This window comes from Caretta caretta, chromosome 6 (genome assembly GCF_965140235.1).
Source record: "Caretta caretta isolate rCarCar2 chromosome 6, rCarCar1.hap1, whole genome shotgun sequence".
NCBI lineage: Eukaryota > Metazoa > Chordata > Testudines > Cheloniidae > Caretta > Caretta caretta.
The window spans coordinates 62,778,916-63,032,959 of record NC_134211.1 but is presented as its reverse complement, the minus strand read 5'-3'; the positions used below and the strand labels follow the sequence as shown (position 1 = coordinate 63,032,959).

Here is a 254,044-nt window from a genome sequence, read left to right as displayed (position 1 = left end):
AGACTTCCCATTTCACAGCTTTAGTGCCAAAGCTAACCTAGTTGTCAAACTAACAAAAAGAAAAGTACCAATGAAGTTTAACTTTCTCTAAGGCCATGTCTACCAAATTTGGTTGATGCAAATTACATTTTCATAAAGCTGCTGCACTTACTCACCATGGAGTGCGTTTGTCGATGCATGGTGTGGTGCACCATGGGTTGGTATCCCCGTGTGCAGTTCACCACCATCCAGGGCACTGTATTTTGGGAAGTTTTGGCAAGGCCGAGTTGGGAAGAACGAGTTGTACCTGGGTGACTGGGAGCAAGGAGTCAACTTCCCAGCATGCAACTTTCTCCATCCCCATAATATCATCCATATTCCATCATTTTCACATCTTTTTAAAAAAAACATGAACTCGTGCCGCCCTGCTCACAGTCTGCCATCTCTGATGGAAGCATGGAACTTGCACAGCTCTGCAATATGTTCATGAGTGATGCAAGCACAGGACTCATGATCCTCTGGTATTTACAGAGTCACATGAAGAACCAACTCAGGGGGAACATGATGATTTTGTGGAGGATAAATTGCTGTGGGACGCAGGCAAATTGAATTCAAGGTTCTTGGCGGCATTCACAGAGTAGCTTCTGGTGGTGGAGCGCTGCTTCTGGACCCAAGCACTGACTCGTGGAATTGCATCATACTACAGGTTTGGAACAACGAGCAGTGGCTGCAGAAATTTCAGATGTGCAAGGCTGTGTTCTTGGATCAGTGTACCGAGTTCACCCCTGAGAGCTGCACTGACAGTGAAAGAAGTAAGTGGTGATCGCATGGAGGAAATCTGCAATGAGAAATCATTTTAGAGTTGGAAAATCCACTGTGAGGGGCCATTGTCATGTAAATGTGCAGAGCCATTAATTGTCTTCTGCTACATAGGACTGTGGCTCTTGGCAATGGGTTCCCAAACTGTGGTGGAGTGATAGATGGCATGCATATTCCTAATTTGGCACCAACCCACGTCGCCCCAGAGTACAGCACTAAAAGGCCTATTTTTCTATGGCTATTCAAGCATTGATGGATCACCAGAGATGCTTCACCAACAATAATGGTGACTGGTCTGGGAAGATACATGATAATGTCACATTTAAGAACACAGGACTGTTCAGAAAGCTACAAGCAGGGACTTTCTTTCCGAACCAGTGGATTATCATTGGTGATGTTGAAATGCCGATAGTGATCCTGGGGGACCCAGCCTATCCCTGGCTCCTCTGGCTCATGATGCTGAACATTAGCCACCTCAGCAGCACCAAGGAAAGATTCAGCTACCGGCTCTGCAGGTGTAGAATGATTGTTGAATGCTCTTTTGGTAGATTGAAGGGACGCTGGCGTTGTTTACTCACAAGATTGGATATCGGTGAAAAAAAACATCCCAATAGTTATAATTGCCTGCGGTGTCCTGCATAATATCTGTAAAGCAAAAGGGGAAAAGTTGCCGTGGCTGTCTGCTGAGACAGACTGACTCAAGGACTATCAGAAGAGCTCAACACAGAGCTATATGACTCAGGGATGCCCTGAAAGATCACTGTAACAGTGAGCCACAGTAATGCATTGTGGTGGACTGTACTCTACCTGGCCCTACAGTTTTGGGGCCTGTTAAGAATTGTGCAGTGCTAGGTGTATATGTTTAAATAAAACACTGACAGTGCCCCTATTAATTTTGTGGTGCTTGCTGTATATTTGATTATTACTCTCTTTTTGGTCACTGATCCTGAGAGTTGTCACACTATACAATAGCAAATAAGTGGGTGCTTTCAGTACCGCTAGGTATTCTGCGGTATATGTTGAGAACTCAAAGATTATTTTCCAAAAAATAGAAACCACTACAAAAAAAAAAGGTTCTGTGCAAGTTAAAAGCAAATACATTAAAAACTAGTGGAACAGAACTTAAAGGGAAAGAACATTCACATAAATTTTGGCTACATATACAGTAACAGTGGCTCTCATAGGTCAGCATATGTGAAGTTCTGGTTGTTCTTTCTGTCTGGTTGTCGTTTCTGTCCTTTGGTATGGTATAGTAGGGGTAGGAATGCGGTCCCTGAAACCATCTGGAATGTTGGGGGCGGGGCAAGATACAGGGAGGTGCTAAAATGGAGTCGTCCAAGCTGTGATTGTTGAACCAGTAAGTCCGCAAGAGTCTGCAGCATCTGGTTTTGCTGCTGGAGAAGCCCCATTATGTCCTGGTGCATCTCCCTTTCCTTTTTCTGCTGGGACTCCTGGGCCTTTCGCCTGTCTGCTTTTTCATCCTCCAGGACTTCTGCTCATGGTCTGATGCAGCACTGGCTTGAAGGATCTCACTGAACATGTCATCCCAAGTCCTCTTCTTTCTCCACTCAGGTGTTCTGTGGGAGTGGAGGGGAAACCCCTTAAGGCTGCAACAGCAGCAACTCCAAATAGAACAAACCTACCGTTGTCAGTATAGTCAAATCAGAACATGAAACTTAAGATTCAGATTTCCTTGCTCCCTGATAGTTTTAAACAAGCCCTGCTTATTGCCATGTTTGCTTTGGCATGCTCGTGCACAGCACCACTCACAGCACCAGCCAGAATGAGTATTGCCCACAAGGGAAATGAGGAGGGAATTGCTGAGTTGCATGAAACTGAGCAGGAGGCAATGGCAATGAATGCTGGCACCAGACAGGTGATTTTAGATGTTGTCTCCTGAGGGTAACAAAGACACAGAGCACAGCTGCTGCTGGTGTTCCAAAGCTGCCCAGGCCTGAATGCCACTAGCATGTTTACTACAATGGTTCCTGCCATAGCTATTGCCGACTGACACGGGAAAGTATTCTACCATGGATGAAGAAATAAGGCGGCCATCCCTAGAAACCTTTGGAAGGGAAATGCAGATCACTACCATGAACGTTTTTCATCAAGAGGAGTCAGGAGGATTCAAGGGACACCTCCGTATATGTAAACTGCATTGTGGGACAGCTGCTGGGAGGACTAACGCAGTGTCTACACTCTCAGTGCATCGACCTCAGTATATTGACCATGGCTCACTGCTGCGTGGGGAGGTGGGTTACTGCATTGCTGCAAGGGGGTGCTTACGTCGGTGGGAGACAAATTTAAGTGTAGACACACATACAACTAGGTCAGTGCAAGGCAGCTTACGTCTATCTAACTTTGTAATGTAGACCAGGTCTCGATCAAACAGGGATAAGCACTACAAAAGCAGCCTCACTGGTTTGGGGAACTTCTTTCATTCCCACAAGTGGGCCTTAAGGGTCATCAAGCAAAATTCTGTGGCTGTTTTCCCACTCCAAGGGAAGAGATTCAGAGTGTGGAGAACTTGGAGAAGCCCTTTTTCAAGGACAATGACTTGTGGGGAGTTTCTTCTAAGCCAATAATGAGTTGTGGAAGCTGTTCAGCTTTCTGCAACGGCGGTTTTTCAGACACAGCATGCACAGATGCATATACCTACCTCCAGAAGCCAGCGGCATGGATTTTGACTGCAGATTTAGCAAATGGGCAAGGCATTTGTTAATTCCAGGATATCTTGATGATGTGTGTAATTGGGGGGCCGGGTGTGTGAATGGAGAAATTTCAGATGAGATTCCCAAGTTATTTCAGAGTCAGTTTTTCCCAAAATACAGTGTATGGGTGGAAAGTATGTTTCCTGAAATCTCACATTCCTTACTACTTTAAACCTGGCTCTTCTGCCTGTTCGTAAGCCACATTACTTGATAACTAGGAAGACACTGTTCATAAATTTAAGGAAATGTATTTAAAATACTCTAGATCCCATCACAAGATTTTGTTGGTTAAGGATACTATCTGAGTGTGATTCTGGACACCCTACAGTCATGGGCTTAAACTTTGTTTTCTTACAAAAGTTGGTATAATGTATACATAGAAAACTTTTATTCATCACGACCATCAAAAGTTAATGCTGCCCCCTCCCATGAAGATCTTTGAAACTTTTTTCATTTTTGCATGGCCTAGTTATAGCACTTCACTTGCCATCAAGAAAGGGACAGGTATTTGAGTTTCTTTGCTAGATTAATATTCTGCCTGTTAATGGTTCTCCAACTCTACCGGCAGTCAGCCTCATCAGAGGGAGACCCTTATGTTCGCCAACCTTTCCTCCCAGGCTCCCAATTTTCCATTTACTGAGTCTCAAAATGTTTCCTTTTTTGCAGAACATGCAGGGTACTTATAGATTGCTGTGGATAATCTTAGCATAATAATTGAATTGCCAAAGGTAGTCTTTGGAGAACTTTTTTGGTTGTTTTTTTTTCCCCAAGCCTGCTGTAATACAGTTATAACTTTTGCATGTGCAAAATGCACACCCACGTCCCTGTGGAGTGTTTAAAATGGGGACCCAGGTGGACATGCAATGGTGGTCCCACAATTCACACAATAGGAAAGGTGTGTTGGGTTTTAAAGAATGGAAATCATATATTTCTCTAACTAGTCACAAGTGTTCCTCTCACAAGCACACTTAGTCTATGTCTACACTACAGCCTATGCCAGCAAAACTTACGTCGCTCACGGGTATGAATATTCCATCCCACTGAGCGACATAAGTTACAATGATATAAGCGCTCGTGTGTACTATGCTATGTCAGCAGGACAGCTTCTGCCGCTGACACAGCTTCTGCCACTCACAGAGGTGGGTTTATTTATGCCAATGGGAGAGCTCTCTCCCGTCCACATCGAGCGTCTTCACCAGATGCACTGCAGCGGCATCAGTACAGCTGGGCTGCTGCAGCACTGTATGTATAGACATACCCTTAGATTCAGATAATGCCTGAGGTTCTGGCCATTCCAGATCCTATGATGCTTTTTCAAAGGGTTATGGTATTACCCTCAGCATCCTGGGTAAGTACCAGGATGGACAATTTCCTCCTCTATTGGAGTGGGAAACTAATGGAGTGACAGCCTTCAGTTTTGGGTTGTTTTTGGTTTTTTTTCCCCCTGTGCTATGGTAAGTATCAATGTTAATTTTATTTCACCATAGAATTGTGTAAGAAGGGGCAGCTGTATCTCCCCTTCACACATCTGTGTTGCATGTTCTTTTAAAAAAGCAAAAAAGATGGGGGGCAGGACCCACGTATCTGATCAAACGGCATGGGACGTGATCTGACTCATCAGAATATTTTCTGTGCTAGAGGCAATTTAAAATGCAGATTAATGACCCAAATTGGGAGGCTTATAAAATGGATATGTTTGTAGATCAACAGAGATAACATACTAAAAAAAACTCTGAGAATAACAACTGTGCATAGGCTGGCCACTTTTGTAATAAGTAATGTAACTGTCTGTATTTTTTCCTGTTCCTAAACATCTGGGGCAAAGTTTGCCCCAAAAGTGCACTTCACGCAAGGGCTAAATACAAATAGTCACTTGGAGTGTGAAAGCCATTCTCTCTGTTTGTTTACAAATGCTCTTGCACAGCTAATCACAGAATCGAGCATGGGCACAGTTTGCATGTTATTGCAGAGGTATGTTAATATGGACATGGTCACCCTGAAAGTGGTCTGGTTAAGTGTAAAGAACAAAAACCCAACTAATCACATCCTCTATTGGAACCCCCTTTATGCGCTCTGTGTATAGGTGAGCACAAGCTCTTCAGCTCAGCAGTAGAAGAACATGTATGCAATAGCTGAGTTCCAGCCATCCAACCATAAGTTGCTATAATGTCCTCGCTTCTGTGATGTCCTGTGGTACCAAATAGCATCCTCAACAAGCCGCCTGTCCCAAGCGCAAACCACACTTAGGTTACTCTACATGCTGCATAAATCTGTCACTACTTTTGTGAGCAGGTTTGAGCTGTTCTTTGTTTATTGTTTTGCAAAACACCCAATGAAACTAAGCATGTACAAACTATGTTTGTAGGTATGTGGAGTCAATTAGTGCAGATATACCCGCGTATTCCTACAAGTATGTATGCATAAATATTTTCTCATTTAGTGTGTGAACAGGCTCTCAAATGCTAGATTCTGCCTTCTGCCATTGTGCAGGCCTCAGAGAAGTCATTCATCCATAAGCAAACTTACTTCTGAGATCATGTTGCTATGGTTTAAAGGTCTGCAGGATTTCACTTTACAAATCAAAGCTGTTTACTAGCTTATAGCAGAATTAACATCTGAAAGCACTGACTCTTATGTATGTATACACTTTGCATTCCAGGAACTTGAAGATGACCAAACCATGTGTTTTGTGGGCAAATTTTGTGTGTTAAATTTCCTTCAACTCCCAGAACTAAGATTTTCTGGGCCAAACTCTGCCCTTGGAAACCAGAAAAGTGACTTCAAGGACACAGTATTTGGCCTTAAATGCTGAGTTTCAGCCCAAGGAGCATTTTTATGGCTGAATTCTGAAATGTAGATTTACAATGGAGACGCTGAAACAATTTGAACTGCAGTCGTCTAAATGGAATAGTAACTAAGTGGGGCAAGGGGTGAAGGAAGCAATTTAATCTTTGAGAAATATTTCAAGTACATTCTGGTTTTAAACACTTAAGCTCCTCTGCTAGCTCTGAATCCAAATTTAAACCTCTAATTTTGTCCATATGTGACTATGGTATGAGAACTGGCATTTCTATCTTGACACCATCACTAGGTATGTGCTAGCCATGGCCTCTGAAGACCTTTTTCACATGCTTTCAGTAATGTCTCTGCAGAAGTCACTGTTGCATTTAGCAATGTCTCCGAGGTAGGGTGTACTAGCTCTTGAGGGACAGTCTGGGCCTTATGGCCAAAACAGCCCAGGGACAATCAAGGAGACCTTGGTCCACACTGGAAACAGAAACAGGAAAGGGAAGCTGAGCAAGAGCGAGTGTCCGGATCCTAACAGGCAGTTGGGACCAGTGGTCAGATCAGGGTCAAACCTGAAGCTGGGACTAGTGGAGGAGTCCATAGTTCACTTCCATGCCAGGGTCAATACCAAGGGGCAGAGCCCAAGCAGGTTTCAGGGTCTGGGTCATCAGGGGAGGGAATTCCAAATCAAGCCAAGGCCAAAGTCAAATGTTCAGGAGCAGGAATGATCATGACAGCTCCAGGAGCTCCATGCTGTTGCTTGGACACTTCCTGGAATGCCCCTTGGGTTTATATAGGGCAGGGAGCCAATCAGGAGCCATGCAGCTGCTGCCTGACAGACCCTTTGAGGTGGGACTTCCCAAGGTTTGTGTCCACAGCATGTTGTCAGCAGTGGAGTGCCACTGTGTTATCACTGCTGCTGAGTGGCACCATGGAGATGCCAGCTTGCCTGACAGCTCTTCAAGCCTGGGTTCTAGACCCACAGGGTCTTACGGAGAGAAGGAACCAAAAGCTACCTATGCTGCTGTGGGTTGCAGGTGACTAGTGTGATCTGGGCCTTTAAAAAATTTTCTGATTTTAAGTTTGGTTGCTTTGACTCAAGGCTCTGAGGTAAGAGCATTATCAGCTGGGTTAAGCTGCTCCTTCCCAGACTGGATGCCTGAGAGAGAGGGAGAAAGTCAGCCAACCTGCCTCCTGGAACAATAAGGATATGTCTACAAAGCACCATAAGCCTAGGCTCTGATTTAGGTTTAAGCCCAAGTCCACCTTCCCTCCACATTGAAATCACTCTGCTGGGGAGAGTGGGTCAGAACCTGAGTCAGGAGAGTCTGCCAAAGCTATCCCACAATCCCCTGAGACTCTTTCCCAGCCCTTAAGAATGGCCATACTGGGTCAGGCCAAAGGTCCATCTAACCCAGTATCCTGTCTTCTGACAGTGGCCCATGCCAGGTGCCCCAAAGGGAATGAACAGAACAGGTCATCATCTAGTGATCCATCCCCTGTCACCCATTCCCAGCTTCTGAAAACTTGCCAAAACTTCCCACTTGCTTCCCGGGTAATGGAAGCAACCTCCTGGTTCAAATGCAGCTGCTTGGTGTTTAACCCCTCATTTCCACACTGGGAATACATTTAACCCTCGTGAATTAGTACGGCTAGCACTGCCGTCGAAATGTTCATCAGCATGTTGCAGATGCTCCACCTGTTTCCTGAAATAGGACTCAGAACATGAGGCAAAGTTTATCTACTGGGTTGGGCTCCATGTTGATGGTTCTGGCTGCAGGGAGCATGCACGAAACACGAAACAGCTCAGTTGGATGTGGCGGTAGGCCAAAACCATCGAAAACATTTCCAGGCAAGTGCCCCGGGACAGACAGACAAACCAATTCTCCCAAAACCCACTATGAACCAAGCTCTGGAGCAGGTTAAGCCCGTGAGAGTGCTAGGAACCCTGGGATGTGATAGCATGTGCCCACAGAAGCTGAAGTTCTGACTCAGTGCTTCGTGGTGCAGTATGGATACATCAGCACGGTTGAGGAGCCCAAGTTTCCAATGCACTGTGGATGCTCAAGTGTGGGCTTGGGAACACCTATGTTTGTAGTTGCAAGTCCCTGGTATAAAGGAGTTCATGTTTGTCCTTTAGCCCTGATAGAAGATTATTCTCAGGGTGTCTGAGCCCTTGCCACCAGAGTAACTTTTCTGCAGACTTTTTCCTCATCTACCATTTAACCCATAGTGAGGTGGATGCATTCCCAAGAACCTCCTTCCCCTGCCAGGGGACCATTGGAGGCAATGTGAAAAGCCTGATCCTTTATCTCAATCTTCTTCCTCTTCTAGGGGGCTATGGTGTAAACTCTACTTCTTCCTTGCAACATCCAGTTGTGGAACCATATCTCTTTCTCCACCTCTGGCTGGCGTCTACAAACACTTACTGTATTTAGATGGATGGAATGGAAACAGGTGTTGGTGTTAACCAGTCCTTTGCTACTGAGCAAGTAACTGCTTCTCTTTGGTGCTACGCTATCATGACATCTGCCTCTCTGGTACCTCCTGCTGACTATATCTAATTTCATGAGTTGCTGCTTTGGATGGCCAAGTTCTTAGACCTGGAGCTCACCATAGGATGAGAAAAGACTCATCAGCCATTTGGCCTTTTGGAGACCAGTGGGAAGGTGACCTAGCATCTGACCCACTCTATGAATAAAGTTAGGTACCTACTGTACACAAGGTCTTCACAGGTCTACTTAAACCATTGATTAATCAATGTTTGTTTCTTAACAGCTGACACTTCTCTCTGTTATGAATGTTAATGTTACTGTACAGAGCAGTAATACAGCACACCAGCAGCCTTTCATTTCCAGCCCATGATTGATAATACTTCTGGGAGCTTCTGTGCATTCTTAAGTCTGGCTTGTTTTCACTTTTATCATAAAATTAGCTGACAAGCTGAGAATGGATTCAGCATGTCCCACAGAGCAGCTCTCCAGGACTAAGGTATTTTTCTCAAGTCTGATGCATTTCTGATACCATAAAAGCCTTAAGAAGCCAGGAATGTCTACAGTAACGTTTTGAATTCACAGATCACTTACTGAGTGGGGGATAATCCATATCTCCAACACTGGAGATATTTAAAAGCAGGTTAGACAAACCCCTGTCAGGGATGGTCTAGATCAGTGGTTCTCAGACTTTTGTACTGGTGACCCCTTTCACATAACAAGCCTCTGAGTGCGACTCCCCTTATAAATTAAAAACACTTTTTTATTCATTTAACACCATTATAAAAGCTGGAGGCAAAGCGGGGTTTGGGGTGGGGGCTGACAGCTTGTGACCCCCCCCCCCGCCCCCAGGTAATAACCTCGTGACCCCCTGAGGAGTCCCGACCCCCAGTTTGAGAACTCCTGGTCTAGATAATACTTAGTCCTGCCATGGAGTACAGGGGACTGGACTAGATGACCTCTTGAGGTCCCTTCCAGTCCTATGATTCTATATCTGAAACAGTAGGAGTAATTAAAGCCTATGCTGATGTTCTGATTTATTAACACACACATTTTTACCACATTACCAGCCACACAAGGCTCCTCAGCTTTCCTGTGGCTTACAGTCTGCAAAATGCTAGAGTTCAAAGAGGTAGAGGAAGTATTCTCCAGTGGTTAGAGCACAGATTCTGGGTTCTGTTCCTGGATGTATTGTTAGTTGGCTGTGTGACCCTGGGCAAGTCACTTCTCTGCTTTTTGCCACAGTTTCCCCATTGCAAAATGGGGATAATACCTGCATCTTGCAGTGCTGTGGCACTTAGTTCATATTTGTAATTGGCTTTATCTGCAGATGGAAGCTCCTGTAGATGGGGGGAAATAATTATACTAGACATGGTGGGTGCCCAGAGCTTCTCTTTGTAGGACAGGGGGAAATGTCTGGGGCTTAAATAAGGCTTTCGGATGGGTCAATAGGGGACAGGGCAGTGGCACTTTTGTCAAAAATAGCATTACTTATTTCTGAGCCACTAACCCCCAGGAAGCAAATGATCTTGAACGCTCTTGGATTATTGTTCTAACAGATTACAACATAATTGGGGGGATTAGTTGGTACCTGCTACAAACCGTCCAATCACATGAGAGAACAGGATGCTGCTTAAGCATCTATCTATAATGTGTAGCAAAAAATGTACATTATGACAGTGACATATGCTGCAAGTCTCATGTTGCCAATCTTAAACCATCCTTGGGATTTCTAAAAATTATACAGGACAACTTCCTACTGCAAAAAGTGTTGCGTCCCACATGGGGAAAATTCTGTATTCAGACTCATTTTGGCAGTTAAAGAGGAATTAATCCCAGAACAAAAAGTTAGTGGTTGCTAGGTAGAAGTGCTCATGACTTGATCACATTTGTTCTGTGCAAACGGAATAAAGTCCAAACCAGCAATATATGCCTGCTGCTTTAAAAGCGCCTGTTTCACAAAGCTTAAAACAATTATGAAACAAAGCAGCTGGTAGAATTTAAATGGAAAAATGTGAATGATAATTGGGAATTATTTGAGGAAATATTTACTAGACACCTAAAAAGCCCCAGTTTTTCTGGTTATAAAGCCAGGCTGGTTTAAAGGGAAAACCGGGAAAACCGAGAAGTCTGCTGCTTGCCGGGGGCTAAGATTCGCGATGTGACGGAGAGACTGCCGAGACTCATCAAGCCCTCGGATCGCTACCCCTTCCTGCTTCTCCACGTGGGCACCAATGATACTGCCAAGAATGACCTTGAGCGGATCACTGCGGACTATGTGGCTCTAGGAAGAAGGATAAAGGAGTTGGAGGCGCAAGTGGTGTTCTCGTCCATCCTCCCCGTGGAAGGAAAAGGCCTAGGTAGGGAGCGTCGAATCGTGGAAGTCAACGAATGGCTACGTAGGTGGTGTCGGAGAGAAGGCTTTGGATTCTTCGACCATGGGATGGTGTTCCAAGAAGGAGTGCTAGGCAGAGACGGGCTCCACTTAACGAAGAGAGGGAAGAGCATCTTCGCGAGCAGGCTGGCTAACCTAGTGAGGAGGGCTTTAAACTAGGTTCACCGGGGGAAGGAGACCAAAGCCCTGAGGTAAGTGGGAAAGCGGGATACTGGGAGGAAGCACAGGCAGGAATGTCTGTGAGGGGAGGGCTCCTGCCTCATACTGTGAATGAGGGGCGATCAACAGGTTATCTCAAGTGCTTATATACAAATGCACAAAGCCTTGGAAACAAGCAGGGAGAACTGGAGGTCCTGGTGATGTCAAGGAACTATGACGTGATTGGAATAACAGAGACTTGGTGGGATAACTCACATGACTGGAGTACTGTCATGGATGGTTATAAACTGTTCAGGAAGGACAGGCAGGGCAGAAAAGGTGGGGGAGTAGCACTGTATGTAAGGGAGCAGTATGACTGCTCAGAGCTCCGGTACGAAACTGCAGAAAAACCTGAGTGTCTCTGGATTAAGTTTAGAAGTGTGTGCAACAAGAGTGATGTAGTGGTGGGAGTCTGCTATAGACCACCGGACCAGGGGGATGAGGTAGATGAGGCTTTCTTCCGGCAGCTCACGGAAGCTACTGGATCGCATGCCCTGATTCTCATGGGTGACTTTAATTTTCCTGATATCTGCTGGGAGAGCAATACAGCGGTGCATAGACAATCCAGGAAGTTTTTGGAAAGCGTAGGGGACAATTTCCTGGCGCAAGTGCTCGAGGAGCCAACTAGGGGGGGCGCTTTTCTTGACCTGCTGCTCACAAACCGGGTAGAATTAGTGGGGGAAGCAAAAGTGGATGGGAATCTGGGGGGCAGTGACCATGAGTTGGTTGAGTTCAGGATCCTGACACAGGGAAGAAAGGTAAGCAGCACGATACGGACCCTGGACTTCAGGAAAGCAGACTTCGACTCCCTCAGGGAACGGATGGCCAGGATCCCCTGGGGGACTAACTTGAAGGGGAAAGGAGTCCAGGAGAGCTGGCTGTATTTCAAGGAATCCCTGTTGAGGTTACAGGGACAAACCATCCCGATGAGTTGAAAGAATAGTAAATATGGCAGGCGACCAGCTTGGCTTAATGGTGAAATCTTAGCGGATCTTAAACATAAAAAAGAAGCTTACAAGAAGTGGAAGGTTGGACATATGACCAGGGAAGAGTATAAAAATATTGCTAGGGCATGTAGGAATGTTATCAGGAGGGCCAAATCGCACCTGGAGCTGCAGCTAGCCAGAGATGTCAAGAGTAACAAGAAGGGTTTCTTCAGGTATGTTGGCAACAAGAAGAAAGCCAAGGAATGTGTGGGCCCCTTACTGAATGAGGGAGGCAAACTAGTGACAGAGGATGTGGAAAAAGCTAATGTACTCAATGCTTTTTTTGCCTCTGTTTTCACTAACAAGGTCAGCTCCCAGACTGCTACGCTGGGCATCACAAAATGGGGAAGAGATGGCCAGCCCTCTGTGGAGATAGAGGTGGTTAGGGACTTTTTAGAAAAGCTGGACGTGCACAAGTCCATGGGGCCGGACGAGTTGCATCCGAGAGTGCTGAAGGAACTGGCGGCTGTGATTGCAGAGCCATTGGCCATTATCTTTGAAAACTCGTGGCGAACCGGGGAAGTCCCGGATGACTGGAAAAAGGCTAATGTAGTGCCAATCTTTAAAAAAGGGAAGAAGGAGGATCCTGGGAACTACAGGCCAGTCAGCCTCACTTCAGTCCCTGGAAAAATCATAAAAAGAAAAGGAGTACTTGTGGCACCTTAGAGACTAACCAATTTATTTGAGCATGAGCTTTCGTGAGCTACAGCTCACTTCATGCTCACGAAAGCTCATGCTCAAATAAATTGGTTAGTCTCTAAGGTGCCACAAGTACTCCTTTTCTTTTTGCGAATACAGACTAACACGGCTGTTCCTCTGAAACCTGGAAAAATCATGGAGCAGGTCCTCAAAGAATCAATCCTGAAGCACTTGCATGAGAGGAAAGTGATCAGGAACAGCCAGCATGGATTCACCAAGGGAAGGTCATGCCTGACTAATCTAATCGCCTTCTATGATGAGATTACTGGTTCTGTGGATGAAGGGAAAGCAGTGGATGTATTGTTTCTTGACTTTAGCAAAGCTTTTGACACGGTCTCCCACAGTATTCTTGTCAGCAAGTTAAGGAAGTATGGGCTGGATGAATGCACTACAAGGTGGGTAGAAAGCTGGCTAGATTGTCGGGCTCAACGGGTAGTGATCAATGGCTCCATGTCTAGTTGGCAGCCGGTATCAAGTGGTGTGCCCCAAGGGTCGGTCCTGGGGCCGGTTTTGTTCAATATCTTCATAAATGATCTGGAGGATGGTGTGGATTGCACTCTCAGCAAATTTGCGGATGATACTAAACTGGGAGGAGTGGTAGATACGCTGGAGGGGAGGGATAGGATACAGAGGGACCTAGACAAATTGGAGGATTGGGCCAAAAGAAATCTGATGAGGTTCAATAAGGATAAGTGCAGGGTCCTGCACTTAGGACGGAAGAACCCAATGCACAGCTACAGACTAGGGACCGAATGGCTAGGCAGCAGTTCTGCGGAAAAGGACCTAGGGGTGACAGTGGACGAGAAGCTGGATATGAGTCAGCAGTGTGCCCTTGTTGCCAAGAAGGCCAATGGCATTTTGGGATGTATAAGTAGGGGCATAGCGAGCAGATCGAGGGACGTGATCGTTCCCCTCTATTCGACATTGGTGAGGCCTCATCTGGAGTACTGTGTCCAGTTTTGGGCCCCACACTTCAAGAAGGATGTGGATAAATTGGAGAGAGTCCAGCGAAGGGCAACAAAAATGATTAGGGGTCTGGAACATATGAGTTATGAGGAGAGGCTGAGGGAGCTGGGATTGTTTAGCCTGCAGAAGAGAAGAATGAGGGGGGATTTGATAGCTGTTTTCAACTACCTGAAAGGGGGTTCCAAAGAGGATGGCTCTAGACTGTTCTCAATGGTATCAGATGACAGAACGAGGAGTAATGGTCTCAAGTTACAGTGGGGGAGGTTTAGATTGGATATTAGGAAAAACTTTTTCACTATGAGGGTGGTGAAACACTGGAATGCGTTACCTAGGGAGGTGGTAGAATCTCCTTCCTTAGAGGTTTTTAAGGTCAGGCTTGACAAAGCCCTGGCTGGGATGATTTAACTGGGAATTGGTCCTGCTTTGAGCAGGGGGTTGGACTAGATGACCTTCTGGGGTCCCTTCCAACCCTTATATTCTATGATTCTATGATTCTATGAAAGGGGAAGTTAACGCAACAATAAGAAATAGGGTGACCAGATGTCCTGATTTTATAGGGACAGTTCCGATTTTTGGGTCTTTTTCTTATATAGGCTCCTATTACCCCCCACCCCCGTCCTGATTTTTCACACTTGTTGTCTGGTCACCCTAATAAGAAAATAATATATGTATAAAAAGGGGACCCTAGAGCTTATAAACAAAATAGACAAAGGGTGAGGAGACAGGAAGTAGTAGTATCCCCATTTTACACACGTGTAATGGAAGCAAAGAGATGAAATGACTTGCCTGAGATCAACATGAAGTCTGGGGCACGGCTGAGAACTGAACCTAATTCTGCTGAGTTTCTGGCCAGTGCCTAGACCCCAGGGCCATCCGTCCTCTCACAGGGAACTGTTGCTGTGATTGGTAGTCAAATACAGCATTGCACAGGGTTGTGCTCAACAGAACTAGTGCCTCTTCTGCATATGCAGCAAAATGGTGTCCAGTTATTTGCCAACATGACGACAGAAGGTGAAGTGAATGTCCTGTATGAATCCCATACTATCACAAGAGCCTTATATGAACTTGTCTTCCTGAAGACACCATTCTGTGGCCAGAGGTGGTATTCTATTCTATTGCTCCGTTTTGACCATAGCGGGCTGAGTCTTTATACCACTGTGCATTATGTTGTGTAATGTGTTTCGTTGCTATGGGCCAAGTGCCACCCAATTAAACGTCTTGGCTTTTGTTCAAAGTGTAGGCAAACCTGGGACTGACTATTCAAATTGACTATTATTTTTATATAGTCGATTGTACTTTCCCTGGCTTGTCATTGCTGTAGCAGATGCTATCCTGTAACTGCGGCTGTTCAAAAAATGCAAGCACTAACTGTACCGGTGCACTAAATTAAAGCATGTGGGAGAGCTTTCCTGCTGAATTTACAGGCTACCTTGCAGAGTTCAGGAGCCCCATATCTTTTACATCACAGACCTGATAAAAGGGGCTTTATGCTTGCAAAGCTTGTCTGTTAATATTACACAGCTGGGCTGTCAGAGGTTGCAATAACTCTCAAGGCGTCTCAAACAATAACTGCCTCTCCGGGTGTCTCGGGCTGATTTGACAAAGGGAAAAACGTGGAGAATGGCAATATGTGTCTATGCTGACATCAGCATCTTTGATCTCTTGAAGCTGATGTCCCCTATTATTGTGAACCAACCAAGTACAGGAGCTGAGCAAAGTCTGGGCATTGGTTCTTGAAGAGAAGAATGAGCTGTAGTATAAATAACTAAAATATAAGAGCACTTTAAAAATATCCTTTTGGGCTGGCTTGTTGACAGTCAAGGCTGTAGGCTAGCCATGTGGGCTCTCATCGCAGGAACTACTTCTGCAGGTGTTACTCATTTTACTATGGGAGTAAATACAACTAATGAGTGTTCAAAGGCCCAAGATTATTTATCCGGCTCGGAGAGACAGTGTGGGCTAGTGGATTGTCCATGAGGCTGGCAGTTGGGGACCGCTGAGTTCTACTATTGACTTTGTGCAGTTTAAGCATGTCACTTAATCTCCCTCTGCCTTGCTTTTTTTGCCAGTTAAACAGGGCTAACACTTCCTCAGTTCCCAGGGAGTTGTGAAGGCTAACTAGGGTTTGAAAGCTTGCTAGCCAAATACCAAAAGGTTTTTTTCTCGTGCTGATAATAGCTCACCTTAATCTATCACTCTCGTCATCGTGTGTATGGCAACACCCATTTTTTCATGTTCTGTGTGTGTGTGTGTATATCTATATCTTCCTATTGTATTTTCCACTCCATGCATCCGATGAAGTGGGTTTTAGCCCACAAAAGCTTTTGCTCAAATAAATTGGTTAGTCTCTAAGGTGCCACAAGTCCTCCTGTTCTTTTTGCTGATACAGACGAACACGGCTGCCACTCTGAAACCTGAATCAACTCTGAATTTCCCTTTTGGTGTGTTTCCATTTATGGTGCAGCTAGGGCACATGAAAATTTTCTAAAAGAAAATCTAGCCTTGCTGGGTGCTGAAGTTGAATAGCGTGGGTCATTTTTAAAAACCAAACCAAACCCAGGAAGGACCAAGCTCCACCAACGCCAGCGTTACTGCAGTACTAGGACATACAGTGAGTGTGATGCACCTTCCAGATCCTAATGGAAGATCCCGACTCAATGCTTCAGCAATGGTATGGGGTGGGGGAGAGGGAGGGAAATTCTGAAGATCTGCTTGAACTGTAGAATTTCTAAAATAACAAAAGAAGCAAGGGAAATTATTTTGTAGAAAAAACTGTTCTGTCCAACCCAGCCTCTTCAAAACAGTATTTTTCAGCTGTATCACACACTGTGAGCCTTGAACGCAGGAAGCCCCTTTCTCCAGACCCCTATTGCTTGAGCTAATGAAGAATGGGTGACCCGTAATAATGTTCAGGCTTATAAACTCTTTGTGGGCTGGACACTGGAGGGAGACAATCACACCCACTTGATCAGGCCAGGCCTTCTATCCAATAGAGAGCAGCGATGACATATATGTATTAATTCATCCCCAGGTATATGTTATGTGAGCACTGGCTAACTTCCTAGGATTTGGGGTTGCCATGGAGAGGTGAACTACAGGGGAGATGAGATGATTTCTGGTTGCTGAGAGGCTGGGCTGTGTTAGGACTAGCTCTGTCAAGTCATTAAAAAAATTAATTGTGCGATTAATCGCACTGTTAAACAATAATAGAATACCATTTATTTAAATATTTGTTTATATTTTCCACATTTTCAAATATATTGATTTCTATTACAATACAGAATACAAAGTGTAGAGTGCTCATTTTATATTTATTTTTATTACAAATATTTGCACTGTAAAAAAACAAAAGAAATAGTATTTTTCAATTCGCTTAATACAAGTACTGTAGTGCAATCTTTGTCATGAAAGTTGAACTTACAAATGTAGAATTATGTCAAAAAAAAAAACCCACCTGCATTCAAAAATAAAACAATGTCAAATTTTAAAGCCTGCAAGTCCACTCAGTCCTACGTCTTGTTCAGCCAATCGCTCAAACAAACTAGTTTGTTTACATTTGCTGGAGATAATGCTGTCTGCTTTACAAGGTTACCTGAAAGTGAGAACAGGTGTTCGCATGACATTATTGTAGCCGGTGTCGCAAGATATTTACGTGCCAGATACCCTAAAGATTCATATGTCCCTTTATGCTTCAACCACCATTCCAGAGGACCTGCATCCATGCTGATGACGGGTTCTGCTCAATAACAATTCAAAGCAGTACGGACCAACGCATGTTCATTTTCATCATCTGAGTCAGATGCCACCAGCAGAAGGTTGATTTTCTTTTATGGTGGTTCGGGTTCTGTAGTTTCTACATCAGCATGTTCCTCTTTTAAGACTTCTGAAACCATGCTCCACACCTCATCCCTCTCAGATTTTGGAAGGCACTTCAGATTCTTAAACCTTGGGTCGAGTGCTGTAGCATCTTTAGAAATCTCACATTGGTACCTTCTTTGCGTTTTGTCAAATCTGCAGCGAGAGTGTTCTTAAAATGAACACGTGCTGGGTCATCATCAGAGACTGCTATAACATGAAATATATGGCAGAATGCAGGTAAAACAGAGCAGCAGGGACATAAAATTCTCCCCCAAGGAGTTCAGTCACAAATTTAATTAATGCATTATTTTTTTAATGAGCATCATCAGCATGGAAGCATGTCCCCTGGAATGGTGGCCAAAGCATGAAGGGGCATACGAATGGTTAGCGTATCCGGCACATAAATACCTTGCAATGCCAGCTTTAAAAGTACCATGCAAATGCCTGTTTTCACTTTCTGGTGACATTGTAAATAAGAAGAGGGCAGCATTATCTCCTGTGAATGTACACAGACTTGTTTGTTTTAGCGTTTGGCTGCACGAGAAGTAGGACTGAATGGACTTGTAGGCTCTAAAGTTTCACATTGTTTTGTTTTTGAGTGCAGTTATGTAACAAAATAAAATATACATTTGTAAGTTGCACTTTCACGACAAAAAGATTGCACTACAGTACTTGGATGAGGTGAATTGAAAAATACTATTTCTTTTATCATTTTTACAGTGCAAATATTTGTAATAAAAATAATATACCTTTTGTATTCTGTGTTGTAATTTAAATCAATATATATGTAAATGTAGAAAAACATCCTAAATCTTTAATAAATTTCACTTGGTATTCTATTGTTTAACAGTGCGATTAAAACTGATTAATCGCGATTAATTTTTTTGAGTTAATCGCATGAGTTAACTGTGATTAATAAACAGTCCGAGTTAGGACTAGAGCCCTCCTCCTCCCCCATCTTCTATCTGCTAGAGAAAACTCTCCCCTGCCTCAGTGTGTGCACATGGCACGGACATCCTCTCCCCACTTCTAATTCTTGTCCCCTCCCCCAGGCTGGGAATTCTCCTGGGTCCTGGCAGGAGTTCAGGCCAGGAGCAACTTGTGGACAAAAATGAATGCCAGAGTGGCTTCATGCAGAAAGGCCGGGCAGGTGGTTAAATAGAAGCAGTTGGGGAGTATAAATCTGCCAACCTATTGAGGTAGGTGTTTGACAGGATGGAGGGATAGGTAGGTGGGCTCCATTTTTGAGGGAGATAGCAGGTGGAGGAGGTGGGAACGTGTAGAGTGAGAGGGGCAGAAAATGGGTAAACAATTCAGTGCTTTAAGGGACATCTGTAAATATCAGAGAAAAAAAAATTGTTTCTCAGTTGTTGTCACACACACACACACCCCCCAGCCCATGTTGCAATGTTATGGCTTGCACGGAAAATTCTGTACATAAAAAGGCCGGTTCTAATACTATGCAGCGTACACCCTCATTGCTTCTGACTGCACACACTGGAATGGGAAGGCTTCTCTGGACGTTGGTGTTAGAGCATGCTTCAAGGCTGCGAGAATCATAGAATCGTAGAACTGGAAGGAACCTTGAGAGTCCAGTCCAGTCCCCTGCACTCACGGCAGAACTAATTATTATCTCTAGACCATCCCTGACAAGTGATTGTCTAACCTGCTCTTAACAACCTCCAATGGTGGAGATTCCACAAAGTCCACAAAGGCAATTTATTCCAGAGCTTAACCATCCTGATAGGAAGTTTTTCCTAATGTCCAACCTAAACTGCCCTTGCCACAATTTAAGTCCATTGCTTCTTGTCCTAACCTCTGAGATTAGGGAGAACAATTTTTCTCCCTCCTCCTTGTAACAACCCAGGCAGACTGCGAAGAGCTACAAAAGGATCTCACAAAACTGGGTGACTGGGCAACAAAATGGCAGATGAAATTTAATGTTGATAAATGCAAAGTAATGCACATTGGAAAACATCCTAACTATACATATAAAATGATGGGGTCTAAATTAGCTGTTACCACTCAAGAAAGATCTTGGAGTCATTGTGGATAGTTCTCCGAAATCATCCAGTCAGTGTGCAGCTGCAGTCAAAAAAGTGAACAATGTTGGGAATCCTCAAGAAAGGGATAGATAATAAGAAAATATCATATTGCCTCTCTACAAATGCATAGTACGCCCACACCTTGAATACTGAATGCAGATATGGTCGCCACATCTCAAAAAAGATATATTGGAATGGGAAAAGGTTCAGAAAAGGGCAACAAAAATTACTAGGAGTATAGAATGGCTTCTGTATGAGGAGAGATTAATAAGGATGGGACTTTTCAGCTTGGAAAAGAGGCAACTGAGGAGGGTATGATAGAGGTCTATAAAATTGAGTGGTATAGAGAAAGTAAATAAGGATTATTATTTACTTTCTCATAATACAAGAACAAGGGGCCACCAAATGAAATTAATAGGTAGCAGGTTTAAAACAAACCCAGAAAAGTATTTTTTTCACACAACGCACTGTCAACCTCTGGAACTCCTTGCCAGAGGGTGTTGTGAAGGCCAAGACTATAACAGGGTTCAAAAGGGAGCTAGGCAGATTCATGGAGGATAGGTCCATCAATGGCGTCCCTAGCCTCTGTTTGCCAGAAGCTGGGGTTGGGTGACAGGGCATGGATCACTTGATGATAACCTGTCTGTTCATTCCCTTTGGGGCACCTGCCATTAGCCACTGTCAGAGGACAGGATACTGGGCTTGATGGACCTTTGGTCTGACCCAGTATGGCCGTTCTTATGTTCTTTCTTTTATGTACTTGAAAACTGTTATGTCCCCTCTTAGTCTTCTCTTTTCAAGACTAAACAAACCCATTTTTTCAATCTTTCCTCATAAGTCATGTTTTCTAGACCTCTAATCATTTTTGTTGCTCTTCTCTGGACTTTTTCCAATTTAGCCACATCTTTCCTGAAAGGTGGCACCCAGAACTGGACACAATACTTCAGTTGAGGCCTAATCAGCGCAGAGTAGAGTGGAAGAATTACTTCTCGTGTCTTACTTACAACGCTCCTGCTAATACATCCCAGAACGATGTTTGGGTTTTTTTGCAACAGTGTTACTGTTGACTCCTATTTTAGAATGTGATCCTCTATGAGACCCCAGATCCCTTTCCGCATTATTCCTTTCTAGGCAGTCATTTCCCATTTTGTATGTGTACAACTGATTGCTCCTTCCTAAGTGGAATACTCTGCATTTGTCCTTATTGAATTTCATCCTAATTATTTCAGACCATTTCTCCAGTTTGTCCAGATCATTTTGAATTTTACTCCTATCCTCCAAAGCAAAGCACTTGCAACCCCTCTGCAAACTTTATAAGTGTACTCTATATACCATTATCTAAATCACTGAGGGAGATATTGAACAAAACCAGACCCAGAACTGATCCCTGCAGGACCCCCCTCATTATGCCCTTCCAGCTTGACTGTGAAGTACTGATAGCTACTCTCTGGGAACAGTTTTCCAACCAGTTTTGCACCCACTTTCTAGGTTGTATTTCCCTAGTTTGTTTGCGAGGTGGTCATGCGAGACCATATCAAAGCCTTTCTAAAGGCAAGATACACCACCACATCTACTGCTCCTCACTGTCCACCAGGCTCCTTACCCAGGCTCGTAAGCTATTAGGTTGTTTTACATAATTTGTTCTTCACAAATCCATGTTGAATGTTACTTGTCACCTTATTATTTTCTAGCTGTTTGCAAATTGATTACTTAATTATTTGCTCCATTATCTTTCCAGGTACTGAAGTTAAGATGTCTGGTCTGTAATTCCCCAGGTTGTCCGTATTTCCCTTTTTATAGATGGGCGCAATATTTGCCCTTTTCCAATCCTCTGGAATCTCTCCCATCTTCCATGACTTTTCAAAGATAATCGCTAATGGCTCGGTCAGCTCCTTGAGTATTCTGGGATGTATTTCATCAGGTCCTGGTGACTTGAAGACCTCTAACTTGTCTAAATAATTTTTAACTTGTTCTTTCCCTATTTTAGCCTCTGATCCTACCTCATTTTTGCTGGCATTCGCTATGTTAGACATCCAATCACTACTAACCTTTTGGTGAAAATTGAAACAAAATAGTCATTTAGCACTTCAGCCATTTCCACGTTTTCTGTTATTGTTTCCCCCATCCGCCCCCCATTGAGTAACTGCCCTACTCTGTTCTTGGGCTTCCTCTTGCTTCTGATGTATTTGTAGAATGTTTTCTTGTTATCCGTCATGTCTCTAGCTAGTTTAATCTTGTTTTATGCCTTGGCCTTTCTAATTTTGTCCCTACATACTTGTGTTATTCGTTTAGATCAAATTACGAAGCATGAATATAGTTTCCACTTTTTGGGTCAAGAGCCTCTAAGACTGGTGCTTGTATTTCTGTTGAGATAACCCACCTGAGTATTGAATCAAGTATCAAGGTAGCACAAGCATGTTTAGTGGCTCTGGCTAATAGAGCCCAGACTTTGTATTTCAGCCCAACTTCCAGTCCAGGAAAGTAAGTTGGTGTTTATTTTTTAATTTTGTTAACACCTTTTAGAAACTTGAAAATGAACCCAGATTCCAGACTATTTAAAATCATTCCTGTGTTCATTGCAACACTCGGATTAACTGGCCTGCTGTGGCACAAAGGAACATGCCTGTTGGTCATAGACAGAAACGACGACCTGGTTATTGCAAACCTCTGCCCACTGAAGGGCCTCTTTGGCTTCTCTGTTAACAGACCTGACGTCTGGAACTAGCTGTGAAATGGCAGCTCCCAGTGAGAGAAACCAGCACCATTCCTGGGTATTGAGAGAGTGAAAAGGGGCTGGAGATTTCTAAAAACATTTAATAGATGATGTGTGTATCTAATATAAAATAGCTACCATTGCTATGCATATAGCTATCAAATACTAGAACTAATCGCTGCAATTTCCCCAGCAAGATTAATTTGAAAGCTGACTCAGTTACCACAAAATACAAACAGTGTGCCGCATCCCACTTGTTGCATTAAGGCAGGTCATGATTATTCCCCTTTACAGTTCCTTTCCATTATTCCTCTTTAACTTGCAGTGCTGTATCCACGCCCCTCAACAGAGTATTTTGCAAACGAGGAATACACTAAATCACCAAAACAACACGGACATCTAAAGCATGGAGCAGAGAGCTGGTTAGTATTAGAAATGGTCAACATACATCTGCAATCATTTAAAAGTCTAATTACAACATCCGAGGCAGGGATGGGTGGGGGAACACAACTGGAAAGAATTACTTTTGAAGAACACCTTTTTCCCCAAAGAGTTTTGTGCTTTAATAAGTGTATCTCAGAAATAGCTACAGAGGGCTGTGTTTTATGGAAAGCAGGAGATGGGGCACGCCAGGCCCAGCAGCCTTTCAAGACTGATTTAAACTTTAAGGTATCTTTTCAACACTATACCAGATTACCTGAGGTCAAAAAGCACCAGGAGTGGAGTAGCTGGCTCTGCATGGTAAAATGCTTTGAGAGGAACGATTAGCTGTGCAGTCATGTCCCCCAACTTCAGCATGTCCACAACCACCTGGTCACCAAGTAAACAAAACAAGCTCCTGCACCCATTCCAGCTGCCTGGCATACTAGGATTACAAGGGATGCAGGGAATGGAGCTGGCATGGTGGCTTGGCTATTGTTGTGCATTGCCAATGCTAACCAGTGAGCACACCGGGAAGTAACAGAGAGGCTGACTGGGCAGGAAGAGCCACTGGCAATGGAGGAAGTAAGCAGCCTGCTCAAGATTTTGGGGATTTCTGAATGTTCCACTGAGTGAGACTTCATATTTTCAATTAATGTAGTTAGTGAACGTTTATTTCAAGATAGTGGAGATCTGGATTGCGACTGTAATTACACATACCAATGAAGATTTGACTGCAGTATCATTAAACTCTCTCTTGAAGGAGCTACTTAGCGCACTGCATCTAATAAATTTATCTCTTAATGATTGTATTGTTTGTTACTCGTCTTTAATCAGAGCGTTCAGAGTCAGATCTTCAGAGATCTCTCTCTAGATGTATCCGTTTGGGCTTGGGGTTATATATGGCAGCTGGTTGGAAGGGATTATTATTTGTATTACTGTAGCATCTAGAAGTTTTAGTCATGGACCAGACTCATTGTGCTAGGTGCTGTACAAACACAAAGCACAAAGATGATCCCTGCCCCAAGGATCTTACAATCTTAGTATAAGACAAGATCCAAGCAATGGATACAGACAGACCGATGGGGGAGTACAAGGAAACAGATCCACAGACCACTGATGAGCGGCAGTGGTCTCTACATACCCAAAGCTTAACTGTTGCCAGGTTTTTTGGCAAGCATCATGGCAGAGGAGGGATTTGAAGGTGGATAATGAGGTAGCTTTCTGGATATTTATGGGGAGCCAGCCTCTACGGAAGCGTGAGCAGCAATTTTCCATGGGAAAAATCACAAGAATGCTTGTTTGAAAACTTAACACACTGGAATCATGGGCTGCTTGGAGGTGAGCACTGACAGCTCAATAATGAATGAGCAATGATAGGTAGGGTGAGGATTGACTGTGAAGGGCCTTGAAAGTCAGGACAAGCCATTTACGTTTGATGCCATGAAGAGGTAGCCAGTAGAGGGATGCAAAGAGTGGGGATGTGGTCAAGGCCACAGGCTAGAAAAATTATTTTTACACTGGCATTCTGAATGGATTAAGAGCAGGGCAAGATTGCATTTGTCAAGGCCAGAGAGAAGGCTGTTGCAGTAATCAAGACATGCAATGGGGTGAGACACATTGATGTTTTGACTACTGAATGTGTCTCCTGTGTACTGTTGTGTGTCTACAACACCCTGCACACCTTCTCACACCCAATTTCTTGAGCCCAAGTAAACCAAGTCACAACATAGACAAGGTAAAATGAATTTAATACATTATTCATATGAATTATTTGCTCATTTTAAATAACTAGCCGCTTGAGCATTCTTCCCATCTCCCTATCCCCCATCCCCAAGTCAGCTTTTATTTCAGGTACATCTGATTTACTAGCTTTAGGTGAACTGAGTTAGACTTAATTCCTTTCTCACAAAGAGCATGATGGGGAGCTATTGTAATCATCCAGAAAATCCATCATTGCATAAATGGAAAACACAGACTGAACTTCAACTAACAGGAGATCTGTGAACGTTCACAGAGACGTTCTATTACATTAGCCGGATCATGAGTTGGAGGCTTTGGCTTTTTCTCCTCCATTTGTAAAACGGTCCCCACCAGAGCCCTCTGTGGTGAATGTCTCCAATGTTCATCTTCTTTAAATAAATCTAATTATATTTTCAACATCAGAAACTGTGTGGATGAAATTATCAGCATCAACCATTCATCTCTTTATGATTCATGTAATGTTAATAAGACAATGTATTCACACCCTGCACACTGGTCTGGACTGCACCCCAGAATGTGATAACCATCTATGTCCTAACTTTCCATTATTCTGCTCCTCCTATGTTGTGATCTACTGTGCCCAGATATCAGGCCACTTCCAAGATGGTCTACCTACAAAAGGTTAGTAATGCCATACAGTTTTTTCAAGTGAATTTAGTGCTGGTAAAGTTGCTGGCTTGGCCTTAGATCAGAGGGATCTCAGAGGTAAACTCCTATGGATTTTCCCTATGGGGAAATCCCCATCTGGTGGCTGTACTTCCCTAAGCGCTTGGGGGAGGGGTGGCCAATCAGAGGTGCTGAGGGACAGGTAGGTGCCTCCCTCCCTGAGTTAAGGAGGGGCAGCAGGCTGCTGGAGTTCTGCAGGCAGCCCTGTAACTACTGAGCACGAGCTGGTGTCCTGCCACTTCTTGCCACTTCTGCAGCACCCCCACCCTGCCGCCCATGCTCTGCCCCTCTCCGGGGCTGGAAAGGGGGAGGAATCCTCTTGGCTTCTAAAGGTGAAGAGAGGGAGACAAAATGTCATGATTGATGGGACAGGAGGAAGAGAATTAGGCCTTGATTCTGCAAAAACTTGTGCAAGTCTTTTAAACATTGAAATCAATGGGGTTCCTTCTGTGCTTAACATTAAACTCATGCTTAAATGTTTGCAGGATTGGGGCCCAAAATGGCTATGGGGGGTGGGGCAGAGGGAAAGCTGGGGTCTCACTCCATCTTCCTGGTCCTCCCTCTGCTTTTTCTCATTCTTGTGCCAACTTACTGGTTTTTTGCTTTGAGGATGTTGGCAGCTATGAGACCTAAGGAAGGTAAAAGGCTCCCTCCTGTTCCTAATCTCCTAAACCATCCACTCCCCCACCAGGTTTTAATTAACGCACTGCCGGCTGTGCCTGTCTGGCCGCACCTGTTGTGTTAGGGATCCCACTGAGCTCAATGGCAGCTGTGCTCGGGGTGACTGAGGAGACCAGAGTTGCGGGGGAGCAGTGGATTAGGTAGGATTTGTACAACTTCAGATTATGATGATCCCTGCTCATGACACCCTTTAGCATCTTTACCAGAAATTGCCACATGTTTGGGTGAAAATACTGCAACTGTTTAGTGTGGGTTTTTTCAACCAATGACCAAACGGAGTGAAACATAGAGTCAACCAGCTGAGCTGGTCACACAGTTGGAGTTTGATCACACCTAGGAGTTGTGCCAAACCCCTTCACTCACTCTTGCACAGTTAAGATGCATTATTGATCATGGGTTATTTGACAGCCTGGTCTATACTTTCTTTTCTCTATTCTCTACAAATGGATGTATAATATACACATGGCTCAAAAACGAGACACCACCTCAGCCTCTAGGAATATCTCACTCCTGGCCACTGTCCTGTTTCCCTGCTGTACAGGAGAGTGGAGAGTTAATTGTACACAGAGCCTTGGCACTGGTGGCTGGGAGCCTGCAGAAAAAGCTTTAAAAAGATGAATACCTAGGAAGTGCAGAAAAAACTTTTGCCTTTCATTAAAGGAGCCCACCGAGTGCTTGCTGGGAGGAAGGAATGAGCATTCTCCCCTCACTGGCTGCCAGGAGCAGAAGCAGCATGTTGGCTGGAGAGAAGTCTCTCATGTCATGTTTGTCACTCTTCCCTCTTCTGTCATTTGTTTCCAGCTCAAACCCAGGAGAGGGCAGGAGACCTGTCGCTAGGAATTAAACAGCACCTAACCATGCTTTATAAAAATGATTTTCAGGACATGTGGGAGGCTTGGTTCCTTCCTAACTTCACAGCGTGATGTGTCAGAGAGCTGGGGGAGGACCTAAGGGGGGGGGGGGGGTAGAGCAGAGTAACATTCTCCCTCTCTTCTTAAATTGTTCTAGCTCAATCCCAGAATGCACTGGAGCATGAGTCCCAGGAGCACCACCCCTCCACTGGTAGGGAAGGTTGTATGCTCTGACAATGAAATGAGCTGTTGCCTGTGATGAGAAAGCTGGGATTAACTGGTCCCACTGCAAGAGCTGTATGTGGATTATCACAAACAGGTTGTGATAGCAAACTTGTCCCTCGTTGACCTGTTTCTGATTCCTCTGTCCTATTGCCAGCTTGACTTGATTACGGTCACTGAACCAGGGCTTAAATTCAGCCAGAGCTGTCCAGAGTGGAGCTCCAGTCAATATTTTGAAACCCACGGGGCTGACGCCCTGAGCCCCGATGCCTGCCTCAGGGGGCTCAGTGAAATACTCTTTGAGAAATTAAGCCCTGCACTGAACCAACCAGATGACCTGCTCCTGAGACAAACTGAGCCACCTGAACTCGCAGTGAAGTCACTTGGAGTTTCATTGTACTGAGCAGTTCTTGAGATAAGGCTTTAAAGGGCCCCACTTAGTAGTGAGGCAGAGCTCACGCAAGCTGAAGCCTCTAATTAATAATGTATGGCAACACAGCAAATACTTTTTCCTTTCCTCTGGACAACAGAGCAGCTGCCGGAAGTGATACCTGGCTGCCTCCTGCTCTAAGGACAGTTGTGTTAGCATTCAGGCTGGTTCTGCCTCACCTTTGCATGGCATCTTTTATCCCCAAAGGTTCCCAAAGCCCTTTGGAGGCTACGTGCTACCGTAACTTCAGCCGCTGTTAGAATGTAGCTACCTCTGGGCTGGAAAGCAGCAGGTATTTTAACAATGAGCTGTAATGACTCAGAACACTTTAAGACATGAAGTGAAACATCCTGCATCCAATTCTAAGTGCAATGGACCTTTCAGGTAAATAGAAAGTCAAGATGCAATTTTGGACACAACATCTAAATCCTTCTATTCCCTTTAAAAACATATTTATTGTAAACAAGATACAAGGAATACCCTTCATGGAAAGAAGGTCCATTCAACAGGCATATAATTAGGAGTATTTTCCTACTATTTCTGGTTACCTCCTGTCCTTTTTCCTAGACAAAAAGCAAAACAAAAATATTTCCTACCCCTAGCTCTTGTGAAAAGTGTCATAGAATTTCTAATGACCATTAACCTTCATGACTTTGGTTTTATGTCTCATCCAAACTATGGCACCTCTAGTATGCTAGCTCACTTGTTCCATGTTAGCTCAGAGACAGAGAATTCCACCTGCTGAGTCAGTCAGCACAGCTTCCTAAAGCCTCAGAGCTTTTCTTGGGGATCACCTTCCAAAGGACTAACCAGATCTAACCTTGGTTGTATCTTTCTTTATTTCAGATATTAAGTAATAAAAGGATGCCTATCCAATAGTCTAGGCACCGTAACACACAATTCATAATACAATAAAGTCCCAGCACAGTCCCTCTCTGCCTCTTCACTACTCTGGGAAGCAAACCCTCAACCCTCTCCAAAAACCGTCTCAGCTATTCATCTTTGCAGAGGCCCAGAAGGTCACCAGATTTGAGCCATTTCAGATCAAGAGGGCGGGGAGTGAGTTCCAGAGTCCCACAGCCACCACAGAGAACACCTGGCCAGCCACTCCCACTCTTTTATCATGAGAGGGATCCAGCTGAGGCACCTGTGCTGACCTCAGCTGTGGCAGGATGGCATGCGGAGACATGCGGTCCCTCAGATAGGCCACTCAAGCTTTACCAACACCTTCAACTCCACCCCGAGACCAATAGGTCACATCCCAGAGCACTGGTTTCAAGAGATGCCCTGCTAAAATAAGCAAGGCACTGTGTTCTGCACCAGCTTCAATCTCCAAATGGCTTTAACATGTAACCCCACGTAGAGAGCATTGCAGCAATCTGATCTGGAGACACTAAAGTCGAGTCCAACCAGGCAGACATACAACTGAATGTCATCAGCACACTGAAGACACCAGACCCATGCTGCCTCCTCCTGGCCCTCCATACATATTGGCACTGGCAGGACCGCCTTGCTTGAGATCTCCAAGCCAAGGAATGTGTGGGCCCCTTACTGAATGAGGGAGGCAAACTAGTGACAGAGGATGTGGAAAAAGCTAATGTACTCAATGCTTTTTTTGCCTCTGTTTTCACTAACAAGGTCAGCTCCCAGACTGCTACGCTGGGCATCACAAAATGGGGAAGAGATGGCCAGCCCTCTGTGGAGATAGAGGTGGTTAGGGACTATTTAGAAAAGCTGGATGTGCACAAGTCCATGGGGCCGGACGAGTTGCATCCGAGAGTGCTGAAGGAATTGGCGGCTGTGATTGCAGAGCCATTGGCCATTATCTTTGAAAACTCATGGTGAACCGGGGAAGTCCCGGATGACTGGAAAAAGGCTAATGTAGTGCCAATCTTTAAAAAAGGGAAGAAGGAGGATCCTGGGAACTACAGGCCAGTCAGCCTCACTTCAGTCCCTGGAAAAATCATGGAGCAGGTCCTCAAAGAATCAATCCTGATGCACTTGCATGAGAGGAAAGTGATCAGGAACAGCCAGCATGGATTCACCAAGGGAAGGTCATGCCTGATGAATCTAATCGCCTTTTATGATGAGATTACTGGTTCTGTGGATGAAGGGAAAGCAGTGGATGTATTGTTTCTTGACTTTAGCAAAGCTTTTGACACGGTCTCCCACAGTATTCTTGTCAGCAAGTTAAGGAAGTATGGGCTGGATGAATGCACTACAAGGTGGGTAGAAAGCTGGCTAGATTGTCGGGCTCAACGGGTAGTGATAAATGGCTCCATATCTAGTTGGCAGCCGGTATCAAGTGGAGTACCCCAAGGGTCGGTCCTGAGGCCGGTTTTGTTCAATATCTTCATAAATGATCTGGAGGATGGTGTGGATTGCACTCTCAGCAAATTTGCGGATGATACTAAACTGGGAGGAGTGGTAGATACGCTGGAGGGGAGGGATAGGATACAGAAAGACCTAGACAAATTGGAGGATTGGGCCAAAAGAAATCTGATGAGGTTCAATAAGGATAAGTGCAGGGTCCTGCACTTAGGACGGAAGAACCCAATGCACAGCTACAGACTAGGGACCGAATGGCTAGGCAGCAGTTCTGCGGAAAAGGACCTAGGGGTGACAGTGGACGAGAAGCTGGATATGAGTCAGCAGTGTGCCCTTGTTGCCAAGAAGGCCAATGGCATTTTGGGATGTATAGGTAGGGGCATAGCGAGCAGATCGAGGGACGTGATCGTTCCCCTCTATTCGACATTGGTGAGGCCTCATCTGGAGTACTGTGTCCAGTTTTGGGCCCCACACTTCAAGAAGGATGTGGATAAATTGGAGAGAGTCCAGCGAAGGGCAACAAAAATGATTAGGGGACTGGAACACATGAATTATGAGGAGAGGCTGAGGGAGCTGGGATTGTTTAGCCTGCAGAAGAGAAGAATGAGGGGGGATTTGATAGCTGCTTTCAACTACCTGAAAGGGGGTTCCAAAGAGGATGGCTCTAGACTGTTCTCAATGGTATCAGATGACAGAACGAGGAGTAATGGTCTCAAGTTGCAGTGGGGGAGGTTTAGATTGGATATTAGGAAAAACTTTTTCACTAGGAGGGTGGTGAAACACTGGAATGCGTTACCTAGGGAGGTGGTAGAATCTCCTTCCTTAGAGGTTTTTAAGGTCAGGCTTGACAAAGCCCTGGCTGGGATGATTTAACTGGGAATTGGTCCTGCTTTGAGCAGGGGGTTGGACTAGATGACCTTCTGGGGTCCCTTCCAACCCTGATATTCTATGATTCTATGATTCTTCAGGAATAGGAACAATTGCCCATAACTATGAGTTGAGACCTCTCTGAGGCAAAAGTAGGCAGCCCTGTCTGCTCTCACCAAGGTCCACATGAGTCTACAACGCTCACTAGCTGGTTAGCTGGTGAAACCTACTGAGAGCACAACCTAATCCAACCCCCCCCAACACACACACACCCCGCCCCAGTGGTTTATTACCACCATCTTTTGTGGCTAAGAAAGTGTGTGAATCAAGTAAATAAAAAAAAATCAGATAAAGGAAAACAGGTGTCCTTATGAAGTGGTATTGAAGCTGAGTGTAATGAACTCCAGGCTGCTACTAGGTATTTATATGGATTTCTTCAGTATGCTTGTAAAATTCTGACAGTTAACTGCTACCTATTGTCAGACACCCCGTATACCGCACCAGGTGGATATCCTCACGTTTCATGGATGTGAATTACATCTCTTGGGTGAAGCTGCCCATATGCACCTAGATCGCTGGAGGGTGCATTTCAAACTAAACTGGAGTAAAGCATGAATGACGATTGCTACGTCTCTGGGGAAGCAAGGCTTGGCAAGGAAAAGGGTTAAAAGTTTTACTTTTAGATAGTCTAGGAAGAGGAAGTGAATAAAACCTTACGCTGTTTGGTAATGACAGTAGCTACCAGAAGTGGTTACCATTTGCTGATTGACTGGTAACATGTGGAATGAGTTTGGTGTCTCAGTTCCGTTTCTGGTGTCCATATTGCAGACTTAAGGAGGGTTCAGGAAAGAGTGAGGAAAATGGCAAGGGGCCTGGAAAAACTCTCTTCTGAAGACACAGTGAAGAGAATTGGCCTTAGAAAGGAGATGAGTAAGAAGGGACATGACCTCAGTATATAAAAATAATGAATGGTAGAGCAGGAGTGTCTGTTCTCCCTGTGTCCTAACAGTCAATGAAATTAAAAGGTGGGAAATTCAAAACTGATCAATGGAAATACTTTTTCTACACAATGTGTAATTAGACTGTGGAACTCATTGCCACAGAAAGTCACTGAGGCTAAGTACTGAACAAGATTCAAAAAGGGATGGAACATTTACATGTCTAGCACAAATATCCAGAGTTGTCATAATTAAGTATAACATACATTTCAGAAGGGCTATTAAACCTTCTGTTCAGGGCTTAAACCAGTCTCTAATTATTAGACATCAGGGTGAGACCTAATGTGCAGGGCAGATGATCTCATATTTGCCTACTGTAGAGTTCTTACAGCTTCCTCTGAAGCAGCTGGTGCTGGCCTAGACGGAGCTCAGATGTGACTGAGTGAGGCAATTCCTGAGTTCTTAACAGAAATGGCCACCACTGGCATTAATTAACCCGTTTTGTTGGCAGTGTCGACAAAGACTGAATAAGCCAAAGAGATTGAATTCCCCATCTATCCCTACAAGTGGTCAGCCTAAGATACGCTGGTGAGAGCATAGGAAGAAGGCTGTGCTGCTACTGCCAGTGCTGCATTTGTTTTGTGCCCAAACAAAGGACTTCAACCTCCAATCGCTCACCAATCTGCCAGTTTGGCACCACTTTTAAATTCACTACAGAGACCCCAAAAAACTTTTCAGCTGCCACACCCCCCAGCCTCACACTGATCCTCGACACAGGTTCCTCAAGGTGCAGCTGCTGTGAGACTGGAGGACTGCAGGTCTTTGGCCCCTATACTAGCTGCTGCTAGAACCTCACTGAAATCTAGGTGGCCATTTCACTATAGGACACACTGTCCAAGTGGAACCCCACTGCAGTGCCTGATGTGCTGGAGGAGCTTAGTCCATGAAGAACCACCCAGGAGATTGTCTATATCCCTTGGAAGGAAGGGGGGGAAAGACTGAGGCTCTTGGTGAACTTTGCCCTGTCCTAAAATAATTTTCCACACCTGATGTTACCGCATAATAGGATTTTTCTGGTTGATACCAACCAGTGTGCATGGGGCAAAAGTGGTTTTAAATGGGTGTTGAAAACCCCTGACTGGAGAGTTTCCAATCTGTTTATTGCTACAGGTGGGAGAAGCCTGGAAGAAAGCCACATGCATGCAGCAGTCTAGACATGTTTGGGTTGTTTTTTTTTTCTTTTTCCCAGAGTTAAAGAACAGAAGTGCCATAAGCCTTTTTTCCCCCCGGGACTCTTACAAGTGGCCAATGTAAACAATTCCCTCACTGCCCTAAAATGTAGAGTAACTCACAGGATGAAGCAATGACCTATTGAACCTCTGGGAAGGGTAATGCAAGTCTCTGTCTGGTTCGGTGCCTTTAGTGAGCCGAGTTTGGTCATTTCGGCTCAATTGCTTCAGTACAACCAACAGGCTTTGTGATATGGAATGCACTCCAGGGGCCTTGTGGGGCAGTTCTCCGTATCCACAGGGAGGCCCAAAGTTTCTGATTTGACTGCCTAATGTTAAGGATGTAAATAACTGGCCTGCTCTTCAGAAGCGCTGAGCTTCCATTGTCTTCAGTCAGAAACACAGTCTCCATCACTTCTGCAGAGCAGGAGACTGACCCAGCTACCTTGATATAGATTTAAGTGCTTAACAGCAAGCCCTCAAGCTTGAAAATGTTGACCTCCAGGTATGTTTTCCACCACCCTGAGGAAATATTATTGCTTAGCCCAAGTGCTTCACAAGCATTAATGAATTATATCACACTTCCACACTAAGTCTTCCACATTTTCGACTCCTCCTTAAGACAGAGACCCTCTCATGGGCCCTAGAGCTGTTCTTAACCTTCCAAGTCCTTGCCTTCCCTGCAGTAGCTATAGATCTTGTATGCATTAAAAAGAAATATTAGGATAGCGTTATGAAGACAAGATAAAAATAAACTCACTTTAATGTAAAGGCTACAGCTGCCGGGTACCTCCCTTAATTTTGTATCTGTATTGCTCTTTTGTGTTTCCTTTACTGGTGTCAGATCCCATCTCATTGCCTGCAGCCCCTCGGCTCTAACTTCTCCAGGTCACTTTACAGTTGGGTTCACTTCCTATATATTTTCTACCCCTCCAATTTTGCATTTGACTGCACATTTGATCATGGTTGGAATTGCACCAAAGAAGCACTCGACAAGGACAGAAACGAAGCAGCTGTGCATCCGGGCTGTTTGTTAAAGTGCTGTGAAGAAAGTGTGACCTTTCAGTGCTGGAGTCCATCATGTAATATTGAACATGGAAACTGGTCACAAAAATCTCACTTAATGAATGGACCTGTCGAAGAACATGGACTTCTTCCTCCCTGGCAATAAGGTGGGGGAAGTCTGCTGTTGATGGTGATGCACTGAAATCATGAAGAAATGCTGATGGCCATATAAATCTGTATACGCAAAAAGGTGAATTATTTTTCAATAAACCAATTGGAAGAACTAGGCAGAGATGTGTCCTCATTTTCTTGATAGGGTGGGGTGTGCTTGTGTGTAAAGGGCTGATGTTTATCACAGTTGGGTGTAGAGAGTGATTGTCTTTGAGAAAGCTAGGTCCTTTGAAAGTGGAAGGCAACTTGGGTGAAAGTGATCATGAAATGGTGGAGTTCATGATTCTAAGGAATTGTAGGAGGAAGAACAGCACAATAAAGACAATGGATTTCAAGAACGCAGACTTTAGCAAACTCCGGGAGTTGGTAGGTAAAATCCCTTGGGAAGCAAGTCTAAGGGGAAAAACAATAGAAGACAGTTGGCAGTTTTTCAAAGAGACATTATTAAGGGCACAAGAGCAAACTATCCCACTGCGTAGGAAAGATAGGAAGTATGGCAAGAGGCCACCCTGGCTTAACCAGGAGATCTTCAATGATCTAAAACTCAAAAAAGAGTCCTACAAAAAGTGGAAACTCGGTCAAATTACAAAGGATGAATCTAAACAAATAACACAAGTTTGTAGGGTCAAAATTAGAAAGGCCAAGGCACAAAATGAGATCAAACTAGCTAGAGACATAAAGGGTAACAAGAAAACATTCTACAAATACATTAGAAGCAAGAGGAAGACCAAGGACAGAGTAGACCCATTACTCAATGAGGGGGGAAAGACAATAACAGAAAATGTGGAAATGGCAGGGGTGCTTAATGACTTCTTTGTTTCTGTTTTCACCAAGAAGGTTGGTGGCAATTGGACATCTAATGTTATAAATGCCATTGAAAATGAGGTAGGATTAGAGTTTAAAATAGGGAAAGAACAAGTCAAAAATTATTTAGACAAGTTAGATGTCTTCAAATCACCATGGCCTGATGAAATGCATCCTAGAATACTCAAGATGCTGACTGAGGAGATATCTGAGCCTTTAGCAATTATCTTTGAAAAGTCGTGGAAGATGGGAGACATTCCAGAAGACTGGAAAAGGGCAAATATAGTGCCCATCTATAAAAAGGGAAATAAGGACAACCCGGGGAATTACAGACCACTCAGCTTAATTTCTGTACCCAGAAAGATAATGGAGCAAATAATTAAAAAATCAATTTGCAAACACCTAGCAGATAATGAGGTGATAAGTAACAGTCAGCATGGATTTGTCAAGAACAAATTGTGTCAAACCAACCTGATAGCTTTCTTTGACAGGGTAACAAGCCTTGTGGATGGGGGGAAGCCGTAGATGTGGTATATCTTGACTTTAGTAAGGCTTTTGATAATGTCTCACATGACTTTCTCATAAACAAGCTGGGGAAATACAACCTAGATGGAACTACTATAGGGTGGGTGCATAACTGGGTGGAAAATCATTCCCAGAGACTAGTTATCAGTGCTTCACAGTCATACTGGAAGGGTATAACAAGTGGGGTCCCACAGGGATCGGTTCTGGGTCTGGTTCTGTTCAATATCTTCATCAATGATTTAGATAATGGCATAGAGAGTAGTACACTTATAAAGTTTGCGGATGATACCAAGCTGGGAGGGGTTGCAAGTGCTTTGGAGGATAGGATTAAAATACAAAATGATCTGGACAAACTGGAGAAATGGTCTGAAGTAAATAGGATGAAATTCAATAAGGATAAATGCAAAGTTCTCCACTTAGGGAGGAACAATCAGTTGCACGCATACAAAATGGGAAATGACTGCCTAGAAAGGAGTACTGCGGAAAGGGATCTGCGGGTCATAGTGGATTATGGATCACAAGCTAAATATGAGTCAACAACATAACACTGTTGCAAAAAAGCAAACATCTTTCTGGGATTTATTAGCAGGAGTATTGTAAGCAAGACATGAGAAGTAATTCTTTCGCTCTATTCCATGCTGATTAGGCCTCAACTGGAGTATTATGTCCAGTTCTGGGCACCACATTTCAGGAAAGATGTGGACAAATTGGAGAAAGTCCAGAGAAGAGCAACAAAAATTATTAAAGGTCTAGAAAACATGACCTATGAGGGAAGATTGAAAAAATTGGGTTTATTTAGTCTGGAGAAGAGAAGACTGAGTGGGGACATATCAGTTTTTAAGTACATAAAAGGTCGTTACAAGGAGGAGGGAGAAAAATTGTTCTTCTTTGCTTCTTGTCCTATCCTCTGAGGCTATGGGCTTAAATTGCAGTAAGGGCGGTTTAGGTGGGACATTAGGAAAAACTTCCTAACTTGCCTAGAAATTGCCAATAAATTGCCTAGAGAGGTTGTGGAATCTCCATCATCAGGGACTTTTAAGAGCAGGTTGGACACACACCTGTCAGGGATGGTCTAGATAATACTTAGTCCTGCCTTGAGTGCAGGGGACTAGACTAGATGACCTCTCGAGGTTCCTTCCAGTTCTGATTCTAATACCAGTTCAGGAGATTTCATTATTTCACCTACCTAAATTCTCCTTGTAGTTTCAATTGCATGCTGTATTCTTCCTGACTTTCCATCCCAAACACTATAGTGTTGCTGTGCAGTGTTAAACAGCTGCTACATCCTACCAGAGGTGGCAGCACTTCAGTGCTGGTCAAATGACCCTCAGATAAATGAGGTTATAAAGTGGTTTGGGATCCTCCTGGATGAAAGATGCTACAGCAATATTGCGGTGCTGACAATTTTATCATATTGAAAACTCCTCAGGTACCTCTCAGTGAACTTCATTTCTTGCCTCTCTCTGGCAACGTTCCCTGTTGCCATAGTGATGGTTATTCCTTTAAATAGATCTGAGTCAAGAACAATATTGTGGTTCCTTCTCTGTTGTGGTTTAGTTAAAAATAACCTTCCTCAAGACCCTGGCATCAATCTCTGCTGTATCTGTTGAGTGGGACATTCCAGTCAAACTCTCTAATTAGCCCGTTCCTCTAGCCAATTAATGGCCTTGCCCCCGCTACAGTCTCTACATTATCGCAGTGGAGATTTTTGACCCTGGACTTTCATCATTGGTAAATAGTGTAGAATCTCAGCCAGGTGAGCTAAAATGGACCATGCTAAGCTGTCCTCAGCCAGACACTGCGCTTTGTGGTAATGGTCTAGAATGTTGCAGTGCTTGGGGCCAATACCAATGCTGTCCCTTTCCATTTGTGAATAAGGTTTAGTTACCAAAAGGGTTTGGTTATCCTCGAGCCTTTCATGAAGGATAAATGTAGAAGGTGAAGAACTGTTGTAATGGTAGCAAGAGCCTATGAGGCTCGGCTTCCATATTGTACTATACGGAAGTGGGAAAGTCCCTTGCTGGGTTCATGCCCTCCATGCAGAATATGTACGCCTGCGCATGAAGGTATTCCAAGCCATTGGACAGCAGGGGCAACAGGAGGAAAATATATATTTGAAACAAAATACCTTCCCTTCCCCAGCTTCTGGGTTTTCAGTGGTTTTTAAAATATCCACCCTTTGCTAAGTGGGAGCAGATTTTGAGCTTTGCAGGGGGTTGGTTTCATCTTGGAAGTAGAATTGGCAGCACAGCTGCTGGGTATTGTCTAGTGTAATTCAATTGTTTATGACATTTATACATATTACCAGTGTACCAGGAATGGAGATGGCCAAAAATGCACCCAGGTGTGGCCCTTCATTTTCAGTTTTTATTTAATTTTTCCTGGGAATTTATCAGTGTTTATTACCACCACAACAAAAATAGATGAAAATCAGTGCAAAAAATATTACAGTAATAATTTTTCTGGGTAAATATCGGGGTTTATTTTGGTGGACAGAAAGCCAGAGGAAAAAAGTATTCAGTAGATTAATGCTTTGAATTCCCTTCAGCAGTGTGGTTTGCTGCAGAACTGAAACAGAACTCAAAACACAATGCCTCCTCTGAGTTTAAGAAAACAATACATCTCTAATCCCCAAATAAAACTTTTCATTTGAATAAACAGTTTACTGTTGTAGACTTAGAACTATTAGCCTATAATTATTTACATTTTATAATTGGGCCACACCATTTGCACCGCATACACTCAACTCCATCCTTTTCTCCTGTTTTTGGTTTTTTTAAACTTTTGAATACTTCTGGTGTTCTGAAACGTACTCTGATACAAATTTTCATTTTCTTCCCGTTTTAGTCTGTCAAATCTTTAAACCGTTATCTGCTAACAGCTTGAAATGTGTATGTGGTGGGCATGAGAGTCATCAGTACGTTCAGATGCGCACGCACTTCAGAGCTTGCGTGCGTGCCTGCTTGTTTATTGTATCTTCTAGACTAATCCATAGCCTTACTTCAACAGGCAGCTTTGCGTATATACATACACACTCATGTATTCTCGTCATACATCTATCTCATGCAATGTATTATATTGTCCTTATAAAACAAGTTATTTTTTATATATTTGAATGATACAAAAGTAGGGTGAAAACCAGAAAAAAATGAATAACACTTTTTGTAAAACCTAGGAATTTTTCAGTAAAAATTGGTTTAAACTGAAAACAAAGGAGCTTACACACAGGCAATTTAATTTACCAAAAAAAAAAAAAAAAAAACAGTTAAACCAGGTTTATGACTACTTAGCATTGCTGGAGTGTGATGGAGTGTCACTGTGCACTGTCAAACAGCTGCCATCTTCCACCCCAGAGAAGTATGCACTCCAGTGGTAGATGAAGTCATTTCTGTATAACCAGTGTTTACATTGACAGCGTTTCTTTTGTGTTAACATGAGATCTCATAGCATGGGGGACACCTATGGGACGATCGCAAGTAGTTCCTTACTCATCTTATGCCTTTGGCTATACTCTGAATCTGAGTTTTGGATGGGACTGGAAATAGGGGTTGTTAAAATACAGTGGTGCCATGATCAGAGTATCATCTCTATGCTGAAATCAGGATCCTTGTGTCCTCCTGTCTATAGCCATACTTGGGACTACTGGATCCAGGGTGGTTCCAAAATGCTTTGGGGGCATTTTACTGCTGAGTCACTGGGCCAATCTGGTGAGGTCTACTAGAACTTCATAAGCATGTCTGTTGAGTTCATCATATCTGCAAGTTACCACAATTTCCAGAGGACTTGAGACAGAAGCGGCTATATGAACTGGAGCATCGGTGGGGAAACACTCACTCCATGTCAAATTGAATCGCATCAGAGAAAATTATTATATTTTTATGCCATGAAGAGAGTTTTCTTCTGCCTGGCCATAAAAACTACAAACTCCAGAGTTGCAGGCTTTTAGAAATCTAAACATTTGTATAGTTTGCAAGTTGCTTTATGAAAGGCACTATAAACTGAGACGTGTGAGATGCAGCCTCTCGGCTCTGATTTATTATGCTGCGATAGCTGTCAGAGTGAAGTACTTTTTTGGATGGTTCAAGGAAGACTAGCAGGAACTATGAGGTGGTAACTTATCCCTCAAGCTGAACTAGAGCTTGATTAGCTTTCTTTTTATTGGGGTAGAGGGTCAAAGGTTCCAACATAGTGTAAAGGGACCATGTGTGCGTCTTGTCAATCCTCAGTGAACCATGCATAAGGGAAAAGGGTAGTGCTGGTGATTCCATGGCGTTCTCATAACCGGCTCCTTTTTACGAATGTTGACACTGATTCTTTAGCACGCTTTGAAGAATAGTTGCGAGTGGGATGTAGAGACAAGGGCTCTTTGGTAATGCACAGTGCTGATCAAAGGGCAAAGTGTACTGAAGACTTTTTCACAGCACTCCACCTCTGCCTTCCCCTTCCTCCTCCTCCGGGGTAGCTTGTCTGGATATCAAAGGGCCTATTCTCAGGCCTGACCGGTGAGCTACTGCATACATTAGAGATGGAAAAGATCTAACAGGTCATTTAGTCCATCCTGCTTCTACAACAGGATTGATCCATATAGTTTAAGCAATAAATATTCATCAACTCAGCCTTCTTCACTGTACCACTGCTTGAAGAGTTGGAATAGCCCGACTTTGGCCAGTGAGATAATCTAAAGAAAGCAGGGGAACTCAGATCCTATTTTCACTGCACTATCTTAAGTTAAAGCTAAATCTATTGCTAAATCTAAAGCTAAATCTATTGAAGATGGCTTGTTCTTGTAACCATGATAATAGGCCAAACAGAGGAGCCTTTCCCCCGTTGTTTAAGTGTACTGATACCATGTATATGTGGGCTGGCAGGGCCAGATTAACTCTCCTGTGGGCCCAGTTAGATTTTGTGGGGCCCCTGTATACAAGTCTTTTTAAAAACAAAATGATCACAATTATGGCATCGAAGCTATTAATGCTATACTAAACTTGCCTTTTAATAAACATAAAGCCATTCTGTGGTTACATTTCAGTCTTAAAACATGTAGACTATAGTAAAGTTAATTCAAAATAGCCGATTTCTTACCTTAGAACAGCTGTTATATTAGTTTCTTTCTGGGAGGGAATTAGGGTGCAGGAGGGGGCTCCAAGCTGGGGCAGAGTGATGGGGTGCGGGCTCTGGGAAGGAGTTTGGTGCACGTGGGGATTCTGACCTGGGGCAGGGGATTGGGGTGCAGAAGGGGGTGTGAGGTGTAGGGTCCGGCCGGTTCCCAGCCAATGGAAGCTGCAGGAATGGTGCTGGGGGTAGGGGCAGTGCCCAGGGCCACCTCCCCCCTCCCCAGGGGCCACAGAGAGGTGCCAGCAGCTGGCTGCTTCCGGGAATGGTGTGGGACCACAGCATGCAGGCAGCCTGCCTGAGCCCTGCTGCACCACTGGACTTTTAGCAGCCTGGAGATCGCGATCAACTGGCAGAGGCTCCAGGATCAACCAGTCGATCGCGATCGATGGGTTGGGGACTACTGAATTGTATATAATTATGGATTTATGTTTTTAGGGCCCCCCTTAGCCTGAGGCCCTGGGCTGCAGCCCGTAAAGCCCCTGCATTAATCTGGCACGGTGGGCTGGGACGAATGCATGAGCTGCAAGTCTCTCTAGAAAATGGTAGCAGGTGGTTTAAAAGGAAAACAGTGAGAAGAGTAAGAGCTTTGAGGAAAGTGGCTGGGTTTTGCTGGCCTCTCTTCATAGGAGGCTGTGGTACACCCTGGAGCTGAGAACTCTGTTTCAAACTTTGATCATGGGTACATTTGTAGTTGCTATGGCTTTACCTTTGTAGACGCTGGGTAGAGAAAACTGTTGCTCAGAGAAATAGAAAACTTAGGAAAAAGAAATAAGGAGAGTGTATTATAAATATCTGGCAGAAAAAGCAAAAGCTAAATCTATTGAAGATGGCTTGTTCTTGTAACCATGATAATAGGCCAAACAGAGGAGCCTTTCCCCCGTTGTTTTCAGGGCAGGTATTTTTCTAGGGATGGAACAAGGATTTATTTTCTGATCTCTAGATGAAAAAACGTTAAGGGTGCACAGTTAAAAATCATGATATGTCCTGAGCCACTTTGCACATTCTGTATATTGCTCAATTTATGTTTTATTACATAAACAGCAATACAAAAGTACCACATTTAAGCAGAAAAGCAGAATGTGGGCAAAGCATAGCATATATGTGGACATAGTTCACTCACTGTTGCTGTTGAACACATTTCTTGACTTCAGGTGACTTAATTGCAGTCTTACCCTTTGCATTAAGGAGGGTGCATTTAATTTCCTTGGTTCATTTTAAATGCCTGTGCTTATTTATTTAATGCATTTATTTCGGTTTTTAATCTCCTATCGCATGTACCCTTTGCTCTAGGTGTTCCTTGACAGGCAGCAAGAATAAAATCATACAAACAGACAACTCCAGGAATGCCTCTTCATCCATTTATTAACAGCAGTGCTTAAACTGGTCCAAAAAAAGTGGGGTGTCTATTGTAATCTTGGAGGAGCAGCTTTGGTAAGGTAGTGCTTAAAGTGCACTCCTGAAAGACCCAGCTCAATTTTTATTTTTTTTCCCTCTGGGTCTGTCACCCCTTGTCTGCACCCACACACCCTTCCCCCCCGCGGACACACTTTAAGCACGATTATTAGCATAAATCTTAAGCTTGTAACATTTAAATGGACCCCGTTAAGCCCTGGAGTTCAGAGTTCACTGAGGTGAATGAGGTCTAGAGGCAGACAAGTTCCTTCCTTCACAACTGCTGCTGTTAGGTTGGAGACCCTTTCTGCAAGGCTGGGTTAACAGTTCAGCAGTACCCTCAATGTATGTTGTGATGACGGTAACTTGACAAAAGAAAAAGAGAGGTTTCTTTTGACCAGGAGTAAAGTAATTTTGGTCCAGTGTAAAAACAGTATTATAGGAACAGTTATCATATAAACCACCAGCTGACTGAGATGACATTAGCTGGATACATTTTCATCAATACATGTGTTACAAATATAAAGGGAAGGGGTTAAAAAGCTTTGATACAGTCCTATAAAATCCTTTTACCTGTAAAGGGTTAAGAAGCTTAAGTAACCTGGCTGGCACCTGACCAAAATGACCAATAAGAGGACAAGATACTTTTAAATCTCGGGGGGGGGGGGGAATCTCTTGAGAATAACCAAGATGAGCACAGACCAGGCTTTGGTTTTTAGGACCCTAAAAACCCAGTCAGATTCTTAAAAAACAGAACTTTATTAGAAGAACAAAAAGAGATAAAAGAAACACTCTATAAGATTAGAATGGAAGATAACCTCATAGGCAGTCAGATTCAATACATAGAGAATCCCTCTAGGCAAAACCTTAAGTTACAAAAAGACACAAAAACAGGGCTACACCTTCCCTCCAGCACAGCGAATTTCACAAGCCAAAAACAAAAGAAAATCTAACGCATTTTCTAGCTAAATTACTTACTAACTCTATAGGAGTTAATTTTGCTTGCTTTTTGATCTGTCCCCGGCAGAGGCATCACACAAACAGACCAAGCCTTTCCCCCACTGGATACATTTTCATCAGTACATGGAACTAAGAAGTTTTGTACTGAGCTGATTGCAATTCCCTTTGTACGTGCAAAGAGACTGATCCTTATAAGGTGGAAAAGCTTGTGTCCCACTTCTGAAGACTGGAATGTTGGCACTGCAGGGATTGCTTCATACAAGCTGCTTGTCTATCAGATCCGTGATAAAAGTGAAGAATTTCATGTGCTATGGAAAGAATTTCTCTCTTGTCTAAAGGAAGCCAGAGATGTGCAAGAAAAAGTTACGATGCATGAGAGGGCTAGACATGGGGAGCCAGGGGTGTAGAAGTCCAGGAGATTGCTTTGTAATGTGGCCATTGGTTGTCCATACCTTGTGTTATTCACTGTATGAGTGTACTGAAATCAATACAACGTACATTTAAAACCTGTATGAATGCTTAGCATTTGTAGACTAGAAGAATGCAGTAAAAATTCTTTAGAGACCCTAGCCTTATGGCATTCTGGTCTTGATCACATCCACAATTTTGACTTGTCTTTGACATTCAATTGAGTTTTGAAGGGGTAGGATTTTGCTGTGTGTGTTTCAATGAGTTATTTGCAATTTCCCTCGTGCAAGTTTTCCGGAGAGCAGCAGTCCCCGTGCCTATTAAAACAGGGAGGGAGAATAATGCAGTGAAATCAAAAGGGCTTCATGCGTCTGAGCAGACACCCACGCAGTTTGCTCAGTCACTAATACCTTTATTTGAAAAGAACATGTTTCCCCTGCAAAGCAAGGAACGATGCCAGTCCTCAGTTTTACCTCTCTCCTTGCTGAGTTTTAAACACCAGCTGTTGCTCTTGTAGCCTCCTTTCTCAAAGTGTGGCTAGACATATTCTGTACAGTTGGGAAAAGTGTATTTTGTCCCATCACTTAACACCGGCACCTGGAAAGATTTTCCTCAAACATTCCCAAAACATCCCCTTCCGGCAGAGACTGACTGAGACAGATACAGGGAGAGAAAGGGGCCGATAGCAACCCTGCAATGGAAATATTGGGGCGGGGGGTGGATTTATGTCTCCCCTCCCTCCCACAATATCTTCTAGAGGAGAGATGGGACCCACTGTGTTCTGCATGGGGAAAGGGGGAGGAAGAGGCAGAGACCAGAGTGTGACCTAGAGGGACTTGAGCAGTTGCTATGGCGCACAATATTGGACTGGCCTCCGGGGAGCAGGGAGGACTCTCTGGACCAGCCTGGTCCTGCCTTCCAGCCACCACAGGTCCCCAGGGGGAGGGACAGAAGCACATGTGCCAGCCCCCAGGGTGGGATGGGAGATGAGACAGGGCACCAGCACCTAGCATGGGGTAGGGGGCATCAGTGCCCAGGGCACTAGGAGCTGGCTCCCTGATCCTAAGTCTCAGGAACTCCCTTCCCTCCCCTTCCTATCCCTCTGCCCCCCTACCCCCATTCATAGGGAGCTTCCGCCCCCCAAAACATGGGCAAGTTCAGCTCCCAGGGTGAATGTTTCAGAATAATCTGAAAACATAAAAACCCAGGTAATTGTCAAGAGGCACCTTCCCATCTCCCTTCCCAAGAGGGAGGATGTGTGGGGCTCCTTCCCTTTCTCACTCTGTGGAAGGACTTAGGAATTTTGCCTTATTTTTTCTGCTGAGGTGGAGGGCGGGGCGGGGGGTTTCTCACCTAGAGGTCACAGCTCTCTCTCCCAGCTTGCCCCACAGTGCCTCTAGTTACTGAAATCCTCCTTATCCCTCTCTTCATTTTTGCCTTTCTGTCTCTCCAATTCTTTTCTGACTCATCCCTACTGGTGCCCCCTTTCTGTCTGTCCCCTCCCTCCTACCCCCCAGCTGCCTGTGCTTTCCCTCAATAGCATGCACGGGGAAGCCAGGGCAGTCTATTCTCCTGCTGGGTGGAGGGAGCAGGAGGCTACCAGCTGGCTGGCTGCCTGCCTGCCACCCTCCCGATCTAATTAGCGCTGAGATGCACTCAACAGGCAGGGGATGAGACGCACTCGTCTATTAAACAATCTAGGAGGCTGGTGTGAGGCACTGAGGCTTTACTAAAAGAAAAGGAGGACTTGTGGCACCTTAGAGACTAACCAATTTATTTGAGCATGAGCTTTCGTGAGCTACAGCTCACTTCATCGGATGCAGCCCCCAGGCCCTTTAGCCTTTGGTCTCATGCCAGCATAAGCAGCATTGCCAACCCCAGGCATTTGCAAAACCTGAGTCCAGAGCTAAGACATGAAGATTTTAAATTATATGTTTCTTTATATTTGCCTATATGAGCCTTTAGGGAGCAGTCAGGCCATGTTTTCAAGTTTTTTGCCACAACCATGGGGGTTAGCAACTTTTTTTTAAAATGAAAGCTGAAATTCTCACATAATCCCAGGGTTCCAGGAGCTGGGGCTTTCTAAAAAAACCTACCAAATACCATGAAACTCACAATAAAATCACAAGAGTTGGTCACACTGAATATGTCCCTCCTCTTTCTCTTTCTTCAGTTCCTGCGCCACCTTCACCCTGCCATCCATCCCAGCCTTTCCACTGGTGTCTGAATTTCACAGAAACTCCTGCTCCCTATCCACAGCCTGAATGGCAGGAGGCCAAATTATTCTTTCTTTCTATGGCTGGGGCTGCAGATACCAAAGACAGGGGTTAAAAACCCAGTGCAGTCTTTGACCAAAACAAGGCAGTTGGCAGGTAGGGACTGTAATCTTGACAGCTCTCTTAAGCAAAGCAGGGTCAGGCCTGCGATTGCCAACTTTCTATTCACAGAAAACTGAACACCCCTGCCTTGCCCTTTTTCTGAGGCCTCGCCCGCGCCCACTCCATCCCTCCATCACTCGCTCCCCCCACACACACATTCACTTGCTCATTTTCACTGGGTTGGGGCAGGGATCTGAGGTGCAAGTGGGGGTGAGGGCTGTGGCTGGGGGTGTGGGTTCTGGGGTGGGGCCGGGATGAGGGGTTTGGGATGCAGAAGGGGGCTTCGGGCTGGGGCAAAGGGGTTTGGAGTGCAGGAGGGAGCTTAGGGCTGGCGCAGAGGTGTCGGAGGGGGCTTAGGCTGTGGGCTCCGGGCGGCGCTCACTTCAGGCAGCTCCTGGGAAGCAGCGACATGTCCCTCTGGCTCTTAGGCAGAGGCGTGGCCAGGCACATCTGTGTGCTGCCCCTGCCTGCAGGCATTGCCCCCACAGCTCCTGGCCAGTGGGAGCTGCGGAGCCAGCACTCGGGGCAGGGGCAGTGTGTGGAGCCCTCGTGGCCGCCCCTGCGCCTAGGAGCCAGAGAAAGATGCGGGCAGCTTCCCGGGAGTCATGCAGGCACCCTACCTGCCCTGCTGGGGGAGGCCAACCGGACTTTTAATGGCCTGGTCAGCAGTGCTGACCTGAGCTGCCAGGGTCCCTTTTTCACCAGGCATTCCAGTCGAAAACTGGATGCCTGGCAACCCTAGCAGTTCTCCATTTGTAAAATGAAGCTAATAATGCTGCCTTTGTTTTATCTATAAAGATTGTAAGCTCTCTGATGCAGGAACTGTCTTGTGCTATGTGTTTATACAGCACCTTGCACCAGGGGGACCTGATTTTGATTGGGGCCTTTATGAGCTATTGTAATATAAAGACATGCTGAGCACCCACAACTCCCAAGTCAGTGGGAATCTGAAGGTCAATGGGAGTTGCAGCCCCACTCAGGGCCAGAACTTTGCTGGGCTGTCCTATAATATTATGTTCTTAATATATTCACAGTAGTTAGATCAAAAATACAAATATTCTTGCGGGAAGGTTGGAGCGTAGCACTTCTTTATTTCTTAGAATTCAAAATGATGACACATAAGACTCCACAAACAGAGAGAGACAAAACAGGATGCTCCCTAAGGGAGTGAGGCACAAATCACCTCACATTGCATTAAGCTGGCTCATTTCAGACTGGTTGGCTGCTACATGTTTTGCTACAGAGTGCTGTAGCCTGCAAGTGGGACCCAGAAATCCCCCCATTCTTAAAATGATAGGTTGTTATATGTGGAATTGCAAGCTATCATCTCTAATAACAGATTCTCTGGGACAAGTACTCTCTTATGATCTTTGGAGGGGGAACATTATTACAAATTTGGTAATTACATTCTGCCTTTCTAAATTCTTCCTGCAGTTTTCAACTAGACTCTGTCTTCTTCACTTTCTGTGTTAGCCTGTTAGGTAGTATTGCTGGGCACTTTTAAACAGTGGCCATGTTCCAGCCTACAAGTGAGCTCATTGCAATGTAGGGTGCAGAGGTGTGTGTGTGTGTGTGGTTGGCAAGGTAATTTGGGATCCTTCAGAATGACAGGTGTTATAGATATTTAAGCTCTTAGATATTGTTTTACTAAACACCATTTAAACTGAATTTAAGACAATGGGTTCAATAAAATGGGTTTCCATGTTTGTGGCTCAGTGAATTCCTGAGCAATGGTACAACTTAGGGTTGCCATTTGTCCAGGTTTTCCCAGGATCATCCTTTTTTTGGTAGCTACCCTGGGTGTTCAGTATATGCTACCAGCTATCCAGTTTTATGGGTTCAGGATCACTGTGGAGATCTTGATTTTTTTTTTGATTTTTTTTTTTTGTACCTCTGAGGTAGCAACCCTAAGAACTGCAGCAAAAAGCATTAACTGATTTGCACAAGGAGTCTCTGGCAGAGCTAGGAATTGAACCTGGGTCTCCTGAGTCCTAGTCTAATGCTTTTAACCATAGCACCAGTCATTCTTTCTAAGGATCAGGCCCTCTGAGAACAAAACCTGATGACTGTTTGCAAATTACTTTGACCCCAAGACCATTCATAGTGTTCTGTTTTGATTTGATTTTCAGCTTGTTTCAGTAACAGCTGGGGATGAAATTTTTGGAGGAAAGGATAAAATTTATGAAGAACATTGCTTCAGGATTACAACCTCCTCCCTGCTTAAAGGAAGCGAGAAATCTGAAAGAATATTTCCCATGCATATCTCCCAGGTGGGTGACCCACAACAAACTCCAAAGGTCAAAGCCCTGTACTAACCGCATGTGCAGCGATCACTTCTGTTATCAGTGAAGTTCAGCCACCTCTAGTAGCTCCGTGCACAACAACACAGCATACATTTAAGGAAGCAAGCGAAGCATTCAGTTTGCAGTAGACACTACAGAGGGAAGTTGGAAAGACAGTTCTTCAAGTTTGAATTTGGCCATGGCACTAGGGCTAAGCTCCCTACACAGTTAAAAATTTTCAGAGTCCCTGAACACCAGGCTGTGGTATGATTCCGTAGTGACCTAGAGGTAGGGTTACCAACTTTCTAATTGCACAAAATCAAATACTCTTGTCCTGCCCCTTCCCCGAGGCCTTGCCCCTGCCCTGCCCTTCTCCCTTGAATTCCAACACCCTCTTCCCTCCCCCACAGGAGCCTTTGGAAGAAAAGGTGCTGCACAACTGAAAGAGTATTATTTACATGCTTTGCTAGGGGCCGTTCTCAAAGACCACTTGGAAGCAGAGCAATGGCAGAACTGAGGCCAGCTAACGCTCCCTTGGTTTAAAAGGGTGGAGGCAGGGCTCGCTCAGCAGAGGGCCCTTGTCTCTAATTCGCTCCCATCATTGATCTGGCAGAACCAGAGTCTGTTAGGCCTTGTACAGCTCCAGAAAGCTCATCTCTTTTACCTGGGACTGGGGAGGAAGATTTGGGAAGGAGGGCTGATTTCTAGAATAGAGCTACGTAGCATGCAATAGATTCTGCCGTGGGAGTTGAAGGTGTCTGTGCTGTACCTTTATTATGGGGACAAATAAAAAGCAGGCCAGCTCTTGTTCCTATTAAAGTCTGTGGTAGTTTTGCCATTAACTTCAGCAGGAGTTGGATTGGGCCCAGACTCTTCTTTTAATTGCTCTTTTTAAATTGCCATTATTACTGGTTTTTTTCCCAGTGAAGGCTTTCATTAGAGTTGAACGTAAAGGCAGTGATGCACATAGATGTCTCTCCCATGCAGTGCCCGAGGGATAGGATGTCACTGCGCTGCAAAAGCAGATCTCACAGCAAAACACCGAGGGAAGAATTCACCCCCCTGCTGCAGCCACTTTGCACCAGCTAAGCCAAAGGGACTGTGTGGTGAATTCCCCTTGGAGAAACAGAGCCCTTCAGCAGGCACAGAGCCGGCTCTGCAGTGCACCTGGAGGGGGGTGATGCAAGACAAGCAGGGGCATGGCTAGGGTAGACCTGCACCCTCACAGTGGCCCATAGAGGCCCCTGCAACAGGTCTGCAGATTATGGCAGCCCTGGGAGCCCTTCACTGAGGTCCAAATTAGCCCTCAGAAGCCCTTGCCTATGTGAAATGTAATTTTACCTCCCTGTTCTGGTGTAGAGATGAATTTGCCTTTTTTGTTTCCCATGTGCTGTCTGAAAGACCCACACAAACAATGGGGAAACTGTAAAACTGACCAGACACACAGTACTGCCATATGTACAAGGTAAACAAATGCAGGAAATGTGTGTGAGGAGGAGACTTGTTCTCTAATCTTCACCTATAGTGATCTCAGGTATGACAAGTAACAACAGCAGGTACAAGATGTACGTACAGACATACAATTTGTGTCCCAGTCCAGTGTGATTTCTCTGAGTTAATGATGTGCCTTTAAGGCTGCTTTTTTTGCTATTTTAAAGAGAAAAGGATTAGGGGAATTTTTGTCTGTGTGGTTCCATGAGACCCACACAAAGTATCCCAGGGGCTTCTTGGATCCCTGCCCAAGCCCCTGCTCAGAGAGCATGTGCATTGTGGTGTCACAAAGGGGGCATTCACTAGGTTATCCTCATTTATTAGCAGATGCCTTCTGAGCATGCTACAAAGTATGTCAATTGCCTAGACCTTTTTTATTTTAATATTCCCCATTGAACCAAGCAAGGCCCTAGTCCTCAGTAAGCAATATGGCTGTGCAAGTTTCACAGTTCAAACTGGAATCTTGTTTAAAGCAACAATAGCAAAAATGGGTGTAGCATGATCTTCTATAGTATGAACTGTGTATTTTTTCATACTACCCCCATAACTCAAGAATTGATATAATGGTAATTTAGCTCAAGCTTTAAAAACAAACAACTTGGAGTAGAGACCAAGCACGAAAAATTTTAGTCCCAATGATGAATGTTTCAAACAGTTATGAGCATGTGAAAATGGGGGATTATAATGGAAAATGTTTCACAACTTTAACTATAGCATCTGCTGAGAGTGAAAGAATAAAAAGCAGTCTTAGAAGGGTGTCATAAGATCATGATTTAACCATTCCCAACTTGAGCCCTTAGCCAGCAGTGCACAATCTCTGTAGTTAAGAGGGCTGAATTAGAATCTCACTAGGAGGCAACTTGTGCACCTGCAATTAGCATATAAATTCACCTTGGGTTTTAATCAGCAATAAATGCTCACAGTTATTTTTTTTTTAATGTAAAGCACTAAGTACACACAGAACTTAAGGAAACATATGGGAAGATTAAAATATGCTTTGTGGGCTGTTGGTGTAGGTGTATCAATGAGAAGACTAGCACTGCTTCCCTGAAAGCAAGTTGTTGATTTGAGCAGGGGGTTGGACTAGCTGACCTCCTGAGGACTCTTCCAACCCTAATTTTCTAGGATTTCTGGCTCCATCCCTGAGTTGGGTCACACACGTTCCAGAATGCAGGTCGGAGTGTGTTAGGCAATTACAATGTTTTCATTTGTTTCCATTCAGGATAGAAGAGGACTGTTCACAAATAAAAAATACTTCCAATTAGGGGCTTGCACAAACAGCAGCCCTCTTACATTTTCTCACTAGGGCCCCCCCTCTAGAAGTCACTTAACTTACAGATGAGACAGTCAAATTAAAAACCACAGCGTTTCCTCTTCTATATGGGAGCTGCCCTGGGAAAAGAGAAGTTGCTATGAAATAATGCTGTCACCCATAGAAAAGCCTGAGAACCAGCTGAGTGCCTGTGTTGGTTGAACCTCCTGAAACACCCTCTCATAGGAGACTTTGGACAAAAAACCCTCCAAACCCTCTCATTTCTTTCTTCCGTGCCAGACTGCAGACTTGTAAGTAGTGATGTCATAACAATGCGATCACATAGCAGGTATTTGACAGTATTCAGATCAGAATTTTTTTAAAAAAATTCTATTTTTGACAGATCAGCATTTTCTGATGGAAAAATGTTTAACTGAAAAATTCCCAACCAGGGAGCTCAGATACCACAGGAATGAGTGCAGTAAAAATGCCTAGAGAGATTAGATGTTAAAGGCAGAAACAAATGCTTAGAAAAAAGGACAGCAATGGCACATCCCTGTGGCAGCCCCTCTCCATCCTCTCTCATTGTACTGACTTGTGGAATGATTCTGGAATGTGGGTGCGTGCTCAGAACCACGGTTTCCTGGAGGATGAGCTGATCACAAGAGACACTGGAATTCCACATCACCAAATGGCTGAACTGGAAGGAGAGAGAGAGAGGAGCCCCAGCTCTCTGGCTTCAGAAATGACTTCCGCTGAGCGTGGACATGTGTAGATGCAGATGGTAAGACTACCTCCTTAGCCCATCCCTGGAAGAAATAGTGGAGTTGCATTGGACATGCCACCATTCTCTCATTCCCACAATGCATAGGGTGCAACCATTGCAAGAGAGAAAAAACAAGGATCAAATACCTCGCCACTTTCACACACACCTCTCCCTTTCCAGGACTCTGTCTCTGCAGTTTGGGCAGAAAAGAGGGTCCCAGTGCACAAACTCAGTAGTCAAAACCTCCCTGCCTGGGACAAGGACCCCAGCCACACCCATCACAGCTGCTAAACCTTCCCACATCATCAACCCCATAACATGTGTGGGCCAGATTAGATACCCTTCCTTTCCACACCTCAGATATGCAGGTGATGAAAATCTATCTGGGATACTATCTGTGAATTTCAGCAGACTCAGAGCCAGCTCTATTGTGATGATGGTAATCAAAGCTCATACTTCAGGGGATAAGATGATCACTGTAGTAATCAGGAAGGAAGCCATGGGTCAGAAGGACCTGAAGTCTGGCACAGCACAATGGCGCGGGTCTGCTCTACCTTTCTCAGAAGCAGCCAGCATTAGCTGTTCTCATAAGTCAGGAGCAGGATATTGGCCTAGATGGAGCAATAGTCTGATGTGATATCGCAGTTCCTATGTTCATAAACCTAAGAACATAAGAAAGGCCATACTGGGTCAGACCAAAGGTCCATCCAGCCCAGTATCCTGTCTGCCAACAGTGGCCAATGCCAGGTGCCCCAGAGGGAGTGAACCTAACAGGTAATGATCTAGTGATCTCTCTCCTGCCATCCATCTCCACCCTCTGACAAACAGAGGGTAGGGACACCATTCCTTACCCATCCTGGCTAACAGCCATTAATAGACTTAACCTCCATGAATTTATCCAGTTCTCTTTTAAACCCTGTTATAATCCTAGCCTTCACAACCTCCTCAGGCAAGAAGTTCCACAGGTTAACTCTGCGTTGAGTGAAGAACTTCCTTTTATTTGTTTTAAACCTGCTACCCATTAATTTCATTGGTGGCCCCTAGTTCTTATATTATGGGAACAAGTAAATAACTTTTCCTTATTCACTTTCTCCATACCACTCATGATTTTATATACCTCTATCATATCCCCCCTTAGTCTCCTTTTTTCCAAGCTGAAAAGTCCTAGCCTCTTTAATCTCTACTCATATGGGACCCATTCCAAACCCCTAATCATTTTAGTTGCCCTTTTCTGAACCTTTTCTAATGCCTGTATATCTTTTTTTGAGAAGAGGGGACCACATCTGTATGCAGTATTCAAGATGTGGGCTTACCATGGATTTATATAAGGGCAATAAGATATTCTCCATCTTATTCTCTATCCCTTTTTTAATGATTCCTAATATCCTGTTTGCTTTTTTTTGACAGCCGCTGCACACTGCGTGGATGTCTTCAGAGAACTATCCACGCTGACTCCAAGATCTTTCTCCTGATTAGTTGTAGCTAAATTAGCCCCCATCATATTGTATGTATAGTTGAGGTTATTTTTTCCAATGTGCATTACTTTACATTTATCCACATTAAATTTCATTTGCCATTTTGTTGCCCAATCACTTAGTTTTGTGAGATCTTTTTGAAGTTCTTCACAGTCTGCTTTGGTCTTAACTATTCTGAGCAGTTTAGTATCCTCTGCAAACTTTGCCACCTCACTGTTTACCCCTTTCTCCAGATCATTTATGAATAAGTTGAATCGGATTGATCCTAGGACTGACCCTTGGGGAACACCACTAGTTACCCCTCTCCATTCTGAAAATTTACCATTTATTCCTACAATTTGTTCCCTGTCTTTTAACCAGTTCTCAATCCATGAAAGGATCTTCCCTCTTATCCCATGATGGCTTAATTTATGCAAGAGCCTTTGGTGAGGGACCTTGTCAAAGGCTTTCTGGAAATCTAAGAACACTATGCCCACTGAATCCCCCTTGTCCACATGTTTGTTGACCCCCTCAAAGAACTCTAATAGATTAGTAAGACATGATCTCCCTTTACAGAAACCATGTTGACTTTTGCGCAATAATTTATGTTCTTCTAGTTGTCTGACAATTTTATTCTTTACTATTGTTTCAGTGCAGTTTAATAGTTTTAGTTTGTTTAATGCTAATAAAGCTAGTTTGTTCATGCATGGACCATGCAAGGTTATTTTCTCTTTCTAGTGGCTGGGTGATCTGTGCTTTCCTGGGGGCTCCCGCCCCACCCAAGCCAGGCTCCTTACTCTGCCCCTCTGTGTATAACAGCCCCCCGGTGCCTACTGAGCTCTTCTTGCTCTGGGTTTGGGTGTGTGGATCGCTTAAAGCTACACCATCCACAGGAGCAGGTATACTTGCTCATGGCCAGATCTCTTCCTCCTTCTCCTGCTTGCTGTTGTAGTATGAACACAGAGACAGCAGAGCAAATGGAGGGCAGAACCCTACAAGACATGCTCTGGGAGGGGGAGGAGATTTCATTATCTGTAGAAAGAGGGAGGGGCAGCTTATAGATCTGCCATCTGCTCACCCTACATTACAGAGCCTAAAATACAGCAGAGCTTTCTTTAGGAAATGGGAAGATGGCAAATGGGCAGCGATTGGATGATGCAACAGAGACTTTTACAGCTACCAAGGTGGTAAATCTTTGTGTTTTATTAGAAGAACTCAGATACGTGGCTCACATTAGGACTCCACCTGAACCTCATTTGGAAGAAGGGAGCGAGGAAGCTGGTTGGTACCTATTCTCTGAGGACATATTACGGGTGAAATGGAAGGAGAGATCCATGCACCTGTGGTCAGTTCTGGGAGGATGCTTGGGGGAAAGAAATGAAATCTCCGGAAGGAGGATTGTGTGGTTTTAGTGACTGGTAACAAGATGCAGAGCCTTTTCCTCTCTAGGGCACGGGCTTACATGCAGGTGAGGATTGTAGCGCCTGAACATTGTTGCCATTCGAGAGCTGTTTGGTACCTATTCCAGGCCTGAATCCTGCCCAGCTCTAACAGTGCATTCAACTTATCCATATTCATGAACATGCACAAAGACCCCATTATACAATGTGGGCAGCAGCCATCCAAGCTTCCTTATGCGGCCCTGCAAATGTGCCCCAACCCTTGACCTGGAGGGACCACCTCTATGGAGGACAAGGAAGCTCACTTTCAATGGGCAGTCAGTCCTAGACTGTGGCTCCTATATCAAATATTGCCAAAGGTAATGATGGTTTTTTTCTCATGTGGATCTGTTGTTCTCTGGGCACTGGACCGAGACCTCCAACTCACTTCCCATAAGCCCTCAAAGACCCACCGGGGGGTAATGACTTTCTGTATCCATTCACAACCCTGAGACCTCAATCTCTTTAATCAGCTGCAGGAGTAGGAGCCACTGAGGGCTGCAAGACACTCATTCCCCAGATTGGAATGCACCACTTTCCCAGCCTCTGCCAACCCATGAATGAGAGGCCAGGATTGAGAAGCAAACCTTGCCTCCCCTCCCCTCCACATAAAACATTTCTGCCTTGGTCATAAGGCCCAGTCATCTCTGTAACAGGATTGAAGTGAGGCATGAAGGACAAAGAAGAAATAGAACCAGCTAACCCAGATGCAAACTTTTCTAAATCAGCTTCTGAAAGCAATTGAACTACTTATCAGTATCACTCCACTGTCTGTGCAGCAGCACTGGGAAGTTATCAGGGATGTACCATGGTTAAACATGTTCTGTATTTGGGGGGGAAATAGATGATGTAGTCTCATTATATGGTGGTGATAACACTGTTTCCATTCCACTCTGGAGGATGTTACACAGAAGCTAATAAAGTTAAACATTTTAAAAAATCAGCAAGTCCAGATACCTTGTATCCAAGAGTTTTAAAAGAGCTGTCCGAGGAGCTCATTGCACCCTTAAGGATGTTTTTCTACAAGTCTTGGAGCACTGGGCAAGTTCCAGAAGACTTGAAGAAAGCTATCCAACCCAAAGCTGTGCCAATTTTTGAAAAGTTCAAACAAGATGAGCGGGCTAAGTATAGGCCTGTCAGCTGACATTGATCCTGGGAAAAATAATGGAGCAGCTGTTCTGGGACTGATTAATAAGGAATTAAAGGAAGGTAATGTAATTAATGCAAATCAACATGGGTTTATGTAAAATAGATTCTGTCAAAGTAACTGGGTAGCTTTTTTTGGTAGAGATAACATTTGGTTGCTGAAGGTAATACAGTTGACATAACTGGAGAAGAGTCAGGGAGGGATGACCTTTCTCTTACCCTACCTCCCCTGCTGGAAGGATCTGGGGAGGTGGTTTTCTTTAATAATGGTCCAAGAAACTTTAATGACAGCTTGTCTCATCAACAAACAACCTGTTCGGGCTTCTTTCTGGGGTGGCTCCCAAAACACACTCTTAAAAAAAGGAATTGCCCCAATCACTCACAAAGTCCCAGAAATCTGTCCCATGGCATGGCTCTTACCTCAGAGCCTGGGCAAGTGAAAAAGGTTCCTTCACAGAATCTCTCTTATCTGCTTCCGGCTGCCCTGCCCAAGTTGACTCTCTTGCAGCTTCTCAGAATCAGCTCCCTTTCCCTGCTCCCTGGAACACAGGACTTTATGGTGAGCCCGAGTCAGCTGACCTGGGCCAGCCACGGCCAGGGTGTGGGTCTTTTATCCCTATGTAGACATACCCACAGTGATCAGTTCTTGGCCCTACACTATTTAGCATTTTAATCAGTGATCTGGAAGAAAACGTAAAGTCATCACTGATAAAGTTTGTAGATGACACAGAAATTGGGGGAGTGGCAAATATTGAAGAGGACAAGTCATTAATCCAGAGTGATCTCAATCACTTGGTAAACTGGGTGCAAGTAAACAATAAGTGTTTTAGTATGGCTGAATGTAAATGTGTACATCTAGGAACAAAGAACATAGGCCGTACTTACATGATGGGGGACTCTATCTTGGGAAGCGGTGACTCTGAATGAGATTTGGGAGTCATGGTGGATAATCACCTGAACATGAGCTCCCAATGTGATGCTGTGGCTAAAATAACTCATAATCCTGGGAGGCATAAACAGGGGGATCTTGAGCAGGAGCAAAGAGGTTATTTTATCTCTATATTTGGCACTGGTGTGACTGCTCCCAGCATACTCTGTCCAGTTCTGGGGCCCACAATTCAAGAAGGATGTTGATTAATTGGTGAGGGTTCAGAGAACAGCCATGAGAATGACTAAAATATTAGAAAATACTCCTTATACTGGTAGGCTCAAAGAGCTCAATCTATTTAGCTTAACAAAGAAAAGGTTAACAGGTGACTTGATTATAGTCTGTAAGTGTCTACATGAGGAACAAATATTTAATAGTGAACTCTTCAATCTAGCAGAGAAAGGTATAACATAAGCCAAGGGCTGGAAGTTGAAACTAGGCAAATTCAGACTGGAAATAAGGTGTACATTTTTTTAACCGTGAAAGTAATTAACCATTGGAACAATTTCCCATGGGTCCTGGTGGATTCCCCACCACTGGCAATTTTTAAATCAAGATTGGACATTTTTCTAAAAAAGCTCTGCTCTGGGCATTATTGTGGGGAATGACCTGTGTTATACAGGAGGTCACAGTAGATTATCACAATTGTCCCTTCCAGCCTTGGAATCTATGAATAGGGCTTTGATCAGCTGAAAGTGTGAGCCCTTAACCCCAGACTACTTGTGTTCTGTAAAGAATTCCAGGGGCTGTTGGAAAGATTAATCACATTTTTCAGGAGAGGAGGGTGCAGGGGAGATTGAAGGATTGGCTTCATTTTCCACAAGGGGAAAAGGAGGTGTCTGTTTTGTGTGTGTGTGTGTGTGTGTGTGTGTGTGTGTAGTGGGGGAGGGTTGTGGGGGTTCTGCTTACATAGTTTGTAGGGAGGAAGTATCTTTTATCTATTTAAATAGCACAGGTGCCTGGAGCAGCCACGTATTGGCCCTACATCTGTCAATACCATTCATACCTTTCTCCTGCTACCTTTCACCATGCATTCAACTAGTTGTCTAGAACAGCAAGCACAAACCCGCTTTAAAGCTAGAAGCTAGCTGGGGGAGAGTGGGGTGGGGGGGTGGGGGAAGAAAAAACAAAGGTACAATCTGGGGTCCAGTTCTGCCCTCAGTTACTCAGGTGCCACTCTGATTGCAGTCAACAGGATCTGCACCCATGTAAATTAGGAGAGAGTTGAGTCCCTAAATGTGTGTGACTGACTGGTACAGTGCCAACAATTACAGTTCCAAGGGAGAGAGAGAAGGAGCCTTGTGAAACTTGTACCAATAGGCTGATGCCTCTTTAAGGGGACTCCAGTGGGACCCCCTTTTCCCTCCTCATCTAGCTGCATGATGTCACTTTCCCACATGCCTCAAGTATGCAAGTTTGTCCATATAAGGCAGTCAGGCTTTCACCTTTCCCCATCCCATCTTTGTACTGCAGGGGGGTGGGCCAGCCTAGCGGGAGCCAGCCTTACCTTAGATGGCTATGAAAACCTCTGGCCTCTTTGCATGACATTTCAAAGTTAGCTGCAGCCCTCCAGGCAGCAGTGGGTGGCAGCAAGCAGCTCTGCACATTCCTCCTTAGTGTGTAACGGGAAGGAAAACCCAGAGCCTGGCAGGGAGCAGCCATTCCTGGAATGCATCTCCTTGCAGCCCTGCCTGCTTTGGCTTAAAGGGGAACAGACACCCTTTCTTTGCTTTGGCTTTTCAAATCCCATCTGTCGGCAATGATAGCCTTAGGTGGTGTGGGAACTGTCCTCCCTTCTCTGTGTTTGTACAGCACCTAGCACAATGGGGTTCTGGTCCAGTAATACAGATAATAAATAATAATGCCCATTTTTATAGATAGGGTAAAGTGAGACCTGGAGGATCAAATCCAAACCTGGAGTGTGATGCCAGTGGAGGATTTGCACTCATACCCAACTTACATCAGCTCTGAATTTGACCCAAATGGCCCAGTTAATCATTTTCCTGTGGCCCTTTTACCTCAGCTAGGCAGCTGTGAAAGGGCACAGAGCAGGTAGGCCTCCCCACAGGCAGTGTTCCCAGCCCAGGAAACTCCTATGTGCAGGTGCTGAGCTACATCTGCCAGCAGGACCCCCAGGGCAGGCTGGGCCAGGCAGAGGTGCGGTGTGGGCAGACTAGATAAGGGCATGGCTACACTTGCAGATGTAGAGCGCTGTGAGTTAAACCCACCTTCGTACAGCGCAGTAGGAAAAGTGCTGCAGTATGTCCACACTGACAGCGCACTGGCATGGCCACATTTGCGGCACTTGCAGTGGCATTGGGAGCAATGCATTGTGGGCAGCTATCCCACAGAGCACCTTTTCCCATTCTGGTGCTGTGGCTTGTGGGAAGGGGGCAGGGAGTGCGGGGCATTCTGGGTCCTGTCCCAGTGCCCCACACCCCACCAATCCCTTTTCTTCCATCCACATTTGGCACCGTCTTTCAACGGTTTTTGTACTGCATGCTCTGTCTTCCCTTTCGGTCTGCGGGAATGGAGCCCGAAGTGCTGAGGAATATGCTGATGGGTCTCTCCAGCATATCACGAATTGCAGTTGAGTTACTCCTTAAGATCCAAAGTGACAGTGAGGGCTCTGACGATGATGTCGACTTGAAGTAATGCAAACGACACGAGTTTGCTTGTGGCATTCACGGACATGCTCACCACCGTGGAATGCCACTTTTGGGCTCGGGAAACAAGCACTGAGTGGTGAGATCACATCGTCATGCAAGTCTGGGATGACAAGCAGTGGCTGCAGAACTTTCGGATGAGAAAAGCCACTTACATGGGACTGTGTGAGAGCTCGTCCCCACCCTGCGGTGCAAGGACACGAGATTGAGAGCTGCCCTGACGGTGGAGAAGTGGGTGGCTATTGCAATCTGGAAGCTGGCAACTCCAGACAGCTACCGATCTGTCGCTAACCAGTTTGGAGTGGGGAAGTCAACTGTTGGATCGTGTTGATGCAAGTTTGCACGGCCATTAATCGCATCCTGCTCAGAAGAACCGTGACTCTGGGCAACATGAATGACATTATGGCTGGCTTTTCACAAATGGGTTTCCCTAACTGCGGAGGGAAGATAGATGGGTCGCATATTCCAATTCTGGCACCAGCGCACCTAGCCTCTGAGTATGTTAATCGGAAGGGCTATTTCTCTATGGTTCTCCAGGAGCTTGTGGATCACCGTGGTTGTTTCACTGACATTAATGCAGGCTGGCCCGGAAAGGTGCATGACGAACGCATCTTTCGTAACACTGGCCTGTTCAGGAAGCTGCAAGCCCGGACTTTTTTCCCAGACCAGAAGATCACCATAGGGGAAGTCGAAATGACCGTTGTGATCCTTGGAGACCCCGCTTACCCTTTGATGCCGTGGCTCATGAAACCCTACATAGGGAGCCTTGACAGCAGCAAGGAGCAGTTCAACAACAGGCTGAGCCAGTGCAGAATGACTGTGGAGTGTTCTTTTAGCTGTTTAAAGGGTCGCTGGCGCTCTCTGTATGGGAAACTGGACCTGGCCGATAACAGCCCACGGTTATATCTGCGTGCTGTACCCTCCATAACATTTGTGAAGGGAAGGGTGAAAGATTCACTTAGGCATGGAACCCAGAGGTTCAACACCTGGAGGCTGAATTTCAACAGCCAGAGAGCAGGGCTATTAGAGGGGCCCAGCGCAGGGCTCCAAGGATTATGGATGCCTTGAGGGAGCACTTTGAGGCTGAAAGCCAACAGCAATGCCTAGTGTGGTGCCCTGCAAGGGAGTGAAGTGTGGTAGGAATCTGTGTTACTACATATGATACACTGACTTGCAGTGCCTGTTGCTTTCCTGGGCTAAGGTTTCTTTTACATTATGCAATAATAAAGCCAAAAAATCAATTTATTGAAAAGAAACACAACACAACTGCTTGGGAAACACAAAGGGCAAGGGGGTGAGGTGGCGTGGGGAATGGCACAATCAGAGGTTTGTGTATGTCCTGTCTGGAGTGCTGTGCAATGCATGCTGCACTTCAGGATGGCTATACTGCATGGTGATGGGGGTTGAGTGCAGTGGGTAAGGGTCGTAGTTTTCAGGGTTGGGTGGTGAAGCTACAGGTGTTGGAGGCAGAGGGTGGCGGTAAGAACCTGGATGTTGGGGAAAGTGGTTTGGAGGTGACATGGTGGTACAAGGGAAAGAGTTTTGGGACAAGGGCTGCTGGGGGCGGGGGGCAATAGTGCTTCGCCTGCATGGCTACGAGCGCCTGGATCAAGTCCATTTGGCAGTCCATGATGCTTATCAGCCACTCTGTGCTTTGGTGCCAGCGATCTGCATTCTCCTGGCAGACCCTCCTTTCACTCTCCCACCACTCCTGCACTTTTTTATTTTCAGTAGTTGAATGCTACATGACTTCATGCTGCATGTCCTCTTTGCTTCTACGTGGCCTCTTCCTGATTCTTTGCAGCCTCTCGGCCGTTGATAACACAGACGGCTGAGATCTCAAGGTTGCATCTGTAAAGGCAAAATGCAACACTTAACAGAGGCAGCATTGTTCACACCAGACAGAGCAATGATTCCCCCATACTCAAGGGCAAGCACAGTCTATACAATAGCATAATTTGCCTGTCCCAAAGCGAGCCCCAAAATGGTAAGTAAGCACAGGGTCAAGCGTGACTGATTGTTTCATGGCTGTACTGTCCTCTGGGTTTCTGTGCCTCGGGGAGAGCCAACAGTGGCAGGGGGCCCCTATACTGAACACTGTCCCCACATTTTCCACAGGAGTTCATCCTGGAAGATATCTTGCTGCTGAGGGTGACCAGGGAAACAAGGGAGGGTCTTCTACTGCAATCTGGCTTCCGCTCTGGCCCATATGCAGCTTGCCTGTGTGCAGCAATGGTCCCCCCACCCTTCACAGCACAGTGGCGCAGACATGTTAGCCTGACTGGGACGAGGACAACAGTGGCTCTTCCGAAAAACTTGCTCAAGTGCATTGCCCAAGTTCTGGATGAGACCTTTGAAGAGATCATTGAGGTCGATTGCCGTGATGTGAGAGAGCACATCAACCCCCTATTCCGCATCTAGGCATGCATGCAGCCCTAGCCCTCCTTGCCCCAAGAGCCCAGCCCTCCTCGTCCCAAGAATAACTTCCTTCCCAAAATAAAAGCCGCTTACTGGGAACCTCCTCTGGTGTTTGTCCTTCCCCAAGCACGGGCTGCTGTGACTGGCTACCTTCCTCCTGGCTTGAGAACTGCTCCTGGCTGCATGCATCTAGGGACTCTGGGGTGTCTTCCTCCACCGGAGCACCCTCGCTCCCGCTTTGCTGCTCCTCCTCCTCCTCCTGCCTTTTCGTACTGGCCTCTGAGGTGTCCATGGTGGTACTCGGAGTGGAGGTGGGGTCACGTCCAGCTCTTTGTAAAAACGGCAGGTCATGGGGGCAGTACCGCAGCAGCTGTTTGCCTCGCGGGCTTTGCATTAGGCATTCCGCAGCTCCTTCACTTTAACCCTGCACTGCAGTGCATGGCCCCTTTCCAGAATGGCCCTTGATATTTGCCCAAAGATATTGTAATTCCTGCGGGTGGAGCGCAGCTGGGACTGAACGGCTTCCTCCCCCCAAATACGGATGAGGTCCAGCACCTCGCCGTTGCGCCATACTGGGGATCACCTGGTGCGTGGAGGCATGGTCACCTGGAAAGAGTCGCTGAAAGCACTCCACGCCTGGCTGAGCAAATAGGAAGGGGATTTTCAAAATTCCCAGAGAATTTAAAGGGCGGGTCTGACGGTTGGTCACCTGCGGGCAGGGCAGTAGAGTTCAAAGTGATGACCAGAGTGGCTAGAACAGGCATTGTGGGACACTTCTGGAGGCCGATCACAACGCAGTAACAGACCAGGGTGTCCACACTGGCACCGCAGCACTCCAGCGGGGGCACAGCAAACGTTATTCCACTCGCCGAGGTGGAGTAGCAGCAACGCTGTAGCTGCAGAGACAGAGCGTTGCACGTGCCTTGCCAGTGTGGACAGGGAGTGAGCTAGGGCGCCCAGGGCTCCTTTATTGAGCTGTCACTCACAAGTGTAACCAAGCCCTAAGGCAGGGGAGGGGAGTGGTTGGAGAGAATCTATGCTCTGCTATTCTGCATCCCTGCAAAGGTCCGCAGGATACAGTACAGTGGGCTGCAAGTTAGCATGCTTCCTTCCCCTGCTCATGGACTTTCTCAAACCTTGCTTTGGGGGCCCACACTTTTTAACCTCTCTGGACCATGTGTCATTTTAGCCATTCCTACAGGCATGGCCCATGTACTCCATAGCAAACGGGTCCTACCTTCTCCCATGCTCTTACTCAGCAGGCTGAGGACTCTGTGGCGATTCCATTTAGATTTACAATGGACGCACTGCGGAATTCAATGTAAAAAATAAAGTCAGTGCAATAGCCCCATGTTACATTTTACATTAAATTCAGTTTATTTGACGCTGCCCCCACATTTTCCAGTATGTCTCAGATTCCTGTATCAGCACCACATAAGTGAGTCATAGATGGCATCGGGGGAAACTAAAGGTTTTAACAGCTGGGTAGGGGGCCGCTCTGAGTTATGGACTCTGGTCATACTCCTCTTCCCCTGCCAAGCCCCCCTGTGCCAGGCTGCTGGGAGAGCTCCAGCAGCTCTACCACAGCAGAGACGCCCCCTTAAGAATTTCCTGGGGCCCATTTCCAGACCCTTTAAAGCCCCTTTATGCCGCTCCTTGGTGGAACTGCAAATTGGTCTTGTCTGCTTGATGTTACTGCTCAAACAATTGTTAATAATTGAACTGCCATCATTAGCATGATATTTAAAAGGTAACAGTTTTCAGCGAGCTGAACGAGGCAGGTTGCACCACTAAGAGCCGATGTGTGGGGCTCTCTGTGGAGCCTGGAAGATGGTGTGCATTGGTTATGCTTGGTTCTTGTTTGTAAGGCTTCTTCACAACCCTTATTTTATGTAACCCACACACCCTCTTGGGTGTGGTGTTCTGTCCCGTGTAGTGGCACCGAGACCACTTAGAGAGAGAGACTAATGAGTCTGTTCTACAGCCTTAGCTAACAGCCAGCGTATGTGGTCATAGACTCAGGATCACAGTTCTGAAGCAAGGGCTGAAGCCTCAGCAAATGCCACAGCTGCAGAATTGCAGAATACTCAAGGCCTTCCCCTAGATTGTTTTCTTCATGTATGGCAGGACTCTGAGAGCAACAAACTCCCAACAGCCACCAAAGAGCCAAACTATTACAAGTTTATTCATGTGTGGCATGGTTTCTGGATGGCCTTCAGTTCCTCCTTTCCCTCTTTAACTTAAGCCAGTGTCACTGCATACGTCCAGCATGGCTTCCTGCTGGGGCCCAGAGCAATGTAGGGAACTCTGCCCTTAGGCAACAAGCAGGCACAGCAATGGCTGGGTACCATGGTTTCCACTGACAGGTGCTTGCTGTAAATCCTGAAGGCGGGGGGTGCAGCTGCAGCGATTGAGCCAAGGCAGCTGGCTCAGAGGGGCAACAAAATCTTCAAAACCCTGCCGCTGCCTCAGCTTTGACTATTCCAGAGATTTCATGACTGTGCAGTACTGAGCGCTCACCTTTCCTGGTGCATCACCTCTCTGATTCGCACAGACCATAGTCTGTGTTTCCTTACTCATACCCCTCTAGTTTAGTACTTTCAAATTAGCTTTTATTGTAGAATCAGAGGAAGTACAAAAAAGCAGCTAAACATTGTTCAGAAAACTTGACAGAGGCAAGGCACACAATGGAACAAATCAATGACGCTCGTGGTTTGAAACCTGCCAACCTCCCACATTGCCTGCAAAACTGCAGGCACAGAGCACATGAGCAGGGGAAGGAAAAGCCCTCCTACAGGACAGGTTTGTGAGGGATCAAACTGCTGTCTGGCTGCCCCCTGCCATGCTGGGGAAAACATACAGTTCTAGTGATAAATCTGAATCTGGGGTGTGTTTGTTGCCACATTTCCCCCTCCGCCTACAGAAGCTATTTGTGTTTTCAGCCCGGGTTTATTCACTTGTAGCTCATCTTCTGATGTAAATGATGTCACCATGCTGCAGGTGTCACACTGCATGGCTGCGGATGGTGTTGCCACAGGCACAGCGGACTGATTGCCTGCTGCAGGCTCACGCAGAAGAGTGGGCTGTAAGGTTGTTGAGGCAGAGCCTCTGGTCCATAACTGAGCTCCTAAGCATTACTGCAGGATAAACAAGAAGAAGAATGAGCTGGGTAGGGGAATGTATCTGAACACAAAGCAATAGCAGGGGAACACGCACAAAATTACCAGCCAATGGCTTTTTTTATACAGTATTGTTTGCATAAGGAATCCAGAGTTGACCCCTCTGTGCCATCAGGTTATCTGCCATCGGGTCCACGCGGCAGGGGCCCGATGAAAAGGTCCGGAGAAGGACCCGGTCGAGGTAAACCCGAGCAGCGGGTGGCAAAGCAGCCCTCACCTCCTGAAGTATGCCCTGGGGAGTATGAGGTCTGCAGAGCCCCATTCTCTGAGCGAGCATCAGGGGATAAAGCCAGTCTCCCTGGTCGTAGTCCAGGAGGTCTCTGACTCTGGTGACTTCTGCCAGGACCAACCTCTGCTGCCAATGGTGAACTCCCAATACAGAAGCCAAAAGAGAAAGCTCAGAGACAGCTCCCTGCCTCAGGGGAGGGGAGAGAGAGAGAATACCTTGCCCTGGGTCAGGTGTACTGAAGGACTTGGGACTGTGTGTGTGGCATAGGCAGTGAGCAGCTGCCAAGTGACCTGTGATCCCCTCCCATGAATTAGTGTGAGAACTGAGGGTCATTGAGGGCCAGCTTGCACAGCCCAAAAACCTCCAGTTCTAATAGATTGTGCCCTGGTCTACAGTACAGAATCCACACCCCTGAGTGATGCAGTTCCGCCACCCGAACTCCCAGTGTAGATAGCACTATGGAGTGGTGGAGGGGGAGTATAGACAAGCCCTGAGAAGGCTTGATGGGTCTGGGCTGGGCTCCATTAACTCTACATCCATGAGGCAGACTTAATGGAGCATGGAGGATCTGAAGCTGCCCCATGGGTTTCGTTCTGCTTCAGCAGGTGAGTCTGAGTTTGGATCCAGACCCGATTTATATAACTTGGCACCCTCCATTGCAGTTGTGTCACTACATGAAAACATTGCATTGTGAGCTGATGACACCATCCCCTCCTGACTGCACAGCAACGCAGCTTCAGTATGTGGAGACAGAGGTGGGTCAGGCTGTGGGATGTGCAAGACCAACCTCATTGGGGGGAGAGCCAAAATCCAAAAGCTAGCCCACGCTCACCTGTCCTGTATGTACCTACAGCTGATCTGTTGCTGGCTATGGTGGCCTGACATCACAAGGGGCAGAACCAAGATTAATCTCCTGAAAGCTGTGGGTAACAGGTAAAAATCAAATCTTTTCAAGGGAGATAATGTCCTGTTTGTCCAATGAGTTTGGGGGTAGGCTGCTGGGGTTTAGTTTGAGTCAGGTGGATCTGTTCTCAGCTTTCTGTGACCTGGCTGTCTGCTGTCCTGGCCTTCACTGATTGTCTGGACACCTCACAGCTGCTGGTCAGATGTCACTGTGACAAATGTCACCACTGAAATAAATAGTTTATGCTAAGAAAGTGTGGAGATGGGGGCGACTGTGAGGTACATCTGATAGAGCTAGGAGGAAAGCATCTCACTGCATTTTGAATATTGACCCCTATTCTGATGTTGGCGGCATAGCAACAGAAAATAGCATCCTCCTTTACATTAGCAAAAGGATTTTATGCAACTTATGTCCAGATATACATACTGCAGAAATATGGCTATGAGTTCTGTAATTCCTCTATCTCCGCTATTACTTTATGTCTAGACAGCAGCTAGAATCATGCTTCCCAGCATGGATAGACAGATGCATTACTCTGCTCGAGCTGGCAAACTAACAATAGTAGTGTGGCTGAGGCAACACAGGTAATGACTTGGGCTAGCCCCAGAGTACAATCTGACCTGACCCCCTGGGTATGTAGTCAGGTGACTAGCCCGAGACCCTGTGCTGCTGTGGCCACACTGCTATTTTTAGCATAGCATATCTGGCGACCTGCACTGGGATGCACGCTCCCAGCTGGTGTGTAGATATTCCCTGAATTATGTCTAACTTCTGAGACATAAAATCAGGGCCCTGACCTATTATGGTTATTGTGACATGACAAAGTCATGAGCCTTTTCACATGGGTATTTAACCTATTGCCCTGGTCAAATTCCCTCCCTAAATTCCCCTTGTCGCTGCATGTGCTTTTCTGACCCCGTTGCTGTCACTAACCTGTTGTGTAGTGTTTCTGTATGTTGTTAACCAGCTGCCGCCTTCCATCCTAGAGCTGGCTGTATTTCCATGGTGGATGGACTGATGGTTCTATACAGATGTGTATTTATATCTATTCATACACAAAAAACATGTATACGTTAAGGTTGGTCGACACATAATCAATCTAAGAGAACCTCAGCACCAAAGCAATGAAAAGTTTAGCCATCTAAGAGCATGTACCCTGTGCTCCTCCAGCTAGAGACAGATTTCCCTAAGAGCACAACCACCATACACCACAGACCACAACGTCGCAGCTTTAACTCTTCCCCCTCTCCCCCCCCCCCGGGATACAAGACTTCCAGCATGCCCTTCCCCAAACTCCCCCTGCTCCCATAAGGGCTAAGGTTCCATTGTGTGGGCTGCAATAAAAAAGGGAGAGGAAAGCCTCCAGTTCTCCCAAGCCTGGGATCACCTTGCACAGGGCAGTCCTGAGCAAGTGTGGTGCCAGCAAAATCAGGTCCTTGCAATTCCCATGTTGGGGATATGGCCAGCGCATGGTGCACTCTGGCAATCATTGGCCAGAGTAAAGTCCCTTGGAGAACATAACCACCTGGGGTGTCTTGGTCCAGCCCCATGTGCTGAGGTCAAGGTTGATGCAGATCAGTCCAGATGATCAGGGATCTTTAACTGGCTCCCTGACATCACCCTTGTGCAAAAACAGATCTTGTGCAAACATCGCCCTTGTGCAAGGACAGAATCTGGACCTATGTCCCCAACCACTTTACAGAATGTAACAATACATAGCAGAGAGAGGGGGAATCTACAAGGTTTATAGTATAAGATTGTATTTCATATGAGAGTTGAAAGGGACAGAGAGTTGAGGTGAGAGAGTCTAACAACTTGCTTGTTTTGTGTTTAGACTCTGTTCATAAGCAAACAATTGTCAGGCTGGATGTAGGTTCTAGCATGATTCTGCTGTGTACATGGACGGGGCCTAACTTGCTGTGAAGGAGAGCATGCTGAAATCCATTGCAGTGTGTGAAAAACACCCATAATCCTCTGCCACTGGTACCAACAATTGAGGCGGTATGGGACAGCTGCCCAGATTTTCCGGAGTGCCCTAATGCAAACACAATTGTACAGCCTGCTAAGTTTGGACAAACCAGTGATGTTGACACACTATTGTGCAGGGGAAATTGTAACTTTGTGGATGAACTAAAGCTGTAATCATAACAGATGAGCATGTCAGCATGGTTATGTCTGTTGTGTAGATGGGACCGACCAATGTGAGTTTCATAAAGAGGAGGAGGAACCGTGACAGGACACTGGCATAACTATGAACCACTGGTCCACTTAGGTCTAGGAGTATGATGAAGAAGGAGACTTCCTCAGTAGAAATAAAGAGTTTAACTTCAAGCATGGAAAGACTCCCATGCTATGGCCAGGGTGAAACCCCGAATGCAAAGAGTAGAGGATAGTGTTGTGTGAGAGGTGATGGGAGAAGGCTAGTTTTGCAAGCGTCGTGCTGAGAAACATAACACCTGTAAATTAGAGAGAACATCAGAGTCAAGGGAAAAAACGAGGAGTACTTGTGGCACGTTAGAGACTAACAAATTTATTTGAGCATAAGCTTTCATGGGCTAAAGCCCACTTCATCAGATGCATGCAGTGAAAAATACAGTAGGAAGTACTATATATATACAGAGAACATGAAAAAATGGGGATTGCCAACTCTTATTGAGACTAATCAATTAAGGTGGGCTATTATCAGCAGGAGAAAAAAAACTTTTGTAGTGATAATCAGGATAGCCCATTTCAAACAGTTGACAAGGGAGGGATTTTTAAGAAGGGGTGAGAAGTGCCCGATCTGAAAGTTTGGTATTTCTCTCACAAGCGAAGATCGTCTGTGTGTGTGTGTGTGTGTGTGTGTGTGTGTGTGTGTGTGTGAGTGTGTGGAGGGGGGCTTTGGGAAGAACATCTCTGTTAAAGACTGAATAACCCCCCTACTTTGCTTTCCCCCCACCATGTTGCCATTGCCATCCTTCCAAGGAGACTTGGAAAAACTTGCCTCTAAAGTCTGTCACAATTGCTCCATAAGCAGCTAGGAGGGTTGCTGCTGAGTGAGGCAGCAGAGTCCCTCATCCATCTGAAGGGCAGAGTCAGGCTGTCTTGGTAACCTCTGCTGGTTGAGAGAGAACCTGGGAAACAAACCTGTCCCAGAATGCTGTTATAGGGTGCTGAGCTATTGGAGGCAATATCTGTCAGGCCAGACACAAAAACAAGGTTCTGATCACGAGTCATTAAAACTCTCTTAGTATTTTCAGTGGGGTTCTGGCCCCATTAATCGGGTCAAATTCCTCTGTGGATAATTACATTCTGCCTCTCTCTATAACATTAACCCTGTAGTTTCAGTTGAATACAGTGTTCTTCACTTCCTGTCTTGCACTGCTGTATGGTGTTCCTGTGCATAGTTAAACAGCTGCCACCTTTCACCTGAGAGGTGACTGCATTTCAGTGGGGAGGTAAAGTGAATTGTGTAAACAAAGTTTGTAAAGCGCTCTGTGATCATTCCAGATTAAAGTAATTATAGAAACAGAATGGATAATTACGAATAGTAACAGTTAATTATAAATTCAGTATTAACAAACAAACAACACTCTAAAGGCAAAGGGAGCTATCCGTGATAAATTCTACTTGGAAAGTAAACTGCAGTGTTGTATTTACAGGAGGATCAAAATATTTCTACTCCCAGAATTATTCATTCAGTAGCACAAGTAAAACATTGTTATCAGACGTTTCAACCATATTTAGTAATGATGATTGTAAATCATTTTGACTCGAGTGATTATTTTCTTCATTTTTATTTCCCCTAGGACTTACTGTGTGGCCTCCTGCAGCTCTCTCCATTTCTCCTCCCACTTCACATTCCCTCCTGCCCTCATCCTTGAGCTACCCCTGCTGCTGCCACTAAAACCCGTCTTCCGCCTGACAAGGAATATTGCCCTTGGAGTCTATCAGCAATGGGTCAAGGGTTTATAAATGTACAAGCTGCAGGGGATGGCTTAGAGGTCTAGCTCTCTGGTTTCTATACACTTAGGTGTGGTTTACTGTTGCCCTGCCCTTTGTGGAGTCATTTACAACAATGCAAAGTGAGTCCAGTGTTTACATCCACTTGGCAGCAGCGTAAATGCCTATGTACAGTGCAGGGCAATGATCAGCCTGGCCTTTGGGTCCTGGTTCAGTGCTAACTTAAACTGGTTTTACACCACTGTGGCTTCAATTGTCTTAGGCCTTGTCTACAATGGGGATTGCAGTGACCAGCCACCGTTGCAGCTAAACCAGTACAAACTCCTAGTGTAGACAGGGTGAATGACTGCATCACTAGTGCAGCTTGCCAGGTTCAAGTAGGGGTAAATTTTTACAGGTGTAAATCATGCCTATAGCAGCTGCCTGCCTACAATAGGGTCTTCACTGTTGCAGTTACACTCGTGATTAGTCACCAATGGCTGAAATTCCTTGTGTAGACAAGGCCTTGTTCCTCATTTACTGTGTGACAGAACAATTGGACCCTTAAATACCCAGTAAATCTAGGGAGGGTCAGTTAAACCCTTTATTCTTCCAACAGGGAGTTCACTGCAGTTTATTGCAGAAAAGGTATTTGGATGAGCCCTTAGAAACTAGACTTCCATCTGATTGTTGGCATTAACTACTTTTCTTTGTGAGCAGAGGCTTTTGACCTGTGGCCAAAACTTCCCCCTCCCTCCACTCTTATGGAGAATGCTGCTACCTCTACCCTGAAAATGGCTGTATGTCAGTGGTGCTGTGTATACCTACTTTGTAAAGTGCTTTGGGCTCCTTTGATATGAAAGATGATGTGTTGTTTTCAATATTGTATATATCTGAATAAATGTAAAGTATTATCGCTTTTATGCACCTGAGAGACAAGGTAGGTGAGGTAATATCTTTTATTGGACCAACTTCTGTTGGTGAGACAACCTTTCAAGTTACAAAGAGCTCTTTTTCCTATATGCCCCTGAGGTATACAAGCAGCAAAGGGCTTCTTGTGAGATTTGCTCTAAAGCCCTAGGACAAAAGGCAAGTGCTATTTGAATAGGGCTTTGAATGTCCTTATGGATCAACAAAGCTCACCTGCCAAGCAGACAGGCATCCTTACAAAAAAATCTGAATGCCCCTGGGCAGGCCCCCTATGGGTGGCTCCCCAGGAGAGTGAGCTACTCATTGCTAGTATTCTGAGCAAAAGCAGAATGAGCAGAAAGGAATTCCCCAAAATACCCACATGCCCTTGGCTTAGCTTCCTTCTTTTGTCTGATGCAGCCCAAAGAACAGGGTGTGACCCAGCCCTTCTCATGGGACGGCTCTGCCCACAGCACTGAAAAAAAAACTGCTCACTTCACTTGCCTGAGAAGGTTTCACAGCCTAGGGGGCCGGGGCTGTATTCAGCCCCTGCAGGATGGGAGTAACTCCCATGGAAGTCAACGGCAGTTATCTGTGTCTTGTGTGCTGAGACAGTAGGGCTGTGGGGGCACAAATGAAAACAGAATAAAGCTCTCTCTCATGTCAGGTTTCAGAGGGGTAGACGTGTTAGTCTGTGTCAGCAAAAACAAGGAAGAGTCCTTGTGGCACCTTAGAGACATCAGCCACACTATCAGAGGCTCGTTCACCTGCACATCCACCAATGTGATATATGCCATCATGTGCCAGCAATGCCTCTCTGCCATGTACATTGGTCAAACTGGACAGTCTCTACGTAAAAGAATAAATGGACACAAATCAGATGTCAAGAATTATAACATTCATAAATCAGTCGGAGAACACTTCAATCTCTCTGGTCACGCAATCACAGACATGAAGGTCACTATCTTAAAAGAAAAAAACTTCAAATCCAGACTCCAGCGAGAAACTGCTGAATTGGAATTCATTTGCAAATTGGATACTATTAATTTAGGCTTAAATAGAGACTGGGAGTGGCTAAGTCATTATGCAAGGTAGCCTGTTTCCTCTTGTTTTTTCCTACCCCCCCCCCCCCAGATGTTCTGGTTTAACTTGGATTTAAACTTGGAGAGTGGTCAGTTTAGATGAGCTATTGCCAGCAGGAGAGTGAGTTTGTGTGTGTATGGGGGTGGGGGGGATGTGAGAAAACCTGGATTTATGCAGGAAATAGCCCGACTTGATTATGTAAAGAGTTGTCACTTTGGATGGGCTAGCACCAGCAGGAGAGTGAATTTGTGTGGGGGGGTGGAGGGTGAGAAAACCTGGATTTGTGCTGGAAATGGCCCACCTGATGATCACTTTAGATAAGCTATTACCAGCAGGACAGTGGGGTGGGAGGAGGTATTGTTTCATATTCTCTGTGTGTATATAAAGTCTGCTGCAGTTTCCATGGTATACATCTGATGAAGTGAGCTGTAGCTCACGAAAGCTCATGCTCAAATAAATTGGTTAGTCTCTAAGGTGCCACAAGTACTCCTTTTCTTCTTAGAGACTAAAAAATTTATTTGGGCATAAGCTTTGGTGGGCTAGAACCCACTTCATCAGATGCATGGAGTGGAAAATACAGGAGCAGGTATAAATACATGAAAAGATGTAAATTGCATTACCAAGGAACTATACACCACACAACAAAAACACCAACCAAACCCTGCCACAAACCCCGGTGCCAACTCTGTCCACATATCTATTCAAGGGACACCATCATCTGTCCACATATCTATTCAAGGGACACCATCATAGGACCTAACCACATCAGCCACACCAGGGGCTCGTTCACCTGCACATCTACCAATGTGATATATGCCATCATGTGCAAGCAATGCCCCTCTGCCATGTACATTGGCCAAACCAGACAGTCTCTACGCAAAAGAATAAATGGACACAAATCTGACAGGAATTATAGCATTCAAATTATAGCATTCAACCAGTAGAACACTTCAATCTCCCTGGTCACTCAATAACAGACCTAAAAGTGGCAATTCTTCAACCAAAAAATTTCAGAAACAGACTCCAATGTGAAACTGCAGAACTGGAATTAATTTGCAATCTGGACACCTGTATTTTCCACTCCATGCATCTGATGAAGTGGGTTCTTGCCCATGAAAACTTATGCCCAAATACATTTGTTAGTCTCTAAGGTGCCATAAGGACTCCTCGTTGTTTTTTCTCTCATGTCAGGCTCTTTGGGTGATCCCCTCTAATCTCATAAAATGGGCAGGGTTCACCCTGGATTACTACTTGGGGTGGTTGGGACTGAGCTCTCATCCACCATTTATCATCTGCCACAATAGGAAGGTGTCTGTAGGCAAAAACCACAGCCTACAAGTCCTCTACAATGCATGCTCATTGAAAGTATTTGTAGGGCTGCTGACCTGTCTCCTCTGCCAGCCCTGTGGCGGGACGCGACAGGGGTAAGAGGACTGAGGCTGGGACCACAACTGGGGGCGGGAGCAGAGCCCTGTGCGCAGGTCCTGAGGCAGACGGGACCCTACGTGTGGGTCCTGCAGCAGTCATGTGTGGGACCAGGCAGCAGAGTCCCAGGCAGGGGTCCGGCAGCAGCCTGGGTGCGGAGCCAACAGCCGGGACCCCACACAATAACTGGGGGTGCTGCAGCACTCCCCACACTCCTAGTTCCCACGCCTCTGCCAGTAATGATCAAACACCACACCCCAACTCTGTTCAGGCCCTTCCTTCAGTGCACAGTTTACTCTGCAAGCACAAAACTTAGAAAGTGACACAAACAAAGCTGTTCCCCTGACAAGGCAGGCTGCAGGGGCCTCCAGGCCTTTCCCCTTGAATCATTCCCCCCCACTCCAGGACCCAACCACATATAACTACTTACAGCCCTCCTTCAGTTAAAGTCTTTCAGCCCTTTATAGGAATCAGCTGACCCCTAGCCCAACCTGATAATCCCCTCTACCAGGCCCAAATACCTGTCCTTAAAGAGGTTCTGCCTCCAAACAGAGCTGACTGGCTCCAGGACACTAAAAGGGCAGACTCCCCTGTTACAGTATTGTACCGAGGTAGAAGATGGAACAGAGATGGGAGAGGTCATCTATGAGCAGGGTTAGACAAGACAGGGTTTGTCACATAAGGACCTGGCAGTCTAAGGAGACAAGACAGCACTGAGTCATTGAGAAAGCAAGTACCTGTCCAAGGGGCTAGGAGTACAAAATCAAGGGGTCCATCAGGGTTCGGGGCGGGGAGGAGGGAAAGTCTGTTTGAGGCGTGAATGTCAAGGAATTGCAGGTTGGGGGCCTGAAAGCAAGAATCTGCAGAGAGGATACTGGTATTTTAGGCCTCAACTATTTTGTTAGATCTGGGCTACTTCAGTCTTAATTCACTCTTATTTTAGGTCAGGTAGTCCATCTCCAGCTATTGCAGCAATGGATTAAATGGATGGGATCTCTAATATATTATTTTATTAATGATACAACTGATTTTTATAATATTACAAGTATTTGTAAGGCACCACATCACAGTGACATCTAGGTACACTCTGCACCAGTTAAAAAGAACCAAGCAACATAATGAGAATGGAGAACATATACTCTGTGACCCTCTGCAGCAACTAACTTTGTGCTCACAGAGAGCAGACAGCATCCAGAAGATTAAATGTCTGGGATATTAACTGCAAGTTTTAGGGATCAAACCTATGAGGTGGTGAGTGCCTCCTGGAAGATGTGGAGTGCCCTCAACTCATTAATTTCAGCAGGAGATGAGGGCTCCCAGCAACATCTGGGAGGTATGTGGTACAGCGACACCATCTGGGAGGTACTGGGCCATTAAATGTGGGAAGGAAATAAAATCAGGGCCTGAGGATATTCAAATACAAAGCAAGTCTGTTTGTTTGAAAACACTGTATTGATCTCATCTCAAGGAATGTTTTAGAACCTGTTTTTTGTTTCCCCAGGTCTCAGTGAGTCAAACATCCTAAGGTTGGAAATCCTGAGCTGATAAGAGAGGAATAATTAAAAGGTGAATATTACATGGTATTTTTATGGTCTTTAATCCATCCTGTGATATCCTAAAGATGTACATAGTCTCAAAGATAAGTGATGCAAAATGACTTGCAGCTGAGACAGCAGAACAGCATGTTACCAAACATTCATCAAATGTTTATGGAAAATAAATGTAAATGTATTGATAAATTGAATTTCTTTTTGGGGCCTTCTCTGTTGAAGTCCTGATGATTCCCCTATTTTTTCCCAATTTAACCCTGCATTTTGAACTTTAGAGCTTCAAAAAACTGTCACCACCATCATCTTCCTTCCTACTGAGCTCAACAATCTCTCTACAATATCACCTGACATTTTATAACATTTCTTTCATTTCTGAAACATTTTGGTCAAGATTTTTTAAAATGCCTTATAATTTTGGATGCCTTGGTTCTGGGTTGTCCAGCCTGAGGCACCTTGAAGGGGCCTGATTTGGAAAGTGGAAGTAAGCAGCCTCTGAACATCAGGCTCCTTTAATGTGCCTCTAGCTGGACACCCAAAAACTGAGGCACCACAAATCACTGGTCATGTCTGAAAATCTTGGACGTTATGCACCACAAATACAAAGGTGATTTTATCCTCCACTGAAATGCAGCCGATTCTAGGGTGGAACATGACAACTGTTAAATAGTACAGAACAACTCTATAATTATTATTTATGGGTTTATAATGTCCAAATGTGTGCTACATGCCTTGGAGTACTGATAAAAAGTTGAGACCCAAAGAGCTTATATCTGATATACCCTGCACAGCAGTTTAAGACAAGCGGTGAAGAAGACTATAGCCAATTCAAACTTCAGAGAGAATTTTAAAAAGGCAAAGAGTCATTACCTCATATCTGGCAGATAATTGCAATTTCCTGTGCTGTAGTTATTTCATTTGAAAAATATGACTCATAACGTACTTTACAATTACCTAGTGCTTTCTCATTTTAGATCTCAAAGCATTTTACAAAAATGGGTAAGTATTATTATCCCCCATTTTACAGGTGGCCTTTATACAGAGATCTGAACTAATGTGTCTGAGAATTACCATGGTCTCTAGCAGATCAGATCTGGGTCTGCTCTGAGCTCTATCATGTGTGTTCAATATAACGGTTCATGTGTCACATACTCTCTATTCCTTAAGCAATCTGAAAACTGGACTTGTGTATACTCTCCCTGGGCCAGGGTTGTATTTTGCAAAAAGAACGAGGAGGACTTGTGGCACCTTAGAGACTAACAAATATATTTGAGCATAAGCTTTCGTGAGTAGCAGCCATGTTAGTCTGTATCCACAAAACGAAAAGGAATACTTGTGTGTAATGCCTGTGGGGGAGCTATTTTAACAAGAACTGGGAATTTCCTTTCAGTTTCACAAAGTAGCCTTGGCTAGCTCAAAGATGGTTGCGGAAAATATTTGCTGTTGCCATGTTTTTTCTTCGTCCGCTTCATTGACAGAGAATCATGTCAAGTTCTCAAACAGCAGCAGCTTCTTAAATATTTTACTCTGCCTGTCTTTGAAAAACTACCTCTTGCTGGATGATCCAAGTTCCAAATCTATCGGGGTTTAAAGTATTCTAGTGTAGTGTGATTTTGTTGGATAGAGAGAAGGACACCAAGAAACACTGAACACTTGTAAAAAAAAAAAAAATTTTAAAAGAACAAATTTCAGGCTTTTCATTACTTACTTTGAGCAAAATTATCAGAAAATGCTCCAGCTGATGAAATTTAACCCTAAAAATGTGAAAGCATGAGAACTTTGGTTTATTTTATTTACAATAATATAATGGGAGTGTGGTAGCAACATTAGCTACGGCGAAGCTATTGCTGCTCCATAATAAAACAACATATAACTGTAGAGCCAAGGATCCTGGTCCTTCAGCTCCAAAAACATAGGCCTCCAAACACTTGTGGTTAAATGAAAATCTCTATTAACTATCAGATAGACAAACACCATTATGTTCTTTCTGGGCTCCAGCCAGCCAAGGGGGCAATCACCCTGTTCCACCTTGGTTGATCCTTGTGGCCATACAGAGCTCTATTGTCTTTACTGGGGTTCCGTGAAGATGCAGGGGTCTATCTAGGCAGACCCATAGGATCAGAGCCATAGCTCCAATTCAGCAAAACACTTATCAACGCACTAACCTTTAAGCATGTTCCTGAGTGCTTTAATTTTGGTTTGGAAAGTTTCCAGACTTACTCTGAAGGAATTTACTCAGAATTACTTAGGGAATGTTTTTGGAAACTCTGAAGAAAATTTGTACAGCACTCTATAGCTTAAGGCCCCAGTTCTGGGACACACATGGGCTTAACTTTAAGCATGTGACGTGTCCCACTGAACTCAATGAGGCGATTGGCATGCATAAAGTTAAGCATGTGCATAAGGATTTGGAGGATCCGAGCCAAAAAATTACTGTAGCTTTAAGTTTTTAAGGTGAGTGTTTCTTTGTCTCCCTCTGGCTTAATATGCATTTTACTCTCCTCTTCAAACTTTCAATATAATTTGAATTCTAACCAATAAACTTTCCACTATAAAGTTTGCAACCCAAACATTGTAGCACAGTGCTAGTGGAATCAGGAAATGAAATAACTGGAAACATTGTAACTGACTGTCCAACTTGACAGATATGCACAGACTCCGGCTTCTATCCTGTGAATTCGTACACATGCTTAACTTTCCATTCCTCCCATTAAATTTAAGGAGACTACAGACATGTCAGGTATATGTATATAAAGATTGGCAGGATCCTGGCTTAAATAAAGTGCATTCCCACTGACAAGTCAATAAGATGTTTAACATTTTTTTAATAAGGTGTTTTTCTAGTAATCCAGGTAAGGACTGTTTGTTTGAATATTGTATATTGTTAACCTGACAATGTTTCTTTCACACTGACCTGCATATTGTAGAAGCTTAGTCGCAGGCTATTAGAAAGACAAGGCGGGTGAGGTAATATAACAAAAGTTGATAAATGATATTATCTCACCCACCTTGTCCCCCTATCAAACATAATAAGCAGATATACTTTGTTGTTGTTGTTGCATTTTTTGCATTGCGCGACAGGTAGCTCCTGATATTACTATAAACCCCCAAGGTAAGGGGAGACGTCACCAAACTGAGTCCACCGCAGATTAAACTCAGATGTCACAGGAGTAAGGGGGGAGGAGGTTGTGGAGGGGGGAGCTTAAATCAACCTATATCAACCGCTGGAAGCCCTGAGTGACACAAGGGGGCCTCAATGAGAGCGATGGTAGCCTCGGAAAATGGACTTCTGGCAACTCCACCTAGCCAATGAGATTAACTAGGAGGCAGGGCTCTTTCCCCCGCCGCCCCCTTCCCTTCTGTGCGTGCGAAGACTAGGTTGCGCTCTGGTGTAAGCGGAGCTGCTGCGCGCCGCCACCTCCCCCCCGTCTCTCTCTCTGTCTGCGCTCCGCTCCGCTCCGCTGTAGCTGTCCTTCAGCAGGGCGCTCTCGAGACCGCCGGGGAGCGCGAGCTGTGGCGGCAGCAGCCGGGGAGGAAAAACAAAAGCAGACCGAAGGGGACACGCACAGCCATGGATTACTATGACTCTCAGCAAACCAATGACTACATGCAGCCGGAGGAGGACTGGGACAGGGACATGCTTTTGGATCCAGCTTGGGAAAAACAGCAGAGAAAGGTAAATTCCCCCCCCCCCTTCACCCTCACCTTACCCCTTTCTTCCCCCCCCCCCCCGCATCCTAGTAAAGATCCTGGAGCCGGGGTGGGGGAGAGAGATATTAGTAGAGGCTGCAGTAGCTCCATTAGAGAGGAGTATTGTGTTACAGGCATTTAGCAGGATGGGGGTGGGGGAAAGGTTTCCTTGGATTTGCTGGAGATTAGTTGTATTGGGGCTCTGTGTGGCTACCTGCGCACGTTCAGTCCCTCCCTGTTTAACGCTGGGGTATTTTCCACGTTTGCTGAGGGTCCAGGGCAGAGAGCTGGTCTGATTGATAGCTGGGAGGTTTCCTGTTGGCAGCCGGATCCCTGCATCACCCCCTCGTTTTATTTAATTAAATAATGGAGCCTCGTGTGAAGAAGGGAGTTGGGGGTGGGACGAGCTGCAACATCAACCTAATTATGGATTTGTATATGCATAGCCGCCTCTCTCCTCCTCCCTCCGATTTTCCCCATATGGTCAGAGGTTGCAATGGACCCAGCTCTGCACAGGACCTGTTGAGATGCAGAGCTCGAATAATGTAGCAAATAGCGCGCCCCACGCCTCTCCTTTAATTCGGTCTAGAACAGTGATTTTAACTGAGTTTAAACCAAGGTGTTATCTGGTGGCTCACAGATCCCCGTGGAAACAGCGTTTGGAGATTGTGTATTAATCGCCTATGGAGGGCTTGTGTGATTTAAAGAAACAACGTGTAACATTAGGCTGTTGTCTTTCCTACCTGTGTGTGAGGGAGGTGGGTGGGCGCTGAAGTAGTGCGACCTATGAGGGGGGTGGGTAAGCAAAGAAATGGGGCCGTTTTATCGCCCAGTGTAGCAGCGCAGAAGTTCCTTTCCCCCCCTAAAGCAACAGATGTTTCCCCTGTCAGCGCCAGGAGCCATGCAGACGGGAGCCCTAGCTCCCTCCCCTCACATTTCGCAATGCAATTTACCAGGCAACACTCCTCACTTTCTGGGTTTTTTTTTGATAGCGATGCTGTGCGTGCTATTAGGGGCCGCCTAGCTGCTCCTCAGGAAGCTGTTGAAGAGCTGATTTGGGCGGCTGGTGGTGCCCTGGGGGAAGGGAGGACTGTGCAGGTACATGTGTGTCTGCTACGAAGTGTCACTCCCATTGCAAAGCTCTCCACACGTCTGCGTTGCCCCCAGAGGACAGTGGCACACAAAGGAACGCTCTCTTTGGAGGCAGCAGACGCTGATTAAGGAGGAAATCAGAATGTGAATGTAAAATTGGCTTGTTCCCCAGGGTGCAGGCTCCTTCAGCTGCAGATGACCTTTGTAGGCTAGACTTGTTTCCCTGTATAGTGGGGAGGCAGGAGCACTACAGCTATTTAGGAGATCAGATTGACTGATTGACGAGCAATCTGTTGTTAGTAAATTACCTTTTCCATTCCCACCACCTTATTCTCCCTTTTTGAATGGTCCCCAATTCCATGTGCTCACAAGCAGGATGAAAGCTCACTTCTCATTTGAGTGGTGTGGTTTAGGGTTGGGCTTGTGCAGAACTTATGTCCAAAAATGGTAACATTCATCCCTTTTTTAAACTGGGGTGGGGGGGGGGAAGTTTAGGAGGAGTTCTAGCTGCTGCTTTTTCGTTTTGTCTAAGCCAGTGGCACCCTGTATTAGATCACTGGAATCCTAATCCTTGAAACATTTCCCTTTTAGTCACTTCATCAGACAATAAAATATATATATATATTTTTTAAAAAGAAGCATGGCAGGGCACCTCCTACAACTGTCAAGTCACTAGAGTGAATCACTTGTTAATTTTACGCTTGCAGTTTGTATCACATCTTGCCATGCCTGAATTCTGAATAGAAAATGGAACTACTTTTTTGTCACACATAGTGGATATAGGTAGGGCCCTACCAAATTCATTTTGGTCCATTTCATGATCCTAGGATTTTTAAAATCATAAATTTAGTGATTTCATCTATTTAAATCTGAAATTTTATGGTGTTGGAATTGTGGGAGGTGGGGATCACAAGGTTATTGTAGAGGGGTTTGTGGTACTGCTACCCTTACTTATAAAATCATGAGTGGTATAGAGAAAGTAAATAAGGAAGTGTTATTTACTCCTTCTCATAATACAAGAACAAGGGGCCACCAAATGACATTAATAGGTAACAAACACAAGAAAGTATTTTTTTCACGCAACGCACTGTCAGCCTCTGGAACCCCTTGCCAGAGGGTGTTGTGAAGGCCAATACTATAAAGGGTTCAAAAGGGAGCTAGACTGATTCATGGAAGATAGATCCATCAATGGCTATTAGCCAGGATGGGCAGGAATGGTGTCCCTAGCCTCTGTTTGCCAGAAGCTGGGGTTGGGTGACAGGGCATGGATCACTTGATGATAACCTACCTGTTCATTCCCTTTGGGGCACCTGCCATTGGCCACTGTTAGAGGACAGGATACTGGGCTTGATGGACCTTTGGTCTGACCCAGTATGGCCGTTCTTACGTACTTCTGCCTTGCTGCTGGCCGTGGCGCTGCCTTCAGAGCTGGGCAGCTGGAGAGTGGCGGCTGCTGGCCAGGAGCCCACCTCTGAAGGCAGAGACGCTGCCAGCAGCAGTGCAGAAGTAAGGATGGCATGGTATGGTATTGCCACCTTTACTGCTGCCTGCAGAGCTGGGCCCTCAGTCAGAAGCCGCCGCTCTCCAGCCGCCCAGCTCTGAAGGCAGCAGCACAGAAGTCAGGGTGGCAATACCATACCATGCCATCCTTACTTCTGCGCTGCTGCTGGCAGGGCACCGCTTTCAGAGCTGGGTGCCCAGCCACCAGCCGCTGCTCTCTGGTCACGAGGCTCAGAAGGCAGCAGTGCAGAAGTAAGGGTGGCAATACCATAACCCCCTAAAATAACCTTGTGACTGCCCCCCCTGCAATCCCTTTTTGGGTCAGGACCCCCAATTTGAGAAACCAGATTGCCTTATGAAATCTTTCAAATCCTGCCAACTACAACGACTGGAAAGGTTTTCAACAATCAGTCTGTATTCTGTATGAACAGGTGGTCCATATTTATCTCTTCCTGGTTGTCTCCGACTGCTATATCCACCGCCTCCACCACCCCCACTGCAGCTGCTGTAGCTGCTGCATCCTGGCGGGGGCCCTGGGCATGCTCCACTATCACCCGCTCCCTGCACAGGTCTTTGCCATTCAGCTCGTAAATGGCATCGTCGGTGTCGTGGGAGTCCTTGAACTCCACAAACCCATAGCCGTTCTTGAGATTGACCTTGAGCAGGCGGCCATAGCTGCTAAAGAAGTGCTGGATGTCCTCTTCCTGGACATGGTAGCTGAGGCACCTGATGTAGACGTGCAGCATCTCTGCAGGGCTGAGGGGTGGCAGGACGAGGAGAGTTCGGTGCTGCAGAGCCCGCACCGCACCGTCCCAGAAGCGTGGCCTGCTCCACAGCACAATTTGAGAATAGACATCCCTGCTCCCAGATAGCAGTGGGTCTCAACCTTTCCAGACTACTGTACCCCTTTCATGAGTCTAATTTGTCTTGTGTACCCTCAAGTTTCACCTCACTTAAAAACTACTTGCTTACAAAATCAGACATAAAAGTACAAAGTGTCATAGGAGGCTATTACTGAAAAATTGCTTGCTTTATCATTTTTACCATATAATTATAAAATCAATTGGAATATAAATATTGTACTTACTTTTCAGTGTATAGTATACAGAGCCATATAAACAGGTCATTGTATGAAATTTTAGTTTTTACTCACTGTGCTCTTTATGTAGCCTGCTATAAAACTAGGTAAATATCTAGATGAGTTGATGTACCCCCTGGAAGACCTCTGTGTGCCCTCAACATACCCATGGTTGAAAACCACTGTTGTATAGACCAAACTAGGCCCTGGGTGGTAACTCTGCAATCCCATTGTCTTCAGTGGATTTGCACAGTTGTAACTAATTGAAACTTTGTAAACAGTTCTGTTGACACATAAAAGGACTAGAATCTTTTTGTTGCGCTGGCTCAGCAGAGGGAACGCAGGACTAAAAAGTAGTAAGAATTTAGATCTGCTGATTTTTAGTAACTGACTCTGAATGCTGAGCAGATCTGCACCCAGTGTGCAAGGAGATATTTGTACAAAGTTAGTTTTCAGGTAGTTTCCACACGTTCCGTGTGCTTGTATTTCTCCTTCTGTACAAAGAGATTGATGTAGTGTTCCTCACAGGTGAGTAGTGAAATTGGGATTAATGTCTCCTATAAATCACTTTGAGATCTGTGGAGGAAAAGCCTCTAGAAGTCCTTGTGAATGATGATAGGCATTTTTAACCTGATAGCTGGAAGATGCCTCCGTTCCCTCACATCATCTTATCCTCTCATTTCCGACTCCATTGAGTAACTAACTCCCTGCAGGAGCTTGCTAGGTGAGGAGCAGGAAGTTGTCAGTTTAGAATTCAGGGGGCACTGCCACTGCTTGGAAAAACCAGCTTTCCCAGCTGTATTGCTTTTCCGTAAGAGGCTTTTGGGGATGTCATGTTTTCAGAAGGGTTTTTAAGAGGCTTTCAAGAGCTCATCCCAGCAGTGATATTCACTTAAGGGGTGGAAAATAATGAACAGAACGAATTCTGCTCAATCTGACTTTTAATAAGCGTCTGCAGTGCCCATTTGTACAACAGCAGGGGTCTCTTGGGGATTAAAGCTCTTGGTGAAATCTTTCAGTTAGAAGAAATTACCATCTATTATACTCTTACCCATTATTCTCAAGAAAATACAGGAAATGGGCTTCCCAAAACACTTGCTAAGGCCTAACAGACTGATGCTACTGCTTCTCTGTTACCCAGTGAAACTTTTTGAAAGTCACTGTCAGAAGATCACTCTCAAAATGCTCTCATCACTGCAGGCTGTTGGGAAATCTATATAGTCTTGTAAAATGTGCCAATTATTGCCTTTCTGTGGGCATTTACTAGTTTTGAAATACTAGCCAATTTGTTGTTACAATTGTAAAAGCCGCTGTGAAATAGAACTTCACAGCCCACAAGAATTTCTGCCTCTTTATCAGAAAAATCCTGAGGCCTTGATCCAGCTCCATAGGTCAATGAAGAGACGCCCACTGACTTCAGTGAGGGCTAGGTCAGGCCCTGAGTGAATAGATGAGCTCCCTGCAGATCAGCAAGCTTGGGCTTCATCTGACTGATGATGGAAGAAAGTCCGCAGCTGAAGACAAGCAACCCCCAGTGAGAACACCAGCCCCTGAGGGTGCAGTGGCAGTTAAAGCTAAAAGGTTTGTGGGGCCAGTGACTCTTGCGGTGCCTCCATCTGAAATACCATAGATCTGAGTCTTAGAGATGCTGAGCACTTGGCATCTCTGAAAATCAGGCTCATGTTTTTTCAAATGGTTCCCTCTAATTTCAGACACTGGTCATTGTCTGTAAGCGACTTGTCCAAGGTTGCACAACCTAGAGAAGAAAAATCTTCTGATTCCCAGCCCGGTATGCTAATGGCAATACAGTGCTCCCTGTCTGACCAGACAGCTGCCATCTTGACAATATGAAGCAGAGTAGGGTGAAGAATCCATTTGTAACTAGTGAACAGAAATTAAAAACCAACAGAAGTTGTATTTTTGTCTACTGTTAAGGGGTTACATTAACATTATTTAAAAATATTGATTCAATGTAAATGATTCAAACACTTCATTTTTATTAAAAAAAATAAAAAATAACATTGCCTGTTTTCTCCAGTCCCATTACCACACAGGACTGCCTACTAGAAAACTGCAATAGAATGCACTTCTTGCTGAGAAATCTAAACCATTCTGATTTTTGGAATTGGTGGAACAGTGACAGCAGTAGCTAAACTGTGCTGAACACTTCCTGTTTATAGGTAAATATTGACTAAATACGATATCTATAAATCACTGAAATTATCTGTTAGAAATGGCACCATCCCATGATAATCCTCTGAGTCTAGCAAGCAGTGTATAATATGCCATATGTAAAGATAGTTATGAACATAAATGATGGTTTGTATGGCCAGAAAGCTCTGGAATGGGTGCTGTCTGCCTGACTCTCCGTTCCATTCAGTCCAATGGATTGAACCACAGAAGTTGGTTCAATAAAATATATTACATCACCCACCTTATCATTTATTAGTTCTTTAAAGACGTTTAACTAAAAAGCATCCCTGAAGTATTGCTGCAAACAATGGCTAAATCACTGGCTTTGTAAGGCAATTCATTGTAGAGCAGTGGGAGGTGGCTCACTTTCTCTCTGTTCATTTTTTTTTTTTTTTACCAAGAACATTATTATTCATTGTAACTTCTTTATATTGTGAGATGAGTGAGGCATCTGGGCTTTGTAGTGACTTTTTCATCCACACAGCAGCTTGTTAGTGGAAGAACTAAGGAGGAGGTGGGGATGGACAGGAAAATGGTCTGTGCAGATTTGTGAGGGATGTTACAGAAGTGTGGACAGCAATTGGAAAAACACAAGATTTAATGTACTGGATCAAACCATCTGTCCATCTACTATGAGATCCATCCTACTAATCCCCTACAGGAGGGGGGGAAACACCCAAAAGGAAGCAAGCTATTAGCCCAGCGGTGTGAATGTATGGTTCTGGGGAATTCCTTGACTGTTTCAGGCAACCAGTTTAAATTCTTGGGTCTGTGATTTGGTTATCACTATCTTACTGTACAGAACTACACAAGGCAAAGGTGATACCATTAACCAGCCTCCCTAACCTCATTACTGATTTTCAGAGTGTAACTTGGTATGTATTTTGTGCTTACTGCTAACCCAATAAGTGGGGAAATTTGAACAGAAACTGTCCAGAAAGTTGTATAAACACTTTTTTTTAGGCTGTGTAGTGAGAATTGGTCGTCTTCTTCTTTTTTTAAAAAATGGCATGTTTTGAGATGGCCTTGTCCTGATTCAGAAATTAAATGTAGCTAAATTACAGGTTTGGGAGTATGGGTCTAACGATGTTATTAAAATACCTAGGATTGGAAGAGCAGCTGGCTCAGATTAAAATGACATCTATTGTGTCTTAATTAGAGCGCGCACACTCTTTTTAAAAATGTTTTGGCCATTAGATCACCATAATAGAAATGCAGTAATGTATCCTGGAGGGTGGGGGTGGTTGTGCAGCTATTTTTGTCCTAGGCACTTTGCTCTTGAACTAGTGCTTCACTGCATGCGATATACAATTCCACAGCCTCACGTGTAATACATTTTATATACTAGAGGTTGTAAGCCATCTTCACCAATGGGGATGTGGGATTGTGTACTGCTCATTGCAATATCTTTGGAATCCACCCATGAAATTGGACTGGAGTCCTCCTGGTTGGTGGCACAAGTTTGGTGATAGGGACGGCAAAAGCTAACACAGCTTTGCTTAAGAAGGCTTGGGCGCTGTCACTACATTGCAGCTAATTTTATTTTATAGCATTGTCTGTGAAGTCCTGTGCCTGTGGTTTATCACTGTTGTGTCTAACACTTAGGACATTCTCTGGGGTTTGGTTGCATTGCTATGAGACAGCTTGCTCTATCTGAAATTAGACTGGAGAAAGGGATGGAGACTCTACCTTAGGAAACACTTTATGAAGTCTTCCTAAGGTGCCTATCAGAGCCACGAAAAGGCCAAGTTGTCTCTGGCCCATAGGCCCAGTGGTTGTGTTGCTGTTTTTAAAAAAATTATCTCATAAGGGCCAAGCACCAATTTTGGAGGGGGGGGGGGGAACTCCACTGTAGTTACTTAAAAACTTTGTCATGTGGGTATGTTAGGAAAAAATCCACCATAGCCTCTCCCACCTCAAGACAGGGAAATAAGTACTCACCTGCCCCCACCAAAATACAGGGCATTTAATAAAAGGCCTGAATTTGTGTATGTGTGTAAAATAAATATATAAAATGCAGGAGTGTTTTTCCCGCCCCCCCCCCCCCCCCAAATTGCCAAATGTGAGCTTTGGGAGAGGGAGTGACTTTCATGAAGAATGCCCACCTCCAGGATTTCAGTGCTGGAGACAGATATCCAGAGCCTTGATCAATTTTGTAGATGGGGAGAGGATGATTTGTGAGCCTTGACTATTCACCATGGGGCCTCCAATCTGAGAGTAGCCATCACTCAAATGTCAAGTCCAGTTAACCTTCTCAGGGATACTTCCAACTGCATTTTGTCCTCTTGAAGCAAGATTGACTGACTCATTCTGAAAGGAACCTGTTGGTGATTGTGGGGAATCTCTTGAATGGGGGGTTCAGAGTGGGGAGAAATGGAAGGGACTCCTTGGGACTCTAAGCAACAAACTGTATTAACTGAGTGAAACCGCAAGCATTAATAAGATTAGCAAAGAGCTGGCTAGCTTCCTGTTTCTCTACTGCTGTCTTTTTTTTTTTTTCCTTCCCTTCCCCTTCATTATAACAGAACCCAGCCATAGGATGTTTGTGGTGTGGCCTGGAGCCAGACAAGCCTCTTCGCTCCCTATTAGGCAATAAAACAGCACTTCTTTTTTTTTTCCCTTTTCCTTTTTCTTTCCATGTTAATTTCCCATTCTTTTTATCTTTCCTGCCATACTGGTAATGGACATGTGACTGGATGGGCTATGACTACTGTAAGCAAGCTCTTCCAGGGCTGTACCAGTGTTACCACTGCTTCACACCTCAGTGGTGTATGGACTCAAATCTGTCTTCTGTCTGCCTTATGTCTTTCCTCATTTCTTCTTCTTCTCCTGCTTGCCATCTCCTGTTCTTTCTCTCTCTGTCCCAATCTCTCACGCATGCCTGGAAGTACTGAGACCTGAATTCAAGAAGGTTTTATGATTGCAAATCCAGGTCCTACGATTGTATTGCACCCCCTTACCTGAAAATATTGCCAAGTGTGATGAAAAACATTGAAATGCAGCTGCCTTCTGGGTGGGAGGCAGTAGCCAACCAGTGACTACAGTTTGCTGCATAGCTGGGGTGGGGCAAGAAGAATTCTGGCTGAGATGCCTTCTCTGATTGTATGTTGGTGTCTTCTGTCCCCCTAGGGCCTGACTTTTACAGGTACTGATCATCCACAACTCCCGCTGAAGTCAATGGGAGCTGCAGTTGTTCAGCATCTCTGGAAAACCAGGCCCAGAAATCTCATTCAAAGGGCTTCCTCAATGCATGAGTACAACTCCCATTGGTGTGAGTCTGAGGTGTATGGGTAAATGTAGCGTGGCATATGGCCATTTACCCAGCTGAGTCTTACAACTATGAATCAATCTACACAGAGAGAATGCCTCCTGGAAATGCATTCCAGTCTGCAGAGTGGGAACCGACACCAAAACCTGCTGTTCCATTGTATTGGAGCCACGGGGCACTGTTCTGAGTGGGAGATGCTGACAGGTGACAAAACTATGTTCTGGTCATTAGTATAGTTTTAAGTGCACACTATTGAGGTGTGAGACTCTAGTTAACTTGTGTCTCTTCTCAGATCTGGGAGGTTCATGTAAGTGACTGGGCTCTAAAGGCCAGCAGGCTAGTTTTTATGAGCAACCCTACAAAAACAAACCAATGTGATTAATGAAAAGATGTGGGAGGTGGAGAAGAGATTTCTTTAAGGAAATCATTCAAACTAGCTTGGAAGGCTTCATTGGTCAGTGGAAGGGGGGCTGACTCGGAGCAGAATCAGCAATAATTCTAAATCTGCTTAATTTTGTAGTGACTCCAGATTACTATGATGCTGGTCACCTACCACCCTGAAATAAAAAGTTTTATAATATAAAATGGAGTGGAGGTAGCCCATGCCTTGATCTTACCCTATAGGTGCTGTGTTGCAAGCTCCTTATTGACTTGCCTAACTTTAGTGATTATGGGTTCAAAAGCAGCTCAAGTCAGCAGAGCCTGAAACTGGCTAGGAAACGTAATCTCTGCTTTAATAACTAACTGTACTAAATCATCAGAGTAGATAGGCAGAACTGATTGCTGGGGATGATCAGAAGGCCCATCCTTCATTATAGTATAGGGTTTACTTTACTTTGCATTTACCTAATTCCAGTTAGCGGAGCAACCCTTTTGCAATAATCTGTATCCAGGCAAAGCAGGGTACCTGTGTAGTAAAACAGCTCAGGAGCTTTCATTCTACTTGCCTTATAAACAGGTTCACTATTGTGTGAGGTCTGCGGAGAACACACACACATTGCTATCAGGTTCTTTTAGTATCAGGCTTAGCTCTCAGAGGGGATTGATCCAAGACCTGTTGAAAGCCACAGAAAGACACCCAATGACTTCAGTGAGCTTTGGATCAGGCACCAAGGGTTCTTGCTACTCTTCAGTGAGGTGTAAAGTGTGTTTATCTTAATTACTGCTGTAATGTAGGTTGTGTTAAACTCTTGAATACAGACCTGGGAACTAAGCTCTCAAGATTTCTGGGACATGCAGAGAGATCCAGGTATGGTCCATGTCCGAACTGTTCACTCTCTTCTTCACTATAGAAAGTGAGTATATGTCTCACAGGGTTTCCTGAAATTCTCAGTGCTGTTACCTGTGGCACCTTTATTGGTGTGAATGCACTTCCCAGCAAATGCACAAGGCAGTTGGTAAGTAACTTGTGCTACTTAATTTGTTATCGCCTAAGAAAGATATTAAACAAAATTGAGTCCCACTGCCACCCCTAAAAAGCCCCTGTCCCCTTTTAATTAATTGATTGATGCTGTAGTGAGAACTATTCTCTTAAGTATTTATCCAAGCTTGGTATAAGTATGTTAATTTCCTTGGGGTAACGTTCATTGTAGCCAATAACATCTGTCTATTTTTTCGTTGTCTTAATACCCTAGTAGGTATCCCCAACTGTACCTTTTGTGCCAGGGAGATCTATCTATGTCCTACCTGGCTTGGGAGATTTTGATATTCTGTGGAGAAGAGAACAATAGCTAGGCCTGTGTGTGTGTGTGCACATGTTTCAAGCTACTGGCTTCACTTCTACTCCAAATCATGATGGTGTTTTTGTGAGTGGCTGCTGTCTGTGCTGTACGTGCACTGTGGATACAGCAAGAACATCAATCTCTCTAGCACTGTTTGTCTGGCACCATTCACCAGCAAACAAGTTCAGTCAGTTGAATTGCCTGGAGGTTGGGGTGGGAAAGGGAAGGAAGAGGGTCCTCTTTATAAATGCTTCATTAATAAGAACCAGTCTATTTCGAGGTGGCTAACTCATGGACACTAGCTGTTTCCCAAGGGCTTTGTTAAGCACTGGGGAGCTCAAGGCAGGACTAAAACTGGCTCCAGCTGTGGGGAGCCAACTCTGAACTCACTCTGGGCTGTAGTCCCAACTCCTTGGCTTTCCTGGTCAGAAATCCTCATCACCAGCCTGCATTCCTGACTTGATCAAACTTTTCTCTGCCCGCATTTGAGCTGAGTACTGGTAGTGGAAGTGACTTGGAGAGGTAGGTCACACAGAAAGGGCATCATTGTGTGGTATGGGGGCTCACATGCTTTAAATCTTAGTGGTGAGGTAGGCTGACAGCATATATGAGACAATTGGGGATGGAGGGAGCGTAGGAGTAAATAGCTCCCACAGAGGAGCAATGTTCTTTATTTGTGTTATCATAGCACCTGTGGGCCTGGGTCGTAGATCACTACTCCATTGTGCTAGGCGCTGTACAAACACAGAACAAAAAGATAGATTGTAAGCCCTCTGGTGCGGGGACTAAGTATAAGACGAGATGAACACAGACAGGGCGGTCCAAGTAAACAGTGAGACAGTACTAGTCAGCATGATAGGCAGTGGTCTCTGCACACCAGCAACCCAACTGTTATCAAGGTGTGTGAGTTTTTTTTTTTTTTTGGGTAGGCATCATGGCAAAGGAGAGGGTTTTTGAGAGGGGGTTTGAAAATGATGAATAATGAGGTGGCTCTGGAGACGTTTACGTGGAGTACCTCCCAAGCATATTGGGCAGCATTGGGGAGCCCTCTGGGAATTGGAATTTTTTCCCCTTCACTGTGGCTCTGGCACATTGGATGTTCCTTTCCCCTTCTATTGGATAGGAAAGCTCCATTTTCTTTCTCATCCTGAGTGGTACAGGACAGAGGTGATATGTTGCTGGAGCAGGAAAAGCTGTGTGACCATGACAGGTTTCAGAGTAGCAGCCGTGTTAGTCTGTATTCGCAAAAAGAAAAGGAGTACTTGTGGCACCTTAGAGACTAACCAATTTATTTGAGCATGAGCTTTCGTGAGCTACAGCTCACTTCATCAGATGCATAAAAGTGGAAAATGCAGTGAGGATATTTTTATACACACAGACCATGGAAAAAATGGGTGTTCATCACTTCAAAAGGTGTTTTCTCTCCCCCCACCCCACTCTCCTGCTGGTAATAGCTTATGTAAAGTGATCACTCTCCTTACAATGTGTATGATAATCAAGGTGCGCCATTTCCAGCACAAATCCAGGGCTTAACAAGAATGTCTTAGGGGGGAGGTGGGTTAGGAAAACAAGGGGAAATAGGCTACCTTGCATAATGACTTAGCCACTCCCAGTCTCTATTCAAGCCTAAGTTAATTGTATCCAATTTGTAAATGAATTCCAATTCAACAGTCTCTCGCTGGAGTCTAGTTTTGAATTTTTTTTGTTGTAATATCGCAACTTTCATGTCTGTAATCGCGTGACCAGAGAGATTGAAGTGTTCTCCGACTGGTTTATGAATGTTATAATTCTTGACATCTGATTTGTGTCCATTTATTCTTTTACGTAGAGACTGTCCAGTTTGACCAATGTACATGGCAGAGGGGCATTGCTGGCACATGATGGCATATATCACATTGGTGGATGTGCAGGTGAACGAGCCTCTGATAGTGTGGCTGATGTTATTAGGCCCTGTGATGGTGTCCCCTGAATAGATATGTGGGCACAATTGGCAACGGGCTTTGTTGCAAGGATAAGTTCCTGGGTTAGTGGTTCTGTTGTGTGGTATGTGGTTGTTGGTGAGTATTTGCTTCAGGTTGCAGGGCTGTCTGTAGGCAAGGACTGGCCTGTCTCCCAAGGTTTCTGAGAGTGATGGGTTGTCCTTCAGGATAGATTGTAGATCCTTGATAATGCATTGGAGAGGTTTTAGTTGCAGGCTGAAGGTGACAGCTAGTGGCGTTCTGTTATTTTCTTTGTTAGGCCTGTCCTGTAGTAGGTGACTTCTGGGTACTCTTCTGGCTCTGTCAATCTGTTTCTTCACTTCAGCAGGTGGGTATTGTAGCTGTAAGAATGCTTGATAGAGATCTTGTAGGTGTTTGTCTCTGTCTGAGGGGTTGGAGCAAATGCGGTTGTATCGTAGAGCTTGGCTGTAGACAATGGACCGTGTGGTGTGGTCAGGGTGAAAGCTGGAGGCATGTAGGTAGGAATAGCGGTCAGTAGGTTTCCCGTATAGGGTGGTGGTTATGTGACCATCGCTTATTAGCACTGTAGTGTCCAGGAAGTGGATCTCTTATGTGGACTGGTCCAGGCTGAGGTTGATGGTGGGATGGAAATTGTTGAAATCATGGTGGAATTCCTCAAGGGCTTCTTTTCCATGGGTCCAGATGATGAAGATGTCATCGATAAAGTGAAAGTAGAGTGGGAGTATTAGGGGACGAGAGCTGAGGAAGCGTTGTTCTAATTCAGCCATAAAAATGTTGGCATACTGTGGGGCCATGCGGGTACCCATAGCAGTGCTGCTGATTTGAAGGTATACATTGTCTCCAAATGTGAAATAGTTATGGGTGAGGACAAAGTCACAAAGTTCAGCCACCAGGTTTGCCGTGACATTATCGGGGATAGTGTTCCTGACGGCTTGTAGTCCATCTTTGTGTGGAATGTTGGTGTAGAGGGCTTCTACATCCATAGTGGCCAGGATGGTGTTATTAGGAAGATCACCGATGGATTGTAGTTTCCTTAGGAAGTCAGTGGTGCCTCGAAGATTGCTGGGAGTGCTGGTAGCGTAGGGCCTGAGGAGGGAGTCTACATAGCCAGACTGTCAGGGTGCCAATGCCTGAGATGATGGGGCGCCCAGGATTTCCAGGTTTATGAATCTTGGGTAGTAGATAGAATATCCCAGGTCGGGGTTCCAGGGGTGTGTCTGTGCAGATTTGATCTTGTGCTTTTTCAGGGAGTTTCTTGAGCAAATTCTGTAGTTTTCTTTTGGTAACCCTCAGTGGGATCAGAGGGTAATGGCTTGTAGAAAGTGATGTTGGAGAGCTGCCGAGTAGCCTCTTGTTCATATTGTTCATATGTGACCATGATCTGTTTCACCCCACAGAAAATGCTTGGCCACAGGTACAGCATGGAGTGGCTCCATGAAACTGCCTGGTAGCATTGCTTCTTGTACACAGAGGGCTTTGAGTTCAGGCAGAAGCCCATTGGCCCAACTTTCTCTTGGCATTCTGCCTCCAAGGAACACTCCTTAGGGGAAAAAGGAGAGATGGAATCAACAGGGCCAGAGGCTGCAGGAGGTACCCGCTGAGACTAAGCCACACCAGGTTGGAAACTTCTGGGTTAATGACTGATGCTTGAGGCCCTTGCATTATCACTAAAGGTTGCTACTCAAGGGAAAATACTGCTTTGCCACTGTTTCAGATGACATGGCCTTTGACTCAGGATGCTGTCAGTGTTCACGCCTGGCTAATCGGTCAGAACTAGCAGGCTGGTGTTAAGAGTTTCCAAAATGTTTGTTTACAAATCATTACATGCTGTTACATGCCTGTAACAAACTGTTATGAACAGGATGGCATGTAGATAACTTGACATGCGCATGCCTGTCTACAGCAGAGCTTATAGTTCAAATGGCGTACAGGCTTTGTAATTTGGGAGGCTAGCTTATGAATAGGAGCCCTCCTGTTCATGCAACCATTCCTCCACCAAGACTGTAATTTTCATGCAACAATGTATCATTTTGTGACACATTGCATTGCACTTCTTGCTGTGCCAGTCTCTGCAAATGCTCTGAGCCTGCCAGCTACTGACAGCTTCCTAAGAGGGGCTCTGAAATCTGATAAGAGGTTTCCATTTTAGAACCTTAGCAATTTTTTCTCCTATTCCTTCTGTCGTGGTTTGTTTAAGGCTGTTAGCTGGCTGTAATCCAATCCAGTCACTCCCTAGTTACTGTAATCATTCTATTAATTACAGTAGTAATACTTGAAGGTTAATACCATCGATATATTCAGGGTTTGGAAAAACTTCTACCTGACAATTACTATCCAAGGCTGCTGCTAAGAGAGGGAGGCCGCTGGTCAGCTTCTGTTGCGAAGCCCAGAACACCTCTCCTCCAGGCATGCTTTGGGCTTTGGACTGGGGTGCCACCTCAGGAACCCACCGCAAGGATCCACACCTCTTGGCACCAGCTTGTGTCTGGCAAATTCTGGAGTGATTCATGCCCAACCCCCCTCCTGTCTGCTGGAGAAGAGGGTTCTGCCTTCTCTCACCTCAAAGAAGGCATTAAAGTTCCCCTACCCTTACCCACTACATACATCCACTTGCCTGTGGATGGGGGTCTCAGTGGGCCATTGTTCATTTTTCCCTTCCCACACCAAAGGGAAGGGGATACCTATTTAGTGCTGGGCTCCCTGCTTTGCTTGAAGGGCAATAGAAAACACGGAGCTATATGTTGCACCAATGGGCAAGGCAGTTCTTGTCACTAATTTTGACTCTTATTGTTGTGGGGACAATCCCATCCTGTCCCAACACTCCACATCTTCACAAATGCCATGTGCCAGTTTCCAGCACTCCTCTGTCAGAAATGACATGCTTGCTTGCACAAGGCCACAAGGAGTCAAAGTCACAGGAGACAGTGTAAGATGAAGCCAAGTGGCAGCTAGAGGTTGATTTTCAGGGCATAAGGTGGTATAATGCCTAGTTTTTGCATGGTAAAAACAATCCCCTCTCCTCCCCCAGTGGGAGTAACACCCCCCCTCCCCAGTATAATGTATGCTTTTCCTACTCCAAATAATAACTCCCCCCTCCCCCAGTGGGCCTGTGGTGAGCTAATCTCCTGTCTCTGCTGATTCACCCTTCTGCCTAGGGCTCAGAGTTTCCAAGCAGACAAACCCTCCTTGCCTTTGTCTTTTTAGGACCAGTGAGGTGACTAACCCAAAGGCTTTTCCTGCTCTTCTATCACTTCCCCCACATATTTATCTGGGAGCTTACATGGCTCCCATCACGGTGGTATCTGTGATTCTCATACCGTCCTGTATCAAGCCAGGCTAACTCTTGTCTTGTGTAGGAGAGGGGCTGAGGAGTGGCATTTGGGAAGCTCAAAAAGCAGAGGACAATGCCGGCTGAGGGAGGAAGAAAGTGGATGGGTGTGGAGGGAGAGCTACAGAACGTAAAAGATCTGACCTTGAAATACTGGTGTATCCAGCTGCCAGCATGCGCTCGCGCGCTCTCTCCCTCCCTCCCTCCCTCCCTCTGTTCACAGGCTGGATGTGCCAAGTGGTTGAGTTGGTCTGTTATAGTGTGCATTGGCCTGTGATACAGGATCAGGGAGCGAAAAAGGTATTCAGCCTGGCTTCGGGAAAGGGAAAACGCCCCACCACAGAATTTTCAGTTTGGTTACGAGGAAGCTTATTTCACTGCTTTCAAAGACTCCACTCTTGACTGGTGTGGAGCAGTAGGGATGTATGCCGTTTGAGTCATGGCTCTGCCATTTAAAGTGAGGAGGAAAGAAGGAATTTAAAGAACTGTGGGTGGGAGTTGGCCTGACCCAGGCACTGGCTTTTGCCTCTGGAAATGGCCAGACTTTTGTTTGAAACCAGGTAACAGACAACCACCTTTGACATCACAGTCCCACAGCGTTGATCGCGTTATCGCTTCAGAAGCCCTGATGTCACCGGTACACCATGTGGAATATGGAATATGACCCAGACTGTAAAACAAATTTATTGTACAGGCACTTCCTCTGGCACCAAGTCTTCTCACAAGGTAGCGAGGCGGGTTTCTGGAATACAGTTGGCCTCAAGACGGGAGTGGGTCTGCCAAGTCCAAAGAGTATCCATGAGACAAAACTAGTTCATGAAACAGCCTGGTGTGAAGGTAAATTTTGACAATGTTCTTTTAACTTTTTTCCATACAGCCTTTTATATTGATGATTACAAGTGGAATTTGCTTCCCCATTTTTGGTGCCTGTTTGCATCTTACTTGGCTTGAGCCATGAAAGTAGCCCCATCAGTTTCAGTTCCTTATTCTTCTTCTCTAGCACAAGGTGTTTGAGTTTCCATCTGTCTTAGGTACTGATGTGGCCCTCTTACCACAGTATTGGATCACCTCACAATCTTTAATGTGAGGTGAATAAGTGCTATTATCCTTATGTTACGGGTGGGGGAATTGAGGCACAGAGAGACTAAGTGATTTGTAGGAAGTCTGTAGTGGACCAGGGAATTTAACAGGCAGCTCCAGAGTCCTGGAGTAGTGCCCCAATCACTGACCATCCTAGTCCATTGCTGCAGGGAATAGATTAAATCAAAACGTTCACCTGCGCATCTACCAATGTGATATATGGCCAAACCAGACAGTCTCTACGCAAAAGAATAAATGGACACAAATCAGACGTCAGGAATTATAACCTTCAAAAGCCAGTCAGAGAACACTTCAGTCTCTCTGGTCTCTCGATTACAGACCTAAAAGTGGCAATTCTTCTACAAAAAAACTTCAAAAACAGACTCCAACGAGAGACTGCTGAATTGGAATTAATTTACAAACTGGATACAATTAACTTAGGCTTGAATAGAGACTGGGAGTGGATGGGTCATTACACAAAGTAAAAACTATTTCTCTCCCTACTGTTCCTCACACATTCTTGTCAACTGCTGGAAATGGCCCCCCTTGATTATCACTACAAAAGGTCCCAAATCCTGTCCCCCCTGTCGCCACCCCCCCCACTCTCCTGCTGGTAATAGCTCACCTTTCCTGATCACTCTTGTTACAGTCTGTATGGTAACACCCATTGTTTCATGTTCTCTGTGTATATAAAATCTCCCCACTTTATTTTCCACTGTATGCCTCTGATGAAGTGAGCTTATGCTCAAATAAATTTGTTAGTCTCTGAGGTGCCACAAGTACTCCTTTTCTTTTTTTGGAGCTAAAAAAGCTCACAAACATTTCCAGTTATACTGGGTCTTACAAACCCCCATCTTATTTATTTTTAAATCTCTAGTTTGAGTATAAACTCTTGGACAGCATCCCTTTAATATCTTTCATCTAGGGCTATTGAATTGATTTAACCCATGAGGTTTTTTTTCTGATATCAAATTCTCCTTCCTGCTCTCTTCTCTTCCTTGCCTTTCCTCACCATTATCAGTGGGAGCTGTGAAGCTAAATCCCTGCTCTCACTGTAATCTGCTGTTGTCTTTGCTGGTTCCCCGTGGTTTGGGTTGAAGTTTGCTGTTCTGCTTAGATGGGCTGCTGGCTCTCATGGTCTGATTATGTTAATAAACTGAGACAATCGTGGAAGTTATCAGCAATTATATTCTTCAGCTTCTTCCTTTGTAGGCTATTTTACTTGTGCCATTTTAAAAGTTTTTATTCTGAAATCTCCTGTTGGCAATGAATTCTGGCAGCCACTAGCTATCTAAACCCCCACCCTGCTTCTGTGTATGGCAGTAACAGACAAGATTGAAATAGTAAAGTTTGTTTACAATCAGATTATGGGAATCTGAGATGGGAATGTAATTTACACAGTGCATGCAAGGAAGCATCTCTTGTGGTGCACAACAAAGTCCTTCACCTAGAACTTTGTGTACAGTACATAGCCAAGGATGTCCTCTGAATAAACATTCTTAAGTGGATGCGGAAGGATGGTCTTGAGTCTAAAGCAAAGAACTAAGAGCTAGGAGATCTTGATTTTATTCCTGGCTCTGCCATGAATTTCCTGTGTGACCTTGGGCAAATCACAGTCTTGCTGTGCCTTGGTTTCTTCATTGGTAAAATGAGGACCATTTTTATTTATAGGCTTTTTCAGATATTATCATAATATCTGAGTGCCTCACAATATCAAGTAAGCCTCCCAACCCCAGTAGTAGAGTTGCCAACTTTCTGATTGCAGAAAACCAAACACCCCTGCCCTGCCCCTTCTCCAAGGCCCCGCCACCATTCACTCCATCCCCCCTCCCTCCATCGCTCATTCACTCATTTTCACTGGGCTGGGGCGGGGAATTGAGGTGCAGAGGGGGTGAGGGATCCAGGTGGGGGTGCGGGCTCTGGGGTGGGGCTGGGGATGAGGGATTTGGGGTGCAGGAGGGGGCTCCAGGCTGGGGGTTGGAGTGCAGGAGCAGGTGCGGGCTCCAGGAGGGAGTTTGAGTGTGGGAGGGGGCAGAGGGCTGGGGTATGGGAAGGGGTGAGGGGTGTGGCCTCTGGGTGGCGCTTGCCTCAGTCAGCTCCTGGAAGTGGCCGGCATGTCCAGCTCCTAGGCGGAGGGGCCAGGAGGCTCTGCACACTGCCAAAACCTGCAGGCGCTGCCCTCACAGCTCTCATTGGCTGTGGTTTCCGGCCAATTGGAGCTGTGGAGCCAGTGCTCTGGGCGGGGGCAACACACGGAGCCTCCCTGGCTGCCCCTGCGCCTAGGAGCTGGAAGGACGTGCAGGCCGCTTCTGGGAGCCATGCAGTGCCAGGGCAGGAGAGAGCCTGCCTTAGTCCCAATGCGCCGCAGACTGGACTTTTAACGGCCTGGTCAGTGGGGCTGACCAGAACCACCAGGGTCCCTTTTCGACCGGGCATTCCAGTCAAAAACCAGATGCTTGGCAACCCTACCCAGGAGGGTAGATATTAGGGAAGTACTGGCCATAAATATGTACCTACTCGCTTCAAAAGTGGATTGAAGCTTAATTAATTGTCCTTTGTAACGCACTTCTGAAATTCTGAGAAAGTCTTATAAAGTACAGAGTTTTCTAGATGTATGGGTCTGGTACAGCTCTCCCCTCTGAGACTGTTCATAGGCTTGTTATATAGAGTTAAATCTATTATGGAACTGGTGCAACTTGGTAGTTCTGTAACTAGAAAAAAGCCTTAAAGAGAGGGATTAGGTTTGTACTGTTGATCCCAACTCTGGATAATTTGCCGGGAGACCTCCATAAAGATCCCCTCAAATTGGCAGTCTCTTGGTTTTTTTTGCTGACTTTCAAACGTAAGATCTGTTAGAAACCTCTTGTATCGTGCTTCTGATTTAACTTTTGTATATCCAAAATGAACTCCTCTCCCTCCTTTAGTTGGGGAAGGGCTCATTTTGCAGAGTGGTATGTGGAACCACAGACAAATTGCAGGTGGGATCTAGCCCTGATATAGCCAAGAGAGACTGAGGGCTGCACCCCATCCCAGGATTCCAGTGGCAATTGCTTTTTTACTGTTGTACCATCTACTGCTTGGCGGGGGGGAGAAACTCACTCTTCCTCTGGTCAAGCCTTGCCCAGCCATCCTGAGTTTTTGCAGGGAGGCCCAGTAATAGTGTTACTCTGTATGTGAAAAGAATAAACTCTGCTTTAATGTTCCATTGGTAGGAATAGAACAAAGTTTAAACAACCTTTCACTAAGCAGTACATCTGAATTCAAGCATGGGAGGCAGGCAATGGGAAGCCTTGGCTGGTTTGAATACTGCTCATTCAGGAACTGCAGACTGGCCATTCCAGTAAGGTTCAGCAGGATGCAAATGTTGTCAGGTCTGTAATTTACAGCAAACTGTCTATATTCAAGTAACTGTCACAGGACGCAGTGTTGTGAGCTTAACTCTGACCATGCCATTCTCCTGGGTATTCTACTGACTTGGCCTATAGTTTGAATTTGGCGTTCTGCCTCCTTTTGTGGTCCTAATAGAGCCTCCTGCATTTTAGAAAAGAATGTTAAAGCAGATAGTCAAAATAACTCTGCATCTGCTGGGAACCCTGAAGGCAGTGCTGGGCAAAGGCATGGCTTCTGTTGCCTACAAAGAAGCTTCTGCTAACTCCTTCTAGTCCCACTGGTGATCTTCTGAGCTCAGACCTACACTTAGGTACCAAGTTGGACATTGGCTCATAGCCTAACAATTGCACGCAATCTGTGCAACCTCCATACTTGTTAAGGCCGAAGGTTCCAAAATCTGGAGGCTTTATGCAAATGATCTGATATCCTGAATTTGAATATGCACTGCCTTATTCAGCAAATGTCCTGAATACAATAATTTTAAGAACAACAAGATTGCAGCATGGAATAAACTTTGGATATATAAGAATTACTGTGCTCTGGGTTGGCTCTTGCTTCTGCCTAGGATGGTGTGCAGGTAACTAGTGATTGATTCCTTGAGGGTCTTGCTGGGTTATGGCTGGGTTGGTAGCCCCTGGTGCTGGCTGATGCTTGCTCTGGGCTTTGAGGGGGTTATGACAGCTTCCTGCCATCATTTTGGGGATGCTCTGACTGGGCTAGCCCCTGGCTGGGTGCACTGCTATGGCTGCTCCTTGGTAGGTGGAGCCTACTAGTTACTGCTCACAGGCCTGTGTGGCTGGGAAGAGATCTGAATACTGCTCCAAGTCTATAGCCAAAAGTGCATTGGGGCAGCATGATCAAGGCTCAGTCTTCTTGGGTAGATCCTAGGAAAAAACAACCTTTACAATAGAGAAGCAGCCTGGAGTGTCTCTAGTTCTCTGACTAAGATCTCCTAGGCAGGAGCAGTTCAGAAAACTGCTGAAGACAGGAACTTGCAGGCCAAATCCAGAAACTTAACAGCTATGGCAACCTCCACTGCGGGAGAGAAGGAATAAACTCTAAAGAGTTTAACAATACCGTACCTTTTTATAGAAATAGACTGGCTAGTTCATGACTTTAGTTCTCGTGTGGAAATGGCTAACCTTGTTCAACTGCTGCCAATACATAAATGTGGAATCACCTGCAGCAGGAGGTCTGATACTGAGACAGGATTTTAAAAGACTGTGGATAACTCAGACCATTAAAAATTGTAATTAGGCAAGCTAAGTACTGTGCAGTACTTAGTGCTGTGAAGCCTCAGGCTTCCTGGCATAAACTGACTGGCTTATTTAGAAAGGAAAATTTTACCCTTCATATGCAATGCGGTATAGCTGGCGAAGTGCACAGGAAGAAAACGGTCCTGTGAACCGGTGTTGGATACTACAAATAGCAGGGTGGCAGGCTGTACCATACAGTGGAAGGGGGAGGACGCATTACCTGGGTCCTATCCTGCTGGTTTGAGGCAGTTTCTTTGCTTAGCTTCTGGTGCGTGTGGGCATACAACTACAAATACTTATGACCCCTTTCTGTAACTGTAGGAATTAACATAGGATTTGCTGCACTGGATCAGACTTCTGGTATGACTGACAGATGCCGTGTCTCAGGGAGTGGCAGGTACATCCTTAGTTGTTTTCCGCCCAGGAAACCATTTTTGGCATGCACTCCCCGCCCGTGGCCTATTGAGACCAAATGCACCGTATTCGTACCGTACATGCTATTGTGATAATCTTTGTACAAAATCTGCCTTGTGAGTTATCACTTAAACTCATGGTGAAATGTATGTAGCAATATTAAATGTACAGTTATGAATTCCCCCTGAACTATGTTGGTAGCACATATTCAGACCCACATAGTCCTGATTAGGTAGGTGTGGTTAAGCAGATCTCTCTCGCTCTTTCACCAGAGAAGACAAAGGAAACCTGGACTTTAGGGGCAGATCCTGACTTGAGAATTTGGTCAGCTATGTTGCTGGGAACATGTGTTAAGGATTTTACCCTGAACCAAGTCTAGTTTAAGTCTTAGCTACTAGGAAGCGTTGTATCTTTATTTCTCTTGTAACCATTTCTGACTTCAATGCCTTAGATTTTGAGTACAGGTATATCTCTGTATAGTTCAATAAACTTGTTTTATTCTTTAATCAAAACTAATCCAGTGTTGTATTTAAACTGAATTGTTTGGTAACTCCAACTAAGGTAGCAAACTGTTGTGTACTGACCCCTTACAGGGGCAATGGATCTATAATATCTGAACTGTCCAGGAGCGGGCTGGACAGTGCAGAACACGTGCTTTTGAGGAAAATCCGGGAGTGGGAGTGCATGGGGGTCACCCTGCAAGTGGTAACCAAGGCTGGTGAAAGCCAGTGTGTTGCTGACAGGTTGCAGCTATACACAGACGGTGTAAACCTGCATTCTGTTTGCATGGGGCCCATGTTGGGCCCTACAGCCACAAATCGTGAGGCACCCAGGCTTGCAGGGCAGGTGATGACACAACCCCTCACGAGTCTGGATTGCACCCCAGAACAGGATACTGAGCTAGGAGGTGTGGGGGAAAAGCTAAGCAGTATTGCGCTCCCTGGAAGTTGGTGCCAGGGTAACTGCCCTGTTCACCCACCCCTAGAACCAGCCCTGGGTAGTGGCCACTACTTATCTACCCTTGTTGCTTACAATCCTGCCTGTTGCTTTTAGAGAAAAGCCATGACCATTGTGGCTCTTGCTCCCAAAGCACCTAGCCAGTAACCTGACAGGTATGAGATTTAATTACTTTTATCTGATTTTCTCACTCTTGCACCTTTGAATCTGCACATTAGCATTTGTGTTGTCCTCTAATGTGGTGATGGCTGGTGCAGATCCCTAGGCATGAGCCCAGAGTGGAATATGCCACAGAATAAGCAGTCTTTGTGGGGAGCAATTGTGAGTGAAGGCTTTATTTGCAATTCTCTCACATGGCAGTTTTCTTCCACAGGAGATGGCAAACAGAGGACCGTAGACTGGTTGGCGTGTACAAATGCTGTTTTGCTACTTCCTGTGCAGTCCCTCAGTGGTACAACTCTGCGAACACAAAGAGGGTTAAGTGCATATATTATGCAACAAGGTTCTGTTTATTGCATACTTCTTTTGTAATCAGGGTTGGCATCCAAATCCAGAAACAGATTAGAATTTAGAGCCCCTGAAACAATGTGTGAATTCCATGTTGGTGCTCCCATTAGTCCATACCCTATACTACCAGCTCTACTGTAGAGACCAGCTCCTTTCCCTGGCCTCTTAGAGGGAGTAACCAGCACAGTAGAAAATGGATGTTTCTGGAGGCTACTAGGAGCGATAAAATGCTGTGGGCCAAATTCATCCCAGCTGTATATCTGAAGCCAATTTATACCAGGAAAGAACTGAAGCCAATGAGTTGCAATGTGAATGAACTTGATCCACATTATCCAGCTTTGTTTCAAAGGCAGTTTTAAGACTTGATGGCTGAGACACTGTTCTAAGACAACTGCAGAATGAAATACCAATTTACAGGGATGGTCTGTCTCTCCAAGAAATGGAGGCCTAATGAAGACAAAGCTACAATGAAGAGAGAGCATCCCATAACTGACTAATTTAAAATATAAGGGGTAATCGGAGTCAGTCTGATCTCTTGTGAAGTAGCTGTATCACTGAGGCGGGAGAGCGATGGAGGCAGTCCAATGGTATCTGTGGAGAAGGGTATTACAGTCCCTAAAAACTCCACATAACTACAAAAGGAGGATGTGTAGGCCTCACTATAAAGTCAAACCATTGTGCTTCAAAAAGAAAAGGAGGACTTGTGGCACCTTAGAGACTAACCAATTTATTTGAGCATAAGCTTTCGTGAGCTACAGCTCACTTCATCAGATGCAAATAAATTGGTTAGTCTCTAAGGTGCCACAAGTCCTCCTTTTCTTTTTGCAAATACAGACTAACACGGCTGTTACTCTGAAACCTGTCATTGTGCTTCACTGTGTCTAAACTGCTTTCACACACTGCAGCACAAAGACAGCCAGCAGAGGTAGAAAACAACTGGCTTTAAAAACTGGCATTAGGTGTGGCGGTCCAGTTTTGGAGACCAAGAAGGGCTGAAAGAGGTTTAACTTTACATTGAGGCCTACATCCTCCTCTTGTCCTTTATCTTCACTGTAGCTTTGCTTTCATTGGACCCCCATTCTGAAAGGTATGAGCCAATGGGGACAGCTTTCCCTCACCTTATTAGTTAGTGGAGTGTAGCAAGCTTTCAGAACTGAGGGAGTGGGGAACTGGAGATGGCTTCTGCCCTTAGCACGTATTTGAAATCCTCCTCTGTCTGTGTGACTATCGGTTCTATTAAAACTGCCTGTTTTGTTTTGTTCTGTTTGTTTTTAAACTAACCGAAACGTTACGACATCTTGTAAGACACTTAAAATGGTTGGCACATCATAATTTTTCCTACATCAACTTAAGAAATTGGCATCGCCAGGATGACAACATGGGAGTTCCTGGCTTCCATTCCTCTGCTCTGACTACTAACCATGACACAGCTTGTCATACTATACACATTTTAAAAATGTAGCAACTTGAAAATCTGTAAGTCCAGTGTAATGAAGTAGACCTATACCAGATCAAGTTATTACAGGAGAAGTACATAACCATATGGGCTTATGGAAACTATCACAAGTTCCTGTATTTAACAAATCCATGATGAATGTTGTGGAGCACTATAAAGCAATCTTTTAATTTTTTTATTGTGAGAAGCTTAGGATGACCTCTATCTAAGGGGTGAATTTGTAAGTCTTCCTAAACAAGTGGCAAAAAAGCTTCTTAGTTCCACACACCATCGCATCTTTGACTTCCAAATGGTAACTAAAGCTTAGTTATCCACTATCTTAATTTTCCCCTTCCTTGATAGGTTTTTGTCTCATTCAGCTAGTTTCCCGTGTCAGGAAAGCAGCTGCCAAAACATAAGAGCTGGATCAGGTAACTGATCAATTGAACATGCTATCATTTGGGTTATCTATTTCTTTTTTTAAATATGAGGTGGAATCCAGGATTTGCTGGTTTTCCTTTTTGTTCTAGTTACACCCACACATGGATATTTCTGCAATAGAAATGCAATTAGGAGTCCACTTGAGTAAAGAACAAAAAACTGAGTGACACTGATGAGTAAATACAGCAAGCGGAAGGTCTAGAGAGTTTGGGGAGATGTGCAAAGTGAGCAAGACCCAACAGCAATACATTTTGCTTGGCAAATATTCCAAATTATCTGCTACCAATTGTGACTGTAAACTGTATCTCAATGTTTTGCTTAGCGACTGTTGCCAAGGAGAATCTGAAGGTTAAAGCGAAGTTCAGAACCCATAGTGTATTAAGTTGATGATGTCTTTGTGAGGTGCTCCTCTTCAAACAGATGAGCTGTATTGTGACTTGCTGTCCATGACTGACTGATTTAAAATATGCTTATATATGTGTGTGGGAGTATGAATATTTATGCATTAAGGAGAGTTGAAACAGCATGGTTGGGTGAAGATTCCTAGCAGCCTTACATGTATGGTGCCTTTTCTGTTAGATGTCATCATTTGTAGTACAGATGCTCCCCGGATTACGCAAGACCCGACTTACGTAAATTCATACACATGGAAAAAGTTCCATAAGCCAGAAATAGGATTTTCAAGTTGCGGAAATTTTAGCGTAACATACAGATATATGTTTCCGACTTACGCAATATTCGAGTTATGCAAGGCTTTCCGGAATGGAACGATTGCGTAAGTAGGGGGGGCGTCTGTACATAGCACCTCGTTGTGGTGCTGTAGGGCAGGAGTGCTTTACTCTGCAGTGATTCTTGTGGTTACTCAAGGAGCAGCATTGATGAACTTTGAAGGAAGTTCCATCCAGCCCTTGTTGGCCAAAAAGGCGGTGGTGGGTTTAGTGAACCTCCATAGATAAGTCCTTTTAGGTTGGTCTACACTAGACACCACTTTCCCAAAATTTCCCACCAGTGCCTTCTCTACTGTAGACAAGGCACTGGTGTATCTTCCATCATGTCATCTAGTCTGGGTCTGGGCAGAGTTAGACAATGCAGTGGTTAAAATGCTAGCACCTTGTCTACGTTAGTGCTGCAGGTAGGGAAACATGAGGGGGAAATAAGACTAGAGTAGACAAGGCTTTAAATTGCAAGGCAGAAAATGGATACCTAATGGAGAGCAGCATAGTAAAAATTGCATGGGTCACTGGAGCTGAAGAACTGAATTATAAGAGTGAGCTAAGCCAAGCAATAAATTGAAACTCTAATTTTACTAAATCTTTCTTCTTCCACATACCTACCCCACCATTTATATTGTTGCCTGAATATGGAACCATTTTATCACATAGAATGTGTATGACTGTACACACTGAGCCAATTGAGCAATTAGCTGAAGATTAAGAGCAGTTTCAGCCTTGGAGAGGGAAACATGGCTATGGCTCATTCATCTTTGGAAGACCTGATATAAGGTATTGGAACCTGCATTAAACAACCACTCATGACGAGCAAACATCATTCTAGTTGAAGGGGCTTCTTTAGCAGTCTTGCAAGTGTAGTGTGAACCCGTGGAGGATCTACTGAGTGACACTTTATGCCACAACATTAGTGTTCTGAAGATGATAGGAACTTGTTTAATTTATTATGAAATTCAGTGGAAACAAAGCTTAAAATGTAAGTTACATAAAGGAAAACAACCCACTGGTTTCATAGTCCCAAGAGTGAGATTTTTATGTTCTCCGTGTGGCTAGCTGATGTTTGATTAGGCCCTATAATGGAGTCTACATGTGTTAAGTCTCTAATCTAGAGATCAGCCTGAACCAGAGCCCCAGTCCTAACTGCATACCTTTCCCCTGCGCCCAGCTCTCAACCTGAAAAATCCAGATCAGCACTTGGTTACTGAGACAGAGCTCCTGTGAAGGCACTCTTACAGTGAACAAGAAACAGCTAGCAGAGAGGGCATTTTGAGTGAGGGGACCTTTTCTCTGGAACTTGCTTTCCCACCTTAGTCTGACAGTGACTGATGCTTGTTAGGGCCTGATCCCTGAAGAGGTGGGTTGAAGATGATAAAGAAGATTTTTAAGTTTGGTGTATTGGGATGATTGCAACTTGGGCATTGGCCCTCCTGGATTTAAATGTGTGTTTTTGTAGATCATTCTTTTCCTCAGAAATCTTGCTTCTTGCAAGTCACCATTGTTCCCAAACAAATCTAGGGTCCCTCTTTGTTCATATGGTTACAAGAAAATCTAGGTAAATCCCATTCTGAATTTCTCCTCCTGCCCATCCCCTGGATGGACTAGTAACAGCCCAGCACAACACCTGGGAACTCTCAATGCTGGTGAACTGTCTGTGCTGGGACTGGTACAAGCATGCAGTGTAGTGGCTACTACTGTAATCATTGTTTTCCTTTCCTTCTCCACCCTCATCGCTGTACTGACTAGTGTGGTAATGAAACAAAGCCCTTTGGAATGTTCCAGGATTCTGCTGGAGGAGGGAGGGCAGCAGTACTGCCAATATAATTATAGAGGAAACTTGTGCCATGGTTACTAGCTAGCTCTATCCTGTATGCTGTGTTCGATTCTCCGTTCCAGAAAAAATTCATCTCACTCTCAATGCACATGCTTTTATGGAACTTGAATAGTGGAAACTGGGGGCTTTTTTGATGAGGGAACGGAGACCTCACCTCAGGTGTATCTTTGTTGATTGGCCTGTCAAATAGTGCAGGCCATCATGGCACCTGGTTGCCAAGATGCAGACAAAGTGTAAGTTCAAGGTGCTCTCTGTCTCCTGGACACCAGCTGTGTTGCAGTCAGTTCTCATTTTGGCTTGTGCCCCCTTGGCACTGTCGTCTTTATTCTAGCGCTGGTCTCTCTGCGTGGCAAAGCAGTCTGTAAGAACTAGTTCCATGCCCCCATCTCTCTCACAAAGTTTTGGTCTGTTTCTAAAGGTGTACAACTGCTGAAGATATATCCAGTGTGCTTGCAACTTTGCTGCCTCCCACCCCAATCAGAAGCAGTGATTCACCTCTGTCAATCTCTTGATGAATATATGCACTGCTTGCTGATTTCCATCTATCGATGTTCCCTCAGAAGTGGAACTTTATATCCTTCTGTTGGTGTGTGATGGTGGTAACCATCTGACTTTCTTTGCAGTTATAGGCTTGTATTGGAGGACAGTTTCTTCCTGTCTTAAGGGGAAGGTTGCCGTGCCTTTGGTATGTGGGTTTATCAGCCCTGAGTATAGAGCCTTTATTCCTTTTCAGCAGAGTTGCCACTAACTAGAGTTTGGCAGATGGAACAGACTCAGTCATCTGTACTTGGCAGGATGGAATGTGGTACATCATATCACAGCAACAGAGCATGTGAAGTCTCACAATGGAATGGCACTTCTTCAGATCCCGAAACTGAAGTTACATGTTCACTTCACTCTCCTGCCAATGGGACTCTTGGAGCCAACAGGCTTTTTTCAGAAGCGTTCAGAACCTCCTAATGCAGCACACAGGTGGGTTGAGTAAAGTCTAGCAGGCCTTTCTCTGCATGCCACAGAAACTGATCTTGCTTTGAGAAATGCAATTCATGGGACTAAAATATCCACCTTAAGGAGCACTTACTTATCCCAGGCTTCAGAGGAGAACAGTTCTGCAAACAAACTTTTCCCTGCCTCAAGGGGAAAGAAGTACACTATTCCCCTGAAACAGTTCAAAGCACCCGTGTGCCACAGCACTTTCGCAGTGTTTTGAGGCCACTACCATAGCACACAGTCACATTTATAAAGGGAGCTCCTTATCAAGAGTTAGCTCATGTCGACTTTTTTTTAAATATAGCCACTTGATGTAACATTATGGATGTTGAGATAATGCCTGCATCTTTAGGGAGCTCACATGGCAATGTGCTGTAGGACTGAGCAACCACCAGGTGACAGGTTTCTTCCCTGGGACTAGACAGACTTAGGGGGAGAGGAGAAGGGAAGGGAGCAATTAGGTGGGAGCAGTGGGTAAACCTGGTCCTCCAGTTTGCTAGCTAAGAAAAGTGTTTTCACCTGCTCAGCTAAGGAGGTTTACAACAGGCCACTTGAAGGCTGCCCTTACACTATGTGCTAACTACATACGTTAAACAATCTGTTCCACCTTGCATTTAGTTGTGATGCTGGGAGTACCTTTCCCAGACCCGAAGAAGAGCTCTGTGTGGCTCAAAAGCTTGTCTCTCTCTGTCCAGTAGAAGTTGGTCCAGTAAAAGATCTCTTTACCCACCTCGTCTCTCTGAATGACTTGTGCAGTTTGGATGCAGGCAGATAGGAGCAGTTTGCAAACACATCTCTTGATTAGTCAGACGATGATATGTACTTAGGTTGCCTGCACAAGGCTGTATAGGGAAGGTGCTGCTTGGATGGTAAAATCGAAATATTTTCTCTTAATAGCAGTCAGTCCCACCTTTCCATTTTAGTCCTGCCAGGTCCCGGGTCCTTCTCGGTAGTGCTGTCCACAATGGTTGCTACAGCTACAAAGGCTCTGTAGCCCTGCTTAGCTGTGACCTCTTTTGAAAGTGCCCTCAGCTCATGTGCTCGGCTGCTGAGCTGTTTACTGAAGTGCAGGTGCTTCTCTGACATCTTGGTGCAGCTTTGGAACCTTCTCCCTTCCCCCCAGGGCAATGAATTATAGCCTGGGAGGTGCCTGAGCAGATGCCCCATGTGGTTCCTTAACCTGAGAGATGGATGTTAAATGAATAGCTGTGATTGCATACTATCTTCCCCTTGGGCTTTAGGGGGGGAGACTTCTCTGTGATGATGGGGTTCCTAATCGCTGTTAATCATTGATGGTTAGGTCTCATAAGTGACAGTATGAGGAGAAACTGGACAGTACCTTTTTATCATTTTTATATTCAGTGACCTGTAGCAGCTAACAGGCTGGATTAATGCATAGGCAAACGAGGCATGTGCCAAGGGCCCAAATTTGTGGGGGGAGGCCCCTCACCAGCCATACAGTGCACTCACTGTGGCCGTGCTGTGGATCCACCGGGAGCGAGTGTTCATCCTGCTCAGGGCACCACTCACTGTGACAGAGGGGTATCCAGGCTAAATTTGAGTGGCACTGTGATCCTGTGCACCAGATCACAATGCCACTCACTCCGATTTGGCCCACCTGCCACTCCATCATGGTGAGCAGTGGCAGGATGAGCAGCCTGCCCTGGCAGATCCAGAGCATGGCTAGTCCAGCCGCGATGAGTATACTGTATGGCAGCGAGTTCATGAAAAGGTAGGGGCCCAGAAATGGTATGTTTTGCCTAGGGCCCAGCGATGCATTAATCTAGCCCTGGCAGCTGAACAACTTGAACAGGCTGGGCTGTCTCTCTGGATTCTAAGGCTGTAATATTCACCATTTCATTGGGGTCTTTTTTGCTCCCCACAGTCACTTTGTGGGTTGGGGTTGCCTTATTCATCCTTCATCTAGGATGGAAAGCTAGGTTATAGCCATCTTGAACAGGTCTGTAGCTTTATTTACATAGAACAGGCTTATTAAGAAGGAGTTTAGATGTCATTTCAGTTGGATATAATATCATTGTTGCTGTGTGCTATGAAATGTTTTTATAGTACTCATAAGTGTGCTTGCTGCTTCAAAGAAAACAATCAGTCCCTGAAGAGCTCACAATCTCAATAACGAACATGACAGCTAACACTGAATAAAACAAAAATCAGAAAGAGTAGGGAAGCACATAGGTCATAGATGTTGTTACTCAGTTCTGTCAAATAATGTATCTTGATGGTTCAAAGAGTTTTTTAAAATGCAGTGTAATACAAGTATTATTTCATTAAAAGACAATGCTGTGGTAATGTATGTTTAGGAGCAATGCATGTTGGCAGTAACTGCACTTGTGAGAGAACTTTTTAAAACTTGAAAAGTTGTGGTGTACAAGGTGAAGAAAAGTGAGCTATTCAGTAAACATTTCTATTTGATGTGTGGGAGAGAGGGGGCACCTCCCTTAGATGGCTTTGAGGCTCCCGTTGTTGGCAGCAAGTCCACCTGTAGTTAATATACAACCGGAATCTCCACAGAAAACATGGATTTCAGTAGCTGTTGCTTGAACCCTGACGTCTCTTTAGAAAGGGGTGGGGGGGAGGGGAGGAGTTGCTTTGTGTTGCCTTAAACAGCAAATATAAACCCAACTGCAAGTTGCCTAATGTAAAGTTGACCTTCATGTAAATCAAATACTGCAAATGGGATAATGGTCTAGAAACACTGCAGTGGTAATATTGTAAACTGTAATGTCAACCATTGCTGCAGTTTGCTCAGGGTTAATACAAGAGCCTGAACTTAATAATAACAATAATTAATAAAACTGTCCCTCTTGAAATATTGAACAAATGCCACATGACTGTACTCTTTCCCCATGACACTACTAGGCATTGATAATGCTGGTATCTCAATGGGCCCAATGAACGCTTGATTTCTGCTCTGTTCTTTGAGGTTCGTACTGAACACCGTTCCTTCAACTGAGGGTGGATCCTTGATTTTATACAATTGCATTATAATATTGCTGGTGATATTTTTCAGCCCATTTCTTATGAGTCCTGACATCTTGTCTGCCTTTCTGATGGTTAGTGCATGTTAAGCGGAGGAATTGGTAAGCTGTCCATACTGATACCCAGATCTCTCTTCTTGAGTGGCCACAGTTAATTTAGAATCCAACAAGATGTATCAAAATTTTCTTGCAGATGTGCATCACTATGCATTGATCAGCAGTGAATTTCATTTGTCATGGTGTTGCCTAATTACCAAGTTTTGATAACTGAGGAAGTTCAGTAGGAATTATCTAGGCTTTACTAACCTAAATAGTGTTGCCACGATGCTGTTCACCCTGTTCCAGGTCATGAATAAATACACAAGGACCAGTGTCATGCAATGTGTGCCCAAAGTTCCCTACTGTTTAACCTTTTGCAATAATGGAAATTGACCATTTATTCCTCCTCTTGTTTTCTGTCTTATCCAGTTTCTAGTCCAAAAGAGGACATTGCTTGTTTCCCTGAGTACTTGAGTTATTTGATAATCTCTAGTGAGTAACTTAGTCAAAGGCTCTTCAACACCCCAAGTCTACTGACATCTGGCTCTCACTTATCCACTAATTGGTTGAAGTACCCAAAGCTCTTTGGGGCAATGACTCTTTTCTCTCCCCTCCCATATGTTTGATCAGAGCCTAATGCAATGGAGCTTTGTAGTATGAATAATACTGTTACAAATGCTACTGCAATATGAATAGCTAATAGTGAGGCACAATTCTCCTTTACAGAATATATGACCATCACATCACGTTTGTTGAGGTGTTTTACTTGCTATGGAAGTAAGGCTTGCTGACTTTTATTTCCCTGGGATGATCCGTAGGGCATGCTGCATTTAAAAAAAAAAAAAAAAAAAAAAAAAAGCTACAACATTTGTTACACTCCAAGCCTCTGGTATGATAGGTGATTTCATATTTTTATTCAAAGCTTAGCCATTTGAGGCCTGGCCTGCACTTAAAAGTTAGGTTGACATAGCTACAGTGCTTGGGGTGTGTGAATTTTTCCACACCCCTCAGCACCATAGCTATGCCAACCTATCCCCTGGTGTAGAAACAGAAGAATGCTTCCATTGACCTAGCTACCATTGCTCAGGGAGATAGAGTTCCTACAGTGATGGAAAAACTCCTTCCGTTGCTCCAGGAAGTGCCTCAACTATGGTGCTACTGCAGCATAGCCACAGTACTCTAGCTATGCCACTGTAGTGCCCATAGTGTAGACATGGCCTTAGTTTACACCCAGCAGGTCTGAAGTAACTTATCTTGTACTCCAGCACCACTTGTTTGTTTGTTTTTGTTTTTGATACCTCCATCCCTGGCAGTGCTCTATCTTCATTACCTAAAAGAAGATGATGGGGACAGATCTCTCCCCAACATCCTCTGTGGTGAAAATGGATGCAATTCAGGCAGATCATGTCTTGCTTTATTAAAACTCTAAGTAATAACTACAGTGGTGAAGTCTCTGCCAGACTTTGGTGGTAACTAGGGTTACCATAAAACTGAACACCCCTGCCCCCCCCCTCCGCTCGCTTCATCTCCCGCCCCTCCCTCCGCCGCTCACTGACCCCCACGCTCACTTTCACCGGACAGGGGGTTGGGGTCCAGGAGGGGAGGCTCAGGGCTCTGGCAGGGGATGTTGGCTCTGGGGTAGGGTTGGGGATGAGGGGTTTGGGATGCAGGACGGGGCTCAGGGTTGGGGTGTGGGGGTGTGCAGTTGCGAGCTCTGGGAGGGAGTTTGGGTGTGGGAGAGGACTATGGGCTGGGGCAGAGGGTTGGGGTGTGTGGGGGGGTGAGGGCTCCAGCTGGGGGTGCGTGCTCTGGGGTGGGGCTGGGAATGAGGTGTTTGGGGTGGGGGAGGGTGCTTGGGGTTAGGGTGTGGGGGGTCTTTGGAGTGCAGGGTCCCAGCGGCACATACTGTGGCTGCCAGATCCCTGTGGTACCTAGGCAGGCTCCGCGCCTGCAGGCGCTGCCCCAGAAGCTCCCATTGGTTGTGGTTCCCGGCCAATGGGAGCTGTGGAGCAGGCACTTGGGCAGGGGCCGCATGCAGAGCCTCCCTGGCTGCCCATGCACCTAGGGGCCTCAAGGACCTGGTGGCTGCTTCCAGGAGCCATGCGGAGCTAGGACAGGTAGGGGGAGCCTGCCTTAGCCCCGCTGTACCGCTGATTGGACTTTTAATGGTTCAGTTGGCACCGCCAGGTCGCCTTTTCGACTGGGCGTTCTGATAGAAAACCAGACACCCGGCAACCCTAGTGGTAACAGGCTGTGTCTTAACTCTAGGGCTGTCACTTGAAGTTAACTCATGCGATTAACTCAAAAAGATTAATCCTGATTAAAATTTTTTTTAATCACATGGTTTTAATCACACAGTTGAACAGTAGACTAGCAATTTAAATTTATTAAATGTTTTGGATGTTTTTCTATATTTTCATATATATATTGTATTCTGTGTTGTAATTGAAATCAAAGTGTATATTATTTTTTATTACAAATATTTGCACTGTAAAAATGATAAACGAAAGAAATAGTATTTTCCAATTCACCTCATACAAGTACCATAATGCAGTCTCTTTATCGTGAAAGTGCAACTTACAAATGTAAATTGTTCTTGTTTTTTTTGTTTTTGAGTGCAGTTATGTAACAATGTAAAAGTTCAGAGGCTAAAAGTCCACTGAGTCCTACTTCTTGTTCAGCCAATCACTAAGACAAACAAATTTGTTTACCTTTACAGCAGATGATGCGGCCCTCTTTTTATTTACAGTGTCACCAGAAAGTGAGAACATGCATTTGCATGGCACTTTTAAAGCCGGCATTGCAAGGTATTTACGTGCCAGATACACTAAAGATTCCTATGCCCCTTCATGCTTTGGCCACCATTCCAGGGGACATGCTTCCATGCTGATGATGCTCATTAAAAAAATAATGTGTTAATTAAATTTGTGACTGAACTCCTTGGGGGAGAATTGTCTGTCCCCTGCTGCTCTGTTTTACCTGCATTCTGCCATATATTTCACGTTATAGCAGTCTCGGATGATGACCCGGCACATGTTCTTCATTTGAAGAACGCTTTCACTGCAGATTTGACAAAACGCAAAGAGGTACCAATGTGAGATTGCTAAAGATAACTACAGCATTTGACTCAAGGTTTAAGAATTTGAAGTGCCTTTCAAAATCTGAGAGGGATGGGATGTGGCACATGCTTTCAGGATTCTTAAAAGAGCAACACTCTGATACGGAAACTACAGAACCCAAGCCACCAAAAAAGAAAATCAACCTTCTGCTGGTGGCATCTGACTCAGATAATGAAAATGAACGTGTTGGTCCGCACTGCTTTAGATTGTTATCAAGCAGAATCTGTCATCAGCTTAGACGCTTGTCCTCTGGAATGGTGATTTGAAGCATGAAGGGACATATGAATCTTCAGCGCATCGGGCATGTAAATATCTTCTGACGCCGGCTACAACAGTGCCATGAGAATGCCTGTTCTTGCTTTCAGGTGACACTGTAAACAAGAAACTGGGCAGCATTATCTCCTGCAAATGTCAATAAACTTGTTTGTCTGAGCGATTGGCTGAACAAGAAGTAGGATTGAGTGGACTTGCAGGCTCTAAACTTTTACATTGTTTTATCTTTGAATGCAGTTTTTTATACCTAATTCTACATTTGTAAGTTCAACTTTCATGACAAAGAGATTGCACTAAATTACTTGTATTAGGTGAATTGAAAAATACTATTTCTTTTGTTTTTTACAGTGCAAATATTTGTAATCAAAAATAAAAATATACAGTGAACACTGTACACTTTGTATTCTGTGTTGTAATTGAAATCAATATATTTGAAAATGTAGAAAACATCCAAAAATAAATGGTATTCTATTGTTTAGCAGTGCGATTAATCATGATTAATTGTTTTAATCGCTTGACAGCCCTACTTAATACTAATTATACTCTGAGCAATGGCACAGAAATATCAGACTAGGAAGAATCATGGTGTTTAGGAGGGAGGCTTTCAAAGGTGCACACAGGGCAGTTAGACATCCAACTTTCACTGGAAGTTGGGCAACGAATTCCCATTTGTGCCTTCGAAAGTCTTCCTCTGTTTTTCTCAAAGCAGTAAATTGGTTGAATTGGCTTTGGTGGTGAGGTATGAATTTCAATAAGGACTGGGATAAAGTAGGAGTTTAATAGAAGTGTATGTAAGAAAATGTGCAAACATTGATGCAGTTTTCTGAAATTTCATATTACCCATAATGTTCTTAGTGACTTCATTTTATCGATTGTAGAGAAGGATGGCCAATTTTTAATGGAATCAGGACACATATGCAAAGTATTGAAAAATGGGGTTTGACACATGGTGAATGGGAGAGGGATAAATTTAGTGAATCAAAAGTCTGATGCACTATAATTTTCAGTCTTGTTTGGTCCATGGAGCAGTGTGTGTGCGCAAGGCCTATGAATTTCTAAGAGCACTGTTCTACCTCTGCTGTGGGGAGAGCTGCTGACTTAGCATAACCTTTGGATTTGTTCGGTTCCGTTATATCACTACGCTTCTGCAACCACAGGCATGCAATGATAATCTTAGGGCTTGTCTATACAGAGCAGCAGTGCGCACTACAGAGGTGTGATTGCTAAAGTGCACTAATGTGTTCATTAACCGGTCCACATAAACACTACTGTAGTGCTGTTTCAAACAGTGATATGTTAGAGCATGCTAGGGAACCTTTAGTGCATGCTAGCAGGGTCTACACAGACTAGAGTGACCAGGTGTCCTGATTTTATAGGGACTGTCCAGATATTTGGGTCTTTGTCTTATATAGGTGCCTATTCTCCCCCCGCCCCCTCGATTTTTCACACTTGCTATCTGGTCACCCTAACACAGACTAATTTAATGCATGTTCGTGCACTTTGAAATCATAACCCCATAGGGTGCATTACCGTATTGTGTAAACAAGCCCTTACACTTAAAAGCTAGTAATTTGTGGGTGTGTCACTAGCTCCATTCGCTGCTAGCGGTGCCTCCTGCTGGCCGTCCTGGGGATTAGCTCTGCCAGCTTGCACTCTCCCTTAAGTGAGGGTTGTCGTCTTCTGTCATGTCTCCCTCTGCTGCCCTGGTCACTCCAAGAACTGCAGTCTCCTTTTCATGGCTTGGCCCTCAGGCCAGATCACTAAGGTCCTCCTCTTCTGGGGAATTCAGTTTTTTGAGACTTCCTGTCTGTCTGGTGCCTCAAACACCTTTGCCAAGCTCCAGTGGCTGATAGGGGAATCCAGGTTCAACCTGTATACTGGGTTCCAACCCAGGGACCCTACAACAAGCAGCCACAGGCCTACCTCTTGCTACTGTTGCCCTGGGCATCTTCCTACATGTCTGGCTTCCCCCATCTCTGGGTTTGCCAGCCTCCAACTCCCTCCACTCATGAAGTAACTGCAGCCTACTTCCTTGCAGTCTTTCCCAGCAGCAGCCCCCCTCTCTACAGCCAACTACTTGGCTTTATACAGGCCCTGCCTGTTTCTGCACAGGTGAGCCTGTCCTTAATTAGCTTACTCCAGCCTAAATCTCCCCTGCAGCCTAATTAGCTGATTGGCTCACTTGGCCTAATTCAGCTCTTGCAGGGCTAGTGTGGGGAGTCTACCCCATCACAGGGTGTCTTTCTTTCCTGACATTTAAGAGGTTCATGTTTCCTTTTAGAATTCTGCCAACTTTTGGATACTCAGTAATTTGCTTGTAAAGCATATCCTATGGTATGATACCAATTGAGTAACCTCTGGGTCAGTTCATCTGGGAAGGCTCTTGAACTGTTTCTGACAGCGTGCCCAGGTTGACTTGTTGGTCAAAAACACTTAGGATTTCCCTTTAAGGATCAGTCCTGGTCTATTTTAATAGTAAAACTCTTCCAAAGAGGCCTAATTCTTTGTTATCCCTGGGTGAGAATGTGTAGGCCTCAAACTGAACTTGGTTCCAGTCTTTTTCCCTCCAAAACCTGATGTGTAATAGGGGTGGAGGGGGATGTACCTCGAAGTAGAAAAAATTAGAAACTTAAAGGTAACCTTTCTAGGTAACGGTAGGTGGTATTCTTGGCAGGTGATATGACCAGGTGTGCAACTATACCAGAGACCTGTATATTTCTTCTGCATTAGGGCATAAGACCACATGTAAATTGCCCCATGAGTTAATAACCTATTATCTACATCTATATCTATTTGGTTGGAGCAGTCAATGTCTCAGGAGAAGCACCATCTTCCACCATTCAGGGGAGTGGGGAAGAAGAAGAATCACCTTTCACCTTCCCTCCCCTGCTAGATGATCCTACCGTGCATTTCTCAATCTCTGCCTGCGGTGGGTTTCTTGGCATTTAAGTGACACGCCAATGAAACTGAGTTTTGAAGGTGTGAAGCAAGCTCTGCTCTCAGCACCAATTAATTTAGAGTCCTAGGTGCTACTCTTCAAGACCTCATGAAGCACACTTGCACCACAAAGATAAATGAAGGTTGTTGTTGGGCCTTAATAGGGTCTCAGTACTCAGTTAAGCTTGGGTAAGTGGGGGGCGGGAGGAGGAGAGATGAGTGGTGTAGAGACCCTTTAAGATCTAGGCAATTTTGGCAACAGAGGAGCTTAGTATTTAAATTTAGTGCAGACTGGGAAGAAAATTCCCTCTAGCATCTGGTTTGTATTACAGCTCTCTGCTTCAGAAAAGGGTGTGTTTACACTGAAGAGCTGTGGTGCCTAGCAAGGGGAGTTCTGGTGCTGTTAGCTTCTGAGAGCTTCTGTGGCTTGTGGTCAGCCTTGCAACTGCTCCAGTGTCCTTCCGTTGTACTCCTTAAATAGTTCCTGTTATCTGCTATCCAACAAGGCTTTGCCATGTGGTGTGGCCTCTTGGTCACAGTTGTTTCTTAACAAACTAGACGTAGTTGTCTATCTCCTAGGTCTGTTTAGGAAAATTGTGCTGGCTGCTTCTCATTTTGTTCAGCCTAGAAATGGGAGGCAAAGAGTCATTTGCATATGGCTTCATCTGAACATGTCTCCAGTGACCTGAGCTTCCCAGTGGTGCTATAAAACTGCTTAATGGTGCAATCTAATCCTAGCTTCTTCTAACCCTTTGATTACAGATGGTCACTTCTGAGTTGCTCTAAGTCTGTGCTTCAAGGCAGGAGTGGGGAGGAGGGAGGGGTGAATGAACAAATGTATTGTTGTGGTGTGTGATTTGTTATTTCCAAGCAATTTCAATAGACCCAGGTTTTGAAAAGAAACCTGGACATTGATATTAGTTGCACCAGAACTCTTAAAAAAATTCCAGGTAACGTCTTGCACAATACAGTTGTGACCGGCATCAATATTGCCCTCCACTAGGATCTTGTGTGATCCTCCAACATGTCTCATCAGGAACTGATTGTACTGTAAGCGATGCGTGCTATTAAACCCAAGCTGTGGCAGGCCTATTGCTGAGCTCCAGCACTTTCCCTATGAGTAAGGACTTAAAAATTCCCCTGAGCTTAAATGTCTTGTTTTAGATCCAAGACAAACATTCTTCAAAGCTTCATCATATGCAGGGATAAAATAAAGATGCATTTTAAGTCCTGTATCAGTGACAAAATAATATCTGGTCCGAGGGGTTAGTAATCTTTGCTCCTTGAAGTCTTTAAACCACGATTTGAGGACTTCAGTAGCTCGGACATAGGTGAGAGGCTTTTTGCAGGAATGGGTGGGTGAGATTCTGTGGCCTGCGTTGTGCAGGAGGTCGGTCTAGATGATCATCTTGGTCCCTTCTGACCTTAATATCTATGAATCATTTTAGTGTCAGATATATCTGACCACTAGGAACAAATGCTATACATCCTCTGGGGAAAAGTGGACAATTCCAAATTTATATTGGAGTATAGCAGGGATTTCCTGAAATTCTCTATAATATGGGCAGCCTCCCCAACTGCTGCTGCTGGACCAAAACCTGCTGTCACCACCTCCAGCCTGGGACCAAGATTCATAACCCAAATAAATTCCTGCCCACAATCTTTGCAATGTCCCTCACCCCAAGAGAAATCAAAATCGATTTCCTACACCCAAGTTTTACCTCACTTAAAAACTACTTTCTTTCAAAATCAGACATAAAAATACAAAAGTGTCACATACAGTATTACTGAAACATTGTTTACTTTCTCATTTTTACCATATAGTCATAACATAAATCAATTAGAATATAAATATTGTATTTACATTTCAGTGTAAGCAAATAGAGCAATATTAAAAAAGCATTGTATGAAATTTTAGTTTGTACTGACTTTGCTAGAGCTTTTTATGTAGCCCAGTGGTTCCCAGACTTGTTCCGCTGCTTGTGCAGGGAGAACCCCTGGCGGGCCGGGCCGGTTTGTTTACCCGCTGCGTCCACAGGTTCGGCCGATCGTGGCTCCCAGTGGCAGCGGTTCGCTGCTCCAGGCCAATGGGGGCTGCTGGAAGCGGTGGCCAGTACGTCCCTCAGCCCGCGCCACTTCCAGCAGCTCCCATTGGCCTGGAGCAGCAAACCACGGCCACTGGGAGCTGCAATCGGCCGAACCTGTGGATGCGACAGGTAAACAAACCGGCCTGGCCCGCCAGGGGCTTTCCCCGCACAAGCAGCGAAACAAGCTTGGGAGCCACTGATGTAGCCTGTTCTAAAACTAGATGAGGTGATGTACCCCCAAGAAGACCTCTGCGTATCCCTGGTTGAGAGCTACTGGTCTAAGGGAACCGAACACAAAAGAAAGATTAATCAAGAAAAATGAATGAAACCAAAGACTGTATAGTGGATTAGTTGCTTTTAATAAAGATCTAGGATCTCAGTTTTTCCAGCTTTCGACCAAATACATTCTTCAAGATTTTTGATTTATTGAAAATAACTCCATGAAAGAAGATTTTGACCCCTTTTGGTCAAAAGCTGGAAAAAAACTTTTGAGATCACGGCTTCAGCATCTAACCTTTCTCAGTTTACATTGCCAACTCTCTTTGCAGTCTCCTTTATTTTTGCAAATTCCTGAACACTGCTTCCTAAAACGGGCAAATTAAGGAATATACAGATTTATCCCAAGTGTGCCTAGGGCTTAAATTTTTGCTGTCTCCAATATTTTAGCCATTGTAGCTCAAACTCTTGCCCTCCAAACATTCATCAGCTTCCTCTGCTGTCCCCATATGTTGAAATTAATTTCCCCATCCTTATACAGTAGCATAGTGTTGATAATCTAGCTAGGGTTAGGCTTGTCATGTCTTTGCAAGAGGAAGGAGTGATTGAAAGCAGTGTGGTTTTATAGAAGCAAAGCTTGGGCTGGGAAACTTCTAAGCCTATGTGAGCTAATGAGAACTCCAGCTTTCATGGGGCAATGATGCTGCACAGACTACTATTTTATATTAGTGAGAAAACTTCACCTCCTGGAAAACCACTTTGTTTGCCTGTCTCCCTGTCCTCCAAATGCTCAGATGAACAGAGAATGTTGTTTTGAAGCCTCCAGCTCTTTGAATTAGAAAAGTAGAAACTTCAAACATTTCCTGAAGGGCTGAACTGATCAAGAAAGGAGTTTTCCTTGCAGCTGTTTCTGCAGTGTTTTTCCCCTCTGTTCACAGAGGCTTTCCTGAGATCAAGACTTAGTTGCTGGATTAAATGGAGTGGTGCAAATTCTTCCCAATGATCTCTGGCAAAGCGTTATTTGTATTTTACTTTCAAATAATGCAGCAGCATCTCATGGCTTGTTTGGAACTATGAGTCACCAGATTTTCCGTCATTTCCTTCCACGGTGCAGACAGGGCCTGATCCATACCCCACTGAAGGCCAGGGGAACACTCCCATTGACTTCAGTGGCCTTTGGAGCAGGCCCACAGGGCATGCTGACACCACTTCCCAGGTTTTGTAAGCACAGCTACACTAAGGGATGGAGACTATTACATTCAGGCAACTTTTCTGACTAACTTGGTTTTTAAATCCAACTAGTTACACCAGTGCAAACCCCTAATGTAGCTGTGTTTAAACCTCACTTTTATATCAATTTAATATAAATCCTCAAACCCCTCAGCTGGCCCCTCTCTCCCATAGAATTGAATATATTTTAATGGCCCTAAAACTAAGTGGAGGGGGTGGGGGTTTTTTATAAAAGGTTTCAGAACTGAATAAGATGATTTTAAAAATTGTCAATATGAAGCTTTTTAACCTGTAAATGTTCCTTTGTTGAGTTTGGGTCCCTTGTGCTGATGCAATGTGACTGTGTTACCAAGAAGTGAAACTGGTCAGTTTAGTAGTCCAAGTCGAGCAAAGGCATGGAAGAAAATCCCCTAGTATTAGTTCAATGTCTGACATGTCTGTCAGTGAGACTGTTTCCTGCCCTTACAAACTGCGTACAGAGTGAAAAATAAACTAGATAATGACTGTCAAAATACATAAAATTCAGAGGTGTTTAGTCTGAAAAGTGTAAAGAATTTTTAAACAGCTCCCTTTAACGGTCCATTTAATGTGAATCCTTTTCTGGTTAGGTCCCCAGTCTGGGGCTTGGCTGCTGAGGGGACAGTGTACCAGAACAGAGAGTGTGAGTTGAGGGAGGAAAAGGAGAATCAGCCATACTGTCCTCAACTGTATTACATGGGATGAGCCAAAATTGCTTTCATCTCTCTCAAACCAGGCACTGCTGTTTCTCTCAAAACAGGATGTCTGAAACATTGAACCACAACAGGCTGGAAAGAACTGCTGTAACTGATCACACACAACTTTTAACTTGCCTCTGCTTTCCTTTTTTAAAATCTCACTTCGGACTATCAGCAGTGCATGGGAGCAAACGTTCTGGGCAGGGCTTCCTAGGAACTGGAATGGGCTGGACTGACCTGACCAGCGTTTTTCCTCCCCTCAGATGCTAGCTAAATAGCTTTTTCTTGTGTCATTCGCTTTGTAATCTCTGTAGAGGGAGGAAATCCATTCGATCAGTGCAACTTAGTCTGAAGGATTTGACACAAGTCACCTAAAGCACAGCTGAGTGTCTGTCGGGGACAGGCTGGCTCAGAATGTAGTATGGCATCGCTTACAGCAGGGGTGGGCAAAGTACGGCTCGGGAGCCACATCCGGCCCTCCAGACATTGTAATCTGGTCCTCAAGCTCCCGCTAGGGAGCGGGGTCGGGGGCTTGCCCCGCTTTGCGCGGCTCCCAGAAGCAGCAGCATGACCCGCCCCTCCCCACTCCAGCTCCTATGCATGGGGGCAGCCAGGGAGCTCTGCACGCTGCCCCCGCCCCAAGAACCACACCTGGAGCTTCCATTGGCCAGGAACCACAGCCAGCGGGAGCTGCAGGGGTGGCACCTGTGGACGGGGCAGTGTGCAGAGTCTCCTGACTGCGTCTCTGTGTAGGAGCCAGAGTGGGGGATATGCTGCTGCTTCTGGGAGCTGCTTGAGGTGAGCGCCCTCCAGAGCCTGCACACCTACCCTCCTCCTTGCCCCAGCCCTGATCCCCCCTCCCCCTCTGAATCCCTCGATCCCAGTCCAGAGCATCCTCCTGCACCCCTAACTTCTCATTTCCACCCCCAATTTCGTGAGCATTCGTGGCCCACCATACATACAATTTCCATACCCAGATGTGATCCTCAGGCCAAAAAGTTTGCCCACCCCTGACTTACAAGATATGTGGTGGTAAGGCTTGGTTATAACCAACACTTGGACAGTAGGAAGAGTTGCAGCCTTTGGGCTCCCAAGGTGCAAGGTAATAAGACTAAGCATTGGCAGATATCACCTCTCCCTGCGGTGGACAATGGGAAATAGTTTACTATCCAATGGCGAGGCTCCTTGCGGCTGTGGACAGGTTAAATCCTGTATATTCTTGCAAGTAGGCTGTATGTACTCTACTAAATAAAGCATGGTGGATGTGGGTTCAGATGCTTCCAGATACCAGCATTCTTGGATAAACCTCCAAGGTATCCTGAATAATTGAGAATTACCACAGATTTGCATCTGCCTTATACAGAGGGTGTCTTGTAAACCTGCCACCCAAGGCAGCATTGAGGTTCTGGGGTACAGTTAAAGTAGTCAAAGTCTAGAATCTGAATATTCCTTTCCTCTTCTTTTTTTTTTTTTTTTTTAAATTAAAACCTCCTTCCCTCTACTCACTGGTGGCATTGTGTGTTTGTCACAATGGCTCCGTATCCAAGGTACTTAGAACATTTTTACTTGTAATCTAAATTATAGCTGTACAAACTTGGGCCTCAGCACCTACAACATCTAGGAAGACCTCTGCACCTATGTAGGGCCCCACTGAAGTCAGTGGGGCTCTGCATGTTGTAACTTGCAGTATTGGAGTCCTAACCTACATCTTCAAGAATAAAGATTTGCAGCTCAAACTAGACCCTCCAGTGACCACTGTGAAACCCCACTGACTTGGACTACAGGTGAATGTCTGACTGGAATTTAGTGATCGGTTCTGTTCATACATAAAAAGTAGCTGAATCCAGCTCACTCTATCTTAGCTGGGCTGCCATAGCAGAGATAACAGAAGTAAAAAGTAGCTACCTGTTTTGGTGGGTGTTTTTTTTATTATTATTATTATTATTATTTATTAAGTGTATGGATCAGTTCTGCTGAGTGAGAAGGTTCCTCTTTCAGTCACTTCTCAGATTAAAACCACATTTTTCATTCTGCCTTTCAATAATTTCTTACTTGCAAGTGGGGGGGTTGAGGAAAGCTACCTCTGAATTCCTTGGGGTTCAGATATATATTTTACTTTTGAGGCTACATTGTTCTGTTCCTGTAGTAGATTCCCCTCCTCCCCCCGTACTCATTTTATATGTATGCAAAACCTTAATTCCATCCAGATCAATGAAATCTGGTCATTTGGCAATAGATGTGATTATATGTCAGATCAGGGAGTGAATTTTCATTTCCTTCCACAACTGCCAAAGGATCTGAACTCCCGTTCAGATTCTCATTATCTCATGCCTTGATTACTGCACTATCCTCTCTTCAGGCTTTGACAACTGCAGTCTTGTCCCACTCATATTCATACAGAATAATGCTGCCAAGATAATTTTCTTAGCTCCAAGATAATTTTCTTAGCTTCTTTGCATTTCTTCATTGGCTCTCCTTTCTCGGTCACCTCAAATGTAAACAACTTGTCTTCACTTTCAAGGCCCTTCAGGGGCTATCCCCACCCTACCTATCATCAGTCCTTCACTATTGAGAGAGACTCCCACGTCCAATATGCCAGAGATGCCCGCTTCCATCGCCTACTTGCCAAATTTTCAACTAAGCACTTTCTCCCATGTTGCCCCTCATGCTTGGGAGGCGCTCCCTATAAACATCCACAAAGCTACCTTATCTTCCTGACTACTCTCCTTTGCCATGATGCCTACAAAAACCTTAGAGAGATAAGGTGGGTGAGATAATATCTTTTCTTGGAACAACTTCTCTTGGTGATAGAGACAGGCTTTCAAGCCACACTGAACTTTTCTTCCAGTCACTACATTGCTAAAAAACTGTTAAAGTTTTTATATGCAGCTGGAGTGTTGAAACCGCAGTCTGTGGTGCTGACCATTGTCTCATTTGGTTTTCCTTCCCATCATTCTGACTAGTCCCCTGTTGTCTCTTACTTTTAGACTCTGAGCTCCTTGGGGACCATCATTTTTGTTTTGTGTTTGTACAGCACTGAGCACAGTGCTTCTAGGCACTATAGCTATACAAATAATTATAATTAATAACAATAATAGATCTGTGGGTCATGCTTAACCCAGGAATCGCTTTGTCAATTATAACCATTCAAAACCAAGTTAGTCATTAAAATGACTGTCGTTGCACAGAGGAGGAGGCTATTGGGATGTCTGAAGAAAGTGTTCCTACAACCATGAATCAGTGTTCACATTCTGCATTTCGTTATGGTTGGAGTTACAGTCTGGGAATCTGTAGCCATATTCTGCCACCTTACAGATGATGATGTTGATGCTCTTAGTACACCTGAGGAAAGGCTGCAGCATTCTGCACATGCTAAAGCCTGACAATCTGGGATTTACGAAAGCCATAGCAAAGGGAACAGCAGTCAGTAAAGACAAGAAGAAGTGAAGGCAATGGAAAAGAATTCAGCATAGGAGAGCAAAGGTAGTGGGATAACAGGGCTCTTGCAGAGGTGCTGATGAACAAATCTACAAATGTGGGAGATCTGGAGGGAAAGACTTGAAGGTTACAGTTTAGTTTATTTTTCTCCTGCAAATTTAGCTGTTGGTTTGAGTCACACGGGATGAGGATGAAGGCTGAATACATAGTAAATCCATTATGCTAAGCCATCAGGAAATCTCTTGGCTGCAGGTATTCCTTCCATCTCCTTGCTCTTTGTTACCAAGCTGTCAGGCTCAGTGCCAATGATTGGCTCAGATTCCCTTTCTCACCAGAAACTAATTATGGTATCTTGTGGTCCTTTCTCATCGGAAAAGTAACTATGGGATCTTGTGGTGTGGGTGTGAAAGCTGCCAGGAAGAGGTACGGAGCTGCACTTTGGACTGCTACCTTCCTGCTACCAGATGACTGAAGTGAGGTCCTCCAGCTTTGGTTTAGAGAAGGTTTTCCTCCCCGTCCCTGCTCATGGTGAGGGGCTCTGGCTCTCAATAACAGAGTGCAGTCCCTGCATTCAGGCTAGTATGCTTCAGGCAAGGAAATTAAACTTGGCTGCTCAGGGACCCTATTGAGAGGCTGTATTTTTGGGGGAGACAGAGGGAGGGAAAAATAAGCTTCACCAGTGGAAAAAGCTTTTCCTGATAAGCAGTTCTCTCCTTTAGAAATCAAGATTATTTCAAGGTCCATCTGCCTAACAGAACAAGGAACTGATAAATTGCTCCAGCTCTGGTGATTGAAAGTGGGCCAACTGTCTAGAACAGGTGAATGACTCAATTGGCACAGTCTTTTGTGCAGAGCAGCAGGGAGCTGGGTTACGCTCTTTTAATTATTCACTCTCTCTACAGTAGCGTTGTGTTTAGAAAGCCCAGAGAGACAACAGCACCTCTCCTCCCCCAGCAAAATAAGCAGCACAGGAAACACCGTAGAAAAGGCAACACCTGTGAGTCCTCTCATGAAATGTGAGCAGACAGAGCTGCTGTAGTTGGCAACATTCTTGATAACAATAAGGGCTTTGACAGAGAGCAGAAATACTCTGAACTATATGCAAAGTCCACGAGTGTCCTAAAAGCAAAACCAAACTACAGTAGAACACCAGAGATACGAACTGATGAGTCGACCACACACCTCATTTGGAACTAGAAGTACACAATCACGCAGCAGCAGAGATGACACCTCTTCTCCCTCCTCCCCCCCAGCAAATACAGTACATGTTAAATGTAAACTACTAAAAAATAAAGGGAAAGCAGCATTTTTCTTCTGCATAGTAAAGTTTCAAAGCAGTATTGACTCAGTGTTCAGCTGTAAACTTTTGAAAGAACAACCATAACGTTTTGTTCAAAGTTACGAACATTTCAGAGTTATGAACAACCTCCATTCCCGAGGTGTTTGTAACTCTGAGGTTCTACTGTACAAAGCTGCAGCAGTACAGCTACGTATGGGGAACACAACACACATCTTGACAGGGGTATCCTCTTAGTGGACCTTCATTGGAACCACGTTTAGGCTGCTGCAAGGACACTTCTCTGCCCTGCTTAGTTTTCACCTAACTGAAAACTTTTGCTGTGATCTCAAGCAAACCAGAATTAGGTCCAGTCAGTATGTGGACAGGAGACCTCCAAGGAAAATCCAGAAGGGTGCAGGAAGAGCTGTTGATGCCTCAATAGATGACACTCTTCCCTTAGACTCATCACAGAGATCCAGCATGATATGGGCATCTCCAGCAGCACTGGAGAGATTTAAAATGGAAGTTTGGGAAAATTTTGGTCATCCAAACTGCATGGCTCTTTGTAGTGGTTTTAGTTCTGGTATCCTGGCCAAACCCATATCTGGGTAGTTGAGTTTCTGCCTCCATAAATTGATTTGATTTTTAATTCCTGTCTTTGGTGGCTTGTTGCTATTTTCCACTCAAGAAGGGGCTGCATCTTAGTCCTTTCAGTATAGCTTAAAGTACTGTAAAGTGTTTTTTGGGGACTCGCAAAACATGTAATGCAAGCCGTAACGCTGTGTGATATTGCCTTCAGACAGCCTGCAACACAGTTCTATATTTTCTTGTGAGCTGATGTCTAAGGACCGAAACAATTGCTATTCAAGCCCAAATGAAGAGTCTTGCTAATCAGAATTTCACTTTAAAATAATATTAAGGGCATACATTTAATGTTCCCAACATAGCCAGTTTTATTATTTAATTTTGCCAGGACTTCCTTCTGCTTCTCAGAGGAAAGGACTGAGATGGTAAGCCTTTCTGGTGACTTACTAATGTTGTTACTGTTCTGGTCCTGCAGAAGTAAGCATTGCTGGTACTTTACCAATCTGAAATGCCATCTGACTCACTGATTTAATGGTTAATAGGCATTAAAATGGCAGCAGCAGATTCTTTCTCTGGCTGCACAGTGCTGTAATGGTAATGGAGACACAGGATTCATGAGGCTCATATGCTTGGCAGAAGAGCAAATATTTACCATGTATTTATGGAGGCGCATGCTGGGTTGCTTTTCTCTTACTACTTTAGCCTGTCATTGGCTAATAAAAGGTACATTCACTTCACAGCATTTTGCAATATCCTGTGGGAGAAAACCAGTTCGGCAAGGATCCCAGCTTTTCTTTCCCCATCCCATATAAAATTAGATTCTACTGAGCATACATGGGAAACTCCAATGCCAGACTCACCTGAGACTGGTGTATGTGAGAAGGTGGTTTGCTAATTCAGTTTTTACCATCCCAGAGAACGACTGGATTGCAGGGGATGAGGTCTTCTCCCCTGCCCCCACCTCTTTGCCAGCAGTGTTGATTTACTGTCAGAAACATCTCATACCTGTGAAATCCCAGGAAAAAAATAGACTGATTCTTGCTTACCTTGGCCACTATACGACAGACTTCTGTCGGTATAGTATGTCTGTCGGGGGGATGAAGACTGGTGATCCCTGACTGACAGAGCTGTGGTGGCAGAAGCCCTAGTCTCGTTGTGCAGTTTTGCCAATGTAACTGCATCTATCACTGGTATAGTTTGTTCACTTGTGGGGACTGGTACAAAGTGCAGCTTTGCTGACATTGCTGTATCCACACCAGGAAAGCTTTGGTGGTATAGTGTACCGATGCCTATATCAATAAAAGTTCTCCTAGTGTAGAGATAGCCCTAGACTAAATGGGCTTCTGCTTACTCCTTTACTTCCTTATGAGCTGCACAGCTAAGTTCTAGTGGGTCGCTAAGGGCTTGTGTACGCCACAGAGCTCTGGTCAGTATAGCTATGCTGTCAGAGCTACATAGTGTAGATGCAGCCTAAGCTGGCAGGAGTTCTGCTGGTTTAGCTACACCACCTCCCCAAATGTTGTCTAGGCCAACAGAAGCACTCTTCTGTCAGGATAGTTGCACCTACGCTAGGGAGTTTGCTGTCATAGCTTCACACTCCTATGCCAGCAAATCATTGTAGTGTAGACCAGGCCTGAGACAAAAGTATATTCTTCAGCAGCAGAGGTGTAATAGAGGGAGTTGGTCTCTGGTGAGTTTCTGGGGGTATTGCCTGGACCTGAGAGATGTAGGTGTACATGTGTTTTACACTTTCACCCTCTGTCATTCCTTAGACTACTACCAAATGTCTGAGTGGGAGGATGTCTGTAGTATCTGAAGAGGCAGGTTTCAATAACTGTGGCTACAGAAACAGTGCTGAATGTGGTTTGCCTTTGTCTACGCTTGCAGCCAAGCAGGGTTCAGCACTGATTCAGCTGTATCTGTCATAGGTAAGGCTAAGATTTTGTCATGGATATTTTTAGTAAAAGTCTGGGACAGGTCACGGGCCATAAACAAAAGTTCACGGAAGCCTGTGACCCGTTCTTGACTTTTACTAAAAATAACTCTGACAAAATGGGGAGAGTGGACGGTCCAGCATGTACCACTGCTTAGGCTCTGAGGTTTCCCCCGCTGCACACGGTGGCTGGGAGCACCAAGGCTGAAGCTGAAAATGTCTCCGAGGTCTCTGGAAGTCACGGATTCCGTGACAAAATCTTAACCTTAGTCCTGGGCATCTGTAGTCAGAACTGATGCTAAGCTCTATTACAGAGCTAGCAAAACACTGATAAGTTTCTAAAATGGTTCTGTCTCAAAATCCACTTAATATATTTCTTGATTATTTTTTTTAACTTGGTGACTTACCTAGTCACTGCAATTTTGCTTTCAAAAGATGCTATAAAAATTTAAAGTAGTTTTGTTGCCCAGATCAACTTGCCCTTATTGCTGTGTATCTAGAAGCAGGCATAGATATAGATCAATCATTGAAGACATAGATGTAAAAGCTGCAACACAAGCCATGTGCACCATCCAAACTTTCTACAGTGTAGGCTCTAAAAGTAAACACAGAGTGCTGGCTGGCGCCCTGTTCCCTTGGAAATTGTTGTGTGGCTTTAAATTAAAAAAAAAAAAAAAAAAAAAAAGGAATCAATTACATTTCTGACTAGAAGAGGAAACTCAGTAGTTGGGTAAATGACTCTGACTACTTAATTCAGTTTTAGTCCAATAATATATCTGAAAAATCCCTCTCTGGAATTTTGATGCATGGGGACAGGCTTGTTTGCGAGAAGCTCAGCCCGCGTCTCCGGAGGTCCTGTGGAAACAGCAGTTGTGTGGTGAAGTCAGCCAAGAGTTGACTGTTTTGGACTTTGGCTCATAGTTCTAAACACGTGCATGAGTGTACGTGTAGGAAGGGGTGTAAGATACAGCTCTTAAAGCCATATGACTTATTCTCCTTTTCGACTGGATATTCCATTTTGGCTTACCTGGTAAAGTTGTAGTCTAACAATGACCACTGTGGAGGTGCATAGTTTTTGTTGTAGTTGCATGTGTGTCCCATTGTGTTCAGTCACTGCACTGGCTTTGCTACTAAGTTGCTGGCAAGATTTGTGATTTGTTTGTAACCTATCTAAATATCTGTCCAGCTGTTAACCTGCCACAGCGCAGAAACTGGGCTGTGTTCATGTTTCCCGTTTGTGTATTTTTATTTCATTGATCATAAATTGTGATGGGGTGGGGAAAAAGCAGCCAAGATACCGCAAGTTCTTGAGAGACTAAGCAGATAAAGAATCAACTCTTCTCCCCTCCCCACTTTCTCTCCTTAACTTTTGTATAAGAGAACTCCAAAGTAACAGTTGAAGGGTAACAGAGCAAGGAAAGAAAAAATCATACTAGAGTCATTGGGGTTGAAACGGATAATGAGCTAGTGCTGAGTGAGAGGAAATTCAGATTTGATATTAGAAAGAACTTCCATGGCCTGCTCAGCCATTCAGTCAAAATGTTCTGTTTAATAAGCTAGTTATGACCCAGTTAGCATGTTCAAGGAGAAGGTTATGTAGGCTTGTAGAAACGGTTGACTAGGGTTCCCTGCTTGAAGCAGGATATTAGTTACACACACACACACACACACACACACACACACAGTATAAGTTTTAAACAAGCAATTTAATACTGTACACGGCAATGATGATTCTGAAGCTTGGTTGAGGTGGTGAAGTTAGAGGATGGGATATTTCCCAGGGAATGCCTTACTGCTAAATGATGAACTAGCTCTCAGCTGAGCTCTCAAGGGTTAACACATGGTTGTTAATGTAGCCTCACGCTCTACAAGGCAGCACGAATGGAGGGAGCCAAGACAGAATGGCAGATAGAGAAACACACCGTGTGTGTGTGTGTGTGTGTGTGTGTGTGAGAGAGAGAGAGAGAGAGGTGTGCATTTTCCCTTTAAGTACACTGACCCCACTCTAAATACACTGCCTTTTTAAAGTAGATCTCAGCAAGTTGAGACACAAGTTGCTGCTAGCTAGCAAGCTCCCTCTGTCCTGAGCCCTGTCATGTCCCATCATCGCCCCGCTCTATGAAGATGGGGTAAATGGGGGGCAGGAGCCAGGGGGGAGGAGGACACCCTGACATTAGCCTCCCTATTTTCTCTCTCTCTCTCCCTCCTCCTCTTCCCCCTCACCCCCAGCAAGCAGGAGGCTCCTTGGAGCAGCTCCAAGGCAGAGGGCAGGAGCAGCACATGGAAGTGGGGGGAGGGACAGCTGAACTGCAAGCAATTGATAGCCTGCTGAGTGGCTGCCACTGCACAGGGAACTTAGGGTAGCGGATAGGGGGGCTGCCAGTCCCCCCGGTTCCAAGCCCCCACCAGCTAGCTGCAAAGGGCTGCTCTTCCTGCAAGCAGTGGACAAAGCAGGCGTTGCCGAACAACTTTATAAGGGAGCATTGCACAACTTTAAATGAACATGTTCCCTAATTGATCAGCAACAAAACAAGGTTAACCAGGACAACTTTAAGTGAGGAGTTACTGTATTACAGAACCATGGCTGAGGGGCTCAAATGAGGGTCTAGGTGATTTTAAACCTAATTGTAGCATGGACAGGACATTACAGTTTGCTTCAGAAGTTAGTGGGTCCTTCTAGGCAATCCCATAATGCACAGCATCATGTCAAGAACCATGCAAAGTGCCTACTTCCAAACCAGGTAGGAAGAGCAGGCTGTGTTGTGCACTCAGAAACATACAGGTGCAGCTATTCAAACACGTGGCTCTCCAAACATAAGCGCCCGTGGCTGGGTGAATTGATTTTGTTTTCTAGACATGTATGACATGTACTTCTGAAGCAGTGTTGCCCCTACAGCCTTTATTTTGTGGTGGGGGAGGGACTTCCCCTAATTCAAGATGTGGCAGTTGAGAATTGTGGGATAGTACCCAGTAGCTATAGTTTGCCCAAGATTTCACACTGCAAAGTACATCTGACCTGGTTTGTAAAGTAGATAGTGTAACTGTGTTAGTGCACAGGGGATTGGCTGTCCGAAGGTCTCCCTTCTTCTATACACAGAGTAAACCTTTATGGAAACTTATTCGGCCTCAAAACTGTGTATATGTGTTAATAACATTGCATCATAATGACAGGTTTCAGAGGAACAGCCGTGTTAGTCTGTATTCGCAAAAAGAAAAGGAGTACTTGTGGCACCTTAGAGACTAACCAATCTCTAAGGTGCCACAAGTACTCCTTTTCTTATTGCATCATAACTTATATTTAATGAAGATAGGGAATTGGGTAGCTTTTGATGGGGGTTAACACTGTCTTGTTCTAGCACAGCTTATGCTCCTTTGAGCTGCTTGCTGCTAGACTTAAGTCCCCTAAATGGGAGAGTAGCAAACAGGACTTTCTTGGCTTAGTTACAATGTCTCTGCAGCTACTGTACAACTATGGTGCAGCCTCTCTGCCATGGTAGGAAGTTTTATACTCAACAGTAGAAGGAGGGGCTAGGGTGGAAGAAGGATTTTAGTAGGGCTTGAAAGAATAAAGAGCAGCTGAAAAGGTCAGATAAAGCTGGTATGTCACAGCCAGAAGATAAAACTGCCCATTTGATTTTATTAATATCTCTCACTTCTATGATTGTGGTGGCACTGACATCTTAGATTGCAAAAATTGCTTGAGGGGGTGAAGTGCATCATGCCTTGTGTGTTTTCCTGTTGCAGAGAGCTCTTTCGCTTCTTGCAGCAATGTCACTTCTGTGTTTTGCCTTGTGCAACATATTGGAGCTGTCACAGCACCTGTCCAAGTAATAATGGATGTCTCTGTCCCAATGGTGCACCCTCTCTGTCAGTACTGGCTCTGAGACTTTGCCACATTCTTTAGAATCTGACAGTGGACATATATTGACTTATCATGGCTTCCCCCTGAATTGCAGGATGTCTCATAAGAGTTGTTGATACAAAGAGAAGTGTGAGATGCTCATCTCATCATCCTTTCCCAAAGGCCAGACCAACTGACTTTGGTGGTGGATTGGGGTGGAAATCTGGTGGGGGGTGTGTGTGTGGGCCAAAAAGGGTGTATTTGCTTTATACATGTATGAAGTCAGGCCCTTCCTTGTCCCAAGGAATTTACAATCTAACCAGACAACCCAGAGTCAAAGGGTAGAAGGAAGGGACACAACATAAAGTAACTGAGCAGAAGCTTGCGTTGCATTTTGTTTCGTATTTTTATATTTAATAATTTTCTGAAGTAATCTCACTGTTTCTTGAAACTCCTCTTCCTCCTCCTCTCTCAGCAAAGAGACTAGTTCATGTGGACTGTGCTTACCTATTTAAGCAGTCGTTCCCCTGTAATCTTCTCTACAAAACTAGTTGTGCGACGACAACAACACCTGGGAGGAGAGTTGGGGAAGAAGTACCCTAGATAATTGGATGTGAAATGTCTGAAGGCCTTGGAGTTGTTGGAGTGGGGGCTAGTGCTCTGGTCTCTACTGCCTGCAGCAGCAGTCACTATTATCATTGACTCACTCTGTAAAAGCAGGTGGGGGCTCCATTTGTAGGTCACAAAATTGAGTCTTCCTGGGTTAGTGAGAGACAGATGCTCTTCCCTTATCAACAGGTTCTTAATGAGTCTACTCCTTCCAAGTATTCTGTTGCCTTTATCTTTTTGTTAGGAAGACTGTGTGGAGGCAACACACCTCTCCATAAGCTTCTCAATCTAGTCCCCTGGAGCCATAGACTGTACCTTGGCAGTCAAACCGGGATGTTGTATTATCCTCATGACATGACTCAGAGCTTCATTTTAGCCTTTATGGAAATCCTCAGACAGGCGTCTGCCCACATCTATTTTACTTCCAGCATATAGCTGCTGTAGTCTGGTTTACCCCTTGCCTCTCCAGAGAACATGCATCTACTTCTGTAGCATGTGAGTAGCAATTAAGTGTATGCCAAAGTAATATATATCTAGTTAGTTGGGTTGAGATATGGTTAGTTGGGTTCCAAAGAAACGTACTAAGAAAATGACTATGGTAAATGAGTGTCTGCTACCAAGAGAGAGACCTGAATTCATATTCTATTTACTTCACAAGTGAAATGGCTGAGCTGGTGGACACTTACTCTGCTCCAGTTTTGTAGTGAGGACAATATTTGCTCTCCAAAGAAGAACAGCTGATCCAGAACAGTAGAAGTGTTAATAGTTTTTACTTTTTTTATTTTTTTGTAATTGATCTTATTATCTGAGTAGTTATGTTGCAATAGTATTCAAAGGCCTCAGTCAAGGTGGGGACCCTAGTGTTTAAACAGCAGCTAGCACATGTGGGAGGAGACAATCCCGGTCCCAAAGGCCTTACAATTAAGGTGCAAAAAGAGAGGGAGGCTGAGCATAATGATGATAAAATCACACATTTATATGAGCTAGCTAAGTACACAACATAATGGTTCTGAATCATTTAGAGCTTCTAATGAACACACATTGGCTATTGCCAACTACCCTTCAACCTAGCCACCCTTTGTTGGCTCATAACTCGTAGGTATCACAGAAGTGGGCCTTGAGGGGGGAATTGAAGAGTTGTGGTATTCAAGGGTGAAATTAAGATTACAACATACGTTAAGGTCTTTGGGTCAGGGAGCATGGCTGTGTTTGGGATATTTTTGTTCAAGTGCCATCCATATATATGTATAGTATTGTGTAAATAATACAGGGGCACTGTCATGGATTTTTGTGGAGGAAGCCCAACTGGTAGTACCTTTTTTGTGCCACTACTATATCCAGTTTAGCAAAAAAAAAAAAAAAAAATTAAACCTTTGAGATTAAAAATGTACTTCTTGTTTCCCTTTACCTCCATCTCCTTGTCCTAAAGTGGAGTGAAACAATGTCCAGACTCTTGCCTTTGTAGACGTCTAGGAAATACACATCTGTCGCTTTAGAGGAGTAATTTTAGCTAGTGAATAACTAAATGGGGATTCCAAGACCTCACAGGTTCCATACCCCAAGAACTATTAATGTCCTGCAGAATTGCCAGCTGCCTCATGCCACCTCAGAAAACACAGGTGGTTTTTTTTTGGTCTGGCTGGTCCCTGGGCTGGGCCTGCATGGGAAATGAGGTTGGCTGCTTTCAACAACCTTTTCCTCTTTCAAAAGCTTTTTTCCCCTCCTGACAGGAAGTACAGCTGCTGTAACGGCTGCCAGCTGCTGATGGGTACAGTTAGCTGTGACCGGGGCGGGGGCTCTGTTTTCTTAACCGAAAAAATTGGAGATGGGTGCGTGAGACAGATTCTCTGTGCAGCGAAGTCAGTAAAAATGGCTTGGGCCAAGGCTGCTAAGATATCTAGCCCTACACAACAGTAAAATTTCCAGGACCCCACCATCTTACCACATTCTCTCACCTCTGGCCTCTCATCTGCCCGTCACACATCTTTCTAACCCTCTACTTCAAGAGTACAGGGTACTTTACCCTGCACAGCATATGTAGCTAATGTAATTGTAAATCTGCTTTCTATGTACTAAATGTTTTCAATAAAGTGCACCCCACAGTTTGCGAGAATGCTTCCTGTGAGTCACATCAAGATGGCTGCTGTTTGTGAGAGAGTTCAGTGAGACTGCATTTATTATTCATCAGCCTGCCCTTTGTAAAATGGTCCAGCGCATCCTCGGACAAGGTGGGTGGGGTAATATTGTTTATTGAACAAACTTTTGGTGAGAGAGGCAAGCTTTTGAGCTACACCAAATTGTTCTTTAGACCTGAAGTCTGTGTAGGTTGTAAGCGTCTCTCTCTCTCTTATTAGACCAACTTCTGTTGATATGAAAGATATTACCTCATTCACCTTGTCTCTCTCATATCCTGGGACCAACATAGCTACAACTTTATGGCAAACAGTGCATCCACCTACAGGGCTCCCAACTGTTGCTACATCAGTGCGCTGTGGGGCTGCATGGCAACTTGTGAACTTTTGTAGGACCTGAAGGGTGAGCTGGGAAAGGGCTATGGACATCCCAGTACCCTTGGGAATTGTCACTACTTTCTGTATTAAACCAGCATGGAGCTCACCCAGGAGGAGCTGAGATGTCAGCTGTTTGCTTTGCAAGCTGATTTCTGACTGAATTTCCAGGTTTTGCAGAGTTAATTGGCATCAGAGGGTCTGTGATATTGGTGAGTATGATTATAGGAGAGACCTAGGCATGTCAGAACTGGGGTTCTTACGTATGGTTCATTCTCAAGAAAGGCTTGCAATAGCATTGAAGTGGGCTCAGGTGCCTTCCAATCTCAGACATGCAGTTATTGTCCATGTGATGTCATTCCATATTCTTTATGAAAATATGCTTATGATATGGATATGATATAACTGAGATATACTTTATGCAAGAAGAAAAGGAGTACTTGTGGCACCTTAGAGACTAACCAATTTATTTGAGCATGAGCTTTCGTGAGCTACAGCTCACTTCATCAGATGTATACCGTGGAAAACCTTAGTCTCTAAGGTGCCACAAGTACTCCTTTTCTTTTTGCGAATACAGACTAACACGGCTGTTCCTCTGAAACCTGACTTTATGCAAGATGGCTCGTGAAATATCATTGGAAAGGTTATAATTTACTGAATATGACTGTCCTATTTGTATGCACGTATCCTTTCTGTATTTGAAATTAGGAATATTGACTATATTTCAACTGTGTTACTTTGGGTGATGCCCCCTGCTAACACTTCAGGTACAACAATTAAAAAGCCCAGACAGTGCTGATGGCCCATCAGCAAGAGACAATGGACTGTAAAAGAGCTCAGTCTTCCTGTGAATGTGTGGGTCAGCCTATAAAGAATGGCTACAGGGGCCCTACAGAGGCATGTGACCATGCCACCAGATACTAGAACCCATCCTGAATTCTGTACTTTTCCACGAGAAGCTGGGGGTGGGAGGTTCAAACTAGGAAACAAAGGATCTGGCATATGCAAATCCTATTTAAGGATGGAGAGTAAGGTAATCCAGGTCCTCAGTTATCCCCCGCTACTCCATCCAAGATCCTTTTATTCAACTAGTTAGCACACTGTCACACTTTGAACTTGAGGTATTTATTTTTTTCATTTCTAAGTGAACAATAGGCACGCCACATTTCTGGCCTTACATATATGGCGCTTCCCCATAGCAACCTACCAGCTGATAAGGAAGAGATATCCAGGCAATCTATATTACCATATGTTCAAAACGTTAATCTTAATTTAGGTCTCTGTCATCCTGCAATCTGTGGTCATGACTGTTTGGTCAGTTATGAGAGAGACAAATTTCACCACAACTCCTGAAAAATCTTTTCTGTGGTTATGCTCATCCCCTTGAGAAATCCTACGTTCTGACCACCTGGGATTATTTAAGACCCAGGGCATTTCCCAAAAGTATGTGGGTGTTAGTGTCCAGGCACAACTGGAATTTGGATATATGTGCTCTGGGGGCCTAAATTCCTTTTGCTGCACAGAATTGCTAGTTTATCGAATGGAGGCTGTATTCTATTTTAGAGGTGGCTGCACTGGCTCCCAAACAATGGTCCATGGACAATCAGCAGACCACAGAACACTTTGTGGTGGCTTGTCATCAGATTCTTAATTTTTCTCTTTTCCAGCTACTATATTGCATTAAAGGCAGCAAATACCACAGTTACTTGGCAAGCATTTATTCTTCCACTTAAGCAGCTGCCATAAAGATGTTAAATGACCACGAAGGTGAGGTGAGGTGGCTTGTTACTATGAAGCAGAGAGGAGGTAGGCCACAAGACCATCCCTTTTAAGATGTTGCTCTCACACTTTGAGAGGCTCTGTAATATGTAGCCTGCATAAATGTGCAGGCTGTAGTACTTCCTAATGCTTTATTGACGAAGGAAAAAGGTGGGTAAAAGAATGGTCCTCTGGTTCAAACACCCACCTTGAAATAGGTAGACCTGGATTATTTTCCCCTCTGACATACTGTGTGACTGAGTCACCTGCAGCCAAGGGAAGTAAATGGGAGCTGTGAATGCCTAACATTTCTGAAAATCAGATTCAGGTTTCTCAAGCTGAGCACCCAAAATTAGGGGGCGATCAGGAGAATTTATCATCCTGGAGCCCTGGATGGAGTAGTTGTTTCTACCAAACTCTTATTAGTATTGTACTTACACATGGAAGGGCTTTGCAGGCCCTTTGTGTCTTCAGGTGCTGGCTCTAGTGCTGTGCAGGGTCAATGCATCAAGTGTTGTTCAGTCTAATTGTGGCTTAAAGGTAACCCCCTGTATCCTAGCATCCGTTCTTTGGTTGTCTGTATTTCCTTTCGGAACTGTAATATGGCCCTGGGAAGATTACCAACTGCTCTTTTCTTTTCTTCTCTTCCCTCCTGTTTCTAGACATTCACAGCATGGTGTAACTCTCACCTCCGCAAGGCCGGCACACAGATTGAGAACATAGAGGAAGATTTCAGGGATGGTCTTAAACTCATGTTACTTCTGGAAGTCATTTCAGGTGAGAAGGGTTTTGTGTGGGTTTAAGTGTCATTAATGTTGCTCACCCACTACTAAATACATTCAGGACAGCATGGGCAGTGATAGTGGAAGCTCTGTCTGTGCCTGTTCCTGATCTGCAGTGTACTGAGAGCGAAGCTCAGGTTTTATGGCCTCTGCCCACTATCCAGTGCTTTTGCTCTTCTCTCTCCAACCCTTCCTGTCAGCAAGAAATTGGGTTGAATTTGCTGAATTTTTTTTGTAAAAACAAAAATAACCCCCCAGCCCTCCCAGAAATAAGTTTAAAAAAAATCAAAATGTTTTGATACTTTTCAAAACAAAACATTTTTAAATTTTTTTTTAAAAACATTTTATTTGGCCCGAAACTAACTTTTCTCCCTTCCATCACCCATTTCAGCCACTGAACCAAAAAAATCTGTTTGCACGTGTGTGTGTATGTGAGAGAGAGAGATGTACAATTTTATATAAAACTGGGGTTTTTATGCTTAGGCTTTCTTTTGATGGCTCCTTCAGCAGGCTTTCCATGCCAGCAATAATGGCCCTCTGTTTGGTTTGCTCCCTTCCCCACCTCTTGTACTTACCAATAGAGATGCCTCAGCAGGGACACTCAAACCCTAACTCCCTATCTAGAGTGTCAGTTTTTGTGCTCTGCAGAAATTGAGGACACAACAAAACCTCAAGTTCCTTTCTTTTCCTCAGGCTGCTAGTTTTAGAGGGTTTGGAGTTCAAAGTGCTTCTGACTTTGAAGTTAGGGATAGGAGTTCCACAGCACATACTCCTTTTTGGTAAGAAACTAGCTGACAGAGTCATCTGCTTATTTCATTTATTTACATTTTTAGTGAACCCTTGTTCACATGCGGGGGAGGAGTTGAAGGTGGGGAGGTAGATGTGAACCAATGTTGGTATTGAAGTTGCAGCTTGCTGAGGCTAAAGGGAAGATGAGGGGATTGGAAGATGGAGGGAGAATGTGTTGGGGAACTCAGTGCATTTAACTTAAAAGTAACCAATATGACTTGTAGCTATCACCACCCCTGTTTGTTACATCCTTGTCTCCCGTCAATCATCTGGTTTTGTCCGTTTAGGGCAGAGGTAGTCAATAGGTGGACCGTGGACCAAATCTAGATGGCCAGACATTTTTGAACGGATCCCAAAATCTTTTTATTTACTTGTTGGTTGTTTGTTTGTTTGTTTGTTATTTTTCTCCGGAGTCTGGACCTTGACTGTACCTTAACCAGGAAATTTGGACCTTGACAAAATATAATTGACTACCCCTGGTTTAGGGCAAGGACAGTGGGTTCCCATATATGCTGAAACCCATTCTGAGCACTGTGGCGTTCTAAATATTGTAAGTGGTCCGGTCTATAGCAGTGTGTTTGAGTGATGTGATGCACCAGTCTGCCTCTAACGGCAAGTCTACACTGCAGCAGCGTGCTAGAGTGCTAAGAATAGTAGTGTAGCTCAGAGTAGCATAGGTGGAAGCTCAGGCTAGCTGCCCAGGAAGCATGCTCCCAGCTGCAGTGTAGACGTACCCGGAATGCAGCTGGGTGTGGCATGTGCTCCAAGCACTCTGCTCTAAAAGTTCAGGCCCTAGATAGTTCCCATAAACACTCATACTTTTTGAGTACAGGAGGATTCCTTTACTAGGAATACCAGACACTAAAAGGCATGGTTACTTAGGCACAGTTACAGTAACCCAGCTCCTAGGGGCAATCCAGTACAGGGATATAAAGGGTAGGGTCTCAGTGTGGATGTGGATCCCAGCCACTACCTTGTATGTAGGCTGATGCCTTGCATATTCCTGCTGCAGTTACTCCAAGTACCCTGCCAACTGGGTGTGTCTGCCTGGCTCACAGCCTTCCAGTCTCAGCCTCCAGGCTACTGCCTCTATCTGCTGTCCCTCTTCTTTTACAACCCTGGCTCTCTCCAGAGCTGCCTCTGACCTCCAGAGTATCCTTCCTCTTCCTGTCCTCTGGGGATGGTGGAGCTCTCTACTGGCTAGATTTTGAACTGGGTAACAGTGCCCTCCACTGGCTAGATCTGTTCCTTTGAGCCCACAGGGACTGGGAAGAAGGTGCCCCAGTAATGAGGCAGCAGGCTCAGTACAATAATAATGGGCCATGTCAGCTCTGCTGAGATCCATGAGCAGATCTGAGCCTCTCCATGTGCTAGTGAGAACTAGCGTGACCAGATAGCAAGTGGGAGGTGGTAATACACACACAAATTAGGACTCTCCTTATAAAATTGGGATGTTTGGTCACCCTTGTCGGAACTGATCACGGGGTGGGATAGAATCCCTGGTAGCACAACTGCCAGAGAGCAAGAGGGAGGGTGCTGCTAGAAGTGCTGTGGTGAGATAGGGTTCCTGTGCAGATTGCCCTAGCGTCCCATGGATCCACCAGACTAGGGTGCAAATGGGGCAGGCAGGTACGGTTCCCCTTCCAAACAGGGTATTATGGGAAGATTTCCACAAGGAAAGCCCCTTCCTTTTGCTTTTACATTAGGTGGTGATGATCTGGCCCTATTACAAGGTTTGGCCTGAAAAACAGCTTCCTTCCCCGCCCCCTTTACAAAGCAGCTGATCAATAGCATTTTTTAATCAAACAAATTCCACTGTAAGCAGCTTTTAAGCCAACAGTTCCTTGCATTTTTTGGCCCCCAAACTACAGGCTTGGTCTTATACATGAGAACCAGAAAGTGGAAGTGACTAGATTATTTTAATTGGCTGAGCATAGTACAGAAAAGTAAAGCAGCAATGCAAACAGTAGAAAGCGAAGGCGGGGGGAACCCAAAACACTTCTCACATGGTTTAGCTCTAATAACCTATGAGGGAAAAAATTTTACAGGCACACAGTCATTTGACACTTTGCTCTGAAATCTTATTTGTTAAAAATGATTCTAGTCTAATGGAAAGGTCCTCAGTTCTTCAATTTTTTCCACTGCAAAGTTATTTTTAAATAAATAAATATCTTGCTGTAATGTCTGAAACACTGAGAACCTCATGCTGAAACTGATTGAAGCCAGCTTCACTTTTGTTTGCAATGACTTTCATTATGCAAGCTTGGAGAAATGCAAAATGAAAGCAGCAGTGTGTCACGTACTTTAGACCAGTGGCTCTCAACATTTCTAGACTACAGTACCCTTTTCTTGATTTGTGTACCCCAAGTGTCACCTCACTTAAAAACTGCTTACTTACAAAATCAGACATAGAAATACAAAGTGTCACAGCGCAGTGTTGCTGAAAAATTGCTTACTTTATCATTTTTGCCATATAATTCTAAAATAAATCAATTGAAATATAAATAGTATACTTACATTTCAGTGTATAGTATATAGAGCAGTATAAATAAGTCATTGTATGAAATTTTAGTTTGTACTGACTTTGCTAGTGCTTTTTATGTAGCCTGTTATAAAACTAGGCAAATATCTAGAGGAGTTGATGTACCCTCTGGAAGACCTATGTGTATCCCCAGGGATACATGTACTCCAGGTTGAGAACCACTGTTGTAGACTATTAAAGTGAGAGAATTTTTTAAAATCTAAGCTGGCAGTAGTAATTTCGGTAAATAAACTTGTTTACACCGTAGGGTTAAGATGAGTATCTCTCTTCTTGATTGTCAGGTAAAAAGAAACAGGCCTGCAATAAATAATGGAAACAATTATTATAATTGGAGATAAAATAATTTTTTCTCTCTGTGGGAGGGAGAGAATGCCCATTGAAGTAATCTGCTACTTTTTCCCCCTTCACCTTTCCAAACTTTTGTTAAAGAAACAACATATCTTTCTTTAGTGGGGCAGAAGAGTTCATGGAAAAAATAACGTCTCTTCCCAATTAAACCTAGTGATATGGAGTCTGATCCTGCTCCCATTGAGTTAAATGATGCAGGATTGGGCCTTAGGAGTAGACTTTGAGAAATAAACTGAGTGAATAACCACTAACAAATAACTTAACCAAATTTGCACTTTTATCTCTTTGTGGATGTTCCACAACTTGTTAAAACTAGTTCTGAATGTAAAACCTCTTGCAATTTTTTGAACTCTGTAACTCTCTTTGACATTTGGATGATTCTGCTTAAGGTAACTGGTGACATGTGCCTATCTAATTAGGTTTCTGGTGTGAATGCTTATAGGATAAATATTAAAATTCAATTTGAGTTTGTGCAAGCTTTTTGTTTTCTATGAATGCCAGTTAAACTGGATCGTGCGAATATTTACAGGAAGCCAATCAAAAGGGCCACAAATGTACCGGAAGCAAACTATTCTCCAAGCTCTACTCAAGTCAGAATTTGGTGTTTGCTGTGAGATCCAGCCCCATCCAAGTAGTGATTACTTGCTCTTGTCAAGAGCAGTGTTGCTCCCTGTGAAAGGGCAGTCACCACTTGAGCACCTCCTTGCAGCTGGGTGCAGTATTGTAGTCCTCTCACCCCTGGTGCCTCCTGTAGGCTTCCAGCCAACCTTGGCGGGTCTTAGCGGTTTGCCCCTCCAGCCAAGTCAAAGTCCAAATGAACCCTTTCCAGGGTATTAGAGTCCAATAAACAGTCTATTTGCTCTTGCTAGGGTCTTCAGCCCCTGGTCTGCGCCCTTTAAATTCAGCCCTTTGTTCAGGCTCCCAAATAAGCCCTACCCCCTTTAGGGGTTTGACACTTTATCTGTGGCTAGGAGGGGAACCCAGGCCCACACACTACTCCAGGGTCCCACCTAGGGACTCTCTAAACAGCAGCCACGTACAGCTCGATTCAATTCATTGCTGCTTCTTCCTGGGTCTCTTCCTCCCTGGCCCCCTTAGCTTCACCCTTATCTCAGGTTAAGATTCTTAGGTCCTTTCTTTTCCTGCAAACCCAGCTATGCAAAATGCATCCAGAAAACAAACTCTGTTGTCCCTCAAGTTCCTGTGGCCAGAGAGACGCACTCCTCTGGTTCCAGTGAGAAACTGAACTGCTAAGCAGGGCCCTGATTGACTGTTGCTAGCCCCTCTAGCCCTTGGAGGATCAGGTCTGTGTGGGTTGCGAAACTGCAACTGCAGAGCCTCCTTTCTAGGCAAGCTTGGAGGACACACCTTTACTGCTCTTTTTCTCTCAGCTTGCTGCTTCTTGGAGTACAGGTAGTAGGACTGCGAGGACCCCAGCAGGAAGCGGGGTGGGGGAGCAATAAGAAGGGAAGAGTAGGCTGTGGCCCTGATGGGGCAGAGCAGAGACTACTGGGCAGGATTGGAAGGAGGAGGATGAGCCTCCAGCCAAAGGGGAAGGCTAGCCCATTGCTAAAGTTTTTGCCCAGGGAGAGCTCCAAGGCTCCCAGCTGGGGAGTGACTGTGTGGGGCCATTGACACCAGATCTCTGCAGCCACAAGATGCTGGGAAGGCTTCCCCCCTTCCCCAGACAGAACTGTGAGGAGTCAGTCGCTGTCCCTGGCCAGCTGGTGAATGTACCCTGGCAGGAGCCATTCAGCAGGCTGATGGCCTTCCCCACAGCTGTGGCCTTGTCTCTCACTGTGTCCTAAAAAAGGTGAGGCTTGTGCTCATCTAATCTTTGGCAACAGTGAGTTCCATGGCAGAGAAGTTTCATGAGAGATTGTCCTGCCCTGGAACATAGGGAAGCAAGTTTTGGGGCACAGACCAGTTACTGTAACTTATGGCTGATAGGCTCTCCAGAACATGCATCAAAGATTATGGGGAGTGGCCTAGTCCAATAACTGTCTGAGGTGTGGTAATGGTAATACTCCCCTCCCCTCAAACAGTATCTTCAAAGGTGCTCTTTGTATTTGCTGGGGTTTTGTTGGGGGGAGGGTTCAGCAAAGTGCATCAATTATTAGAATTCCCAAAAAGTGACCAAAAAGATTGTGTGCTGTATCTTCACTGCTGAGGGCAAGAACATGTGTAATTTGGATCAAGCATCGGGGTTATCTTATTAGATCTGCCTACTTGGACTGTTGGTGGGGAGAGTGGAATGGAGCAGTTCCAAATTTGTTTTGTGTTGTTTTTTTCCCCCCTCTTTCTGGCTAGGTGAACGTTTGGCTAAGCCTGAAAGAGGCAAAATGCGAGTGCACAAAATCTCCAATGTGAACAAGGCCCTGGATTTCATTGCTAGCAAAGGAGTGAAGCTGGTGTCTATTGGAGCAGAAGGTAAGGGAGCCAGTGCATACCTCTAACGCTCAAAATCTGGAGGGGGGCGGGTGATGATGGGTGGACTGGCAGCTCCCTCCATTTTAGACCCAGTCTAAATATGCTATTTCCCCCAGTCGACACCACATTCTTTTCCCTGCGCAACCCTCCCCCCTGCCCCTCCACTCCCCTCTTCCCCCCACTGTGTAGCCTTGTTTATAACCTAGCTCATGCCTCTCTGTGTGGGAGCAAGGGTGCGGGGAGCTGCCCCTTCATGAAGACTGAAATCCCACTTGCCAGTACGGTTGCAGCGTTGAGAGGTCTGTGCTTTTCTTGCCATACACTTATTCTAACTCTCCTGCTCTGGCTCAGTGGCAGTGTTTAGAGAGGCTATACATATTTCATGTATGAAAGATGTTGTATAAAATAAAACTGTTCCATGTATATTTGGAATATGGAGTTAAATACAAGGGGAGTAAGAAGTGGGTGAGGGAGAAAAGATTCTTTCAGCTGAGATTTGTAAAAGTGGAAAGACAAGGAAGCTGTTTTAGACAGTACGGTCTAGAGAAGGGGCTTGGTCTAATGGTGGTGAGGTTATGCAGAGGCCAGAGTGGAGTGAATTTTTTTTTAATTACCAGTTTTAATCACAATTTAAATCAGCGAGCAGGAAACCTTGATTTAAATAATCAGTTGTAATTGTGTTTTGCATTTGTGCTTTTGTTATTTTTCCTAAAGAGAGGCCGATTGTCATTGGTTGGTAACAATTAAAAGGCATTGGTTTGCCACTTGATACAGCCTTTACACTAAATTTGGTGGTTCTTTTTGCTAATCAGGAAGATACACATTTATTTAAGCAAGTATATAGTTTTACTTATTTAGTCAGATTCTTAATGTTTACATTTTTATTATGTTAAATAAGAAATGGATCATTCATTTTCTACTGGGGAGGACCAATTTTTCTCTATAGTTTTCCCCCATTTTTTTTCATTTTTGTTGCTCTATTGTCTATTCTACTATATGAAGTAATACTCTCTGGTTTAATTCATAAGGCGAGAAGCCAGACTCCTGGATACATTGCCAGAGACTCTGCAACAAACCTGTTGCAGAGCTGGTAAAGTTATTTAGCCCAAATGTCCACTCTTGTGGATGCTCAGTTTGAGTTGTCAAAAGTTGTTCTTTTTTCCCCCACCCCCCTCAGAAGTGCTGAGCACCAGCAGCTCCCTCAAAAAGATGATATATTATAAATGGGAAAGGTACAGAGAAGGGCAACAAAAATGATGAAGGGTATGGAACAGCTTCCGTACGAGGAGAGATTAAAAAGACTGGGACTGTTCATCTTGGAAAAGAGACAACTAAGGGGAAATATGATAGAGGTCTATAAAATCATGACTGGTGTGGAGAAAGAGAATAAGGAAGTGTTATTTACTCCTTCACATAATACAAAAAACAGGGGTCACCCAATGAAATGAATAGGAAGCAGGTTTAAAACAAACAAAAAAAAATATTTCTCTACACAACACACAGTCAACCTATGGAACTCATTGCCAGGGGATGTTGTGAAGGCCAAAACTGTAACTGGATTCAAAAAAGAGAAGTTCATGGAGGATAGATCCATCAGTGGCTATTAGCCAAGATGGTCAGGGATGCAACCCCCTGCTCTAGGCTACATATCCCTAGGCCTCTGACTGACAGATGTTGGGACTGGATTGCAAGGGATGGGTCACTTGATGATTGCCCTGTTCTGTTCATTCCCTCTGGGGCACTGGCCACTGTCAAGACAGGATTCTGGGCTAGATGGACCATTAGTCTGACTCAATCTGGCCATTCCGATGTTCTTAGCTCCAAAAATTGGGTCTTAAAGGTCAAAAACTGAGTGGCCAAAAATGGAGGCACCCAAAACAAGAATACATTTTGAAAACTGTGGCCTTAAGTCTGTCTCAGTTTTTAGCAATCTGTAAAAATGGGTATAATGTCAACCTCTTGCACTTCAAGGGAGTTTTTGTTCTTAGGGCACCCTTCTTCCAAGGATTCTGCAGTACATGTTATTAACCAGTGACCCCTTCAGGTCTCAGTTGGGGATGTGTGGTCTGATTACTGCAAAACTAAACAACTTGTCGTCTGATCTGGATTCCAACTCCATGACATGGTTGCGGGGGTGAAAGTAGAAATAGGGACTTACCGGTACGGGGCTGGGTTGGGACCAGCTCTGGCCTCTGGAAGGGGCGGGGCCTTGGGCAGAAGGGGCCGGGATGGGGGGGGTCAGAGCCAGCCCAGGCCCACGCTGTGCCAATAAGTGCCCTTCCTCTCCCCTGCCAGGGTAGCAGCGGCAGCTGAGGGCTCCAGCAGCAGTTTAAAGAGCCATGGGCTCGGCCGTTGCTACCGCCCTGGGCCCTTTAAACCGCTGCTGGAGCCCTGGGCTGCCGCTGCTACCCCAGGGCTCCGGCAGCAGGGCTCCAGGGGCCATTTAAAGGGCCTGGGGCTCTACTGCCTCGGGCCCTTTAAATCTGCCAGAGCCCTGCCGCTACGCCAGGGCTCTGGGGACTATTTAAAGGGCCCAGGACTCCCCTGCTTCCACCGCCCTGGCCCTTTAAATAGCCCCTGGAGCCCTGGGGTAGCGGCAGCAGGGCGCTGGCAGCTATTTAAAGGGCCTGGGGCAGTGAAAGCAGCAGGAGCCTCAGCCCTTTAAATAGCCACCGGAGCCCCGCTGCCGCTACCCCAGGGCTCCAGCAGTGGTGCTCTGGCGGCAATTGAAAGGGCCTGGGGCTCCAGCCGCTGCTGGGAGCCCCAGGCCCTTTCAATTGCCGCCTGGAGAAGCCGGGACGTACCGGCTTACTTTCACCTCTGCATGGTTGTCCCTCCTTACCAGTCCTGTATTTAGATTCCATCTATATTGCCACTGTTACTGTAGTATTTGAGCATATCCAAAGCATTTATGGATTTATCCTCACATGCCTATGTGAGGTTATCAAGGTTGATTATCCCAATTTACCAGATGAGACTAAATTATTTAGCCATAGTGCCCAGAGAAAGCATGTGATAGAGCCAGGAATTAAACCCAGTACTGGAGCCCAGGATAGACTCCCCCTTGTGGACTGTCACCAGGCTACTGTTTTGGACCCAAACCTTGTATCCCATGTGTTTTAAGATTAGTGACTCTGAGCAACATCCAGATGCTGTCTGAGAGTCTGGCCTTTCAGGCACGTCCCTGGAGTACATGTACCCAATACTAGAACCCCTCCTTGGTGTGGACCCAGCAGCCCTAGGCCCCAAGATCAGGGTGGACCCCCCACCCAAGTCTCATTGGTAGATCTCTCATACCCTCTCCAGAACTCCATCAGCAGAGGTGGTGTACTCTACTTTACAGTTTCACCCTTTGGGGACTTTGTGACAGTTAAAGCAAGTAACACAGAGACTTTGCAAAGGCACCTCTAAGCCTGCACACTTGGCTCATAGACATGACACAGAGATATACAGATCTATGGAAGGATAAGAAATACACGCACTCAAGTCCCGCCCTCAGTTTTCTCCCGAGAGTCCTTTGGGTATTAGTGTCCTACAGGGAATCCAGGATCCTTCTGTACCACCGCTTCTCCTCCTGCCAGGTCTTCTCTTCTGGTCTCTCCTTGTTAGTGGGAGTGTCTCCTTTTAATAGCAGATTCTAACACCTTGTCTCCTCCCTGGGGTTTTTCCATTCTCTGATCTGACCTCTGAGCTGCAGCTGCCAGCATCCTCTGTTTGCTACAGTAGTTGTCATTAGCAAGTGAAGAGTCTTTGGCCAGTAGTTCCCATTGTTCTGTTAAGGCAAGGTTAATCAATTACTGATGGCCTTTAATGACACTTGAATTCAGGGACAGATGATTTTCCACAGTATGCATCTGATGAAGTGAGCTGTAGCTCACGAAAGCTTATGCTCAAATAAATTGGTTAGTCTCTAAGGTGCCACAAGTACTCCTTTTCTAGATGCTTAGATGTGTCACACTCCCCCCTCCCCTCCCCCCCCAACACAATGGGGATGATGTAATCTAATATGACCATCATTAGTGGAAGACATATAAGAAAATAGAGTTCATAAAATCATACAGGAATTCGTAAGTTCATATAGGCAGTTTCCCAAAACTGTCACACCCAGATCTCCTCAATTGCCTTCTCCATTGGTTTGGCCACAATCCATCCTTCCTCTTTAGGTGGGGCATTTCCTTCATCTTTTTATTTCTTTGAAAGATATCTGCATCCTCCTCCCTTTCTGGTTGGCAGCTAGGTAGTTGCATTTGTTCCATTTTGTTTGCTTAACCAATAGGGAGACGATTACAGCTGGCCGAATTACTGTCCCAACCAATATCTGGCCATTGATGTCATCAAGGGAATGGCCTTGCTTATGATAATCAAGAGCTGTTCCTGCTTATACTCTGAAGAAATGAGGTGCAGATAAAACTATCTGGTACAGGACTGTGGAAAGCCTGTGATTGTCAGATCCTCTCCTCAGGTGAAGCAGGTGCAGAAAACAACAGAGATCAATTCAAAACCAGTGTGGGACTAGCTGGCGTACTAATTTAAATTCTTCCTTGGTCTATATGTGCCAGTATCTGAATCTGTGGGGAGGCTGGGACTAAGGTAGCAGGGGGTGCTGAAAGTTAGGACTGAAGATTGGCTGATCTCTATCCAGAAAGCTGGTACGTGTTCTTTAACGACAGCACAAGCTATAACCAAGCCTAAGTGATCACTGCATGAGCATGGAGTTGTATTTCAGCTATGCCACAATAATTTAACTATTTATAGTGGTGAGGGAGCACCGCCGTACTTAGGGTTGCATCCTGATATCTGTTTAAAAGTTGACCTAAGGCCTCTAAAATTGACATGCTGAGTTAGATTTCTTTGAATGTTGGTGTGCCTCAGGAGGGTTCAGAATAGGATTAGTGACCCAAATTTGGAATCCTTTGAGCCAGGGATTCTGGAGGTTATAAGCCCCTCCCCCCAGTAGCTATTTTAAAAAAAGTTTCTCAGTATGTGTTTTTGCACAGGGTTAGTAATCCAGATTTGGGGTAATTTGACCAATGGGTTCCTAAATTACAGGCCAGGTGCCCCCACCCCAGGAAAGGTTTCCTTCTGCTACCTTGTACTCTTAAACTGAAAGGCACTAATTACTGGATGAATCACAGACCTCTTGATGGCTGTGAACTCAACCTTCATTTAATATATCTAAGGATAAGTTAATCAGACCCCCACCTAAGATAAAACGAGTTGTAGATGCAACCTGACATCAGTTACAGTTTTGTGAGTCATGGTGGCAGTTTTGTACTGGAGGAATATAATCAAAGTGTTTGGGGAAAAAATAGACATATGAAAGATTCCTGGGAGGAGCCGGGATATTGGGGGCTGAGAAGTGGGGGAATAGGAGGAGAGGGGTGTGGGGCTGCAGTGAGGGGAGGGGGATGGATGGTAGGGAAGTGAGAGAGGTTGGGGGCTCAGGTGAGGAGGGGTATGGCACCTTTAGCTCTGCCAGGGTACTCCATCCCCTGCACCTCTAGCTTTGCCAGTGGATTCCAACCACCCTGCACCCCAGCCTTCCTGTATCACAACACTATTCCATGGTAACATAATTACCCTTCACTCCAGGCCCTGGAGGTGAATGTGGTTACAGAAATGGGAGGTAACTCACATAGAAACGTTTGCAGAGCAGGGAGTGAAGACTTTAGGGCTTGCAGTGGGAGGCCGAGGGTATAGTATGGGAGGAGGCTAGGTTGGAGAAGGGGATGCTTTGAATGGGTCAGCCGCATGGTTTGGGAGGTGCTCTGAAGACAGCACAAGGCCAATGGGTGAATTTTCCAGCTGACCCAGCTACATGGGAGAAGCCCTCCCTTTGGCGTAGGTAGTTCCTTCGCTGAAGTGCAACAGCAGCAGCAGTGCAGCTGCGCCGCTGTAGCATTGTAGGCATAGACCAACCCTGCGTCCATGCAGAGTTAGGGCTGCTTGGTGGTAGGTAGGTCGTCCCCTTGCAGAACGCTGAGTCGAGAGACACTCAAACTTCTGAAAATCAAGAAAAGCAGAGTTAAGGTTTATGGGCTGCCTTAACTTTCCTGGTTTTCAGATATCTGAGTTTTGCTGCAACCACCAAGCAACCTAAAAACTACAGTAAAGTATTTTTTTGCCACTGAATGTGTGGTGAGGCTTAGCCCAAAGGGCTGCAGTTCATGGAGTAAGAAGGTCTAGGTGCTAAGTGAAATGCATATACATCAGCATTAAAAATGGGCCTCTGCTGTTAATGTCCCTGGTGTGACAGTAACTCTGCCCACTGAAGGGATTATGAGCTTTCCGGTGCAGGTATTTTAATAGCCTAAATTAAGACTTCAAAAAGTCAACACATCAGCAAACTAGAAAATAAAAACCATGAGGCAGTCAAAATGCAACTAACACAGCTCAGGAAAACAAACTATAAACTCCTCAAGCAGGTGGGACTGAGCTAGGAAGTTATCCAAGTAGCTTACTACAAAAGGGGGGGAAACTTTGGCCAGGCAAGTGCATTTCTCACCCTAAAAACAGTCCTGCCAGCCTCAGAGTAAGGCTGCCATGTGGCATCCAAAGGACCTGATACCAGGCATCCACACTCTCTGTATATCTGTATTAAACAGCAGTTTGTTATTGCCCTTATCTGTGTCTAAACCTATTTATTAAATTAGACAGAATTGTTTCCCACCCCCTTCCAAAAAAGCAAGCCCAGGAAGAAATCCATGGGAAACGGTCAAGCATGGGCAACTGATGAAAATAGTCTTTGGTGACGGCTGAGCCCCACACTGATTCCTGGCCTGACGCTCTAGGTGCGGGAGGGAGCAAGCATTGGAGAAGGAGCCCTCCCCACACTGATTCCTGGCCCCACATGGTGGGGAGGTCTGGGGGTGGAAGAGGGGAAGCAGGCTTGGATATTGAATCCGCCCCACACTGATTCCTGGCCCCACATGGTGGGGAGGTCCGGGGGGGCAAGAGGGAGAGCAGGTTTGGATATTGAGCCCACCCCACGCTGATTCTCAGGACTGTGCAGATGTGAAATCCTGGGGGGGTGGGAATCGGCAGGGGGGAGGGGGCAGGGGGGCAGTCTTGGTTTTATCAGACACAAGGCCAATGGTAATATTTTCCATGATATTTTTCTTACATTCCAACAAATATTCTCTGGTATTTACAAGCCAAACAAAGCATTGTGTTGGTGCACATGAACCAGAAAATGGAATTGACTTCTTTATAAACAGTAACAGAGCTGGCTGCTTTTCCTTGTCGAAGCTGAATGAAATGCATTGTAAGCAAAAGGAATAACCAGTGAAACCTAACCACAGCTTTTACAACTATCTTCAACTGGTAACCTCAAGCATCACTATTAACCTTTAAAAATGACTTAATTGGAGGCTGTCTGATTGGGGCACTTGCAGTACAAGACAGCTGTAAAAATCTGGGTCAAGGGTGTTGTAGCCAGGAGTGACTTCCAAATGTTTCTTTATTTGACATTAAAAATCTCATTCTGCAGAGGTCTTTCTTTGATGTAATAGATTCCACATTGGGTATGATATCAGGATTCAGTCAAGTTCAAGAGGGCCAACTTTAACTCCTCACTACTTGCATTACTGTACTTGCATCTCCAGTGTAGACAGAAAACAATCCATTTCTTAAACATGCGAGGCTTGATTCTTCTTTTGTGTAACCCAGTGTAACTCTGGCTTCAGTGGAATTACTCCTGATTTAAATCAGTGTAAGAGAGATGAAAATCCGGCTCAAGGAATGCAACAATATAAAAGGTGCCACCTGAGCAAGATGTCTGCTTAAATCCTGGACAGCACAGACCTGCAGACAGAAAGCAGAGTAAGGGTTTGTGTCAGTTCATGAGCAGCAGAAAGAGAAAGCAAGGAGACCTCTGCACTTCAGCATTTACAAAACAGGTTATCTTTATCTCCACCTCCTGCCCGCCGCAGTTGGGGAACTGGGTGAGCATGTGAAAGGACTGTGTGGCATGCATACCCACATGGCTGATGCCCAATGGTCTGTCCTCGGAATTGATCTGTCCCAGTCCATCAGTAGTAGTGTGCCTCCTATAGACCTCTGCTTGAAGGCTGTTCTATATTTTTTATTTGTCCTGTTAAGATTAATAAAACGTGGGAGTGACCTCAGGGCTCATTGCCTTTTAATGTGCCTCATTTTGATCAATGCTGGCATGTTGATGGACACTCGTCAGAGTAGTGTCTATTTAACTTCCTAATTGTATCATATCCTATCCTGCCAATTATCCAGACAGCAGCAAACTGCTTTTGCAGTGGCTGTGTTCTGGCAGGTGACTCGTATAAATGGCCAGGAGGGAAAATTAATTATTTTGACCCTGCTTCTTACCACTGAGGTTAGGAGAGAAGGAGAGAGCATGGTACCTATGTTATCCAGAGGGTCAGGATTCCTGGATTATGCATATGAAAAGGGTGATGGCATTTCAAACTCCAGATCTCCAGAGTCAGCCAGTCTTATTCCTAAAGAGTGACTATTTGTCAGCCTTTAATTGGCTGCCAAACAAATGGATGGAGGTGCTGTAATTTTTGCATATCTTGTTAAGAGTGCATGGTGTAATAATGGGGGTCAAATGGAAGTGCATTTACTGGTGCAAAACATTTCCTGCCATTAGCAGCAATGCCTCATCTGTTTTAGTCTCACATTCAATATGGGTATAGATCAGTTTAAATCACATTAATAACATGCACTTGCGGTTACGGTTTAGAACAGCCGCTTGGTGTTACTAGCGGAAGTGCGCAAATAATTCTTATAGCCCTCACACCTCAGAAAAGCATTACAAAGCCTAGTCAGGCAATTGGTTACACAGCAGGAGGCACTCTCTGATCTGATCATGAGCCCTATAATGTCCCACAGGTTTCAGAGTAACAGCCGTGTTAGTCTGTCTTTGCAAAAAGAAAAGGAGTACTTGTGGCACCTTAGAGACTAACCAATTTATTTGAGCATGAGCGAAGTGAGCTGTAGCTCACGAAAGCTCATGCTCAAATAAATTGGTTAGTCTCTAAGGTGCCACAAGTACTCCTTTTCTTTTTATAATGTCCCACAGAAACTGCTCTCAAACTGTTCCGTGTTAGCTGGGCTGATGGGGAGCAAACATCCAGAGCCTTTAATTAAACAAGTGTGAGGTTGCTCTGAATGATTACATTTAACTCCTTTGTCACTTCTATGGTGTCAAAGATTCTCTCTTTGTAGTGTGGAACCAGCAACTCCATGCTGCACTGTGAGCTTTGCTCCCTTATGTTAGAAACAGCGATAGTCCAAGGGCACCACATGAATCCTATAGTGGAATGAACTTGCAGCGTACCCTGGGCACTAGGAACACAGCTGTAGGAGAGAGAACAAGGAGTACTTGTGGCACCTTAGAGACTTAACAAATTTATTTGGGCATAAGCCAACACCCACTTCATTAGATGCATGCAGTGGAAAATACAGTAGGAATATATCTATATCTATATATCTTATACAGAGAACATGGAAAAAATGGGTTTCAGAGTAACAGCCGTGTTAGTCTGTATTCGCAAAAAGAAAAGGAGTACTTGTGGCACCTTAGAGACTAACCAATTTATTTGAGCATGAGCTTTCGTGAGCTACAGCTCACTTCATCAGATGCATACCGTGGAAACTGCAGCAGACTTTATATACACACAGAGAATATGAAACAATACCTCCTCCCACCCCACTGTCCTGCTGGTAATAGCTTATCTAAAGTGATCATCAGGTGGGCCATTTCCAGCACAAATCCAGGTTTTCTCACCCTCCACCCCCCCCACACAAATTCACTCTCCTGCTGGTGCTAGCCCATCCAAAGTGACAACTCTTTACATAATCAAGTCAGGCTATTTCCTGCATAAATCCAGGTTCTCTCACATCCCCCCCACCCCCATACACACACAAACTCACTCTCCTGCTGGTAATAGCTCATCTAAACTGACCACTCTCCAAGTTTAAATCCAAGTTAAACCAGAACATCTGGGGGGGGAGGGGGGGAGGAAAAAACCAGAGGAAACAGGCTTTAGCCACTCCCAGTCTCTATTTAAGCCTAAATTAATAGTATCCAATTTGCAAATGAATTCCAATTCAGCAGTTTCTCGCTGGAGTCTGGATTTGAAGTTTTTTTGTTTTAAGATAGCGACTTTCATGTCTGTGAAGGTCGCTATCTTAAAACAAAAAAAAAAAAAAAAAAAAGCTGTAGGAGAGTGAATGGGCTAGGATTAGATAGCTTCATTGGAGTAGGTGTGACCACTGGCTTCTTTCAGTAAGCTGGCCAAATTTGTACCCAAGGTGCTGGAGGATGTACTTGGACTCTAGAAGGGAAGGGTGTCTGCCTGCCCGCTCTTTGCTCAGAGCAGCAATTATGTAAATTGTATCAGAAAGTCTTTAAAATGGTAATATTAATTACCTACCTCATGGTTTTGATTGATTTGGTTAGTGTTTGTAAAGCACTTTCAGGATTAAAAGATGCCATAAGTTGAACTGGAGTCAACTAAAATAAAAAGCTAGCAGGAGTTTCAGGTCTTAAACCTTCTCCTGTGTCCTCCTGCCAACTCCTGTGGTCTTTACATTCTTAGTTGTTTTTTTCCCCCAAATGTTTCTCTCCTCTTGTTTTGGAAAAACCCACAGAAAATGCTGTCAGATGTATCAGATAAACAAACTGAACACAATGGTGCTATTTTCCTTCATTCTTTCTGAACTGCAGGCATCTCAGGTTGTAGACATCGTTTGTAACAAAAGTACAAAAATACTCAAAGGGAAGTGTGTTAAATTGACTGTGTCCTGGAGCTCTTCAAAATACTAATATCTTATGACTGGAAAAACTTGCTGTAAACTATTTCACATCATATTTTTGATTCTTTTCCCCCCTCTCCCCGCACTTCCTGAGAGTGGCACTATATGTGAAAGAAAGCATAGAGTCAAATATCGTAACAATTTTATATGAATCAAACTGTATCATAAAATCTCTCTAGATGGAAATTCCATGCTTGAATAATAAGAATATAGCAGTAGTGATATGCTACCAACTAGCTGACAGGGATGTTGATGGTGATTGTGAAATGCTCAGGGAGATTAGAAAGGCTATAAAAATGGAAAATCGGCAATAATGGAGAATTTCAACTATCCCCATGTTGATTGGGTACGTGTCACCTCAGGACGGGATGCTGAGATAAAGTTTCTTGACACCACTAATGACTGCTTTTTGGAGCAGCTAGTCCTGGAACCCACAAGAGGAGAGGGCTTTCTTGATTTAGTCCTAAGTGGAGCACGGGATCTGGTCCAAGAGGTGAATATGGCTAAGCTGCTTGGTCATAGTGACTATACTATAATTAAATTAAACATCCTTGGAGGGGGCGGATAACAAAGAAGCCCACCACAGTAGCACTTAACTTCAAAAAGGGGAACTACACAAAAATGAAGAAGCTAGTTAAATGGAAATTAAAAGGAACAGTTACAAGAGTGAAATGCCTCTAAGCTGCTTGGAATTTTTTTTAAAACGCCACAATAGAGGCTCAAATTTAAATGTATATCCCACATTAAAAAGAATAGCAAGAAGACGAAAAATAAGCTGCCATGGCTAAACAACAAAGTAAAAGAAGCAGTTACAGGCAAAAAGGCATCCTTTAAAAACTGGAAGTCAAATCCTACTGAGGAAAATAGAAAGGGGCCTAAACTCTGGCAAGTGAAGTGTAACAGTATAATTAGGCAGGTCAAAAAAGAATTTGAAGAGCAACTAACAAAAGACTGAAAAATTTCAAACAGCAAAAAATTATTTAAGTAAATCAGAAGCAGGAAGCCAGCCAACCAATCAGTGGGGCTGCTGGACAATTGAGGTGCTAAAGAAGCAGTCAAGGACGATAAGGCCATTGCGGAGAAGCTAAATGAATTCTTTGTATTGGTCTTCACTGAGAGGATGTGAGGGCAATTCCCAAACCTGAGCCATTCTTTTTAGATGACAAATCTGAGGAACTGTCCCAAGTGAGGTGTCAATAGAGGAGGCTTTGGAACAAATTGATAAATTAAACAGTAATAAGTCACCAGGACCAGATGGTATTCACCCGAGTGTTCTGAAGGAACTCAAATGTGAAATTGCAGAACTAATAACTGTGGTATGTAACCTATCACTTAAATAAGCTTCTTTACTAGATGACTGGAGGATAATTAATGTGATGCTAGAGGTGATCCTGACAATTACAGGCCAATAAGAGATGACGGGGGTGGGGGTGGGGGGCTAATGATAGAGGTCTATAACACCCTGAATGGTGTGGAGAAGTGAATAAGGCAGTGTTATTTATTCCTTCATATAACACAAGAACCAGGGGTCACCCAATAAAATTAATACAAACAAAAGGAAATAATTCTTCACACAACGGACAGTCAGTCTGCAGAATTCATTGCCAGGGGATGTTGTGAAGGCCAAAAGTATAACTGGGTTCAAAATAGAATTAGATAAGTTCATGGAGGATAGGTCCATCAATGGCTATTAGCCAGGATGGTCAGGGATGCTATCCCCATGTTCCGGGTGTTCCTAGGCCTCTGACTGCCAGATGCTGGAACTGAATGACGGGATGGATTACTTGATGACTGCCTTTTTCTGTTCATGCCCTTTGAAGCGTTTGTCATTGGCCACTGTCGGAAGACAGGATACTGGGCTAGTTGGACCATTGATCTGTCCCAGTATGGCCATTCTTATGTTCCTCCTCTCTCTTCCCCCTGCACCCACCCACCCCCAAAAAAAAAAAAAACAAAAAAACCCCAACCAACCAACTAAAACAATCCTGCAGGAATTTAATTTGCAAGGAAATCTAGCAATGAGCAAACTTGCTTGTGGAAACTGGTCAGGAGTGTGAATACAACACATGGTCATGCTCTTTTGTGCTATAACAAAGTTCTATGCATATTTTTCCTGGGCAGTGAGAGTCTACTACTAGAAAGATTCCATCCTAGATCGGCACCATAGTCCATTAATGTATTGTGAGTGGGGAGATGTGTGGGGAAGAGGGGTGGAGGGGAATGTGACAGCATATCTGTTTTAGGATTTGTCAAAAATTGGGAAATCTCTATCAGTACAAACCCTTATTGTAGACCTGCTTCTCCATTGCAAAATAGGGATTGCATCCATGAGGTTTACCCTTGTAAAGTACAAGGGATTGTCATAACAGCAGAATTGCCAATCTCATGCATTCAAAAATCACAAGATTGGTTTGAAATCATGAGCCTTCCAAAATAATAGATTTGGGGTTCTTTTTATTTGCCTTCTGGTTTTGGAACCTTTAAAGAGCATGCTTTCCAACTTTTATCTGCAACCGCACGGGCTTACTTTTTTTTTTCTTTCTTTAAAATGAAAGCCAAGATTCCCATGCAATCCCATGACTCCAGTAGCTGGCTACGAGAGAAAAGCCAAGTATTGTGGGTCTCACAATAAAATCAGGAGGGTTAGCAGCCGCAACCAATGCGAGCCTCACTTGCACCAGTGTGAGACAGCTACACAAGGGGTTTGCACGGGGCAAAGACTAACTCTGCCAGCTCTTTTGTTAGGCTTAGGCCCAAAACAATAGGTTTATCCAACCCTTTTCTTTAGACGTCTTAAATTAGAAAAAACAACAAGGAGTCCTTGTCGTACCTTAGAGACTAACAAATTTATTTGGGCATAAGCTTTCGTGGGCAGATGAAGTGGGTTGTAGCCCAAATACATTTATTAGTCTCTAAGGTACCATAAGGACTCCTCATTGTTTTTGCTGATACAGACCAACACAGCTACCACTCTGAAACCTTAAATTAGAAAGACATTTCTAGTCATTTTAAAGTTGATTGCGTCTCAAACATTTCCCATGCAATGCAGGAAATAGCAGTAGAACAAAAAGGAGAAACTGACTAATAGTTTCACTGTCCAAAAATAGTTGGTGGCATACATTATATGTGATTCTTTCAGTTTTGTAATCTCTAGTGCTAGTGCCAGAGGCTAGGTATCCTAAAGTGGCTTTTTAAAAACGTTGACAATGTTTTCCTCTTAAATAGTGTGGAATCTTTTTTTCCCTGTCAAGGGTCAGAGCATTAGAAACAGCTATGTGGTACGTCATTTGTATTACTTGGCACTAATCCACAAGCAATTGCAAACCCTTTCTGAACCAGCTGCTACTCTCCAGAACTTTATCCCAAATTCTAAACGGATTATGTCTCATGCATGCATGGGGTCTGTTTCTAAAGCCCATGAGTTGTTGATCACTTGCCGATTTGCATTGCAAAAGGGTCCAGTGAGCAATAAAGTACAATCTGCTTCACATCTTAAATTAATATTCTGCTTGAGTGGAGTATAACATTTGCCTTTTGCTGCATCTGCAGCCAAGGTGTATGCACTTTGATGGTGACATGCTGCTGATGGTTTTTGGCAATTATATATCTGAAAGTAGCCCTACATAGATGCAGTCTGAAGACCTGCACTTACCCAGGAACTAGCCATGTTTCATTTATAATCTTGGTGGGTATTTGTCCACAACACTAGCTCTTAGGGTTTAGTTACACGGTAAAGATTCACCACATACACTGGTATAATTATACTGGTATTTTAAACTGCTGTAGTTTGTATCAGGTGTTTAACTCCTCTGCGTGGACACTCTTGTTCTGGGATATGAGTAACTTTTAAGATAAACTTTTTCAGTTTAGCTTAAACAGATTCTAAAGGCTTGTTTACTCTGCAGAGCCCTGACCATTATAGCTATGCTAGCAAAACCCCTTAGTGGAGATGCAATGTATATGTTGGCCAAAAGCGTAGTTCTGCTATCTTAGCTAAGCCAGCTCCTCAAATGACATTAGCTGTGCTGACAGAGGCACTTCCCTGTCGACATAGTTGAATTTACGCTGTGGCTTTTGCTGGCATAGCTATGTCAGCAAGGGGGATTTTTGGACCAGACTCCTCGTCACCATTGTTGTGCTGGCAAAACTTTGTAGCATAGACCAAGCTCTAAATGACATAAGCGAAACCAGAAAAAGGCGTTCTTATACTGAAATAAGAGTGTCCACTTGGGAAGTTACACCAGTATAGCTATAGTGGTTTGAATGCACTCCTTACCAGATACCAATATAACTTTCCCATGTAGATAAGCTGTTGTATTGTCAGCTTCTACTTAAAAGCTCCGTAGTAGGATTGAGATATATCAATGGAGTTTGTGGAGAGCCTGCTGGGCTGTATAAATTTAACTTGAGAACCTTACCCTGCTGGAAACTTTCATCAGATGGAAGTCCAGCTCTTAGATCTGTAAAAGATAAAGCTCCCTGTGTTTCCTTGGTCAGGCTTCCACTGGGGTTTGCGCACACGACATAATGATTTTGTTTTTTTCCTGCAGAAATTGTGGATGGAAATGTTAAAATGACACTTGGAATGATCTGGACCATCATCCTTCGCTTTGCCATTCAGGATATCTCTGTGGAAGGTAAATCTCAGAGCCTCCATCTGCTGTTCAAGAATGAGTGAAGGTGGCTTTGGTTGGGGAACAAATAGCTGTGTGCCTTGCCGCAAAGGAGATCCAGTTTCAGGGGTAACTGAATCAGCAGAGGACATACCCTGGATGACACAATGGGGCCCTGAGATCCAACCTGCCCTGAACTCTGACCATCCTTGCTGGCCAGTTCATGGCTTGATATGGATATCCTGGGGGTCTTCGTATGCTGCTCCTTGGAGTGTATTTCAGAGGAGTCGGGAAGGAAAGGGGAAAGGTTAAACCTGGCAATGTGCAGTGGATCTTGGACTCTAGGACATTTCCTGCTGGCTGATCTATGGTATTGCATGGAAATATCGACCCGTGCTAGGCAGCTAGCTCCAAAATGCCAGGTAGACCTACCCTGAGAGAAATAATGGTAAGAAATCAGAAACCCGCATAAAAGATTCATCCTAGAAGAAGGAAGTTAAATGAGAAACAGAGGTATGCCTCACTGCTGGTTCGAACAAAGACACTGGGTCAGAATGAATTGGAAACACTGTTCTACAGCCTATGCAAGGGATCAGAAAATTCCAGGAAAAAATAGGTTAATCTGTGTCTCTTTCGCTTTCTCTCTAGAGACATCTGCTAAGGAAGGGCTTTTGTTATGGTGTCAGAGGAAGACAGCTCCCTACAAAAATGTGAACATCCAGAATTTCCATATCAGGTAAGGTTGGTTGTTTTGTTTTTTTTAAATAGTATTTGGCTTTCTGATCCTCGTATGTTCATAGGGCTTTTGACACTATTCAGCATCTGGTGTAACTAACCTCTCAAAGAAGTTCTGAGACTAGTTGTTGTTCTGATATTCTGTAGGAGAAAAGTAGCACCTACTGATTTGCCCAATGTTCCACAGCAAATCAGTGGCAAACCCCACAACAGGACCCAGTTTCCCTGCCTCCCAGTCCCTTTCTCTGACTACAAATGCTGCCTTTGTCAAATACTTTGGAGCATTAAGCCCACTGACGACTCTATCGGTGTTTGTAGGCTGCTTATGAAATAGTAGTTCCCGAGTGAAGCTACAAACATTTTTGGGAGAAATTTCCTAAGGTCACGTCTATATTAGAAACTTGTATCTGTATAGTAATGTTGGTTAGGGAGGTGATTTTTTTGGTTTGTTTTTTTGTTTATTTTTTAAACAATATTTCTGTACAGGTAAAAGCACTCACGTAGACGAAGCTATACTGGTATAAGAGTGATTTTGCTATTACAGCACACTTTGCTTGGAGAGCCTGTTTAAGCTATACCTGCAAAAGCACTTTTTTGCCTGTCCCAGTAGAGCTACCTCAGCAAACCTTTTCTAGTGTAGACGGGGTCTAAGTTTGGGATCTGTTAAGCTATGCAAGTATCACCATGGGGGGACCCTGCTAGTGGGGGTGATGGTATAAAGTTAACGTTAAACAAATCCTTACAAAAAGCATAACGGTGCGGAATGATCCTGTCATAGTTGGACGGGAGAGGAGGACAAATTGACTAGGATTGCCAGTTTTGTTTATTTTTGTTTTTTTTCCTTTTCCTCCACCTTTTGAGTTCTACTAAATAAAAGCCCATCCCTCTCCACAGGCAAAATATAGGTAATCGTTTGTATTAATCTGACATTACACCGATCAGGGTAGATTGATTTAAATCATCAAGTGTGAAGTCTTCATTTAAATAATCAGTATTAATTAACTTTTCCATTTGTACTTCAGTTTTATTTTTTAAAGAAAGATGAATTCTCATTGGTTGATATAACCATTAAAAGGTGTTTGATTTACAACTAAAACAGAGCCTTCACACTAGATTGGGTACTTCTTTTTGCTATGTAGTAGGGTACACTATTGGTATACATTTATTTAAGCAATTATACAACATAAATATTTTCAGATTCATATTAATTGTACGTTTTTAGCATGTTAGAAAATGGTGAATGATGGGTGGAGTCATAAGAATATACATAATTTTGAGAACTGAGCCAATCAGAGCTCAGGAAGGGAAAAGCTATAAAATAGGAGTATGAGACCACCCAGATGGGCTCAGTGGGTGATCCCAATGAGGTTGATCGGGGCGGGCAAACTTTTTGGCCTGAGGGCCACGTCAGGTTTCCAAAATTGTATGGAGGGCTGGTTAGGGGAGGCTGTGTCTACCCAAATAGCCAGGCATGGCCCGGCCCCTGCCTACTATCTGATCCCCCCCCCACCCCCCACCCCCTGATGGCTCCCTGGGGACTCCTGCCCCATCAACCTGTCCCTGTCCCCTGACCACCCCCGGACGTCCCACCCCTGCTGCCCCATCCAACCCCCCCCCCCACTCCCCCCAATTCCTGATTTGCTCCCCAGGACCCCTGCCTCATCCAACCACCTCTTCTCCCTGTCCCCTGCTGCCCCATCCAACCCCTCCTCCTTCCTACTCTCCCCCCGGGACCCCTGCCCCATCCAACCCCCCTGTTCTCTACCCTCTGACTGCCCTGCCCCCTGACCACAACCCCCAACTCCCCTGCCCTCTATCCACCCCCCCCCCCGCCTCTTTATCGCGCTGCCTGGAGCATCAGTGTCTAGAGCACCAGAGCGTTGCGCAGGCAGTGCAGTGCGCTGAGGCTGCGAGGGAGGTGCGGGGGGCTAATCTCCCAGGCCAGGAGCACAGGGGCTGGGCAAGAGGGTCCCACGGGCCATAGTTTGCCCACCTCTGAGGTAGATGATGGTATCTCCTGGAGTCAGAGGCCGGGTCCCAACGCCTGTGATGACTTTGCCAGTCTCTTGCACCTAGTAGCACAGCCCCAGGGTCCCCCACAGGATCAAGCCCTTAATATAGTACGTGAGCTATTGTGCCATATTTACAAAGCTTGACCTCAAATGTTGGATATTTTCCCCCGGATTCGTTCCTTATATAGAAAAGCAGCCTTTACCTAAAGTTTCTCTGATAGACTCATGGATTCAGCATATTTATTTTTTATTTAAATATTTTAAGAGATTATAATAAATTTAGGCCTTACCATATTTTGTATTAAATTGAGATTTCATTTTAAATGGATTTATTTTTTAAGACTTTTTTATAATTTAAATAATAGAATAAAAAATCCATTTTTATCCACCCTGATTTTGGTCTACTTTTTGTCCTCCCTTCTCCTACCAGCTTTGGATTCTATGCTGAGGACTGGGGTGGGGGGGGAGAGATGAGGGAGGTCAAATATAGAGCTGATCATAGCCAATAGCAATTGCTCCTCCTCATTCTTGATCTATCCTCTCCTAGAAGATCTTTGGTTTGCATATCAAGACTTTTTTCATCCCTAAGCTCTGTTTCTGCCCTTGAGTGCCTGGGCACTCTATTTAACAATGAAAGTTCTGTGATGAGTGAGAATTGGCATTAGGGAGGCGGCTGCACTAAGAACCTGGTCCTACACCAAGTCAGTGAGAGCAGGGTGGGGGTCTAAAGCAGAGGAGAGCCTTGTCCACAGTTGAGTACTTACAGAAGTTGCTATAAGCTAATGAGCCCAAGGGTAAAGATCTAGGCTCCCAGAATCATGTCCCCATCTGTCATGCCCCCCCCCCGTCCCCCCATGTGTCTTCCTGACTGAACGCTGTTAATTGTGCTCTCTTCCATCTCTTTCGCAGCTGGAAGGATGGCCTTGGCTTCTGTGCTTTGATTCACAGACATCGCCCAGAGCTCATCGACTATGGGAAGCTGCGAAAGGTACTAGCTTAATTTGATTTAAGTTAAGGAGCAGAGACCCTGGGTTTGTTGAAATTAAGAGAGACTTGAGCTAGCTTGACAAACCAGGAGGAAAACTTAAACTTGCCACCGAAGCTGAAAATATCTTGCCTAGGGGAGGAAAGAGGGGAGAGATCAATAAATTCAGCCTCACTGAAAAAAGCTTTATGAATTGCCTACTGCCATTCCCTGTTTTCACAATGATTTATTGGCAGATAAGAGGAGGGTGTGGTCTGTAGGAAGTATGGATCACGTTTGCCGAGGCCCAATGTAGCAAAATCTGTTAACTCAGCGATGCCAGTTCTTTTATGCTAACCTTGTGTGCAAATTACATGAACTAGCCAGTCAAGTCAATGTTAGGTCTGGAGCAAAAAGGATGGGGCAGGTTACCTGGCTATGAGGTTCCTTTTCACAGAACTAGAGCGAGACAGGCATATGTGCATTCTTTGCCATCACTTGAAATCTTGTAATGCGCTGCCTCCCTAGTGTGGCTAGTCATCTCTGCTGTAGTGTTGGGCTCTTCCTAGCACTTGGATTGGCGCATTAAGCAATTGAAAAGTGTTTATAGGAAAGTTTGATTCTACTTTGAAAAACAATTCTATTAAAATGGGATCTTCCTGCTCAAAAGATCAGCTCCCTGGTGTACTTGAGGCAGATCGGATGACTTGGTGATGAGAGTGTTTATTGCTTTGTATACCTGTTAGCTCTCCTGAGCCAGCACAGTATGAAAGCATGAGCTGGATTCTATGCCTACTTCTGCATTGTCAACAGAACGGTGTACTAAGTTCCAAGTATTTACGCCTGTGCCTACTCGTTGAAGGAAATGAGTGTCAAGTGTCACTGAGGGCAAGAATTTGTGATACTTGGAAACTGAGCATGTTAAATATAGAAATCATTGGGATCATAAGCATAGAACCCTATCGTTAATGGATCTCAGTTCTTGTAATGGTGGCGGCAAGTGGATGGGACCAGTATGCAAATAAGTAGAGTGCAAAAGAGTTAATTAAATCAGCTGTCTGTGTGAGATGCTAACTGCACAATGCCTAATACTCCATACAATCAATAACTTCCGAGGTGTTCACTGTCTTGCAGAGCAGTCAATTTTATTTTCTATCGGTTTTAGCGTCTTGGGATCAGCACTTGATGAATAAACAGTGGAGGTGGACCCCATCTGTTTATACAAACAGCAGCAACAAAAGAAAACAGGTTAAAGTCAACCACGTTTTCATTTTTTTTTTCCCCTTTTGGAAAAATAAGGCAGCTAAACAAGGGGTCTTTGAAAATGAAAAATCTAGCAGGGAAACCACTGAGTTCCCCTACTAGAAACAAAAGTCAAAGCCAAATCACCCTGCTTTGAGGAAAGGGAAAGGAAGTTTAGCTGCTCACGTAGCCTGACAGCTTTTCAGAATGAAAACGAGTGGTTGTCCTGTCCAGATGGAGGGCAAGAATTTGGTCTGAGGAGAGATTGACAACCCCTGCTCTTCCCCTGTCTCCTGCCCTTCTTGAAGAAGGTTAAAAAGAAACCTTCTAATGAGAGAAACTCATCAGACCTTTTCTACTGCTTCTTGTCCTCTTTCTCATGGTTGTTTTCCCTTCCCTGTGCACTTTTCTCACCACTGTTGTTCCTCTGCCTCTTCCCCTTGCTCGTTTTGGCTTTGCCTAGACTAGAAGTTAAAGGTGTCTTGTTAGCATGTTGTCTACAGCAAAGGGGTTGGCTGAGGGACACTGTCTTTAACACACGCTAAACTGGTTGAGCTAAAGCCTAGGAAGAGTGTAGCAGGTGGTCTAGCTCTAACTCTACCAGTTTAGCTCATGTTGAAGACCACAGGGGGCCTTCTCCACGCTACACTTTTACAACATGTCATCTAGGACAGTGGTCTCCAAACTGGGGTGCGCAAGATGATCCCAGGGAGTGCGCGGCAGCAGAAGCGCCGCCGGACAGCACTCTGCTGCTTTTATTCTTTGGCGGCAGCTCTGCCTGTCCACAGCTGGTGTTCGTAGGGTGACCAGACGTCCCGATAAAAATTTGTAGTTTTGTCCCGCGTCCCGACCGATGCACGGTTTGTCCCCGCTCTGGCGGGGGTGTTTTTTTTTTTTTTTTTTGCTTCCCCCAGGTCTTCTGGTCATCTTCTGCCGGTGGCGCATCTGCGGCAGGTCTTCCGGTCTTCACCCTGGGGGTGTGCGAGCCAAAAAATTTGGAGACCACTGATCTAGGATGTTGCTAACGTGGCTCTTTTTAAATCCTAGTCTCGGCAAAGCCATTTCTCCCTCCTCAGATCCTTGCCTTTTGTCTCTTCAGTTCAGCTCACTTAATTTTCTCCACCTGCCCCCTGGAGACTGCTGTTTCCTACCAGAGTTTGGAGCCTTTCCCCTGGTTCTGCTTCATTCCTGCTAGAGCGGGGTGGCCAACCTGAGCCTGAGAAAGAGCCAGAATTTACCAACATACGTTGCCAAAGAGCCACAGTAATACATCAACAGCCCCCCATCAGCTTCACCCCCCCATTCCTAGCGCCTCCTACCCACCAGCAGCCCCACTGATCAGCACCTCCCCCTCCTTCCCCTCACCTTCCAATCAGCTGGTTCATGGTGTGCAAGAGGCTCTGGGGGGAGAGGGAGGAGCGAGGGCACAGCAGGCTCAGGGGAGGGGGCGGGAAGGGGTGGCGTGGGGGCAGGGTCTGTGGCAGAGCCAGGGCTTGAGCATTGAGCCCCCACAGCACACTGGAAAGTTGGCGCCTGTAGCTCCAGCCCCGGAGTCGGTGCCCATACAAGGAGCCGCATATTAACTTCTGAAGAGCCACGTGTGGCTCCGGAGCCACAGGTTGGCCATCCCTGTGCTAGAGCTTTTGGATCAGTAAGGAGGAGGAGAGCAGCTGGGTAGCAGAGTAAAAGACACAGTTTATCTTTGTAGATAAAATGAAGGGAATTGGGCATGTTCTGGACAGATACAGCTGAAGGGAAACACAATTGTCCACATAAAGGAATCTTTGAGATAAGATGGGGATTGTGCTCTTTCAGTGAAGCTCAGACTAGTATTATAATGGGTTTAAGAGGCAGCAGGAAAAACTGACATCTCTTCAATGAAATGTTCACACCTGATGTCCTATTGAGCTGCATCACTAAAAGCTGCAAAAGGGCTCAGCAGTTCTGGAACACATCTGAGCCTTAATAGGCTTGGATGGGAGCAACTACTTGATATTGCAGCTACTTGTTTTGGACAAGTGATTGCTCTTCATGGCTCTGGTTAATGGTAAGGAAGATGTTGGGGTGAATTCTCTTGGCATGCTGACAGGGAGCAGTTTGTCAGGAGTTGGGTTTTCCCTTCCCCCATCTCTCCCCTATCTTTAGCCCAATTGCAAACCACATTTCTGATCTCTTCATTCAGCATGAAGATTGAATGATGGCATAATCACTCCTCCAGTGCTATAATCAGTCCATAAACTTGGCCAGTATAAGATTCATATTGCCATATTGGATGCTTCCTAATTTGTTTAAGACAACTCCTGAAAACATAAGTCATACTAATTGGATTTTTTTCAGCTTCTGCTGCTCTGACAGATACAGTAAGTGCTCTGTCTCTCCACTCCCACCCCCCTCCAACTCCTTCCAGATTGCTGGTTGATAGAGGAATTTTTGTATTGGTGACATTGCAATAATTACCATGGTAACATCTTGTGATATGGGGACTTCAAGCTTACTGGAGGAGGAGAGACATCTCTGAGTGTGTGAGTCAGGGTTGTGGGGTGGTGGGGGAAGGTGAAAGCTGTGGGAGAATCTAACATGAATGTCTCCAGTCAGCAAAAGCAGAGTGCACAAGATAGCTGGCCAGGTTTACCAACGATCACAGCTTAAATAGTGGAATCTTTAAACAAGTAAAATACAGCTTTCCTTAATGTTGGCTCAGACAGACTCTAGCGAGCTGTTCCTCTCTTCTTCCCTCATCTACTTTAAAGCTTATCTGAGGCAAATCGGTATCAAAGTGCTTCTGCTGGGCCATACCCCTTTAAACATCAGTCTTGTGTGTTCTTTGGGGTGCACGGCCCTAGAAAGAATTGGAGATGTTAGAGAAATATCTCTCTAACTTATAGCAGCAGGACATACCAGGGAAATGCACAGATTGCATCTCTGTAGTCTAGCAACACTAGAAAATGACCTATTGCTAGCAATGGTTGTCTGCAACAAAAACCAGTGCAACAAAAAACAGAACTGCAACTGGCCTCCCTTGCTCTTCCTCATCTGGTGTTGAAAATCATTATCTGCAAATGTAGACAAGGCACTTTAAAACCAGCATAGAAAAAGTGACCAGTAGTACCATGTTCCACCAGGTCGTCATACTTTTTGAAATGCCACTGAACGCATTTTGGTTTGGTCTACACTGATACTTAGACTGTGTTCAGTACTGTAACAGTACTGGGACTCTCCAGATGGTGCTATTACAGATGGCCTTCTTGGCTCTGTCTATCTGAATGTGTAGGAGTTAGAGCTTGAAGTGCTTATTGTTAATTGTGATGCACTCCTTTTTAGATGTTGACTGTATTGCCAACAGAGTATTTTTGCCGGTGTCTCTGTATGTGTCCGTTTCACTGATAAAGTTTGCAGATGACACACAAACTGGGGGTCAGTCAGTAATACAGAGTGCTCTAGACTGCTTAGTAAGATGGGGGAACAAGCAAACAATACATGTTTTAATACAACTAAATGAAAACGTATACATCTAGAAACAAACAGTGTAGGCCATAGTTACATGATGGAGGATTCGATCCTAAAAGCAGCGACCGAAAAAGATTTTTGGGGTAGGAGATGCACAGTGAGCTGAACATGAATTCACAGTGCGTCACTGTGGCCCAAAGGGCTGATGTAACCTTTGGATGATAAATAGGGGAATCTCGAGTAGAAGTAGAGAGGTTATTTTACCCTATATTTGGCACTGGTACCACCACTGCTAGAATACTGTGTCCAGTTCTGAGGTCCACAATTCAAGAAAGACTTTGAAAAGTTGGACAGGGCTTAGAAAAGAGCCATGAGAATGATTAAAGGATTAGAAAACTTGCCTTATAGTGATAGACTCAAGGAGCTCAATCTGTTAAGTTTAACAAGAGACGGTTAAGGGGTGACTTTGATTACGATCTAGCAGAGAAAGGTATAACAGTCCAATGGCTGCAAGTTGAAGCTAGACAAATTCAGACTGGAAATAAGGCCTAAATTTTTAACAGTGAGAGTAATTAACCATTGGATGAATTTACCAAGGATCATGATTGATTCTTGATACTGGCAATTTTAAAATCAAGATTGGATGCGTTTCTCTAAAAGCTCTGCTCTAGGAACTATTTTGGGGAAGTTCTCTGGCCTGTGCTATACAGGAGTCAGACTAGATGCACACTATGGCCCCTTCTGGCCTTGGAATCTATAAATCTACTTATTTTCTAAGGCACAGAGTTAGTGCCTACAGGTTATACCTACGCAAAGAAACAAAAAATTGCTACATGGTGCCAAAATATTACACATATTGGTTTAGGGGGAATTGTTTCTGAAAACTGTAGATGTTTCAATGTTCTAACCTAGATAAGACTTTAGTGTGGGGACTGCACAATGACCAGTGCTGCAAAGGGCCCACAGGTGCGAGACTAGGCTCTTTTTCTTTCATAATTGCTTCTATCCAAGCACATTTAGCTTACACCCTCCTGCTTTGCTTGGTCCAAAAGAGGTGGCTTGTTAATCCAATTTCACTTGAAGCTGCATCTCCTAGGTCACTGCAATAAGCAACTGCACCAAGCCTTAAGTTTGGGAGTTAAGGGGCACAGAAAAGCCAAATATGAAGGATAAACTGCATGGAATTTCTTCATCTCCTAGCACTGGGGAGGGTCAGGGCTACACCACTCTTATATTGATGAGAATGTGCTGAGAGAGAGTCTTCACACTATCCTGAAAACCTGTTAGTGTTAAACACTAGTTAAACACTACCAACTGCCATGTAGACTGTCCACCTATAGAAGCTACTGGTTCCAGTGCCAACAACATAAAAGTTGATGGTATACATGTTGTTTAGTCTCTTTGGCAGCTTATTTCACACAAATGGAATGATTTTTGGGAGCATAACCACCATGATTGTGTGGCTATTGCAATATTTTCACAGAATAAGACTAAATCTCATTTCCATAGCTGCTTGATGCAAAGCTGAATAATCTGTAGTCCGAGAGTTCTCAGACTGGTTGGGAGGCATTAGATAGTTGGTATCTATGTTTGAACACTTAATGATTTCTCAGGGCTTTTTTTTCTGATGACTCCTGCCTTTGGAATGCTAATCCCTTGTTTGGTCCTTTAGAGTCTAGTTATCTTCATGGTATGGTCAAGGCACACTTACTTTCTTTAGGATTTGACTGACTACCTTTTAAGCTCTGTAACTGAAGTGCATTTCTGCCCTGGCAATAGGTATAATAGAAATTAATTAAAATATGCTATATGTTTTCAAGGGCCAGGTAGTGTCTGGTAAGTGGGAATACCTTGGATGGAGGTTTAATACACATACAAAAGACAGGACCTTTACTTAAAAAAAAAAAAAAAAAAAAAAAAAAAAAAAAACGAAAAAAAAAGATCTTGTAGAGTAAGGATTTGTTCTGGGTGTCCTGGGAAACTGCCTTTTCCTCCCACTCAACTGTGTGCAATGAACTGTACACCGGCTGGTAACCGTACTCAAGCCCAGAGGTAGCTGTCATCATAGTGTTGCTAGATGTAAATAGTTGGTGAAGCATTTTGAAATTTTTTGGGGATAAATGCTGTTTAAATGTAAAATACCATTGTTACTATCAATATGACATTGCATCTATAGTAGGGCAAATTAAATCTTTTAATTAGGCTGTGAGATATGCATAACTTTTCCTATTGTTGCATCTTTATATCAAGATTGAGTGTCTTTCTGAAATATATGCTCTACCTCGGTGGTTCTCAAACATTTGTACTGGTGACCCCTTTCACAGAATATGCCTCCGAGTGTGACACCCCCTCGCCCCTTATAAATTAAAAAAACTTTTTTTAATAGTTAACACTATTATAAATGCTGGAGGCAAAGCAGGGTTTGGGGTGGCAGCTGACAGCTCATGATCCCCACGTAATAACCTCATGACCTCCTAAGCGGTCACGGCCCCCAGTATGAGAACCCCTGCTGTAAATCAAGCGGAAGCTATGGGCTTGATGCAGGAGCAGTTGCAGGGGTGGGCAAGCTTTTTGGTCTGAGGGCCACATTGGGGTTCCGAAACTGTATGGAGGCCCGGGTAGGGAAGGCTGTGCCTCCCCAAACAGCCTGGCCCCCACCCTCTCCCACTTCCCGCACCCTGACTGTCCCCCTCAGAACCCCTGACCCATCCAACCCCTCTGCTCCTTGTCTCCTGACTGCCCCCTCCCGGGACCTCCCATTCCAATCCCCTCCCTGTCCCCCCCATTCCAATCCCCTCCCCGTCCCCTAACTGCCACGACCCCTATCCTCAGCCCCATCCAATCTCCCCTGCTCCCTGTCCCCTGACTGCCCCCCGGGACTCCCTGCCCCCTTACCATGCCGCTCAGAGCACCACGACTGGCAGCTGCGCCACCCAGCCAGAGCCAGCCACATTGCCACACAGTCTAGAGCAGCGCTGCCTGGCAGGAGCTTGCAGCCCACTGTCCAGAGCGCTGGCAGCACAGTGAGCTGAGGTTGCAGGGGAGAGGGGACAGCGGGGGAGGGGCTGGGGGCTAGCCTCCCTGGCCGGGAGCTGTGGAGCTGGGCAGGACAGTCCCTTGGGCTGGATGTGGCCTGTGGGCCATAGTTTGCCCACCTCTGAGCTATTGAGTGGAATTCTATGACCGGCAGGAGGTCAGGCTAGATGATCATAATGGTCTCTTCTGGCCTTAAAAGCTAGGAACCCCCACACCCTTTAGATTCTTTTGTTAAATCTGTTTGCAAAGTCGACTCCGAACCAATCAAATGCATACACTTGTGATTCCTGTTAATGCCATCAGTCACGTGGCTGAGTCCCCAGGCACTGCTTTTAAAATGAACCCATTTATTTCATCTGCTATGGTGTCTGCTGCATCAATGGTTTCATATATGTGTTTCTGTCAGTCCAACTTAGTTATCTGAAGCAAACCAAACAATGATGCTCTCTGGTTTCAGAGAAATATTGTTTCTCTTGCTGCATTTTGATGCTAACACTCTGGCTCTTCCTTTCCTAGGATGATCCTCTTACTAACCTAAACACAGCCTTCGACGTGGCTGAGAAGTATCTGGACATCCCCAAGATGTTGGATGCAGAAGGTAAAGTAGAATCCAATTTTTGTTTTTGATTTTGGTTTTTCCCAAGATATTCCCCGCCTCTTCTAGTTGGACATGTATTATTCCAGATCTTCCTAATCTTGAATGCCCCCTCCATCACTACACCCCAAACAAACAGAATAAAGGTTACAACAGAAAAATGAATCTCTTGTTCTATTTCTCTCTTCCTCCTGTGCCCCTCATTCTCCCATGTCTGCTCAGTAGTTTTTAATCTGGGGCTGATACAGTGGGCAGAGACACGTAATACTTGGATATATCTATCTGACTGGGGTGGTGCTCCATACTGGATACCAAACTGATTTGTGAACCAACACCACATTATGTGGTGGCCCTACATATAATGAATGGGAGAAAATATCAAAACAGACCAACTTCAGTTATTTCCTAAATATTGTCATGGTATCATTGTCCCCATCGTACTGTGCTTGATACATGTTGGCATCCCATCTCTGGCCCATAGCTCCCTATTAGTTACAGTAAAGGCTCCAATTTGGGTTGGATCTAGTCTTCCCACAAGCCAGACTCCTGACTACAAGAGTTTGCTTGTACCTAATACTAATTTGTCATCTCTGTAGTCAGAAGCCTGCACTGTCATTACTGCCGTTTGTAAAGGTTTCCATTCTCTTGCCATGAATCTAAAATTTACCTGAGATCTTGGTTTCCCCATATCCTTTCAAGATCTAGATTTAGTGGTTCAAGAGACAGTCCAGTGCAGGACATACTCTTCCTTCGATCGAGGATTTGTATCCTGGACCCTTTTTTGGTGTAGTTGGTTGCTGCCATTTAAATGAAGCCATTTGTTGAGGATTAGAGGAGGGTGTGGAGAATGAATTTGGCAAGAACAACTCTGCCAGTTTTCTCTAGATTTCTCCAACCCACTCTTTTACCATGTCTGGTACTGTAAACTGCTTCCCTCTGAACTGCTCAGTCATATTAGGCATGAGAATACAGCACTGACCAGTTCTGGAAGCAAAGGGAGATATCCACTTTTTCAGAAGTGCCTCTTATAGAAAGTAACTGGTTATCTGAAGGCATTTGGGGCAGCAGGGATTACCTTTTAGAAACATGAAGGGTCCCGTTTGGAAGGCTCCAACTCTCTCATTTGCACTTCAGTCTGCTGGCCAGGTCTTCATTTGTACAGTGGGTATTTGCCCAAGGCCAGCTGACTCTGAAGAGGGAGGCTATGTTTCAGGCTTGGTTTGGGAAGTGAAGACCTGTGTAAAATAACATCTCTGTGGTGGGGATACACACAATTAAAACTGGTTAACCAGCGTTTGGACAACTAGCAATTTACTGTGCACACTTTTTTGATGCAGGGTTCCCAGCCTCAGTAACCAGTCATGCTTCCTCCTGCCCTTGCCCGCTCCTCATTGTTGTGATCCCAAGGAATTGCCATGTTTCTGGGATAGATTTTATTAGACTGTCTCCTCCAGGTGCTCCCAAAGAAATTACCCCAGAAATAACTGGGTCTAGTTTTGGGAATGATAGAAACAGATGGTTAAGGCCATGCAGGATTTCTCCTGCTTTGTCAGAGCAGCTCTCCTTCCTAAAGGAATAGAACAAATGTGTGTACCTCTGCAGTGTAAATACCGATGGCCTGATCTTAAGAGGTGTTGAGTTCCCACCAACAGTAATGGGACTTGGAACACTTGGCACCTTTTGAAAATCAGACCATCCATATGTTGGGGTGATTTGAGGGGGAGGAAAAAACTCACCTCAAGAACTTTTAGGGGACGGAGGAGTTGAATTATGCTAAAACTATAAACACAACAGCCTATTGGTGCTTTGCTGGGTTCATCCCACCGATTCAACTGACAGCTCTGCCTTGGCTGGATCCATCTAGAGAGGGATGAAATGTTCCAACATGAAACATACTGTGATCCCATTAGGCTTTCCAGGGGCTAGATTACACCTCCTCTTGGGAGTTTTGTTGATGAGGGAAGGGTTGCTGGAGAGGGTCAGGGAGTCCTGCATAAAGAGTGTGCAGAGTAGGACTTTCTTGTGACATGTACATGCCCCACACCAGGTGTCCTGGACCGTTCTGGCTCTCCTCCCTTGCTCTTCTCCCATCAGTCGATATGCTCTTAACTTCAGGTTTTTTTTGACAGACATTGTTGGAACTGCCCGCCCTGACGAGAAAGCCATCATGACCTATGTTTCTAGCTTCTACCACGCCTTCTCAGGAGCCCAGAAGGTATCGCAGGATTCCAAGCTCCCTCCACACAGCGCACCTGGTCCTGTTGCTAATGTCCAAACCTTTTTTCTTTCTCTCTCTCCTCTCTAGCTACGGGCATCTTTATATTATTTTTTGGTAGAGTTGGCTGTTGGTTCAAAGTGGTGTCCCAAACATAAGAATTTGGGGGGCAGGGATTGGGAGAGCATATCCCTACAGTCAGTGTACAATAAAGCCACAGGACTGCCGAGTGCACATTAATCCTGTGGTACTGGGAGCTCTGCCATCAAGATTCCCTCTCAACTAGCTGAGCTACTTGGCACCAGCTCCTGTCACACCAGTAAGACTAGAATTGGAAATCAAACCTAAATCTTTAACACAATGTTGCAGTGCTTTCCCGGTAGGCCACCGAACTTGCTGTGCAGTTGCTGTGGTTCCCTTATATTCAGACACTACAGCATACCACCATTGGAGTTTATTTCTGATGAATCCACTTTTTGGCGAGGATGGGGAATGTGGCTGGGCAGGAGGTTTCAGAAAGAGCACAGAGTGGCAAAGCTAACACATTCACTCGCCCTTATACACATTCACTACACCTGAGCTATAGGGTCTCTAAGGCCTGGCCTACACTACAGGGGAAATTCGATCTAAGCTATGCAATTTTAGGTACATGAGTAATGTAACTTAAATCGATGTAGCTTAGATCTACTTACCACCAGGTCCACACTACACGATGTTGATGGGAGACGCACTCCTGTCAACTCCCCGTACTCTTCTCGATCCGATGGAGTACAGGAGTCGACAGGAGAGCAATCTGCGGGCAATTTAGCAGGTCTTCACTAGACCCGTTAAATCAACTGCTGATGCATCGATCCTGATTCTCTTCCCTTACTCCTTGGGCATCTGTGGAAGTATTTCTTAGACTAACTGAGCCACTGGAGGGATCATCCCAAATACTAAGCTGCCACTCTCGTTGCAGAGTTCAGCATAACACCTATTCATTTTACACAGTGAACTCAGCCCAGCTTCAGCTTGCCTTTGAAGAGTTTATCTGACATACCCTCTAGTGCTGTGGCTCTCAAAATAGAGGGGATTACATATTGCATCTGAGACGCCCGCTTTTCCCTTTTTCTTTCCTCCCTTTTGTCCCCCATGGTGGAGGTTGGACAGATGTGTCCTTGCTGTATTTTGCCAAGCAATTGCCTGCCGTTATGTAGTTACTTAAAGAAAGTATTGCTAAGTGAGACCTGATAAATCTCCCTCAAAAATCAAACACACTGTAACTGCTTCAGTGCCATAGGATTATCCAGTGCACACTGAAGCAGATTCGGAAATACTCTGTAAGAAGGCAGTCTGATCTCTGCAATGGCCTGGCCACTTAAGACTCACAAGCCTTTCAAGAGAAGACTCTCAAAATGCTAAAGCAATAAATAAATTTTATTCATTCTCATGGCTGGGTCAGGCCCACTGACTGTGGGGCTGTGAAAATATGTAATTTGGAGGTTGGCTCGGAAGAAGAACTGGATGCTGGGAGGAGAAAGGGGTGGTACCACTTCGATCCACAGAGCCAACCCTGCTGGTCACTTTCTGATCCGAATTCCCAGCTCTCCGCATGGAAATCTATTTGGCCTGTCCTGCAATGCATGATGGGAAGTTTTCTCCCCCTCTCTCACGCCACCCATGACTGTTTATTTTATTCTATGTGCTGCTTCTTACTTTATCCTTTCAACCTCTTTTCCTTCTTTGCACAGATATTATAGGCCCGCTAAGGCCGGATGAGAAGGCCATTATGACCTATGTTTCATGTTACTACCACGCCTTCTCAGGTGCGCAGAAGGTGAGACATTACTCCTAACAAAACCCTCCCTCTTCTCTTCCCTGCCCTCCCAACAGTTAACTCTCTGGGAAACATCTCAAACCTTTGGTCCATGAACATAGAGGCAGGGAATCCCATACTGTCGCTGCACTGAGCGATCTAACCACATACATAGCTGTTCTGGGATGTATGATCTTTAGCCTGGCTGAAGAAGTTATATGAGGAAACTATGGATTCAGAAAGTGTTCTTTAAACATACTTCAGCTCTTCCCTTTGTGCCTCTCTCTGCATCCACTCCCATATGGTGGATACAAGATTCCTGTCCAGGGTGGGCACGACCCCACTGACGAAGCCAAAAGGAAGAAATTGACCTTTGGACTCCATCACTCTTGACTGGATGATGTGTATATCAAAGCAACAAGCTTAATTTCCGCCTTGTCAAGCATAGTCTTGTTCTGAAAGCTGATTAAGATGGGACTGTTGAGGGTCTCATTTTGCAGCTGCCAGCTTCCCTCCCTACTGAGCTCCCACTGGGTCAGTGGCCTCTTCCTGGGCCAATTTCCAACGATATGTGAGCTGCCTAGGAGGAAGTAGCCCATAATTTTCTACCCCTAGACAGTGCTCCAGCTGCGAGTTTCATCCCTAATTAGTCTTAGCTGAACCACCTGAACTTCCCTTCTCTTACCCATTTCTCCTCTCCTGGCTCCTCTCCTTTTGTTCTTTCCTTCCCACTCATTCACCTCCCTTCACCAACCACCTGTTTTTCCCTCCTTCTGTCAGCTTTATCTTCCGCAATATTTTCTTTGGTTCTTTCTCTGCTTTTATTCCAAGCCCCTTTGCCTGGCACTGGGTGGCCTACCCCCAAAGGAGTGGATTAGCCAGCTCAGAGATCCCTGCCTCCCACTGGGCAACAGTTTTCTAAAATGCCAATTTTCTAGTAGTACTTTTTATAGGAGGAAAGCTCTGTGCACTGTTAAGTGTAGGTGTGCATTCTCCTCCTCCCCTCCCCCTCCAAGCTCAAGGGGATTCAGACCAGGGGCTTTGGATATATGGTCCAAAGCCTGAGACTTAGACCCATCTCTAATTAACATATTACAAACAGGACAAAAATTTCCCTTCTTTCTCACAACTACTTTCTATAAAGGATGCACAGTCCACATTCTTCCCAAGGGAGAGTCATGTTGGCACCATACTAAGCACCTCAGGGCTACACATAGTTTATACAAATCAGTGCTGATGGTAGCCAGCATCAGTTTTAATACCAAGATGCCACCCACAGGTTACAGGTTCCACATGTAAAGAGCTAGCTTGAACCATAAGAGTTTATTTTTTTTATTTTTATTTTTTATTTAGATCAAGCTGGAACATTGCATGCTGGGACCTGCTCTGTTTTATGCAAAATAGGTGCAGCTCTGGTTCCTAGTAAATTGCAAATGTGGTACTCCATTTGGATAGTGCTGAAGTAGGTTCACCTACTTGACATATATGGGTTTGGTGGTGGCTTTGCCATGAGAATCCTGGCTAGTAAATTATTTGAAACTCTTCACAGCAGGCTAAGTGGAATACAAGCCATCTGATGCTTTCCCATAAAAACCATTCTCCCAGAGCCCATGCCAGACTAACCACCAGCCGCAGTATTTTCCAGTTGCCACACACACAGTTCTTCAGTTTAGGTTGATGGCAAACCTAAAATGTGGGTAGAAGGTGAAAGAGCTGGCTAGGTTTCTGATGGCGTTAAAGGTGCTGCCCGTCAATCCTATGTTCTTCTCTTCTCCCGTCCCACTCCATCCTTTGAAAATATTTGCAGCAGTTCCTGTGTCCATTTCACCAATTAGTGCTGGTGCCAGGGCTTCTATTGATACTGTAAACAGAAACATTGTCTACTGCCACAATGTCTGAACCAAGTAATTGGAGTAAGAATCAGAGAATTTGCTTCTTAGCTATTAAGGTTTGAATCCATGTAGTCTAACTGGCTTATAGGGAGGATTAAAAAAAATTGATTAAATTGTCAATTTGCCAGCAATTTAACTATGACTGGAGGGTAGGGTGTAGCTCCTTTTTGAAGCTCTCCCAGGGCCAGTCCTACATTATCCAGCTGTTGAGTGATAAGTTTAAAATCTCGGGCTAATACAAAGTGATTACTGAGCATGGTTCTCACTAGGTCTAGGAGCACAGTGTGTCTTTTTAAGCACTGCCGTCTCTTACTTGATTAGGTGAGTTACTGTGATGTCGCTCCATTTTTCATTCAGATTTCTCATTACTGCTACCAGCCCTGAAGGGGAGGTCACATGATCAGCTTTCTGCTTCTTTCATTCTCTTATACTGAGTCTTTAAAGGTACAGGGGCCCCAGCCTGACGTGACATTTGTGTGGATGGCTACTTTTCCTTTAAATGATTTATATATAAAAATATATGTCTATACTTGCTTTGGTTGGTTTGCTTGTTTTCTAACTGCTTCTAACTTTCACAACACTAAACTGCATGGGTGTTTAACTACTGGTTGGGTTCAATGTTTTAATATATTGTAAAACTTCACTTCTGCAGTGAAATTTTCTGAATAACTTCTTGCCATTTTATAATGTGTTTGTTTGGTATGCAGTGTTCTGGGGTGCTCTTGGGAATATGTATTAGTCATAGACAGGTGGCCACATCACAGAAACCATTATGGTCCTAGATCGCTTTATTGACATTCTAAGCAGGGAGACCCAGGGTTGAATAGGCCATGGAGACCACTCCCCTTTCATCCCTAGAGGGGTAGCTCCTCAAGGCCAGGATTGAGACACATGGGCAAGATAATGTGGGCAAAGCTTATCGTGTCATTGCCTGTGTTGTATCTCTTCTGTAGCTAGAGTCTCTGGGACTGTCAGTCCAGAACCTTTCAGGAGCAGCAAATCGTGTCTAAACATTCCTTTAATAAAGGAACATGTGGTGAGCCATCTAGACGTTACGGAGAGTGTGTCTACATTCCACTCCTTTCCTTAAACATTCTGCTTCTGCCATCACTGCTGCTCCTCCTCTCCTGGGAGCACTGGTGGGAGCACAAATGGAGATCACATGGAACATTCTGTTTAATCCTAATCACAGCAGGTCAGCACAACACATTGCCTGCAACTCTAGCAGTTGTAGCACCATGTCTACTGTAATCCTCCTACTGTTCTTGTAGTAACAGGACGAGTTAGCAAGAAGTCCAGTGTAGGCAGGAACACTGAGAAGCAGAGTTGGTGTAGGGGAGAGAGAGAGACTGACTTCCAAACAAGCTAAACATCGGCAATTGGGGAATTTTTTTGTTTGGACACACGGACACCCAAAATGTGGGGGGGACTGGAGGAAATCTGCCATCAAACACATGTAAATATACCTGTTTAAAATGGAATCCCTACTGCTTAGTTGGCTGCTGCCACAGCCACATGTGAATAACAGGGTTGGAGAATTAACACCCTCCCCCTCCCCCCCCCCCCCCAAAAAAAAATCGCTACCACCCTGGCCCTGGGTACTATAAAGTTTGAGGTGGATCTCTCTCTCTCTCTCTCTCTCTCTCTCTCTCAAGTCACATTGGATGTAGGGACACTGGGTATGTCTTTTTGAGATATCATTTGATATTCTCTCTGTAAAGTCCACCTGGATGGCAAAAATAAGCCTTTGGGACCAACCAAGAGGAAGTTAAAATCAAAACAAGAGCATGCTTTCTGACATTTTAAACTGTCCTGAGCACTTCTCGTTTATACTTTTTACCAAAATGGCTCTTTCCCCTTTAAAGACCATTTCTACATGTTCTTATTAATGTAGTTAATATTTGTATACCCGCTAGCTGGCCTAGTTTAGCTATGGGAGAGATGACTGAACACACGCTTTTTTGAGCCTCTTCCCAACGACTAAGATCACCAGTTCCTTTGGGACTGTACGACTTGTATGTCATTTTGAAGCTTATGATTTTTATTGCTATTCTTGCTACCTCACATCAGCTGCAATAACTGGAGGATTTTTCTCCAATGACATCAGAGGCTGAATAAACAAATATAAAATGCCTTTTAAAAATAGATGTACGTTTAAACTTGCCAGTCATGAGCTCTTTAAATGGTGGGCTATTTACTGCTCCAGAATCACACACACATACAACCACTTCTGATGTCAGTTCCACTTGCAGATCTAGAGCACTGTGTAACTTACAGAACATGAAAGCTGTAGAGACACCATGTGCGTTCACTCCTTGCATTGCTCAACAACAGGCTCCTGTTGGCCACCGGTGAGTGATGTAAGGAGTTGGGATTGACTCCCTATCCCAGCTTCCTCAGCCACCTGGAGATATCCACATTGTGGAGGTAGAATGGTGATAGTATCTTTAGGGCTTCGGTGGGAAGAGGAGATAAGGATGATGATGATTGGCCTCTAGCACACTATCTGTGCCAGAAAGAAAATGGCCTTTCAAGTTGTCTGCACAGCAGATGTTGTTCCAAGGACTCTGTCCGCCTCTGGAGAAGGATCTAATTCTCCTTCGTGTTCACAGGAGCTGTGCAGATACATGGGCAAGTAATGCCCCAAGAACAAGCCTTTTTATATATTTCAAGTGTTAAGCACGTGCTCTTGCTAATAATGTGGCACTCAGGGTGGACGGTTCAGACCTTAGTTTGCAGCTGGGATTTCCATTCCTTGATCCAAGTTTCAACATGTCTAGTCTTCCTGCAGAACGCCACTGTAATAATGATACACCATGGCTCAAGAGACTTGATTTAGGGAAGGAGGCAGAGAGATTACCAAACAAATCCCAGTAAGATGGAAGGAAAGTCTCACCTGGATCATGAAAATCCAAATAAATGTAGGTCTCAATAGCTGGTGGGGAAGGAAGGAAAGGTTCCTCCATCCATCAGATATTTCTATGCCTTAAGATGGAATTGCACGTAAAGGGTATCAAAGACTGTATATTGTAGGGAGAGCTAGAAGATAGCTCAACTGTTAGACAGATTTTGGGGGAAAGGAAAGAACAAACTCAAGTATTTTCTTAGAAACTAGGTAAAGACTCACCCAGAGTCCAGTGTCTGTATCAAATACAAATAAACAGCACTTTCTTAAGGTTAAAAGCGTTTAAGGAAGATTCCCCCAGTTTGACACCTGCCATAGTAGTACCCAGGCATCACAGATCAATTATTGGAGTTGTGGCTTTGAGCGTCTGCTTGTGGCATGGAGAGGGTGTCTCAGGCCACTTGTATGAATAATTTCAGAAAAGACCCAGAATTCTGATTGTCCCATAGCAGACAAGCCTAGACTGCTACATCAATTGAGCATGGAGGCTGAATCCACTTGAATGCATCGCAGAGAGATGCTTTACTGGGGAGGAGAAAAATCAAGTTATGGTAGAAAGTCAAATGAAAAACTAAGTTTCCTGGACATGCTTTCCGACCAGAGATGGGCTGCTAGAGCCAGGGATGGGAGACTTTTACTCTTCACCACAGGTATGTAGCAGGAGACTAAACCACAAGTTTTGGGTTATGGTGTTTTGACACTTTTTCCCCTTCCTGTTTTCTCTCCTGTTTGACAGGCGGAGACAGCAGCCAATCGTATCTGCAAGGTGTTGGCAGTCAATCAGGAGAATGAACAGCTCATGGAAGACTATGAAAAGCTGGCCAGTGATGTAAGTATTCATGGTGCTGTTAATTCCTGGGCAGCGTTGTGTGTATTACTGTGGAGCCTAGGTCCTGGACCAGGACACTATTGTGCTAGGCTCTGTACAAACACAGTACTGTGTTTCTAAACCTACAGCCAGATCTCTAGTACTGTAGAATATACGCCATCCCATGTTTCCTTAGAAAATGTTTTCTTCCAATAGGTAAAAATGAAAGACTCTGAACTCAGGTGGCAAATGTAATCTACTTCAAAATGGTGGCCATCTGGAGTGGAACAGCCTTCAGAGTCTCAATTTTATTGAAAGAAATCATTGTATCACTAAAACTAAAGAGAGAGAGAGTCATTTTAAGAAGAGATGTGCAATATTGTGCAACTTTATTATGTACCGTCTTTCATGCTTTAAGAGTTAAGTAAATCATACTGGGGAAGAGAAGTTAAAGGTCTAGGCAAGGGAAAAAATAAGCATTCACTAACATTTGGAAAGAGTCTATATATGATAGAAACTGAAGACTGTTCCAGATAGCAGCAGGCTCACACATAGACAGTTAATGAAACTGGAGAAATGATCATAGGAAGCCTGTGGTAGACAAGTAGAGGAAGCAAGGGGGGGAGCAAAGGGACAAGGTCTATAAGCAGGATTGGAGGAAGATAATAAAGAACTTTGAGTACAAAGAGGACAGTTGTAAAATTGATCCTGAAATGAACTGGGAGCCACCACAGTTGTTTTGGGATGGATGTGATGAGATCCCACTGCATTGTAGGAAAGCATGTGGCAGCTTTCTGCTCCACTGGGAGCTGCCCATTTTTTATCTTCCTGCTGGCTGCCTAGCAGCTGTTTGCTGTGGAAGACTATTCTCAGAGCTGTGCTGACTTCAAAGAAGTTAGAGTGGAAAAATGAAAATGGAGGCAGTAACTTCATTTCTACATCATAGACCCTTCTGTGTCAGAGAGGGCAAATCAGTTACAACAGGGTAGCTCCAACAGAGCTAGAACACTGACAGGCTTGCAATATTTTTGAACCAAGCAACAGCCGTGTTAAGGTCTAGCATGATCTGAGAACAGAGTTTGGTTTTGATTCTGCAGAACTGAACTATGAATTAACCACATCAAGGCATTCTGTGCTGTAATACTATGCCTCAACATGGTGGTCTATACAGGGTAGATACCATAAGACCATACTTCTATGAAGTGGTGGACAGCCTTTTCTTAAACCAATTCCCTGTCTTTGGCACAATCCTGCTGGCAACACCCAGTTTCAAACATAAAGTGGACAGTCCCTACTAAGTTCTGAGGACACAAGCAGTTTTAACAAAATCTAAAGTTGGGGCTTAATTTTTAATGATTTTGCAGCTATTCTGACTCCTCCCTCTCGTCCTTGCTGTTTTCAGCTGCTGGAATGGATCCGCCGCACCATTCCTTGGCTGGAGAATCGGGCGCCTGAGAACACTATGCAAGCCATGCAGCAGAAACTGGAGGATTTCCGGGACTACCGCCGCCTGCACAAGCCCCCCAAGGTCCAGGAGAAGTGCCAGCTTGAAATCAATTTCAATACCTTGCAGACCAAGCTGCGGCTCAGCAACAGGCCAGCATTCATGCCTTCAGAGGGGAAAATGGTCTCGGTGAGTTGACGTGCTGAGAGCACAAGGCATCTGTCTACCCTTCCGAATCAAGCTTACTACTTTAGACCATATTATTTGTATTACCGTAGCACTTAGGAGCCCTAGTCGTGGATGAGGACCCCATTGTGCAAATACTGAAGAAAAAAATGGTCCCTGCCCCAGAGAGTTTACAGTTCTTGAGTAGAAGATGAGACAGAGACAGGCATGAGAGAAGTGTGGTCATGCCACCCTCATTTTCAATATGAACTACTGGTCGCTGTATGCAAGACTCCATCCTGATCCAACTGTTCTGATCAGGATGGGATATTTGCTCACTGGGACCTGTTGTCCTCACACAGACTTTTCCTCCACATTAAGGTCAGAGTGGTGGTCCAGCCTCTGCTTCTCTGTGTACAAATTAGGTCCAGCCCTCAGGCTTCTGGCTAGCTTCCAGTGAAACCTGTGATTGCGTAAACACTGGGTCCATCTGTTTTGAGGCCACAAACTAATTTTTATTGACCTCTTGGATGAAGGAGTGATCAAAGAGGTTTTTTCGTACTAGGAGGCATGTGACTGCCTCTCATGACATTTCACTGCATTCATAGATAACAACATGCTGTGAGTGGAAGTGCTTCACAGGGTATCTCTTTTGAGTTCTGTGTTTCTGACCTGCTAAATGCACTCCATCCTGTCAGCTCATCAGCCTGCTGCAAATCTACGTCTCCTGACTGTGGAGCCAAACTACAGCCTCCTGTTGCTACAGAGTGATTGGAAGCCTATGGCCCACTTGGATGAATGCTCAAAGCATGATGCTGAAGAATGTTCCCCATCTTCTGAACCAGTCTCTTCCTCTCATGCTGCTGTACCTTTTACATCACTGCAGGACATAAACAATGCATGGGGAAGCCTAGAACAGGCTGAGAAGGGCTATGAGGAATGGCTGTTGAATGAGATCCGAAGGCTAGAGAGGCTGGATCACCTGGCTGAGAAGTTCCGGCAGAAAGCTTCCATTCACGAGTCCTGGACAGATGGTAATGCCAATCCTAATGCTTCCTTTCGAAAGCATTTTGCCTCTGAAAACATGCCATTGCCTATCTGAAGATACAGAGGGCTGGGTGTCACGGGAGTAATTGTACTGGTCTTTCACATCTAGATTAGAGCTGAGCAAATAATTGGTTCGGTAGCCAAACCAATAATTTTTTGGTTAGTTTTGAATTGAAACTGAATATTTTTTTCTTGCTGGGGGGAGGGGGACAGAAAAATTTTAATTTTAAATCAAACAAAATACTTTAAATTGCGATCCAAAGGGGCAGTTTCTAAACAAAATATTGATTCGGATTGACATTTCATTTTGAAAGTGTCACTTTGAAAAGAAAAGCTGAAATGTTTACGATTGCCCAGCTGAAGGAAATTGCTGAATTCAACCTGAATTTGTGAATAGTTTCGGTGTCCTGAAAAATGCATTTTCAGCTAATTTACTATTTGCCAATAATAATAATCAATCGATCAATCAATCACCCGGCTCTAATCTAGATACCTGGGTTGGTTTATTTATTTTTTATTAGTTTGGTCTCCATCCTTGAGCCTAGTTTGGCACAATTTCATTTATTAAACTGGACAGGTCCAAGACTGTAAGGGTAGAGAGTGCTGCATGTGGAAATGTAGATCTATTGGCAGAGCTGGAGGGAGGTGCTTATTACAGCTGGCAAAACTGTTATTGGGTCATGCCAGGTGTAGGAGTGGGTTGGTGTGTGTGTGTGTGTATGGTGTGAGAGAGAGTAACTTTCATGAGCACCAACTCCACTCACATTTTTAAGGAGGAAAAAATAATTTGGAATGTTAGTATTGAGAAGAGATTCAGGTATAGGAAAATAATAATGTAATGAAGTAGCCCCTAAGGACTATATTCAGGGCCCCATCAAAATAAGTCTTATACAAACAAACAATATAGTCAGAATGGCCACCATACAGAACATGAGTGTCAGTACATCTCTATCATCTGAGCTGGAAAACTACAAATATATATAAAATGCAAATATATATGCAAAATATATATCGTTGCTAACTCACCTGCTTTATTACCCTTCCAGAACCTCTCTGACAGAGTGATTATAACTATATTCCATTAAAATATATTCTCTAACTAAAATATATTAGCATGGCCACATTCTAATTGTGTAGACATCTCTTCCTTGTGGCCACATGTCCTGCTTGCCCTTCCAAGCTAGAGACCTCAATCTGGGTCCCAGTGTGACGGACACTTGGTTGAGCAGCGCTGTTGGCAGTTAACACTTAATACTTACAATCCAAGAGACTCGTCTGAGACTGAAAAGTGTGAATCTCCAAACTGGCCTGTCTTGATTACGGAGTGTTCAAAGGGTTACATTTGGAGTAGTGGTGGGTCCACCATTGTAGTGTAAGCTAGTTGGCCTGAACGTGGGCATCAAGAATCCATGCGGACTTACTTGTTTCATTCTCCTGTCCTTTGGGTCCCTCTGTAGGTAAGGAGGCAATGCTGCAGCAGAAGGATTATGAAACTGCTACGCTGTCAGAGATAAAGGCCCTGCTGAAGAAACATGAGGCCTTTGAGAGCGACCTAGCTGCTCACCAGGACCGTGTGGAGCAGATTGCTGCTATTGCACAAGAACTCAAGTACGGCTGCTGCCTGGTGCATTTGCCTTTCTAGGAGCTAGAATGGGGACCTTGAAGGCTAATCAGCTTTGCCGTCCTGCCCAGCACAATCATAAAGCAATCCCTGTTAAGATTTAGAGTGCAGGAATGTAGGAAAATCTCAATATTTCTGATGGGAGAGGACACTGTCCTCTGATCAGGCGGCAGGAGGGGTTGAAACACATGAGAGGTACAGGTTAGGAAACTCTCTATGTGGGGAAGATTAGTAGTGGTAAGATAGGAGCACATGCTTGATTCTGAGAGGGGATTATTCCCACCCTCTTCCACCTCAGTGTGCTGCCATTAACTCTTCCCTAAATAGCCTGGTCTTCTTCCTGCTCTTGCGGATTTCAGAACAGTTGCTGTAGGCTATTGCAGTTTTTCAGGATGAGGAATAGCTTTGGTGGTGGTGATGGTGATTTCTATTCTCTTCTTGCTAGCTAAGAAAGGGCAACCAGGAAGCTACTCTATAATTCTTTTCCATCCCTCTCGTATATCAAGCCCTGCTTCGTCTGCCAGGGAGGAGAGATGGACCCATCAATCACAGATTTGTTTGAGCTGACTTGTATGATTTCAAGCAGGTGATGTTAGGCCCCTGGGGCCTATGCAGGTGATAAGGCCCCACACTTCCAGGTGTCTTGCACTATATGCCTGGCCTGGCAGCTAGAGCACAGTCCACACTCCTAACTGACTCCAGGTCCAGTGAGTCCCAGCACAGACTGAATTCCCTGACTGCCTTCCCTTGTCCCTGCTTGGAATGCTGCACTTCAGCTCTACTTGATGCAGGGGTCACAAGGGAAGTGGAGCCTCATCATTTGGGGAAGCTGGGATGTGTGGTGGCCACGGTTTGAGGGCAGTTTGTAGGCAGGCAAGAGCTGGTCAATAGCATGTGAGGGAGAGAATTAGCTGGGGCTGCATAAGGACCAGCACAACTTGGTGTTGGCTTCAGTTCTTTATTATTGAAGAATAATTATCCACCCTATCTTGACCAGAACAGCATGACTGGGGTAACATCAGCATTTTTGAGGGTGTGCAGCTGTTTTCTTTACAATATCAGGCTTATTGGATCAGTCCTTCACCAGCAGAGATTTCAGGAATTGCGCCCTTGTCCCCTTCAGGAGGTACCTCAGAAGGGGAGGAGAACCAAGTTACTTCTCAATCCCTATGAGCGAAGATTAGAACAAAGGCCAGCTAGGCAATAGGAATTAAAGTGACCCTCCAGTTCCAGAGTGCATGCTGCATGTTAGTCAAGCACCCAAATCTCTGATTGCAGCAGAGAGAGAGAGATTGGAGATCACTGGTCCTGGAATGGAAGAGATCATCCCCTTTCAAGCTGTATGAAATGCAGGAGGGAACAGAGGACTCAGTTCACATCCCAAAAAACAGCCTCTGGATTGGCATCAATTGCTCTTTGTTAGCAGCCTCAGCAAAAAGGGGCCAAGTAACAGAGCATGGATGCTGATCTACCCTCTCTCTTGGAGATATTCTAATAAGTCAAGGTTGAGACATTTTGGTTGTGTGGTCTGGAGGAAGCCTGCCCTGCTGCTGTCTGTGCTGGGCTTGTTCAGAGGCTATAGGAGAGTTTCACTATCCAGCACTTTCAAGTGTTATATTCACTCAGTAGTCAAGTCAGTTATCCTACCTGGCATTCAGGATTCTATGCTGCGTGGCCTGCCTCCTGCCCCAGACACTTCTCAGGCTGGGTGTCATCAAGCTACTCTTTTCCTTTCCTGCTAAATGCAGAACCAAGAGAGAGATGTGTGTGCATTTCTCTGTCTCCTCACTCTTACAGAACATTGCCCCATGAGTATGAGCATTGCAGGCAGTGTGCTCTAGAGCAGGGGATAAGGCAAATCAATTCACGTTTCAATGCTGAGGTTATTTTAAATAAGTTAATGTTCTGTGCAGCTCAGCTGCTCCTGTATGTTCCTCTTTGCCCAAAGGGTGCCTGCAGAATTCTACATCCCTTAGCATGGTTTCTCGCTCTTTGAATCCACAATGAGGACCTTCTCATCCCCCTTTCCCTATATACAAGAAGCAGGTATTTAGGCAGCATGGTGTTCTGAAATGGAATGCATTTGGCATGGTTGTTCTCGAAAACCACCATCTCCCAACTTGGACTGAAGTCTCTCAGCTTTTCTCTCCAAGCCCATTTGCCCAAATCTTCCCAACCTGCACCATGAATTGGAAAATAGTCATGGGAAATCAATGGTGGTTTTTTTTTTCTATTTTATAATCTCCATGTAGTCACGTTCTGAGTGTGATACATGATACCACTCTGTAACATCATGTGCAATGACTCCAAAGCTGGGTACTGTTGATCTCTACAGTCCCCTCATTAGAGGGGGTGGGGGTATTTTGATTATTTCTGTTCTCTGAGGTTGATGGGGAATTGTTGATTGTTCCTCCCCTGGGTGTTTTTGTTTAATTTTTCCATTTTTGTTGTTGCTTGTTAGTGAGCTGGATTATTATGACTCACCAAGTGTCAACGCCAGGTGCCAGAAGATATGTGACCAATGGGACAATCTGGGTGCTTTAACCCAGAAACGTAGAGAGGCCTTGGAGGTAAGATGTGCTCATGAAGATCAATCTTGAGTCACATTGGCCTGGCAGTCTGGAGGAACCTTACACTGCTGCTGATTGTGCTGGGCTTGCTCAAGAGATATTGGAGAGTTTCACTCTCCAGGGCTGACTGCCAGCACTATCAAATGTTACACTCACTCAGGAATCTAGTCTAGTCTAATCTAGAAGACATTCCCATGGCCCAAGGAGCTTATGATCCAATTTAAAAAAAAGCAATGCAATTCAGATAACACAATGCACAAAGGATGATGCAAGTTCAAAACAGGGGTGATACCTATGATCTCTCCCAGATAAATGGTTTTGTGGAAGTCTACCAATGCTTCCTTCCCCCACTGCAGAAAACTGATCATGTGTAACTTGTGCACCCCTTGTAACAGAAGTTCACCAGCCCCATGCCTGCCCATTGTTTCAGAAAAAGGTTGAAACCTTGCAGGTCCTTGCCCTTGGGATTACAAGGCCATCCAGCAGAGAGAACCTTTCAGGCCCTCTGTTGTTCCTTGCTTATAAGAAACTTGAAGTTGAGGAGCATGATTAACACAGACATATGGTCTTCTCTTTCTTTCTCATATCATTTGCTGCTGACCTAGAGAACTTCTAGGACCACTCCGTGGATTCATCAATTCAGCAATAGGATGCCATAAATGCAGGACAGCCAGCAGCCTCCTTTCCTAGCATGGATTCCCACACCAGCTGCAATGCAAACTAGCATTAAGCTTCAGTTCTTCAAACTATTTCCCAAAGCTTGGGTATCCCAACTAGTAAACGAGTCTCATATTTTTACTTCCAGCCCTACATATACCCTTCTAGCCTAGCTGTACCACCAGAATTGGCACCTCTGCATTGCATGAGCTGTTATTGGCATTCCTGCATTTTATAACTTCGCTCTTTTGAAAAATCATTCTTAAAAAAATAAAGTAAGTAAAAAGAAGGGAAAATCAATCTTGTGTAATGACATGATTACATAACAGAATGTTATGGTTCATGTAGCTGATTTAAGTATATGCAAATCAAAAATATTTAAGAAGTTGGTCTTTCCAGTTCCAGACCCTAATTTCAGGAACGCTTTTAAAGTAACTTCCTTCTGAGAACACTGAGGGAGCAGGGCCATGGCAAGATAAACACAGGAGGAAGGCTCTGCTTAGCCAATTACAAAGCGTGCTGTCCGGTGACTGTTCTCTAATCCTTTTTCTTCTTTTGGGGAATTCCAGAGGACAGAGAAGCTGCTGGAGACAATTGACCAGCTATACCTGGAATATGCAAAACGAGCCGCTCCTTTCAATAACTGGATGGAGGGGGCCATGGAGGATCTGCAGGACACCTTCATTGTTCATACCATAGAGGAGATCCAGGTATATGCAAGTCCTTCCCCTGAGATGTGTTTGTGTGCAATCAGACAATACTTTTCACTTAATTATGGCAGGTGGTGTGCTTTTTGGTGTTCTGGTGCTTCTGCTTAATCTAGTGATCTTTGGGGGAAAAAATGAGTTTTTCTCAAATTCTTCAGAAGATCTGGATCCAAATAGATATGAGCCAAGTTTACTCCAGTCTAACTGGATACCAAGACTTGAATGTGGATTTTTCAAGGAGATTTGCGGGTCTTGCTTAAAAATGACTGAGAGTCGAGAGGATTGTGCATTCTTATCCTAATGAGAGGGCTTAAAGCTACTCTCAGGCCCTGTGTGCTATGCCAACAGTCCCATAATTCCCCACCCCCAGTTCCTCTACTCCTCTTGTTTCTTTGATGGCTTCTGTAGTCCTGTGCTGCACAGCTACACTGCTGAATATTGTGCTCTCCCGTTTGCTGCTGAGTTACTATTAAGGGTCAAAGCTTTCAAACCTCCTTGATATCATTGGAGGCAACATTTCATCTTCCCCTCTCCTCCCACAAGGCTGCTGTGGAAAGAGCTTATAGTAGCTCCCCATAGTCCTCAGTGTTCCAGGTGCCCTTCTGGGTCTGAAAGGCCTTGCTATTTCTCCTGCTTGACTAGCACTTGTGAAGACAGCAGACAGTACATGTATTTGCTTGGATTAGGCTGGCTGAGCTGAAGAAACAGGCTTGTCTTGTCTTCAGCTGTTGCTTCATGGTAGCAACTGATTTGTTGGCCATCAGGCTAGGAGACTGTCATTTCCAGGTTAGGTCATTGTGGGGCTGTCTGACAGCAACACTGTACATGAGAGAGAATGGATAGAATGCTGGTGGGCTTTTGGGTGTGGGCTCTGTAGCACTAGCACTGACCATGAGCTACTGGGTGGAGATGTCATAAATGGTACTGACGTAGCATGAGCCCTATTACTGAGCTAGAGACCTGCCGTTTGCTAAAGTGCTTCCCCATGACCAGCGGTTCTCAAACTGTGGGTCGGGACCCCAAAGTGGGTCACGACCTCATTTTAATGGGTTCGCCAGGGCTGGCTTAGACTTTCTGGGGCCCAGGGCTGAAGGCGAAGCCTCCCCTGCCTGGGCCAAAGCCCACTGCCTGGGGCTGAAGCCCTTAGGCTCAGGCTCCAGTCCCCTCCTGGGGCTGTGTAGTAATTTTTGTTGGTAGAAGGGGGTCATGATGCAATGAAATTTGAGAACCCCTGTCCTAGACCAGTGAGTTGTTTTAACTCTTCCATACTGTAGATCAAATCTGAATAGCGAGTGCATTTTATGAACACTGCCTTCTCCCATTCATAACTTCATGGATTAAACTCCCCTTCCAGTCATACTTCAGCTACACCCCTGTGAACACCACAATAGTTGCTTACATAGGAAATTATTTACTGAGTTTAACTGTGTATAACATAAGTAGGTTATCAGGCACACATTCTGCTTTCATTCTTCATTTCCTCTTCCCCGTCTATCTGTACTGTTCACCTCTCTATCCCTACTCCATGTGCCTCTGCTTCCTGGTCCCTTTTGCCACCTCTCCCCCTGCACTTGTTTCCCTGGTCTTTCTCCTCTTTTACAGGCTTCCATGTGCTCTACAATTACAAACCTAGAAATGGCTGGAAATGAGCCAATCCCAAATGACTTGCCAGCTGTTCACAAACCATCAGCCAGTGTTCACCAGACCACCTTAGATTATAGTTTGGGAATCGCAGCATTAAGAGTAATAGAAAGGATGAGTTGTGGTCATGGAGAGGGTGCCATTTCCAGCTACAGAGCACTCTGCCAATGGGAATTTGCCAATTTCTCTGGGCTGGAAGATGTTCACCTAGTTGCGATCCCTGAACAGCCTCGGCCTGCTTCTGTTGATTCCACTGTAACCATACTGGATCTGGTACAGCCCTACCTGGAGAGAACTAATGCCTATCTGTGCTAGCACTCTTAGTCACCCAGGTGCTACAAAGTAACACTAGTGGTCTGATCTCTTTTTTCCAAAGTCATTGAGTGCTCACAACCCTCATTGCAGGGATCAAGCACTCTGCAAAAATCAGCCCACCAGAGTCTAAAGCAAGATGTATTTGACAGGTTTTGTGATGTTATCTCTGTAGCTAGTCAATATGGGATACAACCAAAGACAGCAAAAATAACCTGCCTCATAACTGCCTGCTTTAATCCAACTATGAAGGTCTGAAAAATGTTTGAGTGCCATAAAAGTGGCTTTTACCTGCTGTGGAATGGCCTTTTCTGCACCCTCAGAGATCGATTGCTCTGCTGTAGCAGCAGAGGAGTTTCCAAACTGCACTGTTTTTAGTAACACCTTAACATGGAGGCTGTCCTTTGACTAATGCTCTTCTTATCTCTCCTCTGCTGGCGCCTCTGTTTTCCAGGGATTGACCACAGCCCATGAACAGTTCAAGGCCACTTTGCCAGATGCCGACAAGGAGCGACAGGCCATCCTGGGAATCCACAATGAAGTCTCAAAGATTGTCCAGACCTACCATGTCAACATGGCAGGAACCAATCCCTACACGACCATCACCCCACAGGAAATCAATGGCAAATGGGACCACGTGAGTGCTTCGAGCCTTGCACTTTTCTATAAGGGGTATCACCCCAGGAAGCGAATTATTCCCTTTCTAAATTCTCCTGTCCAATGCACAGTGCTCAGCTAGAAACATAGAGTTTAAGGCCAGAAGGGATCACCGGATCATCATCTTACCGTATATCACAGGCCACCAACATCACCTAGCACCCACACACTAACCCCAACAACTGAAGTATTACAGCTCACAGACTAAACTATTACAGGTCACAGGCAGAGAACAGGAGGGCCCCAGTGCCCGAGGTCTCTGCAATGGCAGCGAAATGATTAAGTGAGATATACCCAGTTAATTCCCGCAAGTGATCCACACTCCATGCTGCAGGGGAAGGTGAAATGCTCCAAGGTCACTGCCAGTCTGACCTTGTGGGAAAATTCCTTCCTGACCCCACATGCGGTGATCAATTAGACTGAGAAGGAGACGAGATCCACCAGCCAAACACCTGAGAGACAGAGCTCTCAGGATCATCTCAGAGCACAGGCCCTGCCGTCTCGCATGATTTTTTTCCAGCACACGTGTGGGGGCTTAATGTGCTTCAAAGTGCAGAATGTGCAGGCTAAAGAGGAGAACTTGAATTTTCTTTTATTCCCTTCTTGAGCTGATGAAAGATGCTATCCCTAATACCAGTTGTGGTGACGGTCTTTGTGGGCGAATGGCAATTGAATAGAGCCCTTCAACTCATTTAACACAGGCCATCATAGAGTCCTGGGATGTTAACTTCTTTTGGTTATGTATAACTTGGGCTGTATTTAACCATCCCCTGTAGAGAAGACAGGTTTTATGTCCCATCCCCTAAGCTAGCCAGCCCAGGCCAGACGTTTATGCTTTCCTATTTGTGCACACCCCTTTGCTATATCCGTTTCTGAACGCATTGTGTCTAGCTTACTGCGCATGAAACACAGGCTGTGCCTTGCTATGTTTTGCTGCAGGTGCGGCAGTTAGTTCCTCGAAGGGATCAAGCCCTGCTGGAAGAGCACACACGCCAGCAACAAAATGAACGACTCCGGAAACAGTTTGGCGCACAGGCTAATGTCATAGGGCCCTGGATCCAAACCAAGATGGAGGTAGCATCTCAGTAATTTTGAAACAATCTTTTTTTCCTCTCCTCCACAATCACAGCGGGCATTCTGTATTGCCTCTTCCTTCAGCCTTTGGGCAATCCTCCCTTCATGCTTCAATAAGAAAGGCTTTCACAGAAAGTCAATGGACAGTGTGTGCTGAGATTACCATGCATCTGATTCGCCAGAGACACTTTTTTATCCCCGCTCTTTTCAGCAAATACAAAAATGTGGCCTCGAGAAAGGGATGCTGGCACTTGAATACATTCAAAGGGTTTCTCACTTGCTTTATACAAATACAGCAGAAGTTTATTTTGTGTAACCACTTTCATACCATCTGTTTCAAAATGTACTAAAAAATAAACACAATTATGTGGTAAAGCAGCAGCAGGAGAGAGAATTTTTAAGGGTGAACTTTTTAGCTAAGATTTGAATTAAGGTAAGTTGAGTTAAAGATAAAAGAATACAAGAAGGCTAGTGCTGATGGCAGGATGTGCAAGAGGTGGGGGAGGCTCTTCAAGGAAAACATTTAAGAAGGGAGTCAGTGCTAGATATGCAGAGATGTGAGGAGAAAAAAGCCATTAGAGAAGGAGCACAGAGGTAAAGAGCACTAAGTAAGGACAGCAGATATAGTGTGAAGAAAGCATTTTGAGCTCTCTCCTAGCTGAGGAAAAGAAAAGTGCTGGCCAGCTTATTCCCTGTCCTTTTAAATTACTATTGCCATAGACATACTGAGAGAGCTCCCAGAGCAATCAGCCGTGCCTTCATCATTTATCATCAGATGTTGCCCAACTAGTGATTCCACTTCATTGGATCCCCTCAGTGTAGGCTGCTTGTCTGCCCTGAGGAAACGCCAATTCTGTTACTGTTTTTTGGGTCAGTGACCCAAGTGGCACAGTTGGAGGTGGTAACACATAATGCAGTTTCTCCTCTTAGCTCCAACTGTTCCCAGCATCATTGCTTTTCCATCTTCTGTCATCCTCTGGCAGAGGGTGGAAGGTAAGGAGGGTAAACCTCCTCACTCAGTAGTTACCCTTGATCAGTTTACTTAAAGAAAGGTGTTGATGAAGTTTTCCAGAGCGCCAAATAGCCTGATGATTGGAACTTGGCATGTGTGAGAGCATAGCATGTGTCTGATATGGTGAGCACACAAACGGGTTAGGGAGAAAGGGAAACTGCAACCTGTAGGCTCATAACTAGGGCTACGTATCTGTTATAAAGGTCGCGGAAGTCCTGATTCTGTGATTTCCAAGACTTCTGTTGACTTCTGCAGGGGCCCGGGTGGCTGACCCCACAACAGCCCAAGCAGTTGGCTCTGGAGCCAGGTGGCCCCCAGGACAGCCACACCAGCTGCTGCTCCAGCAGCCCCGAGCAGCGGTCCCTGGCCAGACCCAGAGGGCGCCCTCCAGATGTAATCACGGGTATTTTTAGTAAAAGCCAGAACTTCAGCTGATGTAAGCTTGTGTAGTTCCACTGACTTCAGTAGAGCTACAGTGGTTTGTAACATAAGGGTGTCTGACCTCATATGTTTATCTCCTCTCTTTAAAGCCATGGTCTGTATAGTCTATATGACTTCTTCTTGAAGCATTTTGTCCCATACAGGGAACAGGTAGATACTGTGTGTGTTTAGGCTTGTCTCTCTAATGGGCCCAACTCCCTTGGGTTTGTTTATGCAGGAGATCGGCCGCATTTCCATAGAGATGCATGGGACCCTGGAGGACCAGCTCAACCACCTCCGGCAGTACGAGAAGAGCATTATTAATTACAAACCAAAGATTGACCAGCTGGAGGGAGACCACCAGCAGATTCAGGAGGCACTCATCTTTGACAACAAGCACACCAACTACACCATGGAGGTAAATGCCTGGAGAAGCCTTCAGCCTGTTGTGTTTTAGCCCCAGCATACAAAACAACCTAAGTTGTATTGGCCAGATGTAGTTAAGATGAGCATCCCCATATCACCCAGATTCTTTTCCAAAATGCTTGGCTAAACTTTTCACTCATGAAAGTGAGGAACTAACAGCACTGCTTCACCCACAGGGCCCTGCCAGGACACCTCAGTTCAGACCTGCAGCTCTATAGGCTAATCCAGTTCTGAGTCCTCCCTGAGTAGTTGCGACTTCAGCAGGTGGTAGATGGGGACCAGTGAAGAACACCAATGCATCTCAAATGTTTACCTGAGACTTATTAGCCGACTACTTTATAGCTGGATGCCTAATCCTAATAGCCAGGGTGAAGATACTGGTGATAGTGGTGGTGTGGATATGTTATGCATTATTTGTACTATGATAATGCCTAGAGACCACAACCAGGAACAGGACCGTGCTGTGTTAGGGTCTATACAAATATAGTAAGAGACTCTTGCCTCAAACAATTTAACATCTAAATTGACAAGACATACAATGTATGAGGGGAGAGAATGCAACATACAGGCAGTCCCCTCTCTGACCCCCACCCCAAGTAATGCTCCCTAGAGTTTCAAGGAATAAGACAGCTGTGTATTGTTGTGCTCCATATTTCATTGTAACATTGCAAATCAACTCCCTAGCTGATGATTTTTTTTAAAAAGTTACTTACTACTAGGGCTGGACAAATAACAGAAAAAAGAATACACCTGAATATATTATGCAATTAACTTCACTGGTATTAGCTGACGAGTATTTGACCAGCTATAGAGCTAGTTGAGTTCCACAAAGTATTTTTGAATAAATTGTTTGACACATACGGGAGAAATTCCCCAAATACTATTCAACCAGCTCTACTCACTAAATTTCTCTCTTTAGCATTGACTTTCCTTTCCTGGCTTCTTTTCACTTTGCTATAATTATTTATGGTGCATCTTTGCTTGAGCTGTCTTCAGAGTGTTCCCTAATTTCCCTTTCTCTCTCTGTTCTCTGCCTCCTCCCCTATATTGTCTCTCTCTCCTATTCCTCTCTTTATAACTATTCTGTACTTATTCTATCAGTCTTCTCCTTCCAAATCCACCCACCCATATATAGACCTGGGAAATTGTGCCAGATACTTAACAGCCAGAGGACTACACGTATTTAGTAGCCAAAGCCTGATATGAAACATGTAGGGTCCACTGTCCAGGGCCAATGCACAGATGAGTGCCGCACCATTTGCCAGACTGCTGGGATCCATACCAGGGTACGATCCCTGGACTCTATTTGGGGGCAGTGAGGGCCTTAATCTTCTGTATTAATCTCTGGCTAGTAGATGTTCATAAATTTAGAGTCATGGGGTTTAAGGCCAGAATCCACCACATTATCTAGTGTGGTGGCCTGTGTATGACAGGCCATCCGCACCACCCAGCATCCACACACTGAACCCAACAACCAAAATGAGACCAAAGTATTAAGCCTCCTGGAAGGCTACACTATTATCTGCCACAGGCAAAGAGTAGGGGGGACCAAAGTGCACCAGTGCCTAGAGGCCCCAACCAAGAACAGTGACTCAGATCCCTGCAATTGACTAAGTGCCCCCATCATCTCAAAAGAGAAGTTTTCTCTCTCTGCTTCCCCCTCTACATCCTCCTGGGTGCTGCAAGAATATGGGGATGGTGAGGTGCGTCTGCTACTCCATGCCTTTCACAGACTCCATTCTTTTGCTCCTTCTTCCTAGTTAATAGTTTCAGTGCTGCTGCTGGAAACTCTCCCAAGCAACAGTACACTAAAACTAACCAGATTCCTGTCAGTTTCACTTTGGCAACAGATTCTGGTCACTTCTCATTACTGAATCTGGTGAAAATCTGTGCTATAATAGAGGCACTGGAGAAGTGGGTGTCAGATCTAGGAAAACATCTGTGCATCACTTTACACTCAGTTCACATTTGAAAGTTTTCTGCATGACTGAGAGCTAAAAACTTTGGACTTGATTCTCATTTACTCTAAGGCCGCTGTACACAACTCTGGCAGAGTAAAGTGACCTTAAAGCTAATGTAATGCCTTAGTTTAGATGAGAATCTGACCTTTTATTTTTTTTTTAAATGAAGGTTCAGATTTTGAAGAAATTGATGGCACTTGCCCAGAGTGAGAGGGATTTTTCTGAGCAAGTGGATTTCCCAGGCCATGACCATCAGGATCACTTCATTTGTAATGATTAACACAGTCGAACCAAGGGCTCCAGATGCAGAAGGTGCCACTTTTTAAAAGAAAAGTCTTGTCCTTTCTTCTTCAGCATATCCGAGTGGGATGGGAGCAGTTGCTTACAACAATTGCTAGAACCATCAATGAAGTGGAAAATCAGATTCTGACCCGTGATGCCAAAGGGATCAGCCAGGAGCAGATGAATGAATTCCGGGCCTCCTTTAACCATTTTGACAGGGTAAGTCTGTGTCCCCCGCAACTCAGTGGGCCACCTGCTTCTTCATAGGCTTGGCATAGCATTAGAAACCAAACAGCCCCTGCAGTAGAACTAACCACAGAGTAGACTTTTCATTCTTGTGCTTAGAGGACCAGGCCTCATGAGCTGCCAGCTCTGTGGAGACTGTCAGGTAATCCTGTCCACATTAGGCTAGTCTGTTTGTCATGCCGAGACAGGAAGTTTGTCTGGAATGCAAGTTTCCTGACTGAGCTAAGACACGGGAAAGTCAGCCAACATATTTAGAAAATAGACTATAGGCACCCATCCCCTTTCCTCTGGAGGTCCCTCACTTAAGTGCTACATACAGTATAACAAAACATAAATAAATGCAGAGCCAACAGCAAATACAATTATAAAATAAGCCCACGATAAACTCAACCATCATCCTGCCAACAGCTCTCTCACTTACATCTAGGGGAGATCAGCTGGCGTGCTTCCATGAATCTGAACAGCCACACTGTCACCCGGAGAGAGGCACTCCCAAAACCTTTAGGGTTCTGTAGGTTCCTCGCTAACACCTTGAATGCCACCCATAGACCTACTGGCGAGCAATACAGATCCCAGAGCAATGGTGTATACGTATGCGCCTGACACTTGCTAAGCCTGTGACAGCATTCTGTGCTAGATTCAGTTTCTGAGTGGTCGCAAGATAAAACCCCATTACTGCAGTCTAATTTCAAGGAGAAGCCATCTCCAGATGACCAAATAATGGCCATACTGACTCCTCTCACGTTGTCGAAGGTGCATTCAGATAATGATCCTCTCTCCTTTCTAGTGTTCCCAAGTGTACCGTGTACATCCTAGCTTTCCATCCACATAAACAGGCCTTCCATTTACATCTGAGATGCAAGAGAGGGAGGTTACAGTGGTAACAGGGAAAATATGGTTGCCTCATCCTCAATTATTTCTTCTGTTGGGAAGCTTTAATACTGATTGTAAACACCAGACTGAAAAAAAATTGACTTTTTTTTTTTTAAAGAGGGAGTCAGCTGAAGCTGGCCCTGCACACCTACCCTGAGTTTCCTTCTCCTGCCAGTGTGGCATGTCAAAATGATGAGGACTGCAGGCAGGAAGCCCTCAGTGCTGCCCTGCAGCTAAGTTCTGCTTTTCAAATTGGGATTCTCAATTTTGTGTGTAAACCTTGGTGATGAACACTTCCCACCCCACAGTGTTTAGTGATTCTGAGCTAAAAGGAGTGCAGCTGTGGTGAAATGTTCTGCTGGGCTTTGTGGCTGGCCTCCAGTAGGCTCTCTTGTCAGGAAGTTCACGTTTACCATGAGGTCCTCTCAAAACACAGAAGAAAGGGGGTGTTATAAATGAATACTGTATCCATCGTTGGTAGATCCCTCTGTGTAATAGCAAAGATAGCTGCTATATAAAGTCAGGGGTGCACTTCAGAGAGCTCAGCCAGTCACAGCTCTGCTTTCATATACAGAGCTCAGAAATATAGGGGTGGCAGCACTTCCCTGAGCTTCAGCTGTTTTTTCCTGATGTGTTCTTGGAATGCCAGGACTGTTCAGGAGCACACAAGATACTCCACCAGCTAAGCTTCACGGAATCATTGCCAGGCATACCTACCCTAGCCTACCACTTTATTGGGGTATCTGACTTTTGACAGCAAGAACAGTAAGGTGATAGTATTTGCTACCCACTGTGTCTGTCTGCTTCCCTGCACTCTGGGTTACTGTTGAAATGCAGGACTTCTGGCATTACTGGGTAAAAGAATAGCTATGTCAGAGACTGATCTGGAAAAAGTAGATTTTAAAGCTTGCTAGTGTTAACAATTCTTGTTCAAACGCTGTCAAGATGTGATCAAGTTCTCTAAGAAGCTACTGTTTTGAGAGCATTTTTAGCACATCCTGAAATGTCATTGTGGTATCTAACTTTGTGCACTTTTTATTTTTCTTCCCTGTCTTTTTATCTGCATGTCATTCTTTCTCTACCTCTCTCCTCTCCTCACCCACTGCATGGTGCATCTGTTTGTTGTCTTTTCACCTGCCCTTGATCTTCTCTTTACCTCTCTTTTACCTGCCCCACACTACCACCCTGCTGGCACTGCATGTCCTGTTGCCTGGCACACCGCATAACCAGGATCACTCCGGCACACTTGGCCCTGAGGAATTCAAAGCCTGCCTCATCAGCTTGGGTTACGATATTGGAAACGATGCACAGGTACTGAATGCTAGTGGTGAATGCAGCGAGAAGTTGAACTATAAGGAAATAACAGTTTTCTCCTTTCTTTTCTTTTTTTGTTTTAATCCTTCTGTCATTGTTGTTCTCATATTTTACTGTTCATGTATCTCTGTTCCATCCCACATTTGCTCTTTTACTTAATGAATTTTCATATCTGCCCCTTTTAATTACCTTCATTTATTGTCTTGGGAGAATTCTTTTTATATCTACCTATTCCATTTACTTGTTTCACTTAAATTTCCCTGTCGTCTTCTCTTTGTGTATTTGTCTCACTTGATATCTTCATGCTTCATTGTTTTTTTTAATATTCGTGTCCTATATAAAAACTATTTCATTTCCAACTGAATCATTGCTGCTTCATGGTTTTTCAAACCACCTTTATTGTATTGTTTTTCATTGTCCAATAATTCCTGTCCCTTTTTCCCAAATCCATTCTTTGTAATATCTCCTGTGGGTTCATCTCTTCCTCGACTGGTTTCCATTTTCTCTCTCTTGGTTTCTTCTATCCTTGCATCACTCCCTGTAGAAGAAGACTGGCATGATGGATTCTGAAGATTTCAGAGCCTGCCTTATCTCCATGGGTTACAATATGGTAACGTAGAGCCCTTCTGTCACTCATGTTCACAATGATTCATATGACCTTCTGCAAATGGGAAGGGCACACATTTGTAATGAGTCAAGGTAAAAGCTACCTTAATTCCTAGGACTCTCAGAAATGGAAACTAAATGTTGAAATGATTGTGTGTATGTGTGCGTTTAAATCTTCATCTTACAGCTCTAGCTGGAGGGAAGAATGGGAGGGTTATGTCCAATTCTGATCTGTGTAGAGTGAGAATTGATTTGGAAAACTGCATGGCTTATAAACTGGAAGAAGCAAGAACCAGCTCATGTTGATGTGTTCACTGTTTGCAAACAGCAACATGTAACCTCTCCAGCAATAAGTAACAGTGGGATTCCAATGGAAGTCTTCATGACAGCCTGATGAATGAGTGAATGCTGTTACCAATAAATATTGAAACAAAACTGTTTATACGGGAAGTGTTTTTGCTAAATTCTCAATGTGCATATCCGTGTACGTACGTATGTACGTGTGTGTACACACTCTGTAAAATACTGTACCACTTACAAATAAATAAATCCAACTAAAATTCAGGCTTTAAGCTTCTAGTGCCCAAAAGTGAGACTAGAATGGACAGTCCGTAAACTGTGTCTATGCCCCCACACACCTGGGTGTGCTACAAGGATATTTGCTTCAATCTTCTTCCTAAGGCCAGTTATGACTCTGGGATCCTGATATCCCTTTGTAAAGCTTTCAGTGTTAATGTGGAAGCAAGTCTTTCAGCAGATGTAAATCTTAATCTCCTTTGATAACATTACTGAGATCAGCTTTTTCCAACCAACGAAAGATATTTAGACTAGAAACAGTGCAATTAGAATGCGTTCCTGGTAGCTGTCTCCCTTTCCTCTCCTGTCTTAACCCTTCCCACTATGATCAGTGAAATACTCCTTTATTCCAGTCCCCTGCTGCCTGTTCATGCAGGCTAGAGTCCTGTTTGTAGCTTTCTCATAGCTTTTTCCATAGTAAATAGATTAGTGTTCAGGACAACACAGCATTTAGGCTGACTTTGTTGACAGAAGAATAATAATGGGGAGAACTTCTGCAGGCAAAACCTATTGGTACTAATCTTCTCTAAGAGGAGAAGAGAATCACACAAGAAGTTTAAATAATGCCCTTAATAACCTTGCTGCCGCAAATGTTAGGCAAAGCAATCTTCCAGTGTAACCTACTTCTCAGCCCAATATAAATACAAACTCCTTTAGTCTGGTGTACAAGGCCACATCAGTTAACCTTTGACCAAATGCTTTAAAGATCGGGTATGTTACTATTTCATGTTGATTTGCACTGAGTTGCCTGAAGGTTTCACTCTTGCTCCCAGACAGAGATTGGGATCTACCCCTTCATCCTCATACAGGGGGGAAAAATGGTACAAGAGATCAGAATAGATGCTCTTAAGAACAACAGAGAAAATTTAAGAAGCATAAGGTCTTAACTTCCATGTCAAAATAATATACAGTGAAAGAACCCATGGGTCTAAAGGAACTACCCAGCGGTGCTGCTCTATCAGGCCTCTCCAAAGCATATAAGTCTCTGATTTCTGATGCCTTTTTGGTAAGGATGAGCTTAAAACTATTAAGATCCTAGAGAAGGGCAACAGGTAGGATGAGAAATAAAAGGGAAGTAAGAGATTCCAGAGAAGAAATTAAAGACTAAGGCCAATTTCAAATCTGGCTGCCCAAAATTAGGTTCTGAATCCATGTTTCGGTTCCTAAATAAATTATCTGATTTTCAGAGGGCCCTGTTATATAGAATTGCATCATTCTGTGCATTATAAGGACCTTTATATCTTGAAGCATCCATACTATTAGCCGCTGTTGGAGACATCATACTAAACTAGAAAGACTACTGCTCTGTTCTGGTTTGACAGCTAATGTAGGGTAGCAGTTTTGTGGCACTAGGATGGCATTGTTCCAGAGCATTGTTGAAAATACCTAACACCAAGGGGAAAATGAACATTTTTTAAAAAAGATCAGCTAGGAGAGCTTGTTGGTGAATGTGTTTGTGAGATTGATTTGAAGCTTTATTTTCTTTGCTATGAGATTGGGATCATTTAGAAACATTCCAGTCTCATTATTTTACCTCCTAGATGCCATCATTTGTGCGAACTGGATTTACATTCTGGTCATTCTTATCAATAGTCTGTTGACCTGTTGCTGACTCTTTTGTTATCTAGGGAGAAGCAGAGTTTGCCCGCATCATGAGCATTGTAGATCCCAACCGCTTGGGTGTAGTGACATTCCAGGCCTTTATCGACTTCATGTCCCGGGAAACAGCAGATACTGATACTGCTGACCAGGTCATGGCTTCCTTCAAGATTCTGGCTGGAGACAAGGTGAGTTTAGACTTTCGAAGGGAAACTAATGCTACTTTTATATAAAAAAGAAAACTCTGGCTCAGGAGTGCCCGAACTGATGTGAAGAGACAGGCAGTATAATTCCTCAGAGGTGAACAATGAAACACTCTGCAGTCATGTGTAAATCTCTGCTTCCCGACCAACTCTAATGCACAAAGTAAATATTAAACAAGAAACCAATGTAGCTAATATTTCAACACAAGTGTCTCTTGGAGCCAAAAATGTTTACTACCTTGAAGTAAAACACATTTCTACAAAAGTTGGAAGTCATGGACAGAAAAGGAACCAGTATCAATCACTGATGTCAGCTGATGTTTCTTATACACACAATCACTACAAATTAGCAGTGCAATTTCCTTATCTTAACTTAAACAGTTTGGAGCCATGATACTAAAGTAACTAAAGTGCATGATTAAATTCAATAAACACAGTACTGATCAATTGTGTTTTGATTAATCTTGAAAAAGCTGAATTACTGGACATCTACAAATTCAAGTAGTTTTTTCACATGTGACAATTTACAATGACATGTAAGTGTGTGTCTTACATAATCAGTATCAGATTTTCATTGATTTGAGGATAACCTCTATCAGTTAACAAACGATTTTCAAATATCTACCTTTTAACCATATTATTACAAATACTATATGATAGACAGGAAAACTCTCTCATTTTGGCACCTGAGGCGGGGAGCTCAAATGACGCCCCCATGCTCCCTCACTTGGGCCAAAACTTTGAAAGGTCCCAATTCTGCCTTCTTCCTGATATTCCTGTTCTACTCCTCTCATGGTACTGCTCTGCTACCTAACCCAATAAAGGAGAACTAACAACTTGAAATGCCTTGTTCAAAAATGTTAAGTAACACTTAACTTTCAACAGCAAATGTAACTTTTCTTGTCTGCATAGTAAACACTGGCATTTTTATCTGTTTGAATAATCAAAGTGGTGCTTTCCGTGCCTTCTTGGTTGCAAAGATTGGAACTGCTTCCTGCTGAAGGTCCACAGTCTGGGCCAGCTCATGCTCTATTGAGATGGTTGGAAGGCCGACCAGCCTCTCCTGTGTCCTTGTGGAGCGTAGATGTGTGTTTATTAACTTCAGCTTGGAGAAGCTGCGTTCTCCACTGGCAACTGTTACAGGAAGTGTTAGAAGTATGCACAGAGCAATAAAAGCATTTGGAAAGAGGGCGGTCATCTTATTTATGCACATATATTCCAGAACAGCCTTTGGAGTTGATCCTGCTGAAATGTATCTTGAAAGGGCTTTCAGTTCATCACCTAAATCACTTGCATCAATATCGCACATGTCATCATGTGTCAACACTGTCTCTAGTGCCCTGCATTGCTGGTGTAGGTCTTCTTCAGGTATAGTGAGGCGTTTTGGAATATCATACAACATCCCAAATATACTGCTGTGTTCCTTGAGCTGCATGAAACGTTCTTCAACTGACTGTATTGCACAACCTAGCACTTGGTTAAAGAATTCAACTTGGAATTGTTGTTTGGGGTCTCTTATGGGATTATCCCATGCCTCATAATCAAAATGACGTCGTCTTCAGTGACTCTTGAATGGGTGGGAAAATAGTTTCAGTGTGAAGTTCCTCTGCCAACTTCTGTGCACTCTTCAGAATGTTTTGAAATCCCTCATCTGACCGGAAAGACTGTAGGTATGACTTTGCTTTGTCCAGTTGTTCCGTTGCTCCAGATATATCAAGGTCAACACCTTGGAGTCTCTTGCTCACAACATTTATTTCAAACAGTATGTCATGCCACAACACTAAGCCACACAGAAATTTGAAGTTATGTATGTTTCTGGTGATTCCATTTCCTTCTGCCACTGTTCTCCCATGAATAGTTCCTGTCATAGCATTGTCCTCCATAATGGCAACTAGGACATCATCTATCTTCCCAATTTGGTGTTTGATAGGCTTTATCGCCTCCACTCGACTTTCCCATCGTGTGGCACTTAGTGGTTTCAGTGTCAGAAGGATGTTCCCAGATGTTGATTCAGAGAGAAATACACAGATTCTTTGAATTGCGTTAAAAAATTCAGCAGCCTTACTAGAAGCTGATGCTGCATCACTGACCACCAACCTCAATGAATGAGAACTGCATGGGACACAAAAAGCTTGAGGGTTTAACTCTCGGATCCGTGTCTGCACTCCTCTGTTCTTTCCTCTCATGTTGGCACCATTATTGTAGCCCTGACCTCTCATGTCAGCTATCGCAATTCCCATATCTTCCAGCTTTTTAAGAAGCACATTTGTCATACCAGCTCCTGTAGTATCATCAATGTCAATAAATTCTAGAAAATGCTCTCTGACAGTCACCCATTGTAGGGACATTTTCCCTAGGTTCTTTTGTTGTCACAAAACGCACCATTAAAGTCATTTGTTCCGTATAGCTGATGTCAGGTGTGCAGTGCAGAATAACAGAGCAATACCTTGCTGATTTCAGATCTGCCACAATCTTCTGTTTGACTTTTGTTGCCAGTAACTCTGTGATCTCATTTTGAATTGTTTTTCTTAGGTAGTGGTGTGTGTACAGTTCTTGGGTGGTGACTCTTCTTAGATGCTCCTGGAGTACAGCATCAAACTCAGCCATCAGCGCCATAATTTTAAGGAAGTTTCCACTGTTTGGCACATACAGCTGATCCAAAGTGCCACGCAGTGCTAGGTTTTGGGTAGCAAGCATTCTCACAATGGCAATGAGCCTTTTCAGAACATTTTGCCAATAAAGACTCTGATGCAATCTTCTCTTGGTGCTGATCATCTATGGTGGCCTTTAACCTTAGTCTCATCTCAAACTCTTTCCACCTATGGAGTGCTCTCTGGTGATTTGCTCTCTGTGTCCTAGCAGCTCTCTGGGTCCTAGCGGCACCCCTCCACAGTCTGGCACCTGAGGCAGCCCCCTCAGTTTGCCTCCTGGTAAGGCCAGCCCTGACTCCCAGAACCAGGATAGATTATAACTTCTCTAGATTTGGTTAATCAGGGGAATGAATGTACCAACAAATCATAAATTTTTCTTGCATAAAATCACTGGCAATTCCTTAAATTAGCTAATGAAATAAATTTAATCTTAATATATCCCAATAATTTCTAATAATTTTGGTGATCTGTTTTGAAATATGACAATATGTAGTAAAAATATTGGAATACCATGTGAACTGAAATCTCAGATTTTAATGAATTATCCTAGTTTGAGTACATTTTTCATGTTTCGTTAATGACTTAACTATAATCTCCTATTTCATCCATCTTTTATTACACATTCTCTGTGATCAGGGTATATCTCCTGTCTCAACAGTTGTGTAGTAAATTCCTAATTATTTCCACAGGATGAAAATTACGATGTAAATAACATTATCTGTAGTTTTGCGATAGAGTATTAAATTTAAACTTGATTACTGTGTAGTTCCAAAAAAGGATAATTATCAATATTAATTTGTTTTAAAAGTTATACTAAAATACTTTTTGATTCACATTGCACTAAGAAGGTAATCCTCCCTCAAACTCCATTCATGAACATAAAAGCAGAACACTTAATGAACGAATTGGGAAGTCAAAGGACAGAAAACCTCTGAATCTAAATATCTTTTAGATGCTTCTAAATAAAATTGTCCATGAGTCTGTTAGCTATAGAGAACTTAAGGGCCTAACTGGCTCCTACTACTTCAGTCGACTGCCTGTTCTCCTCAAGTGGGTTCAGGGAAGCAGCAGGAAACAGGAAGCTCCCTGCTTAGCTCACGTTCAACGAACTGATATCTTCTATCCACAATGTGAACTGGTGATGGGCCAGACTAGCTTCAGTGTGTTTACATTTCCAATAGCCAAACCTAGCTGGAGGTTTACTTCCTTTTGAGAAATGTCCATAGGAGTAGTGGGGTGTAGGAAAAGCAAGGAGAGTGGAGGGAGAAAACGATTGAAAAAAATAAAAATTCTTTGGTAGACAATGTTGTCTGCTGCCTGTGCTGATATAATTTACCAGCACCGGTAGGAACTAATTCGTTGCCTTGTGGATGCCATGTTTCTCTGGAGAAAGAGTCACTGAGGCCACATTTTGAAGCCTTAAAATCAACTTCTAGGGCGCAATAGGGCACTCATCTTTTCAGTGCTTGTTAACGAGGGACTGGAGGTAATGAACAATTTCTGCTTCTTCCCATTCACCTTAAACAAGAACCACACCATCTGCAAGACAACAGGCAGTCTGACACTGACAACCTCCCTTCTCTCCCACACAACCACTCTGGGCCTTCCAGGACTTTTCTCCCAATATAATCTCTCTCTCCATTGCTGGTCCCTGGCCAAATTCCAACTAGAGTATTGCATTCTGCCTTCCTGCATACCCAGTGTGCCTTCAATGGGATACAGTATTCTTAATATACTGTCTTAAACTGTAGCACAGTTGCCCCACTGCACCCCTGAGCATCAGGACTGATTTGTAGAGTACTTTCTAAGTAGCACCACTTGCTGGAAATAATTATTTGTCTCTTGTTGTTTTCGCAGAACTACATCACTGTGGATGAATTACGACGGGAACTGCCTCCTGATCAAGCTGAATATTGCATTGCTAGGATGGCACCATACAGTGGGCCTGATGCTGTACCTGGTGCCCTGGACTATATGTCCTTCTCCACAGCGCTCTATGGCGAAAGTGACCTTTAACCTCTTCCTTTCTCCACACAACATATTTCCCACCCTCTCTCCCGTCCAAGCGCACTCTTCTTTCTGTATGCAAAGCAGCCTCTGCTCCGCCTTCTTTTATTTTGTGTCTCCGTTTTTGCTTCAGATAACAGATCATGTTTATAAGGGGGGACACTCAAATGACCGTCTACCTTGCCCCTGAAATGACAGTTTACAAAATTATTTTCTGCAAAAAAAAAGTTACATTTAAAAATAGACATATTTTATTATAGAAAAACAGGTATTTTTCTCCATCAAATTAAAACATAAAGAGAAAATTTAAAAATATTGCACCAAATGTTTTGTGTTGTGACATAGGAAATTGAGCACAGTGTTACATTCCATTCTCCTTTACAAAAATTAAATAGAAAGGGGGGGGAAAAAAGGAAGCCACCTGTACTGTTAACTTTTCCATTTTCATATGTCTTTTTATCATGTTTATCTTGGGATGGGGAAGGGGGGGTCAGACACGCAAGTGCATGTGTTTGCTGGTTCACTCATTTCATGAAAATATTTTATGATAAACTTTTGAAATTGCTGTGTTTTCTAGGGAAAAAATAATGTACACAGCTCATGTTTTCATATTTAATTAAAAATTTTCAATATGCCTCCTATGTTTCAGTGCACAACTTTTTGTTGTTGCTGAGAGTTGTCTGGTTTCAGAATATGAAGCTTGAGAGTTGGTAACTTTGATATATTGCTTGTCACAAACCATATTAAAAATTTCTTGTGATAACAAATCTAGACTTCCTTCATTTGTCTAGTGGATTTGTTTAATTCCATTTAATCAAAACCCTGAACACAAGTAGATTCTTTCAAAATCAATTTGATAGCTTTTAAAAAAAAAAATCTTCATAATACCTGAGGTTAAATGTTTAACTCCATTTCCTTAGAATCTTTTCCTTTGTGTTGAATGATGATGAAATTTATATAGCTGGTAGATACTTACAAACAGCTTCAAATGAGAAGTCTTATCACTGCAAAATAGCATCTTTTTTTTTATTGCTACAAGACCAGCTCAGAATGTGTGTCTGGAGTTAAATAAACCCAAAGTTTTAAATGGTCTGATTAACATTCCTCCCCCCGTCAAAGCTTAACAGTAAGTATCTTAGTATTTGTGATGTTATCACTTCAGTCACCATAGTGTTTTTCATGTTTCTAACATGTTTAAACAAACCAACTGCCCACTGACAAAACTCTCTACAGGCCTTCTTTAATTATCATAAGAAAGCAAAAAAAGGGCATTTAAACCTTTCCTATCCCTCCTCACTTTGCAGGTAACCTTTAACCTTCCCTAGTCTTCATCCCTTCTGCAACCTTAATGGAAACGAAGGAGTTTTCTCCAGTAAAGATTTCTTCACATGTCTTTTTCACCATGATCAGATGTCAGGGACTCTAGCACTTTCAGCCAGTTTGTTCTTAGACTAATAGATTGCAGGAGTGCAACATTAATTCGCAAAGTGACAAGGAACACCTGCTACTTTCAGTGCTGTTGCCCAGCAGAGTCAGTTCTGATTTCCTGGGGTTAGGCTGGTTTCTGAGCAAGAATAGACTTTTTTTTTTTTAAATCCTTCAACTGAATACAAATTTATGTTCTTATTCTTAATATAGTGTGTGACCTGTAGTAGAAATCACTGGGCTGTCATGTAATCCCAACCTGACAAAACCTGCCTGCAGTATCTGGGAAAGGGGAGAACAAATTCTGCTGATGTGCTTAAAAAATTCTTAAACTGCCTGTTGTCCCTTCCTCTGGCCTACCAGAGGTGGTAACGTGTCACCAAAGGGTACAGCTGAACACAGTTTAGTTACAAGACCAAACTGTACTCAGCACAGTTCATCTTGAGCAGCTGAGGGGCACAGAGAGGTTATGTGACTTACCCCACGTTGCACAGCAAGTCACTGTCAGAACTGGATTAGAATCAAGGTCTCCTAACTGCCAGGCCTACACTTTAAACAATTAGACCATACTTCTCCCTACTTAAAACTTTGCAGGACCCTATATAATACACCAGTAATTTTTTAAAACGTGTAGCTGGATCATCTTCTTCTTCCCTGGCAAGCTCATCTATATGACTTGCAATTCACAGCACGTAACTACTACGCTTTACAGGAAAAGGAAATGTTCTTGTAAAGGACATGCAGTGCAGTTCCTATTAACTTTATTTTTGCTTCAAATTAAAAAAATGCTAGAAAAAGAAAGCATACATGCTCTGGGGACTCTTGACTCCTGGATGTAGGGGAAAAAAGGAGCCCTTCCTCCTTATTCCACTGCGAATTTTGGGAAGAGAGATTTTAACTTTTCATGGCTATTCAGTCTTTTTATGTACATGGTATGATTGAATTGGCTATATGTCCCAAACCAGACTAGTTTACTGTACCTAAAATGGAGCCAGGGGGCTCTTTGGATTTAGAATGACCCTTTTGGGGGGGAAATTGCTAATAGTACTTAGCAATGTCCACTCTTACTCTGATCTCAGTGTACTTCACAAATGTTAATTATTTATTCTGTTTTACAGTAGTGCCTACAGACCATGATTCCATTGTGCTAGACACTCTACACTGCTTCACAACACCCTGTGAAGCAGAAAAGTAGTAATATCCCTGTCTTGCATAGAGAGAGGTTCGGTGATTTTTCCCCAGCTCACTCAGCACATCAGTGGCAGTGTTAGACTGGTAGCTGTTCTACATGAGTCCTGACTCAGTTGTGTACACTAATCACTATACAACACTGCATCCTCTGGGTTAAGATGTTAACAACATTCTCATGGGTGCCCTGGTTCTGTGTAGTTAAAAACAGCCTCATATCGGCAACAGTGGTAGGTGGTTTGAATTTAAAATCTTAGCTGCATCTACTGTATCTTGGGCTCCCCTTTCAGCTTAGGTGGCTGGCCTTGGGTAGTCTGGCCAGAGCTTACATGTCTGGTTCCCTGTTCTTCAAAACTGCATCTGGTGATACACCCCCGTTTCAGATATTGTGCATTAGGGGCAAAGCAGTTTGGCCCTGATCCACAAATATACTTCGGTGCCTAAATCCCAGTTTTAGGCACCAATGTGATCCACAAAACTCTGGTGAAACTCCTGTAGGTGTCTAAACTCACTCAGTGCCTAAGTCTTCAGGGTCAAAGTTCCCTCTGTGGCTAAGTTTCTGCCTCTAGGCAGCTCTGGATGCCTATCTCACGCCTAAGCCTTAGAGTGATCCATTATCTGGGAAAGAGGCATTTGTCTGCCTAACTTGAATGGGGCAGTCCAATCTGCTAGGTACGCACCAGGCTGTGTACCAGATCAGGTCCCAGCCACAATTTGAGGGTTTGAGGGAGTGCTGTCTACCTTACAACTTTTAGCCCACTTGTTAAGAGTACCTGCCAGGAATGTGGGAGACCCAGGCTCCATTCCCCTGCCCTCTCTGCCTGAAGAGGAGACAGGATTTGAACAGGGGTTTCCTGCCTCTTAGGCCAGTACTCTAACCACAGACATATGACACATCCTTATGTGGGGCTTATCAATCTGTCCTACTGAAGATGTTCCACTGTGTATAAATATTTAGTCACTGGAGTAGGGGCACTGGATCCTGGGTCTCCCATTTCCCAGGTGTGTGCTCTAATCATTGAGCTATAGAGTCATTTTCTTTCTCTCTGACCCAATGACTCTAAGTCTCCCACATTCCAGGAAAGTTATAAGGTGGGGAGCACAACCACCAGCAGCGATTTTCTGTGGAGTGAAGCAGCAGCTTTTTATTTTAAGCTAATATTTTTAGTTTCCAACAACAAATTAGCTGCAGTCAGTAGCCTAACCCTAATGTCAGAACTGATTAAATTAACCGATGGAAATGGTTATTTGTATGAGAATGTTGATCCACAGGTTTTCAAAGCTAGGGCTAGTTTTTTTTCACTGGGGGGGGAACCAATTGGACAATGTGGTCTCTACTCACAAAATCTCCTTTTCAAGGGGATTTTCTTCAGTCCTGCCATGCTCAGTATTTTCCAGATGTGAACTGTGATTTTTTTTTAAAATGATTTTCCAGATAGGTCTCCTAGAATTCAACAATCTTAATGTTGACATCTAGCCATTTGAGGTCTTCATACCTGACACGGTGTGACTTTCTAATGATAGAGTGACAAGGGCAATATTAATACTTAGAGAGAGAAGATGGAGTGAGGAAGTATCTTTTATTGGACCAACTTCTGTTGGTGAGAGAGACAAGCTTGTATGTTTCTCACCAACAGAAGTTGGTCCAATAAAAGATATTACCTCCCCTACCTTGTCTCATATCCTGGGGCCAGCTACAACAATGCTGCAAACATATGTAGATTGTAACTATGTTTTAGCTGCCAGAACTTAAACTGAAGATTTCCAACAGCTTCCCAGATAGGTTTTTTTTTTTTAAAATAATTGGCACACTATTTCAATGGTGCCAGCAGTGTCCTTGTAAGTGAATGAATATTCCAGGTATTCTGCAATGATAGGAACTCTGTTAGTTGCAGGTGTTTGCATCTTCCTTAAATAGTTCCAACTTCTTTCATAAGCTTTGCTTTCAAACATGTTGTCCGCTGTCATCTCTTATCCTCAATTTTAGTTTTGCCAAAATGTTCAGTGAAGTGGGCAACAATCAAGTCATTAACCCAAAGGTGGCACATGTGCCTATGTTGGCCATCACTGCTGTAGCAGATTTACAACAGAAATGGCTGAGTCATAGCACTGAGGTTATTTAAACTGCCATTGTGATTCCTCCTCAACTGGGTTTTTTTTTTCTTTATTTCAGTCAAAGGCTTTAGATCATGTGGGTTATGGCAAGTTGGGAAATGGGGAGAAGGCTGCATTTAATACTAAATGAATAGAGCAGAAGACAGTAGATGCAATGCATGCTTGCACATTAGGGAGAAAGAAGACACCTTAGAGTGCTACCTCTAATGAGCTTAGTTTAGAAAAGCGTTTATTCCTCTGTATTGTACCCATCCAATTTAATCTTAGCGACTGCTTGTTTATTTCAGCCAAATTACCACACTGGAAGTCATGAATAAAGGAGGCTAACTATTTATAATTGCTGGGAAAGAACCAATTTGAACTAAAATGACTTTTTTAGAAGTCGGAATGCAGGTGTGATTGTTTCAGACTAGCAAAAAAATCACTCTTGTAGACAGTGGAATGGGACAGCTTTCTGTTGTGGTAGCCAAATATTAAAACTCAATCCTATTGAACTAAGGGAATCTTTGCTTTCAAAAGAGCTACTGTTATATAAGCCTTAAAATCCATTAGCTCAACTATTAGAAGAATTTAACATAAACCTAAATTAACAGACCTATGTTGGCTGGCCTGTTAGCTACCCTAGATTCTCCCCATCATGCCCAAAGGAGCTAGCTCTGATCTACATCTTTCAAAGAGATCCATATTTACTTTTCTGACAAAATAACAGTTAAGGGCCTGATGCTTTGAGCTTTTGTGCATTGATGCCTGAGCAGAGAAGTTATCCATAAGTAAAGGTAGAGATTGGTGAGGCGATACTGTAGAGATGAGTGCTTTAATCATGTCCAGATTGGCTTGAATCTCCTCCAGCTAAAACCAAAACTAAAGGAAGACCTGTTAAATGATCTAGTCCTGTGGTTCTCAACCAGGGGTATGCAGAGGTCTTCCTGGGGGTACATCAACTTATCTAGCTATTTTCCTCATTTTACAACAGGCTACATAAAAAGCACCAGTGAAGTCAGTACAAACTAAAATTTCATACAATGACTTGTTTATGCTCCTCTATATACTGAAATGTAATAATAATATTTCTATTCCAATTGATTTATATTTATATGGTAAAAGAGAAAATTAGCAATTTTTCAGTAATGTGCTTTGACACTTTTGTATTTTTATGCAAATGTGCTGATTTTGTAAGCAAGTATAGAATCATAGAATATCAGGGTTGGAAGGGACCCCTGAAGGTCATCTAGTCCAACCCCCTGCTCGAAGCAGGACCAATTCCCAGTTAAATCATCCCAGCCAGGGCTTTGTCAAGCCTGACCTTAAAAACCTCTAAGGAAGGAGATTCTACCACCTCCCTAGGTAACGCATTCCAGTGTTTCACCACCCTCTTAGTGAAAAAGTTTTTCCTAATATCCAATCTAAACCTCCCCCACTGCAACTTGAGACCATTACTCCTCGTTCTGTCATCTGCTACCATTGAGAACAGTCTAGAGCCATCCTCTTTGGAACCCCCTTTCAGGTAGTTGAAAGCAGCTATCAAATCCCCCCTCATTCTTCTCTTCTTCAGGCTAAACAATCCCAGCTCCCTCAGCCTCTCCTCATAAGTCATGTGTTCCAGACCCCTAATCATTTTTGTTGCCCTTCGCTGGACTCTCTCCAATTTATCCACATCCTTCTTGTAGTGTGGGGCCCAAAACTGGACACAGTACTCCAGATGAGGCCTCACCAATGTCAAATAGAGGGGGACGATCACGTCCCTCGATCTGCTCGCTATGCCCCCACTTATACATCCCAAAATGCCATTGGCCTTCTTGGCAACAAGGGCACACTGCTGACTCATATCCAGCTTCTCGTCCACTGTCACCCCTAGGTCCTTTTCCGCAGAACTGCTGCCTAGCCATTCGGTCCCTAGTCTGTAGCGGTGCATTGGATTCTTCCATCCTAAGTGCAGGACCCTGCACTTATCCTTATTGAACCTCATCAGATTTCTTTTGGCCCAATCCTCCAATTTATCTAGGTCCCTCTGTATCCTATCCCTCCCCTCCAGCGTATCTACCACTCCTCCCAGTTTAGTATCATCCGCAAATTTGCTGAGAGTGCAATCCACACCATCCTCCAGATCATTTATGAAGATATTGAACAAAACCGGCCCCAGGACCGACCCTTGGGGCACTCCACTTGACACCGGCTGCCAACTAGACATGGAGCCATTGATCACTACCCGTTGAGCCCGACAATCTAGCCAGCTTTCTACCCACCTTGTAGTGCATTCATCCAGCCCATACTTCCTTAACTTGCTGACAAGAATACTGTGGGAGACCGTGTCAAAAGCTTTGCTAAAGTCAAGAAACAATACATCCACTGCTTTCCCTTCATCCACAGAACCAGTAATCTCATCATAAAAGGCGATTAGATTAGTCAGGTATGACCTTCCCTTGATGAATCCATGCTGGCTGTTCCTGATCACTTTCCTCTCATGCAAGTGCATCAGGATTGAGTCTTTGAGGACCTGCTCCATGATTTTTCCAGGGACTGAGGTGAGGCTGACTGGCCTGTAGTTCCCAGGATCCTCCTTCTTCCCTTTTTTAAAGATTGGCACTACATTAGCCTTTTTCCAGTCATCCGGGACTTCCCCGGTTCGCCACGAGTTTTCAAAGATAATGGCCAATGGCTCTGCAATCACAGCCGCCAATTCCTTCAGCACTCTCGGATGCAACTCGTCCGGCCCCATGGACTTGTGCACGTCCAGCTTTTCTAAATAGTCCCTAACCACCTCTATCTCCACAGAGGGCTGGCCATCTCTTCCCCATTTTGTGATGCCCAGCGCAGCAGTCTGGGAGCTGACCTTGTTAGTGAAGACAGAGGCAAAAAAAGCATTGAGTACATTAGCTTTTTCCACATCCTCTGTCACTAGGTTGCCTCCTTCATTCAGTAAGGGGCCCACACTTTCCTTGGCTTTCTTCTTGTTGCCAACATACCTGAAGAAATCCTTCTTGTTACTCTTGACATCTCTCGCTAGCTGCAGCTCCAGGTGAGATTTGGCCCTCCTGATATCACTCCTACATGCCCGAGCAATATTTTTATACTCTTCCCTGGTCATATGTCCAACCTTACACTTCTTGTAAGCTTCTTTTTTATGTTTAAGATCCGCTAGGATTTCACCATTAAGCCAAGCTGGTCGCCTGCCATATTTACTATTCTTTCGACTCATCGGGATGGTTTGTCCCTGTAACCTCAACAGGGATTCCTTGAAAAACAGCCAGCTCTCCTGGACTCCTTTCCCCTTCAAGTTAGTCCCCCAGGGGATCCTGGCCATCCGTTCCCTGAGGGAGTCGAAGTCTGCTTTCCTGAAGTCCAGGGTCCGTATCCTGCTGCTTACCTTTCTTCCCTGCGTCAGGATCCTGAACTCAACCAACTCATGGTCACTGCCTCCCAGATTCCCATCCACTTTTGCTTCCCCCACTAATTCTACCCGGTTTGTGAGCAGCAGGTCAAGAAAAGCGCCCCCCCTAGTTGGCTCCTCTAGCACCTGTGCCAGGAAATTGTCCCCTACGCTTTCCAAAAACTTCCTGGATTGTCTATGCACCGCTGTATTGCTCTCCCAGCAGATATCAGGAAAATTAAAGTCACCCATGAGAATCAGGGCATGCGATCTAGTAGCTTCCGTGAGCTGCAGGAAGAAAGCCTCATCTACCTCATCCCCCTGGTCCGGTGGTCTATAGCAGACTCCCACCACTACATCACTCTTGTTGCACACACTTCTAAACTTAATCCAGAGACACTCAGGTTTTTCTACAGTTTCGTACCGGAGCTCTGAGCAGTCATACTGCTCCCTTACATACAGTGCTTCTGCCCTGCCTGTCCTTCCTGAACAGCTTATAACCATCCATGACAGTACCCCAGTCATGTGAGTTATCCCACCAAGTCTCTGTTATTCCAATCACGTCATAGTTCCTTGACATCACCAGGACCTCCAGTTCTCCCTGCTTGTTCCCAAGGCTTTGTGCATTTGTATATAAGCACTTGAGATAACCTGTTGATCGCCCCTCATTCTCAGTATGAGGCAGGAGCCCTCCCCTCACAGACATTCCTGCCTGAGCTTCCTCCCGGTATCCTGCTTTCCCACTTACCTCAGGGCTTTGGTCTCCTTCCCCCGGTGAACCTAGTTTAAAGCCCTCCTCACTAGGTTAGCCAGCCTGCTGGCAAAGATGCTCTTCCCTCTCTTCGTAAGATGGAGCCCGTCTCTGCCCAGCACTCCTCCTTCATGGAACACCATCCCATGGTCAAAGAATCCAAAGCCTTCTCTCCGACACCACCTGCGTAGCCATTCGTTGACTTCCACAATTCGACGGAAGTTTATAAGTGAGGTAGTTTATAAGTGAGGTGAAACTTGGGCATACCCAAGACAAATCAGACTCCTGAAAGGGGGACAGTATCCTCCTCTGGAAAGGTTGCGAGCCACTGATCTAGACCATGCCCTGTGGGCTAGTGCAAAATGGTTTCCCACAGAATATTCTCCAGTCAAATGTTATAATGGCTTCGCCAACTCTGAAAACTAAAACCATGATCAAGAAGTATTTCCTTACTTATTTTTATTCTATTCGTAGTTTGAACCCCTTGCACCACCCTAAATGATTCCATCCTTGCCATTCAGCCCCTCCCAATACTTGTCAACAGTTTGCATATTATTGACCACCCCACTGGTCAGTTTGGCCAATCTATAATTAGATCTAGCTATTAGACTCCCCACCCCTGTAGTATCTGGGTTTCTCTAAAATATTTAATTTAGCCTTACAATACCCCTGTGAGGCCGAGAGGTAGGAAGTACTACAGCAGGGGTTCTCAAACTGGGGGTCCTGACCCCTCAGGGGGGTCACAAGGTTATTACTAGGGGGGTTGCGAGCTGTCAGCCTCCACTCCAAACCCCACTTTGCCTCCAGCATTTATAATAGTGTTAAATATATAAAAAAAGTATTTATTAATTTATAAGGGGGGGGGTCACACTCATATACTTGCTGAGTGAAAGGGGTCAGCAGTACAAAAGTTTGAGAACCACTGTACTATAGCCTGTGAGGTAGGGAAGTACCAGTTCTCCCAAATTCCAATCCAGTGCTTTAATCACATGACCATTGTTTTCTCATTCTCCATAAACCATTTCCTCCAGTCCTTTAATTTCTGTTGTTGCTTTTTTATGAATTACCTTGGCTTTGTTGTACAGTTTTGTCTAAACCCAAGAACTACCTGAAAAAGGTGCTGCAGCACAGGGAAAAACTTTGTCAAAATATTTTATCCCTTTATTACTAAGCATATTCAAATGACACTAATATTGTTTGTCTTCGGCTCCTGGTGCTTATGACTTCAAGCAGGGAATAATCTTGTGTTTGGGGCTCTGTGACATTCCCCAAAGGTACCAAGGGTTGTGAGGTACCTCACCACCACCTGCTCTTAGTGTGAGGAAATTTTGTCTCTGCCTGCTGTGGATCAGCTCCCTGAAAACACTAGCCTCTATCAATTCAAGAACTACCTTCCAGGCCTCCGCAGCCTCTCTCCATACAAGTTAACAATAGATATGCACCAACAGCAGAGTCCTCCGTGTTCAGTGTAGTGTCTAGCCCCTTAACTACTGAACACTCATAGCGACACCAGTCCTGTGTTCCCAAACAAACACTGCAGCTTACTTACCTTAGAACATAGCTTCACTGAACATGCAGCACGTAGATACAGTGAAAACAAGAACGTTTATTATCAAAGAACAGAGATTCAAGCGATGAGTAAGAATATTGGGAACAAATACAATTATAACATGCTTTCTAGAGCACAGAAAGCCTTCATTCTGCAGTTAAAGAACAGGTTTCAAGGACTTGGAGACCTTTATGAAGAGGAGGGGAATGTAGATGAGATCAGCAGGAAGTGGGACAAAGTAACAGCAATTTATAAACAGAGCAGTGAAGCCTGTCTCGGCTACAGGCAGAAGAGAAGGAAGGGGTGGATTACACTCGGCACATGGAATGCCATAGGAACAGACGAGCCCTGAAAAAAAAAAAGTTTTAGGCACAAAATCCCAGAAGCTAAAGGAAAAATACCACGAGCAGTATAGCAAGGCACACCAGGAGGTCAAATGCCTTGTGAGAGCAGACAAACGGCATTATATTGATGATCTGGCAACACAAGCAGAGAATTCAGCTGCTCATGGTGAAAAAGGAACAGTCTACAAAGTGGCTTATCAGTGCTAAACGGCAGACACCAACAAACACTCATCAGGAACAAACAAGGCCACCTACTAAAAACCAAAAAAGAACAAGAAATGCACTGGACAGAGCATTTCAAAGAATTGCTGAACAGGGAGCCACTTAACGAGGAAGAAAACATCCAGGAGGCAGAAGAAGATCTTGATATCAACACACACCCCAGCTAAGGAAGAGATCATTCAAGCCATCAAATCCTTAAAAAATGGGAAAGCTCTTGGCAAGGATAACTTGAATGAAGACTCTTTCAAGGTAAATCCTAAATTAGCAGCATCCATTCTGGCCCCTCTATTTACATCAGTCTGGGAACAGGAAAAAGTGCCCGTTGATGAGCGGACCAATGGGATTATAGTGAAGATGCCAAAGAAAGAAACTCTCAGTGATTGTAATAACTGGTGTGGTATCACACTTTTATATGTGCCAAGCAAAGTACTGTGTCAGATCATAGTCCAACGTATATCAGAGGCAGTTGATAGCATTCTCAGAAAAGAGCAAGCTGGTTTTCAGAAAGGGCGTGGATGCTCAGATCAGATCTTCGCTCTACGAAACATAACAGAACAGGGCTTAGAATGGCAACGGCAACTCTACATAAATTTCATAAACTTTTGACAGCATTCACAGGACCAGCCATAGCACATTCTGCGGGCATATGGAATTCCTTTCCGTATAATCAACATCATCAAAAGCTTCTATTTCAACTTTACATGCAGTGTTGATCACAGTGAGCTCAGTTTTGAAGTCAAAACAGGAGTACGTCAGGGGAGTGTCATGTCTGCAATCCTCTTCAACATTGCCATCCACTGGATAATGCGGTGTACAACAGAAGACACGCCAAGAGACATTAAATGGACACTCGTCTCATTCCTTGAAGACCTGAACTTTGCAGATGATGTCAGTCTCCTATCACATACCCAACACCATATACAAGAAAAGACAACTTGACTCAACGCATTCAGCCAGCAAATTGGACTGAAAATCAACCGCAATAAGACATATCATGACCTTTAATATTGCCTCACCGTCACCAGTACGGTTAGAGGATTATGTTCTCACCAATGTAGAAACATTCACATATTTGGGCAGCACCATCAGCCAGGACGGTGGAACAAGCCAGGACATCTGGAACAAAATCAGTAAAGCCAGGAACACCTTCAGGAGCTTAAATACTGTCTGGAAATCATCAAAAAACAAAACCAAACAAGATTTATCAGAGCTGCGTACTTTCAATACTACTTTATAGTGCAGAATGCTGGGGAATGAGAAAATATGACATGTCCAAACTGTCTTCATTCCATACACCCTGCCTCAGAAAAATCCTCCGTATCTTTTGGCCCAGAACAATCTCAAACCTACGATCTATTGATACAGCGCAGCCAAGTGGATCTGAGCACCATCATTGCCAGGAGGTGCTGGAGATGGATCGGTCATGTGCTTCAGATGGAAACTGATTCCATCACCAGAGTAGCAATAAGATGGACACCTGAAGGCAAGCAAAAACAAGGCTGTCTAAAAACAAGATAGTGAAGAGCTGTGAAAGCTGAGCTGAAAAACCTGGGGCACAGCTGGGGAACCATTGAAAGCCTTGCCAGAAACAGACAGTAGAGGAGCTTCGTCACTGCCCTAAACGCCAGAGGCGTAATAGGAACATGATGATTCTAGAGCATCAACTTAACTAACAAAGCATTCTTCTGTTTCCTAGAAGAAAATTTACCTCAAGTTCTTCCCCCTCCCCCCCCATTTTCAACCAGTTTGGTTGATATCACTTCTCACTAAGACCAAGCCTGTTGGCAGCTTGTCCTCATAGACTGAGGAATAACTCGGAGTTCATCTGCACCCTGTAGAAACAGTCCCCCAAACCATAGTTTTAGTTTTTTCCAGTTCTGTTTTTTCCTATGTGCTTCTTTCATGTTAATTTCACATCCCACCATTAGCATTTGACTCAGTATGTCAATGAGCTGAATAAGCCTCCATTGTCCTATGACAGTAAAGGTGTTACTTGCCCATTCATATTAAGTACAACAGGCTGGAAACCCGTTATGCTCTACAATCTATGCTACCTTGTATTTTGCTTGGACATTTGTTTCCTTCTCTAAATCTGAGGAAGAGTTCTGTGATGCTCAAAAGCTTGGCCCTTCCACCAACAGAAGTTGGTCCAAGATAAAAGACATTATCTCCCACCTTGTCTCACTGTAGTTACCATGTAATTTACCAGAGCATGGCCAGGTCAACTACCTATGGCTCAACAAGGCTGTCAATATTTAGGCCATGTCTACACTACAAAATTAAGTAAACTGAAATTATGCCAACATACAGCCACCGCAGTAATTAAATCGCTTTTGCATGCCCACACTACGCTCCTTGTGTTGGCAGTGTGCAGCACTTGCATCAGTGCAGTGCATCATGATAGCTATCCTACTGTACAACTCACCACCATGTAGTGCAGGGTCTTTTGGAAAGGGTTTGCAATGCTTCATTGGGGCAAATGAGTCATGCAGGGGAGACTGGGAACATGGGTTCAACATCCCATGATGCAGTTTTCTCCATCCCGTCATTCCAGGGCCATCCTATTAAGTTTCATGTCACTTTCCAAAAGCCCTGCAAACCCACATGTCCACCATCTCTGTGAGAACCATGGATCCTGCACAGTATTGTGATGAGTGATACGAACACAAGACACCTGATCCTGAAGTATTTCCAGAGTCGTGAGACGGAATAATATGATTCCTTGCAGGCTGCCCTGTTGTGTGTCATGGAAAGAAACAATTCATGGTTGTTAGCATTCACATGGTGGAAACAAGCACTGACTGGTGGAATCACATCGTTATGCAGGTATGGGATGACAAGCAGCAGCTGCAGAGCTTTCACATGCAGAAGACCATATTCCTGGAACTGTGTGCAGAGCTCCCCCCAACACCGTGACACTGAATTAAGATCTGCACTCACCGTGGAGAAGCGCGTAGTGATTGCTGTGTGGAAGCTTACAATGCCCGATTGCTATCAATCAGTCAGGAACCAATTTGGAGTTGGAAAATCCATCGTGGGGGTTGTGGTGATGCAAGAGTGGAGGGCCATTAATTGTGTCCTGCTAAAAAGGACGGTGACTCTGGGCAATGTTTGAGAAATAGTGGATGGTTTTGCAGCAATGGGGTTCCCTAACTGCGGTGGCGTGACAGATGGCACATATATCCCTATTTTGGCACCAAACCACCTTGCCATGGAGTACATCAACAGAAAGAGCTACTTTTCTATGGCATTGTAAGTGCTGGTGGATCACCAGGGTCATTTCACCTACATCAATGTGAGCAGGTCAGGGAAGGTGCATGACACATGCATCTTTAAGAACACAGGCCTGTACAAATAGCTGCAAGCAGGGACTTTCTTTCCAGACCAGAGGATTACCAAAAGGGATGTTGAAATGCCAACAGTGATCTTGGGAGATCCAGCCTACCCTTGGCTCCCAAGGTTAATGAAACCTTACACCAGCTACCCTGACAGCAACAAGGAATGCTTCAACAATAGGCTCAGCAGGTACAGAATGACAGTTGAATGTGTCTTTGGCCATTTGAAAGGCCACTGTCGCTGTCTACTCATGACATTAGACCTCAGTGAAAAAAAATATTCCCACGGTCATAGCTGCCTGCTTTGTGCTTCATAATATTTGTGAAGCAAAGGGGGAGAGGTTTCCACAGGGGCGGAATGGCTGTCTGCTGATTTTGAGCCGCCAGACACCAGAGCTATAAGAAGATCACAATGGGGGCCTATACAGCTCAGGGAGACTTAAGGACCATTATAACAATGAGCCACAGAAATGCGTATTGCTCTAGTGTGCTGCACCTGGCATTTTTTTAGTTTGCACCCCAGTTTGAACCTTGTAATGAGAATTCTGTGTCATAATATAATACTGTGAATGCACCTATTGCTAGTATCTGTGAATGATGCCAACCCCAGCCACCATATCTTGTGAACTAATAAAGATTAATTAAGTTTCCATAAATAGACTTACTCTGAACCCATGCAAATAGAGATATTTAAAGCTGAACAAAACTTTATAAATACAGGGAAAAGAACCTTTGAAGGGGAAAGAACAGTCATTTCCATTTCACAACACTCTCCCCCAGGTGGAGTGGTAGGGGTATTGCACAGGCCCCGGACACCATGTGGATTGGGGGGGAGGGCATTTAGAGAGGTACCAGAATGCAGTTCTCTATTGGCTGCAGGGGGAGGTGAGCATAGATCTGTTGAGCTTGTAGGTCAGTCAGAGACCAGAGCATGTCTGTTTACTCCCTGAGAAGCACTATCATCTCTTGCTGTCCGTTTCTCCTGTCCTCACTATCCCTGTCCATTCTGTCCTCAAGTGTCATCCTCCAGGCCCTCTGCTTGGTATCCAAAGCACCAGAGGCTTGCAGGATCTCCTGGGACATGTCTTCCTTTGTCCTCTTCTGTCTTCTCCTTACCTAACTAAGCCACTCCACTGGTGTGGATGGAGAGAACCTCAAGACCACACCTGCAGCTGCAAAAGAAACAATAGATAGAGATACTTTTGTGAGTGCATTCACTCCCCCCTTTATCCACACAAGTAACAAGCACTACTTTCTCACTTCTGCTTGGGATTCATAGAACACAGCAGAATTCCCAGTCATGGTGAGGACGACCGGGAGGTGGAGGGGACAGCTGGACACTGGAGTGGACCTCATGGGCATAAATATATGCAGATAGAGCCACTGAACTGAATATTGGTAGCATTTTCCACAGACAATGGTGACTTTAGCTGATATCTCATTCCTGAAGATAACAGAGGCTGAAAGGGAACAGCTCCTGCATGCATCTGGCTGCAGACTGGATCCGTATATTGCTAGCCTGTGTGCTCCAATGATGCCTGGTATGGGAAAGTGTCCTACTGTGCCAGAAGAAATAAGGCAGCCTTTTGTCAGAGGATTGCAGACTACCTCCAGGAAAGCTTCCTTGAGATCTCTATGGAAGATTCAAGGGCCATCCCAATGCACATAAACAATCTGTTTTTCAAGGGCCCCTCTGCCTAACTGTTGGCAAGCAGACAGCAAATCTACCTCTACTGGTTATTTCACTACCTCTTAAAGCATGATTAAAAATGAGTAAATGAACAGATGTGTCCCAGCAATATCAAAGCAAACTGCATACTTACCAGAGGTTCCTTCCCCTGCACCAAGCTCGCTGCCTCCTCTTCCAACACCTCATCCTCAGGGTTCACTATGGTGGCCTGTGCCTTCAACTCCCCTGAAGTATCCACAGGGCCCTTGGGGTGGTGCGGGTGTTGTCACTGAGGATGACATATAGCTCCTTAGAGAAGCGGCATGTCTGCGGCTCTGCACCAACATGACTGTTTGCCTTCCGGTACGCCTGCTGCAGCTCCTTGATTTTCACGTGGCTCTGCTGCATATCCCCTCCTGTAGCCCTTCTCCCACATCCCCCGAGTGATCTGCTCATCAGTGTCCACATTTCTATGGCTGGATCAGAGCAGTGCCTGCACAGCCTCTTCTCCCCACAGACCCAGGAGATCCATCACCTCCTGTGTACTCCAGGCAGGAGAGCGTTTGCAGCATGGAGTCCGCATGGTCAGCTGCTATGTGAATGCTCTGGGCCGAGCAAACAGAAAATGGAATTTAAAATTTGTGGAGCTTTAAAAGGGAAGGTCATGTTCTTGTGTACATGGTTGCCGGGCAGCAGGGACCAGAGCAGTCACGGTGGGGCACTGTGGGACATCTCCAAGAAGCCACTAAAGTAGACGTAAACAGTGCAGGTTTGCACTGACATTGCATCGATTGCAATCAACCTTTGCATCGACCTAACTCTATAGTATGTAGAACAGGCCTAGTTGCTGTATTGTTTAATTCTGCTAAGCACATATCGTTAGCACTTTGTCTACACTAGGACTCAAGCCAGTGATGACCTGCTGAATGACCTTGAGCAAATCTCTATGCCTTAGTTTTTCCATCTGTAAAATGTGGATAAAGAGAAAAATACTTGCTGCATTTGTAAAATACTTAACTCCTGCAGATTTCCAAGTATTATTATTATTAATTATATTAGTGGTGTACTACGAACAGAGGGAAGATTGATAGGAACATACAGGCACAGCAGCACTCTATTCTGAAAAGAACATAATTTCAGTAGATCATAACTGTCCCCTTACAGTGACTTCTGATGCCTTCTTAATCTCCCTGGGCAGGGTTCTCTTTTCTGTACAGAACTCTTCTCAGCCTTGATTTGTCCTGAATCCTCTTTGAAATGGGTTTCCCTAGCTGTCTAATAGTTTAGGCAATCAAGGAGAGAAGTCCTCTAGTCACAGTGAGATACCCTTACCGGACTCTGCCTCTCCCTGTGTTTTTCTCCCTGCGTCGTCTTTCCTGCTCCATCCCCTTTACCTTTGTCACAGAATAGTGCTGGTCTGCCGTGGAGTAGATACAATGAATAGCTCCCCAAAAGGTCCAGTTTGGAATTACACCTCCCATGTGAAAAAAACTTCCATTGAAAAAACTGTTGATTCAAACTACCATTGAAAAAAACTTCACATTATCACAGTTCTAAGCATACTGCTAGGCCATGTCTGTACTCTGCAGACACCAACACTGGGAGCAGGACCTCCTTCTGCCATAGGTCTTTTGGCAATTCTGGGTTCTATCTCCAGCTCTAGTACCATGAGTCCTGACTCCCTGTCCGGTATTTTAAGCACTTGACTACACTAGTGGACAAAATCACATGCATCACAAAACCCGAGATATACCTGAGATACATCATTGATATCTTTATCCTCTGGACAGATGACTTAAACGTCCTTTTAGATTTCCACCACTACTTCAGCAACCACCACCTGTCCATTAAACTCTCACTGAAACACTCCCAGACCAACAATCAACTTGCTGGACATCATGATCAGCTTCACCAATAGAACCCTACAGACAACTATATAAAATAAACCCACAGATCACCACACCTGCATTCAGAGATCCAGTCACCACCTCAAAACACACAGAGAAATCTATTCCCTACAGCCATTAACCAGATACAAGACAATATGCTCCAAGGAGAAAGTCCACGATATACACCTTAACACACTTGGAACTGCCTTCCCCAAAAAAGGACATTCCATCAGAGAAGTAGATGACATCATGGAGCAGGCCACCCAAATACCCCAAGAGTACAATACAGAAATAAAACACCCTCCAACCGCACACCCCTAATTGTCATCTACCATCCCACTCTGGAACCCATATGGAGTATCATCAAACAACTACAACCCATACTCAATAGGGATCCCATCCTGAAAGAAATCTTTCCTGAACCCCCTCTTCTATCCTTCAAACAACCCCCAACTTTGCCAAGCTCATCAGAAGCAAGCTGCCCACAGACCAGGACACATCAACTCAAAGTAGCACAAGACCCTGCCAGAACAACGGATGCAAATAGACATACCTCCTCTGCTTCAGTGAGCAACACCCCACATAACACACCTTTCCAAGTCCTACATATGCCTATCACAACAGGTGGTGTACCTCACGCAGTGCACTAAATGCCCCAATAACTAGACAATCACTATGCTCTCAGATGAACTCACACGGGAAAACGATAAAAGACAAGAACACCAGATCACCTTGGGTGAACACTTTTAACAGATCAATCATATAGCTGACCTATCAATCCTCATTCTCAAAGGCAGGGGTCCCCAGTGTGATGCCTGCGGGTGCAATGGTGCCCGCTGGGGCAGTTGTGTGCGTCCACAAGACACCGCGCCGCTGAAATGCCGCCGCCAAGCACGGCCACCGGAGAACCACCTGCCGAAATGCCGCCGAGAAGCGTTGCCGTTTCTCGGCCGCATTTCGGTGGCGACGCTTCTTGCCGCTGCCTCTTCTCAGTGGCATTTCAGCGGCGGGGTGTCTGGCGCCCGCCAGTCTTCTGGGAATAGGAATATGCTATTCCCACAGAAAGCTTGAGGACCACTGCTCAAAGGAAACCTGCACACCACTTTCAAAAGACAAGCCTGGGAGCTTAAATTCATAACATTGCTAAAAATCACTAAAGACACTAAAACTCATTGACTGAATAATTTATAATTTATTACAACAAACTATAACAAGTTCTCCATTCCCCTCCTCCTTCCCTCCCCCCTATGACTGGATGGGTGCTAACAGGCCATGTCACTTTGAGTGGTCCCTTGAAATATGTATCATTTATGGTAAACAATCTGTCTACCTTGCATTCAGGACACTATAAAGCCAGGTCTACCCTATACACTTAAATCAGTATAAATACGTCTCTTAGGGGTGTGAAAAATCCACACCCTTGAGCAATGCAGTTATACTAACCTGGTGTAGACAGCACTATGCCCATGGGAGACCTTCTCCCATCGACATAGCTACCAGCACTCATGGAGGTGAGTTAACTACACCCATGTGAGGAAGTCTCCTGTCGGCTTAGTAACATCTTCACTGAAGCACCACAGCTGTAAAACTGTAAGTATAGACCTGCCTTTCCCAGACCTGAAGAAGAGCTTGTAGCTCAAAAGCTTGTCTCTCTCACCCACACAAGTTGGGCCAATAAAAGAAATTACCTCACTCACCCTGTCTCTCCACCTCTCTTATGTCAGGAACGCTCTGCTCCAGGTACAGCCCAGTCCCAGGACACCCAAAGCAGAGGGAGCAGCTGGACACCTTGTCTCTGGAGCTACGGCCGGCCTACCCAAGCCCACCGTGCTTAAACTGGACGGGGAACAGCTCCGCCTTGTTTTTGCGTCACTTCCACGTCAGCCGCCACAGAAGGAACTCGACCAGCAGAGGGAGCTCCCAGGCTCCAGCGCGCAGTTCCTCTTCGCCTCGGTCCTACAACTCCCAGCGTGGAGTGCGCCGGCCGGTCCGCAGCGGCACGTCCAGGCGGCCGTGGGGGCGGGGCAATCCGGCGCGTTGCGTACTGGGAGGTGTAGTCTGGCGGCGGCGCGCCAATAGCAGGGTTCTGTGGTTGCCTCCTTCCTCTCGGGACTGGCGCCGCCATATTGCGGCGGAGGAGAGAGGCACCGTGCGCTGCGCTCCCAGGGTCTGGCTGGACCCAGCGGCCCCCACGGGTGAATATCCCCTCCCCGCGAGCCTGAGGGAGCCGGGGAAGGGGCGGTGGGGATGGGATGGGATGGATGGGGATGGGGGAGAAGGGATTTGGGAGGGAGCCGGAGATCACGGTTGGGGGGGAGGGGCGGTACCTGATTTGTGTGTTGCGAAGTTGCGCAAACGGAGCGACTCACGAGCCCCGGCGTGACGCACCGAGAAGCCTCTGCCACCTCGGGCAGGAGAGACCCTGCCCCTCCTCCTCCGCCTCGTGCTTCCCGCCCAGCGCCACCGGCCCTACCTGCCTCGCTCGGACCCGCCCAGGAATCCGCCGTTCCGGTCTCCCCCCCGGCCATTGCCGCTCGTCCCGCCGGCTCTGCTCTCCGCGGGGCTAGACGGTTGTTCCTTCTCTCTCTAGTTATTACTTGCTAAGCACATCGCAACGCCCCATTTCCCTGAGCCTGTTGTGCGGGGCCTGCTCTCCGGGGCTCTGTAAGTCAGCAGTGTGGCGATCTGTTTGGGGTTGTTTTTTTAAACCTCTTTTTGTGTGTTAGCAAGCAAGTTTGGTCTGTATGGCTTTTATCTGTGGCTGGGAAACATTAATCTTTGATATTTCAGTTCTTGACCTGTTCACTCTTCAAGAAATAGTAGCATCCGCTCTATTTCAGTTTATTAACCTCTCTTTCACCATGTTAGAGAGGAAGTATGTAGCCGCGGCACAAGGCAATCTGTCAATCTCCCTAGACAACACTTTAGTGTCTCCGCCTCCCACCATAAAAAGAAAAGGAGGACTTGTGGCACCTTAGAGACTAACAAATTTATTTGAGCATAAGCTTACGTGAGCTACAGCTCTCTTCATCGGATGCATGCAGTGGATGCCACAAGTACTCCTTTTCTTTTTGCGGATACAGACTAACATGGCTGCTACTCTGAAACCCTCCCCCCATGTCACTCCAATTTGGACTTGGCCTGGCCTCCCCTCCCAGCGTGACAGAGGGGTGGTTGGCAGGGCCAAATTTGAGTAAATGGCCTTGGGCGTGCACACGCAGCTTGGGTTTGGCCCAGCCACCATTTTATTGTGACCAGGGCAAGGTATGGGCTAATATGCTAGTCCAGGCTGCTGCCCAGAAATCTGCCACCCCAAGCAACCGCCTAGCTTGCCTAGAGCTAGAAAGGCCTCTGCAAGTATATACCAATACTCTGTATCAAGAGGAATGCAAATACACAAATGAGGAATATCTCAACAATTAAAACTCACCATATTCACGTGTTCATATAAGATCTTATGATTTTCTGTTGCTGAGTTTTAAAAGAAGACACATACCTTGTTATCAGAAAGTTAACACCTAATGATAGTAGACGCACAGCCAGCATGATGTCTGAGAGCTAGTAGTTTTCTGTGGAAGTTGTTTAAGGTGACTGGCAAAGTTGAAAACTTGCTACTGTAAGCGAGAGCTATCTAAGGGAGAGGAGGAGTATGCAAGAAAATGTACCTGCAAGGGACTGAAAGCAGGGCAAAGATGCCTGGCAATAGCAATCTGTGGGTCTATCTTCCCTTTTGCTTGTTGAAAGGTTTGGAAGTGCTCATTGTCCCGTTTTACATTCTCAAGAGGGTGAGAAAGGGGCCCTTCCACTCCTGGTTTATAATTCCTGACTGCTATCTCCCTTTGTGTGTATGGCTGAACATACATAAAAAGAAAAGGAGTACTTGTGGCACCTTAGAGACTAACCAATTTATTTGAGCATGAGCTTTCGTGAGCTACAGCTCACTTCATCGGATGCATACCGTGGAAACTGCAGAAGACATTATATACACACAGAGACCATGAAACAATACCTCCTCCCACCCCACTGTCCTGCTGGTAATAGCTTATCTAAAGTGATCATCAAGTTGGGCCATTTCCAGCACAAATCCAGGTTTTCTCACCCTCCACCCTCCTACACACAAACTCACTCTCCTGCTGGTAATAGCCCATCCAAAGTGACAACTCTCTTCACAATGTGCATGATAATCAAGGTGGGCCATTTCCTGCACAAATCCAGGTTCTCTCACCCCCCTCCAAAAACCACACACACAAACTCACTCTCCTGCTGGTAATAGCTCATCCAAAGTGACCACTCTCCCTACAATGTGCATGGTAATCAAGGTGGGCCATGTCCAGCACAAATCCAGGCTCTCTCACACACACACCCCTTCCCCGCCCCCCTGGGGACACACACCCCCCCACAAACTCACTCTCCTGCTGGCAGTAGCTCATCCAAACTGACCACTCTCCAAGTTTAAATCCAAGTTTAACCAGAACGTCTGGGGGGGGGGGGGGGGAGTGAAGAAACAGATTGATAGAGCCAGAAGAGTTCCCAGAAGTTACCTACCAGAGGACAGGCCTAACAAAGAAAATAACAGAACGCCACTAGCCGTCACCTTCAGCCCCCAACTAAAACCCCTCCAACGCATTATTAAGGATCTAAAGAATCAATCCTGAAGCACTTGCATGAGAGGAAAGTGATCAGGAACAGCCAGCATGGATTCACCAAGGGAAGGTCATGCCTGACTAATCTAATCGCCTTTTATGATGAGATTACTGGTTCTGTGGATGAAGGGAAAGCAGTGGATGTATTGTTTCTTGACTTTAGCAAAGCTTTTGACACGGTCTCCCACAGTATTCTTGTCAGCAAGTTAAGGAAGTATGGGCTGGATGAATGCACTACAAGGTGGGTAGAAAGCTGGCTAGATTGTCGGGCTCAACGGGTAGTGATCAATGGCTCCATGTCTAGTTGGCAGCCGGTATCAAGTGGAGTGCCCCAAGGGTCGGTCCTGGGGCCGGTTTTGTTCAATATCTTCATAAATGATCTGGAGGATGGTGTGGATTGCACTCTCAGCAAATTTGTGGATGATACTAAACTGGGAGGAGTGGTAGATATGCTGGAGGGGAGGGATAGGATACAGAAGGACCTAGACAAATTGGAGGATTGGGCCAAAAGAAATCTGATGAGGTTCAATAAGGATAAGTGCAGGGTCCTGCACTTAGGACGGAAGAACCCAATGCACAGCTACAGACTAGGGACCGAATGGCTAGGCAGCAGTTCTGCGGAAAAGGACCTAGGGGTGACAGTGGACGAGAAGCTGGATATGAGTCAGCAGTGTGCCCTTGTTGCCAAGAAGGCCAATGGCATTTTGGGATGTATAAGTAGGGGCATAGCGAGCAGATCGAGGGACGTGATCGTTCCCCTCTATTCAACATTGGTGAGGCCTCATCTGGAGTACTGTGTCCAGTTTTGGGCCCCACACTTCAAGAAGGATGTGGATAAATTGGAGAGAGTCCAGCGAAGGGCAACAAAAATGATTAGGGGTCTGGAACACATGACTTATGAGGAGAGGCTGAGGGAGCTGGGATTGTTTAGCCTGCGGAAGAGAAGAATGAGGGGGGATTTGATAGCTGCTTTCAACTACCTGAAAGGGGGTTCCAAAGAGGATGGCTCTAGACTGTTCTCAATGGTAGCAGATGACAGAACGAGGAGTAATGGTCTAAAGCTAAAGTGGGGGAGGTTTAGATTGGATATTAGGAAAAACTTTTTCACTAAGAGGGTGGTGAAACACTGGAATGCGTTACCTAGGGAGGTGGTAGAATCTCCTTCCTTAGAGGTTTTTAAGGTCAGGCTTGACAAAGCCCTGGCTGGGATGATTTAACTGGGAATTGGTCCTGCTTCGAGCAGGGGGTTGGACTAGATGACCTTCTGGGGTCCCTTCCAACCCTTATATTCTATGATTCTATACAACCTATCCTGAAGGATGACCCAACACTCTCACAAATCTTGGGAGACAGGCCAGTCCTTGCCTACAGACAGCCCCGCAACCTGAAGCAAATACTCACCAACAACCACATACCACACAACAGAACCACTAACCCAGGAACTTATCCTTGCAACAAAGCCCGTTGCCAACTGTGTCCACATATCTATTCAGGGGACACCATCACAGGGCCTAATAACATCAGCCACACTATCAGAGGCTCGTTCACCTGCACATCCACCAATGTGATATATGCCATCATGTGCCAGCAATGCCCCTCTGCCATTTACATTGGTCAAACTGTACAGTCTCTACGTAAAAGAATAAATGGACACAAATCAGATGTCAAGAATTATAACATTCATAAACCAGTTGGAGAACACTTCAATCTCTCTGGTCACGCAATCACAGACATGAAGGTCGCTATCTTAAAACAAAAAAACTTCAAATCCAGACTCCAGCGAGAAACTGCTGAATTGGAATTCATTTGCAAATTGGATACTATTAATTTAGGCTTAAATAGAGACTGGGAGTGGCTAAGTCATTATGCAAGGTAGCCTATTTCCCCTTGTTTTTTCCTACCCCCCCCCCCCCCAAGACGTTCTGGTTAAACTTGGATTTAAACTTGGAGAGTGGTCAGTTTGGATGAGCTATTGCCAGCAGGAGAGTGAGTTTGTGTGTGTGTGTGTGTGTGTGTGTCCCCGGGGGGGAGAGGAGGGGGGAAGAGAGCCTGGATTTGTGCTGGACATGGCCCACCTTGATTATCATGCACATTGTAGGGAGAGGTTTCAGAGGAACAGCCGTGTTAGTCTGTATTCGCAAAAAGAAAAGGAGTACTTGTGGCACCTTAGAGACTAACCAATTTAAAAGCTCATGCTCAAATAAATTGGTTAGTCTCTAAGGTGCCACAAGTACTCCTTTTCTTATTGTAGGGAGAGTGGTCACTTTGGATGAGCTATTACCAGCAGGAGAGTGAGTTTGTGTGTGTGGTTTTTGGAGGGGGGTGAGGGGGTGAGAGAACCTGGATTTGTGCAGGAAATGGCCCACCTTGATTATCATGCACATTGTGAAGAGAGTTGTCACTTTGGATGGGCTATTACCAGCAGGAGAGTGAGTTTGTGTGTAGGAGGGTGGAGGGTGAGAAAACCTGGATTTGTGCTGGAAATGGCCCAACTTGATGATCACTTTAGATAAGCTATTACCAGCAGGACAGTGGGGTGGGAGGAGGTATTGTTTCATGGTCTCTGTGTGTATATAATGTCTTCTGCAGTTTCCACGGTATGCATCCGATGAAGTGAGCTGTAGCTCACGAAAGCTCATGCTCAAATAAATTGGTTAGTCTCTAAGGTGCCACAAGTACTCCTTTTCTTTTTGCGAATACAGACTAACACGGCTGTTACTCTGAAACCTGAACATACATAGAATCTTTGGAGGCAAGACTCAAGCCTTTTCTTTAGCATAGGTGTGTATGGGAGGGATGTTTTGTTTACCTGTTTGAGGTTTGTTGCCTTGTGTAAATGTTTTTAGTTAAAAGATTTCAGGTACAGAAACAAATAGTTAATAAACAATTGTGACTTTTTCTGGAGGTTTTCTACCTTTTCCAGAGAAGGATGGCAAAGACAGTTCCAAGCCAGAATAGGCCTTGATACTACCATAAGCCTAGCGCAGGCAAACCTCTGCAGGGGCAGACCTCTGTCACTCCCTTTAGACATTGTTTGATCTACCTAGGCACATTTCACTGTTAATCTGTTTTATTTTATTTTTTTAATTTGGGTTGATCAGATTCCTTAAAATTCCTAGTTCTGAATCAAGAAATGTATTTTCGACATTTGAAAAAAGTACTTGCCATTTAATTAAAATTCAAAAAATGGAATCCTTCTCTTCCTTTAAATCTTTCCTTATAAATGTGCTGCTTGTTGAAGCCTGTCAGTGCTACTCTGTGTGAGATGTAAGTGGTAAATTACATTAACATAACAAAAATTACATCTGAATTGCCCTTAGATTTCACCCCACGTGGTTCATCTGGTATATTGTCCAAGTGGTATTATCTGTCTACTTTAGGGCCTAGTCCTGTAACACTTTCATATACAAAAGGTCTACAGGATAGAACCCTATTATTTCAAGGTCCTCAAGGCAGAGACTGTCTGTTTTTATGATGTTGAGAATATTGGTGCAAAATAATCTTGGGTTAAACTTTACACAGTCACCTAAATTTAAACAGATGCACTCATACTTTGTTCAGAACAACAGCATTTCAGTTTTTAATAATAAAGTTGTTTGGATTGTTAAACCAATGTTAAAGCAGGAGGAGAATGGCCTGGAGAGAGAATTCATTCTTGTGGAAATCCACAAGTGAAAGGTCTAGTGGTAGTAGTGATGGGAAAGTGCACTCCCCAAAGCTTTTTCTGCAAGGTGTCTCAAATTAGATACCCAAAATCACTAGTCAGTTTTGAAAATCTTGGTCCCTGATGTTAGACCTTCTTTCTGCCACTTTTCAAATAGTTATCTCATGATGAGAAATCACATCTAACTCTGTGGTCTGGTAGAATGCTGCTCACAGCGAAATGCTTGCATCCTTCTTTTAAGGTGAAAATGCTTTATTGATATTTGGACTCATTTGATTAAAGAGTAACCTTAAGTACTGTGATCTTCAGAATGAAGTAATACTAACTGGGCTAAGAGTTATAAAATATGTCTATCAGATGATACGTCATATTACTGTAATGTGGCTGTGTGGTAAAATGCACCTTTGGGTTCCATGTTTGTATCAATGACTTCTATAGCCATTTTGTTTAGTTTACAAATAGAAAGCTGTTTCTTCTCATTACTAGTCCTGAGTTTTAAATTCACTTGGGCTTTTTTCTGGGATCCAAAGACTCTGCAGTTGGAACTTGGTTAACAATTCTGTTAATGATGCATGAGCCAGATTAGGCTTTAGATCACTACCAAATAGCTGGGTTGGCTCTGCAGGAACAAAACCAGTTAACAAACAGAAAAGCCCTTCTTTTCAGAAAAGTAACCAAAAATGATTCTGCATACACAGAAGGTGCAGATCTACTGGGTAACAGGATTCCTTTTTGGTAACTTCAGATCATATCCACTGGTCAAAGAGGAGATAAAATTAGTATAACATTGTCTGATCAGTGAACTATGCAGCCATTGAAATACATAATTAATGCTGTATGTCCAATGCTCTTGCAATATTTTATAAACAAAATATATGAAAGCTTTGTAATTTATTAGTGTGCTTAAATTTCACAGGCTGTGCTAGTTGGAGCTGATGCCCCCAAACAGAAAACTAGTCCCTTGTTTCTCTGTAGCAGAAGAGTACTTCTCCAAGAGTGAATAATCTTACTCTGTAGTTAGTTTTCACATTTCTGTGATGCCCAAGTGCATTGCCTGATGCTGAAATAATTCCTTTATCAAAGGGCAGATATCAAGAAATATTTTTTATACTTTAAAAAACTACCTAAGAGTTATTCCATGTACATTCAACTTAAAACTGTAATAGAGAACTTCTCTCACTATAAAGAGGAATCATATTTCTAACATGGTATGGATTTTGTTGTCTCGATTTGTTATCTGATTTGACCAATTACCGGGATTTCTGGGGCCTCATTTAGAAAGGACTCTGATTAAGCTATTTTTAGTTAATTACTCACAAACCAGGTAGAATTAGTGGGGGAAGCAAAAGTGGATGGGAATCTGGGAGGCAGTGACCATGAGTTGGTTGAGTTCAGGATCCTGACGCAGGGAAGAAAGGTAAGCAGCAGGATACGGACCCTGGACTTCAGGAAAGCAGACTTCGACTCCCTCAGGGAACGGATGGCCAGGATCCCCTGGGGGACTAACTTGAAGGGGAAAGGAGTCCAGGAGAGCTGGCTGTATTTCAAGGAATCCCTGTTGAGGTTACAGGGACAAACCATCCCGATGAGTCGAAAGAATAGTAAATATGGCAGGCGACCAGCTTGGCTTAATGGTGAAATCCTAGCGGATCTTAAACATAAAAAAGAAGCTTACAAGAAGTGTAAGGTTGGACATATGACCAGGGAAGAGTATAAAAATATTGCTCGGGCATGTAGGAATGAAATCAGGAGGGCCAAATCTCACCTGGAGCTGCAGCTAGCGAGAGATGTCAAGAGTAACAAGAAGAGTTTCTTCAGGTATGTTGGCAACAAGAAGAAAGCCAAGGAAAGTGTGGGCCCCTTACTGAATGAGGGAGGCAACCTAGTGACAGAGGATGTGGAAAAAGCTAATGTACTCAATGCTTTTTTTGCCTCTGTCTTCACTAACAAGGTCAGCTCCCAGACTGCTGCGCTGGGCATCACAAAATGGGGAAGAGATGGCCAGCCCTCTGTGGAGATAGAGGTGGTTAGGGACTATTTAGAAAAGCTGGATGTGCACAAGTCCATGGGGCCGGACGAGTTGCATCCGAGAGTGCTGAAGGAATTGGCGGCTGTGATTGCAGAGCCATTGGCCATTATCTTTGAAAACTCGTGGCGAACCGGGGAAGTCCCGGATGACTGGAAAAAGGCTAATGTAGTGCCAATCTTTAAAAAAGGGAAGAAGGAGGATCCTGGGAACTACAGGCCAGTCAGCCTCACCTCAGTCCCTGGAAAAATCATGGAGCAGGTCCTCAAAGAATCAATCCTGAAGCACTTGCATGAGAGGAAGGTGATCAGGAACAGCCAGCATGGATTCACCAAGGGAAGGTCATGCCTGACTAATCTAATCGCCTTTTATGATGAGATTACTGGTTCTGTGGATGAAGGGAAAGCAGTGGATGTATTGTTTCTTGACTTTAGCAAAGCTTTTGACACGGTCTCCCACAGTATTCTTGTCAGCAAGTTAAGGAAGTATGGGCTGGATGAATGCACTACAAGGTGGGTAGAAAGCTGGCTAGATTGTCGGGCTCAACGGGTAGTGATCAATGGCTCCATGTCTAGTTGGCAGCCGGTATCAAGTGGAGTGCCCCAAGGGTCGGTCCTGGGGCCGGTTTTGTTCAATATCTTCATAAATGATCTGGAGGATGGTGTGGATTGCACTCTCAGCAAATTTGTGGATGATACTAAACTGGGAGGAGTGGTAGATATGCTGGAGGGGAGGGATAGGATACAGAAGGACCTAGACAAATTGGAGGATTGGGCCAAAAGAAATCTGATGAGGTTCAATAAGGATAAGTGCAGGGTCCTGCACTTAGGATGGAAGAATCCAATGCACAGCTACAGACTAGGGACCGAATGGCTAGGCAGCAGTTCTGCGGAAAAGGACCTAGGGGTGACAGTGGACGAGAAGCTGGATATGAGTCAGCAGTGTGCCCTTGTTGCCAAGAAGGCCAATGGCATTTTGGGATGTATAAGTAGGGGCATAGCGAGCAGATCGAGGGACGTGATCGTTCCCCTCTATTCAACATTGGTGAGGCCTCATCTGGAGTACTGTGTCCAGTTTTGGGCCCCACACTTCAAGAAGGATGTGGATAAATTGGAGAGAGTCCAGCGAAGGGCAACAAAAATGAATAGGGGTCTGGAACACATGACTTATGAGGAGAGGCTGAGGGAGCTGGGATTGTTTAGCCTGCAGAAGAGAAGAATGAGGGGGGATTTGATAGCTGCTTTCAACTACCTGAAAGGGGGTTCCAAAGAGGATGGCTCTAGACTGTTCTCAATGGTAGCAGATGACAGAACGAGGAGTAATGGTCTAAAGCTAAAGTGGGGGAGGTTTAGATTGGATATTAGGAAAAACTTTTTCACTAAGAGGGTGGTGAAACACTGGAATGCGTTACCTAGGGAGGTGGTAGAATCTCCTTCCTTAGAGGTTTTTAAGGTCAGGCTTGACAAAGCCCTGGCTGGTGGGATGATTTAACTGGGAATTGGTCCTGCTTCGAGCAGGGGGTTGGACTAGATGACCTTCAGGGGTCCCTTCCAACCCTGATATTCTATGATTCTACTCTGATGAATAATGCTAATTAACTGTTGTTTTACAGTTTCACCTTTAAACTAAAATGAGTGGCTGTCGTGTCTTCGTTGGACGTTTGAGCCCACATGCCCGGGAGCGGGATGTGGAGAAATTCTTCAAAGGATATGGACATATACGTGAAATCAATCTGAAAAATGGTTTTGGGTTTGTGGTAAGTGTATCCTTATGCTTCCTCTTTTATGCAATTACAGGCTCAGTTAGCTTAATAGCAGGCAGGGGACATCACTTAGGGAAGAAATGTTTGAGACTATAATAGTTCCAATGGTGAAATGGAAAATGTTTGTGCTTTAAATTGCTTTTCATATGAGCTTAATTCAGATTTTTCCCACTCTAGGTTAGTTTTTGTTCAGCTGCAATTTTTTCCATGTTTTCATTTAAAACTGGATAAAATCCTGGCTCTGAATTCAGTGGGAGTTTTGCCATTGCCTTCAGTGAGGATCAGGATATCACTCCTTATTTTTGAGGACACTAACTACCCTGTAACCATTCACTTAAATGTAAAACTCAGCGGACTTTTGTCCTGGGGAAAAAAGATTGGGTTTTAAAAGGAATTGAAAGAAAAAAAGTTTATACTGCAGTTTTTACATTATTTTAGTGTTTCCAGTATCTTTGGCCATATCTCTAAAGCAGTGATACTTAGACCTCAGTGTTTCAGGAGCCAAATTAGTGATCAACATTACCCAAAAGAGCCACAGTAGTGTGAATTCATTGTTTCAGTTACTATAGTACTATATATTTAAACAGTACGATGGTAAATATTTAGGTTTTATATATATTATTCTCACAGTGAAATGACTAACCAAGTGTTACGAATCAATTGTAGTTGATAAAATAAAATAGTAAAAGCATCCTGATTGGCTAATAACTTAGATTGGTTAATAAATAAATCTCTCAGTTTTTTTAATATCATGTGCTGCAAAGAGCTGCAGGAGACACATTAAAGAGCCACTTGCGGCTCTCGAGCCTCAGTCTGAGTATCACTGCTCTAAAGAATGGCTTGATACCAGTTGTTGCCAAAAATAGTTTTAAAAGTATTTTTCTATTGAAACTCCACAAATGAATGGAATTCCGTAGTTGTTGCACTCCCTCTTCAATAGCCATCAAGCTACTAGCAAATTATAAAATTTAGCTCTATAAGAGCACTTTTCATCAGGGACTTTAAAGCACTTTCATGTACTAACAAACACCTTGGTATTCTCTGTTAGATAAGTAATATTCTCATTTTACATACTGGTGAACTGAGTAACAGAGATTAAGTAACTTGGCTGAAGTCACACAGCAAGTCTGTAGTAGAGCTATGAATACAATCCATAACACCTGACTCTTGGTCTTCTGCTTTAACCATTAAGGGCCAGATTCTAGTATTCTTACTCAGTGTGTAGCATCTTAATGTGTGAAGGATTTCAGTGGACTATTCATAATGTAAGGTGCTAAGTAGTGTGAGTAAGGCGTTCATATTGTCTCTAAATTATTTTCTTCCATGAGATGTTCAGTTATTTTATCTATTGTTATGAAAGCAGATTTTGTGTTAAGCATTCAAAATGCAAGTGCTGCTGGTCTTGCTTTCTGCTGTGGTGTCAATGAGCAATGCAACAGGAGGTACTAAAGAGCTAAAGCATTCTTAATACTGTTAAAACACATTTCATTGTGTATTTATTGCTTAAGTACAAGACAAAAGAACTGATTAATCATTTTTGAGATCATTTCATAGATTTTTTTTTTTAGATTAAATTTTATAGAATACAGTAAAGAAAGAGGATAAAGACACAATTTTTCAAACCATAGTGACCTAAAGTTAGGTACCTAAATAAGTGGCCTGGTATTTGTTTCTGAAAGTCCTTGCACCTACAGTTCTAACTGAAGTCAATGGGAGATGTGAGTGCTAAGCACTGCAGAAACTCAGGAACATTCTTATTTAGGTACCCAGCTCTAGGGAAACTTTAAAATGTTGGCCTAAGTGAATTCCCCAAGGTAATCTGTAACAGGGGTATGAATAGGAATCAGACTGCCAATCCTATACCCTAAACCCAAGACTATCCTTCGTCCTCTGATAAGAATACACGGAATAAGGGACTTGTTAGCTCATCACATATCCGTATACAGGACCTGGTGCTTGGGACTAACTCACTGTAGAGATCTTGGGACTAACTCACTGTAATTAATGGAGATACATTAGTGTAAATGAGAAGGAGAATAATTCTCAGTGTAAAAGTCCATATATGTTCATCAGTTTTCACTGCGTTCTGCTTTAAGGATATAGATCTGCTAGTTGATGCTTGCTGCACTGCATAGTTCTTAAATACACACATTTTTAAGAGGGTGTGGAAAAGAATACTCTAGTGCAGGGGTAAGAAACCTATGGCACACGTGCCAAAGGCAGCATGCGAGCTGATTTTCAATGGCACTTACACTGCCTGGGTCCTGACCAACAGTCCGGGGGCTCTGCATTTTAATTTAATTTTAAATGAAGCTTCTTAAACATTTTAAAAACCGTATTTACTTTGCATGCAACAATAGTTTAGTTATATATTAAAGACTTATAGAAAGAAACCTTCTAAAAACATTAAAATGTATTACTGGCAAGTGAAACCTTAAATTAGAGTGAATAAATGAAGACTTGGCACACCACTTCTGGAAGGTTGCTGACCCCTGCTCTAGTGGGAAATGTGATTGCATCATTATAAATCTGTGATGCTTATTCCTGTTTCTTTCCTAGGAGTTTGAAGACCATAGAGATGCTGATGATGCAGTTTATGAACTGAATGGTAAAGAACTGTGCAATGAAAGGTAAACTTCAAATACGCTTTTTCTAAAACACTAAATACGTTTTATACCCCAAATATGATGCACTAGGCTCTGCTCCAACATCTGGGTCGGGTGGATCTCTGACCGATCTCTATGTAAGTGGAGGTGTCTGTTATGTCCTGATGCAAGACTGGGGGCCTTAGTTTGTATTGTAGCATAGAATTCAACTGCCTTTTTTTTTTTTGGCTAGAGATGTTAGGAATTTGTGTTTTCCCTCCAATATATGTTATATGGCTCTTCCCCAGATGAACAGATGCAATCTTACCAGAAATGTCAAATCCATTCATTTCACTCTTCTCCTCATTAGTCCATCTGTCACTTCTAGAAATTAATCAGAACCTCTTACCATATGTATGGCTTATAAGAGTGCCAAACAGTCATTGTACATAAGAAACCAATAAGTTATCTTAAAGAGCCAAAAAACAACTTGCATATTTATCTTAAACCATCAGTGTGGGCCTTTTCTTTTCACGGCCCTATACTCTTGTTCTTCCTTTCTGACCATTAAATCTAAACAGCAGACCTGAAGTAAATTTCATGGAAACATAATAAGTTAATGTTTTGGATGCTTATGCAATATCTGCCATAGATTCTGCTATGCTGTGTCAAATAAAAACCTAAGAGCAGGACCTCTCTTGATTCTGCATGTGTACTTTCTATTGCAAAGGATTGAAGTGACTTAAGTAGTTATGGATTTTTTTCTCTCATGTTTAAGGGTTACAATTGAACATGCCAGGGCACGAAGAGGGGGAGGCAGAGGCAGATTTCCACAGCGGTTCAATTATTACCAGTCACGTAGCAGTGGACCTAGGTGAGTGATTTGATCTCAATTTACTGCATATAAAATAACTGGGGGTGCACTGTGCTTAAAGCATTGTTTTTTCTTCTTCCTGTTGGTGGAGAAGGGAAGCTCCACGTCCTTACATACCATTGAGCAGGGCTTCTCAAACTAGGGGTCGGGACCCATCGGGGGGTCGTGAGGTTATTACATGGGGGGTCACAAGCTGTCAGCCTCTACCCCAAACCCCTGCTTTGCCACCAGCATTTATAATGGTGTTAAATATATAAAAAAAGCCTTTTTAATGTATAAGGGGTGTCGCACTCAGAAGCTTGCTATGTGAAAGGGGTCACCAGTACAAAAGTTTGAGAACCACTGCCATTGAGGAACCCAGTACTGACACCCCTGTACCTCGTAGCCATTATTTTTCTGGCTGAGGAGGACAAGATGGGACACCTTTGAGCCAATCAGTGCTGCTCCTTAATTGACTTGAGGGATTTGCTGTTAACAACTTGAGTGGTCCCTCTGTATCCCACTGCTAGTGAACACACGGTACTGTGCTTGCACTCCATACTGGCCTGTGTGATGCTGAGTACTAACAGTGTGCCACTGGGTTGGCCTGTTCTTTTTTGGGCTTTTTCCTAACATAACTAGGTAGCTAATTACAGATGTCAAGTCAGTATAATGACTTCTTTTGAAACCAATAGAAAATCTTAAGTGTTAATTGACATTGTCTGAAACTGCCAATACAAAGTTGCATGAGTCAGCAAGGAAAGAAGTCATAAATACTTCCCAGTATGTATCTGTCGCAAAACCTTTTGTGATTCATATTGGAAAACCAACTCTATATTTTAAAAAATATTGTGATTAAAAAACCCTGGGAAGGTTATTCATTTTTTAATATTAAGATCATGTGTTTCTCAACTGGGGCATCTCTCTACCTAAGCAATGTGTCATGGGTTTAATATTACTGTACAGCAATGGTTCTTCAGCATAAATTCTGTGAACCATTTTACTTGAAAGTTTCTCTGGTGGACCATCTAACCTACCAAGGTTCCAAATTTCCTATTGTCGGGTTCTAAAAAGTTTAATTCAGTAAGCACTGGGATGGGGTCTCACAGATCATGGTAAGAACCGCTATCGTAGGAACAAAGTGCTAGCATAACACCCATCAGTGTAAAAGTACAAAAAGGCAAAGGTTGCTGATTGAAAAGAAAGTGACCCCCCTAAAGGACAATCTCTGTCCATGGATGGAATCTAAAAACAGTTATGGTACAGACTACATGTATCTATTACATATGCTGGATATACAGTATGTGTGAAAAAGTATTACTTTGAATTATTTAATGAGATAATGATCTTTATATATTTTAATGGATTTTCTTAAATGGTAAATTTTGCAGAGTTAGTTAAATGACAGAGCAACACTTTGTTTTTTACTTTAAATTGTTATTTCTAAAGTAAACCATTTGAACTGATGTATTCTGTAATAGAATTAGTAACTGTGGACTATGCAGAGTAGTTTTTGAAAGAAGGATAAACATTTCACTGAAATATAATTCTTAACCTCTCTGCAGTTGTTTCAGAGGCAGAGTTCCTTCCAACCACAGACCAGTAAAATCTGGGGCATCTAATTTGCATATGCAAGTATGCTAATTAGATTCTTTTTTCTTTAGTGGCAGTGACCTTGATGCGGTAGGATTGATCCGAGGTCCAGGCTAAAAGTGAACTTTTAAAGTAGGAAGTGTGATTGAAGGTCGTGGGCATCTGACGTTGTGGCCATGTTCATGACGTCAGACACCCGGTGCCAGACAGGAAGAGACTACCGTTTGAAATAATGAAAAAATGGGACTCAGCCTGCCAGTTTTGGGACTCTGGGACTTCTGCTTAAATGCTCTGAAGATCTGGATGTTCTGAAAAAAATTGGGACACTTTGAGGTATGCGCTGAAATCAAATTACCTATGCTTCAGTGTACAAATCAGTACACACCATTAGGGTTACATTTTATGGGATGAGGTGTGGTGTTGAAAGAACCATAACACTGAGTGATTCCGACATCTAGACTGAACAAATTAACTTAAGGTGTGACCCCAATGATGTGTATTAATTTTCTATCAATCATAATTTTTTCATAACAGTAAGCAGGTTTTTGTGCCAGGGCAAGTAAAATTTTACACACATGCGCGCGCGCACACTAGACAGTTCTTCTCTGTATTAATGTCATTTCATATGCACCTCGTGAGAGAGTGAAAGGACAGACTAGGAAGCAATGACAATTGGTTTATCTATCCAAAACTGAAAGTGCATGAAATGGTGTCATTGGGTGTACTTAGTACTACAGTAAGCATCCAAGTCTGTTTCATTTGAAAACTATAACTAAATACAAGGATGCCCACAGTAGCAGTACAACCTATTTGAATTGTGGTTGTGTGCGACATTAATTTGAAGGGATGAAAAAAATGTTCTAAGTCATCTGATTGGCTTAAATTGCTATCAGTGCTTTGTAACTATCTTGATAACCCTTACCAGAAACAGCTGGGTGGAAGAACAATAGGTGGAAAACATTTATCTTCTCAGTGTACTGTTCTCCCACCATTCTGATAGAAGTCCAACATAACACCATTAATAGAATTGTACATTATCTTTTCAAAAGCCAGTGTGCTTTTTCCAAACTCCCCAATGGTTCTCAAACCCTCTAATAGAGTTGTTGGGATTGGGAGCACTAATTGCCTGTTAGGGACTTCCTCTCCCACTCTCCCCTCCCTCAATCCCCCATAACTCGCCATCAGACCTTATTATAATTATAGTAATTATAGTAATTTCTTTCAGTAACGTTTCATGGTATGAACACTTTTTATTCACAATCAAAGTGCCACTGCCACTTGTATGCAACCAGTTGGCTTCGTGTTGTGTTTCTTGAAGTCAGAATATTCTGACCCATAAGAAACTGCCATAGGGGCACATTGGCATATCCAAATATTAGCAAGTGCTTCGGAATTGAGAACCATTGGGCTAAATTGTCTTAAGATGTTTGCATGTGTCCCTTTGACTTCAAAAGACAGAATTTAGCCCCTTGTCAGCAAAGAAGTAATTACACCTTCAGTAGGAGTGGCCTCCAGAGGCAATATGTTTGACCAAAGCCATTAGAGTACTTAGATTATACTTTTTTGGTCTGAACTAATTTAATGAAAATAAATTAGTCTTCAATAGATCTGAAAATGACATCTATATTGACTGCCTGGGTGTAAAGTTCTTCCAGCAAAATACTGATTTATTGCTAATGTCAGCACTTCCACTCTTATAGTGGGTATATGCTTTTAAATATAGTATAAGAGTTAACCAGGGAGAATCTAATCTGCAATCCATATGTAAGGAAAGTAATTAGTATTTAACTCCATCAGCAAACTGTCAGAACACATGAGTTTGTGTGTAAGAGCTTTAAATACTCTGCTTTGGGGAAATGTATTTTATTGTCTCTGAATTCTTATAGCTGGTATGGACCTCCTGTTCGTACTGAACACAGAATTATAGTTGAAAACCTTTCTTCACGGATCAGCTGGCAGGTGAGTTAGATTTCAGTCTTTTTTATCTTTAATACATGATTTTATTCAGTGCATTTTATTTTCCTGCCCTTAAGGAGGCAGTTTGCAATCTAATCTTGTATTAAAGCCATAATAAATATTTAATTTTTATTAAAAGTTAAAAAAAGCTTGAATTATATACTCCAACATTTAAGAGTAACTAATTTTCAAAACTGTACAAATAGGTATCATAGCTGACATTTTGTAGTTGGGAGGCTAGTGGTTCTTGCCTTATGATTTTCAGCTGGTGATACTTTGGATTATCTTTTAATTTGGCGTTACATTTGTAACCTCTAAATCATTAATCAGTTTACTAGGATGGAATATTTGAGATTTCCACACCTTTGAGTTTACATTTTTGTTCTCAATGAAACTTGTAGTCTTTTTTAATTGCGCTAAACATTTTTTTGAGGTGGACCATGATTAAGAATCCATTAATACTGCATGAATAAAGCAAATTCCAAGAAAGCCACTTAGACATAGTGTACTTACTGCAGGGGTTCAGATAAACTCTTTTAAAAATTCTTTTTAAAGCTATATCACTGCATTTGTGATGTCTACAACTTTTTCTAATCTTTAGCTGGCTTAAAAAGAATGACCACATGATCACTGTTTTTATATTAATGTGTGTGTTGTTTCTAATATACCCATTATAAGGAATTCACTTTTCTTTGTGGGCCTTGCAACAGAAATATCTATTGCTAAGCCCATACTACTTACAAAAGGTAGAATCAACAAGTGAGGTTTATTTTTTTTTTAAAAGACACTACGTTAATGATCATAGATGGATTTTGTTTGTATATTGAAGAGACGGACATGGATAGATTGTGTTAGTTTAAGGCTCTGGTCCCTGCAACAAGATCTGCAAGGGCAAACATTCTGTGCCTGTCTGGAGCTTCACTGATGTTAATGATGCTTCATGAGGGTGCAGGGGTCCACCCATGTGGATCTGGTGGCAGAATTAGGGCTTAAGTCTGCAAAGCTTTGTGCCATCCTTTCATATGGAAAGCACAGTATTTGATTATATGATTCTATTATTAAATAAACCTCTGATCAGTTTTAAACTTTTGATTCAGCAGACAAGTGGACTTCATCTAAATCCCTCTAGTATATACTACACAACTACTCTGTATATGAAGCTCTAAAAATCACTGATCTTGTAGAGGTAACATTGAGGAAGGGGTAAAAGCTATAATGGAGTCTTGAGGAAAGCCATAATTTAATGGAGGTGTTTACATTAAAATTAATTCACAGCTTGGAAATTGGACCTTGCAATCACTTTTACTTTTGAATATTTATAATGGCTTTATTCCTAATAATTACATGTTAGATTTACATCATCTTAATTCAGATTCACCATAATAAATCTTTTGTGGTTACCTGAGCACATGAACATATCCATACCTAAAAGTTCGCGGCAAAATTTCTTGAATGCTTAACATGAAAGTTGAGAATATTCTGACACATTTTGCAAGTGCTAAGTACACTAGCACTAAGCACTCCTGACCAGCTTTGCACTTTGTAGGCTTAGTGTGAAATTACTGTGAATCTTGACACTAGTCCATTAGAGATGGTTTAAGGAGGACAATGTGCCATTTCTTCTAGATTTGTGGAGGTATACATTTAAAGTGCTTGGTAAGCTAAATGTGTAACAAATTATAGCAAAACTGTTTTAAGACAATTGCTTCTCTATAAAATGTTACAATTTAAAGTAAAATTCCCTGTACAAATGTAGTTTAATTTTGAAGCCATAATACATCAGAATTTGTTAGCTATTAAACATTAAGTAGTAGTATACTATTAATATGATTGATGAGACTAGAAATATGATAGTCACTAAAATACTGGATTCTAGATTATCCCAGGACAAGTTCTGGTCTTCATCTCCCTTTGAGAAACTAGCTATCTTGAATGAAATAGATATAATACCTTGCCTTCAAAACTTGTGGGCATCTGGATGTGTAGCTCCCCAAAATTTGAGACAGGACTATATTTGTCTGCTTTTAAAGCCAGCACATTCAGATGCTAGAAATAGTTAAAATGTGTGTCCAGATCACATTCTCTCCACCCCCCCCCTCCACCCCCCGGGCCCATTTTATGGCTCCAAGTGTGTTTAAAGCCAAACAACCAGTAATTTTAATTACCTGTGGTTATGACAGTGCAAATTTGTTACAAATGGCTTCCCATCAACACTACCAGTTCTCCCAAAAATAAATGATAGTTGAAGTTGATGGTTGATCTGATAATAGATCTGTGATTGCTAAAAGAAAAGTAAAAGCCATGTCGTCTTAGGACAGTTTTAATGTGTACATTTATTCTTTTTCACAATTTTCTGTTTTTTAAAAAATACATGGTCTATTAAATCTTTAATTGCTGAGGAACACGATATATTTTTGTGAGTGAGGTGAAACCAAACATTAACCCTCATGAATGGTCAGATTTCATTGCTGTTTTTTTTGTTTGTTTTTTAATATAAGAGATTAGTTTAGGTAGTTTTAAGACCTTCTGTTGGTTGAAGGAGAGCAGCGTCCTAAACTTCCTACATATATATGTGTGTGTGGGGGTGTATATATATACACCCACACACACACGAACGTATTTCTTCTCTCTTCAAATAATATTCTTAGTGTCTCAATCGTATCTTCTTGTTTTGTTACACAGCTTTTTATGGCCATGATCCTTAGCAAATCAGAGTTTAAATGTTAAGCATTTGTTTGGATGGCTCAAAATTTTAGAACCTAAAACAACTTAACTTAGAATGCAAGTCTGTGTGATTGCCTTACTTAATTTCCTTTTCTTAGCAGCACTTCTAAATTAGAGCATTTTGTTCTAGATCAAGAAAACCTTTGATTTATTAATAACAAATGTATAGTTTTAAACTTGTTGGGTGAAATCCTCGCCCCACTGAAGTCCATGACAAAACTCCCATTGACTTCAGTAAGGTCAGGGTTTCACCCTTTATCTCTGAATTACTGTACATGTGTTTAGTTTGCAGTAATGGTTTTTAAATGTGGCTATGGATCATATATTAAATGTGGTAACTGAATGAGACTGTTCGGGTTTTTAAGCATTTTAAACAAGAAAAAGTATTCACTGTTTTGCAGCCTAATGTGTAATTCGGATGCTCACTTTTAGAACTAAATTGTTGAGCTTTATTAAGCATTAAACTGAGTCTTCCGTATGCTGTAGCAAATGTTCTAAAGTTTATTTCTTAGCTTTTTGTTTGTATTTTTTTCTCAAACATATTTCTAACCAAGTGCATTTTGAACCTCTTTTAACAGCCTTGCTTTGGGTTAACCCTCGTTTCTCTTGTGTGGAGGAGAGAGAGCCCAAGAGTTTGGGGTTTCTAGTGGCTGAAATTCTAGGGCTTGGCCTGTTCTGAATTTTCCTTTTGGTTCCTATGACACTCCTGTTTTGGCGATCTAGATCTTGGTTTGTCCAGGTTTGAGCTCGATTTGGCTAGCACAGGTCAGCCGCAGGTTCTGTATCCACTTCCGGATGTTGTCAAGTATTTTCAGGGTCTCTGGTACATCCCCCTGAAGCATATTGCTATGAGCCATTCCTCTGCCCTTCTCATGTAAGGCAGTTCCTCTTGGCCAGCTAGGTATTGGACAAGCGACTGTTTACTTAAGGTACCTGCTTATATCATCTGACCACTTGTGGTATGTTGCGGTAAGTAGCCTTGGGCTATAAAATGCGCAATATTATTTGGAGAATATATTGTTTTTAAGTTTGCAAATAACTTTTAAATATAATTGTACTTATCTTTTTAATCACCTGTAACATTATTTGTTCACTTCGTTTTATCACATTGCGGGGCAAGTAAACATGCTATAGTGTATGTTCAGTCTCTGTTGACATTAAATACAAGTATCTCTTTTGAAATAACACTGAGGTTGTGACACAGACTGGTGAAAGCCAGAAAAATCAGAGTTAAGACAGATTCTCCTCTTGTAACTCTGAATATTCTGCCGTTTGTCAGTTTGTTACAATCTTAGCATTAATTAAACATAGACATTTTTCATTTAATTTTTGTGTGTGTAGCTTTAAGTGGGGGTGGAGGAGAATATGCATGTAGGCAATTTTAAATATGCAAGATTCTCATTTAAATGAGGTTTTCCAAAATAGCCTTTATGGTCAGTTGTAAAAGTTTGCATTTAATATCCTATAACTCCTTATCTGGTATAGTTACAATGTTAATTAATGCTTTAATTGCTGCACCATGTTTTCATAAGAGCTGCTTTTGGGATATGGGCTTAATTTAAAAGCAATAATTTGTTTTTATTATTGTAATTGTTACTAAGTAGGCTGAGTTTCAAAAGAAGTCTAAATGCAAAAATTATAACCTGTCTAACAGAGAACTTTACTTTTTTGACTTACAGATAGCTTGTTAGTGTATTTCGTGTTTAAGCTGAATTGTAATTTTTACTGCAGGACTTGAAAGATGTCATGAGAAAGGCAGGAGAGGTGACTTATGTGGATGCGCACAGAAACAACAGGAATGAAGGGTAAATCCATATTTGTGTATAAATCTGGGCAATACCAGGATAATGATGATCCAATCTTCCTGCTATTTCAAAGTGTAAAAATCACCATACTTAGAGCTAAGGTACTGTTCTTGTTCACGAATTTCCTTTTAGGGAACTTTTGTGCAAATTTTGACTGTCCATAAACATATGCTAAGGGACTTGTTGTGGGTAGCCCAGGGAAAAGGAAGCATGGCGGGAACATTATTATTCTCTGGTGAATCTCTATTGCCAGAATAACTCCTTGAGGCCCATTGCAGACAGGTGCAACTTAAAGCAGCCCTGATAACATGTTTGGGGAAGAGAGGTGTAAATGAGGCCAACTAAAGAAAGGAATTATATTTACTGCTAAAGTTCTAAGGAGGGGGCAGACTTGGCCCATTTGTATTTCTTCTTCCCGGAAAAGCTTAAGCTATATCTTGAAATCCTTCAGAATTTTGCCCAAATAAGGAATGAAGGGCAGGCAGATCTTCAGGTGTGCCGTACATTGTCATAGCTTCATTAACTCCCAGCTGATGTACAGCAGCTGAGATCTGCCCACAAGTGATGACTTCAGGAGTTTTCCTTTTATCATTCAATGTGATTTAAGATGAGTGTGGGCATTGGAGGTGGTTAGGATTGTTTTGTCAGTGTCAGTCCTGTCATTAAGCTAGAAAATCAGTTTTAAGGAGTTAAAACCTGAGCATATAGATCTAAAAAAACACAAACCACCCACTCTAATGAATACAAAATCTTTTTTCCTCTGCTTTCCTCCATTCTCCCCCATAACTTAATTTTTGTGACTTCCTGATGATCCGTAGTGTTGTGGAGTTTGCATCATATGATGATATGAAGAGTGCATTGGACAAGTTGGATGGCACTGAGCTCAATGGGCGCAAAATTAAATTAATTGAAGATCGCAAATCACACAGGTATGTCGTCTGCCCTGACAGTTCTGTAGGTTGGTATCAGCACTGCCAAGAACTGTGCCATGCTGTTGAAGTATTTAACTCCTTTGCTGTCATTTGCAATACCACAGTACAAAACCAGTTTCCAGCAGTATATATACTATAAAGTGTTTCAGACAAAATTTTAATTCAGAAAAGATGGATTTTTAGTGCAGATTTGAGTTTTATTTGCCATATTTTTGGTGGAGAGATAATAAAAATCTGATGTTTCTCTAAATGGGCAAAATGAAAGAGGTTCCATCCAAAATTTGGCCCACATTAAAATGGTTATAATTTATTAGAAAATTTCCTCCAAATCTTTTCAGATTCTTTCCATTATTCAATCTTCAGGAATTTTGCAAAACTGCCTTTCTGGTGAGACCCAGTAAAAAGCAACTAATTAATGTATGTTTTTAAAGCTGTTCTGACTTTTAAATTTTTAAAAGTAATAAAAACGTATGTTAACTTCAGCTCCATCATAATCTATACAAAGATCTGTCTTGTTAAATGCAAAAAGATTGACAGCAGAACAAGGGATGCAATTTTCAAATCTTTGAGCTTGCAGAGCTCTTGTGATACTCAGACATTTTAATATCTTACTGGGGTCCCAAGAATTGTACCTAATTTACATACGCTTTTCTAGGGGGAAAGAATGACTAGTGTGATCTTGTGCTTCCTTTTTTCGTGATAGATGAGTAAAAATTGCTTGCATATCCCAAGTTTTAGTTGACAAGGATCTTACAAATCATAGAATATCAGGGTTGGAAGGGACCTCAGGAGGTCATCTAGTCCAACCCCCTGCTCAAAGCAGGGCCAATCTCCAATTTTTGCCCCAATTCCTAAATGGCCCCCTCAAGGATTGAACTCACAACGCTGAGTTTAGCAGGCCAAGGCTCAAACCACTGAGCTATCTCTGCCCCCCTAAATGATGGAGAGTAAAAAAGAAACGCAATACCTGAAGTGATTGAATGTTTTGTGCAGTGCTTTGAGTTCTGTAGATGGAAATGTTATGGGTGCAAAATAGCTTTTTTAAAAATAGTTAACATCCATTTAAATTCTTAATTTAAAAATATTCCAGAGTAAGACCTTTTATATTTTTCCCAGAAGCAGGTCTCGTTCAAGAAGCTACTCAAGATCTCGCAGCAAGTCCAAGTCTGCAAGATCTTCCAGGTCAACCAGTAGGTCTCGCTCTCGCAGTCGTACGCCTGACAAAAAATACTCTCAGAAGAGCCACCATTCTAGTGTGCAGCCTTCTTCTCCATCTCCCCGTTCCTCCAAGAAAAAATCTCGTTCTCGGTCGAGCTCTGCTGAGAGCCGTAGTTAGTGTATTCCAAAAGATGTGCCAGTGTGTTTAATTTCTGAGTCGTATTTCCCTAAAAGCTTGAGACAAATTACAAACAAGGGGGGTGGGGGGAAAGAGTTAACATGATGAGGTGCTAACCACCTTTTTCATTACCAAAATGCATGTCATCAAATAGACTGCAGCACATATAACAGGCCTTCTCTGTCTCTGTGAGGAGTGAAGTTGTGGGAGGGGATGTGGGGGCGGGGTTGCCAATTAATAATACAATATTTTGTTTTGTCAGTAAACAATGTTTCTCACCTAGTTGCACCACGTACACATAATGTTAGGTTTCAGGTTGAGGCCATACATTGCATTTTTTTCAGAACAGCATATTTGTATTAGCTTTTGTTGATATTGAATCTATAGAACCTGAAGTGTAGATTTTATTCATTAGTCAGACTCCTATGGCTGTATTTCTTTTTTGTAAGTAGATAACTGAATTCTTTTAGTGGCTTAATATTTGGTTCACCCCCATTGCTGGGCTGAACTGGCTATTAAATTCCAGCTTTAAGAGGTCTCAGATAACATTTGCAGTATATAGGTGTTCTTTACTACTTGTCAGCACACTACTGGCTGTTTAGGTAGTTAGTGAATCAATATGTTAACCCCTTGGTGAAGGAGTCAGAATTTCCTGTTACGGTGGGACATACCATGACCAGATGACAAAGGATTATCAGGATTTTCTTCCAGTTAGTGAGATTTCCAATATGATGGTGTAGGAAAGAGTGAGGAGGCCCTCGTTTGACAGATGAATCCATTAGAGAAATTGCATCAGATACACAAGTCTCTCTATGTATTTCCTGGTTTTTAATATGTTTATAAAGGCAGCATAGCTTTCATATCCACAACAAGAATATGATGCTAAATACCATGAACACGTGTGACTAGTGATAATCAAAATGACTGATGAAGGGGAAGTTTATTTTAGAACATGACAGCAGCAAAAATTCCCAGTAAAAGTTTAGTTAAGGTTATGACAGGAAAATTTGGTAATGTCTGAGAGTAAAGAGAGGGTATCTTCTTTAAATTTACTGAATGTGCAATAGTTTTGATTAATAGGTATTTCTACTGCAAATAGTATTGTAGGTTCTTTTAGTTTATTGTGATTAGTATTTTTCTGGCTTTTGAATAGTTAAAAGAAGGGGAATCTTGTTGGAAAAAGTTTGTAAATCAAACCCCAAGGCATACTTATGTTAAATGTACCAGTCTTAGTACAATAAACAAGTGTCTTTACCTGCTTAGCTCACTGAGTGGAGGAGTTTGACACCTTAGTGCTGGTACTGCTCACTTTGTAAAGCCTTTGTGAGGCTTTTATTCTGTCACAAAATCATTTGCTTTTATAAAAACATACGTTCTCATGAAAGCTAACAAAACACAAACTAGAAACGAAGTGTTACATTTTTGTCATTAGACCCTTTGTGATGTGAGGAAAGTAGGCCTTAGGGTTTTACTGTCATGGCCATCTGATGGCTGTTCAGTAGCCTATGTGAAATGAGTTAAAGGCAAATGGCAGTGTAAGTATGGTTCTTACCCATGTCCGATGACTATCAATCTCAGCAGAAAGGCCATAGCCGCTGAATTACCCCATCACCCCAGCGGGGGTCCCACCATAAGGACTGAAGTACATTTTCTGAAAAAAGAGTGCTATTTCTGCTCTGTGGATACAGGATCCTAGTCTTCAAAGTTGGCACCTTTCATAAGCATAACTATCGCTTCTAATCTTGTTTTTGGACTCTGGGCTTGTAAGGGCTCAGTGTGCTTTTAATACATTAGCACTTCACTCAGGTGTAGGGAACAAATGTAGATCACTTAACAAACAAAACAGAGTTGCATAGTCTGACTTGAGCCCCTAAGCAATTCATATTGTGACACCAGCATGCAACATTGGAAGTCTGCTCAGAAGAGGCCCAGAACTTCGAAAAATAAAATTGTCAAATGTCAGAGCTATGTAGGAAACCTTGAAAAGTGCCTGCCCTGGCCATGTTTGACTCTGTTGTTTGTCAGTCTCATGCTTTTATAAACACTAACTTCATCCCCATCTTTAAAATTAAAATGTTAGTGTTAATATTACTTCAATTTGTGCAAGACAAGCTCTGTTTGCACACACTTAACCCTTTTCCTGGCCTAGTTTCTATAAGGTAGGTAAATATAATATGAAATATGTCTTGCCAAGCCTCTGACCATGCCACATTAGGCTTGCACCTGAATTAAATATTGAGTTAAAACTAAAGTTCACCCACCCTTAATCCTTGTTATCAATAATTTTTTTGGTCCTTGACCCACACTAGGTTTCTTCCCCCAAAATTTCCCACCATTGCTACCAGTGGTAGCAACAATAAGAAATGTTGGGTGGGGTGGAATCCTATACGGACAAACCTATAAATAGGCTTCAGGGTCCTTGTGTAGTGTTTGCAGCCCTGGATACATAAAGACCGCGTTTCTATAATTTTGAGTCCAAGGCTTGGTCTACCCACAGATTGTGAACCTATATAACTTATTTTGGTTAGAGGTAGCATAACTTTAAAAAAAAAAAAAAAAAAAAGGGTGGGGGAATTCAGTTACACCAATGCAATCCCTAGTGTGGACACAGTTATAACAATATAACTATGTATAGTTATAGCTTACTCTCCTTCCCACACATGAATAGCTGTGCTATGTAAGCATCTTCATACCAATGTAATTGCTTCGTCACTGGAGGGTTTATACCACTTTATACTGATGGCTGACTGGAGAACTAGTAGGATTGCAATACCTCAGCTGTGGGTACCATTAAAATGTAAACTAATTACATGAGACCGAATGTGGGGTTTTTAAATTCAGACTGTTTTATACTTGTGGGGAGTAGGGTTATAGGTGATCTGCAATGAGTTGTTAAAAATGCGTATTTTGCCCCTTTATGATGCATAAAGAACTGGAAGGTGTTTTGGGGGAGTGGAAGGGCTATCTTTAGAAATACTAGGAATATCGTATCTGGTTTTCTGTTTCTTCTGGAAGATTAATGGGTCCCA

At 44.1% G+C, this 254,044-nt stretch overlaps 2 protein-coding genes and 1 long non-coding RNA gene across 13 annotated transcripts; 2 read left to right on the top strand and 1 right to left on the bottom strand.

The window, feature by feature from the left end:
- The first annotated feature begins 78,206 nt into the window (after positions 1-78,206).
- On the top strand, positions 78,207-208,049 carry ACTN1 (actinin alpha 1). 8 transcript variants are annotated; one of them, XM_075129648.1, is made up of 22 exons: positions 78,207-78,517; positions 137,927-138,041; positions 144,036-144,155; positions 159,503-159,589; positions 160,214-160,301; positions 163,222-163,300; positions 171,518-171,599; positions 175,542-175,627; positions 181,140-181,232; positions 182,614-182,844; positions 183,707-183,854; positions 185,325-185,475; positions 187,950-188,058; positions 189,285-189,425; positions 191,830-192,012; positions 192,972-193,106; positions 194,777-194,956; positions 197,280-197,426; positions 199,557-199,637; positions 200,185-200,250; positions 202,451-202,609; positions 207,133-208,049. In XM_075129648.1, the coding sequence occupies exons 1-22, from the start codon at positions 78,413-78,415 to the stop codon at positions 207,289-207,291; spliced, it is 2,745 nt and encodes a 914-aa protein (XP_074985749.1). In that variant the 5' UTR covers positions 78,207-78,412; the 3' UTR covers positions 207,292-208,049. The 8 variants fall into 8 exon arrangements, with proteins under 8 accessions (XP_074985749.1, XP_048708239.1, XP_048708237.1 ...); XM_048852282.2 differs by lacking the exon at positions 175,542-175,627 and adding an exon at positions 173,726-173,811; XM_048852280.2 differs by lacking the exon at positions 199,557-199,637.
- A 9,665-nt stretch (positions 208,050-217,714) lies between these two features.
- LOC142072537 (uncharacterized) lies at positions 217,715-227,092 on the bottom strand. 2 transcript variants are annotated; one of them, XR_012668950.1, is made up of 4 exons: positions 226,834-227,092; positions 223,402-223,536; positions 219,294-222,750; positions 217,715-218,780 (listed from the first exon to the last, which is right to left on the bottom strand). It is a non-coding gene; the product is annotated as an uncharacterized LOC142072537 (long non-coding RNA). The 2 variants fall into 2 exon arrangements; XR_012668949.1 differs by having other exon boundaries at positions 217,715-222,750; positions 226,834-227,030.
- Positions 227,093-227,217: 125 nt separating this feature from the next.
- LOC125637615 (serine/arginine-rich splicing factor 5) lies at positions 227,218-252,277 on the top strand. 3 transcript variants are annotated; one of them, XM_048852291.2, is made up of 8 exons: positions 227,218-227,331; positions 237,082-237,225; positions 239,791-239,861; positions 240,595-240,690; positions 244,149-244,221; positions 248,674-248,747; positions 249,566-249,676; positions 250,799-252,277. In XM_048852291.2, the coding sequence occupies exons 2-8, from the start codon at positions 237,100-237,102 to the stop codon at positions 251,013-251,015; spliced, it is 768 nt and encodes a 255-aa protein (XP_048708248.1). In that variant the 5' UTR covers positions 227,218-227,331; positions 237,082-237,099; the 3' UTR covers positions 251,016-252,277. The 3 variants fall into 3 exon arrangements, 2 of the variants coding, with proteins under 2 accessions (XP_048708248.1, XP_048708247.1); XM_048852290.2 differs by having other exon boundaries at positions 250,796-252,277; XR_012668948.1 differs by lacking the exon at positions 250,799-252,277 and having other exon boundaries at positions 248,674-248,848.
- The last annotated feature ends 1,767 nt before the right edge of the window (positions 252,278-254,044 follow it).

Coding starts and splice junctions, on each gene's coding strand:
- ACTN1 (XM_075129648.1), top strand. CDS start 78,413: ATGGATTACTATGACTCTCAGCAAACCAATGACTACATGCAGCCGGAG. Junction 181,233..182,613: donor ATGAAAAGCTGGCCAGTGAT/GTAAGTATTCAT, acceptor TGCTGTTTTCAG/CTGCTGGAATGGATCCGCCG. Junction 188,059..189,284: donor AACGTAGAGAGGCCTTGGAG/GTAAGATGTGCT, acceptor GGGGAATTCCAG/AGGACAGAGAAGCTGCTGGA.
- LOC125637615 (XM_048852290.2), top strand. CDS start 237,100: ATGAGTGGCTGTCGTGTCTTCGTTGGACGTTTGAGCCCACATGCCCGG. Junction 248,748..249,565: donor AGAAACAACAGGAATGAAGG/GTAAATCCATAT, acceptor GATGATCCGTAG/TGTTGTGGAGTTTGCATCAT. Junction 249,677..250,795: donor GAAGATCGCAAATCACACAG/GTATGTCGTCTG, acceptor TATTTTTCCCAG/AAGCAGGTCTCGTTCAAGAA.